The sequence below is a fragment of the Haliotis rubra genome, unplaced genomic scaffold (assembly GCF_003918875.1).
Source record: "Haliotis rubra isolate DU_JTF1 unplaced genomic scaffold, ASM391887v1 Scf771, whole genome shotgun sequence".
NCBI lineage: Eukaryota > Metazoa > Mollusca > Gastropoda > Lepetellida > Haliotidae > Haliotis > Haliotis rubra.
This window is the reverse complement of record NW_025767492.1, coordinates 19037-296853: the sequence shown is the minus strand read 5'-3', so window position 1 is coordinate 296853 and position 277817 is coordinate 19037. Positions and strand designations below refer to the sequence as shown.

Here is a 277817-nt window from a genome sequence, read left to right as displayed (position 1 = left end):
AAGGACCCGATCGTCTGTAATTGGTTCAGTTCAAGGGCTTGATATAGAATATATATATTTACACAGAGTCAAACCAAACCCGTTCAGTCTACAGATATATCTGTCGAGAAAATCCTATCTCAATTAGTATATGGTTTATTAAAACTGCTATTTCCACTTTTGTTAGCGTTTTAACTTTTTCCTGTTTTTACTTAGTGAGTTAGCTCAACAATAATGACAAATCTAATGTTTTTAAGATACGTTCTAGTTTTTGAATCTGTAATTTGACTGGGAAGGTCTAATAACCCCTTACATGATATATTTTGCATGTGACCACGTTCTGAAAGGCATTGAATATTCTTTAAGTTTTTAATTTTTAAATATACAATGTATGTAGGGTGGAAAGTCGAAATATAAATGATGATAATAATGCAAAACTATTATTTGCTGAAATGGTCACTAAAAATGAAAAAATGAAAGGATGACAGTTTAAATCGGCGACTAATTTGACACGCATGACCCGTTACTTTATATAAACTCAATTGCTTGCAGATATATAACAGTTGCTTACAGTAAGCAACTGTTATATATGTATGTATATTTGAAACATTGTATGTATGTATGTATGTATGTATGTATGTATGTATGTATGTATGTATGTATGTATGTATGTATGTATGTATGTATGTATGTATGTATGTATGTATGTATGTGTGTGTGTGTGTGTGTGTGTGTGTATGTATGTATGTATGTATGTATGTGTGTGTGAGAGAGAGAGAAAGAGTGAGTGAGTGAGTTTAGTTTTACGCCGCACTCTGCCATATTCCAGCTATTCCAGGCGGTTGTAAATATAATCGAGTCTGGACCAAACAATCCAGTGATCAACAGCATGAGCATCGATCTGCGCAATTTGGAACCGATGGCATGTGTTAACCAAGTCATCGAGCGAGACCACCCGATCCCGTTAGTCGCCTCGACATGCATGGGTTACTGAAGAGTTGCTTGATGCATCGGATCTCTCTCTCTCTCTCTCTCTCTCTCTCTCTCTCTCTCTCTCTCTCTCTCTCTCTCTCTCTCTCTCTCTCTCTCTCTCTCTCAGATTGCCAGATTCTATAATAATAATGTGTTTGTATCTGTTAACAATGAAATTAATATTCATAACGTTTTCAATACTATCATATTGCTGTAACCCCTTACTTCAGAGCTATATAGCTTGTTTCGTGTGTTTGGACTAGGATAGAAGGAAAATATACACGCAGCATTCATTGCAGTACAATAATATACACAAAGAACATAGTTACGCACTCCCTGTATATTTGCAATGATAGGTTTTCAACACGTACATAAAACTTCTCTTGGTGACCACGATGGAAAAGGTTTTTCTGGACCGTATGATCCTTTGACTCATAAGAAACGACATAATGATTGGAATCCATGTTGGTACTTATGACAATTGCTCAAGTTAACAAAAACAACAACTGATTTTCATACTAAACCATGTCTGTATAAGTATGGCCCTGGAATGTTTCATGTTGAATTTATTGGTGAATGTGAACATTCAAAATGTCATTTTGCGTGTATTACACGAATCAAGGTCAATATCAGTGTAACCTCCATGTGACTGTATGACAGCTATCACTCTCCTCCTCATACTCCCTGTCAGCCTCCTGATCCTCTGAAGGGGCAGTCCTCGCCATTCCTCGAGTAAAGCAGCTTCCAATCGGGCCAGGGACTGTACAGGAGGATCCTTTTGTTGCACACAACTACCAATCCAAAGGGTTAAGATCGTGGCTCATTCCATCGTGAGACTGACTGAGTTTAGTTTTACGCCGGTTTTAGCAATATTCCATCAATATCACGGCGGGGGACACCAAAAATGGGATTCACACATTGTGCCCATGTGGGAATCGAACTCGGGTTTTCGGCGTGACGAGCGAACGCTTTAACCACTAGGCTACCCCACCGCCCCTCCATCGTGAGATATGTCAGGGGTGCTGAACTAAGTTCTTGTGTATTATAGACACTACGGTCTTTTATGTCTTTTACGTTACGTACGGTTAAAAATTCTTTCGGGCATACTTGAACCCTATATAAAAAACAACAAAACAAAACAAAACCAAAAAAGTAACAACAAAAGCCTAATGCATAATCACATGCATTCTTTATTATGATGGAACAGAATTTCATATTCAGTGTTTTGAAGAACTACTATGGGACGCTGGGGAAGCTAAGTGGTTAATACGAATACATTAATTAGTTGTTATGATTTTATTGCCTCATACCGGGATAAACATTCCGAAATACACCGTTACATTCATAACGGATAGGGGCGGTGGGGTAGCCTAGTGGTTAAAGCGTTCGCACGTCACGCCGAAGACCCGGGTTCGAATCCCCACATGGGTACAATGTGTGAAGCCCATTTCTGGTGTCTCCCGCCGTGATATTGCTGGAATATTGCCAAAAGCGGCGTAAACTCACTCACTCACTAAAGAACTATTATTATCACAGCCAACTCAGCCTGTCTCATTATTTTCCTTTCTGTAATGCTAAAGCCCTAAATGAAGTAAGATTAGATTCCCCAGGTTCCGAATCTCCCATGTCACATGAGCTCCCTTTCAATTTAAATGCAATTGTTTGTTTAAATCAAAATAATATATATTCAGAGACTGGGTGTTAGCCTATGCCAATTCCAACATAAACTGTTACTGTGCAACATCACGTCCGTCATAAATCGTCACAAGCAACGTCGCCATCATCACCGTTGTCGTCACATTATATATAAATCGGAGGACCCTGTTTGGAACAAAGCATCTCGACATTTAGAGATTCCGGTCATTTAGATATTTATTGTCCATGAATATTAATATCGTTATAAAACTTCGCAGTCAGATATAATTTGCAAATCTAATCCAGCCAGGTAGGCTAAAAGCCTGTTATTTCAGCGACACATAATATTGATCACAGCTTGCATGCTTATAAAGTTTCCAGGACGTAGAAGAAAAAGCCTGTGTGACAGCAGGCTGGAAGTATGTGGTAAACACGTAGACCTCGTGATAAACTGCACCGGGTGTGACGACGAAAACTGCGTCACTGATAACAACGTTGCCATTGATGTTGTCGGGGGTGACCGGGTGTAAATGCAAACTGTGAAATCTTAGGAGTGAAAACACTGTTTGTATCATTTCCTGTGTTCAAATTCCTGTTCTTTTTTAACTTCTACTGGACTCGTGAATAGGGATAAAATAACAATAGGCATTATCAAAATTATTAGTGGCCATCTCAGTTTGTTTGTGTATAGGACACTATATTTTGTGACAGATTACTAAAAAATATGCTGAATTTTATATATAAAAATGAATGACCCGTTGACATTAATCCCAGAGGACACGTTTGTGATGGCTGGTGGAACTTATCTGGAATGCTTGATGCATCGGATCTCTCTCTCTCTCTCTCTCTCTCTCTCTCTCTCTCTCTCTCTCTCTCTCTCTCTCTCTGGCTCTCTCTCTCTCTCTCCCTCCTCTCTCTCTCTCTCTCTCTCTCTCTCTCTCTCTCTCTCTCTCTCTCTCTCTCTGTGGCCAACTCACTCTATTACTCCCTCCGGTCTCTCTCTCTCTCTCTCTCTCTCCAATGGAGGTTATATACTGTGTCTATTCTCTCCTCAATATGGCCTCCTCAATATGGCCGAGTCGTGAGTGAGTTTCCCGCACTCCTCTCTCATATGGCGGCGGTCTCTGGACCAGACAATTCAGTGATCAAAAGGATGAGCATCGATCTGCGCAATTGGGATTCGATGACATGTGTCAACCAAGTCAGCGAAACTGACCACCCGATCCCGTTAGTCGCCTAATACGACAAGCATGGGTTACTGAAGATCAATATTCTAACCCGGACATTCTAACTCGGACCGGGTAGCCGAGTTACGAAGTTCTTCCGAGTCTCCGCGTTTATTATTTTAAGAGCAGAAAGGTCTGTGCCTGAAATTCCTTCAGGTTTTTAAAGCGTTCTCTCTGTAGATGAGGGATGGGTAAATTTATTTACACCTACATTAAATTCGGCTTCTTTGATGGATCGCACTGACGCCTGGACGGTAAGGTCATGGTGACCAATGATTGTGCATGGGCAGTATAAATGCGTTGGTTGTCAGTAGAAGAAGAAAAGAAGAAGAAAATACTTTATTAACGTGTCCCGTTAAAATCAGATAAAATTCACAATAAAAATGTAGACAACCGGCCCTACGGCCTATGAGACACGATAACTGCTTAAAATCCACATAAAAATGGGGAACTTATTAATACAAGACTAAAACGTTAAAATATTAATATACATACTGATATTTATTTAGAACGGTACTGGGACGATCTGTGTGTTATGTATAACAGATGTAATCAACAGTATATGGTTACGAGGCAATACGATCATTATCACCCATCCGCGTTTGGTGTGTAGATTGTTTCGTTAATAATAAGCCTTGAGACATGTACGTGCAAGTAAATAATGTCAATCAGAGCTCCCCTGAAGGCATTCTCATTGACGTGATTTCACGGAATGAGACGAAGCGTGCCGAAGGACATGTGACTTTTTTGTTTGTTGTAATGGCGATGTTCCGTGATATGGCGGACGCAGGTGTATATAAGTACGCTACTGATTAAAGTGTTTATCTCCCGTCTTTTATACTAGTATACCTGTCATTAAATTGCCCCATATATACTCAGTGATTTATTTTTGTGTATAATTAATGATATCTCCTCATTGTAAATTGTGAGTGAGTTATTTCTAATGTTTCCACATAAATCATTTATCTATTTATAAATGTGCACCCCGGATACGATTCTTTTAGCCGCCACGTATACCACATTGTTGAGTCCCCAATCCCCTCCAAACACGGGGTGTTGGGGTAGTGGTTCAAGCATTCGCTCGTCACGCCAAAGACCCGAGTTCGATTCCCTACATGGGTACAATGTGTGAAACCCATTTCTGGTGTCACCTATCATGATATTGCTGATCACGCAGCGTTAAACTGTACTCACTCACTCAAATTGGCAAAGACATTTTTTTCAGCTCTGCAAAATGTTTGTTTTTCGCTGTGAAGGACATGCAGTGTGGATTCATCACCGTTGTAACTATTATTGCACCTTCAGCACCACATTGACAGTAGTAAATATTTAACGCCTTCAACACATTGTTTCTTCCTCCCAAATACTATCATCTACAGCTTGTTCAGCTTGACCTGATCAAGTGAATACTAATATATTGCGTGACCGTGTCACAACTGGTTGGGTCTATTATTGTGAAGGGGGGCATCTTTGTCAGTTGATTGTCAACATGCCCGAACAGCCGAGACAAAGTCGCCTTTTGACATTTCAGTGTCGAGAAATCGTCAGCAACGTCCTAACTTTCTTTAAGCTACAGAAGGTTTAATGTTTCCGATCCGGGCTTTTAGGTAGCGAGCAGCAACATTAATAACATTCTCTGCTCCCCCTATTTAATGAAGTTAACTCGACCTGCCGTTTGTGCCATTTGACCTCCCGGGTCATGCATATGTAGAGTAGCTCAGGTCAAGCTGAACAAGCTGTAATTGAAAACATTTTACTCCAATGATACTGACCCACTAACAGTCCTCTAAATATACACTCCGGGTATTACAATAAGTGGGTTGGCAGTGTAAGTCTATCTAAGACTGAAACGATTTCAGATATTATCCACTATGAGTGAGTATTGTTTTACGCCGCTTTTAGCAATATTCCAGCAATATCACGACGGGGGACACCAGAAATTGGCTTCACACATTGTGCCCATGCGGGGAATCAAACACTGGTCTTCAGCGTGACGAGCGAACGCTTTAACCACTAGGCTACCCCACCGCCCCTATCCGTTATGAATGTAACGATGTATTTCGGAGTGTTTATCCTGTCACGAGGCAATAAAATCATTATAACTAATGCATTGATATACAGCATTAGATATAACATTGATTATAAATATTGTTACTTAAAGGTTACAAAATAAACAATTCAGGTGTTGACGTGCATCAACGATCAAGCCATTAGTAAATTAATTGGGACAATATTCTATTCAAGGCACTATTCAGTAGTCAAGCTGTAAGTAAAATGTGACCATATTCTTGCCATCACGTATTCCTTCAAATGAGAAGTCTGGAGAGAATGCAGCTGCGAAATACTCAACTACTAATCACCGATAGCCGTACGTGACTTACTATAACACAGTCTGATCAAAGCGTGCTCTATCAATCAGCTGTCTCAAGCCGTTTCTCACAAACTTGAAAGGAGAGAAATAAATGAGGTTTGTCTGAAGATTGTATACCTTTAGTAGGAGAAACTGTTCAAGACGTCTGGCTTTAGAAAGATGGCTTGGGTAATGTTGGTTTATGCCGCAATAATCACTATTGTGGTTTCAAAATGGAGGTCGAGTGTGCGTGTTTGCGTGAATACTTGCGTGTATTAGTCAACACGAGCGTCGTGTTGTGTTTACTAGTTAAATCGTACACTAAGACACCATGCCGCAGTTTAAAAGATATAAACCATTAAGTTGGTTGGTTTGTTGTTTAAACGCCGCACTCAGCCATATCCCAGCTATATGGCGGCGGTCTGTAAATAATCCAGTCTGGACCAGACAATCCAGTGATCAACAGCATGAGCATCGACCTTCGCGATTGGGAATCGATGACATGTGACAACCAAGTCAACGAGCCTGACCACCCGATCCCGTTAGTCGCCTCTTACCACATGCATGGGTTACTGAAGATCAATATTCTAACCCGGACCTTCAGGGGTTATTCCAGCAATATTCCAGCAATATCTCGGCGGGGACACCAGAAATGGGCTTCAGACATTTCACCCTTGTATAGGTAATCGTACAGCTCCAGATGTTACACATCATATACCTGTATGAATCCGGGACAAGCCGAATAGAAAGGGCGAGTGGTGACGAATGACCTGCAAAGAGACATTCGTCACTACTCGCCCCTTTCCGTAACCTCCAAGAAGACATTCGTCACCACTCGCCTGTTTCCATAACCTGCAAGAACATTCGTCATCACTCGCCCCTGTCCATAACTACCAAGAAGACATTCGTCACCACTCGCCCCGTTACGTAAACTGCAAGGAGACATTCGTCACCACTCGCACCGTTACGTAACCTACAAGAAGACATTCGTCATCACTCGCACCTTTTCGTAACCTGCAAGAAGACATTCGTCACCACTCGCCCCTTTTCGTAACCTGCAAGAAGACATTCGTTACCACTCGCCCATTTTCGTAACCTGCAAGAAGACATTCGTCACCACTCGCCCCTTTTCGTAACCTGCAAGAAGACATTCGTCACCACTCGCCCCTTTTCGTAACCTGCAAGAAGACATTCGTTACCACTCGCCCCTTTTCGTAACCTGCAAGAAGACATTCGTCACCACTCGCCCCTTTCCTCAACCTGCAAGACGCTATTCGAAGCTATCTTGCACCGGTCTCGAAAGTGCGAGCTGACTCGATATAGTAACGAAATAGCAGCGAACCCTCGGTCTCGTACTAATCGACATCTAATTAACGCTTAGTCTCTGAATATATATAATTTCGATAGTAACAAACCCATTTAAATTGAACAGGAGCTCAAGGGAGACCAGAGATTGAACCCGAGGAAATCTAGACTTGCTTCATTTAGGGCTTTATCATTGCAGGGAGGGCTAGGCAGTAGGGAAAATGGAAAATAATGTGGTTCAGGGACTGTGAGATATTATAATCGACATCCTTCAAGATCCACAAATCGAAATCAGCCGTCAAATAGGACATTCTGTAAAACCCCGCCTCTTGTGGTGGATTAATGGAGGTCTTCGAGTATGGTGCTGACGACGCAAGGGTCATAATCGAATGAGATTCGAACCCACGACATATTGGACTAATGATATAAGGCAACCTAAGCGATGCAATCGTCGATTAAAACGAATGTGGAGCTGAAAAACCAAAGTTTATAATCATAAGATAATTTTTTATTGTCCCAAGGGAAATCGAACGCGATTCAGCAGTTTCTGCTAAATAAAGGAAGCAACTCTATACAACCTATACCATAGACGGTAGGACCAATACGGTACAACCGGCATTATTTCTTGAAACGAGGTACCGTTTATGGAATTGATCCCCGATCTCCGGAGACCGAACATTTATTCCCGAGGACAGATAATCCATATCGCCTCGTGGGGGGTATGGTTTTGGTCATTATAAGACTATGTGTACCAAGAAAATTATTCCGTTGACTAGCACGTAATCACGCTGACTAAGGCAGTTATTTCTTATGAATACAGCCTTGAGCAATTAATGTGAACATCAGTTCAGCTTGGTTTGAGGGGCAAAAAGGCGAGTCTCAGACTTCTTTTCTTAAACCCAGGTGATGACAGGGGCAAACCTATAAACATAAGGGACCGTTCATAATTTATGGCTTTTGTGTGTGTGTGTGTGTGCGCGCGTGCGTGCGGGGGGAGAAAGAGTAGAGGGGAATTTTTTTTAGGGGGTGTCGCTCATTTTGTTCGGGGAGGCAGGGGTCATTGATTTTGTACACATGTACTAGGGAGGTCAGTAATTTTGTCCATAGTAAATATTTAAAAAATATGCTTATGGGAAGGGGGGGGGGGGGGGTAATTGATTTTGTACATGACATGCAGCGCGGAGTTACTTAATTTGTTCATAAATTTTAGGAGGGGAGCGCGGGTATTCACATTGTACATGCTTCTCCATGAAAATCATCATCAATCGCTTTTGTTTCACGCCACAATCGGCAATGTTCAGGCTATCTTTATCAGTGAGTGAATGACTGAGTTTAGTTTCACGCCGCTGTTATCAATATTCCAGCAATATCACGGCGGGGGACAACTATATCTTTAATCAACAGCCATTTTAATTATATATGTGTGAGGGACCGTCTGTACGAAGGGACAAAGTAAGATGGAAAGTGACACATCGTTTTCCTAATCATATGGTTGCCTTTATGTATTTGGACCGCCTCCGTGGTGTAGTGGTTAGAGCGTCCGCCCGGAGAGCGGAAGGTCGTGGGTTCGATCCCCGACCGCGTCATACCAAAAAGACGTTAAAATATGGTACTTGTTGGTCCCAGCCTGGCGCTCGGCATTAATGGGTACAACAAGGACTGGTCGGCTCGGAGTCACTATAATGTGTCTGAGTGGGGTATTCATGCTTCACTGCGGCATGGTATCTCAGTGAACTAGCACTATAAAACCAGCTTAAGTCTGGGCTAGTACAAGCAGCCGCACATACACATACACACGCATGCACGTCGTCATATGAGCGAAATATTCTCAAGTACGACGTTAAACCCAATTTCACCTCACCTCACCTCTTTATGTATTTACCTATATCTACTATAATATATACTATAATATATCTATATCTACTATAATATTCGTTTGTATGTTTGTGACCGTTTTTCATTCGCCCGTTAATAGTTGCTCAATGTTTCTTTTTTATCCCCACCCTAAACAATATTTCGGCTGAACATGAAAGCTGTAAATAAACAAACAAGACACGAGTAACCACGTGCATCGATCTACGCAATTGGTGCTCGATGGCATGTACTCAGTGTGCGAAATAGTTTCCAAATTTTGATAGCCAGTCGGTCTTGCTATGCCTGAAAGTTACAAGCCCACAAAATAATTCATTGGCCCGAAATTTGAATGTAGACACGGGTTTCATCATTAAGCTGCTATTATGATGAACATTTTTATCAGGCCATAATCTTGCATGGTTTAAAGGTGTATTATAACTTAACAAGTCGGAGAGAGTGATATATTTACAAAATGACCCCAAGAAAATTCACAAGCCAGTCGGGGCAGTGACTAACTGGCCCGACTGGATCTTTACTAGCCACGGGCTAGCGGGCCAATCACGCTATTTCGCATACTGCATCATGTACTCATCTATTCCAGAATACTGTATTTTCTAGGCAATGAATAATATGATTTATGTTGGTGTGTCGTGTCAGCCAAGTCAGCGAGACTGACCACCCGATCCTGTTAGTCGCCTCTTGGGCCTATGGCAAGCATGGAATGCTGAAGACAGAATCTTCACGTGACTGTTTGTCAGAAAAGAACAAATAACACAAGATATAATAGACATATACCATCCTGGGTGAGAGAACTGGGCTTAACGCCGCTATTAACAATATTCCAGTAATATCATGGCGGGGGACACCAAAAATTGGCTTCACACATTGTACATTGTGAATCGCACGCTTTAACCACTTTGTATAGGATAGGATATTTATATAGCGCACATATCCAGGCAACTAGTGCATGCTCAAGGCGTTGGTGTTTTTTCCCCCGATCATTGGTTGTCAATCTCAACGTCACATCGTATTATCAATCTCAACTCTCTGGGGAGTATACAACTCTTACAGCCACTAGGCGCACTGAGTTATTGTGGCTTTCTCATCCTAACGAGGTACCCATTCACAGCTGGGTGGACTGGGACGGTTATCTCCCAATTGACAGACACCCATTTGACAGACACCCAATTGACAGACACAGAACTAGAAGGTTAATTAGGGTAACACCTATGGGCATAATGGAACAGTCCACTGTCTTGTGAGTTGAGCAGGGTGAGCCTGAAACAGTTTCGTTACTGAGAAGTTGGATTGTGGGTAAATAGAACTTTGTTGTGATTAAATGATAAATGATTTCTCTTCTCAAAATTGATTTACTATCAATTACTGTCGAATATAAAACAGGTTTGTCACTGAGAGGTTTGATTGTGTTTATTGATAGAAAAGACCCCTCCCAATAATAGCATATGTACAACAGACGTTAACTGAGAAAACGTTTTGTTGGAGAGATATAGATAGATATGTACATAATTGAAAACATTCTGATTTGCAGTAAATGAGACACCTGCATTGCCATGTAAGATACGATTAATACAAATCAGTGTTCTAATTTTAACAATACTTTCTAAAGATTGTAACAGTTATTGGACATTCAAGGAAGTAATGAAAAACATTCTCACAGCCATGGCCACAGTCACATGATGCGTCATATTTTAAATATTTATTCTAAATAAATCGTGCACTCGTCATATATCTTAATATTGTGTGCAAAACATATAACTTCTTTATTTGATATGAATAATATTTAGGTTCACATTTGTCTTTATTTGATTTACATGATACAACAGTGTCGCAATTTGTAATAGCTAAGCTAATGCCGACTCCCCTTAGACTAGAAGGTTAAACCGAAATGTTTATGACAATACACTTTTTATATATAGCAGCAATAAAAATTCAAATTCTTTTCGTCCATCTTTCAAAATAAATAATATAGCTTCAGTTTGTACCTGTGTTTTTACTTGGACTATTCCATTATAATGTGTAGGTAACAGGTAGTAGATAATCTGTTCACTGAACCGTAAATGTTGTTGTTTTAAGGTGTCTGCGAACTGGCTGTCTGCGTAATGGGAGGACACTTCACTGCACGTTGCTGTACCCGCAACTAGGTGTTTGCACGTATTCATGTGGCCACCATCTGGTCATATACCAACGGATTCGTGGGTTCTTTTAAGTGCGCTGGGTTGTGTACTGTACACTAGGGGTTGTGACAACAATGAAAGAGTCTGCACACAAAGTTGACTCCAAGGTTTTTACACCCGGTCACAGGTGGGCTCGATCCCGACACCTCAACCTCGCTGGATCACCTTAGCCAGTTCGCCCACCGCGCCCCCAATATACGCTTTTATTACCCACATGGTCAACGTATGGGTAGTAGCATATTAAATCTCGTACGTCACACGAGTGTCGTATCGCGTTGACCTGTGTCGTAACGACTTGACCTGAAATTCTAACGATTTGATTGGATAACCGATGACCTCTCAACTAGATCACATTCTGACGTAACTATTTTTTCTTTCATAACCAACACGTGAATTCATTCATTCTACAACTTAAATGCATTGTGGGAATGTAAACATTGCGAACGTTGCCGTGTCGCTGTTTAATTGTGAGTCGAACTGAGACATTATATCTGTCGAAAAACATAAACGCAATGTTTCCACCGGTGGTGTTAGCCGAATGAAGCAACTGGAAACCAAGAAACGAGGTGCAACGGAGTAGTTTACTGTAGGAGGCTGTACGAGGCGATGACAACTGACATGCATCGTGACGTCGGTTACCATGGCAGTGACGTCATTAGTGTGACGTCATGCAAATATTGTACTACAGTACAAAACTCTTCCGCAACCTCTTTATGAAACCGGTTTCGGTTTGAAACCAAAAAACATAACAAAAGTACGCTATGTTGTCAATTTAAATGCATGTAAGACGTGGGTAATAAATACAATACCACACTCGGTCTCATTACATACGAATTATACGAAACTCGTGACCTTCCTATGTATCTGACCTCGCTTTCGCTCGGTCAAATACCATAGGAAGGACACTCGTTTCGCATAATTCGTATGTAATGAGACCTCGTGTAGTATTCTCTATGTATTACACCGTTTTAGTGGCTCAGAGTAAGCGCTGATTTCATGGTCTATATCGCATTCATTGAAATCCAGGGACGAGACTCTATAGGAATCATCGAGGATACAAACTTGAAACTATATGTGTCGAGCGAACACACTGAATGTGAATTAGAATCGGCACATTTTCCAAAGTAGGAATGTGACCAAGTAGAAGCTCAGAAATGACTCATATATTGCAGAATAATGTATTTTATTGGCAATGAATATTATTATTTATTTTGTGTATCGTGTATCAAGGGATATGAGAAATGTAAACACAGTGAGTGCTTTTAGCAATATTCCAGTAATTATCACAACACGCAAGAAATGTGATTGACACATTTTCCTTTTCAGTTTCGAGCGACCGTTTTAACCACTTTGCTACCCCAGTGCTCCAAACACGTACATAAGATATGTTGTACTGACTGAGTTTAGTTTTACCCCGCTTTTAGCAATATCCCAGCAATATCACGGCGGGGGACACCAGAAATGGGCTTAACACATTGTTAGGGCTCTCACGAGTACTCGGGTACTCGGGGCCGAGTCGGGTAAAGCAGGACTCGAGTCCAATTGAATGGACTCGAGGACTCGCAGGGGAGATACCTCTAAACATCTCATGCAATCAAGATGGATGATCGTGAGAAAAAATCCAATGACTGGACGCATTTTTATCTTGATTTAGTGGCCAAAATACGAAATGCCGTCTTAGTGGCGTTTCCCTTAGTTACGCAAGCATTTGTCCCCTAAGCACCCACAATAAGCACTGTAGACAGAAAACCAGCTTAACAAGCAACCCTCGGGCAGTTTGGTAAGTTTGATAGCAAAAGTCGCAAGCCTGTTGACAGGAAATGGTATGAAGGTATTACGCAAAAAGCAATGCTTATGTGTGTTATAGATATGCGACCATTAAGTCTTGTTAAAGGGGGAGGGTTTCAGGGCTTTCTGTGAACCATTGAACCCAAATTACCAGGTCCCATGTACTGCGACAATTCACAACTACCTCATAAAGACGTATGAAGTTTGCAAGGAGAACAAAATATCAGTACCCAAAACAGTACCTGCCGTTGCCCTAACTACGGACGCGTGGAAAAAGCGTAGCCACTCACGGCTGCATCACTGTCACTGCCCACTATACCTATGTTTGAACAACTTGTTTTCTACATAGATATGCAGTCGTTCTTTTCCAGCGTATTTCAGTGTTACATATTCAACAATCAACACATACATACGCATTCAAAATAACATTCACACTTGGAGACTTATATGCTTAATAGTGAAAGTTTTAATCACAATGAATACCATTGACGTGATCTCCGTTCAGCAGAGTTTCGGAAGAAGAAATACAACGTAGTGTTACTCAATAAATGGTTAGTCTTTAGTTTGAAACCAAAACGTTTTCACTATAAGAAGTCTCAAATAAACATCAATCCTGTTTTACATATTCTTTAAGTTCCATAGTCGATCCATCTTTACAAGATACTAGTATCTAATGCAGCACCAATCAATGAATGCTTTATCTATGTATCTTCCAGCTTTGGAACGTGTTTTGCCGCATTTTAACCGTGATTAAGGTTAATTGATTATGTGACTTATCGTCTAGGTGAATGTTTAAAAGTTGCTAATATGTCATAACTGCAACGGCATCTTAATCTTAGATAATCTTGAAAGCGCAGTCAATCTTAAAACCAAAAGAAAAGAGAAGTACATTCATTGGTTTCTTTTCCCGGACACATCCAATCATATTACAGCATTTACAGGCGTAATAAGGTATCACCGGCCCAGCTCATGAATATTAATCACATAATTGATCGCGTAGAACTGGGTCACAGTGACACTTACGTTGCCTTCACATTCTGTTTGCAATAATAAAAAGGTAATAGATACTTCCATTGACATTGAATATCAATTGCTTTATTCAGGAACGTTTGGATTCACATATACATGTTGCATTATTCGTAGATTGGAAGTTGGAACAGCTACGTGTATGCTTGAATGTTGGTTTCAGATAAGCATCCAAATTGTCGGGTACTCGGGTCCGAGTCGGGTCTGACACCTCGAGTACTCGAGTCCCAAATTTTGGACTCGTGAGAGCCCTATGAAGTTCTGATGTACAGTTAATTAAGCATCCCCTCCAATTGTTATGATGTAATAAAATCAGATAGGTTTCATATTTCAATTCAGAATTTTTAGAAATATTATAAATAGTGCCTCTTGAAGATTTTTCGTGTTTGATATCCACATGCATTGTCTTAGGTTAAACTAGAAATATCGTTCAAATGCGACAATTGTTCAAAATGTACATTGATTAATTTTGTCGTTTTACGCTTGGTCTGATAAGGTCACTTCGCGGCAGTTACCCACCAGGATTTCACCGACCGCTCTTTAAACCGACTGACACTGAGCAGAAAAGATAATAAAAGTAAACAAGCAAAACAATTCTAGCCTTGAGTTGGACTCTTATCTAATCTATTCTCCAAACAGAAATGGGGCATTGCGTTCGTCTGTCCGGTTTCCCACTCTGTGATATCGCTGAAATATTGCTAAAAGCGGCGTAAAACCATACTCACTCACTCGTTTGTCCGCAAAACGCTAATTAAACTCCGAAATTTCCAGACTCATGTTGCCGTGGCGGTTCCATTGTTATGCTGTATTCTTCGTATGTCAGTCGTGTATGTCTAAATAGGCCAGCACGTGCAGGGCAATTATCTCGGGATGTATAGGCAGTCTTTAGTCTTTATTCATGTGAATGTAGGCCATCGGCCCATGCGTTATACATTGGCGACTAACGGGATCGGGTGGTCAGGCTCTACCTTGTATGACACATGTCATTGTATCCCATTTGTTTGGTCAGCTGTTTGGTCAGCTCCTGATGTTGATCACTGGATTGTCTGGTCCAGACTGGATTATTTACAGACCGCCGCCATATAGCTATAATATTGCTGAGTGCGGCGTAAAACTAAACTCACTCACTCATTAAACCAAGTCAGAGGCTGCAGCAAATTCTCATATTGGAATTTAGTTTGTGTCCCGTTAAACAACGAACAAACAAACAAACATACAAACCCACGACGCACCTGTGCACCGATGTACCGTTCCACTGTGACAGAGTACACATTTTGCCTACAACACGTGTGTTACCAGCATGTGGACGGAGTGACGTCATTTGTCGATAACATCAAGCGCAACCATAGCTGGCAGCAACAGCTGCAGTCTGTGCTTGTCGGAACCACAATTCAGGTCAGTCGACAAAACTAGGTCACGGTGACCTCATTATTGACATAGCAAATGCTATTGCTGCTGTCGCAATAAATTTGTCATATATACAATATTCCTCTAAAGGCTGACCACTAACAGGAATTCAGACAATAGTCTATTGTAACATATTCCAGCCAAGGTTAACGGAACAAAGTTAACCAAGGCTGACCATATATATTTTTATTTCCTATAATATATCCAAAACTATTACTATAAATGGTTTATATTTTTTGTTTGTACGGGTTTGGGTTTTTTGTGTGGTTTTTTTTTGTTGTTGTTATGGGTTTTAGGGGTTGTTTTGGGGTTGTTGTTTTTGGTTTTTGTTCTTTATTGGGTGTGTGTGGTTTGTTTTTATTCAGCCTATTTTTGTGTCCCCAGTCAACCAGGTGTAAATGTTGGAGCTTTAATCTTGGTTATTGTCAGTTAGGCCGATAAGGCGTAGTATTCCGTTTTCCATTGACTTCAGCTGAAGACCGGGTTCGATTCCTTGGATGTGTACAATGTCCGAATCCCATTCCTGGTGTCCACCGCCGTGATGGTGGTGTAATATTGCTAAAGCGTCATAACCTACCGAGCTCAGTTTTACGCCGCTTTTAGCAATATTTCAGCAATATTCCAGCAATAACACGGTGGGGGACATTAGAAATGGGTTTCACATATTAAACTCATGCATGTTGGGAATCGAACCCGGGGCTTCGGCGTGGCGAGCGAACGTTGTAACCACTATGCTACCCCACAGCCCCGTTTGAGAAGAGTGAGAGAGTTTAGTTTACGCCGCTTTTAGCAATATTCTAGCAATATCACGGCTAGGGACACCAGAAATGGGCTTCACACATTGTACCCATGTTGGGAATCGAACCCGGGTCTTCGGCATGACGAGCCACTAGATTAGCCCGTATGAGGAGAAGGTAAGCCATGAGAACTGATAACGACCAATGCATTTGGCCGACATGCAAGTCAAAGTCACATTCCAGTGTGTGGAGATCACTTTCCACTATTTCTTTATATTTCAAGTGCGTATATTATTGTTTAATGTCAATGGTTTTTTATGGTACATTCGTATAATTTTCACAGCTATTTTCCCCTTTACACCAAATGTAATACGTTTCTGAGAAGGATCTACAGAGTGAGTACTGATGTGTATTACTTCGAAACAAACACATGTATAGACACGACTGTATATGGTGAGGTGGTGAGGTGAGGAGGAGGTGAGGTGAAATTGAGTTTTACGTCGTGCTTGAGAATATTTCGCTCATATGACGATGTGCATGCGTGTGTATGTGTATGTGCGGCTGCTTGTACTAGCCCAGACTGAAGCTGGTTTTATAGTGCTAGCCCACTGAGATACCATGCGGCAGTGAAGCATGAATACCCCACTCAGACACATTATACTGACTCCGAGCCGACCAGTCCTTGTTGTACCTATTAATGCCGAGCGCCAGGCAGTGACCAACAAGTACCATATTTTAACGTCTTTTGGAATGACGCGGCCAGGCATCGAACCCGCGACCTTCCGCTCTCCGGACGGACGCTCTAACCACTACACCACGGAGGCGGTCGTATATGGTGAGAATTATGTTTCAGTTATATCCGACATGTCAGCTTTTAGTTCAAGACAGTCAATGTGCAGATAACTAAAAAATGTCCACCCCTACTAACCTATTTAATCCCCACTGTATTTTGTTTATTTATGGTAGCCTAGTGGTTAAAGCGTTAGCTCGTCACGCCGAAGACCCGGGTTCGAATCCCCACAAGGGTACAATGTGTGAAGCCCATTTCTGGTGTTCCCCGCCGTGATGTTGCTGGAATATTGCTAAAAGCGGCGTAAAACTAAACTCAGTCAGTCAGTCGTTTATTTGTTTGTTGTTTAACGCTCATTCAGTGAATATTCCAGCTATATGGCGGCGGTCGCAGCACTGGGATTCTACTGTATTCATTCTAAATCAAGTTCGATAACCAGTACCCTACGTAGGGACTTCGGATTCTGTATCTTTGCGGTTGGGACCGCCTCCGTGGTGAAGTGGTTAGAGTGTCCGCCCGGGAGACACGAAGGCCACGGGTTCGATCCCCGACCGCGTCATGCCAAAAGACGTTAAAATATGGTACTTATTGGCGCTCGGCATTAATGGGTACAACAAGGACTGGTCGGCTCGGAGTCAGTATAATGTGTCTGAGTGGGGTATTCATGCTTCACTGCGGCCTGGTATCTCAGTGGGCTATCACTATAATACCAGCTTAAGTCTGGGCTAGTACAAGCAGCCGCACCTACACATACACACGCATGCACGTCGTCATATGAGCGAAATATTCTCAAGCACGACGTTAAACCCAATTTCACCTCACCTCACCTCTGCGTTTGGGTGGCCTTGTGGTTAAAGCGTTCGTTCGTCAGGCCAATGACCCGTTTTCGATTCCCCACATGGGTACAATGTTTGAAGCCCAGGCAATATCACAGTGGGGGAAACCAGAAATGGGCTTCACACAATGTAACCATGTGGAGAATCGAACCCTATTGGCAGGAAGCCATATTGGAAATATTATCGATCTACGCAGTGTTGGGGTGCGATGGCCACCCGATCCGGTTAGTCGCCTCTTACGACAAGCATGGGTTGCTGAAGACCGATTCTAACCAGGATCTTCACGGGGTACGACCACAGGCCCTCGTGTCTTTGCGAGGATTAAAGATGAAAAAAATATTGTTTTTGAGATGACCCCCGACTCAAAACGCTTCACAGTACAATACATGATAATGTATTGTTCTGTGAAGCATTTCGAGTCGGGGGGTCATCTAAATTTGTTATATATATTTTTTAAATCTTTAAGACACGAGGGACAGTGGGTACTACAAGCAAGGGCTGGGGGCGTTTCGAAAGCTGGAGACAAGGTTGAAACTAGCTGTGTCTTCATGCACGAACGGCGTGTCAGCCACCGCGATAGGGTGTAGAGTTCAACAACAAATAAACACATGAAAGAGGGGATCAGGTCATGCGGGAACTTCAACACTGAGACCTAGTTTCCGTGTCTGGTATTCAATTACTCCTGTCAAAGTATTGATGCCCCTGGCCATATATAGACATGATCTATTATATACGGGGCCAACACATTGCTGCCTGGTACTGGTGGAAATGGGTTTAGCAACGTCTCATCTTTGTATCTTTCAAGGGATGGTGGGACAGCCTAGTGGTCAAAGTGCTTGTTCTTTAACGCTCGGAAGGTCCGTGTTCGATCCAGACATGCATACAAGGTTTATTAATGGTGTCTCCGCAACAAACCCCCTTCTCGCCGGGATATTGCCCAAAGCAGCGTAAACCATACTTACTCTTTGTTTAAAAATGTATGCTGGATATACATGTAAAGGGATTTAGGCAGAGAATGCGCCTGATTAATAACCTAGTTTGTTTGGTTGGTTGGTTGGTTGGTTGGTTGACTCACCAATATTTCAGCCATATGGCAGCGGTCTGTAAACAATCGGGTCTGGACCAGACAATCCAGTGATCAACAGCAGGACCATCTATCTACGCAAATGGGATACGATAATAACGTAGGTCCCGTTGCACAAAGCACCAACATCAAGAGTGAGTGAGTTTAGTTTTATAGAAATATTCCTGCGATTTCACGCTGGGGAACATCCGAAATGGGCTTCACACATTGTATGCATGAGGGGAATCGAACCGGGGACTTCGGCCATCAGCGAACGCTTTAACAACTAGGCTACCCAAAAGCTCCATCAGCGCTACGCTCCCATAAACATTGGCTAACGATAGTTGAAGCGTTACGATCGTTTCATGGAGCCGGTCTCTGGTTGATAACGTTACAACGTCACCAACGGGGGTTGAGTGGCTGTTATGCTATTAATCACCGGTTTGTGTGTAGTCGTGATGAGTTAATCATATAGCTTGAATCTGCTGCGGTGTTAAATAACATTCACTCACCCACGTGACAATGAGTGAGTGAGTGAATATGGTTTGACGCCGCTTTTAGCAATATTCCAGCAATATCCCGGCGGGGGACACCAGAAATGGGCTTCACACATTGTACCCATGTGGGGAATCGAACCCTGGTCTTCGGCGTGACGAGCGAACGCTTTAACCACTAGGCTACCCCACCGCCCCCACGTGACAATGAGACGTGTTGCTATCAGGAGTTGTGGTCGAGACGGGATTAATTCCAAGCTGTCGTCATCTTCATAGCAAACAATCACAAGTGCATATGCACGTGGGTATGACTGTTGTCATGTATACCCATGAATATATTAATATGAACATATTGCTCGCATATCGTATTATTATAATTTCATATTCATGAGTTCTTGTGCGACAATACGACTGCCTGCATATCCCATTACTGTTACGGATGTCCGTTGTGCAGTCACATGATCAACCACTCGGATCTTCCCAGTCGAGTATACGGATCTCGGCCCCCATTGGCAGGAATCCATATTGGAAATACTATCGATCTATGCAGTATTGGGGTGCGATGACCACCCAGTTCCGTTAGACGCCTCTTATGACAAGCATTGGTTACTGAAAACCTGTTAGAAGGCTGTGTATCATAGGTGAGGTGAGGTGAAATTGGGTTTAACGTCGTGCTTGAGAACATTTCGCTCATATGACGACGTGCATGCGTGTGTATGTGTAGGTGCGGCTGCTTGTACTAGCCGAGACTGAAGCTGGTTTTATAGTGCTAGCCAACTGAGATACCATGCCGCAGTGAAGCATGAATACCCCACTCAGACATATTATACTGACTCCGAGCCGACCAGTCCTTGTTGTACCCATTAATGCCGAGCGCCAGGCAGGGACCAACAAGTACCATATTTTAACGTCTTTTGGCATGACGCGGTCGGGGATCGAACCCGTGGCCTTCGTGTCTCCGGGCGGACACTCTAACCACTACACCACGGAGGCGGTCCTCTTTATCATAAAAGGACATATAACAAAACATCTAAAAGACATTTAACAGCCTGGGTGAGTGAATGTGGTTTTAAGCCGCTTCCAGCAATATCATTCATCAGAAATGGTCTTCACACATTGTACATTGAACATCGAACCTGGACCTTCAGAGTGATGAGCGAACGCTTTAACCACTATAGTTTGGCATGAAATGCATGTGGACCCGTTTTTTTGTAAATATCTCTTCATCCAATGACCCAATCGATCTCAAACTGTGCAAGTGGATGTTTTGTCAGACAACCTAATCACATTGTAAATCACCGATTTTATGCATTTGTATTAAAGAATCTGTCTATGTAACTGTCAACAAAATAAACAGCAGAACGCAAACTGCTTGCAGAGGGAAGGAGCCAATGACCTGTAACAGCGGCATAAACGAGGATGTCGTACTTATGAGGAGATAGTATATACGCACTATACTGACAGGTAAAAGAAAGTATACATTCACAAGTGATGGCGGTGATGTATTTGATAAGGGTATTATACTTATTGGGTATAATTTTACATGCTTGAGCGACTGTTTTCATCCAAGTTACGTTTTGAAATATTACTGACATGCGCACAAACCATTTTGATTGTTGTTTTACACTTCAATATTCCAACTGTCTGTAAGTAATCGAGCCTGGACCAGACAATCCGGTGATTGACATCAAGAGCATCGATCTACGCATCTGGGATAAGGTGGCATATGTCAAAGTCAGCGAACCTGACCACCCGATCCCGTTAGTCGCCTCTTACGACAAGCATATACAGGGTATACCTAAAGTTACACTGTTTACAGTAGGTACATGCAATGTCATTATTTCAGTACTGTATCACAGACAAATGTAACCGTGAACATCCGGGTTAGAATTGATCTTCAGTAGCCCGTGCTTGTCGTGAGAGGCAACTAACGGGATCGGGTGGTCAGGCTCGCTGACTTGGTTGACACATGTCATCGGTTCCCAAATGCGTAGATCGATGCTCATGATGTTGATCCCTGGATTGTCTGGTCAGGATACGATTACATACAGACCGGCACCATATAGCTCGAATATTGCTGAGTGCGGCGTAAAACTAAACTCACTCACTCACAGAGACCTGTAAAACAATCGAGTGTGGACAAGACAATCCAGCGATTAATACTCTGAGCATCTTTCCATCCAGTCGTGTACCATGATGACATACAAGCACCCAAACAACCAGACATGTGATGTAACTGACGGAATAAGCCGAGTGTACCCGAGTGATAAGGAAGTCAGGAAACCACAAATATTACTTCCAGCCTAAAGAAGCCATTTGAAAACTCCCTGCGAAATTAAAACCGTATGCGAACTATTTGATTAAATTAATTCAATTGATTTGATTAATTTAACTTGAGCCAACAGTGCCTCTGTATCATGGCCCCCTTGCGCAAAGCAATCTTAGCGCTACGATGATTGTGGCTCCCATAGTTTAACACAGAATTAATTAAGGTCGTCCTCCTGCTAAGGTCGCTTTGTGCAAGTGGGCCAAGGAGGATCCGGACGTTTCTGACAACAGGGTTTCGAATCTCTGTTTGGACAATAATTTTTAAAAATGGAAACCTAGACTTTTGTATTTTATGTAACGAGTGTAGCGGTAGAAGTTTCTAAAAAAAATCATTTCTTCGCCGATTTCGTTCAAATTTGGAATATATGTTAGTCATAACATATAAAACAAGATACGATTGCAAAAGTCTAGATTTTTATTCTTAAAAATTATCGTCCAAACAGATTCGAACCCCTGTGTTTCTGACGCCATACATATCAATGTCTGTCAGTTTCTGTTCTCTGGGTTCGGTAGCGTGGCAACAGTAACATCCGGATGTACTCACAGTATGGTGTATGTGATGTACTCGTGTATTTGTAACTGGTGGTACGTTTTCGATTTTGTACGAACAGTTTCAAAATATTTTACGTCCGCTGCAAATAGCTATGCTATGGAAGCGCATTGCTGCCAGCAGTGAGAAAATATATTGAATTTATAATTATGTGATAGTTTCATCTATATATAAGATAGTTTCATCTAATTATGTGATAGTTTCATCTATATATATGATAGTTTCATCTCATTATGTGATAGTTTCATCTAATTAAATGAATTCGTATACAAAATATTTCATTTAATTAGATCTTATTTTCATCTAATTAGATCTTATTTTCATCTAATTAGATGATATTTCCATCTAAATGGATGATATTTTCATCTAATTAGATGATATATTCATCTAATTAGATGATATTCCCATCTAAATGGATGATATTTTCATCTAATTAGATCATATTACCATCAAATTAGATAATACCTTTATCTAGTTAGATGGTGGTTATATCTAATTAGATGATAGGTTTGTTTTATTAGATGATTATTTCAGCTAATTAGAGAATGTTATATAAGACTCGACTGACTGAAGTCATCGGTTTAGACGAGGATGGATCATCTTGTCAAGGTTTACTTTGGTCTTGGACTTTCTAATTCTGATATACTGGACAGTCTTTTTATGCATCATGGCTTTTCCATAAGAAGACTTACACTGTACAGAGTTAAGAGGATGTGTAATATTTACAGAAGAAAGCATCAAAGCGATTTGCTTGATGTTGCATTATACATTGTGAAGCAAATGGATTCATCGAACCGACTGCTGGGATAGAAAATGATGCATTTAAAATGTGTACAACAGGGATTTGTGATCAGTCAAAATAGTGTCCGTCACTTGATGCATATAATTTCTCCAAATAGCATGGTGAGGTGAAATTGGGTTTATCGTCGTGCTTGAGAATATTTCGCTCAAATGACGATGTGCATGCGTGTGTATGTGTATGTGCGGCTGCTTGTGCTAGCCCAGACTGAAGCTGGTTTTATAGTGCTAGCCCACTGAGATACCATGCCGCAGTGAAGCATGAATACCCCACTCAGACACATTATACTGACTCCGAGCCGACCTGATTAATGCCGAGTGCCAGGCAGGGACCAACAAGTACCATATTTTAACGTCTTTTGGCATGACGCGGTCGGGGATCAAACCCGTGGCCTTCCGCTCTCCGGGCGGACACTCTAACCACTACACCACGGAGACGGTTTCCAAATAGCATGGAGGCTAGGAGAAGTAGATGTCTACAACGTCGAGAGAGTACATGAACCAAGGTTCTAACTATGTATGGCATCTGGATAGTTATGATAAACTTACACCGTATGGTGTATGTGTGAATGGTGCAATAGATGGATTCTCCAGGTTTATTGTATGGCTTGAAGCAAATACAACCAATAGTGACCCGAGAGTTATTGCATATACTTCTTGACTGAAATACGAAAACGAGGAGGATGACCATCGTACATGGCAGACAGAGGGACGGAGAACGGTCATGTCAGGCAAATGTTGACATTTATGAGATGAAACCAAAATAGGAACTGTTTTCTTGTTGGTTCTAGCAACCATAATCAACGTATTGAGCGAATGTGGGGCATCATTAGACAGATGAACGCTCAATACTGGATGGATTTGTTTTCCAGTTTGAAAGGGTCTTTTTACCGGAGACTTTCTGGATAAGAGTCTCATACAGTTTTGCTTCTAAGAGCTTATTCAGGTGAGTCAACTGCTTATGAACTTACAAAATGTCAACTGACTTCAACTTGATTGTGATGTGTACATATAGTCTAGAATATAAGTTTGGAGTTTGACCTATCAACTTGAATATCCGCTGTAAGCTTGAATTTTTATGATTGTCAGTAGTCATCCTTATAATCCTCTAGTGGTGTCATGCTATTGTTCTGCATAGTAAACTATTGCTCACAATTACCAACAGATGCACCGACAAGTAATGTCCCTTTGGTGTGGAATATTATCCACTTAATGTCCTTGCTGGCAGGATGTAATTTTGGGATGTCCATCTCGAAATAGTTATGTTCCAAAAGCATGATGTTCAAAAGTGAGGCGAAAGATCACTGCCTAATAATATTGAAAATTCACAATCTGCAAAAGTTTTAGCAATATGTCGTCTCAAGCCCTAATCCTCTGCCCTTTTTCTCTTTTTTTGAATTTAACCTACCGATCTTATCAGTAAACAATGGTGACTGACGCAAGAGATGAGCGCCATGAGCCATCTTAACCCTACAATAGCACGTATGTTGTGACCTTAAGGTAGAATGGGCTTAAGTGTAGAATAACCAGGTCACAACACACGTATGTGTATGAATAGCTTGATATACATTTAGCTGTTTAAATTGAATAGGACACTTCTCGCATCGTTTACCAACAGGGATGGGATTTTATGGACAACTCTGTATTATTGTTTAAAAAACACATTATTTTGGTTGGATAAATAATGATGAGCTATATGTAGAAGTAAGCATAAGTCCCCTCGAGAAAAGCCATAGTTAAAAAGTTCTACGGACCTCATGCTTACTTCTACATTATCATCACAGTCATGTATCCCATACATATCATTGTTGTTTTCAGAAAGAACTGAATGCAGTAGCCCGTCTCTGGAATACACACAGGATCAGAAAGTCGAGGAGGTTAACTCTCCCAGCACGAAAACCTCTAATAATGTATATGTTTCCAGAATGGTATGGAGCTGTGGATTATTTGTGCCAGGTTGATTCGGCCACCATTGATGTTTGCGTAACGGAGACAGTCCTGTACAGTGTGATGAAACCGTACATGAATTGTGTACGCTTCTTGTGGATGAAGGAAGTCGACAGCAGCCTTGTTCTCCTGAATCAGGCGTTCTCTTATATCAATATTTGCGGAGAGAAATTCTTCGAGGCTTAGAAGACAACTGAACTAATGCGGCATAAGATAGGAAGATTTATGGATATCAACTTCTTTATTATGAGAACACGACGTTTCGGAGTTAATGCTTCATCAGGTGAATGAAAAATGAGGTACAGAGGATATATTCATATGTACATGTAGAGAATAGCAATATAACGAGAGGAACAATTAATCAAAGAGCTGGGAGCCAATGTTAACAAGACTGATTGGAGGTCAATAGTTAAAACCACACTGATGAAAGCCAGTAGTAAATTACCTTACATGCTTATAGAGGGATTGGTGATGTACACACACAGGGAGATTAAGACTGATGAATTACTCACATAGATAGATAATGAGTAATTTAGAATTAAAGACAGACAAAGGAAACTATAACAAGCCATCAAAATCCAAAACCAGAAACCAGCCATGAACCGTGACCACTGTGTCCACTCTCCTACCCAGAGTTCCATGCGGCAAGCCAGCATAGTACCTCCGCCACAGGCCAGAAAAATGTGACGATTCGTCACATTTTGCACCGTCCATTCAATATAATGTGCAGATTTCTTTTACTCTTTTATTTTTGACGAGTCTACACATCTAACTAAACATCTTAAATAGAATGAATTACTTTCACTGAGAAAATATCCAAAAACATGTAACACTATTTCGATGTGCGTAGCGATCCTTTGTTTACATAGGTTGTACGGCTCCACGAGCTGTCATCGAAGCCGACGGAGAGCGAAAGATGCAGCCAGTTTGATATCTAAATATATACTGTCATAGACCTAACTGTCGCAGTTGTGGAAGAATTTATATGTAACAATGTAAAACATTATGAACAGAGCGCCGAAAAGCTTTCGTGAGTCCAGTCTCTTCTTATGAATATGCGCGTTTGATTACAAACAAGAGAAAAGTCCGGTCACGTGATATGCAAATTAGCCTGTGGCAGTGATGTTATGTTAAGTCATCGCTGTGCCGGAGTGTGCACTGTGTCTTTTTGCCAAGCGCTTGGGACCTACAGCTTGTTCAGCGCGACCTGAGCTACTCTACATATGCATGACCCGGGAGGTCAAATGGCACAAACGGCAGGACGAGTTAACTTCATTAAAAAGGTGAGCGGAGAATGTTATTAACGCTGCGTTCGTGCGAAACATGCATACATGGATTCGTTACAGAACTGGTCCCGGAAAACAACACTTCTGAAAAAAACAATCATTTCATGTTTTAATTGAGTTGTTTTTACAGTTATATGCTATCTATTTTGGTTTGCTAACTTTGCAAAGTACAGACGTCAATTACTTTCACAATCCGATTCACTCTTATCACTCTCTACACCCATTTCAATTACCACTGTTCAACTGCAATATTTCTGTCCCAGTAGTTAGGACATTGCTGACGATTTCTCGACACTTAGATGTCAAACGGCGACCTGGTCTCGGCTGTTCGGACATGTTGACAATCAACTGACAAAGGTACACCCCTTCACAATTTTAGACCCAACCAGCTATGACACGGTCACGCAATACATTAGTATTCACTTGATCAGGTCAAGCTGAACAAGCTGTACTGATCAATTAATTCTATTTCATCAATCGATCCAATGACCAAGTACTCTTGATCTATCACTCTTAATCTATCATTGTCCAATCAATCTTAATCTCCCTTTCTTTATACATCACCAATCAGCGTCATAATCTCGCTATAAGCATACAATGTAATTGACTATTGACGTCCATCAGTGTTGGTTTAACTGTTGGCCTCTAATCAGGCTTGTTAACACTGGCTTCCAGCTCGTTGTTAACTTGTTCCACTTGTACCATTGTTATTCTCTACATGTACCGATAAGTATTTCCTCCTTATGAAGGAGGGAACATTATCTCTGAAACGTTGTGTTATGCTGCCTTTAATAAATGGTATTTCACTGTATTTCTTTTATACCATGTTTGTATAATTACAGACACCATTAAAATTGATGTGTTGAAGGCCTGTTTCGTTATTCGTGTTTCATTACTTTAGCTCATCAGGGCTGAAAGTCATCATGGCCTTATGACATGGAAAGGCATCTATCTGTTCGTCCGCAAACATTTTGCATTGTGTCGACTTCTTCTCAAGAACCACTGGATCTAGAGAGGTGAAATCTCATATGCAGTAATTTGGCAAACAGACTATATAGATTAAAGATTGTGTGACTCTGTGACACCCAAACCCTTAAAATCTATACTTGACTTCGTCTCAAGAATTAGGAGAAGTTGAAAACCTAAATATGGTGTACAGGTTGCCTGGTTAATGTGGATGACATGCTCTGTTTCACCCTCCTTGTTCTGGAACGTTTCAACATTTATGTTTTCAAAGTCAAATGACATACCACATACACCCTAATGAGACGTCAAATATATCAAAGATACATCATAAGTCTGAATTGAGAAAACAGTTTTATTTTCAGGAAACATCAACATTTTCTCCATCTCAAACAGAAAACAATATAATCCGTGTCACTCAAAGCAAAAAAGTTCTTCGTTGAAATGTCTTCTTCTCAGACAAGTTGAGAAAATAGTAGCAATATCTTCAATTCACAAAATGTTAAAACAAGCATGACATTCGACCATAGAAAAGCACAACCCATGTGCAGAAGAAAGATTTCTCTTGTCAGTTTCAATAGCCAAGACTTCCAAATCATAGTTCCATGTTTGTTCATTGTTCTATCTTAACACAAACAAATCATAACAGCTTTCGAAAGAAATCTGGTCCTCAAAATGTATGAAATACAACATGAAGTGTTAATAACACAAAGTGTAAATGTACCAAAATTTACCTTGTCATACCAAAGCAGTTTCGAAAGCAAATAAAAAATCCATTTGATAGTTCCACGTTTGACTACCTTTTTCCTACCTTAGTCATCAAAGTGCAATTCTGTATCAACACCACTAAATCTTAAACGAGTACAAACAGATGCATACTAACTCTCATGAAGATTGTTCATCAGCATTGATGATTCAGGATCCCTTCCAGGGAAAAAGCACTGGAGAATGAATACCATAGACAACTTCAGTGGCCAGTAGTCGAGTCTCTTCCATCCAAACACCAGTACACATCCAACAGCTTTCAATTCTTCAATTCCGAATCCATGCCTTAGAGATGGAACTTTAACGTTTCTCCCAATTGTAAAGTGGTTGTAGAAGTGTTCCCAGAAATTCTGTGATCGTATCCCGCAGGACACCTCCGGTGTCTTCACCCTTCTCCTGGGGCGGTGGGGTAGCCTAGTGGTTAAAGCGTTGGCTCGTCACGCCGAAGACCCGGGTTCGAATCCCCACATGGGTACAATGTGTGAAGCCCATTTCTGGTGTCCCCCGCCGTGATGTTGCTGGAATATTGCTAAAAGCGGCGTAAAACCAAACTCGGTCAGTCAGTCACCCTTCTCCTTGATACCATTTGGCAGAATGCGGACAACATTCACTACCTTATTCAAAATGTCAGCATCCTTGAAATATTCTAACATCTCTGCAAAGGCTAAGGAACATCTGTTGATGGTCATCTGGACACTCAACACAGTAATGCCCCCCCTCAGTATGTGTTATAGTTGTGTTGTCTTGGTTGTTTTCCACAATATCAAACACAGGGCTATTTCGCACCCTAAAATCTGACAGGTCATCATCCAGGATAAACCAATAGCTTCCACGGGGTCTTGAAGGATGTCATTTCTCGGTTGAGGGGTGTTTAATGGTGTGTTCATCCATTCTTCTTGGAGAGGTCCAATAGGCATCATTGCTTCTCTGGTTCCAGGAGAATGTTCATCCTGCATCTCATCTGATGATGTTGCGTGGCCTGGTGTTTCTCCTTGTTGATCAGAGGGTCGTTCATCATGTGTGACATGTTCATCTGCAGTTGTTGTATTAATAGATTTTGTGATCAGGTAAAATGTTACAATGCCAATTTTGAAAAGGTCATAACAATCTGTCACTGACATCTCATTTGGAAGTGAATTTTGTTTGAAATCTAACAGATCACGTGTAACGTCATTGAGAGATCCTTTTGTGGACTTGCCGTTTGTGAAAATAACTCCTTGGCCATTTCCAAAAGTTCTGGTTTTCACAAAGAAAGTTTCACGTCCACTTTGCTGACGCCGCCGCCAAATCGTTTTCGGACTTGGTGTTCATCATGTATCCACCCGAATTCTATTTTCCTTGTTTCCTTCCTAATCCTCTTTGTCCAATCAGATTTAAGGATCTCTGCATCCTTTTCTGGAGTTTTCTTGTCACTCTTATGTGCCAGTTTCATTTTCAATGCTTCAAATAACTGTGTTCTTTTTTATTCCTTCTTCTTTCATTTTGGACGATTTTAGAGCAATGTTCCCTCAATGCAACTCTGTCACCCAATTTCGGAATATATTGACTCAAACTTGGGTCGTCAACGGCAAGGACTGTCTCAACATCGATCTGGAAACCAAATAAAATAATGAATAGATGTAACATCAAATTAAAATACAAGCTCATGCTTATAAAATACAGGCTAATGTTTGTAACTAGAGCGTCAAACTGATAGAGACATAAGATAAGGTTTACTCCCAAAAGTTAGACGTCCCAAAAGGCATACATCCCAATTGTCAGACAAATCAATCAGGCATGACTGTGATTGCAACCTAGTCTTACCCACTGATATAATGAACCTGTCCCATACACAAAAGAGTTGGTTTTCACATTTGTACAGAAATACTTTGATCAGAAGACTAATGTTGACAGTTAATCTAGAAAACTCAAATTGTTGTTTTTAGAAGAGGTGGACCCTTAGCGAGAAATGAGAAATGGTTTAATAAAGATGAACGTGTCTGAACAGTTGATTCACATAGATATCTAGTATTCCTTTTCAACCTCTTTTAAATTCAATAAATGTATATTAGATTTATCACCTCCGGGTAGAAGGGCACTTCTATAAATACATTGTACTACAACACTTATATAAATTAGAGTAATGTTGACTATTCTGTATTTTTCAAACTATTTGATACCCAAATTCAACCCATCCTTTTGTATGGTGCCGAAGTATGGGGTATTAAATAAATTTTATAAGATTGAAAATATACATTTAACTGCATGTAAGAAGTTCGTAAATGTTGGTCCCCAAACACCAAATTTAATTGTTTATGGTGAATGTGGACGTTACCCAATGTATATGAATGCACTACGACGTTTCATAAAATACTGGCTTAACCTTGTAAATATGCATCAACAAAGAGTTCCAAAAAAAGCTTGTGGTATGCTAATGTATTACGATAATTGTGGTTATGATAACTATGTTTCATCTGTGCGTAATTTATTGTTTTCATATGGATTTGGTTATGTTTGGCTCTAATGTTATAAGCGGCTATATTACAGGTATTGATTGTTACATTTCCAGAAAGCTATTGTTTATTGTTTGTTATTATCATGCTTTTCTCCTCACGATTGTTATATCTATAATTTATCTGTATTCTGGAGCGGTATTCAGATAAGCAACATACTGCTTGTTTACCAGTCCGGTTCCTCTTTTGGAAATAAATATGTTTAAACCAATTTCAAGGTGTTGGTAATGAATCCCAGTTTCTTCAAATGTTTAAACAAGTTGCAGTCGACATGTATATACAGTCATGGAATAGTACAATTGAAGGAAGTTCAAGGTATAAGCTGTACAGACAATTTAAAAGCCTTTTAGAGCCAGAAAAATATTTAACTATACTCATGCCAATAATGATTGTCACCCCCCCCTCCCCCTCCCCCCCCACACACACACACCTCACACACCCTCTCCAATTAAAAAAATTGAAGGGGGTGACAACCATTATTGGCATGAGTATATGTTAACAAATAAGAAACACAGAAATATTCTTACTGGGATCAGAGATTTTGCATGCTTGTTTTTACAATATTCACTTTGATCAAAACAGGATTATAGATTTTTAATGTTTTTTAGTTTTCTTTAACCTAATGGAGTTACTTCCTTCCTAACATTGTTTTTCCAACATAAACAATATAAAATACAGTCATTGTCATTATCCATAATCTCTTCTCTTTGTGTTTGGATTAGTACATTTGGACTAGTCCATTAATTAACGAAGGGCAACCAACCATAACCTTTGTTGTTTTAGCGCGTCTAACTTTTGGGACGTCTAACTTTTGGGAGGATACCTAACATAATTATGTTACCTTTTCATTACGCAATGCTGCTAGAGTGGAAGGAGAAACCTCTCTAGTGGTCATGAACTCAATGATCTCGTCAACACTCAATGTGGGTGTAATACCAAGGGTACTTCATGAATGCATATCTCACGTTAAGTTGAACTGAACGTTTCTTTGGAATGTGAAAGGTGTAATGCTTACATGGCATTACACATATCTATTTGTATAATGTAAGGGACTCACCTTATGGAAATACAGTACATCGTTGCTATCATCGTCTTCTTGTGAATAATGCTCCTGCTGCAACCACTTCTGCCCTTTTTATAAGCACCATAATCTAATTAGATGAAACTATAATCTAATTAGATGAAACTATAATCTACTTAGATAAAACTATAATCTACTTAGATAAAACCGTAATCTAATTAGATGAAACTATAATCTAATTAGATGAAACTATAATCTACTTAGATAAAACTGTTATCTAATTAGATAAAACTATCATCTAATAAGATACAATTATCATCTAATTAGTTAAAACTTTCATGTAATTAGATGAAATTATCATTTACTTAGATGAAAATAAAATTTAATTAGATGAAAATAAAATCTAATTAGAACATGTATATATTCATCTAATTAGTTTGTAAGTAATGTATAATTAATGAAACTATTATCTAGTTACATAAAACTATCATATAAATAGATGAAACTATCAACTAATTACATGAAACTATCAACTAATTACATGATAATAAAATGTAATTAGATGAAACTATGATCTAATTATAAATTCTGTATATTGTTCCCACTGCTGGCAGCAATGCGCTTCAAAACTATGCATATTGTTTCCATTGGTAAGTAGAAAACTCCCGCAAAACTCCCAATTTACATAACATTTACGACGATAAACAACGTATTTTATCTTTTGAGTAAAGCTTCAGCAATGTTGTGTTTCTCTATCGACGAATGTAACTATCGGTAAATCAATGGCGTTTGCGGTCAAAGGGAAGTAACTCGCTTTCATTCGGAGATAACCCGTCTTAGATCGTCGTCTCGGCTGTCGGCAGTGAAGTTGATTGTTGCTGTCGGTGTCTCCTGATCATCGGCGTTCCAAGAGTGGTGTCAACATGCACGTGCAGACGTGAAATACGAACCCTTGGGTGAAGACGAGGCCATCGCTGTGACGTTCAAGTGTTGCCATGGCAACCAGATCACTACGTTTAACTTTTACTCTCAGGTATATACAGTGTGATCTAGTTTCACATTTGCAAAACAGATTTCATTGATCACATATGTCATTGAACTATAAGTTTCCGTTTCCTGTCCGTTTATTATGTAGACCCAACTGTTATTTTAATAAACCTACGGGTAATCATGTTTCTATCTGCCAACCTCCAAATAACTGTCATTATAATCCTGAATTGTATAACAAGAAAATGTGTTTTTTATCAGCCAGCAAACTGCCTGTGCTGAGGTGTTCTTTCCCCCATGGATGTACTAAAACCTATAGTCCATCCCCAAGTATGTCATCGGGTGGTTTGGGGCGGTGGGGTAACCTAGTGGTTAAAGCGTTCGCTCGTCACGACGTAGACCCGGGTTCGATTCCCCATATGGGCACATTGTGTAAAGCCCATTTCTGGTGTCCCCCCGCAGTGATATTGCTGGAATACTGCTAATAGCGGCGTAAAACCCAACTTACTCACTCATCACCTTTGGTATAACCGTCGTAGCGCCGAGGGGACGATGTGGCAGCCTAATGGGTTAAAATGGGGCCTAGTGGTTGTTGCGTTCGCTCATCACGCCGAAAACCCGGGTTCGATTCTCCACATGGGTACAACGTGTAAAGAGGCCATTTCTGGTGTCCGCCCCCCATGATATTGCTACAAGCGGGGTAAAACCAAACTCACTCACTCATAATATCCGGAATAATAATTGCTGGAATATTGCTTAAAACGCCATTAAACTAAACTCATTCATTCATTCACTAGTTTGGGAAAACCTCTTCAAAATGAATCCATTCAATATATTAAAACATATTTGGTTATTGCAGCATGCAGCAATATCGTGACCAACTTGTACCCATGTTATTCTCGGCGACAGCGAACGCTTTAACCACTCGGCTACCCGACCTTAACGCACGTATCCACTGGAAGGATTTCATATTGGCTGACGGTGCGTTGAACATCAGAACTACTTGAAACAAGAACGATAACTCTATCCCTGTTTGATTCCAATGTTTCTTCGGGAAAAATCACAGAAGCACATATACATTGTATTGTTGTTGTTTTGGGGTTTTATTTACTTATTTATTTTAAAGAATTAAACCCTTTGATACAACTAAAAGGAGGAAAACATATTTGTTAAAGACATATTCTAATGTAATTATTACCAGCTGTTCACTTTATATTTCCAATTATGTTAATTTTCTAAAAAGGGTTTAATCATCACAAATTGGAATTGTTTTATTGAATATACCCAAAAAAAAATTTCAGCTACATTAAATCCCAAAGCAGATACTCAAAAATGACTTTAACATATTTCTCAAACTGAAGATTCGTGTTACCTTGCTGTCACACCCCAGGTGGAATTTCAAATGAAATCGCTGAAAAAAATATGAATGACCTAAAACAGACTAAAATATCCCCAGAGCTATTAAATATAAGCCCAATGTTAAAGATTAAGGTTGATTAGTTACATACAAATACGATATTATTGTTTTGAAACTCGTAGCGATTATAATTACATTTCCTAAAATTGGTTGAAGCGCACGTACAATCTCCATAACAAGCCCCGCAAGATCGTCAGAAATACACTCAGTTGGACCCATGACAGCAGTTATGTCAACAAACGCACGTGCGTATATTTGAACCTCTCGCCGTCAATCGCATGATTCTTATTAAAAACTTCATGATAGGCAGCAAAATCCTTTTAGCTACGTTCTTTGTACTTTCAATATGACGATATATATTTTTCATGATTCTTTAAACAATGACATAATGTCATAAACGATTTAAGTACTCGGGATTATTTTTATCAAAGCACCGCGCTCATTTACGCGCGTTCTGATTGGTTTGTCGTATTTTCGCGCATAACAAGTATCGAGTGGGGGACGAGTCTTCTTGGAGGTTACGGAAAGGGGCGGGTAGTGACGAATGGGGTAAGAACTGATCTTCAGTAACCCATGCTTGTCGTAAAAGGCGAGTAACGGGATCGGGTGGTCAGGCTCGCTGTTTTTGTTGACACATGTCATTGTATCCAAATTACTTAGACCGATACTCGTGATGTTGATCACTGGATTGTCTGGTCCAGACTCGATTATTTACAGACCATAGCTGGAATATTGTTGAGTGCGGCGTAAAACTAAACTCACTCACTGTCCCTTTGGGGTCACCAGGTGTGCCAAGTCGCGACCATTGTATCTCTGCAAGCATGGTACTGGGAAACCGGTGATCGAAGTTAATTTCAGTCTTGGATTCAAACCCACGATCCGCTCACCCCATTATATCGGGATACGGTGATTTCGTAGACTGAACCAGTTCGTAGACACGCTGGATTCGTAACCCAGACTGGTTCGTAGACGGTGATTTCGTAGACGTGTATCAATAATTGAATTATAGTATTTATTAAGTTTGATTTTTACTTAGAGTGTGTATAACGAAGTTGTTATGCTTTGTTTTCAGTGATACGAAGCTAAGGGCAGATAAGGACAAGAAAGTGTGATTGAAGAATGATCTCTTCTTACCTTCTTGAGGTTTATATACCATAAGTGTTTGTACAGGTAAACTTTGTCGGCGGATCAGACAAAATTAGTCTACTCATCATAATTTCCCGACTGTTTTCATTGTTGTGGGAGGATTAACAGGTTTCATTGAGTTGTTGTGAATGTTACTTAGGAAGTGGTGAGATCAACATTCATTCTATGCAACGCGGCAACTCCAGATATTTAAGACAGACACTTAAGAAACAGTTCATATGATCAATATATAAAGTCGGACACGCATTCATCTATGAGTGAGTGAGTTAGTTTTATGGCTCTTTAGGTCAATCTGTAGCTGTTGATCACTAGATTGTCTGGTCCAGACTCGATTATTTACAGACCTGGGCCTAGATTTTCGAAGCTCTCCTTAGCGCTAAGATAGTCGTAAGTGCCATACATTAACATTAACTTACGGCCATCATAGCGCTAAGAGCTTCTAAAATCTAGGGTCGGCACCATATAGCTGGAACATTGCTGAGCGCGGCGTAAACAACAAATTTTAACAAATAAACAAACCAAAAGACAAAAGCGTGACTCGCAAAGGAATACGTTTGTCATAATTCATTCCATCCCCACCAAAATCAATGTTGGCGCCCTTTAAGGTTGTTTTTTTCCGCACACGCGAGCGCACGCACGTACGCACGCATGCACGCGCACGCCCCCTCAAGTATGAATGCAAAAACATACTGAAGTCATCTGATCATAAATGAATCATATTGATTCAATGTCTGTATCAATTCATGAATGCAGAAAGAAATTCTACATCTTCAATTATATGATAAGTTGATATTTATACCAAAGACAAATCGATACATTCGGTAATTTATTGCACTAAACAGATAAAAATAAACATAATGCAGTAACGGTCTAAGGGAAGTAACTGCTTAGCTTAGAGATATAGGCGTTTTAACCAATGATAATCGTCGTTGGCCTTCACTCCGTAAGAGTAGGACAAAAACAAGGGCAGCCATAACTTCCTATGCTCTGACAGGGACCTCCAATATTTTCGGTAAACCGCAGACATGGGCTTCGAAACATGTGGTCCAAACGAGGTGATGGTTGTGTCAGGTCAGTCCAATGTTTCTTACAGTTTCACAGCAATTTTGCATGGTTTTAGTTCCGTTTTTACCAAAACAAGCACCTGTGGTTTGCGCAACACCCGCCCGGATTTCTGCAAATACTACGGCACAATATGCTGAAGCGTCGCTCATTAGATTACACGTTTGTTTACATTACTGCTATCTTGACACCACATCGGAATATCTTAAGTTTTTTTCGACGCACCAATCATCTCCGTTGTAGTATTTATCGTATTTGTGTGAAAAGCGTTGTGATCTATCGACTTCCAGGGAACCTCCCGAGATGAATCCTTGACATTCCTCTCGCATAGTTCAGAAATTCTCGTATTTCACACTATACGTGAGAACGTCAACAGGTCATGATGTAAACAAACAAGAAGATACACATGTCGCGTACTGTCACATACTTTTCATACTTGTTTAGGTTATTAATTTATGAATGTTTATTGATGCAACTGTAATTTTTGTGCCTCGCATACGTCTGATCGCTGTACGATATTGCGAAATCACCGTGTTTAAGTTCCCCATTCGCCCTATTGCGAAATACGCTGTGTATTGTATGTATCTATTGAAACGTGAATGTTGTAATGCATATGATGAATATCGTCAGTGTTTGAATATATTTCTGTATTCTTTCTTTTTAAGAAATATATTCACGATTGGCTATTGAGAATCAAAGGAAGGTAACTCTGTGTAAATGATGCACTTAGAGAATGATTTATTGGTGCACTTGCATTCGGAATTACTTGGATCAGAGTCTGAGTGTACAAGTGCAGTTTGATTAGTGTGGTTCATGTACGTCTTGAAGGTACACATATTACACACTGGAGAGAAATACCTTGTATTTATCATGTTTATTGTATGAATCCATAAGAAATGTACTTTTTCTCAACATGCACAAGTCAAGTGGATGACTGCATGGAAAATTATGATCATATAAATATGCATTAATTGCATATTATGACTGACAAATCAACCTAAACAGTGCCAAATTAAACATGTTGAAAAGCTTGCTTGTCATGCTTATAGCATTATGAAATAATGAAAAAGAACTAGGGCAAGTGCAACTACTTATCCTAATTTTGTAGAGCATATTTATAATTACCTGAATTTCTCGAAACTGTACTATATTTATGACACATAAAAGTATTCCTATTAGTGTGTTTGCAGACTTAGACACAAATACATATTTGTTAGAAGTGAACTCAATAATTTAACATGTATATAGCTGTCTACCTATGAAGATCTGTATTAGCATTGGTCTTCAGCAACCTATGCTTGTGGTAAGAGGCGACTATCAGGATCTTGTGGTCATGATCGCTGACTTGGTTGACACATGTCATCATATCCCAACTGCTTAGATTGATGCTCACTGGATTATCTGGTCCAGACTCGATTGTTTACATGCTTCCGCCATATGGCTGGAATATTGTTGACTGTAGCTTTAAGCAACAAACAAAAGTGATGTAACTGAAATACCGTTTAGAGAGGCATCAGTCTTGACTCAATCAGTACATGTATGAGTAGAATCATGTGTTTTATAATATTGTCATCTTTCAGGATGCTGTCACAGCCGGTCGGTGTTTGTGCCTGGCGGTCGTGTGTTCGTCTGGCCTGGCATCCAGAGACTGCAGAGGTAGGTATTTCTATTTTACTAGGCATGACCTGCTCATTGTGAACTATGGCTTGATGAATATAAGTCCGATATCTCATGTATGTGTGATAAGGAAGTGCTTCCTCTAAATCAGAGGGGCGGTGGGGTAGCCTGATGGTTAAAGCGTTCCCTCGCCACACCCAAGATCTGGGTTTAATTCCCCACATGGGTACAATGTATGAAGCCCATTTCTGGTGTCCACTGCCATGATATTGCTGGAATATTGCTAAAAGCGGCCTTAAACCACACTCACTGACTCTAAACAGAGGATACATGGACAGTCTAATCCAAAGGGTGTTAGCCGTGGATATGATTTGTTCATGGGAATGATAACTGTGATCTGTCATTGTGACCGTATAATCGGCAATTCCTAACATATATTCAGCTGTTGGGAGAGTCAATGGACCATGCCTCAGTCATGTCAGTGCCGGTTCTGGGGCCAAAACCAGTGTGAAGATCCTGGTTAGAATTGGTCTTCAGCAACCCATGCTTGTCGTAAGAGGCGACTAAAGGGATCGGGTGGTCAGGCTTGCTAACATGGTTGACACATGACATCGTATCCAAATTGCGTAGGACGATGCTCGTGATGTCAGTCACGTCAGCATGTCTGGTCCAGACTGAATTGAATTATCTATTTATCGTCGCCATTTAGCTTGAATATTGCTGAGTTGCGTTAACATACAAACAAATAGCCAGGACCTAATACGTTCAGGAATTTTATGCTTGTTGACAAATGAGTTCATTGCGGATAATGTTGAACATTGTGTGACCAATGTTCATCCACCCAAAGGCGTGGATGATTTGTCATGGTATGAAGGCATATTGTGAAGTTATTATCACTTTGGCTGGAATATGGCTGATTGCGGTGTAAAACTCTCACAGTCTTTTTATGTTTGAGTCAGCAGAAGTCTGTTTAATTCATGTACTTATTTTCATCAATGATGCATGTTTATTGTTATTTTGATTGTTTGGACTAAGTTAGATGTAGAACTATGTAATGTAACACCTTTTAATGTCATACAGATTCAACTGCTACTCATTACAAGGTGTTTTTGTCACTTTTGAAAACTGGTCTTTTTGAAGATTATGTATTGGAAAGCTTTCAATAGTTTGAACATTTTGGCTATTTGGTTCAAAATGTTTTTATTACATGTACATGTTAAACAAATATTCCAATGTACAGAAGACCTGGGGATGTTTGGCATTGGTAGTTTGGTACTAGCGTCAAACCATCTCTGAGAGTTGTAAGGCTAGTACTGTAAAAAGATAAAGAATTCAAAGATTATAAGTCCAAATTAATTATATTTCGGAACATATGTGACTATTATGAGCTTCTAATGCTGATTTTAATGTGCATTGTTCGGCAAGTTTTTCCAAACCGTGTTCAATGCAGAACCGTGAAGATCTGGGTTAGACTTAGAGCGTCTTTGGCAACCCATGCATGTCATAAGAGGCGACTAACAGGATCAAATAGTCAGGCTCGCTGACTTGATTGATGCATGTCATTGTATACCAATTGCATAGATTGATGCTCATGATGTCAATCACTGGATTGTCTGGTCCTGCTCGATTATTTACAGACCGTTGTCATATAGCTGGAATATTGCTGAGTGCAGCGGTTGAACAACAAACAAACAAAAACTTTTGTGCGCATGTCAGTAATATTTTCGCTTTCTCCCCCGCGTGACTCAGAATGAGTCTGAATACCCTGACTCTCACTATTGAGAGTCCCCAGGTCTACACCAAGCATGGAGTCGCTATCTCAGTCACAGGGATAGCGCAAGTAAGTTGATGTCGCAGGACTCAGCAGCAGCAGCAGCATCATTGTTGTGTCCCTACTGCTCAATTTTATGTTTTACCCATCCCTGGTTCCTTACCTTCAACTAACAGACATCACAATTTCACATAAACTAAGACTGGTAATCTGTTGATCATAGTTTAAAATGCTAAATGGCTTCTTTGTCTGCAGAGATAATCTTTCAGATCTAACCAGAAAAATATGTAAATGTAAAGCATTAATCCATCGGTAAAATTAGTTGTTATTTAGCACTTCTTTATTGCACATATTCCAGTTCCTCTCTTAAATTTTTAACATGGAAAAAAGCCATTATTCTGAAAATGACAATTAATTTTGCTATCCTAATGATCGCTAGTGTGTGTGTCATGAATCACATGGTTTGCGAAACATTTCCAATCCTGTCTTTGATTGTTTAGCATGTTCAGTTTTAGTAAATCTGATGTGTGTTGGTTGAAGGTAAAGGGAGAGCTTGACATTTATTTTGCATGTTTTTATATACAATGCTTGTTTGTACTGCTCCCTGAGGTTGTAACATTGATAATATGTGATGGGTGATATTTGAAGTGGCATAAGGAGAAAAATTGCAATATAAGGAGAATATTCGATGTCAAAGTGGTAGAGATTTGACCTAAAACCTTGAACAGTGTCTTTTTCTGCTCATTTTATATCAATTTGCAATAAACACCTCAACAAGCAACGTGGAAGAGGAGTGCTGTTCCAGGTCATGCAGGGAGCACTTTCTTGTATAAACTGTTTCAAATTTCCTGAAGCAGTTTTTGAAATATCATTAAACAGTTGCACATGGATGTATTTCGCAACCCTTTGGTTGTATCCTGTTTTATCAAGACCACTACCACCCACACATATGTCAATGCTTAAACATTGTAGCTATAGCAAGGCAGGCTGCACCAGTTGAGACAGTAGCACATTGGTGGATGAGTGGTGTCTAGCATGCTGACATGGGGTGTGGCGACTTGCTGTTGTAGTGGGGCACGTCCATGGTTGGAACATGTACATACAGGGGTGGATATAACTTTAAAATTGCTAGTGTACTCCGGTACAGTGGCACATGTAAAGTCACTTGCCCTGATAATTTTTCCACTATACCGGCCGTTTTCTCGTTGATTTTTTAAATAAACCACATAATAAATATTGGAAAGTCAACTGGACACCAGTACAGTGTGATATACAAATTTGCTTGCCCGGCAGAAAAAAACACTGGACTGGCGTCGGGCAATGGGTTATTTCCACCCCTGACATAGTCAACCAGTATGACATTGCACTTTGAGGGCGTGGCAGTTACATGCATAGCACAATACCAGGAGTTTCCTAAATTGGCATTTAGTCCCAGAGATAAAGCTATATTATATATATTCTATATTAAAATATAGAAAAATATCATTATTAAAAATATAGAAAAACTATTTATCTACAAATATCCAAATGGAGCCCAGAACAATTAAATTTCTGGAGCTAGGGCCATCTAGACTTGCCAAAACATTCTAGACTTGAGTAGGGTTCACAACACTGCATTTACCCAATTTAGACACTTCAGCTTTCGTTCACAGATATTTTCTGTATCTATTGATTGAATGCAGGCAGGATCTTAACAGAGCTCCAGATAATATTTAGCTCATGTGGGTACTGTACCCACTGTATTATTTTGGAGTGGGTATTATGAATGTTGAGTGGGTATTTCATTTTCCGTTACCCACTGCTTTCAAACGTGCGTATTTCAGTCATTTTACTCACCTAAGTATTATGTGACTGAGTAATTTTACTAAGCAGATATGTTCTGCCTTATGACTATGTCATACCTAATCAAAACCAACTTAAATATAATGGAAATGAGTTCATAAAAAATCACTCATCCTAAATGGACAGTACAGCACTTGTCCTATACTAACAGTACAACTTGAGATAGCAATCAATGTCTTTTTCATTACGCAAGCGATTTTTATAAATATATTCTGTACGCATTTGTTTTAAACTTTTTGCGTATCTAACATTTTAAATGCGTAATTGGTATGCAACAATTATTTTTCAATGCGTAATTGGAAATTTTATATGTGTATTTTACCCGGATACGCAGCTTATCTGGGCCTCTGATCTTAATATATACCCTTCTGCTGTAAATAGCACAAAAATGCTATGTCTTGCATAGTGAACATCTATCATGATGTATCACTCAGTGTCTATTGTGAGATTATACAACATCTACACATTTAGGGCAGAATGTGAATAGAAGAAAATTACCAGAAACTGCTGAAGTATTTAAAACATGTGTCATTGATTTAATGAGCCATGATGGGGTTAACGCAGGGTATTATAATTAGTTGTATAAGCTTTACAACATAGTTTTTTTTAATCTTTACCTCCCTCTTTAGGAAGAGAAAAATGTATAATTGAAGAGACTAACTCTGCTGGTTAAAGAAGGTTGCTCCTGAGTGACCTGGGCGGAGGGTTAGCCTAGTGGTTAAAGTGTTGGCTTATCACGCTAAAGAACTGGGATCGATTCCCCACATGCGTACAATGTGTGAAGCCTATTTCTGGCGTCCCCTGTCGTGATATTGCTGGAATATTGCTAAAAGTGGCATAAAACTCACTCACTCACTCCAAAGTGACCTGTAATGGGTCTTCAGGTCATTGCTTAACGAGAACTGAGATCTGATTTTAATGGTGAGGTGTTTGTACACTGTAGACTGAAAAGCAGCATGAATTCTGCCATCTAATATATCTCCTGGTATTGTTGCCAAGCATGTGGCTTCCATGTTCCGTCGTTTCTTGTTGTTTGTAGACTTTTTTAGACAGCTGCCCTTTTTGCTGGTTATCCCTCAAGACAATCACACTGGATATTGAGAGCATTATTTACACTCAACTGAGTCCCAGATGTAGCACGTGAGGCAAGTCGTAGAGTGTTATTAGAAAACAAAGATAGGTGATCATGTTGACTTTTTTCAGATTATCCCTCAATACAATCACTCTGGTAATAGAGAGCCCCAATGTTTACTCTCAACTCGGAGTGGCAGTTTCAGTCACAGGTATAGCACAGGTGAGGTCAGAGTGGAGTGCAATTTATTTATAGTCAGGTGATAATGATTTTCTTTTTTTCAGATTAATTCCTCGATACATTCATACTGATTATTTAGAGACCTCATTTTTACATTCAACTTGGAGTGGTTTCAGTCACAGGTATAGCACAGGCGAGGTTAGAGAGGAAGCAAATTACTTTATGGTCAGGTGATAATATTCTTTTTCAGATTATTTCCTCAATACACTCATATTAATTATTGAGAGCCCTAACTTTCACACTCAACTTGGAGTGGCGGTTTCAGTCACAGGTATAGCACAGGTGAGACAAGAGAGGAATGCAATTAGCTAACAGTCAGGTGATCCTGTATTTTCAGATTATCCCTCAATACAATCACTCTGGTAATAGAGAGCCCCAATGTTTACACTCAACTCGGAGTGGCGGTTTCAGTCACAGGTATAGCACAGGTGAGGTCAGAGCGGAGTGCAATTTATTTATAGTCAGGTGATAATGATTTTCTTTTTTTTCAGATTAATTCCTCAATACATTCATACTGATTATTTAGAGACCTCATTTTTACATTCAACTTGGAGTGGTTTCAGTCACAGGTATAGCACAGGCGAGGTTAGAGAGGAAGCAAATTACTTTATGGTCAGGTGATAATATTCTTTTTCAGATTATTTCCTCAATACACTCATATTAATTATTGAGAGCCCTAACTTTCACACTCAACTTGGAGTGGCGGTTTCAGTCACAGGTATAGCACAGGTGAGACAAGAGAGGAATGCAATTAGCTAACAGTCAGGTGATCCTGTATTTTCAGATTATCCCTCAATACACTCACTCTGGTAATAGAGAGCCCCAATGTTTACACTCAACTCGGAGTGGGCATTTCAGTCACAGGTATTGCACAGGTGAGGATTAGCGCAGGTAGACTCCGGAGCACATTTAGCGAAAGGTCAGATGATCATGTTCACTGTTTCAGATTGTCCTTCAATACCATGACTTTGACAATTGAGAGTCTAAATGTTTACACCCAACTTGGTGTTGCTATATCAGTGACAGGTATAGCGCAGGTAACACTCCCTAACCCTAGGGATCTCACAGTGCTGGTCAAATAATGTCGTATATATAACTGTCCCTTGAGTCTAACCCAAGTAAACTGTCTTAATCCACTTCAACATTTATTGTATGAACTGGTGGGGTGGGGTAGCCTAGTGTTTAAAGCGTTCGCTCGTCAAGCCAAAGGCCTGGGTTCGATTCCCCACATGGGTACAATGTGTGAAGCCCATTTGTGGTGTCCCTGTTGTGATATTGGGGGAATATTGCTAAAATTGGCGTAAAACCCAACTCACTTACTCACTCTTTGATATTTTAACATTGCACTATAAGAGTGTATTCATTGCAGTAACATATGTTTTAGCATTAACATATTTTCGTTCGTATTTGTCCTATTGTCTGTGAAATATAAGTCATCTCCATAATGATGTAACATTGTTTATGACTTCTATACATGTATTGATGGTGATTTATATTGGAGGATTTTTTTTATCAATCTGGGAATTTTTTTATGACATTTGTGCAGACTTTTGTATTCTGAATAGTTCAAGATATTCTGGAAACTTTATGCGATTATATCAAAATACTTAAAATTGCACTAAACAAACATTTAAACTTTATTTGTGGGAAATGGTACAGAATATAAACATAATTTGGGTAGGTTGTTTGGAGCTATTGTTCCAAGGACAAAGAAATACAATCATGGATACCTCCGCTTCTGGTGGATAAAATACCCGTCTAGATTTTGTCTGTAGAGAAGTTAGACCTAGACATTGTTCGTTAGTGCTGTAGATGTTAGAACTGACTGTGAGATCCTTGGACTTTGAACAGATGTGGTGTCATTAATGGTGTATCTTTACATGCAGGTTTTGAAGTCAATTCAATAATAACATGAGTTTTTTTGTTATGGTACACACTGTATCATTCAGAGTTGCGTCATGCTTGTTGTAAGAGATGACTACGGATCGGACAGTCCATAACACTGACTTTCAGTGCATGTCTTCATATGCCAGTTCTGTAACACGGTGCTCATGATGTCAATCACTGGATTGTCTGGTCCAGACTCCATTGTTTGCCGACCACCATCATATAGTTGGAATAGTGCTGTGTGTGGTCTTGAACAACAAACACTCCATTCATGGTTTGGAAATATATTTCAACGTGAATGTGTGTTAAAAAATATTTATTTTGAGAAATGAGCCTACTGTTTTCTAAATATCAATGAGTGAATTGTCATACTTTGCCCCAAAATGCAAACATTCGCAAACTTGTAAATTTAGTCTTTAACAATGCGTCATGTTATTTCAGCATATTATGAGTTCTGTATTATAGCGTTATAGTAATCTAGTTTAGATATAGTTGTTACATTTTAACAGAAAAGCTAACACTTCTGTCACAGAATGAGATTTGATGCTATGGTAGGGGTTATCAGACCATTGTGTTTAGAATCCAAGGAAAACATGCATGTAAGAACAATACACCACTGATGCCATCACATGTCTGTGTGCCCTGACCTGATTCCCAACACAGCTTGGAACATTATCTGCATATCATCCTTCATATCTTCCTCGTCTTCTGGAGCGGTGGGGTAGCCTAGTGGTCAAAGTGTTCGCACATCACGCCGAAGACCTGGGTTCGATTCCCCATATGGGCCCAATATGTGAAGCCCATTTCTGGTGTCCCCCGCCTTGATATTGCTGGAATATTGTTAAAAGCGGCGTAAAATCATACTCACTCACTCACTCCTTATCCCCTAGACACATGCTACAAGTGTACCCAGGAATCATTTTCATAGATTTCCGCAGCAATGCTTTATGTGTGGAATGCACCGAATTGTCAATGTCATTTGAGACACAATGCTGTTGAACCTATTCCTAAATAGTTGAGATAAAGTAATTGAGATAAAATGCATATCTGTGCAACATTTGTAGGAGTATGCGAAATACAAAGTTTGAAAATGGAATAGCCCATGGCTATGGTAAAAAAGTGGTAACTGTATCCTGGTACAAGTCAGTAAAAGAAACAATACTTGCCACTGTTTTTATGTAAATTATTAATAATTTCATGTGCAGAAATAGAATCATGTTGACCCGTGAAGATCCGGGTTAGAATTGATCTTCAATAACCGGTGCTTGTCGTGAACAGGCTAATTAACGGGATCGGGTTGTCGAGGTATGTGCTTATTTGGTTGACACATGTCATTGTATCCCAATTGTGTAGATCGATGCTCATGATGTTGATCACTGGATTGCCTGGTCCAGACTCGATTATCAACAGCCTGCCACTATATAGCTGGAATATTGCTGAGTGCTGGGTTAAACTCACTCACTCACTCACTCACTCACTAGAATTATGTCCCTTTAACACATACATGATCACATTTACATTGTAAATTTCTGGATATTCATAGTCAGTGTATTGCAGTATATTGAAGTATAATGTTATCAATCAGTCTTTTAAATATGCGGTTAAAAGTGGCTGTTTTTTAACATGTTGAATAGTTGTAAAGGAATCACCATTTCAAAATGCTGGTTAGCAATAGTGAATTCACAATTACAATATTCATCTACAATAATTACTAATAAGAATTGGGGCATTAGGGTAGCCAAGTGGTTAAAGCGTTTGTCACACTGAAGACCGTGTTCGATTCCCACATGGGTATACTCTGTGTGAAGCCCATTCCTGGTGTCCCTGTCGTGATATTGCAGGAATATTGCTAAACATGGCATTAAACTGAACTTACTCACTCCCACATGGGTACAATTTGTAGCCCATTTCTGGTATCCCTCCACCGTCCATATTGCTAGAATACTGCTAAAGCGTGAAACTCAACTCACTCACTCTACATGTACATGGTCTGTTAGTCTGAATGATGTTTAAGCTTGTTATTTTCAACCTAAATAGTGTTGTTATTATTTGGAGTAGAACACATATGGGTTTTATGCAGATGTGTAGTTAGAACTTGATCAAATTGTCTGCAGAATCATGTGAATTATTCAGGGGCTGAAGTGCCACTTTAGCTTTGGTTGTGAAAACACAACATGTGACATTGATTCGGCGACGCAAGAGGAAGCTGAGCTGGAGTTGGTTGTAGAAAATGATCAGGAGTACTCTATTGAGCGTGAATTAGCTCGAGTGCCTCCCCACTTCCAGGCAATGCTGACTTTGCATCATATTGCTCCAGTGCTGAAGGAGTTCCACAGTCTCATGTATATTTCCTCTTGTCATATGTTAAAAGTATTGACCCAGCTTGTAGCATGACCAAAGTACACAATGTTCACTGCAGGTTGTGTTAGGATCGTGTGTCACATTGGCAGTGAAAATTGAAGTGTATTGGTTCTTTTATAGTTGTTGAATATCTGCTTTTTGAGGTTGAATAAATCTTGTGTATCCAAATGCCTTGCTGAAGTATAAGTTAGTTTGAGCAATGTGGATCGCTACTTTCTATTTGTCTGCTTTTCACAGCTATGATTTAATTATTTAAGCATTTTACAGGATACAGATGGCAAAATTCAAATTGCTTAGTGCAAGAAGTGGTCTTTATTGGATCTGTGTGGAAGTGGAGTGCAATATCAGTGTTCGAAGTAGCTATTATACTTAGCCTGCTAGCCTGGCTAGCAAAATTGCAGTCGGGCCGACTAGTGAATTTTCATGGGGATCATTTTGTAAATATGTCACTCTCACAGACTTGTTAAGTTATAACACACTTTTAAATCATGCAAGGTTATGGCCTGATAAAAATGTTCATCATATTAGCATGATATGAAAACCCATGTCTACATTCAAATTTCGGACTAGTGAATTATTTTGTGGGCTAGTAACTTTTAGGCATAGCTAGCCCGACTGACTATCAAAATTTGGAAACTATTTCGCACACTGTGCAAGATGATTATAACCTCTTCAATTTATAATGTAATGAGGAAACTGGATTTATATCAGGTGCCCAGGAAATATGTGATGTTTATATTCACTGGGGTGGTATTGACTGGTAGAGAAGTTCGATATTTTGGGAGTCATTTTTAGTCATTAATCATTAGTCATAAATAAATATAATCAGGCTGGACAGTTCTTTATGAAGCATAAAGGTCAAAGAGTCCTTTTCAATATCCTGTCACAAATGTTAAGATAGCTAACAACCAAGTTAATTAGGTCATGTGCGACTACTGCAAAATCTCAAGGATGCGAGGAAACCTTTCAATTTTGACACAGTGTATGATTTCTAAAATGGTGTGCAGCTGTTTGGCAGAGCTGAAACAATACCCATTGAGCAGAAACTTGTCTTGTGTTCAGACAAATACTTAGAGAGCTCATAGTGAAAGTTACAGGTCTTCAGCTGAAACTATAGTCTGAGGACACATGTTGCTCATGGATGTGGAGGTATTTCATGTTTCCTGCATTTAAGCATTGCAGCAATCCTTCAGTTTATATCTGAAAGGTTGGCTTATGGTTGACAGAGTCACAGCTAATGAGGCTGTGCTGTTTTGAAACAAATTGATGAATCAGCATCATTTGATATTCTTCAGCTCTGGGTTCTTGCCTCCCAAACTGATGTTCAAATAATATTGGATATCATCATTGTTTCGTACCTTGGCCATTTTATTGCATTAATCATGTTAATGTCCAAGCACTGGTCAGTTGATATAAAAGTATTGTCAGTCCCGACATGTCTGATGGTTGTTCCTTAAACGCTATTGTGACACAGATATCTCAGTCCACTCTCCTGCAGATGCATATTGGTATAAATAGTGAGATAGAACATTATTGCTTGTGTTTCTGTGGCAGTCGTCATATGGAAACATTTATTCACTTAAAACCTTGCATCAGTACAGCCATAGGTTGTCTAGCAACACTGGACGATGAAGCTAAAAGCGTTGTAATATCTGCATCTAAGCCTGCATCCAAAGCTGTTTGTCTATAAATCATGTATAGCACTACCCTAAGTGCTGACTGTTTGGCAGCAGAATCTGCAGAGTCAGGAGTTTGGTGCCAGTTTGGACTGATGCCTGTTGCATTTTCATGGCATTTTATTGATTTTCTCCTCATAGGCTTCATATCTTGCTTTCCCAAGTGGCTGGAGTACTCTGGGCGAGGAGATGGGCTTGTGGCCAAGCTCTCATATATGAATAGGCAAGGATGGTATTCAGCTGCTGGCCTCCAGTTAGCTTTGTGAAACATGCAACCTGGTATTGGAAAGAAAGTGCAACCTAATATATTAATGTCTACATGCATCAAGTGCATGTGGAAGAATTTGGTATATGACTACCCCTGTCTAAACCACACATTGATCATTTAGCACTGATTAGCGTTCATGGGCCGGTGGGGTAGCCTAGAGGGTAAAACATTCGCTCCTCATGCCCAAGTCCTGGGTTCGATTCCCCACATGGGTACAATGTGTGAAGCCCATTTCTGCCTGATATTGCTGGAATATTGCTAAAAGCGGCATAAAACTAAACCCGCTCACTCTAAGCTGTTATTGACAAAGCACATCACTAATCCCAGTGTTATGTGAATTTAGTCACAGTATATTGCATCATCAAACTAGGGGTTACCTTTTACACCAGTACTTCATTAATCCATGTAAAATCGTGACAGTAATCGAAGGTCTGATTATACTTGATATATAGACTAGTTTATTCATCTATGTTTCCATTTTGATAATTGTTGGGATCTAATGTATGTCATGGTTTTATCTGGTGCAGCTAGATCATTATGTCCAAATGCTCTGTCACATGTTAAGTCAGGTGTCATATATGCTAGCACTGTCCTCAGAGATGCTGTATCAAGACTGATTGTAATGTAGTGGATACAAGTGTCTGTAGTCTGTTTAACAGGCATTAAAAAAAAAATCCTGAATTTTCACAGACCAGAATCTGAAATGGTTAAGAAATTGTCATAGACTTGACCCATGAATATGGCTTTCTCCATATTTTTGAAATTCAGCTGAATTGTTAATGTATTACTCTGTTTAGCTTTAAAAGTTCACAGGTATAATCAATTGAAATGAAAAAGTGGACTGCTCTAGGTAGGCCCCTCAGAGAGTGATTGACCTCTTTATTTACTTGATTTATAGCCTATGTTTAGATGGAAATGTCAACAGGGGTTGGAGGAGCAATAATAATGTCTTTTCATTTCAACATACATGTGATACAAATAGTACAGAATCTTATCAAGCTTGTGGTATTTTTCAGGATTGTCCTGTAGTATCTTCTCGGTTTCTGCAGTTGCACAACACATACTGTGAAATGTATATGTAATAAAACCTTTCATTCATCCTCTTGTTTGTTACTGTATATTAGGAGTTGAATGGTCCCCAGCAACAAGCTACTTAAGCTACTAAATTCAAAGTAGTGGTGTGACAATTCATCACTATGCATCGATCAATGGTCTGCCCATATAGTGAATCGATACAAAGTTTTACATTGTTGTATATCGATCACGATGCTTCAAATGAGCCATGATACATCGATGTTTAACTTTGAATATTGATCGAATCATGATATCTTGTCAAGAAAAAACTTACTTTTGTTTGATGATTAAAATATATGCACACTTATTTCCCTTCTTGAGTAAACGTTTTCTTGGAAATCCTTGCGTCAAGAACTGTGTCAGATAAGAAGCTCACATGTTTTAACATTCACAAAGTCTGTGTATAAATTATCTGGTTTTCGAATGAACATTGAACAATTTTTGGTGGAATGTGACCGAAATACTTTAAAATTGGTTTTGTTTTGATAGGAAGGTGTTTTATGTAGTTGGTGTTAGAATTAAAGATTGTAGCGATCATTGATAATGTATCGTATCTCCACATTATATCGGGATCGTGTCGTGATCTCCACCCTTATATCGATACGTATCGTGATCTCCACCCTTATATCGGGATTGGTATCGTGTCGCGGCTTCAGTGCACAATAGCTTTGGCAATATATCGTCGTGATTAAAAGTTTAGTATCATGATGTATTGTATCACAGATTGTATGCCAATACCGGCACTAGTCAGGTCAGTCTAGTAGACTTGTTAATGATAGTCCATATAATGATACTAAGTCTACTGGAAATAATGCTAATAGCCTTATTCAGGCTCATAGACTCAATCCTTTTTAGCACAGCCTGCATTATATCAAGTTCGATGCTCTGAATTACTGTTCAGAATGGGTGTGTCTTGTCATGCAAACCACTTAAAATTGTTTGTTTCCTTGCAAACTTGCTGGCATGGTTTTATAAATGTCACCCACAGTGAGCCCTTATAAATCTGCTTACTAGTGATAATGTTTGCCCCATATATGATAAACATGATTGTTGGGTAGCTACTGTTTGATAATCAGCAGCGATGATATCAAGTGAACTTGTTTATCGCTCTGATAATGATATCTGTGACTATTGTCTTGAACTTGTGTCTTTGTATTTTAGACTGCTGAAATGTAAGGCCTTCACCATGACAACTGATTGATTGACATGTGGTATCCATGATGCTTTTATAGAATAACATGTGACAGCTATTTATGATCCTTGCATGATCACTGTTTATGGCAGCTGTAGAAACCATGACAATTGTATGGAAACACATTGCAGTTGTTTAATGATCCATGTGATATCACCATGACAACTGTTCATATGTGTGGTAACCATGACAATTGTATAATAACAACATGACAACTATTTATGATCCATGTGTGATCACCATGACATCTATCCACAGCAGGTATGGTAACCATGACAACGGTATATGGCAACTATTTTTTATCCATGTTAATGATCACCATGACAACTGTTACATTCTATATCGATTCTAACAATGACAGGCTCTTGCTCATGCAGAGATTTATAACGGCAGAGCAAACCTGCTTCATCCTTCTGATTTCCCAAGCTACTCCAAATCGTCAAATGAGCAAATAACTGAAACTGAAGTGAAATTATTCCATCATATTAGTGGTCGTCATTACATTACAGCATCAGACAAACAAAGGTTGTACATGTATTGTGTTGAATTTAGTGTTTAGCGGGTGGTATGTGTCTGTGTACAATGGATGTCGTTAATGTGAAAATGTCTGTACAACTGCATGTATTTTGAAAGGATTTGTATAAACAATCAGAACAATGTCACTGTAAACCGAGTGTTTGTATGTAACCTAGCTGTCCATATGGGAGAATGTTTATGAATCACCAGCCCTTAAGCCCAGCAGGATAGTTTTAGAATGTCAGCCTTGATGATGAGATTACAGCTAAATTGGTGGCAATGGGATAAATTGCCTGATTAGAACTATTAAACTGAGGGCCATGTAGCCATTTCAGAATATGCTCAGTCAGTCTGTTCACTCATACCAGTATGTGCTATATTTTGGTCAGGGAAGTCGACCCCATGAAGATCCAGGAATTGATCTTTAGTAACAGACGCTTGTTGCTAGAGGCGACTAACAGGATCGGTTGGTCAGGCTCGCTGACTTGGTCATTGTCATTGTAGTTGCGTAGATCGATGCTCATGCATTTGATCACTGGATTGTCTGGTCGAGACTTGATTATTTACAAATTTCTGCCATGTAGCTGGAATATTGCTGAGTGTGGCATAGAACTAAACTCACTCACTCACTCGCTAGACCAAGTCAGAGGCAGCAGCAAACGATCTCATATAGGAATTGAGAATATCCCACTTCCTGTTACTGTTATTGCTACTGCTTTAGGTGCTAGAGGTCAAAATGACACCATAATTAAGAAAAGAATCACTTTTACAAGCCCAGTTTTGAACAAAACAATCATTTGTTTTCTTCTTTTACAGTGAAGGAGTCTAAATTTGGAATTATTGATAAATATCTCCTCAGTGGTCAAATTCATATTCAGACATTGTTTAACAAACCTCGGGTTCCTTTGAATTGAAGTCAAGTCTGTGGGTAGATCTCTAATCTATATTAGAATCATTCACTGGCTTGTTTTTAAAAAAAAATCCACTTGAAAAGTCAATGATATATATGACCATCTCCTATTGATGGATAAGAGTAGCATAGATGACTGAGATGAACCCATCTTGCTGTGAGAGTAGTTCTGTTACGATTATCTCGTGTATGCCATGAATCCAACCATTCACTTCAATTTTTGTCACTTGTTCAAGCAGTAACTTGTGACATTTTGCCAAGGCCACTTACAACACTGTCATTAGGCTAGAAGTGGCATTGTTCGTGATGCATCATTCTTTTGCTTTACAGAAATTATGGGTATGTTTCAACCTAAGCAATTACATGACCTGTTATTTTAGTTCCTTGATATGAAACTTAAAGTTCATAAATATTTGTATTCATTATGCATATATATGTACACATCATATACACCTCATAGTGTATTCTTTGCAGCCTCTAGTGTAGAGTTGTGTCCCCTAATCCATCCAGGATCCGATGACAATTGATTATTGGTTGAAGCTAGATTTGCCCTGATAATTATTCACTTATTTACCTTAGTATAACTGAATAAGTTTTCAAAGAATCATTTACCCACTCTCACTTTCCATGTGGTTGTTAGAAAGAATTTTAAGTCATTGCTTGGTATGTTTTTAGGTTAAACTTGGATGAAAAGAACTTTTCTTTTTAGGGTGATAGGTGGTAATGTTTTTGTAGTGAAATATTTGTGCAGCTGAGTATAAATGTGACAGAATTGTTGTTGTGTGTATGGCTTAGTTGACACAGCATTGTAACCTTGGTTACTTGTTGTTTATTATTTTGGATGGTTTAACATTTGCATGCTTATATGGGGGAAAGGGAATATTATTGATCTGTATATATTTCCTGATATTATTGAGTTGATCCTTGTCACCAATCACCATAATGTCATTATGACCATATTAATAATGCCATGATGAAGTTAAAATTGTAAATTAAGTATTGTGACCTAGTATATACAAAAGTAAATTTGGTATTTATTTGGATAAGCTGAAAACCATTACGAAGTATATTGCTCTTTTGAGATATTATTACGGTAAATAGTGATTGTGAAATTTCTTTTGTGAAAGCTAACACAAGTTTTTATGTGGATTCAATGATAAGTTAATTATGAATATTTCTTGTCTTTTAAACATGATAAAGGAAAATGTATGTTTACAATGTAACCAAAGTAAAGTCAACAGCTTTGAAATAAATTGTTAATTTTGAATATTTTTTTATTATCTTGTTTATGCATCAATTTTAACAGTATATCATGCAGGAATCACAACTTTTAGCCAAAACAATTGACCAATGTCTACTTGTTGCTCCCAGGTGAAGATTCAGGGAGGAAACAATGCCATGCTGCAGTCTGCCTGTGAGGTTGTTCCTGGGGAAGTCTGAGGGGTGAATCATAGCGTGTGGGAGACTCTGGAGGGTCACCAGAGAGCCATCATGGGAAACATGACTGTGGAGGTGAGGATAGGGTATACTGAGTAGGGGATGTGATGTAGAGGTGCGATCCGCAGTGTGGCCCAGGAGACTCTGGAGGGTCACCAGAGAGCCATCATGGGCAACATGACTGTGGAGGTGAGGATAGGGTATACTGAGTAGGGGATGTGATGTAGAGGTGCGATCCGCAGTGTGGCCCAGGAGACTCTGGAGGGTCACCAGAGAGCCATCATGGGCAACATGACTGTGGAGGTGAGGATAGGGTATACTGAGTAGGGATGTGATGTAGAGGTGAGGTCTGCAGTGTGGCCCAGGAGACTCTGGAGGGTCACCAGAGAGCCATCATGGGGAACATGACTGTGGAGGTGAGGATTGGGAATACTGAGTAGGGGATGTGATGTTGAGAGCGAGGTCTGCAATGTTGCCTAAGACTCTGGAGGGTCACCAGAGAGCCATCATGGGGAACATGACTGTGGAGGTGAGGATAGGGTATACTGAGTAGGGATGTGATGTTGAGAGCGAGGTCTGCAATGTTGCCTAAGACTCTGGAGGGTCACCAGAGAGCCATCATGGGCAACATGACTGTGGAGGTGAGGATAGGGTATACTGAGTAGGGATGTGATGTAGAGGTGAGGTCTGCAGTGTGGCCCAGGAGACTCTGGAGGGTCACCAGAGAGCCATCATGGGGAACATGACTGTGGAGGTGAGGATTGGGAATACTGAGTAGGGGATGTGATGTTGAGAGCTGAGGTCTGCAATGTTGCCCTAAGACTCTGGAGAGGTCCTCAGAGAGCCATCATGGGAACATGACTGTGGAGGTGAGGATAGGGTATACTGAGTAGGGATGTGATGTTGAGAGCGAGGTCTGCAATGTTGCCTAAGACTCTGGAGGGTCACCAGAGAGCCATCATGGGCAACATGACTGTGGAGGTGAGGATAGGGTATACTGAGTAGGGATGTGATGTAGAGGTGAGGTCTGCAGTGTGGCCCAGGAGACTCTGGAGGGTCACCAGAGAGCCATCATGGGGAACATGACTGTGGAGGTGAGGATTGGGAATACTGAGTAGGGAATGTGATGTTGAGAGCGAGGTCTGCAATGTTGCCTAAGACTCTGGAGGGTCACCAGAGAGCCATCATGGGGAACATGACTGTGGAGGTGAGGATAGGGTATACTGAGTAGGGATGTGATGTTGAGAGCGAGGTCTGCAATGTTGCCTAAGACTCTGGATGGATCTTCTGATAGCCATCATGGGGAACATGACTAGAGGTGACTAGGGGAATACTGAGTAGGGGATGTGATGTAGAGGTGCGATCCACAATGTGGCCCAGGAGACTCTAGAGGGTCACCAGAGCCATCTTCGGAAACATGACTGTGGAGGTGAGGATGCGGGGATATGGTGTAGGAGGAGAGTCTTACAGATGAGATGATACATTTTGATACATCATAATACATGAAGTTACTGTTGCTGATACTGTACAACTCAGGTATTGTACTTCATTTAATTTGTAGGTTCCGGTTACTTAAGTATTTTTAGGAGTATATGTTACTCTAGTTTATCTATTATGACTCAAAAGAAGCTGAAGTAATCCCGATTCTTTCATACTGACACCCCGATAGAATACCCTTGCATATTGGGGTAGAATAGGGTTCCCTTTACTGTTAACAAATACATGTACTATAGTACTGTCGGAAATAGAAAAAAACGGTATTTTCTCATTTATCTCTACAATTTATGTAGTTGATATGTGAAAGTGTGAAATATCTGTTAAACTAAGTTCGGCCTAACTACAGTCTCAGTGGTAGAGAGATAGGAAACGGAGAAAAAGGACTTTACTGAGGGGAAATTAGTGCAAAAATGAGCAATGCGGGTTTTTTCTAAGTCCAAAAGACTTATTTTGAACAGACCATGGCTTTATGCAAATTAGTGTGCGACGATATTGTATTACAAAGGACACTTTTTAAATGCCCAATTTGAAATTAGACAAACGATAGCTGACGATTATAAACGATAGCTGACGTAAAAAATAATAACTTTTATTCCGAAACTATTAAGGATGTAGCTACCATGCAGTCTCACTGTCACTATAAAAGAAACAGATAGGGCCATCTCAAAAAAGCAAAACCTGGGGTCGGGCTTGGGGATAGAGATATCAGCTAAGATCAGATAATCCTTCAGGGCAATTGTACTGGGGAGGTACACGCACGCCATAAACAATTTACAAATAATATCCAGTCCTGTCGATCTTCGGTGGTCATGCCACCTATATAATACTGATGCGCTTCTATGGTTTTCGGTATCATACTCTTTTACATATTCTCAACATAAGCTATATGAAACTATATGAAAGAAAGACAATGTAAAGATGGTAATCAATAGATGAGACATAGTCAACACACATGAAAAAGCACAAAATATCTTTGAGATGACCCCTTGTGCCTGTAGGCAGCACGTGCATTTCATGCAAGGTGAGTCGATCGGGTCCGTCCGTCATACCTGGCTGAGCGACCTAATTGCCATCTATAGTCTGATCTATTGTTTTCAGCAGCTATTCATTATTTTTCTAAGTTTTGCCCGATTTTACTAAAAGTAAATATGCTTTTCTGGATATCGATTACGATCCCACTGAACGCCCAGTTAGGCGGAAGTGGGTTATTTCGACATATGATATTTTCGATTGTGTAAATTTTAGGGTTACAGAGTAACAGCCTAAAAACAGTTTTTTTCTATTTCCGACAGTACTTTAATTGGCACAACACTTTCATGACGATCGGAAATTGAATATTTTCTTTTATTGGAGCTTCAATGTGTTAACCTGCAGACGTTTTGTAATCAAGAAGTTTAATTGATGGTCTATCTGGCCCGGAATTGATTATTTAAAATTTGCTGTTATATTGCTTTCAAATCTCTCTGCCATATTAGAGACTTGACAGCTGATGCAACTTTAGGCAAGGGTGTGCTGTATTTCTTACATTTGAGTCAGAGTGGCTATATCCCCATTGCTTGTCTTTGAGTCTATTATATGGGACAAGTGTACAATTCCTAATTACTTATATCATTCCTGATGGTCTTGTGTGGCAGGAAATCTACAAAGACAGAAAGAAGTTCTCCAAGGCTGTGTTCAAGTGGCTTCATCTGATCTTGTGAACATGGGGATCGCTGTCAGCTATACACTGAAGGACATCCGAGATGAAGAGGTATGTAGAGTATATACCTTGATACACAACACACAATACAAGATGTTACATATGCACTGTTAGGAAAGGGTTTATGATAATTCACACTCACACACTTGTCTCAGAGATGCTAAATTTGATTGGTCAATCATGCTGTGTGACTTTATCGTGTCATCATAAAACCAAATGGTTTTGACACTGCTGAAGATTTCACCATTGGTTTGATTTCTTATGAAAAGCATACAGCCAATCATTTCTGGTGGTGATTTGTGAAAATCTTCATGACAATTCCTTCAGACCCAAATCATGTTATTATTCCAAGTTGGGTGCGGTGGGGTAGCCTTGTGGAACCTGTTCTACACATACGATATATTGTGGATCAGGGTCTGAATTCATCCTCACACAATCATGTGGATTGGGTGTTTTAACCTTGCTGGTGCTGTGCTATTTTGCCCAGTCATGGTGGACTGGTGATCATGCTATCAACCATCAGTTCATTTATTGGCTGCCATGTTATGGCTGGAAACGTGGTGATTGCTGCATATTGCAGTTTCCAGTCCGAGTCACTCACCTGTTCTGTACCATGATATATCAGTATAGAGTGTTCTCCAACAACCCTAGAGGTGCCTCACAGGATCAGGGTGGTGGGGTACCCTTGTGGTTAAAGCCTTTGCTCATCAGGCTGAAGACCCAGGCTCGATTCCCCACATTTGTGTGAAGCCATTTCTGGTGTCACCTGCTGTGAAGTTGCTGGAATATTGCTAAAAGTGTCGTGAACCCATACTCGCTAACTCACTCGCAGGATCGGGTGGTCAGGGTTGGTTGATGCATCTGATCGTATCTACTGACAAAAGGTTCTGGTGTCCCCCGCCGTGATGTTGCTGGAATATTGCTAAAAGTGTCGTGAACCCATACTCACTCGCAAGATCGGGTGGTCAGGGTTGGTTGATGAATCTGATCGTATCTACTGACAAACGGTTCTGGTGTCCCCCGCCGTGATGTTGCTGGAATATTGCTAAAAGCGGCGTAAAACCAAACTCAGTCAGTCAGTACTGACAAATGATGCTCATGATGTCAATCACTGGATTGTCTGGTCCAGGCTTAATTATTTACAGACTGCTGTCATTTAGCTGGATGGGGAGTAAACAAGAATGAGTTGTTACTGTCATTGGTACACAGTGCTAGGGTATGCAGCCACTGCAGATATCCATGACATAGCTGAAATAGCGCTGACTTCACAATGAGATTCCACTTATTCTTGAGCATTGGATTACAAACATTGTAACTGTTTGTAGTTAATTATGTATCCTGAAGATAAATGATCATTACATCTTTTTTCTTTCTACACCAAAAATGTTCTATTTCATGTTTGCTAACAGTTTTTCAATAACACATGAGGTTATTTTCAGCTTGCTCTTTTTCCTGACGGTGGGCATCATCATTAAAACAAGAACTTTTTCCTTTTTTCAATTTTGTCTTTATCTTTCTTTTTACGTAGTATCCTGAAGAAAGGATAATGTAGTTTAAGGATATTTTGTGAAATTGTGTGTCTCACAAAAAAAAAAAGTACCCGATATATTTTATGATTTTTAACTTTGTTATATATGAAGACCATCAACTGAATATTGAATATTTAATGAAAGTAACATATTGTGGCTGGATATAATCATGACGTGGCTGAAAATACTACAATTGAAAAACTTATACAACATAACAACATTAGCAACAAATATTGAAAAGGTGATGAAGGTCGAAAAGTAAACTTGTAAGTAGTTGTGTTATATGGATTTTGTCATGGAAATAGTATCCCAGATAATATGTATATATATATGAAAATCATTTATCAGTCTTACATAATTTACCTTGGGAAATGGTATCAAAGATTAAATCAAGTTTGAAAATCATTTATTATTCTTATGTTATATCAGTTCAGTGTCTCAATGCTCAGATGCTGTTTGCCTTAAAGCTAAATAACACTTCAGAAGTAGTCATTGCTTGGAGGCGCAGTGATAGTTGCATGTTTGTGTCCTTCAAGCTAGCCAGAGCCGATACCATAGCAAGTATGTGTCTTTACAGGGTTATCTAACAGCTCTAGGTATGAAACGACAGCTGAAGTCAAGAGATGCACGATAGGTGAATCTGAAGCACAACGATGATGCAGGCATTAAGGTGATGCTATCATGCAATGTGTATGGACGCCAAAATGCTTATGTGAAAGTTCACGCTGTGTATCATAATCATTGTTGTCATCATCCCCATCTTTGGTGGTGGTTCTGTCACAGATGAATCCAAGATGGCTGTATTGAATCAGCAAAACCTCATGAAACATATATCTAATCTATTTCCAAAAGACATATTCCGTGGAACAGATTCTCATGTCAGTTATGAAAATGTTACCCATGTATTTGAGGCTTTTAAGAAGTGGAAGCGTTGTGATGCTGATGCTGAATTCAACTTGCAGCCATCTTGGACATCAAGTTAACATACCTGTCTGTCTAGCTCATCCAACCAGAAACAGAGGGCATCACCAGACATGCAAACAAGATTTGTTATATTTGTCAAACATTCTTTCCACGACTACTGTTTTCTTGCCCAGGGTTATTTGAGAGCCTTAGGTATGGCAAGAACGGCACAGGTGAAACGTGATGCCCGTATCGGTGAAGCTGAAGCACAGAGAGATGCAGGCATTAAGGTGAAATCATGAATAAAACTGAAATTTAAATTTATTGTTGAACTGTGTCGATTTGAATTTGGCTGTTTTTGAACTTGAAATTGCCAGTTACCAAATTCAAGTTTCAGTCTTCATGTTCAAATTTTAATTTCTTAAAATATTGAGGGTTTTTTTAATATAAAATTTGAATGTGGTCTTGCTGTAAGGTGATGACATTTATCGTATTTATCAGATTTGTTTTTAAAAACAAATTTTTAATCTGTCACAATTTTTACAAAGGTTTTAAAAAATGTTATATTTCGTTGAATTTTTATTAAAGGTGTGGTTTAATTTTAAGTATGAGATCATACTACAACTAAGCATACAATGGAGGAAGACCATGACTGTGCTATCGAAAGTTTATGGATGGTTTGCATGTTTGCTTGATTAAAGAGACAATGTGATGCTGATAGTTAGTAGCATTTAATATAAGTATTCATATTAATATTTGCTAGTGTGACCAAAATTTACCAGACTGATAGCCTGAGCTCTGTAACCTTTGCAACCCCCTACTTCTGCATTAAAGCATTAATTAAGGCTGTATGTTTGGACTAATTGTAACTGCTAACATTGATTCCTCTGTTAACAAAGCCCCTCCTCCAATATATACAGGGCCGGTGGGGTAGCCCAGTGGTTAAGACGTTCGCTCGTCACGCTGAAGACCCGGGTTCGATTCCCCACATGGGCACAAGGTGTGAAGCCCATTCTGGTGTCTCCCGCGGTGATATCGCTGGAATATTGCTAAAAGCGGCGTAAAACCATACTCACTCACTCACTCCAATATATACCACTTAACTTTTCAAAGGAATATTCCTGTTCAACCTTTCAAAGGAATATTCCTGTTACCATAGTTACTTTTATTCATGAAACATTCTGTAACATCTAATCAAAACTTTGTAGGTGTTTCTCCATCACTCCATCAAATACAGTATAACACCCACAGTCTCATTAGTATCAGATCTTTGACTCATGTTTGAAAGTTAAAGGAAGTATTCCGCGATAAACAGAGCAAAATATATAATGAATGTATCTCAAAAGTGAAGTTTATTGACCTGCTGTGAATGTATGTGTGACAGTTCATGAATATTGTTGTAGATATTTTATGCACCTTTAATGTCAGAAGGGCATGACATCAACAGCCTAACAGGAGTACTGTTGAAAAAATAAATTCCTTGTGGGGGTTTTCGTGGTTAAGTTCAAACTTTCAAAACTTCTTGATGTAAAGATACATGAAAAATGGCACCTGATCAGTTTGAAAAGATGGCACTTGGTTTGCTTAACCCACATATCATATGTTTCAATATTTGCTGAGAATTCATGTGTCACAACTTCCTTTGGAGGTGGCCTTTAGCATGCCTTCATACAGGGAAATGTTACATTGGAGTACAAGATCTGATCCTTAGATTCACTTTCACCCTTAGCTATACAGTTTCATTGCATGTGTTGGGCGTTGGGGTAGGCAGATGGTTAAAGCGTTTGCTCATCATGCTGAAGTCCCATGTTTGATTCCTTGTATGGGTAGAATGTGTGAAGCCAGCTTCTGGTGTCCCTTGTCATGATATTGCTGGAATATTGCTAAAAGTGGCGTAATACCACACTCACTCACTCACTCACTGCATGTGTTGACCCGTGAAGATCCGGGGTAGAATAGGTCTTCAGCAACCCATTCTTGTCATAAAAGGCGACTATGCTTGTCGTAAAAGGCGATTAACGGGATCGGGTGGTCAGGCTTGCTGACTTGGTTGACACATGTCATCTGTTCCCAATTGCGCAGATCGATGCTCATGCTGTTGATCGCTGGATTTTCTGGCCCAGACTCGATTATTTACAGACCGCCGCCATATAGCTGGAATATGGCTGAGTGCGGCGTAAAAATAAACTCACTCACTCACTCACTGCATGTCTTGGTGTACACTGGCTGTGCAAAGTTCTGCCCCACGGGGACCAAGTGTTTATTATAAGGTGCAGTGGGCCAGAAAATATAATGCACATATTTGGGTGTGGGGGGGTCATGAAAAAATGTTTCAATAAAATATGAAGCGCTTTAGCTTTTTGTCAATTCAGGCAGGGTCATAAAAACACTGTACTTGCATAATTGTCATACATCAGTGCATTAGCCTCTCCCTCTTTCTCCCCTCTAAAAATCCCCGCAGGCCTTACACCACACCACACCACACCACACCACACCACACCACACCACACCACACCACACCACACCACACCACACCACACCACACCACACCATACGCACATACCACACCAACCCGCCACCCACCCTATACCAAATGATTGGTCTTCAAGTACCACCTGGATCTGTTCATCATGAGCTTGAATCCCAGATTTGTCCTGAACATGGTGCTTGGTTTGTCACCACCAAAATCATGGATTTATAAAAGTGGTAACTGTCTATTACTCAGCACTTCAGACTTTCTTCTTACCTACCTCATGCGTGGTGGTAACTGAAATAGGGTTCAGAGCCCAATGTGCTCACACTAAATACATGAAACAGTTTGTGTGATTCATTGTTTGAAAAGCCAGTTATAGTCTGTTTGCAGTGAAAACGTACCGATGAATTCAGCTGTAAACAAAAAAGTAAATCAATTAAAGTGAAATTAAGTTTCGAATCTCTTAGTTTTACCTTGCCAATTGAACACTTAAATATCCGAATTTTATTCATCTTAGGATAAAAGTTGTTTAACAAATGATCATAGATTCAAATCGCTATTATTGGTTTGTATTACAAGGGGGTAAGCGTAGTAGAAACAAATGCACGTGCGGTACGTGATGAGTGTTAACTTAGACCAACCATACTTGTTTGGTGTTTCATCTAATTTGCATACCCCCTTGTAATACACACCAATAATAGCGGTTTGAAACCATGATCGTTTGTTAAACAACTTTTATCCCAAGTTGAATAAAATTCTGAGATTCAAATGTTCAATTGGCAAGGTAAAATTATGAGGATTCGCAATCTTATTTTCACTTTATTCGATTTACTTTTTTGTTTAAAGTGAAATTCATCGGTACGTTTTCACTGCAAACAGACTATAGTTACTTCTCTTCCAATTCTTCTAATTCCATATCTGTCTGCCTCAGTGATCATTTTTGTACTGTACCCTAAAGTAAGGAAACCCTTGAAGATCCAGAATTGGTCTCCTCAATCCATGCTTGTCATGATAGGCATAAGGGGATCGGGTGGTCAGGCTTGCTGACTTGGTCAATACTTGTCATTGTATCCAAATTGCATAAATTGATGCTCATGATGTCAGTCACTGGATTGTGTGGTCTAGATTTGATTATTTACAGACTGACATTATACAGCTAGAATATTGCTGACTGATAAAAAAAAAATAATGCAAGGGAGAGAAGTTAACACTGGATCCTCAGACAAATTGTTTCATAGTCAGTGTTAAATGAAATACCGAAATGTAAAACACTTTTTGTGGTACTTTAGTGTGAACTAGGGTCCCGACTCCTCATATTGCAGTTGTTGTAAACACGATGTTTTATTGTAATCTTTATCCTGTCTTTAATTCTGTTTTGTCTCCGCAAAACAGGAAGCTTATGCAGAAGAGAAGAGGATGGAATCGCGTTTTGCTAATGACATCGAGATTGCCAAGGCACAGAGAGATTTCCAACTGAAGAAGGCTATGTATGACATGGAGGTCCACACAAAGAAAGCCCAAGCTGACTTGGCTTATGATCTGCAGGTAAGATATCTTCAACCTATCCTTTCAAATATGTAAACCAAATATGTAAGTACCACAGGCATCTCAATTTTCTGTCCAGAGTTATCTTCTTTGAAGTCCCAGAAGCTGATGGTTGCAGAGATGCCAACTATTATGTTTTTGAAAATAATAAATAATATTTATCTAATTGAGCCAAAACATATGTTGGCACCCCAAATTATGATTGTTGACATTTTATCAAATATCACAGACAACAGATTGTTCATGCTCTGGTCGTGTGACCATCTACAGGGATCATGATTTTCTGCAATACAGTTAATAATGTATTGTCACATGGTTTGGCAAGAATTCAATTTTTCCTTCACACAATAATGTGTCATGATTGTCAAAAATTTCACATATGTAGGTAATGTGATTTAACGAGATATTAGTCATCACAACGCTTTGGGGTATAATATTTCTAGAAAAAATGCAGAAAATGAAAAACGATCCGTCATTTCGTACCTCTTGGATAAAGGTATGCCCTCAGATAATGACATATAAAATATGTTAGTATAGTATTGGATGACTTCCCGTCATAATCAAGAGTCAAAGCTTTGGATTGCTTGATTCATATTTAGTTGGGGGCTGTTTCTTTTAAGGAGGCCCCCATTTAAGTCTTTCAAAAGCATTGTGTCCAGATATTCAAGCTCGCCCTTTTACAATATACTGAGAGTTGACACTTGTGTGACTATTCAGTATTTACTTTGAACCTTTAGCATCATGTGTGAAAAAGTGAAAACATTAGAATAAGTTTTGTCCTTATGATTTCGTCGTCTGAAAGGGGGTGGGTAGTGTCTCCAAAACAAGCTGTTTCAGTAAGCATGAAGGGGGAATCACTTTAACAAGCGATTGTACTTTCAAATTTCTTTTTTATGCACTTTAAAATCTAAGTTTGATTCTAGCAGACGTCTACCTATCTCAAACACAGAAAATGTTTCTTGCATATTTTGTTACCTGAAGTTTGTGGTGCATTTATTGCAGATTTTGCGCTTTTGGGGGGTACCAAGATAAAATTTCAAACAAATGGGGATCGTAAGGCTGGAACGTAGCAAAACCAATTTGCTTGAGGTTGACAGATAATATGTAGAAAAATATTGACCTCCGATTGTGGATTGTAGGTGATAAGCAGCACTAATTGTTACACATTGTTTCCAGGCTGCCAAGACAAAGCAGCGCATCAAGGAGGAGCAGATGCAGGTGACAGTGATCGAGCGTTCTCAGCAGATTCAAGTACAAGATCAGGAGATCGTGCGTCGAGAGCGAGAACTGGAGGCCCAGGTTCGCAAGCCTGCCGAGGCTGAGAAGTACCGACTTGAAATGATTGCGGAGGCCAACAAGTGAGTCAAGAACTTCTGTTACTTTTTTGTCTTTGCAGAGGGCACAGGTGGCCCAGTTGTCTAAGGCAGCAATTCATTGAGTCAAGTTTCGTATTTTGTGGATAACAGAAACCATTGACTGTGGGTTTTATCTCGACTCATCGGGGACCCCTTATTTTAAGGGTCCTTGCAGGCATTACGAGGGTCCTGTGGAGTAACAGTGTAAAGAACTGTATGTTTTGAAATTTCTTTAGAGCCTGGAATTGATCATGTGGACAAGGAGTCTTGGGGAGACAAAAGTGCCTCCAGGGACATCCTCTTGGTGACAGAGATGAACGTTATCAGGTTCAATTAGTTGAATGTTTATCATAGAACCCAACATTTTGCTCATGATAGCAACCACTGTTTTTCTGGCCAAAGAGCCCAAATGTTGGCTAAAATTTCTAGATTGGATGGAGGATTTATAAATCAGAAGCAGGCAACAGGTGTCCACATTCTTGCTCAATGCCTTCGATTGTGAGTTTCTCCAGTCCTGCATTACTTCAACTCTCATCCCAATTTAATACTGTGATATTTCTGAAGTACTGTTCAAATGGGCACTTTTTAATAAGTATGAACACCTTGTATAGCAGCGTGTGTTTTCTTTCAGGAACCGAGTTGTGATGGAGGCTGAGGCAGAGGCTGAATCAGTCAGGGTAAGCTCTTGTTTTGTTTCGAGGGCGATGAGGTAGCCTGTATTTTCTTAAAGCAGCAAGTAAACATAATACTTTTGTACAGAATGATGTCACATAGTTTTTTCTTTGACAGTGGGGCGGTGGGGTAGCCTTGTGGTTAAAGCATTCGCTCGTCATGCCGAAGACCCTACATGGGTACAATGTGTGAGGCCAATTTCTTTTGTCTCCCGCCATGATATAGCTGGAGTATTGCTAAAAGCGGTTTTATACTATACTCACTCACTTCTTTGAAAGTATATTGAGAGCATGATTGATCTTGTAGGTTGGGTAGAAGCCTCTTAAAAGTTACAGGTAATATGGCTACCAGTAATGTACAGTTCCATCACAAAAATATTTGATAAAAGAATGTATTTTAACCTGCCTGGTATGTTTGTGTACTAGATGAAGGGAGATGCTGAAGCCTTCGCTATTGAGGCCAAGGCCCGTGCAGAAGCAGAACAGATGGCCAAGAAGGCTGATGCCTGGAAGGACTTCCAGGAGGCTGCAATGGTGGACATGGTATTGGAAACACTCCCCAAGGTAGGGACTAGGCTTATATGTCAGGGTGCCTTGGGGGTTGGGGGGGGTGGGGTGTTTGTTTGCTGAATGGTCCACACTTGGACATACAAAGCCTGTTTCTTATTACCAGTCCTGTCCAGGAAAAATGTTAACACGCACTCAGCTGAATATCAGGTGCTTTCTTTCCCCATGATTTTGCAGGGAGTAGCCTTGTGATTAAGATGTTTGCTTGTTGCACTGAAGACTGAGGTTTGATGTCCAACATTTGTTCTTCTCACATTTTGTGTTCCTTTTCTGGTCTGTCGAGGGTTAAATTGATACAGCTAAAACATTTGTTCATTTTACTGTAGTTGATTTGTGGTGGCTTGTGGAGTTCACAGTATCAGCTTTCCAAGTTGGCTGCATATTGTATGTGGATCCCTACCCTTGCTATGTTGCAAATTGCACATCTTTAAAGATGACTAGTATGTTAGGAATCAATCATGGCTTGGAACGAGCTTGTACTGCTCATGAAACAGATAAAACCAACCTTGTAAAAAGTATTGTTAATGCAAAAAGTGTTCCAGAATTGTTTGTGTTCGATTATGAAAAAACGTGATCGATTGCTTGGTCATTGCGACCAATCTTCAATTAATCGGACCACTACTAATAGCAATGCTGTGCATAGCGGCAAGATGAACGTACTGACGGTAAACTATCTTTGTTCTCAGTTGGCTGCTGAGGTCTCTGCTCCATTGACCAACACAAGGAAGGTTACCATGGTTTCCAGTGGCAAGGGTGAAGTTGGCGCTATGAAACTGACCAATGAGGTGATGGGTATCATGGAGAAGCTGCCCAAGGTTGTGGAGAACCTCACTGGAGTCAACATCAGCAGGGTAAGTACATGTTGCCTTACATCAGCTACAGTCCGTTTGGCTCAAAGCCGATCGATGAATTGCAATCTAACTCGAAAACTAATAAACATGATCAGCGTTTAATTGAGTATTATAATTAAAAGATCAGACCAACTCTGAGTTCTTTGCAGAATTTATGTCCCAAAATAAAAAAGTTGTTTAACAAATTGATCACAGTTCTCTATTTTTTTACGAGGGAAGAGTGCAAAGAGGAATAGCCAGGTGTGCGAGAAGCATGAGCACAGGTTCCGACATAGTTATTGATTCAATTACCTGTGCTGGGAGATACACACGATTAAATACTCGCATGAAGTCACGTGGGTAGGGGCAGGTTGGGTAGCCTAGTGATTAAAGCGTTCGCTCATCATGCCGAAGACCCGGTTCGATCCCCCACATGGGTACAATTTGTGAAGCCTAAAAGCGACGTAAAACCACTCACTCACTATAAAGTTTATGATTTTTTCAAGGCTGAAACACAGAGGACTGGACCCAAATATGTAAAATGCACAGCATGTGCTTTTGGGTTGTCTGAGCAACAATTAAAAACACCTACAGAGCAGAAGTAATGGCGTTTCGGCCAACAGTAACACACCTGAAGGGGCTGGATCACAACCAGAGACAGTAGAAAAGCGTGATTCATTTCAAAAACTTGCACAAAATTGGGTTCCATTAGAAAAAGATTAGTGGAAACAATAGGCGTCTTGTCTGTGAAGGAATGGTTTGCCAATTTCATTAAAGGCAACAAGACCTGATTTGTACAGAATTGTTAAAGCAAATATGAATAATACTGTGTGTGGTTGACCAATACCTAGAGAGTCATGGTTATGAAGTGCTTCGCCTCTCCCCCAACCATTGTGACCTTAACCCCACAGAGCTGGTCTGGGGTATCATCAAGTCTGTCGGAAGAAAAAACACCGCCTTCAAACTTGGTCGTGTACAGAAACATGTCAGCAATCCATCAGTAACATATTGCAAGAAATATGGCAGAGATGTGTTGACAAACTGAAAAGGATATTGAAACTAAATACTGGCCACCATTAGACTGGTTATCGTTCGAGTGGACTCAGAGAGCAGTTGTCAATATTTTACTGATAGTTTGTTAAACAACTTTTTTATTTTTGGACATAAATTGTGCAAAAATATTAGTATTATATGTTTATTAGTTTTCGAGTTAGATTGCAATGCATCCTTCCACTTTTGAGCCAAACGGAGGATAGATGGGGGCACATGGCCTGACATTACCTAGGACACATTAGCAGGCTGATGACACAGTGTGATGATAACATTTTTATTATTTATTATTTTTATACGTTTTATTCTGAAATGTAGATTTTCCGTAGGACTTGTTTCATTCTCTGCATTTGTGTTAAACCCTGAAGAAATTTTGAATTGTCTCAGCAATGATCATGTTAGCATTTTTCATTTCAGGCAATGAAGATTTCCCAGCGTAAGGCATAGAAGATTGCCAGCCTGCTTTTCATTCTTGATCAACATAAGGACACCAATACTCCACCAGGAACTTTCGATAATTATACTAAAATTATTCTCGTAACCATGGTAACATAATCAACCATTCTAAAAGATGATGAAATGAATAGATCTTTTTAAGGAAACAATCTGCATGTGTGTTTATTAACGATAATTACTACATGTGTGTCTTATAGGATGTTTTTTTATCCCTGTTATGTACTAAGTCAATGTGATTTATAGAGTAAAGATTCTCTAGCATAATGCATGCACCTCTTACTTCATCTCTCAGTGTAGAATCAAGATAGAGATATCATTTTTATATACCCTCCCTTCATTTCATCGTCATTGTATACCCTTCAACATTCATTTCATGTCTTTAATGAACAAATCTTACTTCAAACAACAAGAATACAATATTAAACCTTAGGAGGTTTGGAATGGTTGAAGTGGAATCTGTGCTTCGCATAAATGCAACAAAATTTGGAAAAGTACGTTTTGACAAATATTTTCTCCATCAATTCTGTAAGTGAGATAGCGGAAGAGTGTTTATATTTTGAATATTCGGATAGAAGACAATCAGTTGCATTTATGCAAAGCACACAGGTTACTTATTAAGACTGTTTATTTGTACCAAACCATGTGGTGTGCAACTGTTTCCTGTATGTTGCAGGAAATGGTCTGTGCTGATAAGTATGCAGAGTTATCTGCCCATATTTTTCATCAAGGGCAGATAACTTATGCATGCATGTTTGTGTTCAATGATGTTGATGGTTTTGGTTACCAAATAAAAGAATGTTCTTGTCGCTGAAAAGAATTGAATAATACAATCTTATTAAACAGGATATTTTTACTTTTAGATAAACAGTTCTTTTAAACTGAAGTTTCAATGATTAGAAAACATGACTTCGTCCAAACTTGAGGATTTTGTTGGAGTTTCTTAAACAGATGAATGTCAATTTAATTACCTTTTTTTAATATTTATAGAACACCATGCTCTTATCTTATAAATCTTCAAGAAAATGCTTAGCCTTGCCTGATTGAAACAAACTTATGATTATTTATGTTTTGAAAAGTTTGCATTACATTAACAGTGTAAATAACATTCCCATTTCTGAGTGAAGACCCTACGCCACTGTGTAGTGCTGATATTTCCATACTCATGTAGCCGTTAATATTTTCTGTATATATTAATATAAATCTATTTTATGCTAAATTAACTACATAGTCAGTGCAGTAGCTTACATCACAGAACGGGGCACGTTAGTTTTTTCATCAAGGATACAATATGATATCGTTGTTTACATATTCAGTTATGTTGATTGAAAATATTACAGTCTGTTATGTTTTAAACTTGTTAAGAATCAGCTTATTGTTTTATGTGAGGATTTAAAATTATCTTAAAACCTTGTGTTCCTGCTTTTATGATTGTATTTTTTACCGAGAAAGAACTGGGTTGGCCTGACCTTCTAGGGTATGGAGGCTGAACAAATAGACTCGTACCATGCACCTTCAACAGATTCCCATGTAATATGAATGATATGTTGGAGCTGATTTCAAATTGTATTTGCTGGTAATGAACAAGCTAACAGATTGATGTCCAATTGTTTCCTATTAGGTTACAGCATCCCAGGTCTTCTTATTGATAAAATGGCAGCATTATGATCTTTTTTAAGTTATTACTTAATTCGGATACAGGACGGGAAACATATCTTGAACATTCATACTAACTGGTTTTGGGATTAAATTCAATTCATTGCACCCTGTCATCAAGTCATTGTTCAGTGGTTGAGGCTATAACAAGGAAAGATGCAATATTTTTAGTAAATACTTTGTCTAGCCTAGTGATTCTGCTTGTTTGTCATTCTCAGTTGTAATGAGAAGAATTTGTTTCTTTCATGCTTTTGTCTTTATCAGAAGTATCAAAATTTTGAATGCTAACTTCCAATTTTTTTCTTATATATTTGTAATATTTATCTCCTTGCCTTGTTTTTTTTATTATTTTATTTACAAAATTGAAATGAATTCATTAGTAAAAATCACTTTTGTTAGTGTCGTGTATAATTTTTTCCTGTGTGTTTGTACCATTTATTTTTAGTTGATTATATTGGTTATATTTGAAATCATAACTATTTACTATGAATGAGTAATATTTACTGTCCAACTCTCAAATGATTTATCGAAAACTTCTGATTTGATGCTCAAGGTGTTGAAAATATTATGTAGCTTTTATTTATGAATTTGCATGATCACCACAACCTCTGTCCAAACAATGTCTTGTTGTAGTACCTAGTCATCAACAACCTATCATTAATGATATTAAGAACTTTGCATTTCAAACCACGTCTCATCCAGTGTAATCATCTTTTCTGCCAGGAATTTATGAAGAAGCATAATTTTTTTAATCAAACGTTCTCATTTGTCTCCTTTTAAGATTTTACTTTCAGTTTCGTTTACTTGTTTTCCTTAAACCGATTTTGTTTTGATGCTAACTGAAGTCATTTTCATTGATAGTAGGAAGGATACAACCAGCATAAATAACTATTTTCTGTCAAAAATTGGAACATGTAATGGTTTTGAAATGGGTAGCACTTACCAGTCAAGAGCAAGCTCAATTCTGTTTGGCTGTATTGAACAAAATAATTTGGGGCCAGCGGGGTAGCCCAGTGGTTTAAGTGTTCACTTTTCAGGGTTTGATTCCCTACAATGTGTGAAGCCCATTCCTGGTGTACCCTGCCATGCTATTGCTGGAATTTTGCTAAGTTGGCATAAAACCATAATCGCTCACTCACTCACTTGAGATTAGTTGACTCCCGTCATACAAACAATATGTCAAACATGTAATCCTATTTTGCTGTATTTGCATGAAAGTTTACAGTACTGTACAAGTACCCTTCTGTACTATCAACTCTCTGCTGTCATTAAAACTGTCAATAATCAGTTTAAACGATGACCTAAGTTGAATATGAAAACTGATGAAAATTTTGATTTTTCCACAAATTCACATTGCCATATCCTACTGATAAAATACAACACGTGTTTATGAAAGTCATCTTTTGTTGTTTAAAGTTAAAACAGGAAGCAATATTTTGGTATCTTGATTTACACCTTGTATTGTCCAACTTGTGAGCTCACATATCCAAAATGTTGTGATAATATATTCTATTAACAAATTTCCATCAGTTTTCAATGAGACAACTTTTGCATTCAGTTTTGAGAAAGATTTTTTAACTTTGTTATATGCCCTGTTCTTTTAGTTGTATATAGCCAACATTAGCACTTATTCTGTGGTAGATGTAGAAAAACCAAGAATGCGATGTATCAGTCAGAGTTTTTATGTATTCTGAAATTTTATGTCCAAAGTCTGTTTTTACACATATTGCTCATGAATTGTGGTATTCTTGTGCTATCAGTATTTGATATTAGTGTATCGATTTAGAGATAAAATCTTCATAATTATCTAGCTTTTGTTTTATGTCAATACTTGAATATTTGCTCTTGTGGAAAGGACCTATAGGAAAAGTGTCAAGAATCGGCTTGCTAGAAATGGCGTTGAGAACACTTAATTTTCTTTTCTTCTTTGTGTTTCCATATTTTTGACATACAGGCATTTAAACAGTTGGTATAAAACTGATTAAAGTGAAGATGTTACAAATCATAGTACAGTTTTAGTGACACTGGTGTGACGGTTCAAAGGTTACATGGTGGTGGGGTAGCCTAGTGGTTAAATCATTCGCTCATCACGCCAAAGACCGGGTTCGATTCCCTACATGGGTACAATGTGTGAAGCCCATTTCGGGTGTCCCATGCCGTGATATTGCTGGAAAATTGCTAAAAGTGGCGTAAAACCAAAACTCAAAGGTTACATCATGTCAAGTAAACATTGTTGCCTTCTGAAGTGATTTAGTTTGTTTGTTGTTTAACGCCACATTCCAGCTATATGGCGGTGGTCACTAAATAATCAAGTCTTTACCAGACAATCTAGTAATGAACAATATGAGCATCTATTGCATCTGGGGCGGTGGGGTAGCCCAGTGGTTAAAGCGTTGGCTCGTCACGCCGAAGACCCGGGTTCGATTCCCCACATGGGCACAATGTGTTAAGCCCATTTCTGGTGTCAGCCTGCGTGATATTGCTGGAATATTGCTCAAAGCGTAAAAACTAAACTCAGTCAGTCTATTGCATCTATCTATGCATTTGGGATATGTTGACATGCATCAACCAAATCAGCAAGCCTGGCAACCATATCCCATTAGTCGCCTCTAACAACAAACATTGGTTGCTGAAGACCAATTCTAACCTGGATCTTCTCGGGTCCCTGCTGAAGTACCGTAAGTGATCTTGATGTTCATGAAGAGTTCTGCATCTTGTGGGTGTATGGACTTAAGGCAGTATATATCAGGGCGGTTCACACATCTCATACTGACCTCGTAGGACTTGGATACTTGTTTCACTGAAACCATTTTGATTAACCATTTTATTTTTTATATCCGAATTTTTATAAAATGTATAGTGTATGATACAAAAAATTCTCCACAGTAATTCCTGGCATTATTTCCTCTTTCACATTGACATGTTTTCAGATTGATGGATTTAAATGATGACGAACATACACTTCATGGGTTTTAGTACACTGTGTTGTAGGGCTGGGCTGCACTGGCTAATACAATGTTTTCTGAATATATAGGTACAAATACTATTCATGAATACGTTTTGTTTAACATCAAGCAATTAAAACAGCAAACATGCCATATTTTTGCTAAAGATGAAACATTTAAATGATATTTTCTATGAAGTGAACAAAACTGAAATCCATCGTGAACAATGTTTAATGGCAGTGCTGTAAAGGACCTTAGAAAAATAATTTTTTGGGGCAATATTCCTTTTTGCATATCTCATTTAGACAAACAAAAAATCTGAGGATTAGAACACTTAAAAATATTCATAAATATTTTATTCTTGTGACCACGAATAACAAATTGACATTCCAGTTATCGGGTGGTCAGGCTCGCTGACTATTAACACGTGTCATCGGTTCCCAATTGTGCATATCGATGCTAATGCTGTTGATCACTGGAATGTCTGGTCCAGACTCGATTATTTACAGACCGCCGCCATATAGCTGGAATATTGCTGACTGTGGCGTTAAACTAAACTCACTCACTACTTGCTTGATGAATGTCGTTTCACAATTGCTCAGATAGATGTCAATCACTTGATAGACTGGTCTAGTTTTCAGATCATTTCATGTAGCTGCAATACTGTAGAGTAGTATTAGACAACAAACAAAACATGGCTGATACGCAATGTAATTGCAGTTCTTAAATAATAAACCAAAGGAAGAGAGTGTTATGGATGTCAGCTTCTTTATTATGAGGAACACAACGTTTCAGAGTATATCCTTGCTCATTCATAAGGTTTTCTGGTTGTCCCTCGCAGTAATATTGCTGGAACATTGCTAAAAGCAGTGTCAAACTCGCTCACTCATTCATAAGGTGAATGACGGAGTAAGGATATACTCTGAAACATGTTTCTCATAAGAAAGAAGTTAGCATCCATAAACTCTTTGTATCACTTTTTAATGCCATTCAAAGACCTGACAAACCAAAGGTCTGGAGCTAGCGAGTACTTCCACCAATAAGCATTATGAGTGCTCAGATTATGTGTTCTGAACATTTGTTTGGTGCATGCAGCACTCTCTGCTCTACACGTTGCCATTTTTCATTTAAAGCTGCACTCGGCAATATTCCAGCTTCATGACAGTGTGGTCTGTGAATAATGAAATCTGGGCCAGACAATCCAGTGATTGAGATCATGAGCATTGATCTACACAATTTGGGATTTGATAACTCATCAACTGACCACAATTTGCCTCTTCTTACGACAAGTGAGGGTGGTGGGGTAGCTTAGTGGTTCAAGCGTTCGCTCGTCACAACAAAGACTTGGGTTCGCTTCCACACATGGGTACAATGTGTGAAGCCCTTTTCTGGTGTCCCCCGCTGCGATATTGCTGGAATATTGCTAAAAGGGGCTTAAACCATATTCACACACACTCAGTCTTACGACAGGCTTGGGTAGATGCAGTCTATAAGGACATAAAGTATTGATGGTCAATAACTGTGTTGTTCATCCATTGGGAATAACAGGTTAGAATGTCCCAAGCCCCTTATGCTGTTTGTAAAAGCTGAATGAATCAATTGGTCCAACTGAGAGGCTTGGCTGGTATTGTGTCCAGTTCCCAAATGCCATGGATGATTGCCAAGCAACAAACAAACAAAAAATATATGTGTCTTTCACAAGACAAGTTCCTCTATATGCATACCAAAACAAAGCATTTGAACACCTGTTTTTCACATTACTACAGAGGGGGTGGTGGGGTAGCCTAGTGGTTAAAGTGTTCGCATGTCACGCCGAAGACTCAGGTTCGATTCCGCACATGGGTATAAATGTGTGAAGCCCATTGCTGGAATATTGCTAAAAGTGGCGTAAAACTAAACTCACATGACTACAGTGAATGTTTCTTGGCATGACAGATTAACTGTATGGCTGAAATTTCCAAAGAGCCCCGGAACCCATTAAATTCTAGCCAAGCTCCTGTTTGTTTACCACAAACTATACCTTGAAGGAAAAATAAAGGGACAGAGCATGTGTCCAAAGGCTATCCTAAACCATCTGTAATTCACATCATTCCAAACTCATTTTGTTCATTTTCAAACTCAAAATTTGTTACATCACTCTAACACTACATGACAACATGGGGTGGATAGCCCAGTGGTGAAAGCGTTCGCTCATCACTCCAAAGACCTGGGTTTCATTCCCAACATGGGTACAATGTGTGAAGCCAATTTCTGGTGTTCCCTGCGGTGATAATGCTGTAATATTGCTCTTAGTGGCATAAGTCCGTACTCACTCCATGATAACCCAGTCAAGGTTTTCACACAAACATTATGATGAATGGACCTCCACAACCAGTGGTAATAAAATAATAATAGTCCATTTATATTACGCATTTATCTATGCACATTTCATGCTCAAAGTGTTGACAAATTACCCCTGGTCAACAAGTACAGAACACTCTGGAGAATACAACTGGTCGCCTGTCATGCTCTTAAGGTTCAAATTCAGACTGCCATTGTATCAGCCAAGGTACCCAATTTACTGCTTTGGGGGACAGAGGCAATTTTGAACAAACTCACTTGCCTAAGGTGAGACCACATGTATCACATGCTTCATTGTGGGGCAGGACTCAAGTCCTAGAAACACTCAGGGGTCAAGCTACCAAACACAGTCACCCATCCAAGGACTCTCCATAGAAGCCCTTGCTGGTTGTTAGAGGTGAGTAAATGGATTTAATGGCCAGGCTCTGTGATTTAGTTGATGGCATGTTGCTGCATAGAGCTCAGGTCACAAGTCAGTTGAAGGTGAGTGAGTGAATTTAGTTTTACGCCACACTCAGCAATATTCCAGCTATATGGCGGCGGTCTGTAAATAATAGAGTCTGGACCAGATAATCCAGTGATGAACATCACGAACATCAATCAGCGCAATTGGGAATCGATTACATGTGTTAACCAAGTCAGCGAGCCTGACCACCCGATCCTGTTAGTCGCCTCTTACAACAAGCATAGTCGCCTTTTGTGGCAAGCATGGGTTGCTGAAGACCTATTCTACCCCGGATCTTCACGGGTGTTGAAGTTAAGGAACATTGGTTGCAGACAGTACTTGGAGTTGGATGGGTGAGCTGCTTGGCAGCTTGATTCCTGATAGTTTCTAGGATCAATCCTGCCCCACAACGAAGCACACGTGCCACATGTGGTCTCACCTTTGGAAAGTGAGTTTGTTCATGAATTGCTGCTGTTTACCCAGCAGTTAATGGGTACCAGGTGGGATAAGTCATGACAGTTAACCTTCTAGTGCCTCACCGGCAGCTTGGGTTAAGCAGGGTAATAATGTGTTTGTGCTTTGAGCATGCACAAGTGCGTGGTAAACAGGCGCTTTATAAATGGCCATTATTGTAATATAAATCAGAAGATTGTCTGGTCCAGACTAAGTTATTCACTGGATGCCATTTAATATTTTACTTTCCTGAATGCAGTGCAGAGAACAATACATCACATCAGAAACTGATCAAAAGTACCAACATTTTCACACATTGGCTAACAAAATAGCACACTAACTGAAACAATGTTTTCTGGAACCAACATCCTCAGGATTAGTATCAACTTGCAAACTGATCTATCTGAAGTAGCTGAATGCCAGCTCACTGGATATCATACAAAATGATAATGATCCATTGTTGTCTGGCTTTAGCAATTTGTATATTTAAGCCAGTGATACAGGATTTAGGGCAGCATTTTCTGTGTTTCTCATCGCCCGACTGACCCTTCTAATTTTATTGCGTTCCCCACAATTTTTTTTTTCATTCCAACACCGCTGACTCGAACCTAACCTAAAACATACCGCCTCGTCATATAAAATGTTTATGTTTTAATCAGTCACTGCTCAAGTCCAAAGAACCCAAGAAATTGTAATAAGAATTACAATAAATGAGAATCAAGAACATTATTCAGATAATTTTGTCTTTATAAGGTTTGTTGTTGTTTTTTTTCCCCGACCGACTGACCATTGTTCAGAATTTGGTGGCTACATGAAACACATAAAAAACAAAATGATGCCCTTACAAGAACTGTAACTCAACAACTCGACTGTGTAGCAGGAGCTCATTAGAGGAACAGAATAATGATTTTTTGATTGTTCTTGAAAACATTTTAGTTCCTGGAATGAGGAGTTCCGATGCTGTGTTATGAAAAACATTTTAATTTCAGAAACAAAGAAGCATGAGAGTTTTGCAGTAAAAATCTAATCCATCCACAAAGAATTTGAAGATTGTGCTGTGATTTATTTTAACTCCAGGAATGAAGAATATAGAAAACACTTGAACAGATGACACACAAAAGACCAAATTTGAACTATGCCAACCAAACATTCTGCAGAATTTCTGTCAGTGCTGTAATGCCATTATATTTCGACAGTTATTCAAACTACCGACACAAAAGGTGGAAAATACAGAAAACTTGAATGCAAAGAATCACAGATAAACTTCCTGATAATGAAGCCAGACAGGCAGACAAGTTTATTCAGTAAAAGACCACAGGCCCATCATGCAGTCATCTGCATATGATATAGATAGTTTAGTGCACATGCTGTGTAAGAGGAACACTTCTAATGCACTGAAGTACATGATACAGAAAAATACTGACATCTGTTATGATACAATCATTATGTGTTTTCATAATGTTAATAAAATTGGCATTTGGATCAAAATCAGTCAAATATTTCTGAATATATCTTAACCTTAAATCTGAAAAACGTTCACTCTTAAGGAGTACATGAAATTCATCTTCAATAACATTTTTGTCATCCAATTTACAAAATAAACATAATCTCTCATTGTAATTAACTGTATTGTATCTTCCAGTTTCAACAGCTAAATTAAAATTACCACATCTAAATTTAGAGAGTGCAGATCTGAGATGTAAAGGAATATCAGAATTTAAATACCTTTCCACATTTAAAAATGTCTTAAATTGGGAGTAATAAAACATTTATTAGAATTTTGAATTGAAGTGGACCAACATTGTTTAAGATTATCCGAAAGTCTCTGCTTAAACAAGGATATGAAATAATCAACATTGCCAACATCCTGACTGATCCATGCATAGCCAAAACCATACTTAAATAAAATATTTTTGACACAAGTTGCCCAAGTAGTGCGGCCAACATCATCTAAGGACTTGAGCATAATATAACAATGTTTTGGCAGTCTATTATAAGGCATATACAATAGGTGACACCAGTATTTAATTACTTTAGTCATATAAGTAATTTGTAGAGGAAGTCTGCCACAATCACCAAGAGCCATGTTATTACAGATAGATAACTTTCAATAAATATTTACAACATTTTACCTGAACAGACTCAATGATGCTACATAGTTAGTACAGAAAGACTTCCGCACGTATCCCCCATTTAATTTCATTCTAGTCGAATCATATCACCTGAATATATATATTCCTCATCTGGTAAGGATGAGTTTTAGCATGTTTCTTTAATTGTATCTTAACATACTGAAAGACATATCCAACTTTTAAAAATGCCACTCAAAGAAACTTTTCCTCATGGTTAAAATGTAGGGGGGGATACGGGCGGAAATCTTGCCGTTAGTACCCCAAATGTCAGACCCATAACACAAAATAGGCGAAACCATATGGTCAAAAATCTTAAACAAGTCTTTACAATTTACTCTTCCCATCTTTTTTGAAAACCATTTACAGAAAATATCGCCTTGTTAGCTTGAGATACCAGACAGCTTTGTGCTTTACTCCATACAAGCTTTGGTGTAAATACAAGTCCTAGATATTTATAAAAGGATACAGTTTCAATAGGATTACCATTATAGAACCACTTTTCATATTCCCACAATGGCCCACCATTTCTAAAAACAAGAACTTTTGTTTTACTAAGATTAATTGACATTCCAGTTTGTTTACAAAAACATTCAAGTGCATTTATCTTCTGTTGTAACTGATTACAAGTATCAGAAAGTGCAGAAACATCATCAGCAAACATAAGTGAACACAACGTGTTAAAATCAGGTGAAACATTAACACCTATACCACCTTCCTATTCCATTAAGGAAAACAACTTATTAATAAATATGATAAACAGCTGTGGGCTTAACACACAACCCTGACGGGTACCAATATTACATGCAAAACACTTAGATAAACCCTTTGAGGTTCTAACATATGCAGATAACTGCTGAACATTGATGATATTATATTATAAAATTTACCAGAAATACCAACTTCAGCTAAAGATTGCAAGAGAACATCATGTCTTATTGTGTCAAAAGCCTTTGAGAAATCAATAAAAAGGCAATAAAATCTACCTCTCTTTTTACCAGAATATTTTTGGGCTAAAGCCTGAAGAGAGAAAATGTGATCAATTGTGGAGTACCCTGCTCTGAAGCCTGCCTGAGAATGAAGTAAGATGATCTGAACTTGTCATTCCGAGATTGTATTACATGTTTTAATTTTAATTATTTTAATCATTTTCAGTATTGGTACAACCAAAAAACTTTACTCCAGTCAGTTTCAGGGGTGGTGGGGTAGCCTAGTGGTTAAAGCGTTTGCTTGTCATGCAGAAGACCCGGATTCGATTCCCTATAACATCTTTGTAACCTTAGAGGGAATTCATCACATGGGTACAATTTGTGAAGCCCTTTTCTGGTGTCCCCCGCCATTGATATTGCTAAAAGGGGTGTAAAACTAAACTCACTCACTCCATGATAACTCACTAAACTAAGTTTATTTTCCTGTATGTATAAGATATAATGTTATAACATATGTTATGCTCGGGATTACACTTTCAGGCTGACTTTGTGTGCTGGCGATTAGGTGCCTAATGGGACTCAACCCAACAAAAGTACTAGAATTTGTACTTTATTAAGAAAGTGTAATCCCAAATATAACATATGTTACATGTAACCACTTTCTGAATGTCATTGTGTATTCACATATTATATACTTCTAATAAATCAAAAATCGAATTGCATTATACAGTACATCATATTTCTAATGGGGCGGTAGGGTAGCCTAGTGGTTGAGGCGTTCGCTCGTCACACCGAAGACCCAGGTTCGATTCCCCACATGGATACAATGTGTGAAGCCCATTTCTGGTGTCCCCAGCCGTGATATTGCTGGAATATTGCTAAAAGCGGCGTAAAACCAAACTCACTCAGTCCTATTTCTAATGATAATAAACTAGGAACACATACAGTACACATACATACAACATTTAATACAACATGAACCTACCTCAAGTCCTGATATGATAAGAAATCCTGTCTTGATAAATATTTGAGAACAGTAGGTGTCGTTCCTTCTGAAGTGAGACAGCAAGTGAGTTTAAAATCTGAAAACTGAAGTTAACTGTGGCCAGCTTGGCCAATCAGTGGGACAAAAGAACTGACGGGGGTGCTGGAACAAAGGTGTTGGAAGCATGCAGTGAGAACATCAGTGGATGTTATGTAAGCTGAGAACAGAGCATACTGTAGAGCTGTGGAATGAATGTTTTAAGGCATAAAATGTTGACATATAAAACATAACTAATGTTCTATCATACCAATGAATTATATTTTAACTAGTATTCTATTCCTATTTTTGAATATAGGTGTACAAGTCATTAAATGGTAACAAGCTCATACACGATATGATAATACGCTAATAAGAATAATACCATATATAATATATGTTAAAGCTTATACACCTTGATACTTAATAGTAACCCAGTTTAATCTACCTAATCTTAATTAAAAAGCTGTGTACAAATATTTGTCTGCCAGATCTATATTCAAGAATTTGAAATAAAAAACTCCGAAATTTTGAAAAAATAATCTGAACAAACAGTTGTTTTATTGACTTTACAGGCTTGGCATATAGACACCAAATGAACTCTTTCATGTATGCACATGACTTATCTTCATCCAGGATCTTGTCAGAATCCAGAATATCTAAGATGAACATTGCATAAATGTGGGATCATGATTAACCTTGGATTTATCATGGATACATGCAGGGATATTTTGCATTTATTTTTTGTTAATTAAAAATCTATAGTTACAAATTGTTAAGAAAGTGTTAGATAAAGCAATCATAACCCTAAAGTTATTGCAGCTCCCATTTTATGGGTTTACAATAATTGTTGCACTGTGATGGTTTTTGTAGATCTGTAATCTTATAAAAACATTATGCAAATTCCCCTGGAGCCGATAGCTTGAAAGTATAACGAGCATGACAATGGAATAATTCACTGCAGGACTTAAAACTATTTGAAATATACTAGAACCTATTCATCTGGAGAGCGTGGCTCTTTATCTATATGAGTGGTTCTACTAGTATAACAAGGTAGTGCTTTCTCTACATGCCACTTGAGATGAAAAATAACTGAATAAGTCAATACCTTTAGATGGTATATTTGTCAGGACACTTTATTGGAAATGGATTGGATAATTTCACCCATATATTATTAATTTCAATTATACTCCTGTATATTGTGCTAATATTTACTGAAGAATTGTCTTTCAGATCAGCCTATGATCTGGTTTTTAGTGGTAATGATGTAAACAATTATAGAAATTTTCAACTTGAATTAATAAAAATACAGATGAAATGTGTTTGTTTAGATTAGGTATATTGTTATAGTTAGTGTTTAGTCCAACAATGTACAGAGGGTTCTTGATTACAGCTATTCTCACATTCTGATAAGGGGTCAGTGTATGTTTTTTGGTAGGAAAATGACAACATTGTGTGGATAGTATTGTTACATATAAGTTTGCTTCATAGAAGTTGATTCTAAAAAAAACCCAACATTATATGCGAGATGGGCATATAGTGGTAGTGATAGTGGTAGCAGTAGTGGTAGTGTCAGCTGTAGTGGTAGTGATAGTGGTAGTGGCAGCTGTAGTGGTAGTGGTAGCTGTAGTGGTAGTGGCAGCTGTAGTGGTAGTTGCAGTGGTAGCTGTAGTGGTAGCTGTAGTGGTAGCTGTAGTGGTAGCTGTAGTGGTAGCTGTAGTGGTAGTGTCAGCTGTAGTGGTAGTGATAGTGGTAGTGGTAGCTGTAGTGGTAGTGGTAGCTGTAGTGGTAGCTGTAGTGGTTGCTGTAGTGGTAGCTGTAGTGGTAGCTGTAGTGGTAGCTGTAGTGGTAGCTGTAGTGGTAGCTGTAGTGGTAGTGTCAGCTGTAGTGGTAGTGATAGTGGTAGTGGTAGCTGTAGTGGTAGTGGCAGCTGTAGTGATAGTGGCAGCTGTAGTGGTAGTGTCAGCTGTAGTGGTAGTGTAGCTGTAGCTGTAGTGGTATGCAGTGGCAGCTGTAGTGGTGTGGAAGTGGTAGCTGTAGTGCAGTGCAGTAGTGACAGCTGTAGTGGTAGTGGCAGATGTAATGGTAGACATAGCAGTAGTGGTAGCTGTAGTGGTAGTGGCAGCTGTAGTGATAGTGGCAGCTGTAGTGGTAGTGTCAGCTGTAGTGGTAGTGGTAGCTGTAGTGGTAGCTGTAGTGGTTGCTGTAGTGGTAGCTGTAGTGGCAGCTGTAGTGGTAGTGGAAGTGGTAGCTGTAGTGGTAGATGTAGCAGTAGTAGCAGCTGTAGTGGTAGTGGCAGATGTCATGGTAGACATAGCAGTAGTGGTAGCTGTAGTGGTAGTGGCAGCTGTAGTGATAGTGGCAGCTGTAGTGGTAGTGTCAGCTGTAGTGGTAGTGGTAGCAGTAGTGATATCGGTAGTGGTAGTAGTAGTGGTAGTGGTAGTTTTGTTTGTGTACTGGATCACCCTGAGAAAAAACTAGCAGGGCTGAGACTTACTGATCTCCTTTGGTCTCTCTTTACCTCCTAACTCAGTCTGGAACAAAGCTGTTATAGCCAATGTCACCTGACGGGTTATGTCTTCAATGAAACAACAGTACTTAATGTGTTAGAATCCTGGATGGGAGACAACCCTAAAATATGCTATAATCTGTACTTTACGGAGAAAGTGTAGTCCCACATATTACGTATTTTATATTTGACCACTTTCTAAAAGAAATTGTGTATTCACAGCCTTCGGCCATATGAGCTGTGACACTTGTCAAGGAGGTACACAAAGTACATGATCTAGACTACCAGTCCTCTCTCTTCCATTTTGTGGAAGGTGTGATGGCTGAGTGGGTTAGATTGCTGACTTTGTGTGCTGCTTAAATTATTATGTGCATCTCTCTGAGACTGTTGGTAAAAAAGATGGATAGGCTCAACCTCTCAACAAGGAACTAGAATTTAGTGTTTATTAAAATATGTAGTCATGAATGTAACGTGATGTTCTGAGTGGCTGACACTAAGTGTAATTCACAAATAGGTTTAGCATGTTGCAATCGAATTAAAATCCAGTGAGCGATTCTAGAAATTAAACTTTAGAATTTACCTTTTAGTTAATGTTCATTCTGACAAAGGTTGTCAGGAATAAATCTGCATTACAGTTATTATGCTTTGGTATTTTTGAAAATGATATTTTGGACATAATTTAGATTTACTTTACATATTGTGTGGACACAAAACACACAGTGGGGTTGAAACAACTCACACGAGGTACTCAAGTATATAGAAATTTGTGAAAATCTATGTTCATATTTATAGTGATCCGGGTTTCACAGTTACCCGGCAGGTGCTTGTTTCGAAAACGAGGCTGTCGTAAGCCTATTGAAAACAAACTTACACGCTGGACTACCCCAAAGAAAATCCAAGGTAAGATACGGAATATTATTTGTATTTGACAGCTTATTCGACGGGATCACTGACAAGATAGGTATCGTCAGTTAACCACATGTACATTCAAAGATACCATCAATAAAGTTTGACGCGTATTTTGAAGATTTGGGTAAAAATATTTTGTGATACTGTACCCGTGTCATGCCCCTCCTTTTCGGGTTGCCTAGAAATTATGACGCCGTTTCTATGGAAACGCGACGCTCGTTGATCTGAGATCATTGTCGTATTTAAGGGATCGCGTTAAAAGTAACCAATAAATGGTATGTTGAATTTATATTGTAAACAAAAGCCAAGATTTTCAGCGCGTGATTTCGTTATTCACGCTTTTAAGCCGCATTTGATTCGTTAATGTTATTAAATGGCAACATACAGATCTATCATACATCCTAGATGTATTTTGCCAGTTTTTACCGTTTTGTGTCAATAAACTGACAAAATTGTCGTCTTCCGTGTTATTTTGAGAGCAGCTTCTATTATATATGCGTGTCTGGTCATGCTCTACCCCGTTATACCGCTCCACATGGCGGCCTACTCTGGAATGTCGTACCGGTCAAACGCAAGGGGATGGTTCCTTGGCTCTGACATGCCAATCTCGTCGTATTAATTTCCTTCCATTGTTATTTCGTATGAATGCCTTGGAGTTGATCTCGGTTGGCAGTTTTGGTAAACATTTATTTTTATCATTAAACATGATTTTTTAATTCCAGCCACCTTGATGCTAATTCCTTGCACCCTTCGTGTTATTGTTTTCAACTATTAACAGTTGGAAGCTAAGTCAATGTTTGTGTTCTCTCTTTATTTCATGACATACACCATACATATAGTTCTTGCAATAATTATGTCATATGTCTAGCTGCAGAACTGTGGATGATGAATTAAGTAATAATTACTTGTTCTCTTCTTCATGGTAGTCACACGCATCATCAGTTACACACAATTGTTCAAATCATTTTTAGCAATTTTTTCATCAAATACATTGCCTCCAATTGATATTTTATTTATTAAAAATAATATTTAGATTTTTGTCCCTCACTATTTTTCTTTGATACTATGTTTTATTTGATATTTTGAATTGATTTTCAGAATATGTTTAACAATTTAATCTTTTTAAATATCCTTTAAATATTCATATAAAATCTTTTGAGTATGTTGATTGTTTCTTGCTTCCCAATGTTATAGTTTTGATCTTTCTCATTTAAGTCATATTAATTTCTTTCCTTAATTTTACTTGCAAACCAATCTGTCATTGCAGAAAGCTAATGTAAATGTGTATTGCTATGTTAATAAATGCACTGGTCATAATGAAAGATGAAGCTATGATGTGTATATCCCGGTATCAGGGGTTTTCGACGATGTAAGACAAAAACATAATATTTATATGTAATATATGAAGTTTTAATTTTACTAACCTTGGGTGATAAAGGATATATTCATCTATTTCACACAAAAATATCAAGTGTTTCATACAAAAATAAGGTTGATGACATCGTATCGGCGAAACTGTTGCCCTTCGCCACATCCATGGATTTTGTATGGGTTTTCGACGATGAGCCATACTTTTCGCTCCGCACTGCGAGGGAGTGTTGTGATAACGTGGCTTTCTATTGAAATATTGCCTGTCACCAGTCATGAATGATCTTACAGAATTTTCGCTTGCTATTTTTTGTTATAAAGGCAATTGATTTTGCATCTGAAGTGGTATAAACGATCTCGGGTAAATAATATTGATGTTTGTTTGCTTTTTAAACAACTTAAATTCCGGTTTTCAATTGTCAATACAACTTCTCACGACAGTGACTGGGCATCCGCCCTGCTGATGAAAGTGCTTGTGCTAACCGATCGCGCACATACTTCCCCTATATAGTGCCAGCAATGCATTCGTCGAAAACACCAGAACGTCGAATTCAGCTCGCTTTGGGATATTCATTGCGTTCATGCTGATTTGTAGATGAAAACAAACTGACTTCATGACATCTTTGGTGTGGTGGGGTAACCAAGTGGTTAAAAGCTTTTGCCTATCACACGAAAGGCTTGGGTTTGATTTCCCACATGGGTACAACGTGTGGAGCCCATTTCTGGTTTCCCAGCTGTGATATTACTGGAATATTGCTAAAAGTGAAGTAAAGCCTGTTTCACTCCTTAAATATTTACTTAATGTCAATTACATAATGTTGTCCAGTTTATGTGCACATTTTACAGCATTTGACAGAAAACAAATAATAAATTACTATAATGCACACATGCACACAGATAGTGGTCAAATGTATCATATGTTATGTTTGGGATTACACTTTCTTGGTGGAGTGGGGCGGTGGGGTAGCCTAGTGGTTAAAGCGTTCGCTCGTCACGCCGAAGGCCCGGGTTCAATTCCCCACATGGGTACAACGTGTGAAGCCCATTTCTGGTGCCCACGTCGTGATATTGCTGAAATATTGCTAAAAGTGGCATAAAACCATACTCACTCACTCATAATGATAAGTCGTTGCGTGCCGCTGCATTGACAATGTATACCTGAAACTGATACATTTAAATGACCAGTTACCTTATTGCACGACGGTAGTATTTCATACATGTCTGATTGCAAAATGTCACGCAGTATATACTCAGCAATGTTTCCGTGGCCACCCGATCCACCTTTTCTACGACAAGCAGATGACGGGGGTTCTAACTGAAACTGCTCAAGAGGTCAGTGTATGCAATGACGTTGCATGTGCTATGTTTTGGTGAGGCTGACTTCGGGGCACGGTGGGGTAGTCTAATAGTTAAAGCATTCGCCGAAGACGTGGGTTCGATTCCCCACATGGGTACAATGTGTGAAGCCCATTTCTGGTGTCCCCTGCCATGATATTGCTGGAATATTGCTAAAAGTGGCGTAAAACTAAACTCACTCACTCACTGACTCAGTAAAGTACAGATTCTAGTACTTTTGAAAGCCAAGCTCTCAGAGTCAGGCACCTAATCACCAACACACAAAGTCAGCGATCTACTGCAGCTTCCACCATAATATTGTTTGTTGTTTTAAAAAAAATAAAATAATCCCAAACCCCCCCACTCCCCCACAGCAATATTCACGCTATATAATTTGTTAATATACTAGTATGGACCAGATAGTCCAGTGATCAATCTATGCAACTGCAAACAATGATATGCATCAAGCAATAATAACTGTATTAATGCTCAGGACGGTTTGCAACATTCAAGAAGATATTGGTGTCATATTTGTTATATTTGCCACATTGTGTTACTGACATTTCACTGAGTAGAACATATGGTTACAATGACATCTACTGTGTTGTGTGTTAAGCATGCCCAGTATGTTAATTGAAACAGCTTGTTACATTGTTTCTACCTTGTTGTGGAATATGGGAGTTACATCACATGAAGACCTGTGAAGATCCAGGTTAGAATTGGTCTTCAGCAACCCATGCTTGTCGTAAGAGGTGACAAATGGGATCTTGTGGTCAGGTTGACACATCATCGTATCCCAATTCATAGATTGATACTCATGCTGTTAATCACTAGATTGTTTGGTCCAGACTTGATTATTTACAGACCACCACACATATAGCTGGAATATGGCATTAAACACCAAACCAACTAACCAACCATCAAATGATATTCAGTGTGTTGTAGTGATTTGAGTGCAACCCATGGCTGCATTAATTCAAGGGATGATTTATCGATGCTCATGATGTCAATCACTGAATTGTCTGGTCCAGACACAGTTATTTACAGACCACTATTGTATAACCGTTGGCGGTGGGGTAGCCTAATGGTTAAAGCGTTGGCTCGTCACGCCAAAGACCCGGGTTCGAATCCCCAAATGGGTACAATGTGTGAAGCCCATTTCTGGTGTCCCCTGATGTTGCTGGAATATTGCTAAAAGCGGCGTAAAACCAAACTCAGTCAGTCAGTCAGTGTATAACCAGAATATTAATTTTATTCAGTCTCACAGTTCATGAACCATATTATTTTACCTACTGCCTTGCCCTCCCTGCAATGCTGAAACCCTAATTGAATCAAGTCTAGACTTCCTCAGGTTCAGGAATCTCACTGGGGCTCCTTTTCCATTTAAATGGGTTTATTTGTTACTATCATTATATATATTCAGAGACTAAGGTTTAGTCTATATTATAGAATGTGGCATTAACAGTTTGATTAAACATCAAACAAACAGAAAAATCAAGGAATGGTCAAATTGTGCTGCTACAATTTAAACAGCATTGTTCCTGTGACCAATGATTCTTGATCAGTAACATTTGAATAAATTATGCATGTTATGTGAATTCTTTATTCTTGAAAAACAAATAAGCTGCAGATTTTTTTAAATACAATTAGGGGTAGCCAAGTGGTTAAAGTGTTCACTCGTCACGCTGAGACCCGGGTTTGATTCCCCTCATGGGTACAATGTGTGAAGCCCATTTCTGGTATCTCCGCGATATTGCTGGAATATTGCTAAAAGTGGCATAAAACCATCCTCACTCACCCAATACAATTAGGAAAAGACTTGGAAGTTTGCACTTGAGAGATGGGTAACTACCTATTCTGTGTGACAAGTGGATTGTCACTCAGGTATATTCAATATCAATTGTCATTTAAATAAAGAAGTCAAAGACTCTTCTCTAACTAAGATTGGTTGGTTGGTTTGTTGTTTAACGCTGCAACCCATGCTTGTCGTAAGAGGCGACTAATGGGATCAGGACTCGCTGACTCGTCTGGTCCAGACTCAATAATTTACAAACCACCATATAGATGGAATATTGCTGACTTCTTTTGAGAGGCATTGAGAGGAATATTCGGCAAACAAACAAACTCAGATAGAGCTTCATTGGATTGGATGATCAGACCATGTGATCTGAATGCAATATAACACCTAACAGCGTGATATGTTCATCAAAGACATTTACAAAGCGACCTATCAGAAAATATTTGCCATTCCTGTCTACATATGTCAAGGGTGCCATTGGAGCCATCTATTCACCCAGAAAGGGAGACCCTCTCTCAGGACACAATCTGGAGGTGAAGGCGTCATGCCATGAATTATTCATATGAATTCCAACACTACATGAAGGCACCAACTGTGACGGAAAGTATTCACACTGTGTATGAGTTATGCTTCTTTAATCAAGTGTGGAACAGATCAGGGCTTGGAGTATTGTACAGACACAAGTGTCGTCTGCCCTGGCGGCCATCTTGTTTCTGAGGCTCCATAGTGGGAATATATTTGTTGAATTGGGTGTGGAGTTTATTGTTGATCGGAGCTAAGGCTGTGGTACTGGTGCTGGGTAGAAGTGTAGTTTTGGTTTTGTTCCAAGCATAAAACTGGTACATTGTAGTCAACTGGAGTGGTTGTCCACAGAGTTGGAATGAGTTTAGGTTGAGTGGAAATGTATGGAAGGTGTTTCCGAATGGCAACAAATGGAAGCATTTCTGGAGTTTTTATCTGACAAAAAAATTTCCTGCAGTTTGATACCCACTACCTAACCTTATTTTGAGTGTGAAATTCTGACCCTCCATTCTATGGAACTGGAACTGTCATAGTTTATGTTAGAATGGAGCCGTAGGCTGTAGTATTGGCATTAGCTAATTGTATGGAGGTGCAATGTCAAAGGGGACTCAGAGAAAGTTTTAGCTCAAAATGTTAATTCATTGAATTTTCAGCACTCTCGAAATGTACCTGCAGAACGACAGTGCCTTGTCCTAGTGTTGGGAATTGGTTAAAATCTCATAATTGATGATTGGTTCATTACCACCGATCTATCATCGAAAATAATTGGTTAGTGTCATTATTGAAATTTGTTAATGCACAAAAAATAAGGAAAAACATGTAGTTATTTTTGGGGGTTTGGGCAAAGTTTCACATCTCTAAAGGATGACTAGTATGTTAGGAACATAAATATCTTGGTGTCTTTAAGATAAATTCAATCATGACTTGGAACGAGCTTATAATGCTTATGAAATGTAACAGACAAAACCAACCTTGTGAAAAATATTGTTGATGAAAGCAAGTGTTCCAGAATTGTTTGTGTTCGATTATGAGAAAACGTGATCGATTGCTTGGTTGTTTAGTCACTGCGACCAATCTTCGATTATTTCAATAAATCGGATCACCATTACCTTGTCCTTGTCTTGTAATTAATAAACATGTCATACAACTTTTTGAGCTCCTTCTTATATTCACAGGTATCAAATCTGTGCTGAAATTATTGAAAACATGTTCACAGTGAATGAGTGAGTGGGTTTAGTTTACGCCGCAGCCAGCAATATTCCAGCTATATGGCGGCGGCCTGTAGATAATCAAGTCTGGACCAGACAAACCAGTGATCAACAGCATGAGCATCAATCTACGCAACTGACCATCTGATCCTGTTAGTCGCCGCTTACGAAAAGCATGGATTACTGAAGATTTATACTTGTTCACAGTGTATGAAATAAGCCAAAAACCCAGCCAGACACTAGTGCTGGTAACCTCAAAATGTTACCAGCCCCAAATGGGTTTGACCAGACACCAAGATATGGTGAATTTATTCAGATGTATGGAACATGTAACATTTTTACCAGACCATTGGGCTGGCTAGCTGTAAATTTATACCATCCGTCAGAAATCTAGCCCGTCTCAGGAGGTCGGACGGGGCCTTATTTCATACTCTGTTGTTCATCTCCTACAATCGTTTTATGTTTTAGCTCAAGACGTCACTCCAAAAAACATTCACAGCTCTTATAATGTAACATGTGAGCAACAGTACCTAGTGCTTGTCACGTATTTGATAAGAAAGTCATGCAAATTATTTCAGTATAGGTACAAAAATATTGGGTAGGACAGATGATTGGGAACACACAAGAATGTTCAGACCAAAACAAACAATCTGTCAATGGTGATTTAAATGTAGGTGCCTTTGTAAACAGTCTGGAATATAATTACACGCTATACACACAGTGGCTCTTATGGCCCTGAATCATGCTATAGGTCGACCTGTGCACAGCAAACATGGGCTCTTCGTGCAGTGTTTAGGGACTAACTGCCACTTTATTATCCTGATTGCAGGAAGGTATTTTGTGTTTATTTTCAGTTGTCAGGACTTTATGATCTCAAAGCTCAGTTTTTTGGTTTCATTTATTTTTTAATGTTTTTAAGCAAAAGCATTTATATTTGTGATGAAAATAATTAGTGTTTAAAGTTTGTTTTATTATCGCCATGAATGTTGTGTAAAAGACATGTGAAGCATGTGCAACGTACCACTTATATCATCTTGGTCTGTATTAGTGCTGGGAATTGGTTCAAATCTCACAATTGATGATTGGTTCAATACCAACGACCAATCATCGAACAAAATTGGTTAGCGTCATTTTTTAGATTCTTCTATTCAGGTTGTAGTTGCAGATAAGTATAAAGAAAAATCATTTGGTTCTCTGTTGTTTTTTTGTTTTATTTAGAAACTGCACAAATTACATTTGCAAATTTCACATCCAGTGTAAAATGATTAAGTTCCAGTGTAACATAAAATTCCAAGATTCTTCAAGAAATATTCAGTTATGACTTTTCAGAAAGTGAGGTGAGTTTTCTAAGAATGAAACACGTTTTCCAGCCTTGACAACTTCATAGATATGTTCCATCATCAAGTATTTCAAACTCTATTACAGCGGTTCCAAAATCGTTTGTGTTCGATTATGAGAAAATGTGATCGATTGCTTGGTCGTTTGGCCACTGCGACCAATCTTTGATTATTTCAATTAATTGGAACACCACTAGTCTGTATGTAATCTAAGCAAGCCAGATTTGAAAGCAGATTTTATAACTGTAAATATGTATTTCCTATCCTAACAACAACAACAACAACAACAACAAAAATTGTAATGCATCAAACAGACACCTTAAAACTTGTTCAAAGCAAAAATGTACTTATAATAGAAAACTTGTAGACAACCAGAGAACCAGTAAAGCCAAATTGGAAGTTTGTTGATAGATGAATAAATGAGTGAGTGAGTTAAGTTTTATGCCGCACTCAGCAATATTTCAGCTATATGGCAGAGGTCGAGTATGGACCAGACAATCCAGTGATCAAATGCATGAGCATCGATCTACGTAATTGGGATACAATAGCATGTCAACCAAGTCAGCGAGCCTGACCACCTGACCCCTCAGTCGCCTCTTACGACAGGGTTACTGAAGACCAATTCTAACCAGTTCTGATTATTTTCAGACTTTCCCCATATAGCTGGAATATTGCTGAGTGCGGCTCAGCAACAAACCAAACCAAACCCAATGATTAGCACAATTTAATTGTTATTGCATGTAGTCACAAAGGCCACAAAGTCTGACCACCTATTTAGTATGCAATATTAATTGCTGCCTATTAGAAAGGTTGGATTGTCACCAAATGTCACCTGGCTGGAAGGGTGGCACATGGTCCCAATGAAGGATGTTCTTGTAAAACATACAGGTTACAAATCCGGTGACGTCTAGCTACGTTGGTCATTTTGAGTTTTTGTCAACTGGTGACAGCATTTGGAAACTTGCTTCCTGCAAGTTTGGTGAGGAGACTGTAGGGCATTTGGTATCTTCTTCTCCAAGTACCTGTGAAGATCCAGGTTAGAATGTTGTGGTGTTAGACACATGTTGAACAACAGGCAAACAAACAAATCTTACGCAAGTGAATTCTTTACATGCCTCAGTAGATGGGTACCCAGTAGGATGAGATGAGTAGTAACCTTGTAACTTCGCATAAAGCAGCTTGAGGCATACACCCCATGGAGTTGAGAATCATCAGTGCACAATATAATAATGTGGCGCTTTTAACATGCTTTAGAATGTGGATATTTGTGCATTATAAATGTGCACTTTATTATTATTATTATAGCTGTTGTTTTTGTTAAAGAGTAATCTTGCTTATCCCTAGTTGTTGTTCCTGGTCTAGGATGGAATATTTACTGACACTCATGACATTTTTAGTGATGTTGTTGTTGTTGTTGAAGAGTAGTCTTGCTGTCACTAATTGTTGTTAATGGTAAAGGATGGAATATTTACTGTCAGTCATGACATTTTTGTGATGGTATGTGTGGCATGTTGTTGTTGTTGTTGTTGAAGAGTAGTCTTGCTGTCACTAATTGTTGTTGATGGTAAAGGATGGAATATTTACTGTCAGTCATGACATTTTTGTGATGGTTTGTGTGGCATGTTGTTTTGTTGAAGAGTAGTCTTACTGTCACTAATTGTTGTTGATGGTAAAGGATGGAATATTTATTGTCAGTCATGATATTTTTGTGATGGTTTGTGTGGCATGTTGTTGTTGTTGAAGAGTAGTCTTGCTGTCACTAATTGTTGTTGATGGTAAAGGATGGAATATTTACTGTCAGTCATGACATTTTTGTGATGGTTTGTGTGGCATGTTGTTGTTTGTTAAAGAGTAGTCTTGCTGTCACTAATTGTTGTTAATGGTAAGGTTTTAGGATGTAATATTTACTGGCAGTCATAATATCTTTTGTGATGGTATGTGTGGCATGTTGTTGTTGTTGAAGAGTAGTCTTGCTGTCACTAATTGTTGTTAATGGTAAAGGATGGAATATTTACTGTCAGTCATGACATTTTTTGTGATGGTTTGTGTGGCATGTTGTTGTTGTTGTTGAAGAGTAGTCTTGCTGTCACTAATTGTTGTTGATGGTAAAGGATGGAATATTTACTGTCAGTCATGACATTTTTGTGATGTTGTTGTTTTTGTTGAAGAGTAGTCTTACTGTCACTAATTAATTGTTGTTAATGGTAAAGGATGGAATATTTACTGGCAGTCATGACATTTTTGTGATGGTTTGTGTGGCATGTTGTTTTGTTGAAGAGTAGTCTTGCTGTCACTAATTGTTGTTGATGGTAAAGGATGGAATATTTACTGTCAGTCATGACATTTTGTGATGGTTTGTGTGGCATGTTGTTTTGTTGAAGAGTAGTCTTGCTGTCACTAATTGTTGTTAATGGTAAAGGATGGAATATTTACCGTCAGTCATGACATTTGTTGTGATGGTTTGTGTGGCATGTTGTTGTTGTTGAAGAGTAGTCTTGCTGTCACTAATTGTTGTTGATGGTAAAGGATGGAATATTTACTGTCAGTCATGACATTTTGTGATGGTTTGTGTGGCATGTTGTTGTTTTTGTTAAAGAGTAGTCTTGCTGTCACTAATTGTTGTTAATGGTAAGATTTTTAGGATGTAATATTTACTGGCAGTCATAATATCTTTGTGATGGTATGTGTGGCATGTTGGTGTTGTTGAAGAGTAGTCTTGCTGTCACTAATTGTTGTTAATGGTAAAGGATGGAATATTTACTGTCAGTCATGACATTTTTGTGATGGTATGTGTGGCATGTTGTTGTTTTTTGTTGAAGAGTAGTCTTGCTGTCACTAATTGTTGTTGTTAATGGTAAAGGATGGAATATTTACTGCCAGTCATGACATTTTTTGTGATGGTTTGTGTGGCATGTTGTTGTTGTTGTTGAAGAGTAGTCTTGCTGTCACTAATTGTTGTTGATGGTAAATTATGGAATATTTACTGGCAGTCATGACATGTTTTGTGATGGTATGTGTGGCATGTTGTTGTTGTTGAAGAGTAGTCTTGCTGTCACTAATTGTTGTTGATGGTAAAGGATGGAATATTTACTGGCAGTCATGACATTTTTGTGATGGTATGTGTGGCATGTTGTTGTTTTTGTTGAAGAGTAGTCTTACTGTCACTAATTGTTGTTAATGGTAAAGGATGGAATATTTACTGTCAGTCATGACATTTTGTGATGGTTTGTGTGGCATGTTGTTGTTGTTGAAGAGTAGTCTTGCTGTCACTAATTGTTGTTGATGGTAAAGGATGGAATATTTACTGTCAGTCATGACATTTTTGTGATGTTGTTTTTGTTGAAGAGTAGTCTTGCTGTCACTAATTGTTGTTGATGGTAAAGGATGGAATATTTACTGTCAGTCATGACATTTTGTGATGGTTTGTGTGGCATGTTGTTTTTGTTGAAGAGTAGTCTTGCTGTCACTAATTGTTGTTGATGGTAAAGGATGGAATATTTACTGTCAGTCATGACTTTTTTGTGATGGTTTGTGCGGCATGTTGTTTTTGTTAAAGAGTAGTCTTGCTGTCACTAATTGTTGTTAATGGTAAAGGATGGAATATTTACTGTCAGTCATGACATTTTTGTGATGGTTTGTGTGGCATGTTGTTGTTGTTGAAGAGTAGTCTTGCTGTCACTAATTGTTGTTGATGGTAAAGGATGGAATATTTACTGTCAGTCATGACATTTTTGTGATGGTTTGTGTGGCATGTTGTTGTTTTTGTTAAAGAGTAGTCTTGCTGTCACTAATTGTTGTTAATGGTAAGGTTTTAGGATGGAATATTTACTGGCAGTCATAATTTCTTTTGTGATGGTATGTGTGGCATGTTATTGTTGTTGAAGAGTAGTCTTGCTGTCACTAATTGTTGTTAATGGTAAAGGATGGAATATTTACTGTCAGTCATGACATTTTTAGTGATGGTATGTGTGGCATGTTGTTGTTTTTTGTTGAAGAGTAGTCTTACTGTCACTTATTGTTGTTAATGGTAAAGGATGGAATATTTACTGTCAGTCATGACATTTTTTGTGATGGTATGTGTGGCATGTTGTTGTTTTTGTTGAAGAGTAGTCTTCCTGTCACTAATTGTTGTTAATGGTAAAAGATGGAATATTTACTGTCAGTCATGACATTTTTTGTGATGGTTTGTGTGGCATGTTGTTTTTGTTAAAGAGTAGTCTTGCTGTCACTAATTGTTGTTAATGGTAAAGGATGCAATATTTACTGGCAGTCATGACATTTTTTGTGATGGTTTGTGTGGCATGTTGTTTTTGTTAAAGTGTAGTCTTGCTGTCACTAATTGTTGTTAATGGTAAAGGGTGGAATATTTACTGCCAGTCATAACATTTTTTGTGATGGTATGTGTAGCATGTTGTTGTTGTTGTTGAAGAGTAGTCTTGCTGTCACTAATTGTTGTTCCTGGTCAATCTGGCCATCGTGACGTTGTTCAGTGTGGGTATCTGTGGCATAAAAAGTCTCGCAGCTCCTCAGGAAGAAATGTTCAGATTGAAGTGCATAGTCACAACTCTACAGTAATAAGAACTCCTTTCCATAACGATGTAATGTTCCATAGAGGAGGGTGGGAAGGGGAAGGTTTCCCTCTACAGTTGGAACTTCTAATACGTCTGTAACAAATAATTTCTTATATGTAGTACAGTTTTATGTCTGGTTAAATTGGATATATGGTTTCCTTTGTACAGTGACTATTTCTTGCCTCTTGTGAAATACGATGTACATGTTAAACATTTCTATGAAGTAAGAAATGTTTGCTCATATGAAAGCCCCCCAGTAGAGCCCCTCACTGTTGGTGAAGCGCCAGCTAGGCATGCCAGAGTTTTGTTTTGTATTGTGTATGTGGTGGGTTGTTCCTGACTTAGTGCTGGTGGCCTGTGTGGACATGCGTGTGTCTCTGTACTGACGTTCTTTTCTCATTCACATACTTGACTTATACCCACATGCACTTAAGCAAAATAGAATGTTCTTATCAACAAAAAATGTTTTGTCTGTGCTGCTGTGTATTATGTCATTTGAACAAAGTGTATTTTTTTGTTACCGAATATTACCATAGATAAGATGAACTTTGAAGACCAAAACAGCAGAGTGTAGAAGGGGGTCAGCATGTCTAAGGATAACACTATTGTCAAACTTCTGGTGAACAGTAAGAAAATGACATCATTTCGTGTGAATGAACAAGTGGAGACGACTTTGTCAGTCACAGAGGACATCAAATTTGCAAGAGAAATATATTCCAGCATTTTGTGATTTTAATTTCAGGTTTTGCTGTATAAATGTGAAATATGTATAATCATAACTAATGTTATGCGGCAGCACTTTGGTGTTATGCCGGATTTGTGTGCACGGAACAATTTGACCTTTCACCGGTGTGGTATTTGTGCCCTCTTGCTATTTCTAAAGTGAAAACAGTTTGTTGACATGTAATCGTCCAGCTACAGTAAATATGACTTTTAGCAAAACATAGTATATATATATATACATGTACAATGTATATCCATTTTCCTACAATCAACTATATTTCATTTCAAGGCGTGAGTAGATGCAATATGATAGTGATTGCTGTGAATAATGCGGACCGAAGTTATAATATACTGATTTCACAAAATTGATTCACTTTAGACCAACAGTGATCTTATGTCATCGAAAAGTAAAAACAAACACAGATTCCCACATTAGGGGTCAGTAGATCTTTAATGGATACTATTCTCACTAAACATACTTATTGTTTTACATCCAAGACGGTAACTGCCAATGTCTTTTGGTCTGAGTTGGCCATGATTAGGACCCCATCGTGGGGGTTCGGCTTATGTACGAAACATACCATTTAGATACTTATTTTAGGGGTCAAGTTAGGGGGTCGGCTTATCTATGGTAATATATGGTACTTTATAAGAGTTGAGTGTTGTTTAGCATTGAGAAAATACAACTGTTTAGTGTTTTTAAATGGAGACAGTGCTTATGAATTACTTATGGCGTTTGTCTTTACATCATGACCTTGTAGACAAGGAAAGGGCTGTGTATTCTTGTCTATCCAGAAACATGTTATGAAAGCTCTTTTATTGACATTAGCATGATTATTTTCTGGTGTGAGGTCGTGTATATATTGTATACTGAACCACAAAAGAAATGTCGCACCGATAGCGTTTTCTTAAAGCACACACTTTAATTCACTCTAATTAACAATCAAAACGGAGGATTGAGTTCAAACTTGACAATTATGGTGTACACATTTTCGGGAATCACATTTAGAGTTCACATAAACAAAATCACTAAAAATGATACCATTAAGATACCCCAAAGTCAGTATCGTGTGTGGCATCCATGGGCATCGATGAAAGCGTTGCATAGTCTGTACATGGAATGAATTAGCCACCGTGCAAGAAATTTTGCATTTGGTTTTGAAATGCAACGTTTCTTTTGTGGTTCAGTATATATACCCATGTCTAAATATGGTGCAGTGAAATCAATTATCGTACGTAACCATCATTGGAACACCCTGAAATATACCCATGTATGGGCCATTCAGATATATACACATCTATGGACCACCCAGATATACAACCAACTATGGACCATCCAGGAATATTATCAACCTTTGACCACCCAGATATACACCCTACTATGGACCATCCAGGAATATTATCAACCTTTGACCACCCAGATATACACCCTACTATAGACCATCCAGGAATATTATCAACCTTTGACCACCCAGATATACACCCTACTATGGACCATCCAGGAATATTATCAACCTTTGACCACCCAGATATACACCCTACTATGGACCATCCAGGAATATTATCAACCTTTGGCCACCCAGATATATACCCACATATGGACCATCCAGGAACATTATCAACCTTTGACCACCCAGATATATACCCTACTATGGACCATCCAGGAACATTATCAACCTTTGACCACCCAGATATATACCCTACTATGGACCATCAAGGAATATTATCAACCTTTGACCACCCAGATATACACCCTACTATGGACCATCCAGGAATATTATCAACCTTTGACCACCCAGATATACACCCTACTATAGACCATCCAGGAATATTATCAACCTTTGACCACCCAGATATATACCCACATATGGACCATCCAGGAACATTATCAACCTTTGACCACCCAGATATACACCCTACTATGGACCATCCAGGAATATTATCAACCTTTGACCACCCAGATATACACCCTACTATAGACCATCCAGGAATTTTATCAACCTTTGACCACCCAGATATACACCCTACTATGGACCATCCAGGAATATTATCAACCTTTGACCACCCAGATATACACCCTACTATGGACCATCCAGGAATATTATCAACCTTTGACCACCCAGATATACACCCCTACTATGGACCATCCAGGAATATTATCAACCTTTTTGACCACCCAGATATATACCCACATATGGACCATCCAGGAACATTATCAACCTTTGACCACCCATTATACCCTGCACTATATAGACCATCCAGGAATCAACCTTTGACCACCCAGATATATACCCACATATGGACCATCCAGGAATATTATCAACCTTTTGACCACCCAGATATATATACACCCTACTATGGACCATCCAGGAATATTATCAACCTTTGACCACCCAGATATACACCCTACTATGGACCATCCAGGAATATTATCAACCTTTGACCACCCAGATATACACCCTACTATGGACCATCCAGGAATATTATCAACCTTTGACCACCCAGATATACACCCTACTATGGACCATCCAGGAATATTATCAACCTTTGACCACCCAGATATACACCCTACTATGGACCATCCAGGAATATTATCAACCTTTGACCACCCAGATATACACCCTACTATGGACCATCCAGGAATATTATCAACCTTTGACCACCCAGATATATACCCACATATGGATGACCCAGATATTTATCAACCTTTGACCACCCTTCCATGGACTATGACCACCCCCAGAACTATTGACCACCCAGATATATACCCATCTATGAACCACCCAGAAATATACCCAGTCCATTGACCATTCAGATATGTACCCATATATGGACCATCCAGATATGTACCCATCTATGGACCATCCAGAAATATACCCATCTATAGACCTTCCAGAAATATACCCATCTATGGACCATCCAGAAGTATACCCATCTATGGGCCATCCAGATGTTTTAACTTCCATGGACCATCCAGAAATATACCCATCTATGGACCATCGAGAAATATACCCATGTATGGACTATCGAGAAATATACCAATCTATGGACCATCGAGAAATATACCCATATATGGACTATCCAGAAATATACCTATCTATGGACCATCCAGAAATATACCCATATATCGACCATCCAGAAGTATACCCATCTATGGACCATCGAGAAATATACCCATATATGGACCATCCAGAAATATACCCATATATGGACTATCCAGAAATATACCCATCTATGGACCATCCAGAAATATACCCATATATGGACTATCCAGAAATATACCCATCTATGGACCATTCAGAAATATACCCATATATTGACCATCCAGAAATATACCCATCTATGGACCATCGAGAAATATACCCATATATTGACCATCCAGAAATATACCCATCTATGGACCATCCAGGAATATACCCATCTATGGACCATCCAGAAATATACCCATATATGGACCATCCAGAAATATACCCATATATCGACCATCCAGAAATATACCCATATATCGACCATCAAGATGTATTAACTTCCATGGACCACCCACCAATTTACCATGGACCACCCACCAAAATACCATTCCATTGACATTTTCCTTGCCAAAAGAGTTAGTTTACAATCAACCCAACAGACTACCTACCACCCTTATGACAAATCCCACCAGCTAAACAACCAAACTATGCCTCACATAAACCCTTAACATGTTAAACCTGCCTCCGCTCCCCTATCATCTTGACTTTCACCTGTAAAATCAGGCCCCACTCAAGGTAGAAGTGCTATCTAGTCCCCAAGAACACCAGCTTAATGACACCCTGGGAGACCTACCTTTCCTCACCTTAGATCCCTTAACGCTTACAAAATACTAATCATCTCAATGACATAATCATGATAATACTGCCCCTCAGGTATTCCCACTTACCTTGATAATACCTGTGTGTAGACTGGACAAGCTTCACACAGGGTCCACACAGTTCTATGGCTGTACACACAGGCTGTAATTAGAATACATGTATGTGTGGACAGGATGAACTCCGCACAGGGTCCACACAGCTCTAAGACTGTACTCAAAGGCTGTAATTGGAATATGTGGCCCAAGCCCTATAAATCCTTCCTGTCTCTGTGTGAGGCTTGTTTGATATTTTCTGTAAGGATTACATGGGTTCCGAGTGAGTGATGTATACGTACAATAATGTGAAATATCAACATAGGTGTTTATCATACTCCAAGTTGTACGGTGTATTGATTGTGTTACTTATGGTTGTAAAGGGTGTATACATGCTATATCGTCTCTCTCCTCTGTCAGTTTACACCATGGAGGGTTGTTAAAGCATGGCACAAGGACTGATGTGTAAGTAATAGACGTACATGTAAGTACCTTGTCTGTATGGCATTTCAGTTCAAGGAAATATTATATATATCGTCTCTCTCCTCTGTCAGTTTACACCATGGAGGGTTGTTAAAGCATGGCACAAGGACTGATGTGTAAGTAATAGACGTACATGTAAGTACCTTGTCTGTATGGCATTTCAGTTCAAGGAAATATTATAGACTGGTGTGTTTTCTCAGCATAATCATGTCAGGTGTTTTCATCTGTTTTAGACAGGAAAATATGAAATTCAATTTCTTTTATCTATTTATGTTGTTTCAATATGTTTCTGTTATGTGAAGGAATGGAGAATGATCCCCAATTTATATACTTGGGAACCCAATGCTCATGGCTTGGACACCTAAACATAAAACTGAATTTCCCAGACTCAAGTATAAACAGACTCAGGAAAATGATCCAAGATTTATCTCAGTAGTGAATACACAATACCATTTAGAAAGTGGTCTTTTGGGGTTCTTTTGGGGGGTTGAGTCCCATCCAGGATTTGAACCCACACCATCAGCGATAGGCACCTAGTTCGCTAGCAGTGGTTGAGTGAGTTAGATGCCTGATTGGCGAACAGGTGCCTCACTCTTAGGGTAGGGGGTTGAAATTGTAGATGGGATTTCCCCCCTCTGTGTGTGTGTGTGTGTGCATGAGTGTGTGCGTGTGCATGTGTGCATGTGTGCTTGCTTGCATGCATGCATGCTGTGCAGTGTCAGGGGAACCCTGAACCCTCCTCCTCGCCCGGCCAATGCAAAACATTAACTTCAATGTGGTCTTAAGTCATTTTCAAGGGGGGTGGGTGGGTGTGTGTGCATGGTGTGGGGTGGAGTGTGTGTTGAACCCCCTCCCCCTGGATCCGCCAATGCTTTGACTTCCTGTTTGTGGAAGCTGCAGTGGCTGAGTGGGTTAGATGTCTGACTTTGTGTACTGGTGATTAGGTGCTTCACTCTCACACTTTGATTACGAATCCCAAATGGGACTCCCCTCCAAAAGTACTCGAATCTGTACTTTACTGTGAAAGCGTAATCCCAGATATAACATGTGTTACGATGACCTCAATAATTGTCAACATGTTACTCCCTTGTTCATTCAAACTTAATAATACGGCCACTTATACCATGCAGGGACATGTATACAGCGTATACAACATGATGGACAGTATTACCCCGGATAACCCAAGCTGCCTGTGAGGTGCTTGGAGGTTAGTAGTCATATGACTTAACCCACCGGGTACCCATTTTTCTGCTGGGTGAACTGAGGCAATTTTGAACAAACTCACTGGAGACCACATGGGTGCTTCGTTGTGGGCAGGACAGATTAGTCCTAGAAACTCTCAGGAGTCAAGCTGCCAAATCTACGGACGCTTCGCGACCAACAGTGCTTAACTTCAACTGATGTGTGATCTGAGCTCTATGCACAGGACCATACACCAGCACCCCAAAAATGTATTAGAGTCAAGTGGAGTCCGAATTGGACAGACTGATGTACCCTAAGAATGACCTGTAGTGTTGGGAATTGGTTGAAATCTCACAATTGATGATTGGTTCAATACCAACGACCAATCATCGAACAAAATTGGTTAGCGTCATTTTTTAGATTTTCCTATTCAGGTTGTAGTTGCAGATAAGTATAAAGAAAAAAACATTTGGTTCTCTGTTGTTGTTTTTTTGTTTTATTTAGAAACTGCACAAATTACATTTGCAAATTTCACATCCAGTGTAAAATGATTCAGTTCCATTGTAACATTAACTTCCAAGATTCTTCAAGAAATATTCAGTCATGACTTTTCAGAAAGTGAGGTGAGTTTCTAAGAATTAAACACGGACAACGTCCTGAATATGTTCCATCATCAAGTATTTCAAACTCTATTAAAACAGCGGTTCCAAAATCGTTTGTGTTCGATTATGAGAACATGTGATCGATTGCTTGGTCGTTTGGCCACTGCGACAAATCTTCGATTATTTCAATTAATCGGGAACACCACTATGACCAGATCACTTGTAAACATGATATTGACTGGTTGGTGTTTATTGATCGTCATCCAATCAGCGAATCTCATTTGTAGCAGGATGCAGGTGCTGCGTGATTGTCACCATTTTGTCCGATCAATACTCTTTGTGTGGAATGACACTAAACACACAATTAATCTAACACCAGTGTAGAGCTGATGGTATCTTAGGTGAGATAACAGTGACTTGATTCTGAGGATTTTAGATTCTCTGAGAGACTTTATCCACAAGTGTAGAGTTACTTTCCCTTCATGAATGCCACAGCATGTCCTATGTCATTACACCTATTTGAAACAAAGATTTTTTTCTTTCAAATGTTTTCTAACGAAAAAATGTTAAAATATAGGTCATCACCTCAATTACAGTAAGGTAAGTAAATGAAGTCAGATGTCACTTATTGGGTGATTTTCATATAACGGAGGTGTCTGAAACAACAAGGTTCTGTATTTTATATATTCTATTGTCACTTGACACTAATGTTTTTAATTTCTTTGTGAGTTTTTAGGAAATCGTTAGCACAGATTACCATGAACAAGATAATACTCTATATACCACTTGATACATACTAGCTACCTAAACACTTATTGTCATTAGTTGTAATCTGGATAATCCATGTTGTAACATTGACTCAGCTGAATGTAAGAGCTTGCTGTGATGTAGGTATTACCTGACCTGTCTAATCCACCATTGTTAGTGGGAGAATGTGCAGGTCAGGCTCGGCCGTGGCTCAGATAGAGTAAAGTCACACCTCAAGTCGGATCGCGTGTTGATTATTGGTTATATTGCCTGTGTATTGATTGGTTGATAATGTCTTTGTGACAAGTGGTTGTTCTTGGATGGACTTTATTTAAGTCCTAGAAAGATAAGTGCTAGTTTTTTAATATAAATTAGTGAGAAGGTGGATAATTTGTGAAGAAACAAATGAGACGTCACATGGCGAAATGAGAGGTGGGTGGCTTTACAGTGACCAGTGTTACATTGTGTTTTATTTTTTAATTTGCTGAATATCTGAATATGATGTTTGTTACCTTGTTTGTTATGATTTGTTAATCATGGAGAGTAGTAAGAAAATTATTTCTCAACCTTGGTTGGCTATCCCATGTTGCAAACAGATTTGTCTCCCTTTGTTACACCAGGATCTTGTTGTGGTTTTGTTCCTGGATCTACTCTGATTATGATCCTTGGTCCTTCAATACCATGTTTGCTTTGCCATTGAAGTGGGTACCCTGTAAGGATGGGAAAGCCGCTAGAACTTGGTGTGCCTAGTGGCTGCAAGGGTTGTATGACCCCAAGGGAGTTGAGATTGATAATACGATGTGCTGTTGAGACTGACATCCAATGATTTAGGGAAAAAAACAACAGCGCCTTCAACATGTACTAGTTGTGTGGATATGTGCGCTATATAAATATCCTATAATAATAATAAAACGTGTAAAGGCAGCTGAAGGCTAGGGGTTCAATCCCCAGTGACGTCATACAAAATGATTTCAAAAGATGGTACTTGTTTTTACCTTGCCTGTCACTTGGGATACAGTGATAACACAAGAACTCGTCGTCTCAGTGTCTGTAGGATATGCCTGTGTGGGATAATTATGTTCAACTGTAGCATCGTATATCTGGATGTGTACAAGCAGCCACACAAACACATACATGCACGTTAGTAGGTATAGAAATTCAAACATGTTGAACACATTCTCACCTCACCAAAGCTTCAATGTCAACCTTAAGCTTTGTTCACATAGTAATCAGTCAAGCGATATAACAACTATACCGTTCAAAGCTGTGTAATATCCAGCTCACTCACTCCTACAAGATACCCAGAACAGAGGGAGCTTAAGTCTATACCATGCCACGTTATTACAGTGAGTGAGTGAGTGAGTGGTTTAACGCCGCTTTTAGCAATATTCCAGCAATATCACGGCGGGGGACACCAGAAATGGGCTTCACACATTGTACCCATGTGGGGAATCAAAGTCGGGTCTTCGGCGTGATGAGCGAATGCTTTAACCACCAGGCTACCCTGCCACCCCCCACATTATTACAAGGTATGGCCTTGAGGTAAAGCAGTAGAGATGTAGGGTAATATTCCTTTATTATCAAGATATTCCTTCGTTATCACAATATTCTTCACTAGTAAGAGAAGTTAGTGGGAAGAGAGTTATTGGCATCAAATGTTGTCTTATGTGAGAAATGATTTTGGTCAGCAGGTCTTGTTAAGGCCAGACCAATTTTATTTCTTGTTTTGCAGATTTTTGTCCTCAGAAAACCTAAAGGCAGGGTGAGGAAAAAAATTAAAAAATAACCAGTCAAAGTAATATTCCTTTTAAATGCTAAAAGTAGTTTACTTTTGTCAATTTGTGAAGTGTATATGGAGGAAAATACAATCTGAAAATAAATTTCTTGTAAGTTTACATTTCTGGCCAATAAAAACATTAGGATTATATTTTTGAGCTTGGAAATTTATTTATTCTTTTCTTATTCTTGAAAAGATATGACAGGCAGATCCGTTAAACAAAAAATAAAATTGGTCTGGCCTATCCAGGTACTATAGAAAACGTCCAGAAAACCAGAAATGTCTGACCAAGCCGAAAGAACCGTGACCAATCACTGTGTAACATGAACGCCATCTCATATTGAGTGTTCCGGTAATTTGTGCGTCTATTGATTGGAGTTTAATCTGAGGAGTATTGATAACAGATGTATAATGTGTCCTGGTTTTCTGTATGGCTGTTCAAGCAGAACATTTAACCACACTTATGTTACTTCACATATAAATATATGGGTTGATTGCCTGTCTGGTGAAGGCTGTTTGTATGGAGGTCGTAGACGATTCAGTGGGGGAAGTTACTGTACTAGTCATTTTTCTATTTATTACTTGATTTTCTGATCAAAAGTACAAAATGAGAGTGTGAAATCAAAAAGACTTGTTATAGTTTTTATATTATTAAAAATCAAAGTTTTTAATGTTTTTTAAATTTCTCCAACAGGACAATTAGTGCACTTGTACTGCCTTGCCTCTCCACATGTTAAGTAGTTGATTATAATTATTAAGGCAGTTTCAAACAATATTTTAACAGTGTGTTAACATTTATTTAAAGTACAGTTAATCTTTTATAAACTGGACATGATGTGTGAAACTAAACTCACTCACTCACTCACTCACTTTTGTAAGCCCACTAGCAGCTGTCCTTGGAACTGTATGCACGTGAGTGAGTGAGTGAGTGAGTGAGTGAGTGAGTGAGCATGGTTTCATGCCGCTTTTACCAATATTACAGCAATATCACGGCGGGGGACACCAGAAATGGGCTTCAACTGTTAGCATGTAACGACAACAATAAGATCGCTTGATGAAACAGGATCTTGTCCCGCAATATGAATTTAGATTCGGTCGTCACAGGTGCTTGTAAAATTATAGGTGTTACAGAGATGCCAACCTCTACGATTTTATCATAGTCACTAGAAATATTAGCCTCAAACTACTCCAATACAATTGCACTAGAAATTCTACGAAATTTGAAGAAAATTCATTAAAAGTCAGATATAGAGAAAAACATATTTTCGTCGATTAAATACATTTTCGTCAAAAAGATACGACAAGAAGAAATGTAATGCTGATAATTTGGAAATCCGCTGTTGGAGGTATGTGAAATTAAAGCTTCGCTCTTGATTAGTGTCATATTATATTTCTCAGAATTCATCATGATTTTAAATATTTAGTTGACTACTAATTTTATGGTCAAACTACTAATTTTGATCCTTGAATCTACTATTTTGGGATTGGCATCTCTGGTGTAATGTCTGGTAGTGTTGAGATCAATTGGCAAACAGGGTCTTGTCTCACAAGTATAGTTGCTCTACATCCGTGTCAACTTATGGTATGCTGACACTGCTGTTGAAGAAAGGGCTGAATCGACTATCTTGAACCAATACCTCCACCTGCCTAGGTTACATCTTCTACTGGATTTGTCGCAACAAGGGTCCAGTTGTACAGGTCTACCATCAATTCTTTGAACTTATGAAAGAAAGTTCACAGTGAATAGCTACAAACTTGCTGATGTGGCAATAAGTCCAAGTAGTCCACTTTTATATGTACTGGAGGACCTGTCTTTTGTACATGTTATATCCTCAGCTGATTGACAACCGATGATTTATTTTAAATGATGTGTTAATGAACGTGTAAAGATCCGGGTTAGAATTGGTCTTCACCTACCCATGCTTGAAGTAAGAGGCGACTAACGGGATCAGGTGGTTAGGCTCGCTGTCTTGGTTGTCACATGTCATCATATCCCAATTGTATAGATCGATGCTCATGATGTTGATCACTGGATTGTCCATCATATAGTGTAAACGACAAAAGAAACAAAACGTGTTCATGGACAGAGAAAGACAAACTCTAAGAATATGTAGATTACCAAGATCTGGTGATCAGCTGTTCAATATTCTATCTCAAGAGATAGACAAGCTCTAAGAATATGTAGATTACCAAGATCTGGTGATCAGCTGTTCAATATTCTATCTCAAGAGATAGACAAGCTCTAAGAATATGTAGATTACCAAGATCTGGTGATCAGCTGTTCAATATTCTATCTCAAGAGATAGACAAGCTCTAAGAATATGTAGATTACCAAGATCTGGTGATCAGCTGTTCAATATTCTATCTCAAGAGATAAACAAGCTCTAAGAATATGTAGATCCCTAAGATCTGTTGATCAGCTGGCCAATGTTCTGTCTGCAGAGATAGACAAGCTCTAAGAATACGTATATCACCAAGATCAGGTGTTCAGCTGACCAATGTTCTATCTCAAGAGATAGACCAGCTCTCAGGATACGTAGATCACCAAGATCCAATGTTCTATCTCCGAGAAGGCCAGCTAGTCCTCCAGGAAGATCCCGTGTTCCAGGTGATAGCCGAGTCTGTCCTTGAAGCTCCTGGTTACATTGTGTCTGTTATGTACTTGTCTCGGGGCAGTAAGCCACAAGTAGCTATGTCATGCTGTCGGACTTAAGTGTTGTCAGAAGCTACAAGTCTGATATATCTCATGGACTTTATGTGGACTATGCTACTCTCCTGTGTCTATAGTCCGTTTGGCTCAAAAACGGACCGATGAATTGCAATCTAACTCGAAAACTAATAAACATAAAATACTCAATGAAACACTGATCATAATCAAAACCTCAGACCAACTCTGTGAGGTTTTTGCAGAATTTATGTCCTAAAAATAAAAAAGTTGTTTAACAAAGTATCATTAAAAATTTGACACAGTTCACTATTTGTTACGAAGGAGGAGTGCAGAGAAAGGGACAGCCAGGTGTTCAATTCATCGGTCCGCTTTTGGGCCAAACGGACTATAGTAATGACAAAATGTTGAATTCTGTTGAAGCTTGTAAACTAGAAAGGTATGGTAATTCTTTTAAAGGTGAACATCTGGTGTAGTAAAAAATTTGATCAGTGAGTCATGATTCTCAAAGACTGAAATCATTGTAACACATGTATTGCAAAGGAAAATAAATCATTGATACATTTTGATGGAAACTGAAAACCATTATTAAATAACTGATCTGTAAACTGAGTGAAAAAATTTTAAATGCTGATTTGCTGTCAATCATGATATATATAGTCTATAAATGAAAATGAAAATATTGTCATACAATGTCTTGATTGATTGATGATATATATAGTCTGTAAATGAAAATAAAAACATTGTCATACAATGTCATGATTGTTAGATGATATATATTGTCTATAAATGAAAATGTAAACATTTTGTCAAACAATGTTTAATATCTATGTTTGCACATAAAGCAAATCTTTTAATTCATTTTCTGAAGATCTATAAGGCTGTTTCCAATTGTGCCTAATCCACTGGATATTCTTGACTGACTAAAAATAGAATGGGCGGGGATCGTGCTTCATCATTTTGCTGAATAACATAATTGATTCTTTAGTATTGGCTGCGCTTCTGTTAATGAATAAAAAAGCAGCCTGTGACATTGTTATGGTGGACATATTTGTTCATATTAGAATTGATTTGATTGATTTTTTGTATTCATGAATTACTGGAGAAAAGTATTGCAGTCAATGCTTATATTTTTTATATTTTGTTTGTTTTTATTATATCAGGCATCAAGCTTGATGTTTTGTTAAATAATTCTGATTTTTGTTTTACATGTTTAAATTGCGCTTTGTTTTTTATGTAAAAATATACTCGGAGAATGCTTTTGTATGAAATGATATTTAGTCATTTGTCATTTTTACAAATGGTCATTTTCCATCCAATTGACCAGGGTTGTGTAGGTAACCAAGTGTTCCATGTTTTTGATACGTCACACCAAAGGCCTAGATTCAGTTCTCCAAGGTGTGTGAAATTATTTCTTATGTCCTCCACCATGTTATTTCTTTGGATGACTGAAAGTAACACAAAACCCAGCTCACAACATAAAAGAAAAAGAACGAAAATGTTTGAAATTAGACATTGTGGTGGTGCTTTAAATGGTATAATAAATAATTTGGTTAAGAAATGTACTTTTTTTCTCACTGATGTGCAAAAATATAGTTTTGTCCAATACGGAATGAGCATTACAATTGATTTAAATAGGGCGTAAAAGAAAAAAAGTCATTAACTGGTTTTTGAAACGTTCCCTCTACATTGTGAAGATGGAACCTGAGATAGGGAAGTTAATTACACGTTGGCAGCCCAATTACAGCGGACTTACCTTCTACTTTGAGTTGTCAGTTACCAGTTGAGCTAACTGTCAATCAAAACACCCTGCCGTTCAGAGTTGTGCCATATGATTATCGTGTTTACATGTACAGCCTCTGAGTGAATGAGTGAGTGAGTTTTATGCCAATCTTAAGTAATATTCAACCAATGTCACGGCGGGGGACACCAGCAGAAATGGGCTTCACACATTGAAACTGGCAATGTGTTGTGTGTTGAAATATGTTTGTACTGTTTAGCCAGATCACCTCCTGTTCTGGTCTGGTATTAAAAACAAGGATATATTGTAGTATAGAACTGGAAATGAATCTTTATATTTTTATCATCATTAAATTTAGTTTAGAAAATTTTGAAACAATTTTATCACATAATTTTTTAGGAAATACATTGTATTAGGAAAATACAATATTACAGGTTTAATGTTTGATAGTGAACAAATGTCAACCTTGTTACAGATGACGAGTCGTGAACGGTGGCCTTGGATATAGACGTCGGGTCAAGGACACAACGGGAGACAATCAAGATGGCATTCCTTGGCATGAGTGATGATTTCGATTTGGATGATGATGGAATCCTCCGTGACTCTGCCTCAAGTAAGTCATGAAGATCCTGGTTAGGATGTGCCTTCAGCAACCCATGCTTATTGTAAGAGGCGACTAACAGGATCGGGTGGTCAGGCTCGTTGACTTGGTTGACACGTGTCATTGTATCCTAATGCTCAATGCTCATGATGTCAATCACTGGCTGCTCCACACTTCATTATTTACAGACTGCTATCATTGGTATAAGGCTTGTGACTTGGTAACATTGATGAATATTGTATCTCTATAATAGTGAGTGAGTGAGTTTAGTTTTACGCCGCACTCAGCAATATTCAAGCTATATGGCGGCGGTCTGTAAATAATCGAGTCTGGACCAGACAATCCAGTGATCAACAGCATGAGAATCGATCTGCGCAATGGGGAACCGATGACATGTGTCAACCAAGCCAGCGAGCCTGACCACCCGATCCCGTTAGTCGCCTCTTACGACAAGCAGGGGTTACTGAAAGCACATTCTAACCCGGATCTTCATGGGTATCTATATAATAGGGTTGTGTGTGAGTGCGTGTGTGCGTGCATGCGCTCGTAACAGGGACTCCTTCATTGCATTTGGTTGTTTCATTTGGTCAATAATTAGTCTGTTATCGGGTCTTTCTTGGGGGGACTTCAGCTGCAAATAAATCAATGTAGGTGTAAAACTGGCATAACTGTGAAAGAGTTGCCATAGTAACCCTAATTAAAGAGTCATAAACAACTCACATGGCAACATTTGTATATGGATAAAAGGATCAATGGACGTGGATGAAGATTACAGCAGATGAACAGGTAGGTCTTCGGTTGAAAACAAACATTTAATGTTGTATTTGATTGGTTTACATATGGGTCTTTGAGGTGAGGTGCTGTTAGCGTCATAGGATACAACTTAAAATCATCGTAATAATACATAAAATAGCCATCCAATCCTAGCTTAGTAATTTTGAGTTCAATGGAAAGGCATCTGGTCACTGACTGCAGGACAAACAATGTCATGCGTTATGCAGTGAATACGGGGTGGATTGGTGGCTGTGGATTTTTTAACCCCCTTGATGCCGAGTTTTTTTTCAGGCGCACATTTTCATACGCTTTGAAAAGTGAACGTTGTGCGAGAATTGCGCTCGCGTTGTCCTGGATCTACGTACGGCTATAAAATTACACAGAAATGTAGAATATTAAATTTCCTATCCGTTGGTATAAATATAAGTGCAACTACCTTGGCAGTTTGAGAAATAGACCTTGCTAAATGTTGTCCAAATTTTTGTTATGCGTTAAAAAACAGTAAATTTCTCCGCTTTTTATCGCGCACCGATAAAGCACTGTGCTACGAATTTTTTAATGTGGCATCTTTACGGAATGTGTGAGCGAAGAAAATACAGCCTGATATCTGAACGACATAAGTGTATATGAATTGGATTTATGTGCTTGTGCATAACGTTATACGCTCAACATTGAAAATGACTCGTAATAAATGTCAAAAATGGATTTTCTTCTATGACGTCAAATGACGACAAAGAGGTCATACACGTATAACGATAAGGGGGCATAACTCCGTTATGCGTAACACTAGGTCAATGTAACTCAGATCACTTGGACAGAATTTGTTGTGGATACGGACGCTATATTTTCGTTATTTTATGTTCATGGTGAACCAAACTATTCCAATTCAAAGTTCCCCAATGTGAACGGATGCTTTGGTAGTTTCACAATTTATAAGAAAAGATGTCAACGTATTACACGTGAAAGCACGTAATAGCGATTTGAATGGCCCTATCCGATATATAAGTTAGTTCTTAGATTCCCATATTCTCCTGTTTGTGTAGATGTAATTTGACTTATTTTGCATCGTTATTACCAGAGTACTAGCCATATCTTCAAATGTAACGAAATTGCTGAAAATGATACAACATTTTAGTTGACGTCATTGCTTGTTTTATGCATTTTGCGACGTCGGAAAAGACAACATTGGTATGCTGATTAGTATATATGTCACTTAATTTCCATTAATTGTATAAAAGGTCTAGATTTCTATGTCAGAATTTAACACTCTTTAGACAAAACATAAAATGACTGATTTTTCTTTTTAAATAGTGTCCTGAATATATCAACAATTAGGCGGTTTGACAGCGAATCGTTTTGTGAACAACACGCGCACCTGTTTGGCATCAATTTAACGTAAATAAAAATAATATTTCACAACACCCGAATATTTTGTTTGGGATAAGAATTTTGTTTGTTTATGATTATGTCGCTATTTCTCTTCATACGTATGCAATGAAAGATGCAAAAAGATAGCTTTTTATATATGGAACTATATATTAGAATATGGATGTAAGATTTGTCCGAATTAACACATGAGATGGTATATATATTTTTCAACAATTTCCCTATAAATGTAGTTAGAGTATGATATCCTGTAATCACAATATTATTTAATCGAATATGAATTGAATATATTATCGAAAACAATGATAGAGAATCATAAAACGTTTCCAACAAACGGCACCCTTGCCGATCAATATACATCATTCTTTTGTCTATAAAACGACACAAAATTATGCAATGAACAAGACAATTCCTTTAAATATGTGTGCATATACATTTCATACCATATATAAATCATTGTCATTAATATTATCAGTTTTACATATAAGGTTGAATTAAATCAACTTTCATTAACCTGTTCATATGAAATTGCAATAATAGTAAAAAAAAATTAATATTGTACATCATAGGAACTAAAGTAGTTGCAGTTATTGCTATGTTTGATCTTCTAACACTTGTGTAAAGGTTTCGAATATGGTGTATTGCACTAAATATGTCAATTTCTTATGTAAATATGATTCAAACAATCATAAACTCTCAAAGAATATAACACCGTAAACCCTATATGCACGTATGATATGATATTGAACAAAGCTAAATGTAGATACTGAAGTCAGTTTCATGAACAAGTATCTGAACTAATACGCAAAATATACACCATAATACTGACAGTGTAATCGGAAGGATATGGCGATTGTGTTTACTCTTGTTCAACCGACCTTCACCTCAAAGAAATTGCCTAATATGTAGAACAATGTTGACGTATGACATCACTACCGCTGACCGATTTCTTACAAAATGGCGGCTTTGCTGACAAGGGTACACGGGATTTTGCGAAGACCCTTCCATTGATTCAGGGATCGTTTGTACATAAATATGACATGTAAGTAATCAGAATGATTCTGGCTATCTGTGTATTGTTATATGTTTTTATCGTTTTTACTATAAGTAGGAGAAAAGGCCAGAAATTACCGTTGTCGTTCTCCGTGATTTGGCGTCAGTCATGGCGTCACGCTGCACGGAAACTTTGACAATTTCTTATGAATTATCAAATCATTGCATTGTATCTATTTATAATTTCCTATTTCTTGCTACGATACTCTTTCCATGCATATTCCAAAGGTATTGAGCAATTGCAAGCAATGAATAGACGGATGAATGTTGAACAATTTCAGAAAATGCTACGCAGTGTAAAATCGGAATTTGTCTTTGTTTACATTTCAGACTAACGCAGTCTTTCAAGCACAGCGTTCGTTTTCACACCCAATATGTTTCGTCTCATTTTATCTAGACAGTTATCATTGGTGACACAGACCGGTTGCAATTTGATTGTAAAATGTATGGGGAATTCAGTGATGCATTTTTCGAAGCTGAATATGAAATATACGTGATGTAATAGGTCTCAATACCGGCCTTCGCGAAACGTGATTTTTGTAAACACTATCCAATATGGCGGAAAGCGCTCTACGGTGTTCGTGTAAGTGCATTTTCGAAAACATCCCAACCGATTCTAGATTCATCGGCAACGTTTCAGAATTATAATTAGCGATTTCATGTAAAACCGATATCAGTGATCATAAATATGTTATTTTTGAAATTCAATACTCCCAGTAATTATCCGATTTTCACATTTCAAAACATACAGCAAATAACGCTGTGAATCGCGATTTCGTACTGTGTCAAAAACGGCGACATTTTCGATGAAGCCAATTTTGAAAGGTCATTTACAGCACTTGAGCTTTGTCTAAAATACCAGTGGGTGTTATCAAGAAACAGGAAATGTCCCGCAGAATTCGAAACTGTGAAGTGTATTTGTGTGCGTGGGATATTTTGATTTTTATTGGACTTGACATTGAGGGTTGAAGGGGAAGGACATATATGTCCCTGTGGCATCCAGGGGGTTAACAAAAAATAAAGAAAAATTTGATAATTAATCGTTTGCTGGACATTAAGTTAACAAACTGTTAATTTAGATTTAAAATTTCCTGGAATCAAATTTCGATGACAGAAAATTTCCTGTGTCTGACAAAAATCTCAGATTTCCTCCCATAATCATGGCTTCCTAGTAAACTAGATGCTTGATTGGCATTTTACAAGATGATATTTGATGAACATAGAGATTTTTTCTGGGTTACATCTTCTTTTAATTCTCAAGTACAATGTTTCAGGGCTTGTTCTGGCCCCATCATCAGGTAAAACTGAACAGTAACTGTTAACTCTGGCCGTGACGTTACAATGCTTATGACGTCACAATGCTATGACGACGCAATACATGTGGTGGTCAACTCTAATATGTGGATGTCATGCTCTATTAGCCATGTCATCTGTATCTATTGACCACCACATGTATTGCGTCGTCATAGCATTGTGACATCATAAGCATTGTGACGGCACGGCCAGAGTTTTAACAGTTACTGTTCAGTTTTACCTGATGATGGGGCCAGAACAAGCCCTGAAACATTGTACTCGAGAATAAAAAGAAGATGTAACCCAGAAAAAAATCTCTATGTTCCTAGTAAACTGTACAGTTGTTTTGGTCTGTGAGAGTACATTGCACTTGTGTAATCTAGCATATTACATTTTCTGTCTTCATTCTAAGGAAGAACATACATCTAGGGTTTCTGTGTTCTATATGTTTAGAATACATCCTTCTTTTGAAACAATATAGTACATAGGTATACCATAGTAGATATAAGTTTAGGCAATGGAAATTTCACAATTATGTGGATTAACAAAATTCACAAATCTTTTTTGATTAAAATTTTTGGAAAGAGCTTGCAACATCCATTTCAGATTTTCTGAGTAACTATACAAAATGAATTAAAATGAGAAATAACCCAGTACAAACTGCTGAAATGTCTACACTCTTCTGATAGAATGTGTAGAATGGAGTGACTTACGATGGAAGGGAGATAACTCTTATATAATGCCTTTCTCAATGGCTGCATGTGTTTGGATTGTTTAACCATGCTTACTCATCATAATGATAGTTTAAATATTTCACATTTTCAGCCTACATTTATTGGTAGAAGTAACCATCAAACGCTGTTAAGATAAAGTTTATCATCAACTGTTTACTATGAATTTTGTACGTTGAATAAAGGCTGTCTGTATTTCTTCAGAATTACATTTCCGCTGCTGGCCCAGAATTTTCATTCTGGCATGAAAGTATGTCTGTATCTTAATTTTCCCTGCTGCTGCTGAAAAATGTGTGTCAATGTGACAAAAAAGATAATGCTATTGGAACTCATATAAACTCAGGTGACAGTTGGATACTTTTTTTTTATATGAATATTTTTTATTCAATTCTTTAATAAGGCGAGTGACTCAGTCAACATCATAACTTAATTAAGTGAGGTGAGGTGAAATTGGGTTTAACGTTTCTGGGCGGACGCTCTAACCACTACACCATGGAGGCGGTCTTAATTAAGTAGTTGATACTGAGTGTTTTAAAATTTAAAATGTCATTAAATAAATTGCATGATTAGTAAAAACATTTTTTAATACTTTAAAATGTCATTAAATAAATTGCACAATTAGTGAAAAACATTTTTTTAAATTTGTTTATTTTGCCTTATCAACATGCTTTGTTGCTGGTTAAGGATTGAGATGAAAGAATTCTAAGAATCACATGAATGGTCCAAATGTATGCCAGAAGTTCTACAGTATGAATTAGGGGTGTCACGATACACCAATCTCACGATACGATACATATCACGATTTTAAGGTCACGGTACGATATATATCGCGATACATAATTTTCACGCCTTTTTGCGGAAGGCTGCTTAAAGAGGGATGTAAATCTGAGATTCTTTACTAATAAATTCTTATAACAATCATGTTGGTTTTGCTAATAACTCAATAAGTATGCATATGTTCTCAGAAAACTTTTATTCAAGTTAAATTAAAACCAAAGTCCCAAGGTTCCCTTTTATATGTCCAACTTGACAGGTATGCTTGTCCGACATCAATATCATCATGATTCATGATGAAATGAAATGTATCAATCTTATCAGGGTAAATTTGGTAACTCTGGAAATAACACTTCCAATTGTCTCCAGTTTCAGAGTAATTAAGAATTGAATGTCAGTTTGTGTGTTTGCACTGAAAAATGAACGATGTCAAAGCGGTGTTCAAACTCGTGTGAACGAGCGAGTTCACGCGAGAGTTTGAACAACGCTTTGACATCGAGACTGCGAGACATTAAACTCCTGTGAAAAGGAACAATGTTGGCAATCCGTTTGGTAGTGACATTGCCAAACTTGGGGTGACTTGAAACAGGTTCGTTCGCGAAATTGGTATCACCAATTATTGGGGGTCCTTGAAACCGAAGCGAAAAACGTTCACACACGCATGAACGGTGTTTACACAAGTATGAACGATTAGAGGGGTTCAAGAGTAATGAACCTTGAAATTTAGATCACATGACCGCTCTCTCAACCAACCAACGTTCGGGAATCTGTGTAAACTTGAAAGCACGAAATTATAAATAAATAAATGATCTGTACCAGCAACTGGCAGCAAGACTGTCAAGTATAAACTTTGAATAAGTCACAAGTAATATAACTGATCTTATACTGTGTCACAAAAACACATAAAATGAAAAATAATACTTAAGCAATCAGCAATCAGCTTAGTGTCAATTGAATCAATAGAAAATAGTTGTTAAATAATAAATATGAGGTGGACTTATTCCCACTGTATCCGATCAATGTCTTACAAATATGACACATTGTCTTTTCACGACTAACTTTTCGTTGGCCATCCTCATAGTAGACTGGGAAACAAATGTTTCTTCACATTAGACTTGAATTTACTCCCAGTGGGAGTCTCGAAATCTGTAGTTGAGAAATCCATGCACAACACTTCGATTCACTTTCGTTTTGTGACTCCCGCATCATAGCATTTCCTTACCGGCAACGTACGCGCTCGCTGATTGGTCCATCAAAATAATCTAGCCAATCACAAAAGCTGTTAGTTTCCAACCTATTTTTTTAAGTAAAGCTAGCTAATCTATTTATCGGAGCTATCTCGTATAATTTTACTATCAAGACTTTGAAGGGGATGGATATAGCATTGAATCGATAAAGTTTTAAAATAGGAATCGATACACGCAAGCATGTATCATGAATGATGTCTGATATTAAGTAAAAATGTTCTTTTGATTGCCGATCATTTGCTACTTCAACTCTCCCTAGGGACTGGATAAGATACTTGTTTCCTCATTTGCCTGATTTTGGGGAGTTAAATGTCATTCCTTAAACAGATTTGCAAAAAATGCCATATGATACAGTTTTGAAAGTTTTGACACATAGTTCAGAAATGTACTGAAATGTATAAATATATATTTTAGAAAATAATTTGTTAATATTCAAATAAAATTTATACATATCAACATGTTGGAAAAAAGATACATTTGAATAGGACTGAAGAGAATTTAATGCTGAAGAATTTAATTGTATTGAAATATTTGGTTTCCTTTAGAATTGTTCTTGGACTAAAAGTTTAACAGAACAATCTTCAAGTATGGAGTTTAAACAACCATGATTTTACAGTATAATGTCATGAACACCTGAAATATTAATTTGTTAGTTGTTTAATGCCGCGCTCAGCAGTATTCCAGCTATATGGCAGCAGTCTAAACAATCCAGTGATCAACATCATGAGCATCGATCTACAAAGTTGGGATACATAGACATGTGTTAACCAAGTCAGTGAGCCTGATATAGCAGGAATACTGTTGAAAGTGGAGTTAAACCCAGCAAACTCACCTTCCTGTAGAGTGAGTGAGTGAGTTGGGTTTTATGCCACTTATATCAATATTTCAGCAATATCACAACGGGCGACCCCAGAAATAGCTATAGGCTTCACACATTGTACCCATGTGGGGAATTGAACCCGGGCGTTCGTGTGATGAGCGACGCTTTACCCACAAGGCTACCCCTCTGCCCCCCCCTTCTTTTACAATTTTGTTGAGTATAGTTTATCCATTACACACTTAATGTATTTGGTGTGTCCTAAGCAGCTTAATCATGAGTATCGTCAACCCACTTTAGAAGAGAGACTGTATATCAAGTAATTTAATTAATTGTGTACATGAAATCATTTTAGCTAGATATCATGTTTGCTGCAAGAGCTGATATTTTTGTGTTATTATGAATATGATTAAATAATTTCTCAGTGTGAATATTATGAAACGTAATATAATTTTTCTGCTCTATTCTGAAAATAGTGAAAATGACTGTCAAGATTTTGACATGTTCCCTGAATTTGTGGGAAGTAATGACCTTAATTAGAAAGTCAGTGAGATTGGTTTAAGGACCACCCAGGGAGTCTATGCAGAACTTACTGTGATAAACACTGTCAAGAATGTTGATGAAAGATTGATAAAGTTGGACCACGTTTGTGTGTGCCTTGCTTGAAAATAGTACAGAATAATAAAGGAATTAGAAAGAACCGGAAAAAGGCCATGGAGGGATAAATCCAATTCACAGGTATGGCTTCATTTTTTGAACAACCATTCAGTCTTTGGTCTGGAACATTATGTGAAGGTTTTTCAGAGGTAACTCATTTCACTGTGTAGAGTTATCTCCCTCAGCAGTTTCAGTCCCAGATTTGCCCAGAATGTTATCACAATGGCTTGCCACCTATGATTCCTGTGTCACCAATGGTTAAACCATCTTGATCTGTGCAAATCTTTTGATTTGTGGTCAGTAGACCCTTACACTCATCATGTAACTTACGCTGATGATTCCTGTGTCACCATGGTAACCAGCTTGTCACCATGGTAACCAGCTTGAAACCATGGTAACCAGCTTGTCACCATGGTAACCATCTTGACCTGTGCAGATCTTGTGATTTGTGGTATACAGACCCTTAATAACTTCCTCAGTGGTGTAGTGGATATAGTGTCTGACTGGAGTGCCGAAGGCTGGTGGTTCAATCCCTGGTCTTGTCATACCAAAATACATTCAAAGATGGCACCTGTTGTTACAATATGCATGGGGACTAAGAAACCACTGGTTATCTTTGAGTATTTTGTGTCTGAGTGGCATATCCATAGTAAACTGTGGCATGGTATCTTGGTGATCTCAGGTGTAAGCAAACATTATTCCTGACTGGTTCTAGCAGCGACCAGTACACAGACAGACAGACAGACAGACAGGTTGCATGATTATAAAAGATAGCTTCATACAGATACAGTGCTCAGACAAATCATTGACTCCAAGCCAACCAATCCTTGTTTTTACTTTATCCAGGAAGGGTAATAACAAGTTCCATTTTTCAAAATATTTTGGTATAGTGTGAGAGGTGATCACACTGACTATACCTTCAGTCAGTGGGATGAGCGTGCAAAATAGTTTCCAAATTTTGCTTGCCAGTCGGGCTAGCTATGCCTGTAAGATACTAAGCCACAAAATAATTCACTAGTCCGAAAGTTGAATGTAGGAACTAATTATATATAAGCAAAAGATTACAAAAAGTTAAAATACCATCATTTATCAGACCATAGCCTTGCATGATTAAAAAGTGTATTATAACTTAACAAAAGGGAGAGAGTGATATATTAAAAAATGACCCCTTGAAATTCAATAGCCAGTCAGGCCAGTGACTCAATGATTTACTGGCCCGACTAGATTTTTACTAGCCACGGGCTAGCGGGCCAGTGGCTATTTGCACACTTCATGGTTAAAGCATTTTCCTTTTCACACAGCTGACCTGAGTTTGATTCCCATGCACATTTTGTACACTTTATCATCTCTCTGCTTGTTATCGGTTGAATAATTGTGGAGTAAAGGAAAATTTTAGAAGTGATACACAAGATTGGGAATTTATGGATGTCGACTTCTGTAAAATGAAGTAGATAAAATTTTGGAATATATCCTTGTAAACAGCCTGGACTTGTAAGAAATTACCCCAAAATCTTGTGTTCCTCATATTGCAGATGTTGGCATCCATAAATTTCCCTTCACATCTAAATGCCATTCAAAGGCTTTAATTTTAAAAGTATCACAAACACCTGACTCCCTGAGGAATCAAACCATGACAATGTTTGGAGTGCACTCAACCTGTTCACCTACCTGATATCAGGGAGTATGTAATTATGGGACACTGTGAAGGAGATTGGTCAGCGTGCTACACTCTTTGTTTTATTGGGCAGTTTAAGTGCTTGTCATATACAACCTCTGATAATGGTGATGTTAGCTACATTGTTAGTTTATGACTGAATTGTAGGTGCTGTATATAGTTGGGCTATGCTCTGTTTCTGTTTTCTGGCCTCTTTGGGGGGTTTGGTTGTTGTTTTATGCCGCACTCAGCAATATTCCAGCTATATGGTGGCAGTCTGTACATAATTAAATTTGGACCAGACAGTTTAGTCATCAACAGCATGAGCATCAATCTAAGCATAATATTCATGTTGTCTATTTCTTTGGAGTGACAACATGGGTGTGCGTATTTGTAATCATGAAAGGTATGCTATATTTACATTTACCATGTCCGTGTCATGTTTGCGTTCATGGCTGATCGATGGATATACAGTATGGTGACTAGGGGCACAGGTGATATTTGGGTTATAACTTATTCCAATCAATTCATAAATTGTCAGTCATTTTGAAACTCCCCATAGCTACTTGATAACATGATCACCTTCTGAGGGGACGTGGAATGGTTTTGAAAAATTATTTCAAAAGTATATACAAAAATTAAATAAGATTGATGGTTGCAAAAAATAATAAAAATTATAAATTTACTGTTAAATGTCTGTAACAGGTCTTAATTCGAAAATTGGCACTTCATTTTCTGCTTACTGAAGGTAATCAAATTACTAGACAATATTGAGTCTGTGACAAAAATTATGACAGCTTTGTACAGAAGACTTTGATTACTCTCAAGTAAGTAAATATTGATCATGAGTGGGTGGGGTGGGAACTGATCATGAATAATAGAATGGACTATAGTGGACAGTAGGAAGGGTGTTAACTGTCGTAACACACTGACCAGCTTGTCTAGGAGAGAGATGTGGACAGGAATGGACCATAGTGCACAGTATAGAAAGAGTGTTAACTGTCGTAACACACTGAACAGCTTGTCTAGGAGAGGGGTATGTACAGGTTAATCTTGGTAATAAGGTAATGTATGTGTGTTACAGATATATATTACATCTACAGATGGGTAGATTCTGGAGTAGACTATGTCCCTAGTTTGCTGTGTGGTGTGACTGTAATAGAGATTTTGTTGTGTCAGTGTTTAAAGCAATGGTTACTTTGGATGTTTGTCATTATTGTTCTTCCCAACTTCTAAAATGCCACTCAAAGAACTTACTTTGGATGTACTAGTTTGGGAAAGATGCATTTGGCTGCCTGTATATGCATCTCTCAGCAGACAGATGTATTTACTTTTACCTTTGTGTGTGGCATCTGCTCTTCACAGGTTATAGCAGTAAGAAAATAAGGATTAAAAATAAGCATGCTGTAGTCAGCCTGGAAAAACAGATGAACTTGAACATTTCTAGCCTTCAGCTAGTGTTGGCTATGGAAAATAAGGATTTAAAGTTTGTTAAATTGGGAAACCTGTGATAGTTGAAAATAGGAAAGATATATGATTCATTTTTAGAGTCATATTATCTGGACTAATATTTATAAAGAGCAGCTATTTGAGCCATGGTTGCAGGACTTTAATGTTTCTGTAATTTTTCAAAACAGTAAAATTGAAAAAGAATATGATGTTTTTACAAGGGACCATGTTTTCTATACACTGATGTCTTTTGTTGTAGGCACTGGGGGCTTTCTGATAGACAATGATGGTATTGTGAGAGATGACCTTGACCTTTACAAGAACACAGGCCACTGGACTGACTCTGGGTTCGGAGGAGACAAACAGTCGAGCACATCCACACTAAGACAGCTACAGACAAGCTTTGATGATGACTCACGAATATTTGATGTCGACCAAAGTGTGAATATCAGTGAGCTTGAAGCGTCCAAAGATGACCTGAGCTTTGATCGAGAATCCGTCAACAGTTTCGATCAGGATTTTCAAGATGGCAGCCGGGGAAATACGTCTGCGGGTATCGTAAGCAATAGAAGCTCACTAGAGAAGCCCCAGGGTGTACAACATATTGAACACAATCAAAGTGCTAACAAATCAAAAGGTGATAAGAGTGAACTCTTCACGGAGGAGTATTATCAGCAGCTGCGTGACCTCGGAGTGTTAGTGGATGGTGCTGATTTGTCCAATACCAAAGACTCAGTCCAAGATTTCGAACAGCTAGAGGCACATCTGTCCAGGGAGAATATATTTGATGATACAGCTCAGACGGACACTATCGCTGATTTTTTCAGGAAAGAAAATGAGAGACAGATTCAGGAACAGGCGTATAGGTCACAGGAGTTCACAAATGGGGGAGAGAACAGATTCCGTCCAAATTCTGTTGCCTCAGAGCAGACCCTCAGCAGCCATTCCTTCCCAGAAGTCTCTCCAGAGGAGGCCCTGATGCTGTATAATGTCAACAGAGCTGAGGATTCATTTGATAATGGGAAGTTTGAATACGGAAATCAAAGGGTTGTTGATGCAACTGGTTTATTTCACAGAGTTGGCGACACGTCAGGTATATTCCAGCGGAGCGGAGATGATGATGAGATCTTCTTTATCACAAGTCGTATGGGGTCAGAAGCCCCGATGCCAAACTTCAGTCAGAATGTGTCCCCTGCACCGTACTCCCCGCACAGCAGTCGGCCTACAAGCCGTGGTAGTGTATACAGCAGCCGGTCTCAAACTCCTTACAGGGATGAACTGCAGCAGAGCTCTACTTCTCTGACAGACATCACACGACTCGGGTTTAATCAGAGCTCTGTTATACACGAACAGCCAGACTCTCCTGTGAAGAAGGAAGAGAGGCAACAACTTCAGACGCGACCTGAGTCTGCCAACAATCAAACGAAGTCCCGACCTTCATCAGTAGCCAGTCACAGATCAACAGTTTCAGAAGCTCCTTCGTCCAAAACAAACCAGTCCGATTCTTCCAAACAGCTGTCAAAAGCTAGATCTGAAGAAAGTTTCTTTGAAGTCAACAAAACTCCTAGATCTTCAAATGAAAAAATGCCAAAACGACTCCTACCAAAACCTGTTGAGGAGAACCAAAGCTTCAGGATGAAGAGCAAGAGCACAACCAACATCTCAAACCGACATGGGCCAATAAAACCCACACATTTGTCCATGTCTGACTTGTCCCGATCTGGAGTGGATGATGGGATGGAGGGTGAAGGTGACAGGTCGCAAGGAGAGTTGACTGTAAAACTCAAACAGGAACACTTGAAGCGGAAACAGGCTACAGAGCTGGTCCAGCAACTGCAGAAGGACTATGACAGTCTGTTGTCCAAGTATGCTATGGCAGAACTGACCATTGATCAGATGAGGCTTGGAGCAAAGATAACACTTCATTCAGACTCCCCGACACCGAACCAGATTCAAACTGGGACCTTAACAGCGGCTCAGCACCCACAGGTTATACAGATGGGCAGTGCAGCACATGGTGTGCTCTCAAACTCTCCCGCACCAGGGGTCGCTGGACACTTCAGCCCTCAGCCTGGTGAGTACAAATGTCTAGTATTAGCAAGAATAGATTCAGAGTACCCTTGTCGTAAAATCTGAGATTGGACAACTACAACATTTGGCCTCACTTGGGTTTCATCATGCTATGCTTGTGTTGGTGCTCATGATATCAATCATTAATTTACCTAGTCCATGTTGTAGTTGGTCACGGCTTGCGTGTCATCTTGCCATGCTTGTATTCATGATATTAATCTTTGGTTTGCCTGGTTGAGATTAGATCAGGGACCCAGATAGCATTCACACGTTGGCCCAATGTTGGCAATGGTTTTGCCAACATTGCCAACGTTGGGCCAACGTCCGAATGCTATCTGGGGATAAGGGCGGTATCGGCGTATGTACGGATAAAAAATATGCACAATACGGTAGGAAATATTTTAGAAAACATAGCAGATACACACCACAGCAATGGTGTACGGTCTTAGAATCATTTACAGACGTATTTATCTGAAACATTATTGTTTTATTGTTTATTGACCTGTTTACACAAGAGTAGCGATGTCGTGGTGCATATGTGAAACGAAACACACGATTACTGATACTCCATTAAATTCCGTTCAGTACTCTAAATGTACTCTTAAGGTTTTCCAGTACTCCTATATTGAAAAAATAAGGAGTACGTACTCCTGATGTTGAAAAATTATCTGGAGCCCTGTAGATCATTTTCAAGTTTCCATGATGTAGCTGGACCTGGCTTGTGTTTCATCTAGCAATGACTGTGTTGGTGCTCAAGATGTCAACCACCAGGTTACCGAGTCCAGATGCCTATTTTCAAGTTTCCATGATGTAGCTGGCTACAGAGTTTGGTTTCACTCATGTAGCTTAGCACTGGGTGGCCAGTTCCATATTGTCAGTGTACCAGAGTCAGAACCTGGGCCTCGTTTCACAAAGCTCTCATAAGCCTAAAATCTTGTAACTTTCCTCCTAGCAATCGTACTTCCTATGTTACAGTACAGGAGGTACAAATGCTACGAGAAAAATGACGAGATCTCAGGCTTAAAAGAGCTTTGTTAAACAGGGCCCAGGACTTTTGTCATATTCTAATCTTCAATGGAGTGGAGGGTTGATCCACTTGACATAAAACACAGGTAAATCAATAACAAAGACTTGTTTCTTATGTCAGTGTTTAAATAAAATGGTGGGTTTGGGGAAAAACTTGAGCAACCCGAGTCCACCCTAGTCTGCCATTTGATTAAATGCCATTGTTAAAAAAAAAACCATGTTGCCAAAACGTAATTGATTTCTTATATACTGATGAAAGTAAAAGTGGTTATTTGGGGCGGTGGGGTAGCCTAATGGTTAAAGCGTTCGCTCGTCACACCGAAGACTGGATTCAATTCCCCAAATGGGTACAATGTGTGATGCCCATTTCTGGTGTCCCCTGACGTGATATTGCTGGAATATTGCAAACAGCAGCATAAAACTAAAGTAACTCCCTTACCTAGAAGTGATTTATTCCCTGATTTTCACACACAGATTTTGATTCTTGTATCATGCTGTTTTCAGCAGTATTCCAGCTATATGGCAGTGGTCTGTAAATAGTCAAGTCTGGAACAGACAATCCAGTGATCAAAATCATGAGCATCATTCTATACAATTGTTGAAAAGGAACTTGGCTTCTCTGTCTTAGAACCATCCAATTCAGTGGTTAGCATCCAAGACTTGCATCACTAGTAGCATTCCTTCATCATCAGACCTGAGAAGATCTGGGTTAAAATTGATCTTCAGTAACCCATGCATGTTGTAAGAGGCGAATAACGGGCGAATCGGGTGGTCAGGCTCACTGTCTTGTCCGACACATGTTATCGGTTCCCAATGCATAGATGAATGCTTGTGATGCTGATCACTGGATTGTTTGGTCCAGACTCGATTATTTACAGACTGCTGCCATATAGGCAGAATATTGCTGAATGTGGCATAAAACTAAACTCACTCATTCACTTCTTCCTCATCCACATACATGATATAAGCTAGAATAGTGTTCAAACTAGACTGTCTGCTCCAGAATAAAAAAATCACAATAAGCTGTTGTTAAACAAACATGTATACAGGATTTGTCTTTAAAATTTGCTAAAAATACAAAAAATCCAATTCCCTATTGAACGGTAATGAAGCATACAACTTTTATAATGTGGATAAAAACTTCTATGCAATTAACAAAAGTCTGTCATTGGCTTCGTTATTGGCTCAGCAACTTGTGGAATCCCAATCAAATATACAATATAGAATAAATTTATCTGTAAAGTGGCAAACCAAAACAAAGTTCCTATTTCAAAAGGACCTGAACTGGTTGCCATGAGCAAAAATCAAAATGGCCGCCCCAATGTAATCCCAGGTATTCAGTGAGAGACAACGCTTCTTGACATAAGCACTCAGCTGTGAGGTTGGGCTGAGATCTTGAACACACAAGCCAGAAAGCCTCTCCAGCCCTGTCCTATCAACTCCATAAACTCCTTTAATCAGTTAATCTTGCAATTTGATAATTCTCAAGCAGATAATTAGGTTTTGTGCTTACAATGTGAAACAGACTATAATGAAAGAAATGGGCTCACTTCTCCTCACAACATTCAATGACAAAACAGGATTTAAGTTGACACAAAAGCATTATGTTTTTCGTTTTATGACTGTAACAAGTTTAACTGCAGAAATGTGAACTAAATTAATTGCTTTTTAAATGTGTTGAGATATTACCATGACATTCTTGACAATGTGTTTGAAATATTAGCTATTTCATCTTTTCATGTCTTTTGTCTTGTGATCACTGAATTGAAAAAAATCCAGTATTTGAATAAACGTCAGTTGGGATCTGTATTTTGAATTATGGTCAAAGGAGAAAATGTGTATTGGCTGGTTAGGGTGGAGATTTGGCTGTTTACATGTCCCTGTATGCCAAAAGGATCGAGAATGGCTAATATTTTAGGTGTACAATTGACTTGCTTCTGCATGTGTTTGTGACTGATGGGGCAGGATAAGCTTTAATCTTTGTAACCATTGGGTATCATCATGATTGTCACTATTTGATGAGCACAAGCTTATGACACAGGGGGAATTGTATAACAGATTTTGTATTCGGATTATGGGTGTTGGGGTAGCCTAATGGTGAAAGCGTTCGCTCGTCATGCCAAAGACCCAGGTTCGATTCCCCACATGGGTACACTATGTGAAGCCCACTTCTGGTGTCCCTTGCAATGATATTGCTTGAATATTGCTAAAAGTGTTGTAAAACTAAACTCACTCGCCCACTGTCTTCAGATTATGGAAAACCTTTTTGACCGTTTTATTTGTCCTCAGTTATTGGTTTGTTCGGTCCTGACTAGTAACCTGCTGTGATATGTTGAATATTGCTGACCTGGGAAAATACCAAATCAATAATGCCTATGTTGGAATGTGTGCCATTGATAATCAGCTGTCTGTTGCCAAGAGAAAGATTGATGGAATATTTTGTCAGCTTATCAATTGTTTAAATACATGGTTATCTGTACATAAACATTGGGTCAGTGGGCCAGCCAAAATACTGAATCTCTTGTTTCCTATGAAGGCGGTCCAGATTTTAATTTACCAATTTGTACCATGGTCATATTACATAAATTTTGCTGAATCGGCACAAGTAACCAACTCACCATGCTGACTTCGGCTACAATATTCAAGTGGTTAAAGTGTTTGCTCGTCACGCCGAAGACCTGGGTTTGATTCCCCTCATGGGTACAATGTGTGGAGCCTTCTGGTGTCCCCTGTCATGATATAGCTGGAATATTGCTAAAAGCGGGGTAAAACTACACTCACTCACTCACTCACTCACTCACTCACTCACTCACTCACTCACTCACTCACTCACTCACTCACTCACTCACTCACTCACTCACTCACTCACTCACTCACTCACTCACTCACTCACTCACTCACTCACTCACTCACTCACTCACTCACTCACTCACTCACCCGTTGCCATTGAGTACTTTCCATAATTGAAAAGCATTCGTTTCGCCTCTCTCTTGTAAGACATGAAAGTGATGAAACTTTCTCTGAATAAAGTTAAAATTGTACTTCATTGTGAAACAGTAAACATGTTACACTTTAAGCAGTTTGGATTCTCTGTTTTCCTCACAGAACCAGGTGATGATAAATATTTTGCTACAATTGAAAAATTGATCATATTTTTTATCTGCACTGATGAGCATGTCAATAGATTAGTAATATATCAATAAACTGGATTACCCAAACAATCGTTAATGAAAATACACCTGCACTAGCTCAGGTTGAACAAATAGACCAGTCATGTGGTTTAGGGACATTAGAGAACTACTGGAGCTTGACTGAGGCAATAGTCTGTTCTGGTCTGTGAGCAAGTCTAGCTGAATGGCTTCATTAAAGATGAAGCTCAGATGCCTCGAGTCATTCGATATCTGGAACAGGGTATAAGATTATCCTGATTATGTGAGACCCACCGATGTGTATATAACCAAGATTAAGGTGTAATATCAGCTCTCTGAACCGGTTCAATAACATGGTATATAGGAACATTGTGTTACATTGTACACACTCACAACAGGGTGTGCTGAGGAGTTGTCAGGACAAGCTTGAAGACTCTTGGTGTTATTGTGTCAGGAGCAGTGCAAGGAGCTTTGTGGAAGACTGGTCTAGTGCAAGAATGTGGTCTGAGAACAGGATGATTCAGTCTTGGATTCGGATCTTGAACTTGTTTTGCTGTTGATTTGAATGGACGTAGGTGCTGTTAGGGGTTTAAAGGTGATGGAAGACTGGGCCACAATTCTGAATAACAGAAAACTGGAAATTTGGAATGTGCTGATGGATTCCTCATGTGATTGAATGTGTGGAACTGGAATTTGTGGAGGAATTAGTTTGAAAGTGTTGTGAACATCACGTAATTGAACCTTGGAATTTATCGAAACGTCCTTGACCTTTTGAATTCCTTGTGTGATGAGGTTCTTGAAGGAGCTGGTGTTCAAAATGTTAAATGTTTGAATGAGGTCTAGGTGTAACAATTGCCAAACTTATGAGCCATGTTTATGCTTGTTTTGTAAAGCTTCATAACAGAAGAACGAACAAAATGTAAAACATGGCATGGCATGCTGAATGGAAGAATTTTGCTGCTTGATGTCATGAGTCCGGCGTTCTTGCTGATGAACAGATGGTGCTTCTGGCAGGACAGGACATGCGTTCCCTCTTTGTGAACACCTAGTGTCTTCACTGATACCGTGTGTTCCATTAATAAATGTTCATCATTATTTTGCCTTATACACCCAATGGAATCTGTTTCATGGGATAATCAAGACTGGTTCTCTAGCATTGACGTGTTATGTTTAGTAAACTTGTCTGAAGTTTGGTTCAGTTGCATGAGGAGCTAGAGTTGGAAACATCCAGTATGAAGAGAGGGAAAGACTAGTGAGATGGACAGCCAAGAACAGTGTGGAACTTGTGGCTGTTGGAAGAGTGCCCCTGTTTCATGTCCAGAATGTTGCTGATTCATGGAGGATCCAGGATGTTTGGTTCACTTCATGTTAAAGGAATATCTTCACCAAAGAATTGTACAAATATAAAAAACACTGGCTCTTTGCATCTTCATCTAATCTTGACAATTTTAAAAGCACCCTTGATGTTGTTTTCTATTTTTCAAGCCTTGTTTGTGTTTATTAATTGTCAATATTGCATCAAGTGAGTATTTTTAAGCAAGACCAGATTCTGAGCATAATTCCTTTCTTCTTGTGGAAAATGCTGCAGGAGGATGCTAGTTCATGTGTGGCGGATCTTGTCACACTGGGGATGGATCAGGTTGAGTCACAGAATTCTAAGCTTCCAGGAAATCCATTTACTGGGATGATGACAATTTGCCGTGATTATCAGGAATTCAGGAAATTTATGAATTTTGTGAAGGACCCCCGTGCTTTCTGATGATCAAAGACAATCGTGAATAATGTCCACATTTTTTAAGGAAACAGATTTTGAACGCAACTGTATCCAGGTCACCATGTTTGGATCTGTCAGGAGGTCTGGACAGCTGTACATTGTCTTCACATATATGTGGTTGTTTAACTTGGTTGTCTATGGACCACAGTCTATCACCTGAGATTGTGCGTGAGAGCTGTATACTGTAACTTGTGGGTTGGTGGTTCCTCAGTGTGAGCTGCTTGTCATTATGACACAGACCATCACCTGCACCACGACTCGGCTGTTCCCGATCTTCCACAGACTCTACTCGATACAGGAAGTCAGCCACAGTCGGGAATATGATGATGGTAATATGTTGTGCACATTTGGGATATTTTGTTTTTTGTTTGTTTGTTGTTTAATGCTGCACCCAGCAATATTCCAGCTATATGGTGGTGATCTGTAAATAATCGAATCTGGACCAGACAATCCAGTGATGAGCATCACGAACATTCAGTTGGGATACGATGACATGTGTCAAAGTCTAATCTGACCACCATCCCGTTAGTCCATCTTACGACAAATGGGTTGCTGAAGACCAACTCTTATCTGGATCTTAAAGGGTCCATCTGGGATATACCCAAAGCAACATTGATGTAAACATGTGTAAATGAGTGAGTGAGTGAGTGAGTGAGAGCATGGGTGAGTGAGTTGAGCTTTGCACAGTACAGTAAACTACTTTCATGATGAACATGCTTATCAAAAACTGATGGAGATCATGAACGTTGATTTGTTCCATGCCACTTTCTTTATGTTTCAGTTGAATTGCATATAACAAACTTCATTACAACAAACTTTAATGAATGAGTCAAAGGTATTTTAGGACATCAAATTCTTATTTGTTAGACACAACATTTTGAAGTAAATTCTTCTTTCTTCTGAAAGAAGGAGTAAGTCTTAACTCTGAAACGTTGTGTCTAACATATGCAGACTAGTACCGGGTATTGTATTTCAGTTACGTAGTCGAGTGCGAGTCTGATGCCAGTGTTTAAAACTCCCCAAATTCCAAGCCAGACAGCTGGACTGGTAACTAAAAAAAATTACCACTCCGGATACAAACTTGCCTTTCCGGTTTTCAACGATGAGAAACAAACAAAATAAATCAGGTTTCTGAATACGTTACTGTTTGTAGGCATCGCAATGAACAACATAGCACTAACAGGCAATGCACCGAGTTTAGGTAAACTGAAAGTACATGTGTTGTGATTGGTTATTGTAAAATCAACTGTCCAATCGTAAATAGTTTAACATAATTATCATAATACCTTAAACACCTCAAACTGAAGCAAGAGAACCTGTCTGATGTTATGAAATATTTACTGTTAGGGGTAAAGACATCTAGGAGACCACCGGACAGGCTACTTTTGAAATTTGACTGTCCGAGATGAAAATAGTCCGTTCCGGACGGTGCGGCAGGAGGGAATTTTAAATGCTGCTGATGCATAGGATTTTTAAGACCAATGTGATGGAGATCTTCAATATCCCACATTCCCGAAATAAAACATAAGAACACGATCAGGGTGAACTAGGGTGTAACTAAAATTCATCCACTAGTCGCTTTATAACATTCATCGGCCCCGGCGGATCTACAAAGTGTTCATGGTATCACGATATTCAGAAACCTATAATAAATCATAACAATGTTAAGATAGCTTGTAAAACTGTGAACACTTTCTGGATTGAGAAGCAGCTATATCTGTTGTTCACAACAGTCAATTCATGTACATGTACTAACAGTAGAGAGTGAATCAAGGTAGACAACTCTGTCTGTCCTGACTTCCTTGTCAATACATGATTCTGAAAGTTCTCTGATATCATCACAGACATAACTCAGTTGAGTTGAGTTGAGTTGAATTTTACATCGCATCGGCATTATTCCAGCCATAGCAACAAGACCGAGTCTGGATAATCATACACATTACCCGGGTGCAGTGGGAAGCATGTATTGCACATTGCACAAGTAGCATGTTTTTTGTTTGGACTGATAGAATATGACGCTCTGAAAATAATAGTCTTTTCCAATTCTTGGCATTGGATGAAATGTTATGTGTAACTGACTTTTATATTGATGGATTATATCACTTTAAAAACGTGTATAATTTTCATTCCTTGGCAAGAGATGAAAGGTTACGTGTAACTGATTGTAAAATAATTGTTAAATCAGAACTTACGCCATATGATTTGAAACATTGCTTTACATATCCTTTAGTAATATCAGCTAAAACAGAAAGGTTTTGTATGTAATCTCTTCACATATACTAGTACTTACATAATTGCAGGAGAATCCAAATATTTGCTAATGGAAGATATGATTGTCTGTAGGCAGTTGACCTGGGACTCAAAAGTTTTGATAGCTCTTTAAACATGAAGGGGTTAAATGTGTCAATTGTAAAATTGAATTGGAGTGTGTGCTGCAGTCTGATTTGTTTAAAAATGTTGCTATATAGAATCAAATCAGGTAAATAATATTTACTTTTCAGTGCAAAGGAACATTTTTTTGTTGGTGAGAGTGAGAGCGCGAGTCTAGTTTTACGCTGTTTTTAGCATATCCCAGCAATATCACGGCAAGGGAGACCTGAAATGGACTTACCACCTTGTACCCATGTGGGGAATCGAACCTGGGTCTTTAGCTTAATGTGCAACTGTTTAAACCTCTAGGCTAACCCACCGTCCCTTTTGTTTTGATGTTGGTTGTTGTCTTAATCCCAAATCTGAACCCCCTGTGGCTTGGTGAAATGACATTTTCTCTTTCGAGGCATAGTTTGGATCACTTGATTGTTACATAAAGATGTTTACACAAATATATACTGCAGGTTTTATAGCACTCTTGCAAGTTTTACAGCAATCTGCATTTCCTCTTGATCTCTGGGTCAGGTGAACAGGCTTATGACTATCAGTTTGTTTGACTTGCCGGGAGGGTGTCAGTCTAGGCCATGCCAGACAACGTTTGATGACACTCTGCCATATTTACTGATCAATTTTGGCATGGGACCAGGTGCTTGTGTATTCATTGATGTTGGGAGATACTCGACAAATAGCCTTTTGTCCATACTGAACCTATACCGGATCTGTTCAAGCAATTCAGTATTATTTTCAGGGTATGAATAGGTTTAAAGCATATAGCCTTACCATTAATCAGAGCACAGGGACAGGTACTAGTTTCGGAAAAACAAATTCCACCTTTGAGATAAAGGTATAAAATTCGACAGTGAAGTTGAGACCAAGTCCAGGGTTCGAGGTAGTGACCTGTGTTTTTATCTTTTATATTTGAATTTGAGATATGAGGTGAAATATAAATTTAGTTGTGTAGTGAGACTGAAGAGACCAGACAACAGATTCAAGGTATCAGTACATTCGAACTATCGGAACTCCTATAACTGTATTCTACTGTACATTTTTTTAATATGCTTGTGTTGAAACACTACTGTATAATTTCCAAACCTGAAGAAAAAGATAAGTCTCCGTGATACTATTATATGTGATTCATATATATGCTGAAGTCTGTTGTCAAGTTTTAGACTAAGTATAAGCAGTCACAGACAAGCTGTTCCCCCCAAAAAAAAAATAAGATAAAATATGACAGCCTCCATGGTGTAGTGGTTAGAGTGGGTTCGATCCCCACAGCGTCATACCAAAAGATGTTAAAATATGGTACTTGTTGGTCCCTGCCTGGCGCTCGGCATTAATGGGTACAACAAGGACTGGTCGGCTCTGAGTCAGTATAATGTGCTTGAGTGATAATTCATACTTCACTGCGGCATGGTATCTCAGTGGGCTAGCACTATAAAACCAGCTTCAGTCTGGGCTAGTACAAGCAGCCGCATATACACACTCATGCACGTCGTCATATGAGCGAAATATTCTCAAGCACTGACGTTAAACCCAATTTCACCTCACCTCACCTCCCCCCACAGCATTGTAGATGGGACCACATTATAGATTCCAGATTGAATTGTTTAGTTTTTAACCCAATGCACAGTCATAGCATTGACCATGTAACACTAAAAATACAATGTCAACAAATCTGAACTTAATTACGAAATTTAATCATGAAATTAAGCACACATGCATGCATTGCTGTATAAGGGCAATGATCTTGCACATAACATTAAACCCCATTTCAATTCACGTAACCTCACCCACATGACCTCAGCCATGTGACCTCACCCACTTTAAACCTTGCCCAGAATAACCTCACCAATGTAACCATGCCCATATAACCTCACTCACATTATAAACCTAACCTACATAATCTCACCCACATGACCTCACCAACGTAACCTCGCCCATAATCACCTCACCAATGTAACCTTAACTTATGTAACCTCACCTAAAAATCTCACCCTAATGACCTCACCAACGTAACCTCGCCCATAATCACCTCACCAATGTAACCTTAATGATGTAACCTCACCTAAATAATCTCACCCACTAAACAAACCTACATTACCTAAACCCTGTTACCTCACCCACATAACCTCACCCTGTAACGCAACCTCAGTTGCTCATTGTCGCCAGAGTTTATTATATGGTCTCTGTTGTCACCAATGAGTGCCATATTTGGAGCATTATCTCCCTTTAATAGCCTCTTTAAAACTGCTCACAATGATAGGTATACTCAAATTGAAAGTTTAATCTTTCAAAATGCTTCATTTATGATGCAAGCACAGAATATGCTCTTCATATGTTAAAAATTAGAGATTTAGCTGACTGGCTATATGTAATGGTATACAATAAATTTATAGAACCGTCTATTTGACTATGGATTTATACCCGCCTAAACGTGTGACACAACATTAAGTGAGTTTACAGCTTACACTGCCTTACAACCCTAATGTGGGTTTGTTGCTGTATATCATTCATGGAGAGAAAGGAAAGATATATCTATCAATGCCTTGCCGGACTAGCCCTGTAATGATATACAACAAACAAAGTGTTTCTGTATACACATGTCGGTGCATTAACCCTCTAGGGACTGGCTTTGTTGAATGGTCTGGCTGGTGAATAGTCAATCCTCTGGGTTTGATAGTTTATGGGTTAATGTTACAGCTATACACTGATAAACAGTGACAATAGAGATATTCTGCCTGGGGACCGGGAAGGTAAATAACAATTTGTCTAGCCGGTAGATTTGAGTTATCAATTATTCAAACAATGAATGTACTTGTGTTATGTCTTTTCTAGATAGTCTCAGCTTGCGTGACAACCGAACACCAACCAGTGTCTCGGAGAGTTGGGCAGCAGGGCGGTCGGACAGGGGGGTTGGAGGGGATTCTCGGAGACCGTCCATAACGGAGTCGGAAGAACGTGGATTTGTACCCCAGAATGTCGGAGCTGAGAAAGTGAAGAATGAGCTGCTGCAACAGGCTGGCGGACTGAATAAACGGGTAGGTGGATATTGATGTTTATACCACACTGAGCTGCTTGGACTTGTCACGTGGATTTTGTAATGATTTTAGGCTGTCATGTTGTTGTGATTAATTCCAGGCTATTGTACTGTTGTTTTGATTCCAGGCTAACATGCTATTGTTTTGATTTAAGGATGTTGTTTTGATTCCAAGCTGTTGTATATGACCAGATGGTGGCCACATAAATACGTGCAAACACCTATTTGCGGGTACAGCAATGTGCAGTAAACTTGGACAAAATACTGTGACTATGTGTCCCAGTCCACCCAGCTGTGTATGGGTACCTTGGTAGGATGAGAAAGCCGCAATAACTTGGTGCACCTAGTGGCTGCAAGAGTTGTATGATCCCTAGGGAGTTGAGATTGATAATATGATGTGCCATTGAGATTGACATCCAATGAGGGAAAAAATACCAGCGCCTTGAGCATGCACTAGTTACGAGTCTGTGGATATGTGCGCTATATAAATATCTTATGATGATGCTGTTGTTTTGATTCCAGGCTGTCATGCTGTTGGTTTGATTCCAGGGTGTCATGCTGTTGTTTTGATTCCAGGCTGTCATGCTGTTGTTTTGATTCCAGGCTGTCATGCTGTTGTTTTGATCCCAGGCTGTCATTCTGTTGTTTTGATTCCAGGCTGTTGTGCTGTTGTTTTGATTCCAGGCTGTTGTGCTGTTGTTTTGATTTCAGGCTATCATGCTGTTGTTTTGTTTCCAGGGTGTCATTCTGTTGTGTTGATTTCAGGCTATCATGCTGTTGTGTTGATTCCAGGCTGTCATTCTGTTGTTTTGATCCCATGCTGTTGTTTTGATTCCAGTCTGTTGTGCTGTTGTGTTGATTCCAGGCTAACATACTGTTGTTTTGATTTCAGGCTGTTGTGCTGTTGTTTTGATTCCAGTCTGTTGTGCTGTTGTTTTGATTCCAGGCTAACATACTGTTGTTTTGATTCCAGGCTGTCATGCTGTTGTTTTGATCCCAGGCTGTCATTCTGTTGTTTTGATTCCAGTCTGTTGTGCTGTTGTTTTGATTCCAGGCTAACATACTGTTGTTTTGATTCCAGGCTGTCATGCTGTTGTTTTGATCCCAGGCTGTCATTCTGTTGTTTTGATTCCAGGCTGTTGTGCTGTTGTTTTGATCCCAGGCTGTCATTCTGTTGTTTTGATTCCAGTCTGTTGTGCTGTTGTGTTGATTCCAGGCTAACATACTGTTGTTTTGATTCCAGGCTATCATGCTGTTGTTTTGATTCCAGGCTGTTGTGCTGTTGTTTTGATTCCAGGCTGTCATGCTGTTGTTTTGATTCCAGGCTGTTGTGCTGTTGTTTTGATTCCAGGCTGTTGTGCTGTTGTTTTGATTCCAGTCTGTTGTGCTGTTGTTTTGATTTCAGGCTATCATGCTGTTGTTTTGATTCCAGGCTGTTGTGCTGTTGTTTTGATTCCAGTCTGTTGTGCTGTTGTTTTGATTCCAGTCTGTTGTGCTGTTGTTTTGATTCCAGGCTAACATACTGTTGTTTTGATTTCAGGCTATCATGCTGTTGTTTTGATTCCAGGCTGTCATTCTGTTGTTTTGATTCCAGGCTGTTGTGCTGTTGTTTTGATTCCAGTCTGTTGTGCTGTTGTTTTGATTCCAGGCTAACATACTGTTGTTTTGATTTCAGGCTATCATGCTGTTGTTTTGATTCCAGGCTGTTGTGCTGTTGTTTTGATTCCAGGCTGTTGTGCTGTTGTTTTGATTCCAGGCTGTCATGCTGTTGTTTTGATTCCAGGCTGTTGTGCTGTTGTTTTGATTCCAGGCTGTTGTGCTGTTGTTTTGATTCCAGGCTGTTGTGCTGTTGTTTTGATTTCAGGCTATCATGCTGTTGTTTTGATCCCAGGCTGTCATTCTGTTGTTTTGATTCCAGTCTGTTGTGCTGTTGTTTTGATTCCAGGCTAACATGCTGTTGTTTTGATTCCAGGCTGTTGTGCTGTTGTTTTGATTTCAGGCTATCATGCTGTTGTTTTGTTTCCAGGGTGTCATTCTGTTGTGTTGATTTCAGGCTATCATGCTGTTGTGTTGATTCCAGGCTGTCATTCTGTTGTTTTGATCCCATGCTGTTGTTTTGATTCCAGTCTGTTGTGCTGTTGTTTTGATTCCAGGCTGTTGTGCTGTTGTTTTGATTCCAGTCTGTTGTGCTGTTGTTTTGATTCCAGGCTGTTGTGCTGTTGTTTTGATTCCAGTCTGTTGTGCTGTTGTTTTGATTCCAGTCTGTTGTGCTGTTGTTTTGATTCCAGTCTGTTGTGTTGTTGTTTTGATTCCAGGCTGTCATGCTGTTGTTTTGATTCCAGGCTAACATACTGTTGTTTTGATTCCAGTCTGTTGTGCTGTTGTTTTGATTCCAGGGTGTCATGCTGTTGTTTTGATTCCAGTCTGTTGTGCTGTTGTTTTGATTCCAGGCTGTTGTGCTGTTGTTTTGATTCCAGTCTGTTGTGCTGTTGTTTTGATTCCAGGCTAACATACTGTTGTTTTGATTCCAGTCTGTTGTGCTGTTGTTTTGATTCCAGGGTGTCATGCTGTTGTTTTGATTCCAGGCTGTCATTCTGTTGTTTTGATCCCAGTCTGTTGTGCTGTTGTTTTGATTCCAGGCTGTTGTGCTGTTGTTTTGATTCCAGGCTAACATACTGTTGTTTTGATTCCAGTCTGTTGTGCTGTTGTTTTGATTCCAAGCTGTCATTCTGTTGTTTTGATCCCAGGCTGTCATTCTGTTGTTTTGATTCCAGTCTGTTGTGCTGTTGTTTTGATTCCAGTCTGTTGTGCTGTTGTTTTGATTTCAGGCTATCATGCTGTTGTTTTGTTTCCAGGGTGTCATTCTGTTGTGTTGATTCCAGGCTGTCATTCTGTTGTTTTGATTCCAGGCTGTCATTCTGTTGTTTTGATTCCAGGCTGTCATTCTGTTGTTTTGATTCCAGGCTGTCATTCTGTTGTTTTGATTCCAGGCTGTCATTCTGTTGTTTTGATTGCAGGCTGTCATTCTGTTGTTTTGATTCCAGGCTGTCATTCTGTTGTTTTGATTCCAGGGTGTCATTCTGTTGTTTTGATTCCAGGCTGTCATTCTGTTGTTTTGATTCCAGGCTGTCATTCTGTTGTTTTGATTCCAGGCTAACATGCTGTTGTTTTGTTTTGTTTCCAGGGTGTCATGCTGTTGTTTTGATTTCAGGCTGTGATACTGTTGTTTTGATTCCAGGCTGTCATGAAGGTGACCATAAGAGATGCACTTTTGCTTTATTCCTTTGTCTTTTGGACAATATAATACAGTAGAAGCCCTCTAAATCGGCAATCGTTGGGACTGACAAAAAATGCCGGTATAGAGGGTGTGCCGGTTTAGAGAACTTTCCCTTTTCAACCTGAGAATGATTTTCCGTGTGTCGTAAAATACGAACAATGTGTTGATAGTCATCATATTCGACGCTCACTTTGAACTGTTTCATGTCGTATCGTGTCTTCCAACGTGCCAGCCAACCATCTGATGCATTAAACTCATTGAAATTTAATTTTGAAGCAAACTGAATAGCGTTCTCTTTCAAAATAGGACCTGAAATGGGTTTGTTTTTACAGCGGGCAGTCGAAAACAATCATGCCAGTTTAGAGAGCGTTAATTACTGTACAAACAGTCAATTGGGCGGTCTTTGTTGTGCCGAAATATGGAATAGACTGATGCTGCATTAGAGGGCGTGTAAATGATCATAAATTAACTAGTTTCTGTCAGGACCAAATTCTAGTGCCGATATTGAGAGCATGCCGGATTGGAGGGCTGCCGGTTTAGAGGGCTTCCACTGAATGTTAAACACAAACTGTTAGTTTTAAAAAATGACTCTGGACTCAGTATCGTAGCGAAGATTAGGGTAACATCTCATCATGGAAATGAACATATTTTATAGAAAAGAACTTCCTAAATTAAATTAAGTACATAAAACCTCATGCTGCTATCATGGAATAATAATTAATTATAACCACTACAAGCGATATATTAGGATTCAGATATTAGGAAAATAGCAATATAGAATCTTAGTTTCATCATGGATCAGTAATACCTTAAGCTAGGATTTATCTTGGACATCTGTGAAATTGTGTAATCGTAACTTATACCTTTTTCAATAGTATGTCTGTGAGATGAGTTTTACTTCTTTTGACTGGAGTCTTTCTCTAAGCTATTACTGATCCATGATGAAACTAATATTTTGTATTTTTATTCTCATAATATCTGAATCCTAATATATCGCTTGTAGTGGTTATAATTAATTATGAATTTTCATATGAATTATTATTCCATGATTATTGACTGCACTAACTTAGGCTTCAAATTTGATTTAGCATGGTATAATGTATAACTCAGCTCTACTGTCAAAACACAGAATCTTTACTATGAAGACACTTCATTTGTCAGATTTTACAGTCTAGAAATTAATAACATACATAAAAGAATATCGTTAAGTGTATTAGTTGAACACAATGGATGGAGATCATGGACAGTAATTTGATTCTTGATGTGTAAGTCAGGAAATCTTTGATGTGTGTATTGACCGTATTTAGATTCATGTCATTTAAGCCATGAAAAACTTTGATATATGTATTGATAGTATTTAGATTGTTGACATTTAAGTCAGGAAATATGTATTGATAGTATTTAGCTTGTTGACATGCAAGTCATGAAAAACTTTGATATATGTATTGATAGTATTTAGATTGTTGACATTTAAGTCAGGAAATATGTATTGATAGTATTTAGATTGTTGACATGCAAGTCATGAAAAGCTTTGATATATGTTTTGATAGTATTTAGCTTGTTGATGCAAGTCATGAAAAGCTTTGATATAATGGATTGAGAAAAAGTTGTAATAGTCACCTGAAGGAAACTCATACTATCTTACATGGGGACACCTGAATCATGAAAGTTTGAACGGATGATCAATCAGTTGGTGGGGAAATATCAATACAGCTTCGATTAACTGTCACCGCAGTTTGTCTTATCTGACAAATGTCAGCTGTTTGCCGACCAAGTTTTCAACTTTATGGAACTAGTGTGTACTCTACATCCAGCAGATTCTTGAGTGAGTTCAGTTTTATGGCGCTTTTAGCAATATTCCAGCAATATCGGCTTCACACATTGTAACCCATGTTGGGAATCGAACATGGGGTGTACAGCCAACACTTAAACTACTAGGCTACCCCACCGGTGTGCTGAAAAAAGTCCTCGGAAAAAAAAAGTTCCAGAAAAAAAGTCCTAAATTTGACTAGGAAAAAAAAGTCCTCCTGAAAGAAAGGAATTTTTGACAAAAGAATAAAAAGTGTTATTTAGTTTTTCATAGTTTTTCATAGCGTTTATTGACTTTCATGTATTGTATTTTCATACAACAAATGTAAAATAGATAGATCCTGTATACATTATCGAGGTTTTCAGCTATATTCCTACTACAGAATATTGATGAATATTGATGTCATAATCACAAAATGTAAGTACGATATGGCTGAAATATTGCCGATGTGACGTTAAATATTAACACTCACTCACTCATTAAAAGATCAAAGACCTATCTAAATATTTAATATGTCCTTTTAATCACCCTTTGTATGTGAGTACTTCATGTTTTTATAAGTGTCATTTAGTGACCTCAAAGTTGATGAATAAATAGGTTTTTATTACAATAGGACATTTTTTTCTGGAGTACTTTTTTTCCGAGGATTTTTTTTCTTTCTGACTATCACCCCACCACCCCTAGCAGAATCATGGAACAAGACATATTTACCTTATATGAGACATGATATAAATAAATTAGTCAAAGATATGCACATTTATCATATTTACCTTATATTAGACATGGTATATATAAATTAGTTAAAGATATGCTACATTTATCATATTTACCTTATATGAGGCATGATATTAATAAATTAGTTAAAGATATGCTACATTTATCATGCTTACCTTATATGCGACATGATATAAATAAATTAGTTAAAGATATTCTACATTGTATTACACAATTTCTCATGGATATGGAAAGGGTTTTGTCTTACTATGAGACATATTAAAAATATGGCTCATTAATTTAGGATACGATACACTTATACTACTTATCTTTAATTATAATGCATACAATACACTAAAATATTATAAAATACATACCATATGTATTTACTTCTACAATCTTCTAAACTACCTGTGATGTACATTTGAAGTTGTTCACATTAAAATGGATTTGTGAAAAATAGCTGTCCTTTCTTATGAAATATGGATTTTAAGGAAAAAAATCATTAACACCTTTTCTGTACATTCTGAATATATATCATCTACATATTACCAACAAGTAATGATATTGTGAACAAGTAGAGACGTGATGGGGCTCAGGTGTTGTGTTGTTTCATCAGTGTGAGGACCTCTATGGACAGAGAGCAACCAGTTACTTTTTGTGTGTCAGGTGCTTATAATGAAACAAATGATTAAATCAAGGACTGAGTGCACTAACCTGTGTTGCATCTTGTCAGGTATTACCTGTTTGAAAATAGTATATGTATGAAAATATTTTGAAACACAACACAAGGCTGTAATAAACGTCACATTTAGACATAATCTATTTCAAGAACAAATAACAAATGCTGAAGACTCAAATCCATCTTTTAAAATATCTGTCACATATATTAAGTTGTTCACATAAAATAGATTTGTGAAAAATAGCTGTTCTTTATAACTAGAGCTATTCTTATAAATGAACTACAAATCTGTATTCATAAATGTCTGCCAATCTTATTCAAACATCGTAACATGTTGAACACAATTCTTGTGTGAAAAGCTTTAGACTAGAATGAACCCTGCATAATAGCCTCACCTAGACAACAGTGTACAAAGATAATATCAAGTGTCAGACCTGATATACTGGAGAGAGGTGTGAGTCAAGGGGAATTTCCTACTCCAAGCCTATTGGGAGAGTTTTCTGGAGGGCATTGATACCATTAGATCATGTAAGATTGTACATAAGGCTTGCCACAGAAGACAACTGTAAGGTATGGGCTAGATTCTTCAAACTGCATTTCACAAGTTTTAAAAAAGTAGAGTTTATACTTATGATATTTTATTTATAAATTTTGCTTTGGCTAGATGGACATTGTGTGGTTTGATTTTCATTCCAGAAATAGAATTTAATCTTTTTCCAGATGACCAAATTAATACATAACATAATATGATTGTTCATATTTCTAAGTGAAATTTGTAATGATGAATATTTGTTATTCAAATATTTTAAACTACATTTACATCAAACATGCTTACACTGAGTTGATGGGTAAAATAACCGTTTTTTTCCGTGCCAGTGTTGTTGAATGTTTTAGTCGAAATGTGTAGAAAGAATTATGCTTGTAATGAACTAAAATTAGAAATCCCTTGGGGTTCAATATAACCACAGTTTACTGTGTTATTTAAGTAGTTTTCTGGTGTGTAGAAGTTTTAGTGAAAGATTTTAGTTTGTATTTACTGCTTGGTGTTTGAACATGAGAAAATTGTAAGGTGGGATTTTCTTTCCCCACAGTATTCTAGAAGGTAGATTTTATGCTGGCACCTTTTTAATTGTAAATAATGTTTTGGTTGGTTCACAGGTAAACTTGTAAGGTATGAATGTTTTTCATCAAGTGATGTTTCTGAAGTATTTGTGAAGTCAGAATTTATGCTGATAATATTTGGAAATATACTTAATTGGTATGTGCACAGGTACACTTGTAAGGTATGAATGTGCTTGCTCATGGAGAACTGAAAATGTTTTCCTGAAGTAAAATCACAGTGATAACTTTAAACATACTATTTTTATGTACACAGGTAAACTTGTAAAGTATGAATTTGTTTTATCAAGGATCTTTTTAGCAGTATTCTTGATGACAGAATATATGCATTTTGAAACATCCTATTGGTATGGGCACAGGTGAACTAGATTATAAAAGTCTGTACTAAAAATAATTTATAACTATGATCATGACTTAATAGATTGATTATACGAGTTATAGGAAATCTTATGTTTAAACTATCACATACAATGCCTTTTGATCTTCATACAGACATGTCGGTGGATAATATCATGGAAAAGCAATCAATATGTCATGGCATTTTGTTACTGTATATTTGACCTGGCTTTAGGTACAGAGGAAATATCAATCCTGTCTTTGGTTTCATTTTGTGTTGGTATCAGTTGGACTGACATCGAGGTATGCTGGGAATGCTTTGTTGTGCTTAATTCCTTTATCTGGGATAGGTAAGGGAATAATGACACAGCCTGGGGTACAGTGTTACGGTAATGTTGTTTTTGTTAACAGATATTACAGGTGACTTTGATCTGTGCAAATAATTTTGAAATTGAATAAGTTTTCAAGTAGTGTAACTGTATGGTCTGAATCTGTGGTTGTGGACTGGAAGTTTGGTGAATCTATAGGACATTTTTTTATCTGGCGGTATTGTAGTTACAGATCATGTGTTTCAACTAACTTCTACATTTTGTTTCGGATTGTGTCCTTCAACTATTTCCCACTCTCTGTTTTTGATTGTGTCCTTCAACTGTCTTCCACATTCTGTGACAGATTGTGTCCTTCAACTGTCTTCCACATTCTGTGCAGATTGTGTCCTTCAACTGTCTTCCACATTCTGTGACAGATTGTGTCCTTCAACTGTCTTCCACATTCTGTGCAGATTGTGTCCTTCAACTGTCTTCCACATTCTGTGCAGATTGTGTCCTTCAACTGTCTTCCACATTCTGTGACAGATTGTGTCTTTCAACTATCTTCCACATTCTTTTACAGATCATGTTGTTCAAGTAACGTCCACATTCTGTTTCAGATCATGTCGTTCAGCTAAATTCCGCATTCTGTTACAGATTGTGTCCTTCAACTATCTTCCACATTATGTTACAGATTGTGTCTTTCAACTGTCTTCCACATTCTGTGACAGATTGTGTCTTTCAACTATCTTCCACATTCTTTTACAGATCATGTTGTTCAAGTAACGTCCACATTCTGTTTCACATCATGTCGTTCAACTAAATTCCACATTCTTTTACAGATTGAGTCCATCTCCTCTTGTTCACATTAAGCTACAGATCATATCCTTAAATTGTTTTGAGACTGAATAATTTGTCAAGTAGTGTAATTGTCTGACCTCATGGTTGTAGATTGGAAGCATGGTGGATGTATAAGGAAAGGTATTAGATCTGGTTGTATTGTAATTCAGAGGATTTGATTGTTTGCTATTTTTTGTCAATTATCAAGGGTATTGATGTCAGTGTTTCTAGTGTATGTATTGTGTAGATGTGCAGGAGCCTTGGCCTTGCTCCAAGACTACTGAATGACAAGTCCATGGATGTATGGTATTTCTTTCCTTGTAACAGGTGGTCTTGATCAGAGGACAGAGTCCATGGATGTATGGTATTTCTTTCCTTGTAACAGGTGGTCTTGATCAGAGGACAGAGTCCATGGATGTATGGTATTTCTTTCCTTGTTACAGGTGGTCTTGATCAGAGGACAGAGTCCAAGGATGCTATTCTTTTCATTGGGCAACTTTGACAATGGATTATTTAAATAATCTCGAAATTATGTCATAAACTAATAATAATGTCTGTCAGATTTATGGGGTCTGAGGATCCTTTAGAAAGACGATTCCTTGCAGTTCACTAATGTTTGTTCTGAAGATTATCTTGGGAAAAATATGATTTGTGTCATGGTTGTTGTATGGGGTAGCCTAGTGGTTAAAGCATTTGCTCATTGTGATGAAGACCCTGGTTTGATTCCACACACGGGTACCATGTGTTAAACCCATTCCATCCCAGCTGTAATCCTTCTGCTCTCTTCCACATTCTGTTACAGATCGAGTTCTTCAACAAACTTCCACATTCCATCACAGCTGTTATCTTTCTGCTCTTTTCCACATTCTGTTACGGATCATGACTGATCATGACCTTCAACAAACTTCCACATTCCATCCCAGCTGTAATCCTTCTGCACTCTTCCACATTCTGTTACAGATCATGGCCTTCAACAAGCTTCCACATTCTGTTACATTTTGAGTCCTTCAACTAACTTCACATTCTGTTACAGATCATGGCCTTCAACAAGCTTCCACATTCATATACAGATTGAGTCCTTCAACTAACTTCACATTCTGTTACAGATCAAGTCATTTAAAAACTTCCACATTCATTTACAGATTGAGTCCTTCAACTATTGAACTTCACATTCTGTTACAGATCATGCCCTTCAACTAACTTCACATTCTGTTACAGATCATGTCCTTCAACTAACTTCAGTATTCTGTCCAGTTTGACTCCTTTAAGTAACTTCCACATTCTGTTACAGATTGAGTCCTTCAACTCCCTCCTGGAACAGAGACAGCTGACCCTAGAAGAGCAGGAGGAGGTGTTTGAGAACATCCGCACTGACCATGAGGTCCTCCGTAGACACTACCTCCAAGCAAAGGAGGATTACAACGTGCTTCGGGAGATCTGGTGCCTCCCTCAAAGATGCTAACTTTGACCAAGGCAAGGAACTTGAAGGAGAGCTGTTCCGACTGGGTATGAAATTTGATGAAGTTCATGCCAATGTTGAAACAAACTTGAAGGAAAAATCAGCAACCAGACAGCCATTCCAAAGCAACAGACTCGCAGAGTCAGTGGAGGATTTGGATGAAGATGAGGAACACGCAATTGACCAACTGAAAAGGAAGATGCAGGGGACACTTGCAGGAAGTGATGTTGTGCCTCCCAGGGAGGATACCGATTTTGAGAAAAAGTTGCAAAGACTTCATGATGAATACAATGCGTTAATGGATCGGTACCGACGGTTGAAACAGATGGCCAAAACTCCGGAACGTGACAAGGAAATTGATAACTTAGTCAGAGTGAGTATGTTTTGAAAGTTCTGGATTAATGTTTTTTTGCAGTGGATGATGTGTAATGGAATTGAATGGAAGCTTGTGTATCTTCAGTTATCATGAAGGAATTCATCAGGGATTTAACAAGTGCCCTTGGCAGGCAAATAGGAAAAAATTATTTTGTTCAACTTTGTTATACTAAAATATGATCGTTGGATAAGTACAGTGGGTTTGATTCTAGCGATTTTTTTATGACTATTGAAATATTTGGTTCTAATTCATTGGTCTCGACGTGGGGTCATTACTGGTGGGTGGCCAATACAGGGAAGGTTTATAACTTGACTTTTGCTGAAAACTTTGCCGTCAGTGCCAAATGGTGCCTCTATGGACGTTCAAAGGATGAGCAGCATCACGCTGCGAGGTACCAGACTGAAACATACGTATAGCTCTCCAAGCACTTGTCCTAGATGATAAAAGTCGTTTTTCTGACTTAGGTACTTCTTAAGACTGCATTGAGTTGAAATGATGTGTCTGGTTGTCTGGCCTTTTAAAGTGAACATTGCTGGCCATTTTGATCAAATATGCCATGCTGCTTGCGCATTTTTTGCTTGGATGCATTTCCTTGACCATTTTACCAAACTTGGTCCCAAATATTCTTTCATAAGATTACCATTGAAAACATTCAATGACCAATATAACATTTGCCTCTGAGTATATAACGTCCGTCTCCTATTCTCGCGGGTTTCCTATCCTCGCGGTAAACACATTTTCTGCCGAAATCGCCAATGCGTGACACTTAGCAGTTGTTTACATCACCGACTGGTAACTAGGAAGTGGCCCAAGTCTGTGAGTGATCAAAATCTTGCAGTGTCACGAATATTGGGGAGTTTATAGCAACTTGGACATATCATTACTTTTTCCCGCCCTTTCCGGCAGGATTGCTCTTACATACACTCAATAACGTTAATTCCTAGTAATACCGCGAGAATGGGAGAAGCCTCGTTTCGTCAATGGCGGATCGTATTGTTTATCACCGGACTCACGAGTGGTAATTCACCTGATGGATCTGGCAGCTGATAGATGTAGATGTTAGAGGAGAAGGCCCTTCATTTAAAAACAACATGCATTAATACGATAAGAATTGTTTGTGTTATTTTTTCAGCCGATATCCGTAAGTACCGCGAGAATAGGAAACTCCTTCTTACATCTGTTAAAATTTGTTCATTAGATGAGGCATTGCATGGCTGCCATATAGCTGGAATATTGCTGAGTGCGGCGTTAAACAACCAACCAACCAACCAACCAATGATTTTTACGAGCGATCAGTTATATTTGTTGATGTTCTGTTCATTGTTCCTGTAATTGTTCTGTTGCTTGTTCCATCTGTAACCAAGTTCCATTCATTTTTCCGTGCATTGTTTCATTCTGTATGTCCTGTATTCAGTTCATTGTTCCATAATTGTTCAGTCTAGGGCTGGGACGGGTTGGAAAAAATGGAATCGAGTACCCGCATGTACTTACCCGAATCGGAATCGAGTCGATACCCGTAAATGTAAGGAATAAAGCGCTTCTGTCAACTTTCTGAATATCCAATCACGAGTTGACAGAGATTTTTATAGAAAAACTTGAAATGATGTCAATAAGACACTGAAACTGAACATGGGCTATTTATTTTACGTCTGTCTAACCAGGGAGACTATATGTTTTGTAGAATACAGAGAGTAACACCATTACCGCTGTTACTGTAACTCGACTCCTCACTGCTCATGCTCAGATATATTACAGTCGTTAATAATAACCTCCATTAATCGGACAATGCCAATGATGCAAATGTGTGTTACGTCAATAATGAACAATTCAAAGTTATTGTCTGCCCTTGCCATTACAGAGTTCTCTCCTTTTCCGGGTACTCGATTCCTAGAAATAGGACTCGATTACAGGTGTACCCGACCCGGATTCGAGTACCCGAGTACCCGTCCCAGCCCCAGTTCAGTCATGTGTTCCATTCATTGTTTTCTATTGTTCTGTTGACTACAGAAACTGAAGCAGATTTGTGACCAAGCTCCGGACATGTTCCGTCTTGCTCCAGAGCTTGAAGAAAGGTTTGTACCTTGCATTCATCCACAAATGTCAGAGTTTCTTTGAAAAGTATTTTGAGATGAAATATCGTGCATTCCATAATCATGTCTAATTGAAATTAACATCTTGCAATATTGAAGCTGAGGATGTTGTACTGCGTGGTGAAGGGTTAGAATTGGTCTTAAGCAACCCATGCTGGTGGTAAGAGGTGACTTACCTTGATCCAATTATGTAGATCAATGCCCATGATGTCAATCACTGGATTATCTGGCCCAGACTCGACTGTCATCATTATACAGCTGGAATATTGCTCAGTGTAGCATTTAACAAACAAGCAAACAAGGAAACACAAAAATATAACCCACAGTGGATGTTTCTAAATTCCCAAACCCAGTCAGAGACTACAAAGAAAAAGGTAATAAAAAGATCTCCCAGATGTTCCTCAACTGTGCAAGGGTTCACTGTTCATGAGTTTGAATTTGACATTCTTCTTGATGTCTTTGGAATTACACTAAAGTTCAGATTCTAGTACTTTTGTTGGGTTGAGTCCCATCTGGGGTTTGAACCCCCACTCTCAGAGTCAGGCACCTAATTGCCAGCACACAAAGTCAGCAATCTTACTCGCTCAGCTGCCATGGCTTCAACAAAAACAAAAGTGTTACAAGTGGTAGTGTAGGCCACATATTTTGTTTACCCCTCTGACAAGTGTATATGTTTTGTTTAAGCTGTTACATTTGTTATATTTCTGTTATCATAGAACGGGAAATGAAAAAAGTCAAGATGAACTTGAGCGTCTCATTTCTTTCCAGATGGGAGAGGATGCAGAAGCAAGAATCTAGAAGCGCATCACGTGGGCAGTCTCCGCAGCTGGAATCAGCATCACCTGGTGCCTACTTCCTGTCGGGGGAGGAGGCGAGCAGACTGCAGAGACAAAAACAGGTCAGTATCGGGCTGCCTTGGTAAGGAGGGTACTTTTGTAGGCTTGACCGATGAGTGAGTTAAAATTTAACATTGCATCAGCTTCATTTCAGCAATGATGAGTGAGTGAGTGAGTTTAGTTTTAAGCCGCTTTTAGCAATATTCCAGCAATATCATGTCAGGGGACACCAGAAATGGGCTTCAGACATTGTACCCATGTGGGGAATCAAACCCGGATCTTCAGCGTGAAGAGTTAACGCTTTAAACACTAGGCTACTCCACCGCTCTAGAATGATGAGACCAGGTTAACACATTATTCAAGTTGAAATTGAGTGAATGTGTTTGATTTTGTGCTACTTTTAGCAATAATCCAGCTATTTGAAGGTGGGGACACTGAAATGGGCTTTACACATTGTAACCATGTGTGAAATTGAACCTGGTTTTCAGCGTGAGGAGCGAACGCTATAACCACTAGACTATCCTTCTTGCCCCTTAAGTTGAAAAGGACAAGAACCTGTCTTTGGTTAAGTCACCAAACTTGACATGACAGCAACACTATTTGGCAGTCACAACTGACACAGTTGGTGAGGAAAATCCAACACTGGACATTTATTTTTAGCAGAGTTTTCTTATGAATGTGGAAAGTGTTTTGTTGCTTTTATTCATTTGGGATTGAAGAATTGACTTGTGCTCAAATATCGCTTTGATCACAGGGAAGAAGTACACTGGATTACAGGTCAGATTCCCAGGACCGGCACCAGGAACCAGGAACCAGGCCCGGTGGCCAGGAAGGTATGTTCCATCGTCCTGTCTGTATTCGTCAAGGTGATGTTACTGCAACGACTGTTGATAATCCATTACAATGTCAGAGACTGTTTAATATAGTGTTGAGTGTCCCTGTGTGGAACAAGCCCCTGGTGTCTTCCCCATGGTGACACTGTAAGAAAGTTTAGTCCAGATAATTTCAGATTATATGAATGATGTTAATCTACAGTCCATTTGATTTCATTTGAGACCGATGAATTGCTCACTAACACAAAATCTAATAATTGCAACAAAAACAAATTTTGCACAGTCACATGAAATCGACAGACCAACTCTGATGATTTATCTCATAATTTTGGACACCCAAATAAAAAAGTTGTTTAACAAACGATCATTATTTTGTTGTCACTTTTCGGTATTTGTTACGAGGGGGGATCATTTGCTGATAGAACAGCCAGGTAGCCAACAAGCGTGTGTAGTGAAATTTCAATTTCACATGTGCAACTCGAAACCCTTGGCTGTTCTACCAGCAAGTGATTTGGTTTTCTTACGATTATTAGATTTTGTGTTAGTGAGCAATTCATCGGTCTCAAATGAAATCAAATAGACTATAATCATATTTATGGTGACGATTTTATGATTTTACGAATGCTTCAGATGACATGATTGTTGTTAACACCATCATTGTAGTGATGTTTTGATCAATTTTGATTAATTAATTGCTTTCTATGGATTGAAGTGTAAATTCATAAATCACCTGGTTATTTTTTCCAAATCTATAACTTAGTAAAATCAAATCTTACATTTTCATGGGAACAAGTACAGATTAGATCATAAATACACGCATGTAATTCAATGGTATAAATTATTTCAGAAAAGTAGTTCATTTGGTGTCAATTTTCCACCTTTTCCCATTCAGGTAGTGGAAGTAGAACAAAATATGAAAAAATGAATGGTTACCATGGCAACACATCTCGACAGTTTGTCGCCCCGAGACCGAGCATCTCCTTCATTGCCTGATAGAGGGCTTCTCACCCTCTTCACATGATCGCCGATCGCCTACACAAGCTGGACGTCATGGTCACCTAGGGATGACTACTCACCAGTCATCAGAGGGGGTCCCCCTGGGTCAGGACGCCCCTCCCTCAACATCTCACGGGACAGACTGTCGAGTGATGGGAGAGAGTCCTCGAGTAGGCGGGACGATCCAAACACATCGCTGCCTCGCCCAAGACGCCACAGTCATGATTTCAGGGACCACAAGATGAGGAAGGTATACAAAATTCTTTGACATATTTAAAGAGACACAGGCAATCAGACCTCACAAATTTGAATGTCATCTTCCAAACTGTTTGTTTATCTTTTAGCTCAGGTCATATAGACCAATCTAGGGGCTATGGGGTAGCCTAGTGGTTTAAGTGTTCGCTTGTTATGGCGAAGACCCGGGTTTGATTCCCCACATAGGTACAATGTGTGAAGACCATTTCTGGTGTCCCAGTGATATTGCTGCAATATTGTGTAAAGAGAGGCATTAAACTAAACTCACTCATTTAGATCAATCTAATCCGCATGGCAAAAGAAAGAATGCACAAGTGTTTGAATGGTCTAAACAGAAACACAAAAGAAATGTGTCAGATGTATTTGATGTGATGTATTAGAGACAGGTATGGTAGTTACATTTTGGACCCAAGTGCGCATTGTTTCAGTGACTGATTTTAGCCAAGTGGAGATCCAATAATGTAATTTGTTGATCAAAAATATTTTCACGAGCATGCTGTCATTTTCTCGACAGTATATGAAAACAGGAATTACCAAAAGACAATGGCAATGACAATGAATTACTTATTTATGAGAACACATATGCACAAATGACTTACTACCTTATCAGCTTGTTTGGTCATCCTGTTTGGTCAAGTGGACAATGTATCCAACCTTGGCCACAAAGTTTTTTTATGACTGCAATGGTTAGGCCCATGGTAGTAGTTGTAACACTGACTGACTGACTGAGTTTGGTTTTACGCCGCTTTTAGCAATATTCCAGCAATAACATGTCAAGGGACACCATAAATGGGCTTCATACATTGTACCCATGTGGAGAATCGAACCCAGGTCTTGGGCATGATGAGCAAACACTTTAACCACTAGGCTACCCCACTGCCCCCATAAGTGCTGGAAATGTTGTGCTTAGATTGTGCTTAAAGGCATGGAGATGGTGCCGTCACATCCCACTGTTGAAGATTATGGTGTCGAATCCGTCAAGGTATATATGATAGGATGGTGATATAGTATTATCAAGGATTTTCTGTTTCTGTTACTCAAGCATCCAGGGGGTGGCAGTAGGCAGAGTCTGGATGACAGCGGCATCTCGGACCAGGAACAGGGGGCACTTGCTAACCTGCCAGGCCCTGGGAAGTTCAAACAGATGATCTAAACAGAGAGGGGCTGGACGATGTGGACAGTGGATTCATAGGATCGGGTTGTTGGGTCAGATGTCACTCGGCCTTTACCTCAGCAACAGCAGCAGCAGCAACAGCAGCAGCAGTCACTGAAACTGAGACATCCTGGGGACTCGGGGAGGAGGAACAGGGCGAGGTGAAATAAACAATCTAAATCTGAATCTAAATCTACAAGGACATCAAAGTCAACATCCAAGTTCAAGTCTTAATCCACATCCAGAACCACACCGACAACCACATCCAAATCATAATCCAAATCCAGAACCACTCCCACAAACACATGTAAATCAACATTGACAACCACATCCAAATCCAAATCCAAGTCCGCAACCACAGCCACACACACAGACACAGACACAACCACAGCCACAGCCACAACCACAGCCACAGCCACAGACAGACACAGACAGACACAGATGCAGACACAGACACAGACACAACCAGACACAGCCACAGACACAGCCACAGCCACAGACACAGACACAGACACAGACACAGACACAGCCACAGCCACAACCACAGCCACAGCCACAGCCACAGACGCAGACACAGACACAGACACAACCACAGACACAGACACAGACACAACCACAGACCACAGCCACAACACCAGACACACAGACACAGACACAGACGCAGACGAAAACACAGACACAGACACAGACACAACCACAACCACACAACCACAGACACAGACACAGACACAGACACAACCAAGACACAGACACAGACACAGACACAACCACAACCACAACCAGACACAGACACAGACGCAGACGACACAGACACAGAGACGCAGACGCAGACACAGACACAGACACAGACACAGACACAGACACAGACACAGACACAACCAACCACAACCACAACCAGACACAGCCACAGACGCAGACGCAGACGCAGACGCAGACGCAGACACAGACACAACCACAGCCACAGCCACAACCACAGCCACAGACACAGACACAGACGCAGACGCAGACGCAGACACAACCACAGACACAGACACAGACACAGACACAACCACAACCAGACACAGCCACAGCCACAGCCACAGCCACAGCCACAGACACAGACACAGACACAACCACAGACAGACACAACCACAGACACAGACACAACCACAGCCACAGCCACAGACACAACCACAGCCACAGCCACAGACACAGACACAGACAGACACAACCACAGACACAGGCACAACCACATCCACAGACACAGACACAGACACAGACACAGACACAGACACAACCACAGACAGACACAACCACAGACACAGACACAACCACAGACACAGACACAACACAGACACAGACACAGACACAGACACAGACACAGACACAACCACAGACACAGACACAGACACAGACACATTGAATCCAAATTAATGTTAAGTTGGAAAACCCTATCTACATCCATTACCATGTCCTCATCCAAATACAAATAAGAAAGCTAATTCATATCCATTTTCATAACCAGATCCACAAATACTAGTATAAGTAGCCAAGTCGAAATCAATGTCCACATAAAACTCCAAATCCAAACCTTCATCAATATCTAAATCCATATGTATCTCCATATCTCCATTAATATCTAAATCTGTATCCAAATCTATATCCACATCCATATTCCGCTGTGTTTGGAATAGCTCTTTGCATCTCCACAGGGACTAATAAGGAAAATAAATTCAATGGTTACAAGATTCGACCTGGCTCATGAGGTGTCATTGAACAGAATTGTAACTCACTCTGTCAATCACCGGTTTGCCTGTGCCAGACTCGAACATGATGATATATCTGGAATTCCCTCATTCAATTGTAAATACTTAAAGTCAGTCAGTTCATTCTTCCTCTTTTCATAATTTCAGTGGTGTTAGAAGTGGTGCTGACACAAGCACATCGGACACTGGTCGCGGTCGGTCTAGGTCAACCAGAGACAGTGAAAGTGACCATAGAGACAGTAGCATGCAGAATGATAGCATGGAGGTGACAGCCAGTTTCATGGATGACCCAACAGAAACTGAGGTCAGTGAAAGTGACAGAGGTCAGAGGTCGCAGAAAAGAGAAGGTCGTGATAATCGGAATGTGGGTCGTCATGACCAAACGTCGGAAGGTTACTCAGGAGAAGGTAATTCTAGTTGCTAATTCATGAACTAAAGTGTGAATATATAAATGCCATTTTAGATCATGTTCTTTTTATATAAAATATAAATTTTGTATAATTAAAGTTTCTTGAACTGATAATAAAATTACTAATGGACTATATTTTGAATGCTGTTGAAATCTGTTTTGACAATTTTCAAAAATATTTTATGTGTATTATTAATATATTTAAATGCAGTAGTAATTGGAATCAACAGTTCCGATGTTCTGATTTCTTATATTATAAATGGTTTGAATTTCAAGACTTTTGTTGAGAATGTGATTCTTGTTACTATGACCAGAAGACACCGATGCTACGCCAAAACCTTCAACACGATTAAAAATCAGCCAAAAATCAGAAAACAAAGAATCAACATCACCATCCAAACCTCAGCGTAAATCTCGCACCTTGGCGTCAGAGGAAGAAGAGGAGATAACTCCGAGAGCCACACCAACACGAGGAATGCAAGTATCGAGATATGTCTCTTCCTCTGACATGGAGACACCAAGAAGTGTCCAAGCCAGAACGAGACAGACTGCTCCACCAAGATCAGGGGTCTCCAGGGCTTCACCTGCTGGCAGACAGCTGGATCGAACAGAAGAACATGCTGTTAAAGGGAGAGAATCCCTGCTGAAGAGTAATCTCCAGCAAAGGACAGAAGATAGAGGAGGGGGTCAGACAGAGGTCAGGAGTCAGATGCTACACGGGTGTCGTCTGCATCAGGGTAAGTATTGATAGTCTGAATAATTATTGTTATCTCCCGGAACATGTTTTGGGAGGAATTAAAATGGACTCCTCGGCCCTCTGTGCGCTTTTTTCCGAGCAGAACTTTAAAACCAATAACTATTTCTTCACCAAACTTGGCACATAGATAGATCTGGTGGTGTGCTGGTGCCTTTTGGTAGTTTTGGAATTCTGAATAAAATATTAAAATTATTTGCATTTCAATGGCAGCAATTTTGATTTTGACTGAATTTGGTGGTAGTGATCTTTTCTGAGCAGAACTTAAAAACGTTCACTATCTCTTCACCAAACATGGCATATAGATAGATCTGGTGGTGTACTGGTGCCTTTTGGTAGTTTTGGAACTCTTAATAAAATATCTTTTATGCGTTTACATGCCAGCAAGTTTGATTTTGACTGAATTTGGTGGTAGTGCTCCTTTCTGAGCAGAACTTAAAAACGCTTCAATACTCTACATCCACTTTGCTATATACACGCCAAAACATTTGTCATAATCATAAGTAGTAGACATATTCATGAAGAGTATTTTGCCATTATGGGGATATTGATGACTTTGTCTTCTTGTTAATTGTGGCATCAGGTGAGGTGAGGTCAAATTGGGTTTTACGTCATGCTTGATGATGTTTATATGATTGTTATCTAAGTTGATATTATTGTTGTTCAGATCTCGCCTACGTGCTCTACAAGATGAGGTTGAGAGGTTAAAGGAGAGAGTTGAACAGGCCGTGGAATCCCCCCCACAAGCACCTCTTCCACCTCCTCAAAGTCAGCCCGAGTACTATGACCCTTTTGATGATCCCTATGGCTTCATGAGGATGCCAAGGAGGAGAGCCAACTCCTTTTCGGGCACCAATACTCGGGAGTGGGATGAATGGTACTGGACGCTGCCCAATCAGCGGAGAAACGATGGCTCGGACATCCCTCTTGGGTATGCTGCAGCAGATGCTTATGCTGACGCGGCTCCCCACCTCAAGCTGCGGAATCTCCCTGCAGGAGTAGAATAATGGAGACGCAGAATGGAGCTTAATGAAGAAAACAGAGCAGGGAAAGAAGCCAACCCTGCAAGTGGACCTACTGAACATCCTCCTGAAGCTTTTGCAGGTCCGGGAATAGTTCTAGGTGCTCATCCTGGATTAGCATCTCAGCCAGGAGTAGCAGGTCATCCTGGAGCTCATCCCGCAGCTCATCCTGCAGCTCATCCTGCAGCTCATCCTGCAACTCAATTTGGAGCTCAGCCTGCAACTCATCCTGGTTTGAGAGCAGGAGCTATTCCTGGAGCTGTAGGTGGATCTGTAGGGGCACCTTCATCCCCCAGAGATGGGGATGGTGCTGGACTCTATGAATATTATGTTCCTTCCAGGTACAGCACACAGGAATGAGACAGCAACTAGCCAGTAAGGGATATTTCCGCACTCCCTCTGGTGCCAAAATCTACGCCAATCAACAGCAAGGTGGTCCCCATGTACCTGGCTACCACCCAGGTATTCCCCATGGACACCCCCCTCCTCAATAATTCTACGGTAACTATGGAGGGGTCATGCCAGCCGAGGTTACCAGTCTGATACTGCTAGCATGCATCCAGGAACGAACCGGCCCTTTTATACCATCCGCCGCTCTTCCAACAGACCAGTGTTTTCTATGCCAAGGTCAAGGCCAGTCATGCAATCCTATTATGAGGACTATGATTCTGTGGATGGACGGTCAGGCTATCAGACTGATCCAGGAATCGGGCTGGTTCCCAGGACGGGAGACAGAGATCGTATGTGGTTGAAGCAGCACTTTGTCCTCTCTGTGGAGGCTCCGGGAACATACACACGCTGAATATGAAGGAGGAGACAACTTGCAATATCACACCAGGGAGTTCGCCACAGAAAGGTGGGTTGGAATTACAAAATGTGTTCTCAACGCCCCAAAATGTATATTCCTTGCACTCCTTCCAATTATCTATTGATGATCAGGTGGCTAGTTTATGGATTAGATGGGCAAAATTGTTGGAGTGTATTGATATGTAGTACAAGGTTGATGGTTGTCATACATGGAGAATTTTTCTGTATATAGTTTATGTGCTGTAATGGTGTTAACGCCGATGTTGCTGGAATGTTGCGAAAAAGTGGCATAAAACTGTTAATCAGACATTGTATAAAGTCATTCAAAGGCATGTTGCATGAGAGTGCCACCATCAGGCTATGATTCAGTGGCTGCTAGGTTGTAGTTCAATTGACAAAACTCAACTCACTCACTCATTCCAAACTTAATGTCAATATGAAGGGATGCGAACATTGTGCCATGACATTTTCTTAGATGATTTTTTTTCTGTTTAGATCAAGCAGGCCTCATAGAAGGTCAAGGTCAGCATCAAGGTCAACATCAAGGTCACATCACTTCAGTCCGGAGCGGAGCAGCAGCTACAGGATTCGTGAGTTCAGGGAAACATCCAGTGATGACACAGATGAAGAAGTTTATTCACGGCGGAGGAGGTGTGGCACCAAATATTTATGTAACATAGCATTGGTTGTTCAAATTCAAAAAGATGTCTTTTAAGCACCAAATATTTAAGTAGAGCAGAAAATGGAAATGGAAAATGTCTTTTCATTGATTCATTTACTACCGTTTTTAGTACAAAATAGTTAAGTAGTGTAGAAAATGGAAATTCATGTTCTAAATATTCATGCTGCTGGAATGTTGCCTTGTTAACTATATGTTTATGGGACAGGATAATATGTGAAATTTTACAATATTGTTTTAATGAATATTTGTTTTTTGATAAAACACAGAAAATAATGAGTTTTCTGCATTTTTGGTGTCCAATTTAGATTTGGCAGCCATATTGAATACACATAAGTGATAAAGTATATAAAAAGGATACAATGAAAGAGCCGCCTCTTACAACAAGCAAGGGTTGCTGAAGACCAACTGTAACACAGATCTTCTACGCTTCTTTGGGTTTTGCGATTTGTTGACTTCATGTTTGGGATGTTGTTCAGGATACTGACCTCTGGTTTGTGTAGTCCTGGGCCCCATTCCTCAAAGCGATCGTGCGCCACGACAGTCGTAAGTCTTTGTTAAAGTATGGGAGTTACGACTGTCGTGAAGGCCACGATCGCTTTGAGGAACGGGCCCAGACCATTTCCAGGCATCCATCGTGCTGCTCAATGTGACATTACACAAGAAAAGCAACAAGTCACTAACAATGCTGATGCCATGTCCCTAAACAAATTCATTAGAGATACCCCATGGCGAGGATGTTCATAATTATTTCTTTTGTTGATTTTCCCCAAAATGTTTCTTATATTTACCTTTATTTATCTTTTTTCAGGAGCCGAAGTTTATCACGCATCGAGACGGAAAACTAGAAAATATAGAAAAGTGCATGGATCTTACAGTGACCGAGATGTGGATGTGAGTTGCCTTGTTCCTAACTGTTGGACCCAGAGTTGGACCAGGAGGATCCGGGTTAGAATTGGTCTTCAGTAACCCATGCTTGTCGTAAGAGATGACTAGCAGGATCTGGTGGTCAGGCTTGCTGACTTGGTTGACATATGTCATCATATCCAAGTTGCGTGCATCGTTGCTCATGCTGTTGATCACTGGATCGTCTGGTCCAGACTTGATTACTTACAAACTGCCGCCAAATAGATGGAATATTGCTGAGTGTGGCGTAAAGCTAAACTCACTCACTCACCTAGAGCTGTGTGTAAAATGTATGGATGTTATGATAAATGTTTGCTTTACTTAAATACTAAATGTTACCATGGAAACTGATTTCAAATTATGCTCATCAATCATAACTCATCCTGCGAGGGAAATGTACTCATGTATACATAGAATAAAGATGCAAGTGACTTTCAACAGATTAATGTTTTTAAAAAATGACTGTTGAAGCCAGTTCTTAAGAGTCAGAATGACATGTTTCTTTACACATGAAAAGATTGAAAACTGTGGATGTTTCGTATTTCCATTTATGTTTGCATCAGAATAAAGATGCAAGTGACTTTCCATAGAATTCTTTTTAGTGTTGTAACCATGGCATGTTTCTTTACACAAAAAACATTTAAACTTTAATATGGGTCCTCTTGAAGTGACATTTGCATGAGTGCAGATCCAGTTTTTATTAACTTTGTTATTTTTACCCCTTTTGGTAATAAAATCTTATTGATGAAATATGATATTTTCATGCAGTTATTAATTTTTATAGATTTTAGGATATGAATGTGTCAAGAATTAGTTCATCCGGAATTTTTTTTACAAGCAACTTCACATATTATGATTTAAGGTACCAGGTAAATGATGGTGAAAATATTTGATAATGATTTACATGTAGTGGTGATAACATTGTAATTGTTTCAGAGGGACGACTCACTGGATGTTGATCTGAACGAGTCTCTGAATCTGAGCGAGGATATTCGTGGTCTCACTCGGAGGATGCTACGATCTGTGCGTTCAGACTTACGCAGCTACAAGAGGAGAGATTTCGGCTCTTCGGAATGGTGATGCTGACAAAGGGGAATCTCCGATCAAACACACATTGATCCTGATTGCTTCTGTTTCAGCCAAACATGTATACCTCGAACCTCAATGGCAATTCTTTCACAGTGTAGTGCCTGAGGGTCAGCATCAGATATTACTGTGATATTGTTCAAAGCAGTGTGTATCATATCTCACTCTCTCATATCTGCTGAATAATGAGTCACGTGGAGGTAATGTGGCTGATTTGGGGGTCATTGTGTCCTGAAGACATGGGTCTTTGCTCTTGTTGTCAACCACTGGTTACATGGCCCAAATTTCATTTTCTTGAGGCCATGATGGAATAGGGTTGACTGTGGCAAAAGAACATTCATTCAATCTGTGCAGAGAAATAGAGCTTCCTGGGAATAAAGTCAGTCTGGTTCCTTCTTGTATAACCAAAATAACCTATCCTGATATTCTGTTGAAATAAATAACCGTGGAAAAATCTCAATCTGGATGTTTGGAAAAGGAAGAAGAGATTTTGATTCAAGTGGGAGTGTGTTTGTTTTGTTTGATAACAAAATATTTTAAAGTATCTGTGATAACCATGGTTATAAGCCTGCATAAACAGCCATTGTACCAGGTGTCGTTTTATTTAGACTTTTAAACTTCATAAGCATAATATATTCCATCCATTATGTTATACAATGCAGTATAGTTCGTCAGCATGTATGTCTTACATTACACAGCAATGAAGTCATGAAATCCAATATGGCCGTTTTGTCCACCATTTTGTATTCAGGTCTATTTCTTAGTTGACATCATATTACCATAAATCCTCCATTGTAAGATGAACCTAAGTGAAAAGAGTTGTCTAAATGTCATAATAAAAGAAAGAACTGGTAATATTTCAATTATCACACCCTCTTGTGGGTCATTTGAAGAGCTGAAGAATGTAGCTTCTAATGAAGATTTTATGATGGTAGTCATTTTGTTATTCCAGTAAATGGCTGTTTGTGTTAAACCTCTCTGCAGACAAAACTTGTAGTGAATAATATACAGGCTAGTTGTATCATGTAAAATTTACCATCCTCATTAAATACAGAGAATTTGATCCCCATTTTATCATTAATAGCTTGGAATCTATTTCTTTCATATGTTTGTTTTGAACTTGATTCTTTTGACATGAGGCTAAAAATAGCTGTCCAATCAAATTGTACTAATCGGAAATAGAATTCTTGTGCAAATATTGCAATAAAAGAGAAGGCTGATGGTTGTGTTGCTTTTAAAATCTCAAACTGAAGACATAGTAGCAAGTGTTTACCACAATAGAATAACACTGTTTTAATGAGGATGACAATTATTATAATGTATTTTGAATAATTGCCAGCAGGCTGATATTATGCCGTAATATATGATTCTTCTGTAAGTGGCGTTGGGAAACTGGTATGATGTTGAGGAACAAATGTACTTTTTAACTTGCCTTCATGTACAATTTTTTTAACAACGACCTGGCTTCTGTGGCGTGTGTTCACCTAAGCATGACCTTGTATGAGACACATATGTAATAATTGTATGTTATCCATTCATTGTTATCTGAACTTTAAAACAAAAACGTTATTTGTTCAGTATTTGTGTTTTACAGTTTATATTTCGGTTTTTATCTCAAGGTCCGATGACATACATGTGGAACATACCGGATGTTGACGTCTGTGCAGCAATGAACATATACCATCATGTTTGCATGAAATTAAAGGGCGAGAGGTAGCCTAATGGTTAAAGCGCCGGGCTTGTCATGCTGATGAACCTGGTTCGATTCCCACATGGGTTTGTTGTGTGAAACCCATTTCTGATGCTCCCTGCTGTGATATTGCTGGAATATTACTAAAAGCTGCATAAAACCATACTCGCCACTTATTGAAATTAAAGTCAATCTGTGATTTTTCATATCATAAATTAACATTATTCCATGTTCCACATAAGGGAAACTGAAGGGAAAGTTTGGTTTAGAATGGTGATTAGATCCAGCGACCATCCTGATGCACCTAGTCTGTGTCTAGATGTCAGTCAGTTTGCAACCTCCATCACATCACTATGACTGACTGACTGAGTTTGGTTTTACGCCGCTTTTAGCAATATTCCAGCAATATCACGGCGGGGGACACCAGAAATGGGCTTCACACATTGTACCCATATGGGGATTTGAACCCGGGTCTTCGGCGTGACGAGCCAACGCTTTAACCACTAGGCTACCCCACCGCCCCACATCACTATGAACATAGGGGGCAGTGGAGTAGTCTAGTGGTTAGAGTGTTAGCTTATCATGTCGAAAGTCTGAGTTCAATTCCCAATGTAGGTACAATGTGTAAAAGCCTAAGGTGTCCCTGTAGTGATATTGCTGGAATATTGCTAAAAGCAGCGTAAAATCATACTCACTCACATACTTTTATCCGTCCACCCTACTACCAAGGGACAATCATCACGCAATGGCCATTTGTGGTTGCAACATATATTCCTATATATTCTGTTACTTCTCAGTGCCAGATCAATTGTTACTATTTTATTGATAATTGAATATTTTATTGATATTCATGAAGTCATCTCCAGTTTAGAATAGCTTTTCCAATAGCCCAACACTACAGTTTACAGTCTTGCTAATGGAAACCAAACCCCATAAAATGATTAAGAAGCAACATAGTACATTAATCTTTGAGGAATGAATACATCGTTCAGAATGGTGTTCAAGTGTATTTGTTCACTGTATTTAATGTATTTGTTGATGTTCACTATCAGTGACCTATCGTCATGGAAACAGGTAAACGTGGAACCCCTATGTTTAATAATGATAATAACAATAATGGACTTTTATAATGCGCCTGTATCCACACACTTGTACTTGCTCAATAAAATCAGAGGATAATGTACAATAAATATACATTGTGGGTTTGAAAAGCTAGTAATAGGTGCTCTTGAAGAAATCGGTTTTCAGGCGAGATTTGAAACTTGCGACAGAATCAGAAAGTTTTATGTTGAACGTAGTCAGTTCCACAGACATGAAGCTGCATGTTGGAATGATCGCTTGTCAAACGAAGCTAAGTGGATCATGGGGTCTGTTAACAGAAGCTGGTTCTTGGAGCGAAGAGTTCTGGTAGGGTGTTAATCTTTGCTTTGAATGTCCTTCGGTATTTTTGAGTATTCAGATGATGAATGTGAATAAAAGAACACATGGTTACCAACAGGAATCCGTCCTCTACAACCTTTTACATGCTCAGAGTGGCTGATACACTAAAGTATTGTCATTAGTCAATGTGGATTACTTATGTCAATCTACATTGTGATATGAAAGACTTGCAGCTATGGTAGATCACATTTAAGTTATATTTAAGTTGTTTTGCATATATCATGCATATATTCAGTATTGATCACTGTAATTTTGGATCTGATCTAAAGTTGATTGTACTATTAATCCCAGTTATATATTTTACAAATCAGCTGAATTTGAAAATATGAAATATAATTTTTAATTTAGATACTTTTTGTAGCTGAATAACCTGTTATAAATATGATAATTAGTTAACAATAACTGATTTCAGAACTGGACTAGTAGAGTATGTGTCAATATTTTAATGAGTTGATGTATTTTTAATATTTATTTTACATATATATTCATAATATGAACCATATCCGTCCTTGAAGCTGAACACATGTATTTTATAACTTCACGTGTTATTGCTTCGTATTTTGTGATGTCAAGGTCATTTACATTTTACTTTTACAGGTCTGCGTATTAGAGTTGCTGGAATAATGTGTTAACATATAGCAATACTAAGTATAAAGATGTTATGTTGTCTCAGATTGTTTGTTAAGCTGGTTCATCCATCATTGTGATACAAGGAGTGAGATTGTCAGTACTTTGTCAAGATATATAGGTACAGCTGTAAGAACACTTGGTAAGTTATTGTACTTTATCAGGATATAAAGATCTATATGCGAGAACACTGAATGAGTTACAGTACTTCATCAAGATATAAATGTATACTAGTGAGAACACTTGATGAGGTACAATACTTTATCAAGATATAAAGATATATTTGTAGGTACACTGGATGAGTAACAGTACTTTATCAAGATATAAAGATATATTTGTTAGTACACTGAATGAATTACAGTACTTTATCAAGATATAAAGATATATTTGTTAGTACACTGGATGATTTACAGTATTTTATCAAGATATACAGATAAATTTGTTAGTACACTGAATGAGGTACAGTACTTTATCAAAATATACTGATAAATTTGTTAGTACACTGAATGAGATACAGTACTTTATCAAGATATAAAGATAAATTTGTTAGTACACTGAATGAATTACAGTACTTTATCAAGATATAAAGGTGAAGACACCAGTATTTCTGAGGGACCAGTATATATTTATAGTCTTACTTTCTGTATGGCTTTGTCACACTTTGTAAACTGAATTGTGTCTGTCAACTCAATATGTACCATGTAACCTATACAAGTGTGATTCTGTTATCTGGTACCATGAAATAGAGATGTGTGATTCTGTCAACAAGTTTCATGACTTACATGTGTGTGATTCTGTTGACATGTACCATGACTTACATATGTGTGATTCTGTCAATATCTACTTCAACTCATATGAATGTGACGCTGTCAACAGACAGACATTTAAGGCACATATTATGTATTTTCTATCAAACAGACCATGAGATATTTTGACAGTGCTCTTGATTTGATGTACAATAAACAAATAGATTAATTCAAATAAAGATTACATCATACAACTTGTGATGATGTTGTTATTTTTGAAAAAGAAAGACCAGGCCCCGATTTCTCGAAACAAACTTAAGTTCGAGTTTTGACTTAAGTAAGAGTTTTTACTCAAATGTGAGAAAAAGCAAGAAAATGCATTTCCCAGAATGAACTGAAATCGATATTACACTCAAATATAGTTGACAATTTGGGCTTTTTTATTTAAAAAAATGCAGTTCATTAAAAAAATCAGCAGTTTCAAATTGTCAAACTCAGTTTGAAATTTGAGTAAAAAACTTAAGTTTTTTCGAGAAATCGGGGCCAGGTTGACAAGAGAATGGCTACAGTTTTGGCACATGTAATTTCTGATGCACCTCTTTCCTTCAGTTGCATTCGTTTACTTTCATAAGTTGTTTAATGCTGCACTCAGCAGTATTCCAGCTGTGTGACAGTTGTTGTAAATAATTGAGTCTGGGCCAGACAAACCAGTGATTGATATCATGAGCATTGATCCATACAACTGGGATACACTAACATCCATCAATAGACTCTAGTCTGGACAACCATTGGTGACCTGTTATGACAAGCATGAGGTCCTGAAGATCAGTTCCAACCTGGATCTTTCCGGGACTGTTTGTTTAGTGATGCATTGAGTGAGTTCATTCAGGGAATGACCTTTGAAGATTCCTCGCTAGAACTGTACCCCAGCCAATACTTGTCCTAAGACCAATACGGCAAGACCTAATGGATTAGGAGCTTAGAGACTTGGTGGATTGGGTGCACAGACTCGGTGACTTGGTGGATTGGATGAACAGGCCCAGTCACTTGATGGATTGGATGGACAGGGTCAGTCACTTGGTGGATTGTGTGGACAGGGTCAGTGACTTGGTGGATTGTGTGGACAGGGTCAGTGTTAGTGTTTTAGTAGATTGGATGAACAGACTAGTGACTTGGTGGATTGGGTGGACAGTGTCAGTGACATGATGAATTTGGTGGACAAGGTCAGTGACTTGGTGGATTGGGTGGACAGGGTCAGTGACTTGGTGGATTGGGTGGACAGGGTCAGTGTTTTAGTATATTGGATGAACAGGCTCAGTGACTTGATGGACAGTGTCAGTGACATGATGAATTTGGTGGACAAGGTCAGTGACTTGGTGGATTGGGCGGGCAGACTCAGTGACTTGGTGGATCGGGTGGACAGGGTCAGTGACTTGGTGCATTGGATGAACAGGCCCAGTGACTTGGTGGATTGGGTGGACATGGTCAGTGACTTTGTGGATTGGATGAACAGGCCCAGTCACTTGATTGATTGGGTGGACAGGGTCAGTGACTTGGTGGATTGGGTGGACAGTATTATTGATGTGATGGATTGTGTGGACAGGGTCAGTGACTTGGTGGATTAGGTGGACATGGTAGGTGCCTCGGTTGATTGGGTGGACAGGGTCAGTGCCTTGGTGGATTGGGTGGACAGGCTCAGTGACTGGGTGGATTGAGTGCAGAGGGTCAGTGATGTGGTAACTGGTGTGGACAGGCTCAGTGTCTTGGTTGATTGGATGGGCAGGGTCAGTGACTTGGTGGATTGTGTCGACAGGGTGATTGACTTGGTGGATTGTGTGGACAGGGTCAGTGACTTGGAGGATTGGGTGGACAGTGTTAGTGACATGATGGTGGATTGCTAGGATAGGGTTAGTGACTCAGTGGATTGGATGAACAGGCTCAGTGACTTGGTGGATTGGGTGGGCAGTGTCATTGACATTATGAATGTGGTGGACAAGGTCAGTGACTTGGAGGATTGGGTGGACAGGGTCAGTCATTTGATGGATTGGATGAACAGGCTCAGTGACTTGGTGGATTGGGTGGACAGGGTCAGTGACTTGGTGAATTAGATGAACAGGCCCAGTCACTTGATGGATTGGGTGGACAGGGTCAGTGACTTGACGGATTGGGTGGACAGTATCATTGATGTGATGGATTGTGTGGACAGGGTCGGTGACTTTGTGGATTGGGTGGACAGGGTCAGTGACTTGGTTCATTGGGTGGACAGACTCATTGACTTGGTGGATTGGATGGACAGGCTCAGCGACTTGGTGGATTGGTGAAAAGTGTCAGTGATATGATTAAATGGGTGGACATGCTCAGTGACTTGGTAGACTAGGTGGACAGGCTCGATGTCTTGTGGATTGGGTGGACAGTCTCATTGAGTGGTCAATGTCCGTGACATGGTGGATTGGGTGGGCCATCTCAGTGATATTGTGGATTGGGTGGACAGGCAGGTTGCCATCACGGAATACAGAGAAGCAACTAGAATACTGCGTTAAAGTTGAAACCTTGTTACTTTTAAGGTACTATTTTGGTACAGGTGTACCTTTTGTTGGTAAGTGGGTCTATGGATGTATTATATATAGGTATGGGTTGAGATTTAAGGTATTTTATTGTTATTGACTGAGTAGTTGTTTTGTTTGTTGTTTAACACGGTTCCCAGGGTGAGTGAGTGAGTGAGTTATTATATTATATTATTATAATCTATTTATATAGCGCTGAGTTCCAGCTAGGCTGCTCAGAGGCCCCTTGGTTTTTCCCTCTATCATAGGATGATAATCTCAACGGCACTTCGTATTATCTCCCTGGGGGATCATATAACTCTTGCAGCCACTAGGCGCATCAAGTTATTGCGGCTTTCCCATCCTTACGAGGTACCCATTCACAGCTGGGTGGACTGGGACACATAGTCACAGTACTTTGTCCAAGTTTACTGGACGTTGCTGTACCCGTGTTTGCACGTATTCATGTGGCCACCCTCTGGTCATATACCAACGGATTCGTGGGTTCTTTTAAGTGCACAGGGTTGTGTACTGTAAACCAGGGGTTGTTAGTGCTGGTCGACACCTATCTGTCTTAGTCTGTGGTTTGATTCTCAACCGGTAATGAAAGAGTGAGTAAGCATGCACATGCCCTCCCAAATGTTCTCGTTTGTTCGCTTTCACACTCGCTCACTCACTCTCTCTGAAAGCATCTTTCCGCCCACATAATGGCTCTCGCTCGCTCGCATCTGCCCACGGAACGCTCTCGCACTCACGGGCCGGTGGGGTAGCCTAGTGGTTAAAGCACTGGCTCGTCACGCCGAAGACCCGGGTTCGATTCCCCACAAGGGTACAAAATGTGAAGCCCATTGATGGTGTCCCCCGCCGTGACATTGCTGGAATATTGCTAAAAGCGACGTAAAATCATACTCACTCACTCACTATCGCACTCACTCACTCATGCTGTTCTCAAACACTCACTGCTACTCACTTTCTCGTTGGTTTACAGATATAAGAACAGATATACAAACTGTATGTTTATCTTTATTGAAATACATCGTTGCTACTGACTCAATACACTCATTCCCTCTCCTCTTGGCATTTAATCAAACAATCAGTGGCGTCAGATAATGATCATAAAACATATGTTGACATGAATTGAAACTAATGAAAAATACAGAAAAGCCTGCAACAAAAACACTGTTGCAAGATGCCTTGTTACTTAACCCCCAAATTTCAACATGTCCCGTTTCCCTACCCCCACCACTACCCACGCGTATGCATTATCAATATCATTATATTACCAAAAAATACTGCAGTATTAAATCGACATGTGTGATGGATTACACCTACACATACACACACGCACGCACACACGCAAACGATTAAAAAAACTGGGAGATATAGCATAGTCAATCAATGTTGATATGATGTCTGTCTTTAAAAAGTCTTTGTTCCTATCCAAATTGAAGGTTCGGGTTCCCCTACTTTTTTTTAAGAGTATATATTCAGCCTACTTATACTACTTTTGCTTGAAACTTTTGCACTAAGTACACTTTAAACTAAACAAATACTAATTTATACTAAATACATTTTGCATATTTACATTTCATGCTAAAAAGGTCTGCACCCTTGTATATGTACATTTCTAACTAAAACATTCTGAGCACATAGTATGTTGTATATGAAAGGAGCACAAGTGAATGCTCTGACTGAACGACTGTTTGCCACTTGGTCACGTGTAGTACACGATTATAGCCTGATACTATACGTCTATGATATACTTTTTTCCACAGTGCGAGGCTCGTTGCATGCACACCGGCGCTATAGCCGTGGCGGAAACCGTGTGTGCCTTTTGTACTAACTATTCACAATATGCTCTAACAATTTCGTTGTGGAACCTCAGCATTCGGTTGTAATTTTAGTAAGATAGGGCACTCCTGTCAGCAATTTTATTGGATCTACAGGAATAGTTGTGAGGTCAATAGTTCTGACTTCTGTGCCTTCCTCTCCCGAAAAATACCGTCATTTATCCTCTGTCGCTAAACATCATGCTCATTGAAGACATAAGTAACACAGACAATGATAAAGACAATATACACTAAGTTATGTAGGTCATACTAAATACGTTTATCTGCACATTGTCCATAAATTAGTGCGGATACATACACAGAACACATATATACCTAGCATCTTTTTCACTAGAAACATTACTGATCTAGCAGATCTTCAATAGATACAAATTATAATCAGCACAATAATGCTGGACATTTTAATGCGTAGACATTTTGTGCAGAACACTCATTTAATGCACTTTGCTCTTAACACATTTAGGGCAGCATTTTAATTTCTGTGTTTCTCATCGCCCGATCGACCCTTCTTTTTTTATTGATGACCCCTTAAAAAACCCTTTTTTTCATTCCAACACCGCCGACTCGAACCAAAAACGTACCGCCTCGTCATACAAAATGTTTATATTTTCTTTCAATCAGTCGCTGCCACAAGTCCAAAGAACGTGAGAAATTGTACTAGGGATTACAATAGATGAGAATCAAGAACAATATTCAGATAATTTTGTGTTTATTAAGTTTCTTATCCCGATCAACCGACCCATGATCCGAATTTGGTGGTTACGTGAAACATAGAAAACAGATGCCCTTACTGTATACACAGTGGCACTAGAACACATTATACCAAAACATATAATACGTAAGGCCATTGGCACGCAACTTATGTTACACGAAAAACATTTTGTACATCAGACTTGTTAAGATATACTTACTCATAATTACATCTTATCCTAAGCACACTTTATAAATATTTATCCATTTAAATAAAAAATATTTTCAATATCAGCTTGGACCCGTGGAGATCCGGGTTAGAATTGATCTCCATCAAAGCCATGCTTCTCCTAAGAGGTGACTGACGGGATCGAGTGGTCAGTCTGGGATTTGTTCAAGCAGTCACTGGATTGTCTGGTCCAGACATTATTATTGACATATTAACATACCGCGGTCAGATAGTTGGAAAATTGCGGACATAAATATTCTCAATATTTGTTTCAATAAGTTATTGAAATATATGCTGAAACTGACAGTCTTACTCCTGAAAAGTCTCAAACTGAGACTTTTACTCCTTCTGAAATCACTGGTCATCTGATGACACACACCGTGTCTCACCCATTGACTGACTGCGTCTTAACTGTGGAACACTTCTCGGACGTAGAAAGGTCTGTGCGTCTTCAAAGGTGCACCCTCGTCCATTTGAAGGATCACGTTTTGCCCGTTTGGAGGAGTAAGGCGAATCTTCAGAACAGGTCGACTGGCGTTTCCTCACATACCTGAAGCTGAAACATTGAAATCTGTGTTTCAGTTGTTGGTATTTAACTGAAAAGATCTATAACATTTGATATCTACGTATTCTACAGCATTGTCAATCTAGATAGAATCGCTTGGTCAAATTTGAATTAACCTAAATAATGCTGAATAATAATTAATAGCTTACTTTAATATCAGAAACAATCATATTAACCGGCACGTACATGCAAACAGAGCGCACATTAGTGCACCCCTTTAAGCACACAGTCCAACAAATCTCACCTCTTCATCAATGTAGCTCTGTGTTCAGTGCTGCACATGTCAAGTGGAGTTCGCCCATCTATATCTCGGATGTGAGGATCTCCTCCAGCCTTTACCAGCTCCTCAGCAATGTCAAGTCGTTCAGTCTCACAGGCATAGTGAAGTGGTGTCCGATTGGAGTCATCACACACATTAACATGGGCCTCATGTTTCAACAGATGTGACACAACCATTAAACATCTCCCAGTACAGGCATAATGCAGAGATGTTTGTCTCCGTTTATCTGGGTTATTTGGCATTGCCCCCTTAAGTAGCAACTGTTCAACAAAGTATGAGTTTCCATTAGCAGAGGAGAGATGAAGGGGTGTTTGCTTCTCAGAATTACTAGCATTTACTGCATTACACGCAGTCCTCGGTTCAATGCTTCCAAGCCAGTCAATTATAACCTGGAACATTTCCGCTTGTTCTGATCTATACACTGCATGAAGAAGTGTGTCACCACTTTCATTGACGTCAAGAGAGTGTGTATGGGGTAACAGGTGCTTGACAATCTGTATCTTTCCTGTCAGATAGGCAACGAATATAGGCGTGCTGCCTTTATAGTCTTTGATACTTGTATTTGCCCCATGTTCTATTAGAGCAGTGACTGCTTGGCTACAGAAGCGACTTGCCAGATGCAGCGGTGTTGATCCGTTAACAGTGTCCTGGTGGTTAATGAAATCATCAAACTCTTCACCGAATAATTTCCTCAGCCACATCACCTCAAGTAAGAGATCAACAATGCAACCATGGCCACGTTCACATGCAACGTGGAGGGGGGTTTTGCCATATGTATTTCTAATGGTAAGATCTTTGTACCATGGAAGTAGTTCCCCAACAATGACAGGTTTCCCCGTGCAACAGGCTACATGCAATGGTGTATTTCCAAAGTTGTTTTGACAAGGGTCAGCTCCAGAAACCAAATAATGTCTAATGATAGTTACAACGTGTGCGATGTTAACATCTGGTTTGTTTGTAAGTCCATAGAAAAGAAGATGAAGAGGCGAATCAGCTTGAAAGTTTCTAGAATCTACAGATGCACCGCCTGTTAATAGCGCTACTATTGCGTCAAGATGCGTATTAAGTGAAGACAGGTGAAGTGCAGTTTCATTGTAATTGTTCTGATCGTTAACATGACTTTGATTCAGTAGACTACGAACAGTAGCTGAGTGCCCGCGATGTGACGCAACATGGAGTGGCGTATCTCCGTCACTGTTTTTCAATGTCACGCAATCTTTCCTATCATGTTTTAGAAGAAAGTCAATAGCATGAGTACTGCCTGTCTTTGCGGCGATATGAAATGGTGTGTTGCCGTGATCATCTGTCATCTCCATAACGTTGCTGCACCTGACTAAAACGTTCAGCCTGTTTATGTTGTCCATTGTCTTACAGAGGTACATCCAGATGGTGTTTTGCATTCTACCATATTGGGTTAACTTTGCATGAGCGAAGAACATCCGAACAATTTTGTGATTTCCTCTCCTCAATGCAATGTCGAGAGGTGTGAAACCATTGCGGTTTTTTATCCATGCCAGATTAGGAATGGTATCGAGAAGGAACGTACATACTTTGTATTTGTCATAGGAACACGCCAGGTGCAGGACATTGTCACCTTCATCTGTTAAATGATCGAGATCCATTCCACCCTCGAGCAACATCTGTAGAATATGCAAATGCCCCCTTCGAGATGCTATGTGACAAAGCATTTCTCCATCTTTTGAATTTATAAACAGTTGCTGTTTAATCTCTACATGGAATTTCAATATGTTTTGTAATGTTTTCACGTCCCCGTGTTCACATGCTTTTTGGAAGATTGTGTAACCATTTGAATCGACAGCATTTGAATTGGTAGCTGACGACAACAAACAAGCAACCACATCCACGAACCCAGCATCATATGCAAGCTGTAAGGGAGATTCACCGTCATAGAGATGACTGTCATCCATATCTGACAGCCACCCAGCACTGTATGCTATAAGTAAACTAGCCACATCACCATGGCCACAGTCACAAGCTACTTTGACTGGAGGTACAGGAACAGAGTCCGTGTCTGGTTCATCAATTACTTCTATCACATGCCCTGTTTCTCTCATAGATACCGAATCATTGGACTTTTTCTCATATTGATGTGAAGCTGGAGTATTTTGTATGGTGCATCCTTCAATGATATGTTTCCTCAACATCGAAGGAAACACTGACTCAGAAGAAAGAAATGCTTTTGTTACGGGCGAATTACCTTTCTCACATATTTTCATGAAGTATGCTTTTACCATACTGGTCAATATCTAGCACATCAGCACCTTGATTTATAAGATACTCTGCTAGGTCAAAGTGGTTACCATCCATTGCCGCATGCAGTGACGTCATGCCCTCAATTCCACTTCTCACCGTGTTTTGAATGTATTCTATGTTTTCTCTTTCACCTTCATATATCTCACTTAAAGACACTGAAAGTGGTGTTATACACTGGAGGTCTTTTGACGAAATATCAGCACCATTTTGTCTTAAATACTTCGCTATATCTAAATGACCTCTCACAGAACATGCAGTCAAATAGTTACTGCCATTTGCACCTGCTATTTGAGATTTAGCTCCATTTAAAACCATTAGTTTTACAACATCAAGGTGGCCCTCTACTACAGCTGATAGAAGAGGTGTATTGTTAAATTTGTTTTTGCAGTTTGGGTCAGCAGCGTGATTCAATAAACAGTCAACAATTTCGTCATATCCTCTTGCACATGCCATATGGAGTGGAGTGCGTCCTTTATGTCCCTGTGCATTGACATCTGCTTTTGATGAAAGTAACACATTAACAGTTTGGATGTTTCCTGATTCACATGCATAATGTAGCGGAGTATCACTGTGAGAGTCAGTTTCATTTATAACTGCCCCTTTCTTTATCAAGTGTTGCACAGTTTCTGTATGACCTGATTTAGCAGCATAGTGGAGACATCCTTTCAAAGATACATTTGAATCGCAATCAGTTAAATCTTTAACAATGTTCAAATGTCCTTCGGAGGCAGCACACTGGAGTGGTGTCTGCCTGTCCATAGTTTCAACATTACTGGTGTGATGGTATCGAATGAGAAACCTTACGCTTTTTTGACACCCTCTCTCAGCAGCAATATGCATCGCAGTTTCTTTCTTGCAGTTCGTCAGAGAGCCATCAACACCACGTTCCAGTAAGGTCGCAACACTATCAGGAAAGCCAGATCTCACAGCATGATGAAGAAGTGAGTTACCATCAGAATCAACATCTGTCAATGACTTTTCGTGAATATGTTCAGATACAAGCTTGAACATAAAACCGTTATTTAACATTGAAATTGGCACATTTGATAATGAAGTTGTATACCTAAGGAGTGATTTCATGACAGTGAAGTTATTACTTTCCATGGCTGCATGAAGAGGCGTTTTACCTTCATTGTTTACATGATTTGGATTTGCACCATTCACTAATAACACTTGCACAGCTAAATCTCTTGCATATTTACTACAGATATAGAGACCTGTGCTCCCAGTTGGATCCACATGATCAACATAAACCCCAGAATCTAACAGTAAGTGGAGTACGTCAATGCTCCCTCTTCTACATACCAAATGAAAAGACGAAGCAACAGCCTGATCCGACCTATTCATTTCATATTGTAACAATAATCTCACAATGTCAGTGTGTCCTTGGTAACATGCTTCATAAAGAGGTGTCGTCTTCTTCCTATATTCAGTTACACTGGATACGGAAATGCCATAAAACAATGTCAAACAATAGTTTGAATACTGCATCTGACAAAAAGTTTTCTGCAAGTCATGTCGTTAGAATATTTGTGCAATAGCCATTCAACAATAGCCGTGTGTCCATATCTTGATGCAATCATTACACACGAGTCTGCGTGATGACTGGATGGAAATTTCTCAAAATAACGTTTTACCAAGTCCATGTAGCCACACGCAACAACCCTGTGGAGGAGAATACCTTTTACATCATCAGTATTGAGCAAATTAAGTATTTCAATGCATTTGACATTTTTCAAATCTTCTGCTGCTGTAAGTGTATTTTGAAAACAAATTCCATTGCACATTTCAGTTAGTAATAAAAGAACTTGTGGTGAGTCAAGGCAACATAATTCTTGAAGGAAGAATTCTGGAGATACATCTGAAGGAAGTATCGGTAGCAGCATCCTAAACATAATAAAATGTTTCTTTTGAAGAACCCTCTTAAGAAATGACGATATGTCGATATTGCTAGTTACATCTAGTTGCAATCGTTTGATGGACAGTCTGAAAAAATGGTATACAGTTGACACACAAACTCCCTTCCCACAAGCTGTAACAAGAGGTAAATACCAATCTATGTCGATATCAGTCACACTAGCCCCTTTCTCCAGCAGTAGCTTAACGATCTCTATATGTCCCTTTTCACAAGCTCTAGCCAGTAGTGAATACCATTCCATGTCGATATCAGTCACACTTGCCCCTTTCTCCAGCAGCAGCTGAACGATCTCTATATCTCCCTTCTTACAAGCTCTAGCCAGTGGTGAATACTGATACCTTCCGATATCAGTCACACTTGCCCCTTTCTCCAGCAGCAGCTTAACGATCTCTATATGTCCCTTTTCACAAGCTATAGCCAGTAGTGAATACCAATCCATGTCGATATCAGACACACTTGCCCCTTTCTCCAGCAGCAGCTTAACGATCTCTATATGTCCCTTTTCACAAGCTCCAGCCAGTAGTGAATACCATTCCATGTCGATATCAGTCACACTTGCCCCTTTCTCCAGCAGCAGCTTAACGATCTCTATATGTCCCTTTTCACAAGCTCTAGTCTGTGGTGAATACCCATCCACATCGAAATCAGTCACACTTGCCCCTTTCTCCAGCAGTGGCTCTATATCTCCGTTTTCACAACCTATAGCCAATGGTGAATACCCATCCACATCGATATCAGTCACACTTGCCCATTTCTCAAGCAGTATCTCTAAATCTCCGTTTTCACAAGCTCTAGTCTGTGGTGAATACCCAGCCATGTCGATATCAGTCACACTTGCCCCTTTCTCCAGCAGTAGCTTAACGATCTCTATATCTCCCTTTTCACAAGCTGTAGCCAGTGGTGAATACCCATCCATGTCGATATCAGTCACACTTGCCCCTTTCTCCAGCAGTAGCTTAACGATCTCTTTATATCCCTTTTCATAAGCTATAGCCAGTGGTGAATACCTATGCATGTCGATATCAGTCACACTGGCCCCTTTCTCCAGCAGCAGCTTAACGATCTCTATATCTCCCTTTTCACAAGCTCTAGCCAGTGGTGAATACCCATGCATGTCGATATCAGTCACACTGGCCCCTTTCTCCAGCAGTAGCTTAACGATCTCTATATCTCCCTTTTCACAAGCTCTAGCCAGTGGTGAATACCCAGCCATGTCGATATCAGTCACACTTGCCCCTTTCTCCAGCAGTATCTCTATATCACCCTTTTCACAGGCTCTAGCCAGTGGTGAATGCCCATCCATGTCGATATCAGTCACACTAGCCCCTTTCTCAAGCAGTAGCTTGACGATCTCTATATCTCCCTTTTCACAAGCTCTACACAGTGGTGAATACCTAGCCATGTCGATATCAGTCACACGTGCCCCTTTCTCCAGCAGTAGCTTCATGATCTCTATATCTCCCTTTTCACAAGCTCTAGTCAGTGATGAATACCCATACCTGTCGATATCAGTGACACTAGCCCCTTTCTCCAGCAGTAGCTTAACGATCTCTATATGTCCCTTTTCACAAGGTCTAGCCAATGGTGAATACCTATCCATGTCGATATCAGTCACACTGGCCCCTTTCTCCAGCAGTAGCTTAACGATCTCTATATCTCCCTTCTTACAAGCTCTAGCCAGTGGTGAATACCCATCCATGTCGATATCAGTCACACTAGCCCCTTTTTCCAGCAGTAGCTTAACGATCTTTATATCTCCGTTTTCACAAGCTATAGCCAATGGTGAATACCAATCCATGTCGATATCAGTCACACTTGCCCATTTCTCCAGCAGCAGCTTAACGATCTCTATATATCCCTTTTCACAAGCTCTAGCCAGTGGTGAATACCCATACCTGTCGATATCAGTCACACTAGACCCTTTCTCCAGGAGTAGCTTAACGATCTCTATATCTCCCTTTTCACAAGCCAGAGCCAGTGGTATAGACCCATAGCTGTCGATATCAGTCACACTAACTTCTTTCTCCAACAGCATTTTAACCACCCCGATATGTCCCTTTTGTAAACACTCTGATACAATATTTGAATCACGCATGACAACTTTTGCAGCGCTCGTATTAAGCAGTATCTTAACCACATCAGCATTGTTTGAATATGCAGCAATAAAAACGGGGTGTTGGCCATCCACGGTAACAGATCTATCAGCATCATACTGTAACAGTAACTCAATGATGTCAGTAAACCCTGCTGCACACGCTTTATGTAAAGGTGTATTAGACCCATCGTAAGGAAGCGGGTAACCCCTTTGATTTAATATAACCTTAGCGACGTCAAGAAATCCCTCCTTACAAACTATATATTGTGGCATTTCATTGTTGTAATTCAGCACCGTGCAGTCAGCCCCTCTCTCCAGCAGTATGGATACATTATCAGATTCCCCTCGCTTACAAGCAATATGCAGGGGCGTATTCCCTTCTGCATTCCCTTCTGAGATGCAGCATTGTCTTGCAATCAGTGCCATGAGGTCATGGTTACCTGATCTACAAGCAGAGTGTAATGGAGCAGTGAACTTGATGTCGTGGAGATTGAGATCTGCACCGTGCTGTATCAGACATTTCACAACATCTATATTCTCTTTAGTTGCAGCAGCTAAAGCAGCAGTACTCCCTTCTAGGAACGGTATGTGGGTTCCGGACCCTTCGACTAATTGTGCATTGACATCAAATCAATTCTCTAGAAGATAAGACACTACGCCAGTATGTCCGTAAAGACTGGAGAGGTGTAGGGGAGGTAAGGCATGGGCGTCATATGATTCAATCATTGTCAGAGGGTTCTCCATATTTTGTGCAATACCTGGTAGGGTACGCCGACCATTAGGATTCTTCTGACAATAAGTTAAATCGGTCTCTATGCAGAGTAACTGCACAATGCTGGAATTACCAGAAAGGCAACATGGAGTGAGACAAGCAGCCTTTTGATTAGCTGTTAAGTAGAACGACAGTGATTTGAACAGTTCAGCATTCCTCCCAAAGCACATCCAATGGATGAATGTTCCACCAAACGTTCTATCTGAATTTTCCAAAATAATTTGGATGTCATCAGACTTTAACTGACGTTTAACCGCGTTCAAGAACAACAAATTGAAGTGAAAATACCCAAAAGAATCGTGAGACAACACTAAAGCAAGGTTCCTTTGTAAAACTTCTTTTGCCAATGGTCTTGCCAAATCCTCAACCATTTTCCCCTTTAGACACACATAGAAACCACCATCTTGTTCATTGACCCTGATATGAAAGTATATGAATTTTAGATCAATAATGTCAATGTATTCTTGAAGGTGATCTGCATTTACTGAGGATAGCGCTCTTTGTATAAAGCATTCCTTATTTCGGCGTTTGTAGTTGCCTCACAATTACACAGTTGACAGCCCCAGTTAATATAGTCTTTCAGCGGGGAAGTATTTTCTTGGTCATCAAGAGCCATTAATGGCAGACATCCTTTCATGAAGCATACAAGTGTCAAGGCTACAAAGGAAGACTTTTGGTTTTGAAATAGTTCTTCACAATATGAAAGAATGTCTTCTGGACACAATCCTGAAATAAAATAAAAGCATTATGACGAATATTGAATCATGAGTATATCTAGTTCACATGCTGCAAAAACATAAACGCATACATGAAATATGTCAATAGAATATTTACATCTGAACCTAAATGAATGTTAACTGTTTTGAAAAGAATACTGATATTATGAAAAGTGCCAGACACTTCTCAAACTGGAAGGTAGTGAGAAATGTATATACAGACATATGTATGAAATACATGATCACATGACGGATGTGTGATGTGTAACAACGATGCCAGTTGGTTCAAGACGCAGCTACGGTCGAGAGTGAGGGAGAGTGACTGTGGGAAAGTGTGAGTGTGTGAGTGTGTGCGTAAGAGTGAGACGGAGTGTGTGTGTGTGAGACAGAGTGAGTGAGAGCGAGTAAGTGTGAGTAGGTGTGTGTGGGAGAAAGAGTGAGAGTGGGTGTGAGTGAGAGAGAGAGTGAGTGAGAGAATGTGTGTGTGAGAGAGCGAGAGCGAGCGTGTGTGTGAGAGTGAGTGAAAGAGAGAGTGAGAGTGAGTGTGAGAGAGAATGAGTGAGTGTCTGAGAGAGAGAGAGTGTGAGTGAGTGTGTGTGAGAGATAGAACGAGTGAGAGAGTGAGAGTGAGTGTGTGTGAGAGAGTGAGTGAGTGAGTGAGAATGGTGTGTGTGTGTGAGAGAGAGAGTGAAAGAGTGAGTGTGTTTGTAAGAGAGTGAGAGTAGTGAATAAGTGTATTAAATATTGACATCATGACTAAATACATTTGTTTACCACCGAAGATCATTCATTGGCTTCTTTACTTATGACGTAAAATACAATCTCTCAGCAAAACAACAAGATATTCATATGATTGTCGTACTGCGGAGAATGTATTACAATTCCTTTTGAAAGACCTCATGTTTAGATGTCACTTGCACCAACTTTGAAAACTCCCTGTAATTGTGTTCACTTTTCAGTAACTTCTTTGAGTGGCATGTTTAGAAGATAGTGAATCAGATAAGGACACAACTTTATTGATAAACAACTTCTTTATTCGGATGATGCGACGTTTCGATACAGATCCTTGTATCGTCAAGTATGAGTCAGAAAAAACACCCCCGCAAAAAACAAAACAAAAACAACAAGCAGTTGTCACTAAGGTGACATAATCCCGCATATTATCATATCAAACTTAAAAAGTAACGAAAGTGAAGGTCGTAGTTTAAGATGAAGTTAAATGTCACCAAAAACATGACCAGTCAACTTCTCTTGATATTTTGCTCTGCTCTGTAGCTGTTCAAACACACACATATTTTCAAGTATCACTTTGACCTTGACATGAATGTCATTGTGTATGAAATATGCAAAACATAGTAATAGAGAAATTGCTTTTAAAAAAACATTCAAGAGAAGTCTTGAAAATCTATGAAGAAAATCCAGTGAACCCTTCTTGAGATATCTTGCTGACAATCTTAACATACTGAAATCTTCAAAGTGTCGCTGTGACCTTGAAACTAAAGTGAAGGTCACCAAACTCGACTGGGCCCTGCACCTTCCCTATTTAAAGCTTGGTGCCAAATATGAAGAAAATCCAGTAAACGGTTCTTGAGGTATCTCGCTGACAAGCTTGACATGCAGGATAACATGCTAAAATCTTCAAAGTGTCGTCGTGACCTTGATAATTGGTGTAAAGCAACCCATGCTTGTTGTAAGAGGTGACTTACCTTGATCCAATTATGTAGATCAATGCTCATGATGTCAATCACTGGATTGTCTGGCCCAGACTCGACTATCATCATTATACAGCTGGAATATTGCTCAGTGTAGCATTTAGCAAACAAGCAAACAAGGAAACACAAAAATATAACCCACAGTGGATGTTTTTAAATTCCCATGCCCAGTCAGAGACTACAAAGAAAGAGGTACTAGAAAGATCTCCCAGATGTTCCTCAACTGTGCAAGGGTTCACTGTTCATGAGTTTGAATTTGACACTCTTCTTGATTTCTTTGGAATTACACTAAAGTTCAGATTCTAGTACTTTTGTTGGGTTGAGTCCCATCTGGGGTTTGAACCCACTCTCAGAATCAGGAACCTAATTGCCAGCACACAAAGTCAGCAATCTTACTCGCTCAGCTGCCATGGCTTCAACAAAAACAAAAGTGTTACAAGTGGTAGTGTAGGCAACATATTTTGTTTATCCCTCCTACAAGTGTATATGTTTTGTTTAAGCAGTAACATTTGTTATATTTCTGTTATCAAAGAATGGGAAATGAAAAAAAGTCAAGATGAACTTGAGTATCTCATTTTCTTTCCAGATGGGAGAGGATGCAGAAGCAAGAATCTAGAAGCGCATCACGTGGGCAGTCTCCGCAGCCGGAATCAGCGTCACCTGGTGCCTACTTCCTGTCGGGGGAGGAGGCGAGCAGACTGCAGAGACAAAAACAGGTCAGTATCGGGCTGCCTCAGTAAGGAGGGTGCTTTTGTAGGCTTGACCGATGAGTGAGTTAAAATTTAACATTGCTTCAGCTTCATTTCAGCAATGATGAGTGAGTGAGTGAGTTTAGTTTTATGCCGCTTTTAGCATTATTCCAGCAATATCATGGTGGGGGACCCCAGAAATGGGCTTCAGACATGGTACCCATGTGGGGAATCAAACCCGGATCTTCAGCGTGAAGAGTGAACGCTTTAACCACTAGGCTACTCCACCTCTCTAGAATGATGAGACCAGGTTAACACATTATTCAAGTTGAAATTGAGTGAATGTGTTTGATTTTGTGCTACTTTTAGCAATAATCCAGCTATTTGAAGGTGGGGACACAGAAATGGTCTTTACACATTGTAACCATGTGTAAAATTGAACCTGGTTTTCAGGGTGAGGAGCGAACGGTTTAACCACTAGCCTATCCCTCTTGCCCCTTAAGTTGAAAAGGACAAGAACCTGTCTGTGGTTAAGTCACCAAACTTGACACATGACAGAAACACTATTTGGCAGTCACAACTGACACAGTTGGTGAGGAAAATCCAACACTGGACATTTATTTTTAGCAGAGTTTTCTTATGAATGTGGAAAGTTTTTTGTTGCTTGTATTCATTGTGGATTGAAGAATTGACTTGTGCTCAAATATCACTTTAAATACAGGGAAGAAGTACACCGGATTACAGGTCAGATTCCCAGGACCGGCACAAGGAACCAGGAACCAGGCCCGGTGGCCAGGAAGGTATGTTCCATCGTCTAGGCTGTATTTATGAAGGTGATGTTACTGCAACGACTGTTGATAATCCATTACAATGTCAGAGACTATTTAACATAGTGTTGAGTGTCCCTGTGTGGCACAAGCCCCTGGTATCTTCCCCATGGTGACACTGTAAGAAAGTTTAGTCCAGATAATTTCAGATTATATGAATGATGTTAATCTACAGTCCATTTGATTTCATTTGAGACCGATGAATTGCTCACTAACACAAAATCTAATAATTGCAATAAAAACAAATTTTGCACAGTCACATGAAATCGACAGACCAACTCTGATGATTTGTCTCATAATTTTGGACATCCGAATAAAAAAGTTGTTTAACAAACGATCATTATTTTGTTGTCACTTTTCGCTATTTGTTACGAGGGGGGATCATTTGCTGATAGAACAGCCAGGTAGCCAACAAGCGTGTGTAGTGAAATTTCAATTTCACACGTGCAACTCAAAACACTTGGCTGTTCTACCAGCAAGTGATTTGGTTTTGTTACAATTATTAGATTTTGTGTTAGTGAGCAATTCATCGGTCTCAAATCGGAAATCAAATGGACTATAATCATATTTATGGTGACAATTTTATGATTTTACGAATGCTTCAGATGACATGATTGTTGTTAACACCATCATTGTAGTGATGTTTTGATCAATTTTGATCAATTAATTGCTTTCTATGGATTGAAGTGTAAATTCATAAATCACCTGGTTATTTTTTCCAAATCTATAACTTAGTAAAATCAAATCTTACATTTTCATGGGAACAAGTACAGATTAGATCATAAATACACGCATGTAATTCAATGGTATAAATTATTTCAGAAAAGTAGTTCATTTGGTGTCAATTTTCCACCTTTTCCCATTCAGGTAGTGGAAGTAGAACAAAATATGAAAAAAATGAATGGTTACCATGGCAACACATCTCGGGACAGTTTGTCGTCTCGAGACCGAGCATCTCCTTCATTGCCTGATAGAGGGCGCTTCTCACCCTCTTCACATGATCGCCGATCGCCTACACAAGCTGGACGTTCGCGGTCACCTAGGGATGACTACTCACCAGTCATCAGAGGGGGTCCCCCTGGGTCAGGACGCCCCTCCCTCAACATCTCACGGGACAGACTGTCGAGTGATGGGAGAGAGTCCTCGAGTAGGCGGGACGATCCAAACACATCGCTGCCTCGCCCAAGACGCCACAGTCATGATTTCAGGGACCACAAGATGAGGAAGGTATACAAAATTCTTTGACATATTTAAAGAGACACAGGCAATCAGACCTCACAAATTTGAATGTCATCTTCAAAACTGTTTGTTTGTCTCTTAGCTCAGGTCATATAGGCCAATCTAGGGGCGATGGGGTAGCCTAGTGGTTTAAGTGTTCGCTTGTTATGGCGAAGACCCGGGTTTGATTCCCCACATGGGTACAATGTGTGAAGACCATTTCTGGTGTCCCAGTGATATTGCTGGAATATTGCGTAAAGAGAGGCATTAAACTAAACTCACTCATTTAGATCAATCTAATCCGCATGGCAAAAGAAAGAATGCACAAGTGTTTGAATGGTCTAAACAGAAACACAAAAGAAATGTGTCAGATGTATTTGATGTGATGTATTAGAGACAGGTATTGTAGTTACATTTTGGACCCAAGTGCGCATTGTTTCAGTGACCGATTTTAGCCAAGCAGAGATCCAATAATGTAATTTGTTGATCAAACAAATTTTCACGAGCATGCTGTCATTTTCTCGACAGTATATGACAACAGGAATTACCAAAAGACAATGGCAATGACAATGAATTACTTATTTATGAGAACACATATGCACAAATGACTTACTACCTTATCAGCTTGTTTGGTCATCCTGTTTGGTCAAGTGGACAATGTATCCAACCTTGGCCACAAAGTTTTTTTATGACTGCAATGGTTAGGCCCATGGTAGTAGTTGTAACACTGACTGACTGACTGAGTTTGGTTTTACGCCGCTTTTAGCAATATTCCAGCAATATCATGTCAAGGGACACCATAAATGGGCTTCATACATTGTACCCATGTGGAGAATCGAACCCAGGTCTTGGGCATGATGAGCAAACACTTTAACCACTAGGCTACCCCACTGCCCCCGTAAGTGCTGGAAATGTTGTGCTTAGATTGTGCTTAAAGGCATGAAGATGGTGCCGTCACATCTCACTGTCGAAGATTATGGTGCCGTCACATCTCACTGTCCATCAAGGTATGTATGATAGGATGGTGATTTAGTATTATCAAGGATGTTCTGTTTGTGTTACTCAAGCATCCAGGGGGTGGCAGTAGGCAGAGTCTGGATGACAGCGGCATCTCGGACCAGGAACAGGGGGCACTTGCTAACCTGCCAGGCCCTGGGAAGTTCAAACAGATGACGAAACAGAGAGGGGCTGACGATGTGGACAGTGGATTCATAGGATCGGTTGTTGGGTCAGATGTCACTCGGCCTTTACCTCAGCAACAGCAGCAGCAGCAACAGCAGCAGCAGTCACTGAGACTGAGACATCCTGGGGACTCGGGGAGGAGGAACAGGGCGAGGTGAAATAAACAATCAAAATCTGAATCTAAATCTACAAGGACATCAAAGTCAACATCCAAGTTCAAGTCTTAATCCACATCCAGAACCACATCGACAACCACATCCAAATCATAAATCCAAATCCAGAACCACTCCCACAGACACAACCACAGACACAGACACATCCACATCCAACAGACACACACAGACACAGACACAGACACAGACACAGACACAGACACAGACACAGACACAGACACAGACACAGACACAGACACACAGACACAGCCACAGACACAGACACAGACACAGACACAGACACAACCACAGACACAACACAGACACAGACACAGACACAGACACAGACACAGACACAGACACACAGACACAGACACAGACACAGACACAGACACACACACAGACACAGACACAGACACACACAGACACAGACACACACACAGACACAGACACAGACACACAGACAGACACAGACACAGACACAGACACAGACACAACCACAGACACAACACAGCCACAGACACAGCCACAGACACACAGACACACACAATCACAGACACAGACACACAGACACAGACACACAGACACAACCACAGACACAGACAAGACAGACACAAGACACACAGACACAACACACAGACACAAACACAGACACAGACACAGACACAGACACAGACACAGACACAGACACAAACACAGACACAGACACACAGACACACACAGACACAGACACAACCACAGACACAGACACACCACAGACACACAGACACAGACACAGACACAGACACAGACACCACAGACACAGACACAGCACACACAGACACAGAAACACAGACACAGACACAGACACACAGCCACAAACACAGAAACAGCCACAGACACAGACACAGACACAAAAACAGACACAGACACAATGACAATCACAGACACAGACACAAACACAGACACAACCACAGACACAGACACAACCACAGACACAGACACAACCACAGACACAGACACAGACACAGACACAGACACAGAGACAGTCCACAGACACAGCCACAGACACAGACACAGACACAACACAGACAGACAGACACAGACACAGACAGACACAGACACAGCCACAGACACAGCAGACAGACACAGACACAGACACAGACACAGACACAGACACAGACACACCACAGACCACAGCCACAGACCACAGCCACAGACACAGACACAGAGACACAGACACAGACACAGACACAGACACAGACACAAACACAGACACAGACACAGACACAACCACAGACACAGACACAGCCACAGCCACAGCCACAGACACAGCCACAGACACAGACACAGACACAGACACAGACACAACACAGACACAACCACAGACACAGACACAGACACACAACCACAGACACAGACACAACCACAGACACAGACACAGACACACACCACAGACACAGACACAGACAGACACAGACACAGACACAGACAGACACAACCACAGACACAGACACAGACACAGACACAGACACAGCCACAGACAGACAAACACAGACACAGACACAGACACAGACACAGACACAGCCACAACCACAGACAGACACAGCCACAGACACAGACACAGACACAAACAGACACAGACACAGACACAGACACACAGACACAATCACAGACACAGACACAAACACAGACACAACCACAGACACAGACACAACCACAGACACAGACACAGACACAGACACAGACACAGACACAGACACAGACACAACCACAGACACAGACACAGACACAGACACAGACACAGACACAACCACAGACACAGACACAGCCACAGCCACAGACATAGACACAGCCACAGACACAGACACAGACACAGACACAGACACAACCACAGCCACAGACATAGACACAGCCACAGACACAGACACAGACACAGCCACAGAGACACAGAAACAGACACAAACACAGAAACAGACACAGATACAACCACAGCCACACCCACAGCCACAGCCACAGCCACAGACACAGACACAGACACAACCACAGACACAGACACACACACAGACACAGACACAGACACAACCACAGACACAGACACAGACACAGACACAACTACAGCAACAGACACAACCACAGACACAGACACAACCACAGACACAGACACAGACACATTAAATCCAAATTAATGTTAAGTTGCAAAACCCTATCTACATCCATTACCATGTCCTCATCCAAATACAAATAAGAAAGCTAATTCATATCCATTTTCAAAACCACATATTCATAACCAGATCCACAAATACTAGTATAAGTAGCCAAGTTGAAATCCATGTCCACATAAAACTCCAAATCCAAACCTCCATCAATATCTAAATCCATTTGTATATCCGAGTCTCCATTAAAATCTAAATCCATATGTATCTCCATATCTCCATTTATATCTAAATCTGTATCCAAATCTATATCCACATCCATATTCAGCTGTGTTTGGAATAGCTCTTTGCATCTCCACAGGGACTAATAAGGAAAATAAACTCAATGGTTACAAGATTCGACCTGGCTCATGATGTGTCATTGAACAGAATTGTAACTCACTCTGTCAATCACCGGTTTGCCTGTGCCAGACTCGAACATGATGATATATCTGGAATTCCCTCATTCAATTGTAAATACTTAAATTCAGTCAGTTCATTCTTCCTCTTTTCATAATTTCAGTGGTGTTAGAAGTGGTGCTGACACAAGCACATCGGACACTGGTCGCGGTCGGTCTAGGTCGACCAGAGACAGTGAAAGTGACCATAGAGACAGTAGCATGCAGAATGATAGCATGGAGGTGACAGCCAGTTTCATGGATGACCCAACAGAAACTGAGGTCAGTGAAAGTGACAGAGGTCAGAGGTCGCAGAAAAGACAAGGTCGTGATAATCGGAATGTGGGTCGTCATGATCAAACATCGGAAGGTTACTCAGGAGAAGGTAATTCTAGTTGCTAATTTATGAACTAAAGTGTGAATATATAAATGCCATTTTAGATCATGTTCTTTTTATATAAAATATAAATTTTGTATAAATAAAGTTTCTTGAACTGATAATAACATTACTAATGGAATATATTTTGAATGCTGTTGAAATCTGTTTTGACAATTTTCAAAAATATTTTATGTGTATTATTAATAAATTTAAATGCAGTAATAATTGGAATCAACAGCTCTGATCTTCTGATTTCTTATATTTTAAATGGTTTGAATTTCAAGACTTTTGTTGAGAATGTGATTCTTGTTACTATGACCAGAAGACACCGATGCTACGCCAAAACCTTCAACACGATTAAAAATCAGCCCCAAATCAGAAAACAAAGAATCAACATCACCTTCCAAACCTCAGCGTAAATCTCGCACCTTGGTGTCAGAGGAAGAAGAGGAGATAACTCCGAGAGCCACACCAACACGAGGAATGCAAGTATCGAGATATGTCTCTTCCTCTGACATGGAGACACCAAGAAGTGTCCAAGCCAGAACGAGACAGACTGCTCCACCAAGATCAGGGGTCTCCAGGGCGCCACCTGCTGGCAGACAGCTGGATCGAACAGAAGAACATGCTGTTAAAGGGAGAGAATCCCTGCTGAAGAGTAATCTCCAGCAAAGGACAGAAGATAGAGGAGTGGGGTCAGACAGAGGTCAGGAGTCAGATGCTACACGGGTGTCGTCTGCATCAGGGTAAGTATTGATAGTCTGAATAATTATTGTTATCTCCCGGAACATGTTTTGCGGGAGGAATTAAAATGGACTCCGTCCCTCTGTGCGTCTTTTCCGGAGCAGAACTTTAAAACCAATCACTATTTCTTCACCAAACTTGGCACATAGATAGATCTGGTGGTGTGCTGGTGCCTTTTGGTAGTTTTGGAATTCTGAATAAAATATTAAAATTATTTGCATTTCAATGGCAGCAATTTTGATTTTGACTGAATTTGGTGGTAGTGATCTTTTCTGGAGCAGAACTTAAAAAACGTTCACTATCTCTTCACCAAACATGGCACATAGATAGATCTGGTGGTGTACTGGTGCCTTTTGGTAGTTTTGGAACTCTTAATAAAATATCTTTTGCGTTTACATGCCAGCAAGTTTGATTTTGACTGAATTTGGTGGTAGTGCTCCTTTCTGGAGCAGAACTTAAAAACCTTTCAATACTCTACATCCACTTTGCTATATACACGCCAAAACATTTGTCATAATCATAAGTAGTAGACATATTCATGAAGAGTATTTTGCCATTGCGGGGGATATTGATGACTTTGTCTTCTTGTTAATTGTGGCATCAGGTGAGGTGAGGTCAAATTGGGTTTTACGTCATGCTTGATGATGTTTATATGATTGTTATCTAAGTTGATATTATTGTTCAGATCTCGCCTACGTGCTCTACAAGATGAGGTTGAGAGGTTAAAGGAGAGAGTTGAACAGGCCGTGGAATCCCCCCCACAAGCACCTCTTCCACCTCCTCAAAGTCAGCCCGAGTACTATGACCCTTTTGATGATCCCTATGGCTTCATGAGGATGCCAAGGAGGAGAGCCAACTCCTTTTCGGGCACCAATACTCGGGAGTGGGATGAATGGTACTGGACGCTGCCCAATCAGCGGAGAAACGATGGCTCGGACATCCCTCTTGGGTATGCTGCAGCAGATGCTTATGCTGACGTGCCCCCACCTCAAGCTGCGGAATCTCCTGCGAGGAGTAGAATACGGAGACGCAGAATGGAGCGAATGAAGAAAACAGAGCAGGGAAAGAAGCCGAACCCTGCAAGTGGACCTACTGAACATCCTCCTGAAGCTTTTGCAGGTCCGGGAATAGTTCTAGGTGCTCATCCTGGATTAGCATCTCAGCCAGGAGTAGCAGGTCATCCTGGAGCTCATCCTGCAGCTCATCCTGCAGCTCATCCTGCAGCTCATCCTGCAACTCATCTTGGAGCTCAGCCTGCAACTCATCCTGGTTTGAGAGCAGGAGCTATTCCTGGAGCTGTAGGTGGATCTGTAGGGGCACCTTCATCCCCCAGAGATGGGGATGGTGCTGGACTCTATGAATATTATGTTCCTTCCAGGTACAGCACACAGGGAATGAGACAGCAACTAGCCAGTAAGGGATATTTCCGTACTCCCTCTGGTGCCAAAATCTACGCCAATCAACAGCAAGGTGGTCCCCATGTACCTGGCTACCACCCAGGTATTCCCCATGGACACCCCCCACCTCAATACGCCTACGGTAACTATGGAGGGTCATGCCAGCCGAGGTTACCAGTCTGATACTGCTAGCATGCATCCAGGAACGAACCGTCCCTTTTATACCATCCGTCGTTCTTCCAACAGACCAGTGTTTTCTATGCCAAGGTCAAGGCCAGTCATGCAATCCTATTATGAGGACTATGATTCTGTGGATGGACGGTCAGGCTATCAGACTGATCCAGGAATCGGGGCTGGTTCCCAGACGTGGAGACAGAGATCGTATGTGGTTGAAGCAGCACTTTGTCCTCTCTGTGGAGGCTCCGGGGAACATACACACGCTGAATATGAAGGAGGAGACAACTTGCAATATCACACCAGGGAGTTCGTCACAGAAAGGTGGGTTGGAATTACAAAATGTGTTCTCAACGTCCCAAAATTTATATTCCTTGCACTCCTTCCAATTATCTATTGATGATCAGGTGGCTAGTTTATGGATTAGATGGGCAAAATTGTTGGAGTGTATTGATATGTAGTACAAGGTTGATGGTTGTCATACATGGAGAATTTTTCTGTATATAGTTTATGTGCGTAATGGTGTTAACGCGATGTTGCTGGAATGTTGCGAAAAGTGGCATAAAACTGTTAATCAGACATTGTATAAAGTCATTCAAAGGCATGTTGCATGAGAGTGCCACCATCAGGCTATGATTCAGTGGCTGCTAGGTTGTAGTTCAATTGACAAAACTCAACTCACTCACTCATTCCAAACTTAATGTCAATATGAAGGGATGCGAACATTGTGCCATGACATTTTCTTAGATGATTTTTTTTCTGTTTAGATCAAGCAGGCCTCATAGAAGGTCAAGGTCAGCATCAAGGTCAACATCAAGGTCACATCACTTCAGTCCGGAGCGGAGCAGCAGCTACTGGATTCGTGAGTTCAGGGAAACATCCAGTGATGACACAGATGAAGAAGTTTATTCACGGCGGAGGAGGTGTGGCACCAAATATTTATGTAACATAGCAAATGGTTGTTCAAATTCAAAAAGATGTCTTTTAAGCACCAAATATTTAAGTAGAGCAGAAAATGGAAATGGAAAATGTCTTTTCACTGATTCATTTACTACCGTTTTTAGTACAAAATAGTTAAGTAGTGTAGAAAATGGAATTCATGTTCTAAATATTCATGCTGCTGGAATGTTGCCTTGTTAACTATATGTTTATGGCACAGGATAATATGTGAAATTTTACAATATTGTTTTAATGAATATTTGTTTTTTGATAAAACACAGAAAATAATGAGTTTTCTGCATTTTTGGTGTCCAATTTAGATTTGGCAGCCATATTGAATACACATAAGTGATAAAGTATATAAAAAGGATACAATGAAAGAGCCGCCTCTTACAACAAGCAAGGGTTGCTGAAGACCAACTGTAACACAGATCTTCTACGTTTCTTTGGGTTTGCGACTTTGTTGACTTCATGTTTGGGATGTTGTTCAGGATACTGACCTCTGGTTTGTGTAGTCCTGGGCCCCATTCCTCAAAGCGATCGTAGCGCTACGACAGTCGTAAGTCTTTGTTAAAGTATGGGAGTTACGACTGTCGTAGCGCTACGATCGCTTTGAGGAACGGGGCCCAGACCATTTCCAGGCATCCATCGTGCTGCTCAATGTGACATTACACAAGAAAAGCAACAAGTCACTAACAATGCTGATGCCATGTCCCTAAACAAATTCATTAGAGATACCCCATGGCGAGGATGTTCATAATTATTTCTTTTTGTTGATTTTCCCCAAAAATGTTTCTTATATTTACCTTTATTTATCTTTTTCAGGAGCCGAAGTTTATCACGCACGAGACGGAAAACTAGAAAATATAGAAAAGTGCATGGATCTTACAGTGACCGAGATGTGGATGTGAGTTGCCTTGTTCCTAACTGTTGGACCCAGAGTTGGACCAGGAGGATCCGGGTTAGAATTGGTCTTCAGTAACCCATGCTTGTCGTAAGAGATGACTAGCAGGATCTGGTGGTCAGGCTTGCTGACTTGGTTGACACATGTCATCATATCCAAGTTGCGTACATCGTTGCTCATGCTGTTGATCACTGGATCGTCTGGTCCAGACTTGATTACTTACAAACTGCCGCCATATAGATGGAATATTGCTGAGTGTGGCGTAAAGCTAAACTCACTCACTCACCTAGAGCTGTGTGTAAAATTTATGGATGTTATGATAAATGTTTGCTTTACTTAAATACTAAATGTTACCATGGAAACTGATTTCAAATTATGCTCATCAATCATAACTCATCCTGCGAGGGGAATGTACTCATGTATACATTAGAATAAAGATGCAAGTGACTTTCAACAGATTAATGTTTTTAAAAAAATGACTGTTGAAGCCAGTTCTTAAGACTCAGAATGACATGTTTCTTTACACATGAAAAGATTGAAAACTGTGGATGTTTACTATTTCCATTTATGTTTGCATCAGAATAAAGATGCAAGTGACTTTCCATAGAATTCTTTTTTAGTGTTGTAACCATGGCATGTTTCTTTACACATAAAAACATTTAAACTTTTATATGGGTCCTCTTGAAGTGACATTTGCATGAGTGCAGATCCAGTTTTTATTAACTTTGTTATTTTTACCCCTTTTGGTAATAAAATCTTATTGATGAAATATGATATTTTCATGCAGTTATTAATTTTTATAGATTTTAGGATATGAATGTGTCAAGAATTAGTTCATCCGCAATTTTTTTTACAAGCAACTTCACATATTATGATTTAAGGTACCAGGTAAATGATGGTGAAAATATTTGATAATGATTTACATGTAGTGGTGAAAACATTGTAATTGTTGCAGAGGGACGACTCACTGGATGTTGATCTGAACGAGTCTCTGAATCTGAGCGAGGATATTCGTGGTCTCACTCGGAGGATGCTACGATCTGTGCGTTCAGACTTACGCAGCTACAAGAGGAGAGATTTCGGCTCTTCGGAATGGTGATGCTGACAAAGGGGAATCTCCGATCAAACATACATTGATCCTGATTGCTTCTGTTTCAGCCAAACATGTATACCTCGAACCTCAATGGCAATTCTCTCACAGTGTAGTGCCTGAGGGTCAGCATCAGATATTACTGTGATATTGTTCAAAGCAGTGTGTATCATATCTCACTCTCTCATATCTGCTGAATAATGAGTCATGTGGAGGTAATGTGGCTGATTTGGGGGTCATTGTGTCCTGAAGACATGGGTCTTTGCTCTTGTTGTCAACCACTGGTTACATGGCCCAAATTTCATTTTCTTGAGGCCATGATGGAATATGGTTGACTGTGGCAAAAGAACATTCATTCAATGTGTGCAGAGAAATAGAGCTTCCTGGGAATAAAGTCAGTCTGGTTCCTTCTTGTATAACCAAAATAACCTATCCTGATATTCTGTTGAAATATATAACCATGGAAAAATTTCAATCTGGATGTTTGGAAAAGGAAGAAGAGGTTTTGATTCAAGTGGGAGTGTGTTTGTTTTGTTTGATAACAAAATATTTTAAAGTATCTGTGATAACCATGGTTATAAGCCTGCATAAACAGCCATTGTACCAGGTATCGTTTTATTTAGACTTTTAAACTTCATAAGCATAATATCTTCCATCCATTATGTTATACAATGCAGTATAGTTCGTCAACATGTATGTCTTACATTACACAGCAATGAAGTCATGAAATCCAATATGGCCGTTTTGTCCACCATTTTGTATTCAGGTCTATTTCTTAGTTGACATCATATTACCATAAATCCTCCATTGTAAGATGAACCTAAGTGAAAAGAGTTGTCTAAATGTCATAATAAAAGAAAGAACTGGTAATATTTCAATTATCACACCCTCTTGTGGGTCATTTGAAGAGCTGAAGAATGTAGCTTCTAATGAAGATTTTATGATGGTAGTCATTTTGTTATTCCAGTAAATGGCTTTTTGTGTAACATCTCTCTGCAGACAAATCTTCTAGTGAATAATATACAGGCTAGTTGTATCATGTAAAATTTACCATCCTCATTAAATACAGAGAATTTGATCCCCATTTTATCATAAATAGCTTGGAATCTATTTCTTTCATATGTTTGTTTTGAACTTGATTCTTTTGACATGAGGTTAAAAATAGCTGTCCAATCAAATTGTGCTAATCGGAAATAGAATTCTTGTGCAAATATTGCAATAAAAGAGAAGGCTGATGGTTGTGTTGCTTTTAAAATCTCAAACTGAAGACATAGTGGCAAGTGTTTACCACAATAGAATAACACTGTTTTAATGAGGATGACAATTAGCAGCACAAATGTATTTTGAATAATTGCCAGCAGGCTGATATTATGCCGTAATATATGATTCTTCTGTAAGTGGCGTTTGGAAACTGGTATGATGTTGAGGAACAAATGTACTTTTTAACTTGCCTTTATGTACAATTTTTTTAACAAAGACCTGGCTTCTGTGGCGTGTGTTCACCTAAGCATGACCTTGTATGAGACACATATGTAATAATTGTATGTTATCCATTCATTGTTATCTGAACTTTAAAACAAAAACGTTATTTGTTCAGTATTTGTGTTTTACAGTTTATGTTTCGGTTTTTATCTCAAGGTCCGATGACATACATGTGGAACATACCGGATGTTGACGTCTGTGCAGCAATGAACATATACCATCATGTTTGCATGAAATTAAAGGGGCGGTGAGGTAGCCTAATGGTTAAAGCGTCGGCTTGTCATGCTGATGAACCAGGTTCGATTCCCCACATGGGTTTGTTGTGTGAAACCCATTTCTGATGCTCCCTGCTGTGATATTGCTGGAATATTACTAAAAGCGGCATAAAACCATACTCACTCACTTACTTATTGAAATTAAAGTCAATCTGTGATTTTTCATATCATAAATTAACATTTTTCCATGTTCCACATAAGGGAAACTGAAGGGAAAGTTTGGTTTAGAATGGTGATTAGATCCAGCGACCATCCTGATGCACCCAGTCTGTGTCTAGATGTCAGTCAGTTTGCAACCTCCATCACATCACTATGACTGACTGACTGAGTTTGGTTTTACGCCGCTTTTAGCAATATTCCAGCAATATCACGGCGGGGGGACACCAGAAATGGGCTTCACACATTGTACCCATGTGGGGATTCGAACCCGGGTCTTCGGCGTGACGAGCCAACGCTTTAACCACTAGGCTACCCCACCGCCCCACATCACTATGAACATAGGGGGCAGTGGAGTAGCCTAGTGGTTAGAGTGTTAGCTTATCATGCCAAAAGTCTGGGTTCAATTCCCAATGTAGGTACAATGTGTAAAATATATGGTGTCCCTCCCTGTAGTGATATTGCTGGAATATTGCTAAAAGCAGCGTAAAATCATACTCACTCACATACTTTTATCCGTCCACCCTACTCCCGAGGGACAATCATCACGCAATGGCCATTTGTGGTTGCATCATATATTCCTATATATTCTGTTACTTCACAGTGGCAGATCAATTGTTACTATTTTATTGATAATTGAATATTTTATTGATATTCATGAAGTAATCTCTGGTTTAGAATAGCTTTTCCAACTGCCCAACACTACAGTTTACAGTCTTGCTAATGGGAACCAAACCCCATAAAATGATTAAGAAGCAATATAGTACATTAATCTTTGAGGAATGAATACATCGTTCAGAATGGTGTTCAAGTGTATTTGTTCACTGTATTTAATGTATTTGTTGATGTTCTTTCTGATTTGATACAAATGCCCCCACATATTTAGAGACCAAACTATCAGTGACATATCGTCATGGAAACAGGTAAACGTGGACCCCTATCTTTAATAATGATAATAACAGTAATGGACATTTATAATGCGCCTGTATCCACACACTTGTACTAACTCAATAAAATCAGAGGATAATGTACAATAAATATACATTGTGGGTTTGAAAAGCTAGTAATAGGTGCTCTTGAAGAAATTGGTTTTCAGGCGAGATTTGAAACTTGCGACAGAATCAGAAAGTTTTATGTTGAACGTAGTCAGTTCCACAGACATGAAGCTGCATGTTGGAATGATCGCTTGTCAAACGAAGCTAAGCGGATCATGAGGTCTGTTAACAGAAGCTGGTTCTAGGAGGGAAGAGTTCTGGTAGGGTGTTCATCTTTGCTTTGAATGTCCTTCGGTATTTTTGAGTATTCAGATGATGAATGTGAATAAAAGAACACATGGTTACCAACAGGAATCCGTCCTCTACAACCTTTTACATGCTCAGAGTGGCTGATACACTAAAGTATTGTCATTAGTCAATGTGGATTACTTATGTCAAGCTACATTGTGATATGAAAGACTTGCAGCTATGGTAGATCACATTTAAGTTATATTTAAGTTGTTTTGCATATATCATGCATATATTCAGTATTGATCACTGTAATTTTGGATCTGATCCAAAATTGATTGTACTATTAATCCCTGTTATATATTTTTACAAATCAGCTGAATTTGAAAATATGAAATATAATTTTTAATTAGATACTTTTTGTAGCTGAATAACCTGTTATAAATATGATAATTAGTTAACAATTACTGATTTCAGAACTGGACTAGTAGAGTATGTGTCAATATTTTAATGAGTTGATGTACTTTTAATATTTATTTTACATATATATTCATAATATGAACCATATCCGTCCTTGAAGCTGAACACATGTATTTTATAACTTCACATGTTATTGCTTCGTATTTTGTGATGTCAAGGTCATTTACATTTTACTTTTACAGGTCTGCGTATTAGAGTTGCTGAAATAATGTGTTAACATATAGCAATACTAAGTGTAAAGATGTTATGTTGTCTCAGATTGTTTGTTAAGCTGGTTCATCCATCATTGTGATACAAGGAGTGAGATAGTGAGTCAGTACTTTGTCAAGATATATAGGTACAGCTGTAAGAACACTTGGTAAGTTATTGTACTTTATCAGGATATAAAGATCTATATGCGAGAACACTGAATGAGTTACAGTACTTCATCAAGATATAAATGTATACTAGTGAGAACACTTGACGAGGTACAATACTTTATCAAGATATAAAGATATATTTGTAGGTACCCTTGATGAGGTACAATAGTTTATCAAGATATAAAGATCTATATGCGAGAACACTGAATGAGTTACAGTACTTTATCAAGATATAAAGATATATTTGTTAGTACACTGAATGAATTACAGTACTTTATCAAGATATAAAGATATATTTGTAAGTACACTGAATGAGTTACAGTACTTTATTAAGATATAAATGTATACTAGTGAGAACACTTGATGAGGTACAATACTTTATCAAGATATAAAGATATATTTGTAGGTACCCTTGATGAGGTACAATACTTTATCAAGATATAAAGATCTATATGCGAGAACACTGAATGAGTTACAGTACTTTATCAAGATATAAAGATATATTTGTAAGACTGACTGACCGACTGAGTTTGGTTTTACGCCGCTTTTAGCAATATTCCAGCAACATCACGGCGGGGGACACCAGAAATGGGCTTCACAAATTGTACCCATGTGGGGATTCGAACCCGGGTCTTCGGCGTGACGAGCCAACGCTTTAACCATTAGGCTACCCCACCGCCCCGTATTTGTAAGAACACTGAATGAGTTACAGTGCTTTATCAAGATATAAAGATGTATTTGTTAGTACACTGAATGAATTACAGTACTTTATCAAGATATAAAATATATTTGTAAGTACACTGATTGAGTTACAGTACTTTATTAAGATATAAAGATAAATTTGTAAGTACACTGAATGCATTACAGTACTTTATCAAGATATAAAGATAAATTTGTAAGTACATTGGATGAGTTACAGTACTTTATCAAGATATAAAGATATATTTGTTAGTTCATTGAATGAATTACAGTTCTTTATCAAGATATAAAGGTATAGTTGTGAAGACACCAGTATTTCTGAGGGACCAGTATATATTTATAGTCTTACTTACTGTATAGCTTTGTCACACTTTGTAAACTGAATTGTGTCTGTCAACTCAATATGTACCATGTAACCTATACAAGTGTGATTCTGTCATCTGGTACCATGAAATAGAGAAGTGTGATACTGTCAACAAGTTTCATGACTTACATGTGTGTGATTCTGTTGACATGTACCATGACTTACATATGTGTGATTCTGTCAATATCTACTTCAACTCATATGAATGTGACGCTGTCAACAGACAGACATTTAAGGCACATATTATGTATATTCTATCAAACAGACCATGAGATATTTTGACAGTGCTCTTGATTTGATGTACAATAAACAAATAGATTTATTCAAATAAAGATTACATCATACAACTTGTGATGATGCTGTTATTTTTGAAAAAGAAAGACCAGGCCAGACCAGATTTCTCGAAACAAACTTAAGTTCGAGTTTTGACTTAAGTAAGAGTTTTTACTCAAATGTGAGAAAAAGCAGGAAAATGCATTTCCCAGAATGAACTGAAATCGATATTACACTCAAATATAGTTGACAATTTGGGCTTTTTTATTAAAAAAAATGCAGTTCATTAAAAAAATCAGCAGTTTCAAATTGTCAAACTCAGTTTGAAATTTGAGTAAAAAACTTAAGTTTTTTCGAGAAATCGGGGCCAGGTTGACAAGAGAATAGCTACAGTTTTGGCACATGTAATTTCTGATGCACTTTTTTCCTTCAGTTGCAGTCGTTTACTTTTATTGGTTGTTTAATGCTGCACTCAGCAGTATTCCAGCTGTGTGACAGTGGTTGTAAATAATTGAGTCTGGGCCAGACAAACCAGTGATTGATATCATGAGCATTGATCCATACAACTGGGATACAATAACATCCATCAATAGACTCTAGTCTGGACAACCAATGGTGACCTGTTATGACAAGCATGAGGTCCTGAAGATCAATTCGAACCTGGATCTTCCCGGGACTGTTTGTTTAGTGATGCATTGAGTGAGTTCATTCAGGGAATGACCTTTGAAGATTCCTCGCTATAACTGTACCCCAGCCAATACTTGTCCTAAGACCAATACGGCAACACCTAATGGATTAGGAGCTTAGAGACTTGGTGGATTGGGTGGACAGACTCAGTGACTTGGTGGATTGGATGAACAGGCCCAGTCACTTGATGGATTGGATGGACAGGGTCAGTGCCTTGGTGGATTGGGTGGACAGGCTCAGTGACTGGGTGGATTGAGTGCACAGGGTCAGTGTTAGTGTTTTAGTAGATTGGATGAACAGGCTCAGTGACTTGGTGAATTGGGTGGACAGGGTCAGTGACATGATGAATTTGGTGGACAGGGTGAGTGACTTGGTGGATTGGGTGGACAGGATCAGTGACATGGTGGATTGGGTGGGCAGACTCAGTGACTTGGTGGATTGGGTGGACAGTGTCAGTGACATGATGAATTTGGTGGACAAGGTCAGTGACTTGGTGGATTGGGTGGGCAGACTCATTGACTTGGTGGATTGGGTGGACAGGGTCAGTGACTTGGTGGAATGGTCTGACAGGGTCAGTGACTTGGTGGATTGGATGAACAGACCCAGTGACTTGGTGGATTGGGTGGACAGGGTCATTGAATTGGTGGATTGGCTGAACAGGCCCAGTGACTTGGTGGATTGGATGGACAGGGTCAGGGACTTGGTGGATTGTGTCGACAGGGTGAGTGACTTGATGGATTGTGTGGACAGGGTCATTGACTTGGAGGATTGAGTGGACAGTGTTAGTGACATGATGGTGGATTGGGTGGATAGGGTTAGTGACTCAGTGGATTGGGTGAACAGGGTCATTTTTGTAGTAGATTGGATGAACAGGCTCAGTGACTTGGTGGATTGGGTGGACAGTGTCAGTGACATGATGAATGTGGTGGACAAGGTCAGTGACTTGGTGGATTGGGTGGGCAGACTCATTGACTTGGTGGATTGGGTGGACAGGGTAAGTGACTTGGTGCATTGGATGAACAGGCCCAGTGACTTGGTGGATTGGGTGGACAGGGTAAGTGACTTGGTGCATTGGATGAACAGGCCCAGTGACTTGGTGGATTGGGTGGACAGGGTCAGTGACTTTGTGGATTGGATGAACAGGCCCAGTTACTTGGTGTATTGGGTGGACAGGGTCAGTGACTTGGTTGATTGGGTGGACAGTATTATTGATGTGATGGATTGTGTGGACAGGGTCAGTGACCTGGTTGATTGGGTGGACAGGGTCAGTGACTTGGTGGATTGGGTGGACAGGGTAGGTGCTTTGGTTGATTGGGTGGACAGGGTCAGTGCCTTGGTGGATTGGGTGGACAGGCTCAGTGACTGGATGGATTGAATGCACAGGGTCAGTGACGTGGTAACTGGTGTGGACAGGCTCAGTGTCTTGGTGGATTGGATGGACAGGGTCAGGGACTTGGTGGATTGTGTCGACAGGGTCAGGGACTTGGTGGATTGTGTGGACAGGGTGAGTGACTTGGTGGATTGTGTGGACAGGGTCATTGACCTTGAGGATTGGGTGGACAGTGTTAGTGACATGATGGTGGATTGCTAGGATAGGGTTAGTGACTCAGTGGATTGGGTGAACAGGGTCAGTGGTTTAGTAGATTGAATGAACAGGCTCAGTGACTTGGTGGATTGGGTGGACAGTGTCAGGGACATGATGAATGTGGTGGACAAGGTCAGTGACTTGATTGGGTGGGCAGACTCATTGACTTGGTGGATTGGGTGGACAGGGTCAGTGACTTGGTGGATTGGGTGGACAGGGTCAGTGACTGGGGGATCATATAACTCTTGCAGCCACTAGGCGCATCAAGTTATTGCGGCTTTCCCATCCTTACGAGGTACCCATTCACAGCTGGGTGGACTGGGACACATAGTCACAGTACTTTGTCCAAGTTTACTGGACGTTGCTGTACCCGTGTTTGCACGTATTCATGTGGCCACCCTCTGGTCATATACCAACGGATTCGTGGGTTCTTTTAAGTGCACAGGGTTGTGTACTCTAAACCAGGGGTTGTGAGTGCTGGTCGACACCAATCTGTCTTAGTCTGTGGTTTGATTCTCAACCGGTAATGAAAGAGTGAGTAAGCATGCACCTGCCCTCCCAAATGTTCTCGTTTGCTCGCTTTCACCCTCGCTCACTCACTCTCTCTGAAAGCATCTTTCCGCCCACATAATGGCTCTCGCTCGCTCGCATCTGCCCACGAAACGCTCTCGCACTCACGGGGCGGTGGGGTAGCCTAGTGGTAAAAGCGCTGGCTCGTCACGCCGAAGACCCGGGTTCGATTCCCCACATGGGTACAAAATGTGTCCCCCGCCGTGATATTGCTGGAATATTGTTAAAAGCGGCGTAGAATCATACTCACTCACTATCGCACTCACTCACTCATGCTGTTCTCAAACACTCGCTGTCACTCACTTTCTCGTTGGTTTTCGGATATAAGAACAGATATACAAACTGTATGTTTATCTTTATTGAAATACATCGTTTGCTACTGACTCAATACATTCATTCCCTCTCCTCTTGACATTTAATCAAACAATCAGTGGCGTCAGATAATGATCATAAAACATATGTTGACATGAATTGAAAGTAATGACAAATACAGAAAAGCCTGCAACAAAAACACTTTGTTGCAAGATGCCTTGTTACTTAAACCCCAAATTTCAAAATGTCCCGTTTCCCTACCCCCACCACTACCCACATGTATGCATTATCAATATCATTATATTACCAATAGTCGCAACAAATACTGCAGTATTAAATCAACATGTGTGATGGATTACACCTACACATACACACACGCACGCACGCACGCACGCACTATACTTACCATTTCATTTTTAACTATGCCCATTACATTCGCTTCTAAAAGGTACGGGAATTTCATATTTAATTTACGAATGAAAAAAATTGGAGATCAAGCACAGTCAATCAATGTTGATATGATGTCTGCCTTTAAAATGTCTTTGTTCCTATCCAAATTGAAGGTTCAGGTAGCCCCTACTTTTTTTGAAGAGTATATATTCAGCCTACTTATACTACTTTTGCTTGAAACTTTTGCACTAAGTACACTTTAAACTAAACAAATACTAATTTATACTAAATACAGTTTGCATATTTACATTTTATGCTAAAAAGGTCGCACCCTTGTATATGTACATTTCTAACTAAAACATTCTGAGCACATAATGTGGTGTATATGAAAGGAGCACAACTGAATGCTCTGACTGAACGACTGTTTGCCATTTGGTCACGTGTAGTACGATTATTATTAGTATAGGATATCTATATAGCGCACATATCCACGCACTAGTGCATTCTCAAGGCGCTGGTATCTTTTCCCTCGATCATTGGATGTCAATACCAACTGCACATCGTATTAGCAATCTGAACTCCCTGGGGAGTATACAACTCTTGCTGCCACTAGGCGCACCGCGTTATTGTGGCTTTCTCATCCTAACGAGATACTATATACCACAGAGGGGCGGTGGGGTAACCTAATGGTTAAAGCGTTGGCTCGTCACGCCGAAGACCCGGGTTCGAATCCCCACATGGGCACAATGTGTAAAGCCCATTTCTGGTGTCCCCCGTCGTGATGTTGCTGGAATATTGCTAAAAGCGGCGTAAAACCAAACTCAGTCAGTCAGTCAGTATATACCACAGTGCGTGGCTAGTTGCATGCACAATTGCGCTTGAGCCGTGAGTTTCATTGGAAAGGGTTTGTGCCGTTTGTGCTAACTATTCACCATATATTCTAACATTCACTTTGTGGAACTTCCGTATTCGGTTGTGATTTTAGTAACATACAGCACACGTGACAGTAATTTTATTGGATCTGCAAGAATAGTTGCTAGGTCGATAGTTCTCGCTTCTATGCCTTACTATCCCTAACAAATACTCTCATTTATATTCTATCGCTAAACATAATGTTCATTGAACATATAAGTAATACAGGCAATGAAAAAGACATTATATCATGCATGCCATACTAAATAAGTTTTATTATCAGTACATAGAGGATATTATATGAGTGCCCATGTCATACTATGTTTACGACACGAGTACCTAAATGTTGGTATTTCCCGAGCGAGAGCTAGGTATTTACCGATCTTTAGGCACGAGTTTCGTAATCATAGTATGATATGGGCACGAATACATTATTCTATTTATTACCGAAGTCGTTAAATCGTAAGTCGTAAACCCAAATCTACTCTCAAACATAGGCTGGCTGCCCGCCGTCGCCGCATGTAGAACGCAACTTCCTAGAAGAAATGTGACGTCATAGCATTGTTCATGACGTCACCTCACCATGACAAAGTGGTATTTTGCCCTAGGGCAACATATGATAAATATGAACCCCGGTATTTTCGCTCTCGTAGGTAATAAAACAAATTATCACCACCCTGGTAAATAGGTTTGACTATCAGCACAGTATTACTTAATCATTGTGGATACTAGTACTTACCCAGAGCACATTTATAAGAAGCACTTTTTTCACTAAAACATTACTGATCTAGCAGATCTTCATAAATACAAAATATAATCAGCACAATAATGCGGAATTTTTTTATACGTAGCCATTTTGTACACAGCACTCATTTAATTCCTGATGCACTTTGCTCTTAACACATTTACTGTATACACAATGACACTAGAGCACTGTATAGCCATTGGCGCTCAACTTATGTTACACTAAAAAAACATTTTGTACAACAGTCGTGTTAATATACACGTACTCATAATCACACCTTATACTAAACACACTTTATGTATACATGTATACATTTATATACAAATATTTTCAATATTTTCTTTATGCGTGAAGATCCCGGTTAGAATTGATCTCCAGCAAATTCATGCTTCTTCTTAGAGGTGACTGGGTGACTGGTGAGACTGGGACTTGTTCAAGCAGTCACTGGATTGTCTGATGCAGATATGATTATTCACATACCACCATCATACATCTAAAGTATCCGGAGAGAAACATTCAATAGTTGTTTGAATGGGTCAGTGAACTAAACATTCTCAAACTGACAGTCTTACTCCTGAAAGCACTGCCCATCTGATGACACACACCGTGTCTCACCCATTGAGTGACTGCGCCTTAACTGTGGTACACTTCTGGGACGTGGACAGGTCTGTGCGTCTTCAAAGGTGCACCCTCTTTTTGTGGAATCATATCTTATGCGTTTGGAAGAACACGGCGAATCTTCAGAACTGGTCGACTGGCGTTTCCTCAAGTACCGCAAGCTGAAACAATGAAAGCTTGGTTTCAGTTGTTGAAGTTGTAATATTCAAAGATATCTGATTGTTTACATTGAAAAGTTTAATCTCTCCCGACTGCACCTATGTATTTTAAAGTCTTACTGCACGAGATTTAAGTTGAAAAGAATGTTTTAACCCGATATAATATATAGTTATTATATTCCAAGAAAATGCTAACAAGCAATCGGTAACGTAAAGGCTAAGACACTGGTCTTAATCTACAGTCAGTGTAAATAAATATACAAGGAAAACCCAATCTTGACCATCTTCAGAAACAGATTTCATATGGTTGAAAGGGCAAAATAGCTGTGAAAATTCTAGGAACGAACACTGAAAATCAGTACTGACACCAGGTGTCCAGGGTCAACATGTCCTGTCACACCGGAAGCACCCGCCATTCAATTAGCCTGAACACACAATGAAACAAGTCTCACCTTTGCTTCAGTAGAACTCTGTGTCCAGTGCTGCACATGTCAAGGGGAGTTCGTCCATCTCGATCACGAACGTAAAGATTCCCTCCTGCCATCACCAACATCTCAGCAATGTCCAGGGATCCACGTTCACAGGCGTAGTGGAGCGGTGTCCGTAGATGTTCATCGCACACAGAGACATCAGCCATGTATTTCAACAACACACTTACTATTACCCGACAAGCGTTGATGCAGCTATAGTGTAGCGCTGTTTGACCATGCACATCACGGGTATTGGGTGCCGCTCCACGAAGAAGCAACTGTTCCACAAAGTGCACATTTTTTATGTGACTGGATATGTGTAATGCTGTCATGTTCATGTGAATTGGAACAGGAACATTCAGGAACCACCTTGCCATGTTCTGGTCAGCACCATGGTAAACCCAGTGAACTATGATTTGAAACATATCCTCGTGTCCATTTCTACATGCAACCAATAGAAGAGTTTCGCCAAATCTGTTCACGTCTTGATGTGATGAATAAGGTAACAGCTGCCTGACAACTTGAACACAACCAGCTTCACAAGCAACAAATACAGGCATGTTACCATTGTTGTCTTTGATTGTGGTGCCTGCACCATGTTCAAGGAGAAGGGAGACTGATTGGACACTATTCCTGCGGCATGCAATGTGAAGGGATGTTGCACTCTCAATGTCTTGATAGTCAACGTAAACACCACCATCTCCATTTTGCAACGTCCTCAACCAGATCAGCTCAAGTAGGAGGTCCACAATGGCGCTATGGTCATATTCACAAGCTACATGTAGGGGTGTTTTACCACATCTATTCATTATGTTGAGATCTTTATAATATGTAAGTAAACTTGCAACAATTTCAATTTTGCCTAAGGAACACGCGACATGCAAGGGTGTGTTCCTATTGATATTTTGGCAACATGGGTCGGCTGCATATGCTAGTAAATGATGAATAATTCTGATGGTTTCTGCCAGTTTAGCATCGGGCATGGTAAAAAATGAATGTAAAACCATATGTAGAGGGGTATCACCACAGTTGTTCTCAGCATTGACGTTTGAATCAGCTGATAGAAGAGTCAATACAGATCCTCTCTGGGCATTGAGGCAAGACACATGGAGTGGCGTGTCACCTAGGTTATTTGCCACATTTGTTTCAAAGTTCGGAGATAATATACGGACCACAGCGGAGTGCCCTTGATGTGAGGCAACATGAAGTGGCGTATCTCCGTCACTATTTGAAAGCTTTACACAATCTTTTCTATCATGTTTTAGAAGACAGTCAATAGCACGAGTACTGCCTGTCATTGCGGCAATATGAAATGGTGTGTTGCCGTGATTATCTGTCATCTCCATAACGTTGCTGCACCTGACTAAAACGTTCAGCCTGTTTATGTTGTCCATTGACTCACAGAGGTACATCCAGATGGTGTTTTGCATTCTACCATATTGGGTTAACTTTGCATGAGCGAAGAAGATTCTAACAATTTTGTCATTGCCAGTCCCTATTGCCATGTCGAGAGGTGTGAAACCATTGTGATTTTTTACCCATGCCAGATTAGGACTGGTATCGAGAAGGAACGTACATACTCTGTATTTGTCGTAGGAACACGCCAGGTGGAGGACATTGTCACCTTCATCTGTTAAATGATCGAGATCCATTCCAGCCTCGAGCAACATCTGTAGAATATGCAAATGCCCCCTTCGTGATGTTATGTGAGAAAGCATTTCTCCATCTTTTGATTTTATAAACAGTTGCTGTTTGATCTCTACATTGAATTTCAATATGTTTTGTAATGTTTTCACGTCCCCATGTTCACATGCTTTATGGAAGATTGTGTGACCATTTGAATCTACAGCATTTGAATTGGTAGCTGACGACAACAAACAAGCAACCACATCCATAAACCCAGCATCATATGCAAGATGTAAGGGAGATTTACCGTCATAGAGATGACTGTCATCCATGTCTGATAGCCACCCAGCACTGTATGCTATAAGTAAACTAGCCACATCACCATGGTCACAGTCACAAGCTACTTTGACTGGAGGGACATTAACAGAGTCCGTGTCTGGTTCATCAATTACTTCTATCACATGCCCTGTTTCTCTCACTGCCACCGAATCACTTGATTTTTTCTCACATTGAGATGAAGTTTGAGTTTTTTGTAGGGTAAATCCTTTAATGATATGTTTTCTCAACACTGAAGGAAACACTGATCCAGAAGAAAGAAATGCTTTTGTTACCTGCAAATTACCTTTCTCACATATTTTCATAAGCACGCTTTTACCATACTGGTCATTCTCAAGCACATCAGCACCTTGATTCATAAGATACTCTGCTACGTCAAAGTGGTTACCATCCATTGCAGCATGCAGTGACGTCATACCCTCAATTCCACTTCTAACTGTATTTTGAATGTCTTCTATGGTTTCTCTTTCATCTTCCAATATGTCACTCAAAGACACTGAAAAGGGGGATATACACTGAAGGCCAATGGAAGAAATGTTAGCTCCATTTTCTATTAAGTACCTCGCCACATGTAGATGACCTCGTGTACAACATGCAATCAAATAGTTACTGCCATTTGCTCCTGATATTTCGGCCTTAGCTCCCTTTATCATCATTACTTTGATAACATCAAGGTGTCCCTCTACTACAGCTGATAAAAGAGACGTATTGTTGAATTTGTTTCTGAGGTTTGGATCAGCACCATGATTCAATAAACAGTCAACAATTCCGTCATATCCTCTTGCACATGCTATATGGAGTGGAGTGCGTCCTTTATGTCCCTGTGCATTGACATCTGCTCTTGATGAAAGTAACACATTAACAGTTTGGATGTTTCCTGATTCACATGCATGATGTAGCGGAGTATCACTTTGACAGTAAGTTTCATTTATTACAGCCCCTTTGTTTATTAAGCATTGCACAGTTTCTACATGACCTGATTTAGCAGCATAGTGCAGACAACCTTTCAAAGATACATTTGAATCGCAATCAATTAAATCTTTAACAATGTTCAAATGTCCTTCGGACGCAGCACAATGGAGTGGTGTCTGTTTGTCCATATTCTCAACATTACTGGTGTGATGGTATCGAATGAGAAGCCTTACGCTTTTCCGACACCCTCTCTCAGCAGCAATATGCATCGCAGTTTCTTTCTTGCAGTTCGTCAGAGAGCCATCAACACCACGTTCCAGTAAGGTCGCAACACTGTCAGGAAAGCCAAATCTCACAGCATGATGAAGAAGTGAGTTACTATCAGAATCTACAGCTGCTAATGACTTTTCGTGAATATTTTCAGATACAAGCTTGAACAGATAACCATTATTTAACATTGAAACTGGCACATTTGAAAATGAAGTTGTATACCTGAGGAGTGATTTCATGACAGTGAAGTTATTACTTTCCATGGCTGCGTGAAGAGGCGTTTCACCTTCATTGTTTACATGGCATGGATTTGCACCATTCTCTAATAACACTTGCACAGCCGAATCTCTTGCATTTCTACTACAGATATAGAGACCCGTGCTCCCAGTTTCATCCACATGATCTACATATAGCCCAGAATCTAACAGTAAGTGTAGTACGCCAATGTTTCCTCTTTCACATACCAAATGAAAAGATGACGAAACAGCCTGATCCGACATGTACATTTCATATTGTAACAATAATCTCACTATGTTAGTGTGTCCTTGGTAACATGCTTCAAAGAGAGATGTCGTATCCTTCCTATATTCAGTTACACTGGATTCGGAGATATCGTCAAACAAAGTTTGAATACTGCATCTGCCAAAGAGTTCTCTGCAAGTCATGTCGTTAGAATATTTGTGCAATAGCCATTCAACAATAGCCGTGTGTCCATATCTTGATGCAATCATCACACACGAGTCTGCGTGATGACTGGATGGAAATTTCTCAAAATAACGTTTTACCAAGTTCATGTAGCCACATGCAACAACCCTGTGGAGGAGAATACCTTTTACATCATAAGTATTGAGTAAATTGAGTATTTCAATGCATTTGACATTTTTCAAATCTTCTGCTGCTGTAAGTGTATTTTGTAAACAAATTCCATTGCACATTTCAGTTAGTAATAAAAGAACTTGTGGTGAGTCAAGGCAACACAATTCTTGAAGGAAGAATTCTGGAGATACATCTGAAGGAAGTATCGGAAGCAGCATCCTAAACATAATAAAATGTTTCTTTTGAAGAACCCTTTTGAGAAATGATGATATGTCGATATTTCTAGTTACATCTAGTTGCAATCGTTTGATGGACAGTCGGAAAAAATGATATACAGTTGACACACAAACTCCCTTTCCACAAGCTGTAACAAGAGGTAAATACCCATCTATGTCGGTATCTGACACACTAAGCCTTTTTTCAAGCAGCAGCTTAACTATTTCTATATGTCCCTTTTCACAAGCTCTAGCGAGTGGTGAATACTTATCCAAGACGGTATCAGAAACACTTGCTGTTTTCACCAGCAGTAGCTTAACTATCTCTATATATCCCTCTTGACATGCTGTAGCCAGTGGTGAATACCCATGCATGTCTATAGCAGTCACACTTGCCCCTTTCTCCAGCAGTAGCTTAACGATCTCCATATCTCCCTTTTCACAAGCTATAGCCAGTGGTAAATACCTATACCTGTCGATAGCAGTCACACTTGCCCCTTTCTCCAGGAGTAGCTTAACGATCTCTATATCTCCCTTTTTACAAGCTCTAGCCAGTGGTGAATACCCATCCATGTCGATAGCAGTCACACTTGCCCCTTTCTCCAGCAGTAGCTTAACGATCTCTATATCTCCCTTTTGACAAGCTCTAGCCAGTGGTAAATACCCATACCTGTCGATAGCAGTCACACTTTCCCCTTTCTCCAGCAGTAGCTTAACAATCTCTATATCTCCCTTTTGACAAGCTCTAGCCAGTGGCGAATACCCATACCTGTCGATAGCAGTCACACTTGCCCCTTTCTCCAGCAGTAGCTTAACCATCTCTATATCTCCCTTTTCACAAGCTCTAGCCAGTGGTGAATACCTATCCATGTCGTTAGCAGTCAGACTTGCCCCTTTCTTCAGCAGCAGCTTAACCATCTCTATATCTACCTTTTCACAAGCTCTAGCCGGTGGTAAATACCCATACCTGTCGATATCAGTCACACTAGCCCCTTTCTCCAACAGTAGCTTAACGATCTCTATATCTCCCTTTTCACAAGCTCTAGCCAGTGGTGAATAATCATCCATGTCGATATCAGTCAGACTTGCCCCTTTCTCCAGCAGTAACTTAACGATCTCTATATCTCCCTTTTCGCAAGCTCTAGCCAGTGGTGAATACCCATGCAAGTCGATAGCAGTCAGACTTGCCCCTTTCTCCAGCAGTAGCTTAACGATCTCTATATCTCCCTTTTCACAAGGTATAGCCAGTAGTGAAGGCTCACCCATTTCGAGACCAGTCACACTAGCCCCTTCCTCCAGCAGTAGCTTAACGATCTCTATATCTCCCTTTTCACAAGCTTTAGCCAGTGCTGAATAATCATCCATATCGATATCATTCACACTTGCCCCTTTCTCCAGCAGTAGCCTAACGATCTCTATATCTCCCTTTTCACAAGCTCTAGCCAGTGGTGAATACCCATCCATGTCGAAATCAGTCACACTTGCCCCGTTCTCCAGAAGTAGCTTAACGATCTCTATATCTCCCTTTTGACAAGGTATAACCAGTCGTGAATTCCCAACCATGTCGAGATCAGTCTCAGCAGCCCCTTTCTCCAGCAGTAGCTTAACCATCTCTATATCTCCCTTTTCACAAGCTATAGCCAGTGGTGAATAATCATCCATGTCGACATTAGTCACACATGCCCCTTTCTCCAGCAGTAGCTTAACGATCTCTATATCTCCCTTTTCACAAGCTGTAACCAGTAGTGAATACCCATCCATGTCGAGATCAGTCACACTTGCCCCTTTCTCCAGCAGTAGCTTAACGATCTCTATATCTCCCTTTTCACAAGCTTTAGCCAGTGGTGAATAGTTATCCAAGTCGGTATCAGTCAGACTTGCCCCTTTCTCCAGAAGTAGCTTAACAATTTCTGTATCTCCCTTTCCACAAGCTTTAGCCAGTGGTGAATACCTATACCTGTCGAAATCAGTCACACTTGCCCCTTTCTCCAGCAGTAGCTTAACGATCTCTATATATCCCTTTTTACAAGCTCTAGCCAGTGGTGAATACCGATCCATGTCGATATCAGTCACACTTTCCCCTTTCTCCAGCAGTAGCTTAACGATCTCTATATCTCCCTTTTCAAAAGGTCTAGCCATTGGTGAATACCTATACCTGAAGATATCAGCCACACTTGCCCCTTTCTCCAGCAGTAGCTTAACGATCTCTATATCTCCCTTTTCACAAGCTTTAGCCAGTAGTGAATGCCCATACCTGCCTCTACCCTTCACACAAGCTCCTTTCTCCAACAGTATTTTAACCACCCCGATATGTCCCTTTTCTAAACACTCTGATACAATTTTTGAATCACATATGACAATGTTTGCAGCGCTTGTATTAAGCAGTATCTTAACCACATCAGCATTGTTTGAATATGCAGCAGTCAAAAGGGGGTTTTGGTCATCCACAGTGACAGATCTATCAGCATCATACTGTAACAGTAACTCAATGATATCACTAAACCCTGCTGCACACGCTTTATGTAAAGGTGTATTAGACCCATCGTAAGGAAGCGGGTAACCCCTTTGATTTAAAATAACCTTAGCGACGTCAAGAAATCCCTCCTTACAAACTATATCCAGTGGCATTTCATTGTTGTAATTCAGCACCGTGCAGTCAGCCCCTCTCTCCAGCAGTATGGATACATTATCTGATTCCCCTCGCTTACAAGCAATATGCAGGGGCGTATTCCCTTCAGCATCCCCTTCTGAGATGCAGCATTGTCTTGCAATCAGTGCCACGAGGTCACGGTTACCTGATCTACAAGCAGAGTGTATTGGTGCGTTGAACATGATGTCGTGGAGATTGAGATCTGCACCGTGCTGTATCAGACATTTCACAACATCTATATTCCCTTTAGTTGCAGCAGCTAAAGCAGCAGTACTCATGGGTAGGAACGGTATGTTGGTTCCGGACCCTTCGACTAATTGTGCATTGACATCAAATCCATTCTCCAGGAGATTAGACACTACGCCAGTATGTCCGTAAAGACTGGAGAGGTGTAGGGCTGGCAAGGCATGGGTGTCATATGATTCAATATTTGTCAGAGGGCTCTCCATATTTTGTGCAATACCTGGTAGGGTCAGTCGACTTTTAGGATTCCTCAGACAGTCAGTTAAATCGGTCTCTATGCAGAGTAACTGCACAATGTTGGAATTACCAGAAATACAACATGGTGTGAGACAAGCAGCCTTTTGATTAGCTGTTAAGCAGAACGACAGTGATTTGAAGAGTTCAGCATTCCTCCCAAAGCACATCCAATGGATGAATGTTCCGCCAAACGTGCTATCTGAATTTTCCAAAATAATTTGGATGTCATCAGACTTTAACTGACGTTTGACCGCTTTCAAGAACAACAAATTGAAGTGAAAATACCCAAAAGAATCGTGAGACAACACTAAAGCAAGGTTACTTTGCAAAACCTCTTTTGCAAATCGTCTTGCCAAATCCTCAACCATTTTCCCCTTTAGACACACGTAGAAACCACCATCTTGTTCATTGACCCTGATATGAAAGAAGATGAATTTTAGATCAATAATGTCAATGTATTCTTGAAGATGATCTGCAATCACCGTGGATAGCGCTCTTTTTATATCGGTATTCCTAAGTATGACAAGTGAGTTCTGTTCTGATGTCAAGACAAGCTTTTCTAATCCAAGGAACGCATTCCTTATTTCGGCGTTTGTAGTTGCCTCACAATTACACAGTTGGCAGCCCCATTTAATATAGTCTTTCAGTGGGGAAGTATTTTCTTGGTCATCAAGAGCCGTTAATGGCAGACGTCCTTTCATGAAGCATACAAGGGTCAAGCCTACAAAGGAAGACTTTTGGTTTTGAAATAGTTCTTCACAATATGAACGTATGTCTTCTGGACACAATCCTGAAATAAAATAAAAGTATTATGACGAATATTGAATCATGAGTATATCTAGTTCACATGTTGCAAAAACATAAACGCATACATGAAGCTGAAATATATCAATATAATACTTTACATCTGAACCTAAATTAATGTTAAATGTTTTGAAAAGAATACTGATATTATGAAAAGTGCCAGACACTTCTCAAACTGTAAGGTAGTGAGAAATGTATATACAGACATATGTATGAAATACATGATCACATGACGGATGTGTGATGTGTAACAACGATGCCAGTTGGTTCAAAATATGCAATGTCGCTATTGGACTCCTTAAGACGCAGCTACGGTCGAGAGTGAGGGAGAGTGACTGTGGGAAAGTGTGAGTGTGTGTGTGTAAGAGTGAGAGGGAGTGTGTGTGTGTGTGAGACAGAGTGAGTGAGAGCGAGTAAGTGTGAGTGAGTGTGTGTGTGGGAGAAAGAGTGAGAGTGAGTGTAAGTGAGAGAGTGAGTGAGTGAGAGCGAGCGTGTGTGAGAGTGAGTGAAAGAGAGAGTGAGAGTGAGTGTGATAGAGAATGAGTGAGTGAGAGTGAGGGTCTGAGAGAGACAGTGTGAGTGAGAGTGTGTGTGTGGGAGATAGCATGAGTGAGAGAGTGAGAGTGAGTGTGTGTGAGAGAGAGTGAGTGAGTGAGAATGGTGTGTGTGTGTGAGAGAGTGTGAGTGAGAGTGTGTGTGTGGGAGAGTGAGAGTGAGTGAATAAGTGTATTATTATTATTATCATATGATTGTCGTACTGTGGAGAATGTATTACACAATTCCTTTTGAAAGACCTCATGTTTAGATGTCACTTGAACCAGCTTTGAAAACTCCCTGTAATTGTGTTCTCTTTTCAGTTACTTCTTTGAGTGGCATGTTTAGAAGTTGGTGAATCAGATAAGGAGACAAGTCTATTCATAAACAACTTCTTTATTCGGATGATGCGACGTTTCGATACAGATCCTTGTATCGTTGTCAAGCAAGCATGAGTCAGACCGACCCCCGCAAAAAAAACAAATACAAAAAAACAAGCAGTTGTCACTAAGGTGACATAATCCCCCGCCGCATATTATCAAATCAAACTTAAAGTGTAATGAAAGTGAAGGTCGTTGTTTAAGATGAAGTTAAGTGTCAACAAAAACGTGGCCAGTCAGCCTGTCTTGATATTTTGCTCTGCTCTGAAGCTGTTCAAGCACACACATATTTTCAAGACTCACTTTGACCGTGACATGAACGTCATTGTGTATGAAATATGCAAAAAATAGTAATAGGGAAATTGCTTATCCAAAAACATTCAAGAGAAGTCTTGCAAATCTATGAAGAAAATCCAGTGAACCCTTCTTGAGATATCTTGCTTAGCATCTTAACATACGGAAATCTTCAAAGTGTCGCAGTGACCTTGAAACTTAGGTGAAGGTCATCAAACTCGACTTGGCCCGGCATCTTCTCTATATGAAGCTTGGTGTCAAATATGAAGAAAATCCAGTGAACGGTTGTTGGGGTATCTCGCTGACAAGCTTAACTAGACCAACAACTAGTCTCTGAAATGAACATATTTTACTGAAAAAAGTTCATAATAAAAAAAACAAATATAATGAAAAGGAGCCCTGAGATTTTCTTCATTTTCAGAAAAATGAGGAAATCTAGACTTGCCACATTTTCTAGACTTGCGTGGGCTTTATTGGATATATTTGCTTCAGGGTCTGTACGACAGACTAAAGCTTAACATGCAGGCTAACATGCTAAAATCTTCGAAGTGTCGTCGTGACTTTGAAAACAAGAAGACAAAGTCATCAATATCCCCCCGCAATGGCAAAATACTCTTCATTATTATGTCTACGTGTTATGATTATGTCAGATATTTAGGTGTGTATATAGAAAAATTGAAGGAGAGTATTGAAAGGTTTTAAAAGTTCTGCTCCAGAAAGGAGCACTATCACCAATTTCAGTCTATGTCAAACTTGTTGCCATGGAAACGCCAAAAATATTTTATTCAGAATTCAAAACTACCAAAAAGGCACCAGTACACCACCAGATCTATCGATGTGCCAAGTTTGGTGATGAAATAGTAAACGGTTTTAGAGTTCTGCTCCGGAAAAGACAAATGTGCACGGACAGACGGACGCACGCACGCACGCAAGCACGGACGGACGGACGGACGGAGTCCATTTTATTATCCCTCTCAAAACGCATTGCGGGGGGATAATTATGGGAAGGTCACCAAAATCAACTGGGCCCTGCGCCTTCCCTATATAAAGCTTGGTGTCAAACATGCAGAAAATCCAGTGAATGGTTCTTGAGATATCTCACCGACAAGCTTAACATGCAGGCTAACATGCTGAAATCTTCAAAGTGTCGTCGTGACCTTGAAAACTATTGGAAGTTCACCAAAATCGGCTGGGCCGTGCGTTCTCTATATGAACCAAATCTGACTGGGACTTTTCTTATACTGTGATGAACCTAGGTACCAAGTATGAAAAGAATCCAGTCAATGGTTCTTAAGATATTCCAATTCCTACGTACGTACGGACGGACGGACGGACGGACGGAGCCTAATACCATATCCTCCGCTTCGCGCTAAACGCGCGGCGGGGGATAAAAACCATAACCCCCCAAAAAAAACAAAAACAAAACAAAAACAAAACCACATAATGAAATACAACCATCAAAATCCCATTTTGTCTGAATCTCAGGACTTCTTTAAACAAGAAGAAAAAGGCATCAATATCCCCCGCAATGGCAAAATACTCTTCATGATTATGTCTACGAGTTACGATTATGTCAAATACTTAGGTGTGTATATAGAAAAGTGGAAGGAGAGTATTGAAAGGTTTTTAAAGTTCTGCTCCAGAAATGAGGCACTATCACTAATTTCAGGCTAAGCCAAACTTGTTGCCATGGAAAAGCCAAAAAATATTTTATTCAGAATTCCAAAACTACCAAAAGGCACCAGTACACCACCAGATCTATCGATGTGCCAAGTGTGGTGAAGAAATAGTGAACGGTTTTAAAAGTTCTGCTCCGGAAAAGAGCACTACTCCAATTCCAGGCTAAGTCAAACTTGTTGCCATGGAAACGCAAAACATATTTTATTCAGAATTCCAAAACTACCAAAAGGCATCAGTACACCACCAGACCAATCTATGTGCCAAGTTTGGTGAAGAAATAGTGAACGGTTTTAGAGTTTAGCTCCGGAAAAGAGCACTACCACTAATTTCAGTCTAAGTCGAACTTGTTGCCATGGAAACGCCAAAAATATTTTATTCAGAATTTCGAAACTACCAAAAGGCACCAGTACACCACCAGATCTATGTAGATGCCAAATTTGGTGAAGAAATAGTGAACGGTTGTGGGTTCAGCTCCGGAAAAGAGCACTACCACTAATTTCAGTCTAAGTCGAACTTGTTGCCATGGAAACGCCAAAAATGTTTCATTCAGAATTCCAAAACTACCAAAAGGCACCAGTACATCATCAGATCTATGTAGGTGCGAAGTGTGGTGAAGAAATAGTGAACGGTTTTAGAGTTCTACTCCGGAAAAGAGCACTACCACTAATTTCAGTCTAAGTCGAACTTGTTGCCTTGGAAACGCCAAAAATATTTCATTCAGAATTCCAAAACTACCAAAAGGCACCAGTACATCACCAGATCTATGTAGGTGCCAAGTGTGGTGAAGAAATAGTGAACGGTTTTAGAGTTCTACTCCGGAAAAGAGCACTACCACTAATTTCAGTCTAAGTCGAACTTGTTGCCTTGGAAACGCCAAAAATGTTTCATTCAGAATTCCAAAACTACCAAAAGGCACCAGTACACCACCAGATCTTTGTATGTGCCAAGTGTGTTGAAGAAATTTTGAACCGTTTTAGAGTTCTGCTCCGGAAAAGACAAATGTGCACGGACGGACGGACGCACTGACGGAGTCCATTTTAATACCCCCCACAAAACGCGTTGCGGGGGATAACAAAAACAAAACTTGAAGTTAATTGGGAAGTACAGTAACAATGTGATGACAAGGGATTACAAGTGGAAGCTAGTGACAATGGATTACATTTAGAAGCCAGTGGCACGTACACAGCAGGATGGGTTGGCATGTTTTTACAAGTTGTACAAGCAGTTAGGGTTGGTTGATGAGTTCGTCGTATTCTGAGGGCATGAAATAACCTTGAATTCTGTTACTCATGGGTTGGTGTTCGTTTGATGTGGATGGCTTTAGTTAATTTCCGTTTGGTAAAGTCAGCTTAGTTGGTTGCCAGTATTGTCTATTCTGGTCCAGTTGATTTGGTGATTGGGGTTGGTCTGAATGTGTTCTGAGATAACTGATTTGTTGTCGGATTTGTTTATTGACGCCTGGTTCTCTTTCACTGTGGTGTTGATTGGCCTATATGTCTCGCCAATATATGATTGTCCACAGTTACAGTCAATTTTGTAAACCACACCCTTGGGATTGGATTTTCCGTTGTTGAGGTGGTTACGCCCGTTGGCCTGTAGAAGGTTGTTTAGAGTTCTTGAAGTGGAGAATGTGGTGTATATATCGGCTTGTTGCTTCAGGAGCCTGCTGATCTGGTGTGAGGTCTTGCCAATGTAGGGGATGGAGATTTTTATCGGTGCTGGCTCTGGTCTTAGTTGATGGTGAAAGGGTTGAAACAAATGTCCTGTTGACTAATTGTTGGATAATCAGTGAGGTTAATGAACGCTTCTTTGAGATGGTTTATTTCCTCTTGAAGATTAGTAGAACAGATGTTCTTAGCTTTCCTTGTAAATGTGGATATTACACCAGTCTTTACCTGTGGTGGGTGGTTGGACTGGTAATGAACATATTGGTCGGTAGGCGTGGGCTTGCGGTAAACTGTAATCTGGACTGTGTTGGTAGGGGTGCGGGACACAAGGGCGTCTAAGAAGGGCAGTTTGTTGTTGGTTTCTGGTTCCATGGTGAATTTGATGCGGTGGTGTTGGCTGTTAAGATTTTGTAGTAGTTGGTCTGGATCTTGGACGGGGTGGAGGGTGACAAACTTGTCGTCAGCTTTACGATGCCAACACGTCGTTTTTACAACACAACAACTGGACAGAATACACAATACTGACCAAGCTGACTTTACCAAACGGAAATTAGCTGAAGCCATCCACGTCAAACGATACCAACCCCTGATCAACAGAAATCAAGGATATTTCATCCCCTCAGCATACGACGAACTCATCAACCAACCCTAACTGCTTGTATAACTTGTAAAAACATGCCCACCCATGCTGCTGTGTACGTGCCAATGGCTTTTAAATGTAATCCATTGTCACTAGCTTCTCCTTTTGTAATCCCTTGTCATCACATTGTTACTGTACTTCCAATTAACTTCTTGTTGTTCTTGTTAATTATATACAGTATATATATACCACCCTGGGTTTTTTTCGTTGTTTTTGTCTGACTCATACTTGCTTGACAACGATGCAAGGACCTGTATCGAAACGTCGCATCATCAGAATAAAGAAGTTGTTCATCCATAAAGTTTGTCCTTATCGAATTCTCAGTAAGGTTTAAATATGACCTTGTTGTTCATTCTAATAAGGAATTAATTAAAGTTGTATCGCTGAGAAATAAAACTATGAAATCTACAATCACAAGCTCTGTAATAATGTGAAAAAAGTTATCTCCCTTACCTGGTGTTGTATCATGCGGTTCAGATGGCACCATGTCACTTGTTGCTGTAATCTCCATTGATCCCGTGTTTTCACTGATGTGAATACTCTCTGTTACAATAATGTTTGTGTTGTCAGTCAAACCTCCACATTTATCTAATCGTTCATGTGTCGTGACAGTCGAAGGTTCCACCTCTATGTTAGAAATATCTCCCACTAGTTCTTCACAGATGACACTTTGATTGTGGACATCGATGACAGATGTTTGTGTGGATGTCCTCTTCCGAAAATCTTCCGCCTCAACGTCTTGTTTGCTGGCACTTGTGTCAATGGGGATCTCTATGATTTCCACCTCCTCGGGTGAGTGAACGTTGATTTCTTCATTGTCATTTGTATGCATCTCTGCTGCATCTAGAAGTTGGTGTTTAACAAACTCCCGATATCCAGATACGTGACAGTTCCTCATGACAGCAGGACAGACACCTGACAGCAATGCCTCAGCAGCCTGCAAGTAGCATGATAATACCTTGAGACACCTTTAACAATATCACCTGTATGCCAGACTATGTTGCTGAGAATCTAATTTGAATTGAAAGATGTATTTGTAATGTTGGCGTTTGACTGCAATACTAAAATATTTTGAGCATAAAAAAAATCAAAATTATGCTTGCTTTTTTAATCATGATTTTTATACCAGATAGCATATTTAAATAAACATATTGTATTCTCAACTTAATTTCTTTTTAACGAGAGATGGTTTTTATAATTTTACTCTGGCACAAAGGCATATTGTTGGGAAAAGTCCTAGCGTAGTATTCTCTTGCTGCTTCCTCATACCTAACTAAAACGAATGGAATAAATAGATTTAGACTTAAACTTTGTTTCTCCAGAAAACCCCAACAATACCCAACTGCTAATGTGACAGATATTTACATTTATGTGAGGTGTTACTCCAGAAATGCGTGCTTCATTCACTTACCATAAGAATATGCACACCACAGCTGTTGCCGTCAGTTTGTGGGAAGACGGGACACTGGATCTCTCTCCAGGTAGAAAGATTCTCTTTCGTTTCCCGACTTCTACAGGCCATGTACGCCCTGCAACCAAATCCGTGAACGTATTCTGAATAACGTTTGTCCGAAAACACTAATCAGTGCATTGACAGTCTACTTTGATATCCGACACACTTTCTTTCTTAAATTTGTTTTAGGGGGGTTGATAATGAACCAGGATATCCGCCTTTTCAAAATGTGGCCACTGCGCACATGCCGAAGGTAAAATGTGTATAACCCCTACTGTAGTGAATAGTAACCTTGAATGCAGAAATGATATCCTCTGTAGTAAGAGAAGTAAGCCCCTGGAACATTCGATCAGTGATAACTGTATAGGCGGTAACACATGCCATACTAGGATCCTGTAAATAATTTGTATTGGGACACTTTCAATTATTCCGCATGTTGCTTCTGTGAATATGCCGTGCTGACATGATAAGAAAGGTATGTCACCCTCCAAAATTATTTAGTCTCCGATTTCAGATGATCAACCCTCCCTCCCTCGAGCCCTCCCCCAACCCTCCTTCCAACTTTCCACCCAACCTTACATCAATTGATATCACAATAACGGGTTCTTCAAGCACGTTTTTACAAAATGGCAGGTTCTTTCTCCAGTGCTGCAGTTATATCCATCCATACATACATCCTCTAATGATATAAGCAAGCATCTTTTCATAGTATTGTTATCAACATCTGCCAGTTGTTACCTCCAGTGCTGAAGAATATTTCTCTGTGTATCCTCTGAGGGTATAGAGTTAATCACACAAACATCCCCATTTCTTATGTTCGCAGCAAGCAGTATCCAGTGACTGTGTCGACACATCGGCATCAGGATCCACGTGTACTCCACCAGGGCTACCTGGAATTATTCACAAAATGTATTAAATGTAGTTACAATGAAAACAACAATAAAATATACAGACATCATATGCTGTTACATTGCTGCTGCTGTTAGACTAGTCAACGAGTGTAAGCACCTACGAAACATGAGATCGCGATTCTGTAGTTATGCTACTCACATGCCAGTATCTTACTGGACAAAAAAGTGATAACTCTACCTCTTTATACAAGCACTCTCCATAATTCTTCTTTTCCCAGAATTCAGCAACGAAACATTCCAAGATGAATATTTTCGTGCCTTCTTTAGAGAATCGGTCTTCCAACAGATATAGGTAAGCATGGATCACCTGTAAAATGTTAAAGTTTATGAGAGCATGATGTTCTTTTATGTGGAATAAAAGTAGAGAACATCTTTGTGACAGCATAGAACCTAGACTACTTTTGCATGATTGGGCTTCAGTCTGCAATGTGCATATACGGAGGAATCAGGAATATCATCAACCGATAATTACAATCGAATCTAAACTGCACTTACTGACATTAAATACGACATCAGATGAAAAATTACATTTAACCATCACATTTTTCACACATGACTTCACACAGTGCAAGCAAAACTAATTTTGTTCGGCTAATATCAAGCACGATCTGAGTGTCAAGTAATGTTATTTTTAAATTCAGTTCTCAGTGTAGGGCACCAAATTCCCTTGAATGAATTCAATGGAAAATTTTCAAGTCAAGGAATAACTTACGCTGTCGTCCAGCCATGATGATTTGTTCAGCTTCATCAGGTCCTGTCCAACCACTGTATATCTGCCAATGCTAAAGCGTACATCGTTTGAGACCTCTACACTGATATCGTTGCCTGCAGGTTTTAAATGCCCTGGTCGTTCTTTGAGAGTTTCCATAAACTCAACAATGTCTGTTTGCATTTTAAATGCTCCTAACACTAATGATGCAAGTAAAGGTGGAAAGGTATTTGAATTCGTGTATTGTTGAACAGTTTCAGTTTTGAGAAGAAGGTCACTGGTCAAATTGAAATCAGACTCCCATAGATTTTTCACTTGTGTGATAAGTGTGGAAGCTGTGAGAGGCAGAGAAGATGAAAGCCACTGTGAGCCGTTATCTTTGATACAGGAGTTGCCAGATGATCTGTGAGCTGATGCTTCATGCTCAAAAGCCCAGTGTTCATCGGCTCTGTGTTGACAATAGGATTGCTGCTGACTGACATTCCATGTACTCTGAATTTGATGGAGTAGCTGAAAAATCTTCCCAAGCCTGCCATCGTTGACAATGGCGTGAATGAAGTTTTCGAGTGAAGCTGGTTGTGTGTTTTCACTGTTGTCATTTTCTACCAGCGCTGGAGTTTCTTTTCCTGATGCCTGTACTGCGATGTCTGAATTTGACTTGTTGTTGTCTTGACAAGTGATTTGACAGCTGCCATCTTCGGATGAGGAAAATGTCAACTCGTTTTCCTTTACATGTGTCGAAGGAGCATTCGCAGAGATAGAATTGCTTGAGGTAATACATTGATCTTGGAGAATGGTTTTAAGGAAATCAACCACTTCTGAGGCTCCTTGGTCTGTTTTTTCTCTGCTTATAGTCTGTGGTACGTTTGCTCCATCACACGTCAAAGGATGAAGATGATCTGTTTCGCCCGTTTCTGAGTGTAACACTTGTGTGTTATCAACGCCAGCAGTAGATAAGGCTGTGTTTGATTCTACTAACCGAAAGTCCAAAGGTGTCTTTGGATTTCTTACTGGCATCACGTGACTGTCTTCTGTCGGCCGTAGATTATCCTGATTGTCAGGGAAATCAGATGATGCTCGAACTATGTGTTGTAGATTCTTTAGCCTTTTCGGTTTTTTCCTTTTTCCTTTCTCAGGTACTATCTTGTCCACTTCAGTGTCCTTCTTTAAAGCAACTGCAAGATTGTATAGCGTAGGCTCTCCAGTTTTGTCCAGGCTGTTGGTGTGATTTTCCTTTGTGCAGTCTTTTTGCCCCCTGTATCTAGTGTTCATGACGTGAAGACGTGACCGTGGTTTATATACTTCTGGAACATCTGAAGTAGCTGCTTGCCGATTTAAAGAAGTCAAAGTTTCTGTGAAATTGCTGGAAACATCTTTGATGGCTCTGATTACAGATGGACAAAGTCGAATGTATGGAACAGATGCATTCTTGGAGTTACCATGAGGAAGATCTTCAGCAATTCTCTCATCTCCAATGTATTGGAATAGCACAAGATGATTGTCTTCTGCTAAATGAATATAGGCATGCTTCTTAAACCTCTTGTCCTTGCCTTCCCTGGTCTTTATAACAAAGAACAACTTCTTGAACTTTGGATCTGCTTTGGGTTGTTCTCGTGTGGCATTATGGTGGAAGTGGTATTGGTCACATCTCCAGTCATCTGCATTATCATTAATTTACAGACTAAATAGTTTTCCTACTTGAGAGAAGGTAAATGACATTGTTTCACAAGGACAGCCCAGAAATGTAAATCTTATAGAATGTAATGGAATATTGGACATTTCCAAAAGGTAAATATATTTTGATCAGAAACATAATATCCTTTTTAAATTAAACATGTTTAGATATAATGACGACAGTATAAGAGGAAACACCGTTACAGACATTACACCTGTCAAAGAGGTTTTAAATTTTTAAACTAATTTTTTAACAAGATAACAAATCACACGTTAAATGAGTGAGTTTAGTTTGACGCTGCTTTTAGCAATAGTGCAGCAATAACACGGCGGGTGACACCAGATATTGGCTTCACACATTGTACCCATGTGGGGAATCGAACCCGGACCTTCGCTTTAACCCAGTCTAAGTGAATGTAGGCTCAGTATTATTCGTTACAATACGCGACCTTCTACTAGGGTTTGTTAGACTCAGTATAGCAGTGTAACGAATAATACTGAGACTAAGTTTACTTAGACTGCGCTTTAACCACTAGGCTACCCCACCGCCCCCTCACACGTTAAAAGTCAGTGAGGTCTTTTCAAACTGGTATTAAAGAAGATGATACCTCGTTTGTTGACATCAGTGAAGTGATAGAGAAAGGCCTGTCCTGCCCGTGGTTTTACGGGAGGCTGGGTGGTGACTCTGCTGAAGTCAGGATTTTGGAGGATGTCAAGCACTTCCGTGGTGGTGAATGATTCGTCTTTGTTGGTATACGGTCGGCTGAAAAAGGTGTGTCTCAGTTTCAAGCTAACATGAACATGAACCTAAATGACAAGAGCCCTATCCCCTCCAGGCACAGGAACCAACCTTGCGTCAATTGTTTCAGAAGATTACTTGATTTTCATTCATAATCAGAAATGGTTTCACCTTTCCCTTAAATTTATCCACAGTTACATTTTTCTAAATGCTACATAAATTGATATTCTAGATGTGATGAAACATGACCGATTCATTCAAATGGTGTGTCTCTCCCAAAAAAATAATTTAATCCTGATAAAACAGGAATGGTGATTATTCCTGAATGATGAAGTTACTCACAATGTTGTCGGAACTGTACAATTTAATCTGAAGACATTAATTATGGATGGGGAAAGTGTTCTGTCACTTTGATGTATATAATATATCACACATACTTCGAGGGGTTGTTCTGCTGCGGAGGCTGCTGTCGTCGTGATGACGGCCCTGGGTTCAGTTCTACGTTTCCACTGAGAAGCAGCAGAAGTCCGATGACCATGAGAATGTGCCGCGGTCGACACGAGAAGCTGCCCCCTCCTGTTGTCATGCCCTGAGTGGTGGTAGTCTTCTGGCTCTTGTTGGGTTGGCTGTGTAGTCCAATCCGGGCTCTCCAGGTTTCTATGGTTACGCCCATCCTTGTACAGCAGGGTACGCGCTATTGGAGATGTGACGATCTGTACATAAGTATGATATAGTATGTTTTATTCACAAACTTACAACGTTTTTATGACACTTCTAAGATAGTATTGACTCTTCAAGCCGTAGGTATTGATTTACATACCATACTGATTACACCCTAATCTCAAATGATGATCATGAAAATACGCTAAAGAAGGAAGCAAATTGTGACATAATTGAAAGGTATCACAACCTCATTGGCAGGATACCTGTAACACTGTTTCATAAGTATGTTTTAGTGTAAATATTTAGGGAAACTACGAGCTCTTTCGATTCAGTCTGCTTTGATATCCGAGAGCCTTTCATTGTTAAATACGCTCTTTTTTATACTTAACAAGGACATTAGTATTTTCAAAATGTCGTCACTATCCTTTGCACACCATGTCATAATTAGATATGATAATTATATTCAATGATGTGAACATAATGTAGAGGTAATCAGTCATTATTTGACTGATCTTAAGTACATTGACCCATAACTATCAAAAACTTCAAAATAATGTTGTCGTTTTTTATGAGTCACAGGATCAGACGGGTGAAAAAAACTCACGTTTTTTTATCGTGGTCATCACGAGAAGTTTTATGTACGTGTTGAAACCGATCATTGCAAAACATACACACACAAAAACAAAAAAACAAAAACAAAAAAAACCAAAACAAAACCGTAGTACTGTCTATTGGAGGATCTGGATATATGGCATATGCAGCAGCTATGTGACGACAGCCAGACATAACTGGGTGAGACAAACAGTGGTTAATATGATGAGCAAGGATCCACGCATGACACACAATCAACAAGGTCAGCATCCCACAACCACTTTTCTCCCCACTATAACGCGCTATTTAAAGACTGTGGAATCTGGACTGAAGCTCATTTGGCATTACCGCAATGTTTCTCACATTTTGAAATTAAAGAACTATAAGAAATAATTTTCCCATAATTCTATCACAGGGAAAGGGTGCGAAGCTAAACGAAAATCAAAAACAAAACAGATAAACTGTACCGATTTTTATTGCAGATACCTTCACAGCAAATCTAGACGTACCTTGTGTGAATCAGAATAATCATTTGATTAAAGACTTTCATGTAATCAATATTTCTTATTTGTGTAAAGGGGAATTAACAAAAAGTAAAAGATTGCATGGAACAAATGCTAACGCCAATCTACACTGCAAACAGCAATGTAAATTTGTATGCTCGTCGGTTCTCTCTTTAGTGGTCTCCATTATGGAAGAATTGTCTCCCCCTTACCGTTGGGGGTTTCGTTTCAAGATGGAGTCCAAGAATAATGAGGATAAGGCTGTTGTCATCGCTAAGACGCCGTCAGAACTTCAAAGAATGAGACTAGATAAACTCATGAAAAATCCGGTGGGTAGACAATGAATATGTCTAGACGAAGTATCTTCATTGAAAACACGTGTACGAGTCAAGCATTATACAACTCCATGGCCTTACTCTTACGATTCGGATTTCGCACACAGACTGTGCTGTTTTGTAAACCTTTTTATAAAGCAAAACGAGATTTACGCAACGAATACAAAGGAAAACAAATCAGTCATTGCCTAACAAAGTTAAAGTATGCTTATTAAAGTATGTACAACTTTTAATGATAAGACGTGAAAACAACCAAGTAAATGTTCACCAGCAAGCAGTTCATTAGTCGTGAGATGTTGGAATATTTCTTGACAGTGGCTTAGCATGTTAAACGAGCAATAAACATGATAAAGCTTGTGCCAAACTGTCAGTCCTTGAAAATTGGATTTCAACTAGCAAGTGCTTTATTTTTGGGATAAGTGTGTCTCAGTTAAATATTGTTAGTAACTGAGAACCTATTTTGTTCATCTAAAATGTTATTGTTATGTACAGAGACATTATTCCAGTTCCCTCTGACACTTAGTCAGTTAAATGTTCTCTATACAAAAAAAGAAAAAAGAAAAAAGTTGATATAATTTACCAATATCTATTAGTTGTTAAGTTGTCCACAGGATGCGTATCTAAACTGAACATCTGCATCTGCACAATGGAGCTGATGATGTGGAAAACCCAAGTTCACACAAGGAGATAATAGCATGCATAATTGTAAAACTACAACGAGAAACAAGCAGTTTGTTACAAGTTTGTTAATGGAGACAAGTTATTGAGGGAAACCCATGTCTTTGTGATTATCTTACAATAGCTGATAATCGATTACCATAATATATTTCCTCTACCCTTTTAACATCTCTGACAATGCAAGAAATATAATCGTGATATCATTTCGAAAATGTACAAACATGTGGACACACAAACAAGTTGTGAAATAGAAGGGCTCCAGTATTCATTCGATCTACCCTAACAGAATTATAATGAGATCTCGTGATGTTCACAATACACGTATGTGTTTGGTAGATCTAGTGATTAATCTATCTCTGCTAACTTTACTGATCCGAGTTTTAGAAAACTCATGAATCATTGTGTTAACGTTCAAACGAGATGTCTGTGCGTTTATTTCTCTCTTTCTCCAACATGTTGACGTATCGTACTGGCTTAATATAGCGTAGTGACGGTAAGGTTATTGAAGGTACCTTGCGACGTACATACACTGAGTGAGTATCTCTGTGTGCGTGTGGTATTTTTCACCCAAGTCCGGACTTGTGTGTGTGTGCGGGGGTCTAGTTTGAATCCAATGGAGGAATCATTTGAAGGCATGTCGATATCATCAATCCGATAATTTGGAATTGTGAAAGAAAAGACTACGCAATATGATATGTATAGATGTGGAAAACCAAAGCTACAATAAAGTAATAGCATGCATGTTGTTTTATGACTATCACAACAAACAAAAGTAAGTAATCAGCTTGTAACTGAAAACAAAATGATTTCAACTTCAATTTTAGATTAAATATTCTATCTCTATCAGCTTTACTGATCCAATTTACATAGAAATCAGACGCATTTATACGTTAATGAGGGTAAGGTTTAAAACTGACGAGATCAGGTGATATGCAATATACAACCTAGATATGGAAAACACAAGCTTAAAATAGATACAATTCATGCAAAAATAGTAGCATGCATATTTATAAGACTACCACCACAAAAAGGCGTATGTTAGAAGCTTATTAATGGAAACAATATGATTTCAACTTCAACCTTACTTTCGTTCTGTCATAAAATCAAGATGCATTGTTATGAGATCCGTCGGATATTAGTGAATGTTCACTTGAAATGCTAAACATTTATGTTCAACTACTCACATCTCCAGGTCGGTTACAAATCTCATCCGTTAATCCATTCTCTTCATGAACTCACAGAGCCTAATTACTCAAAAGTACCCCGGCCAAACACAGTAAGGAGCTTCTTGTCCATGTTATAACGAACGCTGTCATGACAGCAAAGTGAAGTGTGTCCTCCATATATACCCGACTGGGGACATGTGACTTGTGTCATCCAATCACAGTCAAGCATGATGTCATAGTGTACAAGGAAGGCGTGTTACCTTCAGTATCCGAGCTTTATGAATTTCTATTTTGAAAGGAATCTATTGCCATAACTTCATTCCTATATCCGTTTAACAAGTCTTACAATGCGGGAAGTATATTCGGGATATCCTTTCGAATATGTAAAGAAATGTGGACACACAAACAAGTTGTGAAATAGAAAGGAACCCTGTATAGATTTGATCGACCCAACAGAATGATAGTGTGATCAAGTGGATATCAAGTCACATTCTCATGAGCCCAGTGGGCGTGTCTGAACCGATCCGAATGTTATGAACAAATATCTGATAGCATTTGTTTGATTAATGTGTGGAGAAAACTATTTCTTCACAATACACATGGGTGTTTGGTAGATCCAAGTGAATGACCTATCTCTACTCGCTTTACTGATCCGAGGTTTTAGAAATCCCATGAATCATTGTGTTAACGTTCAAACGAGAATGAAAACTTAATCGATTCCAAAACTGTATCACATATCTGAGGGTACCATCATTCATGAACGCTTGTGTGAAAGCACCTGCCAACTACATCCCTTGCTGTGTGTGACATTTCAGAAATGTTCCTGATACCGTTTCATAAGAAAGTTCATTTGAACATGTAATGTACAGGACATGTTCACTCCTGCATAAGTTCTGAAAATTGAAGGAACCTTGTAGACATGTGATCGACCACAACAGAATGATGACATGACCACATGCATATCTTAACAGGTCCGAATGTTAAGCATTTTCATTTGATATCATATCATTCTTATTTGTTTGACTGGTGTGTTCAAAGAGACGTATGTGTTTACTACTCCCGAGTAAATAATCTATCTGTACTTACTTTACTGATCCGAGATTTTAGAAATCACATGAATCATTGCGTTAACGCTCTAACGGTGTGTATGGTTTTTGTTTCTGGGCATATCGGATGCGATACTTGTAATTGAATAAATGGCATCCATTGTGCTATTTCCAAATGTACGGAGGCCTCAGGTTAGTTGGGACATTGATACAAATTACTGCAATATATGTGATTAATTTTATATAATGTGATTAATGTTTCTTGAAATAGATTCGTTCCAATATTTCATGTTAATGCTTGGTAGGTCGTTTACAGAATTTACAGTAAACATGCATGTGCACCACGAATAACCTGAGGGAACACCGTCTTCTGTAAATTTTCAGTTGATATATCTTGAGTAACAATCATGTTTTAACGTTGATCAGTGATTACATTAGGACATTCAGCGTTAAACATGCATGTGCACCAGAAGGCACCCGGGGAAACAATTTTAACGTCTTCTATAAATGTAAGTTGATAAACTGAGTAACGATCATGTTTAAACGTTGATCATTGGATACATAGGACATTTAGTGCTATAGATTGTCACTGAAACAATAAGATGAACAATGTGTGAAGGGGACTGGATTGAGCCCAACGGGCAGTTATCTGAACTGTGTAATATCATCAGTCCGATAGTTTTGAATGAACATGTAGGGAATGCGCACAGTGATATGAATTGACCTGGAAAAACCCAAGCTATAATTAGATACAACTCATACAATTAATTAACAACATGAATATTTTTAAGACAATCACCTCAAAAATGAGTATGGCATGGGTTTATAAATGGAAACAATATGATTTCAACTTCAACCTTACATTCGTTCTGTCATAAGGTCAAGGTGCATTAAAAACAGATTCGTCTGAGCTCAGTGAATATCCGCTACAAGTACTATACATTCATGTTCAACTACTCACATTTAAAGATCGTTACCCAACCGTCAATCCGTTCACTTAGGTAGCAACGCTGAATGCAGTAGAAACTTCTTGATGGTGTCATAATGAACGCTGTCTGTCAGGGTACCTAAGTGTGTCCTCCATATATACCCGATTGGTGACCTGCGACTTGTGTTATCCAATCACAGACAAGCATCATGTCATAGTGTACAAGGAAGGCGTGTTACATTCAGTATCCGAGCTTTATGAATTTCTATTTTGAAAGGATCGATAATCATAACTACATTTCCTTTATACTTTTGAACAGTCTGAGAATGCGAGAAATATACCAATGATATCATTTCGAAAATGTAAAGAAATGTGGACCTAGAAGCAAGTTGTGAAATAGAAGCGACAGCTGTGTTCGTTTGATCCAACAGTATGATCATGAGATCTGCATGTTATGAGTTTTCATCATACTGTGCACGTTTGTTTGATAGAAAAGTTGAAGGAACGATGTCCACACAATGCACGTGGCTATCTGGCACATGCTATAGAATAATCAAACCTTAGTGATCCACTGATTTTAGAAACCACAGGAAACCGTGTGCTTTTAATGGTAGGATTTAGGTAAGAGTTGGAACAATATGTGTGTGTATCAATCATTCTCTGCATTACTGTTCGGCTGTCTTAAATACATTGTATAAATGATAACCATTGATATATGGTAGAGACATTAGGAAGACATATGTGAAATATGACCGTAATAATAAACAATTACTTTTGCTAATTCGAACCTTTCATGTTCTTGCGGATCTGCTTATTTTTATATTTGAATCAGAATGTCTGCTCGAATTGAATCAGTCAGAATTTCTGTTCGAATTGTCAAAATCCAAACAAGGTAATTTGGCCAAGAAGTTTGATTCAGCTTTGAGGAAAATCAACGATCTGATATCGTTCAATAACCAACAAATAACCATAACTTGGTTTACCCACCTTAAGTGGAATCCTCTCTTTGTAAACAGACCATGCCTTTAAGAGAATGGTCAGGTGTAACAGATATGATGCCTTTGTGTGGACAGATGTAGTGATCTTCTGTTTTCATCACTATATATTTGTCATGGGAAACGTATGTTCCATATTTCATATGACAGCTATTCAGATATCCATAAATATCTATTCATTTAAAGTTATCCATAAATGCCTATCCGTGAAGTGAAATAAATGAAGATATTCTTGGATTCAGATATTACCAATATTCTGTTATTTCTATATACTTAAATAACAGAAAGAAAGACCAGTTTTATTTTACAGAAATTCCAAACAAACATTCTGTTATGTCTTCTGTCATGTGACTCTCTCTGTCAATGGAATCCAATTCAGTACTGAACTGTATGTTCCAGTCAGGGGTACAGTCATAGCTCAACGCCTGTAGGAATTAGAATTCTCTCAAATAGATAACGTTGTCAATTCATACAATGAAATTAACATGTAAACTTATCATTAATAAGCACATATCACACCTGGTCAAAGTGGAGTGAACTTGTGCATGCAGTAACTCAATCTGCAAGCTTCATGTCCAACACTGGGCTAAAACCGATCATTTCATACACCAGCTGAATTTATGCATATAACATAAAAACTGTTATTTATAGACGGGGCCTGTGATGAGATTGAAATGGTGGTTTAGAACCATATTTCATACATTCTTATTCGCACAGAATGTATGTAGATATGTTGAAATATTCCGATGTAGACTGAGTATATGATGAGGTAGAAATGAACATGTGTAATGGTCACATGACATAAATTCATGTTGCCTGCATATGTACTGGCTATCCAAACATTTCATACATTCATATTCGCATAGAATGTATGCAGATATGTTGAAATATTCCGATGTAGAATGCGTATATGATGAGGTCGAAATGAACATTTGTAATGGTATATTGAATACCCAATCATGTCAGTTTACCTACACACAAATTAGGGATCCGAGTTTTACGATCAAAACAGTGTTTTCTTGTGTTGTGAACCTGTGTATCAAGATAAATATCCTACTATCGCATTAAACAAATATACTGTATAACCGGTTTATACCCAATCCAGCACGCCACGTGATAGCGGCATGTATCATATTTTTTCAAGACTTGCTTGAACTTGTGTACATGTTTCAAAACGAGGTTATCTCATACGATCCGAGCTTGAAGAAGTTAACCCTTGTTTGATATAATCCACAATGTGTGTGTGTGTGTGTGTAAGAGGGAGAGAGAGAGAGAGAGAGAGAGAGAGAGAGAGAGAGAGAGAGAGAGAGAGAGAGAGAGAGAGAGAGAGAGAGAGAGAGAGAGAGAGAGAGAGAGAGAGAGAGAGAGAGAGAGAGAGAGAGAGAGAGAGAGAGAGAGAGAGAGAGAGAGAGAGAGAGAGAGAGAGAGAGAGAGAGAGAGAGAGAGAGAGAGAGAGAGAGAGAGAGATATATATTACACATTTAGGTGATACTGTTTAACCATATGTTTAATGTTTAACCACAAGACTACCCTTCTGACCCCCTTTCTCCGAGGAGACCCATCCTTACTGTATCCCCCTAATGCCGAGCACCAGGAAAGGTAATAACAAGTACCATGTTTTAGCGTCTGTTGGAATGACACGGTCGGGGCTCGTACCTCTGAATTTCACCGACGTGCTGTCCATTGAAGCGGTCATAAAGGCATGTACGATTATGTTGCGTGGGCATTACATTAAAGCGACAAAGATCTTTATAGCGTGAATTTTTGTGAGACATATTTCTAGGGCCATAAACTACTATTTAAATGATTTAACAGTAGAGAAGCCATAACACTCACTCAACTCGTGGTAAGTGAAATTGAACTTGTAGCATTGACTGTTTAGATATGCTTGAAAGTTGGTCCAGCCGTAATTATTTACAAGCCGTCGTCATATAGCTGGAATATTACTGACTGCCACCAGGTTGGCTGGTTCGTTGTTTTACGCCGCACTCAGCAATACTCCAGCTATATGCCGGCGGTCTAATTAATCGAGTCTGGGCCAGACAATCCCGTGATCAACATCATGATCATCGATCTACACAACTGAGATACACTGACATGTGTCAACCGAGTCAGCGAGCCTGACAACCTGATCCCGTTAGTCGCCTCTTACGACAAACACGGGTTGCTGAAGATCAATTCTAACCCTGATCTCATTGGTCTATGACCAGGAAGTATAATGCAGCTTCTCACACGCTTGTCACAACATGTTTGGGAGATGATATTAAATACCTCGGATAGATAATGTTAAATACTCTGTGCTTTTAACAACTATTCCCAGCCAGAAGAAAGCTGGGAGGCGACTGGAGACCGTCTTGGTATGCCCTCGTTAAGGGCACTTCTCCGTTACACACTAATCTGAATGTACTCACCTGTACCAGGAAGAAATGCACACACGGGTATCTATTGATCTGGAATACCCAGGCTATTCATAGATACAACTTATACAAAGAAAAAACAGCAGGCACAACTTCTGCTGCAAAAGCAGTATTTTTGGTTTTGTTAACATAAATAACCCTATTTCATATTCAAGTGAGTTATCATTCTGCAACGTGTGTTGTTAAAAGGTCTCTGTGAGAACTGAATCTTTGCTACACCCAAGATACAGCCAACTGAAAAAATAATACTCACCTTTCAAGATTATTAACGTATAAAATCCGTTAATACATTCACTGTATTACCTCACGAGTCGAATTGCTCCTCACTGTATACTTTGAACACAGTAACAAACTCCTCGTAACGAACATTGACTGTCCTCCTGAAATGTGTCCTTCCTTTACGCGTCGTCCACTTGTGATATGAGACCGGGCTCAGCTAACTAGATATACAACCGAATGTGATCATGTGACCTGTTGATCGAATCACAGTCAAGCACAGTGACCTGGTTTGTGGCGAAGGTGTGTTACATAGGAATCCGAGCATTATTAACTTCACAAACTATCTATGAGTCACAAGGGAGTTGGTGCTCTTGTGTTTGTTATTCAATTCCACACTCGGTAGTACTCCAGCTATATGACGTTCTTTGTATAGTTGAATCTGAAAACCAACAACCAGTGATTGACATTATGAGCATCCATCTACACCATGGGGATCGGACCCGTGAAGGTCCGGGTTAGAATATTGATCTTCAGTAACCCATGCTTGTCGTAACAGGTGACCAACGGGATCGGGAGGTCAGACTGGCTGACTAGGTTGACACATGTCATCGGTTCGCAATTGCGCAGAACGATGCTCATGCTGTTGATCACTGGATCATCAGCACCGTGGGGATCAGGGACATCTGTCAAGCAAGTCAGCAAGTCTGAAGACAAAATATGATGTCTCCAATTTTCATAACTTATATTCCCGGTTGGACTCCGACAAAAACCTCCCCACATCCCCCAGAAACCTCTGTCAAGTGCAGAGTCACTTGTATGTTTTCCACTACATCATCAGCATGTGTTTATGAATCACGATCAAATAGCGATGGTACCATGTGTTCGTAAAGAGGTGATATATCAGTATATCATTTAGGTGTAAATAGGATGATAAACATAAAACTAGAGAATAATCATCTGATTAGCTGTCAAACAGGTTCCATTAGGCGTACCAGGCTAAATTGTGTTGAAAACGTATATATTAAGGTGTAGAACGGGCTATCGAATTAGATCATAGAGACTGATAATCATTAACTATGTATCGATCGATAATCGATAATATCGGAACTTTGAGCAAAAATGCCAGAAATGACTATTTCACTTCGCTAGTGAGTGATGACATGTTTTGGCATGGATCATTAACAAAACATCACTCTCAACATAATTTAGAAGCAGACCATGATTTAAGTCCTAAATTTGTTAAAAGTTAAGAAATTCGACCATGTTTCCGATTATCGATCATCATTGCCAGCCCTATTAATCTCTGAGGATCATTCATAACTGTCATTGACGTGAATCTATATTGTAACAATAAATAATTATATACACCTGCAAAAAAGTATCGCAACACCAGAATCAATTGCCGAAATATAAAATATTGTTACACAGACTGATGCACGGTTTACAGATATGATATGCTCACCCTACATGATCACAATGGATATTTGCGCTACACCTGCTGCAGCTGCAACCCGTTGAATACGTAGACTCTTCTTATTCTGAAAAGCACGTTTGGGCCATTCATCATTGCAACGTGTTATCATCACACCAAAGCACTGGAGTAGACAATAACTGATGAAATGGGTCCCCCTCAGTTGTTAAATGCTAAAAGATGTCAGATAATTGGCATGAGAAATGCTGGAATGTCTTTGAGACAAATTGTTATCCAAGTTGGTCATCATCCTTCCACAACCAGTAGGTTGGTACGAAAACACCAGCAAACAGCAGATGTAAGGGACAGGCATCGCTCAGGTAGACCCCGGTGCACATCTGCAAGAGAAGACGTAGTTCTGATGAGACATGTACGCCGTAATCCATTTGCTACAAGTACGGTGTTGAAAAGGGACTGGTTGCCCAAACAGGCAATTTTCCCACAGGACGGTCAGAAACCGGTTGAAAGCTGTGAGATATCGTGCTAGACGACCAATAACACGACCCCTGTTAACAGATGGACGCAAAGCCGCACTTTAGCTTGGTGTAGAGCACGTCGTGGCTGGAACCTGGCATCCTGGAGAAAGGTTCACTGGTCTGATGAAAGTCGTTTTCTTCTGTACATGGTGGATCGCAGAGCACGTGTATGGCGTCGTAGAAACACGGCATATGCACAGAGGAACATTCCGGAGCAGGTTCCATATGTTGGCGGGTCGATTATGGTGTGAGGTTGTCTGTCTTACGACTGTAAGCTTCAGCTTGTCTCTGTGAGGGGTAATCTTACTTGCCAAAGATACCAGAGGGAGATCTTGGAGAGGGTTGTTGTGTCACACTTTGACAATCACTCTATTCTCACAAGGCCAGTGTACATGGATGACAACGCAAGGCCCCATAGAAGTCGGGCAGTGACGGATTACTTACGCCAGGAAGCAATCACAACGTTACCATGGCCAGCACGAAGTCGAGATCTCAATCCAATTGAGCCAGTTTGGGGCATTTTAGGACGCCGTGAGCGTGAGAGGGTTCCACCAGTTCAGAATCTTGCAGACTTGGAACTTGCTCTCCACCAGGAGTGGAATAGCCTACCTCGAAGACAGATACAGCGTCTGGTGGACTCTGTGAGAGAGCGTCTTCAATCGGTTGTCCTGGCGGGAGGTGGTTACACACGATACTGGCATTATCACATGTTTTGGTAAAATTCTTTCGTGCCCTAGGGTGAGATATGCATTACACGTGTGTGAACCCATGTACTGTCTTGCTAACCCCATACTTTCCCAGTGTACGTTTTACCCAATTTACCCAGTATTTGTAACAGCAATTAAATCATTGAAGTGAATATCAACTGGACATTAATGTCGTCATTTTTTATTCAAATACACACTCTTTTAACAATGCATTACCATTTGCATCAATTGGCGGCATCTATGCAGCGAAATGTCATTGAAAAAGGAAGGTGTTGCAATACTTTTTTCCAGGTGTATACTTTGCGAGGTGTATACAGAATATGGTTAAAGTTCGGATCCGTGCAAGTTAACTCTCGTTAACAGAAGACAGCATATCAGTGTGTCTAAGTTTTCGGATCGTGACACAGTTTCATCGTACTGCTGGTAATTTAAACTATAAGGTGCATGTGAATGGATGGATTTCATAGAGACAGACATTAGTTTTGTTGTTGACACAATGGTCAAAGAAGCATAACTGAAGCAGCACATGTCGGATCCATTGAAAAGTTTTGAACTTCCGTGTGTCGCAATGATATGGATCTATTAATACAGTATCTCGAATCTAGCTCGTCACTAGCAGTCAGTATCTCAACGTGCAGGCGCTGAAAGGTGACCAGTAGGTAACCATCGTACAAGGTGTTTCATCTCTAGGACAGGACGATTCTCTGACATGCAAACGATGGGGGCTATTTGCTGTTGTTTCAGAAGAAATTACAAAATAGGATAATTGGCTTTATTAATTAATCTAAACACTTAACGAATATATATTTGGCGTGGCTATTCATGAAAGTACACTTTAAACACACCAAACACAACTGAAGATTTGGCCACGGTATCCAGACAAGAAGTAAAGCGGAAAGAAATCATTATATGAGATATTGACAATGACAGTGTCACTTTATATGGTTTTGTCCACTTCTATTTAGTAATGGTAGTGTTTGCCGAGCAGTCCCTAAACCCTGAGGACCTAGGACCCAGGACATAAAAAAACAATTAAACGTAAATTGATTGAGAGATTCACATTAACAGCGTCACTGTATATGGTTTTGTCCACTACTATTTAATAATGGTAGTACTTGCCGAGCAGGTATAAAAATTTCTCATGTAGTAATGCTGAATTACATGCAACATTGGGTTGATCATACCTCTATCAGAACTTTTCTGTATATTCTAGCCTGTCCCTTCAAATACAGACTGGCGGAATCAGCTGTCGGAGGAAGAGAAAAACACCTGACAGAGAAGACATTGCTGCTTGTGTCGGAGAACCAAGGGGAAGGTTGGGAGGCGGTGGGCGTCCGTCTAGGGCTGACTTATGTGCGTGTAAAGAGGTGCAAGATGACTCACTCTACCTGTGTGACGCAGATCTTTGCCATGTTGAACACGTGGAGGAGGAAGGAAGGTCAGGAGGCTACAGCGGGGAATATGATGATGATCCTACAGCAGAGTCTACAGGTGTGCAATATAGACATGTGGGGTGTCGTCGCCGTGTTGAAGGAGCACTGATGATCTAACTCACACCTCAACTCAACGTATCAGTGACAACAACGATGTCCGATGGAAGTCACTATTTTGACTTATACCATACGTTCCGAAATATTTTCAGGTTACCAATTTGACTACGCTTTGCATATATTTATATCGGGTGGGACAGGAAACACCTGGTATCATCAATTATTTTCATACTTTAAGAAAGTCATAGTTCGTTTCTACCTCCATGTATAGTAATACAACACACTTTTGCCCTGAACTATTATAGTTAAAGCACGAGGACGCTTGCGTCCGAGTGCTTTAACGTCATAATAGTTCAGGGAGAAAGTGTGTTTTATTACACTATACATGGTGGTAGAGTGAACTGTATTTCTTTTCTAAGATGGCAAATTTAACTCTTTCTAAGGATAATTACGATTAATTTAAGGCAGAAAACAAACGACGGTGTCGGTGACCTAAATTAAGAATCCTCGCACAGGGCTAACGGGCGCGCTGTTCTATTGATGTGTCTGCCCCCCTACGTTAAGACGAACGTTACCAGAAAAACAAATGATAAACAGTTTCATGACGGTTTACGTTCGGATTAAATATCTTCTATAAAGGATTTTAATTACATCTGTGATTAACGTAAACCATGTGAACGTCGCATTTCTACTACCAACGTATGTTTAGATCAGTACATCCAGACGAAGCTGAGTAGTCTAGCGACATTCCACGATTGCATTGTGGAATGTAAACATTGCGAACGTTACCGTGTCGCTGAAAACTTACGAGTCGAATTGAGACATTTAAAACGTCAGAAAACATAAACGTGATGTTTCCACCAGTGATGTTAGGTGAGTGAAGCAACTGCAAACCAAAAACGGGATGCAACGCAGTAGTTTACTGTATGAGGTTGTACGAGGCGATGACAACTGACATGCATCGTGACGTCGCTTACATTGTGACGTAATGTAAAATGGTTCGATTACGAGGGGGCACACTAGAATAGCGCAGTGACGGGATAACGTCATTCAATTGTTACGTCATCAAAAAACTATACCTTTATTGTCTGATAATGTATTTTTTGTTCGATTGTTCTAAGCGCTAAGCATCTTAGAATAATGCATAAACCCATGCTCTGTCATCGTATCGCATGGTGATAATCACTTGATTGTCTGGTCCAGACTCGATTGTTTACAAACAAGATCGTACAGCTAGAATTCTGCTGAAGCTTACACATACTCATGATTCAGTCACAATTGTATCATCGACTCTGCTTTTTAGCTGAGATTTCTTATTAATGTGGAAAAGGTTTTGTCGCTTCTGTTTATGAAAATCAGTAGTTCATTATTTTTTCTAAAGAATTATATTGTTTTTTATTGTTATGATCACAATTAATGTCTGTGTAATATTTTCCATAAGATTCGGATTCAGAACTGCTTTGGTAATGTTTGCTTGTAACTATTGCTGTTTCAGATACTCTGTATATAAAAATAATATACAGCACATGCTGTCTTGTGAAATTCAGTGGATCATTATTTAGAAATGAAAATAATGTCTGGGCATCCTTTGTTATCTTTTTGATGATGGCCCCGACATGTTATAGAAACCCAACTGTTAGTGAACTTGGGTTGATATGCTTTTTGATAATTTTCTACAACATTTCACTAATGTGCGTTGCATAAATGACAAACATGTTTCTGATAATATACGGCGACTGCTGATGTTTTGCAATAACCAAACAGTGTTAGTTTCAATCGGATCCCAGAACCAAAGGAACTTCTGTTTCGGTATAAAATAATTTTGTTCGACAATATAGCATATGTCAGGTTAAATGCATTTGACTAAATTACATATTTTTTGTAGATGTCATAATTAACATTAGATTACAAATTGTGAATTATGCTGATCAGAACATTTACTTTTCATCTATGATATTGAAATAGATCGAATAATGTATGCATTCTTAATGACGTACATGCATCCATGAAGTATATTTTGAGTGGCATAATGTACTTCCCGTCATCACGCTGTCATATTAAAGTAGTGTTTTAAACTGTGCGAAATCTCTACGTATCTCTTCGTTGGTGTTAGATGCTATGTGTACGCATGAGTGCACATACATTACACCGACTTTTCGAATGAGACACAAATATCGGATCCAAACTAACGCTTCTTTATTTGTTGTTTACGCTCAGCGATGTGCAAACTTAATGACAGCGGTCTGTGAGTAATCGAGTCATCTACGCATTTGGTACACAAAGACATGTATCAACCAAGTCAGCGAGCCTGGCCACACAATCCCGTTAGTCGCCTCTAACGACAAGGATTGGTTGCTGAAGTCCCGGATCTAAATCACTCATATCAACGCACACAACCATTGACGTTGACATTGACGAGATAAACAAAAACAAACAACAGCATACTTTATACTCAAAATACTCAATATCTGTTTCTGAAATGACATGATATTTCCGGAAATGCCTGTAAACTGACAAATTTTGAACTCTTGTCACATTAGCGTCTTACAATTCAGAGACGTCTTTAATTCGAGTGAAGGTTTCCGTAAATATATCAAATCATAGTAACAAATGTTCACCAGCAATGGTCACTAAACTGATCAAATATCAATGTGCCCTGAACCCAAATTAGTTCCAACGTTAAATGAATTAGTTGTTGGAAATGATACCAACCCAAGTGAAAATCTGTATATATACACACAAATAGCAGCAACAGGTATTTTGCAACAGGTTAGTAACTTCATAACTTAGACATAACTTAACACAGGAGATGATCAGTAATAGTAATCTCTAACGTAATTAAGTTCCATTGTACATGTTCTTCATACATCCAGATGCGACACAGTCAATGGTCTTGAACAAATGTGATCCTCATCTTTGCAGCGCCTACCGGTGATATATGTTGTGAATATTAGGCAGTGTGTTGAAAACACCTGACAACAGCAAACATGTCCACTGTACAGGTATACACACTCTCCTGGAGGACATTCACCAGCACGTCCGCTGTAGCCTTCCCACCCTCCTTCATCCTCCACTTGTCCAGCATACAGCGAGGCAGTTTACACCTCTGTACACAAGCATAGGACAGTCCCAGTCGGAGTCCGACCGTCTCCCAACCTTCACCCAGGCACTCCGACACCAGCAACACAACTCTCTCTGTCACAGGAGCCATCCGTTGTTCTTCTGTCAGATGACTGGCCCAGTCCTCTCTTGAACACTGAAACAATGATATGTTCATTTTGAGAAAGGAAAATGTGCTTTGAAGTAAAAGTAAGGGCAATGAAATGTTCAGCACATATTAAGTTCGTATGATGCAGTTTTGAAACAAATGCGAATAACTATACGAAACTGTGTAATTGTGACAACTGATTGTATGAACATATCACGTTTAAGTCATTCATAACACTCAGGGCTGTTATTTTCCTTTTGCTGATTGTTGGAGTTGTTATGTTGTCTTATAATTCCTATTAAAGATGAAGGTTTTTGTCCCATGTATGTCCACCACATTGAAACATAAGTACATGTTAAACATATAACAATCAGTAGAAATGTAATTGTACATGGGTAGGAACATTCTGTGCTGTATTCTACACTCAACTTACACGACGATCCGGCATTACATCTGTTATGTCCTTCCTTGTAATCTCCTCATCCAACTCATCAGTCGCCTTCAAAACCTGTGATGCAAGGGAGGTAATTATGTCTATGTCTCTTGGTAAAGATTTGCTGATCATAATACAATAAGATCATAAAATGATGCGAGATGTGCACAATATGACCTGCATTGACAATGCTCGATACGCAGATAAGGGGAAAAAAGATTGATCAAGCATACACGTGTTATGATGGTGTTACAATAGGTGATGCTGGTATTTGTTTTCACTGAACCCGGATTTAAATATGTGTCCCTGTGACGTGTACTTCGTGAAGATATTCGGATCCTCGGTATGTCAGTAAAAACTCTGTATGTAAAACATGGGATATTATCCTACATTCTGATGTATACATAAAGCTTTAATGTCATTGTAGTTAAGTATAACAATCAGTTAATAGTTCAGAATGGACAGAGACACAAGATGAACAGACACAGAGACAGTGGGGCGTTTAGACACATTTAGATTTTCGGGGAGAGACACATTTGCGTTTAAACAAATTATGGTATTTGTTTTTTGTAGAACGGGGATTAAAATATGTGTCCCCGTGACGTGATTGTGTGAAGATATTCGGATCCGAGGTAAAACAGGGAATACTCTGTATGTACAAAATATGATAGAATCCTCAATTCTGATGTTTACATAAAGCTTACTATGTTATTGTAGTTACGTGTAACGATCAATTAATAGTTCAAGGTGGATAGTAAGACAAAATGAACAGAGACATTGGGACGTTTTCTTACATTTACGTACATACAAATTACACTTCACGCAATCATTGACTGTATAAGTATGTCAACAACGTACCTGGTGACATGCTTGGCTACAGCATATTAGCCACTGAAAAGCCATCCTACATAGCCGACCAAATGAACAACAGTTGTTCCGTTCCTTCTACCTCCCTGTGTAAGTAAGACCACTGAGTCAACTGAGAGAGCGACGTAGCTGTCCAGTGTTGGTGTCTCAGTGGACATGCGCCGACTGGGGTCTGTGAAATGCATATGAATAACTCGACAGCTCTCATTGGTTGAATCATTCTTCGGATCCACCAGTTGACGTGCATACATGAAAACCTCTTTGAAGAGGACTTTTATTAAGTCGAGTGTTTTTAAAATATGGATAGGTGTTTTGAAAATATGGATACAAATTTGATGGACATTTATAAAAACTGCCGCATCAATGAAAGGTTTTTCAGGTACTTATTGTGCTGGACAGATTGGCGGTTATATACACTCAGGTCAATAAGTACATGTAAATTCAAGCCCCATATTTGTCGGATTTCCCAACTGATTGATGGTGCTTAGACGGGTCTTTAAATTGCATATACATAAACCCAGGGCTAAAATATTCTTCGGATCCGCCAGCTAATCACAGCCAATCTGTAAATATCTGCTGTGATAACACGGATGGTTCATGACAGTGATATGAACTAGGATCAGCAGGATGTTATCTCATCCCAGCACCATATTTTGGAAGTGAAGTACATGAACTTGCTATTACAGCTGATTTGGTTTCGCGAAGTGAGTGGATCTCTTCCATCTACTATATTATTTGGTCAGCATGTAATGTCATGATGACTTGTGTCAGTGACCATTTCAGTTAATTCCAATTCTGATGGGGTTCTTGAACTTCCCCATAACGTCACGTGACACCCATACCCCAATCACACACTTTTATGAAACAAGTAAAACAAACAAACAAAAAAAAAAACAAAACATACCAAACCAGAACCAAACACCACACACACGCACGCACGGACACACACACAAAATTACCCTACAAAGCAAAATAGAAATACCCCAACACTTACAATTGATAACATTTAAACTGGATGTTTCTTCAGACAGGACTAAAGCTTTTAAATGTGACTTCCAAGCTGAAACTGTGTAATGCACATTCATTAACAGAAAATATGTAAAACCTATATGAATCATATCTATCCATGACAATAGTCACAGTTGCTATTGGAGACAGCTATAAGCTGGAGGGTTCTATGTCCCTTGTGATAATGTTATCTCCTGTCAACTTATTTGTCGGATCGTGCTTATAACTGACTCGACTGCTTTGAGTCTATATATTGTAGTATATGTTTAGTGGTTTTTAATGCACTATTAGATGTTCAGTTGATGTCTGTGTGTCATACCATATGACAATACATATGAAGTATAATTTCCTATACCCGTGAAAATCCAGCTAGAATTGGTCTTTTGTAACCCATGCTTGTCGTAAGAGGAGACTAACGGGATCGGGTGGTTTGGCTCGCTGACTTGGTTGACACGTATCCAAATCCGTACATCGATGTTCATACAGTTGATCACGGGATTGTCTGGTCCAGACTCGATTATTTACAGACCACCACCTGAGCGGGAATATTGCTGAGTGCGGCGTAAAGCTAATCTCACTCACTCACTCACAATAATTCCCTATAAACTATATTGTCCCTCATGTCGCTATACATGTCTGCCTTCGTGGTGTAGTGGACAGGGCGTCTTCCCGGAGAGTCGATGGTTCGTGGTTCGATCCTCATCTGCCAAACATAGAAATACACTGAAAGACGGCTCTTGTTGTTACTCTGCTGGCGCCCGGTATTTAGTTAATAAGCACCGGCTGGTATACTGTGTGTGACTGGTGTGACCATGTTACATTGTGGCATGGCGTCTAAGTGGGCCAGTACTGCAAAACTGGAATCACTCCGAACTAGTAAGATGAACGCGAGGACAGCATTGATCGTTATCCGCTGAGGACATTTCAGCCACTACTTTGCTTGTTCCAGTCAACATCTTCTGAGGTATAGTTAATTTGCAGCTCATGGACTCGGATTCGCAAAGTTCGGATCATATAACGAGTCCTGTGTCATGTGTTCTGTTGTAGTTTCGGATTGTGTAAATCTTTCAGCTGCATGACTTGTTTGTCAAGACAGCTAACTGTCCATGAAAATGATTCTTTCACCCTAAACGAATCTAGTTTATAGTTTACAAACAATAAATGTTCACAATACAAACAATGGGTCCGATTTTAGCAGCAATCTGAGAGTTGTGATTAAATCCGAAAAATATCATTTTACCTTCCTCAAGCATTTAGAATCTCGGGATCATCTCCATAGCCTCGAGACCACTCCTTTGCAAATAATGCAACAATGATGCATTGTCTAGAGGTGAGATGAGTTCGAGTTACGGGGCCTCTCCATATGCGTGTATATGTAATGGAAGCACTAATGTTTGTGAGAGTAATTTTCGGATCAGGTTCACATGTGTTGTTATCATCGATCATTCGTGAAGGTCACATGTGTAATTTCTCGGATCCTTAAAACCAGAGCCCGACAACTCATAAAAGCTATCGATAGGATAGCAACAACGACATGTTTGTATAAACACCTTAAATATTTTTTTAATAAATACCCTTCCGCATATTTTCAAGAACAAAATACTCATTGTACATGATGTTTTATTCATATTCTATAACATAAAGTATAATTATATATGTAAGCAATATATCAATTTAACACTTATATACAGGCTACGTATACATTTATATGAAGACGTTTTGCAGCTATGACCTCAACTAGGGACACTATATGAAGGCAATTCCTGTTGTTCCCAGTGGTGACCTGACAGATTTATCAATGACCAGCGTAAAACCTGTCACTGACATATTGTCAGAATGTTCGGATCGTCATTGCGGCGACACTCGTGTAACTGTTATACACAGCGAGAGCTCAGCAGTTATCTCAGCAGGCGTATCTTCAGTGTTAGCAGGCGTATCTCCAGTGTTAGCAGGCGTATCTCCAGTGTTAGCAGGCGTATCTCCAGTGTGTAAAATTTCAGCCTCAGCAGCAGGGAGATGTCCATGACACAGCTTCACAAGCTAGATACAGACAAACACTGACACGGACACACAAAGGATCACTATCTTTTGATGGAGGAACAACAACGTTTCTAAAAACGTAGAGTGTTTACTGGTCTCTTCTCATGGCCGTTATAGTAACATGCTGACCTGGGTATATCTGACACACATATGTTTCTTATTCGTCACAACAGAAATCCCACCATGGACACAAGTTGCGAATGTGTCTCAATATGATAGTGCTGAAGCCATCCTCCCTTGTCTGTGTACGAGCATAGAACACTCATGAATAAAGTTCTCATTAGGATGTGAAGCCGGTAGATATGATATCGGCCCATATAACTGTGAAGAGAAATATATTTGACCAAAATACATTCTGACTCTAACTACATCTTTCCAGCCTGCAGCGTCTACAAGTACATGTTTCCTGCAGCTTCTGGTTATAGCTTTTCCTTAGACTCACATCATAAATCAAATCCATGACATTTACTCCATTGTCTTCAACAGCCTTGCAACGGCGTCCACATCAACATCACACACGTGTACAGAGTCTGCCAGAACATCCATCAGAACCTTGACCGTAGCTTGTGTCCCAGCTAACTGCCTCCACGTGTACATCATGTGAAACACCTGCATGTGATGCGAGGAGTGAGACATCTTACACCTGTCTATGAACGCCTTGGGTAGGCCCAGTCTTATGCCAAATGCTTCAAATCCCTCCCCAATATGCTCAGCTACACGCAGTAGAAGCTGCTCTGGGAGACAGGAGTCCTGAATAGCGTCAGTCAGAGGTATTGTTGACCCACCATCGCTGGATAGTGGCTGCAAACATAGATATAATAGTACCGCTCTTTTTGTAGAAAATGCCATGATGGTATAGATGTTTGTGACGTACAATGACTCAATGTAATAAATCGACCAACATCACAATAACAATTGTAACTTAATACAATAAATACATAAACATATATGTTTTTTTCCTAAAGGCCCCACCTGATATTCAAACTGTCCATAGCAGCAGAAAATCCTCTGAAGAGAAAAAAAAATCGTCTCTCAAAAACTCTCTGTATAAAAAATCTCTGACGGAACATGTTCAGTCAGTCCTCCCCTGAAGACATAGGACAACTGGGCTCAATGACAGCTCGTTACGTTATAGATGTCCCATGCAGTCGATAGTGGTTGTGGTAACGTAACGGATCACAATTTTCGGATTTACTTGAAATAGTTGTGACGTGTTACTATTAATAGATACGTCATTCTAACGCTGTCTATGATTGGGAAAGACTGCTTGGTCAATAAAATGTCTCAGTATCTAACCTGACCACTCTTGAAAAACAAATATGAATTTGAAATAGTAGAAATAAATATTTTGCATCTTCATACATGTAAACTGTTTGTATCACTGCTGATACAAATTTTGCACTAGATTGTGATTTCGCCCAATTTTAAACATACCCAACATGAATCTTTTTATGATAAGAAGCCAATAATCTACGATACATGCTTCAACTTTACAAGCAAGGTGTGGTCCGTTTCTAGTTTTGTTTTAAATAAAAAAGGAAATACTTCCGGGTTTGAGCTAGTTTGACACATCTGACCTCATCTGTTGCTGTGTGGAATAATTGATACATTTAACGCCTTGACTCAATTTGAAAGTGATTGTTTAGAAATACATTTGTTTCAGGAACGTTCAAATGATGCATGTATCATTAAGTGTATTGATCATTTCACTAACCAGGAAATGCCTTCAACAAAGATGACTGACGTAACCTGCATACATGCGTACCCAAATATTACATTGATTCTTCGGATCCGCTACAAATATCGGATCCAAACTAGACGCTACTTCGTTTTTTACACCGCACTGAGAACTATGCCACCTAAATGACAGTGGTCTGTAAATATTCGATTCTGGACCAGATAGTGAAGCCAGTTGGACAAGAAACAAATATAAAAAATGTTCTTTCTCCACAATATTGTGATTTGTTTCAAGACGTAAGCTCAATGGTGGAATAATCATACGTATCTTTGGCTGGCAGTGACATTGAAACAACATCCATGTGAAAAAGCAAACCAACTGCACACATGGTACATGCTAACACAACATGTACTCAAAAGTGCTTAATGTACATTTATGAAATGACTTTTTTATTCCGTGTTAGGTATGTTAATTTACAGTGATTAAATTCTTATCACACTAGTGGTTTTCAATTCAGAGAAGTCTTTATCTCTAGTCTTTGTTCTTAAATCGTAGTAACAAATCATCACCAAGAGTAATCATTAAATTGGTCATATATGTTTTTCCATGAAACCAAATTAGTTAGCCGCAGGAAATTGATAAAAGGAGATGACCAGTAATAGTAATCTCAGACGTAACGGACTTTATAGATTCAAATGCAACACAGTGAATGGTTTGAAGAAATGTGATCCTCATTTTGGCAGCGCCTACCGGTGATGTATGTTGTGAACATGAAACAGAGTGTTGAAAACATTTGACTACAGCAAACATGTCCACTGTACAGGCATACACACTCTCCTGGAGCACATTCACCAGCACGCCAACTGTAGCCTTCACACCCTCCTTCATCCTCCACTTGTCCAGCATACAGTGAGGCAGCTTACACCTCTGTACACAAGCATAGGACAGTCCTAGTCGGAGTCCGACCATCTCCCAACCTTCGCCCAGGCACTCCGACATCAGCAACACAGACTTCTTTGTCACAGGAGCCATCCGTTGTTCTTCTGTCAGATGACTGGTCCAGTCGTCCCTTGAACACTTGTCCTGAAACAATGATATGTTTTTTTTGAGAAAGGTAAATGCACTTTGAAGTAAAAGAAAGGACAATGGAATATTCAGTACAGAATTCATTAAATTCGTATGATGCAGTTTTGAAACAAATGCGAACAACTATACGCAGATAATTAGAAAAGAATTCATCAAGTGTACACGTGTAATGATGGTGTTACAATAGGTGATGCTGGTGTTGGTTTTTGTTGAATCCGGATGTAAATGTAATCCGTGAAGTGACTGTGTGAAGATATTCGGATCCGAGGTAAAATAGTGAAGACTCTGTATGTAAAAAATATGATATAATCCTACATTCAGATGTTTAAATAATGCTTATGTACGTTATACGTTATTGTAGTTGAAACGACCATTAACAGTGCAGTTAAGTTGGCCTGAGACTGATAGACACACATTTACACATATAAATACACTTTACACAATATCTGAATAAAAATGTCAACATTGCATAACGTACCTGGTGATATTCTTGGCTACAGCATAGTAGCCACTGAAAAGCCATCCTAAATAGCCGACCAAATGAACAACAGATGTTCCGTTCCTTCATCCTCCCTGTGTAAGACCACTGAGGGAACTGAGAGAGCGACGTAGCTGTCCAGTGTTGGTGTCTCAATGGACAGGTGCCGACAGGGGTCTGTGAAATGCTTATGAATAATTTGACAGCTCTCATTTGTTTAATTATTCTTCGGATCCATCAGTTAACGTGAATACATAAAAACCTTTTTGAAGAGGATACAAATTCGATGTACATTCACAAACCTGCCTGACCATTGAAAGGCTTTTCAGGTACTTTTCGTGTAAGAAAGGCGATTGGCAGTGATATACGACCAGGGCCTCCTTTCACAAATCACTACATGTACTTAAGGTGATCGTAAGTCACTAAGGTAATCATAGTGCAGTGTTAAAGAATGGGAGTTAGGGTAACCTTAATAAAGGTTACTTCGTGAAAGGATCCCCAGAGTGCCGTTGTATAAAGTGATCTTAGCGCTAAGGTGACCTTAACTCCCATACCTTAACATTGACTTAATACGGTAGTCTTAGCGCTAAGGTTGTTCTGTACCATAGCACCCAGGTCAATAACTGAATGTAATTGCAAGCACCATATTTGTCGGATTTCCCAACTGACTGATTATGATTCGACAAGTCTTTGAACTGCATGTATATAACTCCAGGGCTGAAATAAACTTCGGATCCGCTAGCTAATCACAGTTACTCTGTAAATATCTGTTGTGATAACGCGTATGGTTCATGGTTCTTGTCCCAGCACCATATTTGGGCAGTGATGTGTAAGCCAGCAAGTTCATGGACATGCTACTACAGTTGATTTGGTTTTGTGAAGTGAGTGGATCTGTTCCATTTACAACTTTCATGTTGTCAACATATAATCTCAAGACAAACCGTGTTAGTGAACATTTCTTCCTATTCTGATGGGATCTCTTGAACTACCTCATAACGTCCCATGACATCCACAGCCGTACCACATACATGTATAAAACAAGTGAAACAAAGAAATAAAACAACAACCCTCACCCACCTCTCCCCCCACAAAGCAAAAGAATAACCGAACCACGCTGAAGCTGTGTAATGCATATTCATTCACAGAAAAATTATAAAACCTGTATGCATCATATCTATCCACGACAACAGTTACAGTTGCTACTGGAGACAGCTATGGGCTGGAGGGTTCTTCGTCTCTTATGATAATGTAAATTCCTCATATAATGTCACCTTATTTGTCATGCTTATAAATGACTCGACTGCTTTGTGTCTATATATTGTAGTATTTGTTTTGTGGATTTTAATGTACTATTAGATACATATTCAGTTGATGTCTCTGTGCCATAATTCATATGACAATACATGAGAAGTACAATTCCCTATATACTATATTTTCCTTCATGTCCCTGTACATGTCTGCCTTCATGGTGTAGTGGACAGGGTGTCTTCCCGGAGAGTCGATGGTCAGTGGTTCGATCCTCATCTGGCACAGAAATACACTGAAAGACGGCTCTTGTTGTTACTCTGCTGACGCTGTCCATGTAGTTAATAAGCACCTGTTGGTATACTGTGTGTGACTGGTGTGACCATGTTACACTGTGGCATGGTGTCTAAGTGGGCCAGTACTACAAAACTTGAATCAGTCCGAACTGGTGGATGACGAACATGAGAACAGCATAGATCAGGACATATCACCAACTACTTTGCTTGTTCCAATCAACATCTTCTGAGTTATAATTAATTTGCGGCTCATGGACTGGTTCAGTTTGAGCTGTGGGAAAACCCGGATTCGGGTTCAGATCTAAGATCGAGTGACTTGTCATGTGATCTGATGTAGTTTCGGATCGTGTAAATCTTTGTGCTGGATGACTTGTTTGTCAAGACAGCCAACTGTTCATGAAAATGCTTCTTTCAGCATTCACGAATTTAACCAATAGTTTGCAGACAATATTTGTTTACAAAACAATGACTCCTGTCTTGAATAGAAGACACTATTCGATTTGATCCAGCTGTTTGATTACATCACTTTACACACAGTACATCGAACAAGGTTCATCGCGGATCAGAGCACATGGTTCAGTGGATTGGCATGGAATCACAACAATACAAAATAGGACTAAGAATGTCATAAAAATACGGAAAAGGAACATTAAAACGAAATAGGATTTTACCCGAATTATACCCGAAACTCTGGAACACTTCCTGACACTTTACGACAACTGCGATTGTTAACAGCAATCTGAGAGTTATGAATAATCCGTACAATATCATTTTGCGTTCATCAAGGCATCGAGAATCTCGGCTTCATCTCGATGGCCCCGTGACCCCCACTTTACAAATAATACATCAAGGATGCGTCGTCTAGAGGCACCATGATATATCAGCAAAACATTTTCATAATGTGTACAAAACAGATATGACTATAACACCCTTTACCCTGTCAGTTTACATAACATTCATGAGAAAAGGATATATTTTATGTAACTGGCATTGCATTAAGAGATTCGATGTCTGAATTCTCGGATCATTAACATGAAGAGTCTGAAGCAACTGATAAAAGCTAACTATAGGATAGCAACTACGACATGTTTGTTTAAACACCTTGAATTACCTTTCTTATATTTTCTAGAACAAAATACCCATTGGACACGGTGTTTTACTTAACGTAACGTTAAGGTATTATGATATATGTAAGCCATATAGCAGCATAACCCTTACATAATAATAATATTAATAATAATAATAATAATAATGGCATTTATATAGCGCATCATTCACTAATAACTGCTCTGTGCGCTTAAAGGTTATGTACACATAATGCAACTATGACCTCAACTAGGGACACTGTTTAAAGCTGATCCCTTACGTCCCCAGTCGTGACCATGACTGATTTATCGATGACGAGCATAAAACCTGTCACTGACATATTGTCAGAATGTTCGGATCGTCATTGCAGTGATTATTTGTTATACACAACGAGAGGTCAGCAGCTAGCAGGCGTGTCTCCAGTGTGTAATATTTCAGCTTCAGCAGCAGGGAGATGCCCATGACACAGCTGCACAAGCTAGATTTAGACAGACACTGACACAGACACACAAAGGATCACTATCTTTTGATCGAAGAACAACAACGTTTATAGAAACGTAGAGTGTTTACTGGTCTCTTCTCATGGCCGTTATAGTAACATGCTGAACTGAGTATATCTGACACCCATATGCTTCTTATTCGTCACAACAGAAATCCCACCATGGATACAAGGTGTGAATGTTTCTCGAAATGATAGTGCTGAAGCCATCCTTCCTCATCTGCGTACGAGCATAGAAAACTCATGAATAAGGTTCTCATTAGGATGTGAAGCCGGTAGATATGATATCGGCCCATATAACTGTGAAGAGAAATATATTTGACCAAAATACATTCTGACTCTAACTACACCTTTCCAGCCTGCAGCGTCTACAAGTACATGTTTCCTGCAGCTTCTGGTTATAGCTTTTCCTTAGACTCACATCATAAATCAAATCCATGACATTTACTCCATTGTCTTCAACAGCCTTACAACGGCGTCCACATCAACATCACACACGTGTACAGAGTCTGCCAGAACATCCATCAGAACCCTGACCGTAGCTTGTGTCCCAGTTATCTGCCTCCACGTGTACATCATGTGAAACACCTGCATGTGATGCGAGGAGTGAGACATCTTACACCTGTCTATGAACACCTTTGGTAGGCCCAGTCTTATGGCCACTGCTTCAAATCCCTCCCCAATATGCCCAGCTACACACTGTGGAGTCTGCTCGGAGACACAAGAGTTCTGAATAACAGCAGGCAGAGGCACTGTTGACCCACCATCACTGGATAATGGCTGTAAATATAAATATGATAGCACCAATTTTGCTAGAAATATCATGATGGTTTCGGTGTTTTTGAAGCGCAATGCTTCTATGTAATACATCGAGCAATAAAACCATAACAATTATAGCTTAATACAACAAATACATAAACATATATGTTTGTCCTACCTGAAATTCAAACTGTTCATAGCAGCAGAAAATCCTCTGCAGCAATAAAGAAAACCGTCTCTTAAAATCTCTCTGCATAAAATATCTCCGACGGATCATGTTCAGTCAGTCCTGCCCTGAAGAAATAGACCATCTGGGCTCAATGGCAGCTCGTTACGTTATACATGTCCCATGCAGGCGATAGTGGTTGTGGTAACGTTACGGATCACAATTTTCGGATTTACTTGAAATAGTTGTGACGTGTTACTATTTATAGATACGTCATTCTAACCCTGTCTATGATTGGGAAAGAGTGTTTGGTCAATCAAATGTCTTCGTAACTAACCTGACCACTTTTGAAACATTGAATTTGAAATAGTAGAAATAAATATTTTGCATCTTAATGTATGTAAACAGTTTGTATCACTACTGATAGAAACTTTCATTGTGATTTCGCCCAATTTTAAACATACCCAACATGAATGTTTTTTATGATAAGAAGACAATAATCTACGATACATGCTTCCCTTTACAAGCAAAGTGTGGGCCGTTTCTAGTGTGTTTTCTTAAATAAAAAGGGAAATACTTCCGGGTTTGAGCTATTTTGACACACCTGACCTCATCTGTTGTTGTGTGGATTAATTGTTACGTTAAACGCCTTGACTCAAGTTGAAAGTGAATGTTTAGAAATACATTTGTTTCAGGAACGTTCAAATGATTCATGTATCATTAAGTGCATTGATAATTTCACTAACCACGACATGACCTCTACAAAGATGAATGACGTAACGTGCATACATGCGTGCCCAAATATTACATTGATACTTCTGATCCGCTACATAAATATACGTATCTTTGGTTAGCAGTGACATTGAAACAACATCATTGTGAAAAAGAAACCAACTGCACACACAATACATGCTAATACTACATGTACTCCAAAATGCTCAATGTACATTTATGAAATGACTTGTTTTATTCCATGTTAGGCTTGTCAATTTACAGTGATTAACTCTTATCACATTAGAGTTTTTCAATTCAGAGAAGTCTTTATCTTTTTTTCTAAACCGTAGTAAGAAATCATCACCAAGAGTTATCATTAAACTGATCATATATGTTTTTCCATGAATCCAAATTAGTTAGCCGCAGGACATTGATGAAAGGATATGACCAGTAATAGTAATCTCAGACATGACGGACTTTATAGATTCAAATGCAACACAGTGAATGGTTTGAAGAAATGTTATCCTCTTTTTGGCAGCGCCTACCGGTGATGTATGCTGTGAACATCAAACAGAGTGTTTAAAATATTTGACTACAGCAAACATGTCCACTGTACAGGCATACAAACTCTCATGGAGCACATTCACCAGCAAGTCCACTGTAGCCTTCAAACCCTCCTTCATCCTCCACTTGTCCAGCATACAGCGAGGCAGCTTACACCTCTGTACACAAGCATAGGACAGTCCCAGTCGGAGTCCGACCGTGTCCCAACCTTCGCCCAGGCACTCCGACACCAGCAACACAGACTTCTTTGTCACAGGAGCCATCCGTTGTTCTTCTGTCAGATGACTGGTCCATTTGTCCCTTGAACACTTGTCCTGAAACAATGATATCTTTTTTTTTGAGAAAGGTAAATGCACTTTGAAGTAAAAGAAAGGGCAATGGAATATTCTGTACAGTATTCACTAAGTTCGTATGATGCAGTTTTAAAAGAAATGCGAACAGCTATATGCAGATAATTAGAAAAGAATTCATCAAGTGTACACGTGTAATGATGGTGTTACAATAGGTGATGCTGGTGTTGGTTTTTGTTGAACCCGGATGTAAATGTGACCCGTGAAGTGACTGTGTGAAGATATTCGGATCCGAGGTGAGTGAGTGAGTGAGTTAAAATTTAAAGCCACATTGGCAATATTTCAGCCATATCGTGACTAAAACTAGTTCTAAATTCATAATACATACATATAATATATAAAACCCTGTCAACGAAGGACAGTAAAATTACTAGATTATCACAAAATGAGTTAAAACTAGCTAGCATATATCTTTAAAAGTAGAGAACTATTTTTGGACAATACAACGTAAAAATTAGCTATATTTCGCCAGCAACTGAAGGCTGATCACCATGCTAGGGACCATGGGGACTTACACTACTTTGGCTACCTGCATGAACCGGATCCGAGGTAAAATAGTGAAGACTCTGTATGTAAAAAATATGATATAATCCTACATTGAGATGTTTACATAAAGCTTATGTACGTTATACGTTATTGTAGTTGTAGCGACCATTAACAGTGCAGTTAAGTTGGACTGAGACTGAAGATACACATTTACACATATAAATACACTTTACACAATATCTGAATGAAGAGGTCAACAATGCATAACGTACCTGGTGATATTCTTGGCTATAGCATATTAGCCACTGAAAAGCCATCCTAAATAGCCTACCAGATGAACAAAAGTTGTTCCCTTCCTTCATCCTTCCTGTGTAAGTAAGACCAGTGAGTCAACTGAGAGAGCGACGTAGCTGTCCAGTGTTGGTTTCCCAATGGACATGCGCCGACAGGGGTCTGAAATTCTCATGAATAACTCGACAGGTCTCATTGGTTGAATTATTCTTCGGATCCATCAGTTAACGTGCATACATAAAAACCTCTTTGAAGAGGATACAAATTCGATGTACATTCATAAAAACTGCTGGACCATTGAAAGGCGTTTGAGGTACTTATTGTGTTGGAAAGGCGATTGGAAGTGATATACGCCCATGGGCCTCCTTTTTCAAAGCACTACATGTACTTCAGCTGAACGTAAGTCACTAAGGTGATCATAGTGCAGTGTTAAAGAATGGGTGTTAGGTTAACCTTAATAAAGGTTGCTTCGTGAAAGGAGCCCCAGAGTGCCGTTGTATAAATTGATCTTAGCGCTAAGGTGACCTTAACTCCCATAGCTTAACATTGACTTAATACGGTAGTCTTAGCGCTAAGGTGACCTTAACTAACATACCTTAACATTGACTTAATACGGTAGTCTTAGCGCTAAGGTGACCTTAACTCCCATACCTTAACATTGACTTAATACGGTAGTCTTAGCGCTAAGGTGACCTTAACTCTATACCTTAACATTGACTTAATACGGTAGTCTTAGCGCTAAGGTGACCTTAACTCTATACCTTAACATTGACTTAATACGGTAGTCTTAGCGCTAAGGTTGTTTTGTACCACAGCACCCAGGTCAATAACTGAATTTAATTACAAGCACCATATTTGTCGGATTTCCCAACTGACTGATTGTGCTTCGACAAGTCTTTGAACTGCATGTATACAACTCCAGGGCTGAAATAAACTTCGGATCCGCTGGTTAATCACAGTTACTCTGTAAATATCTGTTGTGATAGCGCGTATGGTTGATGGTTCTTGTCCCAGCACCATACTTGGGCAGTGATGTGTAAGCCAGAAAGTTCATGGACATGCTACTACAGTTGATTTGGTTTCGTGAAGTGAGTGGATCTGTTCCATTTACTACTTTCATGTTGTCAACATATAATCTCAAGACAAACCGTGTTAGTGAACATTTCTTCCTATTCTGATGGGAGCTCTTGAACTACATCATAACGTCCCATGACATCCACACCCCAATCACACACATGTATAAAACAAGAGAAACAAAGAAATAAAACAACAACCCTCACCCACCTCTCCCCCCACGAAGCAAAAGAATAACCGAACCACGCTGAAGCTGTGTAATGCATATTCATTGACAGAAAAATGTATAAAACCTGTATGCATCATATCTATCCACGACAACAGTTACAGTTGCTACTGGAGACAGCTATGGGCTGGAGGGTTCTTTGTCACTTATGATAATGTAATTTCCTCATATAATGTCACCTTATTTGTCGTGCTTTTAAATGACTCGACTGCTTTGTGTCTATATATTGTAGTATTTGTTTTGTGGATTTTAATGTACTATTAGATATATATTCAGTTGATGTCTCTGTGGCATAATTCATATGACAATACATGTGAAGTATAGTTCCCTATATACTATATTTTCCCTCATGCCGCTGTACATGTCTGCCTTCATGGTGTAGTGGACAGGGCGTCTTCCCGGAGAGTCGATGGTCAGTGGTTCGATCCTCATCTGCTACACATAGAAATACAATGTAAGACGGCTCTTGTTGTTACTCTGCTGACGCTGTGCATGTAGTTAATAAACACTTGTTGGTATACTGTGTGTGGCTGGTGTGACCATGTTACACTGTGGCATGGTGTCTAAGTAGGCCAGTACTACAAAACTTGAATCAGTCCGAACTGGTGAATGACGAACATGAGGACAGCATAGATCAGGACATATCACCAACTACTTTGCTTGTTCCAATCAACATATTCTGTGGTATAATTAATTTGCGGCTCATGGACTGGTTGCAATTGTCGGACTTGCAACAGCCGTCAGTTTGAGCTGTGGGAAAACCCAGATTCGCAAACTTCGGATCTAAGATCGAGTGACGTGTCATGAGATCTGATGTAGTTTCGGATCGTGTAAATCTTTGTGCTGGATGACTTGTTTGTCAAGACAGCCAACTGTTCATGAAAATGCTTCTTTCAGCGTTCACGAATCTAACCAATAGTTTGCAGACAATATATGTTTATAAAACAATGACTCCTGTCTTGAATAGAAGACACCATTCGATTTGATTCAGCTGTTTAATTACATGACTTTACACACAGTACATCGAACAAGGTTCATCGCGGATCATGGTTCAGTGGATTGGCATGGAATGGAATCACAACGATACAAAATAGGACTAAGAATGTCATTAAAAAACGGAAAAGGAACATTAAAGGCATCGAGAATCTCGGCTTCATCTTTATGGCCCCGTGACCACCACTTTACAAATAATACATCAAGGATGCGTCGTCTAGAGGCGCCATGATATATAAGCAAAACATTTTCATAATGTGTACTAAACAGATATGACTATAACACCCTTTACCCTGTCAGTTTACATAACATCCATGAGAAAAGGATATATTTTACGTAACTGGCAATGCATTAACAGATTCGATTCCAATTCTCGGATTATTAACATCAAGAGTCTGAAGCAACTGATAAAAGCTACCGATAGGATAGCAACTACGACATGTTTGTTTAAACACCTTTAATTACCTTTCTTATATTTTCTAGAACAAAATACCCATTGGACACGGTGTTTTACTTAACGTAACGTTAAGGTATAATGATATATGTAAGCCATATAGCAGCATAACACTTACATAATAATAATATTAATAATAATAATAATAATAATAATGGGGGCCTGATGATGTACGCCTCTCCGTGGTGGGCCTAGATAGGGGAATTTTATTCCCTGAACTAAACGTACATCACCCAGCTAGGGCTGACCCCCCCGAAGCTGGTTTTACACTGGGTTACCGAAAGCCAAGGAGAATATCATCATTCAACTCCGCAGCCCGGTCAGCCTTCCTCCGGTAGTCAAACCAACCTTACTGGAGATGGGACTTGCCCCAGGGGAAGGCACAGCACCCGATCAAGAATATCTTGGTCAAACCATCTGAAAACCACACTACTAGAGTGTGCAAGAGCGACAGGATGGCCTGCAAATCCACGAATAAACGGCAAGTCGCTTAAGCTGCATTGGGACAATGCCATGCCCATGTATGCTTTCCTGACGGAGCAAAATCTCCGAGATCAATTCCGGCGGCTTAAAATCTCATGCCCCGTGAGCCAGTTCAGCCCATAACTGGTGCCCGTCAGGAACCTTTGCATGAGCAGAATGCTCAAGTGGCAGCAGACCCAAAACTTCTGATGGACGTCCATGTTAACCTCTCTCCTCTTCCTGATGGAAACTCTTCCGGCACGGAGCCAGTTGGTCCCGAAATTTTGGATCCTCACTCTTCTTCTTCCTCAGTTGCAGATCTTTCCGAACATCCTGTGTATATTTTGTTTCATTCTATTTATGACGAAATATCTGATTTACCTTTAGAAAAACGGAGGCCAATTAAACAAATAACAGAATCTTTTCCCAAAAATGAAATTAATTTATTAAATGACATTATTTCTATGAAACTTTCATCGGACTGTTCATTACATGAAGTTAATTGTTGTGTCTATGCTGCCGCTCGAACCTTGGAGGAACTTCACAGTTTCCAAAGAAAACACAGCCAATACTAAGAACAATACACCAAAGAAAAACCGGTTTCAAGTGAAACTAACAGAAACTAGAAAATACATTTCCTGGATAGAGCTTTGCCTGAAGTTAAGATCATCAGGGAATCCAATGTCTAAACGACAAAAGGCAATTTGGAGAAAATTAAAACTGAAATTCAAAACAACGAAAGAAAAGATACTTCTCCAAATTGTCGATTCCCTGAAGGCAAGAATAAAGGTTTGGACTGAAAGAAAGAAAAAATGGGAAAAGAAAAATAAATTCATCAAACAAAATAAACTTTTTAGAAACAATGAAAAGCACTTCTACAGGCAACTGAAAACAAAGGGTGATGGTGAACATGACAAACGGCCTCCCATGGATGCCAATGAAAGGTTCTGGAAACAGTTGTGGTCTATACCCGGCAACTGTAACCTGGAAGCACCATGGGTCCGTGATTATGGCCATGCAATGCATGAGAAAGTAACTAGGTCGTTTGTCTGTTACATCTCACCAGTTTGCCTGAAAAGTGTTATAAAAAAGTTCAAATATAATACAGCTCCAGGGCCTGATGGCATTCGAAACCGTTATTGGAAACTGTTCCCCTGTGTCCAAACACCATTACTACACTGTTTCAGTACTCTTGTGGACACAGGTGATGTTCCTCCATGGTTCTGCAAAGGTCGCACAATACTTCTCCCCAAGAAAGGAGACTTGACTGATCCCAAAAACTTCCGCCCTATCACATGTTTGAATACACAATACAAAATATTCACAGGGTGTTTGACAAACCTCGTGTCATCTTACTGCTCTTTAAATGATATAATTTACAGAGAGCAGAAGGGAGCAAGAAAGGGATGTTGGGGGTGCAAGGATCAACTTCTTGTACAGAAAATGATTTTGGAAGAGGCTAAAACATATCACCGCAACCTCTCCATGTGCTGGATTGACTACAAAAAAGCATACGACTCTGTCCCTCACGAATGGATTCTAAAGTCTCTTCATTGTATTGACGTCCCTGAGCGACTACTTGATTTACTCAAGTCTTTAATGAGTTGCTGGTCGACTCAACTTGAGATGTACTCGCAAGGGCAGGTGCAGACTTCGGAATCTATTCCAATCAGAAGGGGGATATTTCAGGGGGATTCCTTTAGTCCTTTGCTTTTTTGTCTGTCTTTAAATCCTTTGACCTTTCTGCTCAATAAAGAGGAGGGTTACCATCCCGGACCTCCTCAGCACAGATCCCTAACACCGCTTACTCATCTCCTTTACATGGATGACATCGAGCTCCTTGCCAAAGGAGATTCCAATTTGAAAGAGCAGGTTCTCCTTGTCGAGTCCTTTTCTAATGATTATTGGCATGACATTTGGACTCGACAAATGTAATACTCTTCATTTGAAACGAGGGCAAGGTAACTAATGACGGATCGGTCAAGTTACAAGGGGGAGGAGTTATTGAGCATCTTGTGGAAGATCAGGCCTACACCTATCTTGGAATGCAAGGTCGAGATAAGCTCCAGAATGCCCAGATTCAAGACAAACTTCGGGCTGAGTACAAATCTCGTTTAAAGAAAATCTGGAGCTCAGAGCTAAATGATCGAAACAAGGTCAAGGCCACCAATACTTTTGCTGTGCCAGTCCTTTCTTATTCCTTTGGAGTAGTTGATTGGACAAAACAAGACATCCAGAGTCTTGACCGTCTGACCAGAAGGATCATGTCTGATAATAGAGCCCACCACCCTCGTTCCTCTCTTAACCGTTTATACATGCCAATCAATTCTGGAGGTCGGGGTTTGATTAATGTGGAGGCTCTTCATGATAGAATTTTATTGTGTACTCTTGCACATATTTATTTATCGGATGATCCTCTGGTGATGCATGTGAAGACTCATGATGAAAGCAAGGAATTCCAGAGCTATTTTAAGCGTGCCAAGGTTGTTGGACAGAATCTGAGATTTGAGGTTGATTTTGTTGATGGCGATGTACTGCTGGACGGTACAGTGATGGGAGTAAACCAGGTGAAGTCCTTCACCAAGTCTGCCCAGAGTCGGTCTTTTGTGGAGAAGCTTTCTGAGAAACCATTGCATCGTGTGTACATGCAGTGTGTTGAACAGAATAGAAATCCCACCGACTCTTTCGCCTGGATGAAGTCGGCTGGTCTTAAATGTGAAACTGAGGGCTTCTTTTTTGCTGCTCAGGAGCAGTCACTTCCCACTCGCAATCGCCTAAATGTGATTCTTAAAGAAAATATCAACATGAAATGTCGACTTTGCAATGAATTCACAGAGACTGTCCAACACCTTGTCAGTGGATGCCCTTCCTTGGCACAAACAGCATATCTTAAACGACATGATGGCATGGCTCGTTGCTTTTACTACCGTCTCTGACATGCCTGTGGCTTTGACTCCGAGGTCCATCCGTGGTACGACCCTGAACATGTCCAGGGTGTCATGGAAAATGATGCTTTCAAACTTCTGTGGAATAGGCCCATATACAGCCTCAGAAGAATTCCAGCCAACAAACCTGATCTTGTCCTTTTTGATAAAGCCAATGAATTTATATATATCATTGAGTTTTCTGTCCCTTTTGACACCAATGTGATTGGCAAGATTCAGGAAAAGCATGATAAATATGCAGACCTCGCCTTTGAAATGTCTCGCTTGCACCCAAAGTACACCGTCGTCAGGCTCCCCATTGTTCTTGGTGCCCTTGGTTTGGTACCTCCTGATCTCTTGGCGCAGATCCGGAGAGTTCCCGGGTTCTCCACCGGGAGCACAGCCCTTCTGACACTCTGGGTAATGCAGAAGGCTGCAGTGTTGGGGAGCCTTCATATTCTCCGGAAAGTTCTTGGTGGGTTCGACTAGGCAGTGTTTCCTGGGAGAAGTCCCATTCGCTGTCTGGGCTGCGTGTAGAGGGGGCAAGGGCCCTGAGCTGATGATGAGCCTTACCAGCCTGACTGTGCCAGGATCACCCGAACCCTCTCTGCTGCATACTATCTTTAATCTGTAAAACATAATAATGGCATTTATATAGCGCATCATTCACTAATAAATGCTCTGTGCGCTTAAAGGTTACGTACACATAATGCAGCTATGACCTCAACTAGGGACACTGTTTAGAGCTGATCCCTTATGTCCCCAGTCGTGACCATGACTGATTTATCGATGACGAGCATAAAACCTGTCACTGACATATTGTCAGAATGTTCGGATCGTCATTACAGTGATTAACTGTAATACACAACGAGAGGTCAACAGTTAGCAGGCGTATCTCCAGTGTGTAATATTTCAGCTTCAGCAGCAGGGAGATGCCCATGACACAGCTGCACAAGCTAGATACAGATAGACACTGACAGGGACACACAAAGGATCACAATCTTTTGATGGAGGAACAACAACGTTTCTAAAAACGTAGAGTGTTTTCTGGTCTCTTCTTATGGCCGGTATCGTAAAATGTTGACCTGACACAATTCTCTAAAAAATATATCTTACACGGGCGTTTTTTATTCGTCACAACAGAAATTCTACCATAGATATAATAGTACCACTCTTTTTGTAGAGAATGCTGTGATCGCATAGATGTTTGTGACTTTCTATGATTCTATGTAATAAATCGAGCAATATCACAATAACAATTATAACTTAATACAATGAATACATAAACATATATGTTTCTATAGTTTATTGAAATAAAAAGGGTAATACTTCCGGGTTTGAGCTGTTTTGACACACCTGGCCTCATCTGTTGCTGTGTGGATTAAGTGATACGTTTAACGGCTTGACTTGAAAATAAATGGTTAGAAATACATTTGTTTCAGGAACGTTCAAATGATTCATGTATCATTAAGTGTATGAATCATTTCACTAACCATGTCATGCCTTCTACGAAGATAACTGACGTAACGTGCATAACGTGCGTGCCCAAATGTTACACACTGATTTTTCGGATCCGCTACAAATATCAGATCCAAACTAGACATTACTTTGTTGTTGACAAACAATATTGATCTTCCGTAACTCAGGCTTGTCGTTATAGACGACCAACGGGATAGGGTGGTCAGGCTCGCTGACTTGGTTGACACATGTCATCACTTCCCAATTGCGCAGATCGATACTCATGCTGTTGATCACTTGATCACCAACACCGTGGGGTTCAGGGACCTCTGTCAAGCAAGTCAGCAAGTCTGAAGACAAAATATGATGTCTCCAATTTTCATAACTTATATTCCTAGTTGGATTCCGACAAAAAGCTTTCCACATCCCCCAGAAACCTGTCAAGTGCAGAGTCACTTGTATGGTTTCAACTACATCACCAGCATGTGTTTATGAATCACTATCAAATAGAGATAGCACCATGTGTTCGCAAAGAGGTGATATATCAGCATATCATTTAGGTGTAAATATGATGATAAACATAAAACCAGATAATAATCATTTCTGATTAGCTGTCAAACAGGTTCCAAAGGACGTACCAGGCTAAATAGTGTTGAAAACGTATATATTAAGGTGTAGAACTGGCTCTTGATTTAGATCATAGAGATTGGTAATCGTTAACTAAATATCGATCGATAATATCGGAATTTTGAGCAAAAATGCCAGAAATGACTATTTCTCTTCGCTAGTGAGTGGTGACATGTTTTGGCATGGATCATTAACAAAACATCACTCTGAACATAATTTAGAAGCAGACCATGATTTAAGTCATTTGTTAAAACTGAAAAAGTTCTACCATATTTCCGATTATCGATCATTTTAGCCAGCCCTATTAATCTCTGAGGATCATTCATATCTGTATGACGTGTATATATTGTATCACAACAATGAACATTAATACTTTACGAGGTGTATACATAATATGGTTAAAGTTCAGATCCGTGTAAGTTAATGCTCGTTAACACAAGATAGCATATCAGTGTGTCTGTGTTTTCGGATCGTTACACAGTTTCATCTGGTAATCTGCTGGTAATTTATACTATAAGTTGGAAATGATTGGATGGTTTTGATAATGACAGCCATTAGGTTCGTTGTTGACACAATGGTTTAACAAGCATATCTGAAGCAGCACATTTCGGATCCATTGAAAGGTTTTGAACTTCCGTGCGTCGCAATGATTTGGATCTATTAATACAGCATGCTTCTTCGGGGACTGTTAAATGCTCGTCACTAGCAGTCAGTATCTCAAAACGTGCAGGCGCTGAAAAGTGGCCAGTAGGTAATCATCGTATAAAGTGTTTCCTCCCTGGGACAGGACGGTTCTCCGACATGCAAACGAAGGGGGCTATTTGCTGTTGTTTCAGAAGAATTTACAAGGTAGGATAATTGGCTTTATTAATTAATCTAACAACTTAATGTATGTATATTTGGTGTGGTTATTCATAAAAGTACACTGTAAACACACCAAACACAACTGAAGACTTGGCCAAGTGGTAAATTGGTAAATTGAATGAGAGATTCACATTAACAGTGTCACTGTATATGGTTTTGTCAACTACTGTTTGATTATGGTAGCACTTGCCGAGGAGGACCTAAAACCCGAGGACCTAGGACCTTAAAGACAATCAAACGTAAATTGAATGAGGCATTCACATTAACAGTGTCACTGTTTATGGTTATGTACACTACTGTTTGATTATGGTAACACTTGCCGAGCAGGTATACAAATTTCTCATGTAGTAATGCTGAATTACATGCAACATTGGGTTGATCATACTTTATCAGAACTTTTACTGTATATTCTAGCCTGTCCCTTCAAATACAGACTGGCGGAATCAGTTGTCGGAGGAAGAGAAGAACGTATACCTGACAGAAAAGACATTGCTGCTTGTGTCGGAGAACCTAGGGGAAGGTTGGGAGGCGGTTGGCGTCCGTCTAGGGCTGACTTATGTGTGTGTACAGAGGTGCAAGATGACTCACTCTACCTGTGTGCTGCAGATCTTTGCCATGTTGAACACGCGGAGGAGGAAGGAAGGTCAGGAGGCTACAGCCGGGAATCTGATGGTTATCCTCCAGCAGAGTCTACAGGTGTGCAATACAGACATGTGGGATGTCGTCGCCGTGTTAAAGGAGCACTGATGATCTAACTCACACTTCAACTCAACGTATCAGTGACAAAAATGATGTCCTATGCAAGTCACTATTTTGACTTATACCATACGTTCCCGAAATATTTTCAGGTTAACAATTGACTAGACTTTGCATATATTTATAACGGGTGGGATAGGAAACACCTGGTATCATCACTATTTCATACTAATGCATAAACATATGCTGTCATCGTATCGCATGGTGATAATCACTTGATTGTCTGGTCCGGACTCGATTGTTCACAAACAAGATCGTACAGCACGAATTCTGCTGAAGCTTACACATACTCATGATTTAGTCACAATCGTATAATCGACTCTGCTTTTAGCTGAGATTTCTTATTGATGTGGAAAAGGTTTTGTCGCTTCTGTTTATGAAAATCAGTAGTTCATTATTTGTACTAAGGAATTATAATGTTTTTTTGTTGTTATGATCACAATTAATGTTTGGGTAATATTTTCCATAAGATTCGGATTAAGAACCGCTTTGGTAATATTTGCTTGTAACTATTGCTGTTTCAGATACTCTGTATATAAAAGTAATATACAACACATGCTGTCTTTGTGAAATGCAGTGGATCATTATTTAGAAATAAAAATAATGTCTGGGCATCCTTTGTTATCGTTTTGATGATGGCCCCGACATGTTACAGAAACCCAACTGTTGATCTTGGTAACCGCTTGTCTGGAGTAGTGAACTTGGGTTAATATGCTTTTTGACACTTTTCTACAACATTTCACTTATGTGCGTTTCATAAATGACAAACATGTTTCAGATAATATACGGCGACTGCTGATGTTTTGTAATAACCAAACGGTTTTAATTCATATTGCCTATTGGCATGAATCCAGGTCCTATGGTTTTAATCGAATCCGAGGACCAAGGGCACTTCCGTTTCAGTATAAAAATATTTTGTTCGACAATATAGTATATGTCAGGTTAAATGCATTTGGCTCAATTAGATATTTTTTGTAGATGCCATAATTAACTTTAGATTACAAATTGTGAATTGTGCTGATCAGAACATTTATTTTTTATCTATGATTTTAAAAAAAGATCGAATAATGTATGCATTCTAAATGACGTACATGCATCCATGAAGTATATTTTGGGTGACATCATGTACTGCCCGTCATCACTCTGTCATATTAAAGTAGTGTTTTCAGCTGTGCGAAATCTCTACGCACTCGTATGTCTGGGGTTAGATGCTATGTCTATGCATGAGTACCCATACATTACACCGACTTTTCGGATCAGACACAAATATCGGATCCAAACTAACGCTTCTTTGTTGATTGTTTACGCTCGGTGATGTGCCAGCTTTATGACAGTGGTCTGTGAATAATCGAGTCATCTATGCATTTGGTATACAAGGACATGTATCAACCAAGTCAGCGAGCCTGGCCACACAATCCCGTTAGTCGCCTCTTACGACATGCATTGGTTGCTGAAGTCCCGGATCTAAATCTCTCATATCAACACATAAAACCATTGACGATGACATTGACGATATAAACCAAAACAAACAACAGCACACTTATACTCAAAATACTCAATATCTGTTCTGAAATGACATTTTATTTCCGGAAATGTCTGTAAGCTGACAAATGTCACATAAGTGTTTTACAATTCAGAGACGTCTTTAATTCGAATGAAGGTTTCCGTAAATATATCAAATCATAGTAACAAATGTTCACCAGCAATGGTCACTGCACTGATGCAATATCTTTTGCCCTGAACCCAAATTAGTTCCAACGTTAAATGAATTAGTTGTTGGAAATGAAACCAACCCAAGTGAAAATCTGTATATATACACACAAATAGCAGCAACGGGTAGTTTGGAACAGGTTAGTAACTTCATAACTCAGACATAACTTAACACAGGAGATGATCAGTAATAGTAATCTCTAACGTAATTAAGTTCCATTGTATATGTTCTTCATACATCCAGATGCGACACAGTCAATGGTCTTGAACAAATGTGGTCCTCATGTTTGCAGCGCCTACCGGTGATAAACGTTGTGAATATTAAGTAGTGTGTTGAAAACATTTGACTACAGCAAACATGTCCACTGTACAGGTATACACACTCTCCTGGAGGACATTCACCAGCACGTCCACTGTAGCCTTCCCACTCTCCTTCATCCTCCACTTTTCCAGCATACAGTGAGGCAGCTTACACCTCTGTACACAAGCATAGGACAGTCCCAGTCGGAGTCCGACCGTCTCCCAACCTTCACCCAGGCACTCCGACACCAGCAACACAACTCTCTCCGTCACAGGAGCCATCCGTTGTTTTTCTGTCAGATGACTGGCCCAGTCGTCCTCTCTTGAACACTTGTCCTGAAACAATGATATGTTCATTTTGAGAAAGGAAAATGTGCTTTGAAGTAAAATTAAGGGCAATGAAATGTTCAGCACATATTAAGTTCGTATGATGCAGTTTTGAAACAGATGCGAATAACTATACGAAACTGTTTGATTGTGACAACTGATTGTAAATGTGAACATATCACGTTTAAGTCATTCATAACACTCAGGGCTGTTATTTTCCTTTGGCTGATTGTTGGAGTTGTTATGTTGTCTTATAATTCCTATCAAAGATGAAGGTTTATGTCCTATGTATGTCCACTACAATGAAACTTATGTACATGTTAAACATATAACAATCAGTAGAATTATAATTGTACATGGGGTAGGAACATTCTGTGCTGTATTCTACACTAAACTTACACCACGATAGGGCATTTCATCTGTTATGTCCTTCCTTGTAGTCTCCTCTTCCAACTCATCAGTCGCCTTCAGAACCTGTGGTGCAAGGGAGGTAATTATGTCTATGTACCTTGGTAAAGATTGCTGATCATAATACAAATGATGCGAGATGTGCACAATATGACCTGCATTGGAAATGCTCGATACGCAGATAAGGGGAAACGATTGATCAAGTATACACGTGTTATGATGGTGTTACAATAGGTGATGCTGGTATTTTTTTTCACTGAACCCGGATTTAAAAATGTGTCCCTGTGACGTGTACTTCGTGAAGATATTCGGATCCGAGGTAAAACAGCGAAGACTCTGTGTGTACAAAATATGATAGAATCCTCCATTCTGATGTTACATAAAGCTTACTATGTTATTGTAGTTACGTGTAACGATCAATTAATAGTTCAGAGTGGATAGTAAGACAAAATAAACAGAGACATTGGGGCATTTTGTTACATTTACGTACATACAAATTACACTTCACGCAATCATTGACTGAATAAGTATGTCAACAACGTACCTGGTGACATGCTTGGCTACAGCATATTAGCCACTGAAAAGTCATCCTACATAGCCGACAAAATAAACAACAGTTGTTCCGTTCCTTCATCCTCCCTGTGTAAGACCACTGAGGCAACTGAGAGAGCGACGTAGCTGTCCAGTGTTTGTGTCCCAGTGAACATGCGCCGACTGGGGTCTGTGAAAAGCTTATAAATAACTCCACTGCTCTCATTGGTTGAATCATTCTTCGGATCCTACAGTTGACGTGCATACATAAAAACCTCTTTGAAGAGGACTTTTATTAAGTCGAGTGTTTTGAAAATGTGGATACAAATTTGATGAACATTTATAAAAACTGCCGGAAAGATTGAAAGGTTTTTCAGCTACTTATTGTGCTGGACAGATTGGCGGTTATATACACTCAGGTCAATAATTACATGTAAATTCAAGCACCATATTTGTCGGATTTCCCAACTGACTGCTTGTGCTTCGAGGGATCTATGGTCTGCATATTTATATAACTCCAGGACTGAAATAATTTTCGGATCCGCCAGCTAATCACAGCCAATCTGTAAATATCTGTTGTGATAACGTGGATGATTCATGACAGGCTTAGCAGGATGTTATCTCATCCCAGCACCATATTTTGGAAGTGAAGTACATGGACTTGCTATTACAGCTGATTTTGTTCCGTGAATTGAGTGGATCTCTTCCATGTACTACTTTATTGGGTCAGCATGTAATGTCATGACGAGTCGTGTCAGTGACCATTTCAGTTAATTCCAATTCTGATAGGGGTTCTTGAACTTCCCCATAACGTCACGTGACACCCACACCCCAACCACACACTTTTATGAAACAACTAAAACAAAACAAATACAAAACATAAACAAAACAAAAAAACATACCAAGCCAGAACCAAACAGCACACACACGCACACACACACACACGCACGCACGCATGTACGCACACACAAAAAAAACATTTCCCCAGAAAGCCAAATAGAAATACCCCAACACTTACAATTGATAACATTTAAACTGGATGTTTCTTCAGACAGGACTAAAGCTTTTAAATGTGACTTCCAAGCTGAAACTGTGTAATGCACATTCATTCACAGAAAATATGTAAAACCTATATGAATCATATCTATCCACGACAATAGTCACAGTTACTACTGGAGACAGCTATAAGCTGGAGGGTTCTATGTCCCTTCTGATAATGTTATCTCCTGTTACCTTTTTCGTCGGATCGAGCTTATAACTGACTCGACTGCTTTGTGTCTATATATTGTAGTATATGTTTAGTGGTTTTTAATGCACTATTAGATGTTCAGTTGATGCCTGTGTGTCATACCATATGACAATACATATGAAGTATAATTCCCTATACTCGTGAAAATCCAGGTGGAATTGGTCTTTAGTAACCCATGCTTGTCGTAAGAGGAGACAAACGGGATCGGGTGGTTTGGCTCGCTGACTTGGTTGACACGTATCCAAATTCGTAGATCGATGTTCATACAGTTGATCACGGGATTGTCTGGTCCGGATTCTATTATTTACAGTCCTCCGCCATATAGCTGGAATATTGCTGAGTGCGGCGTAAAGCTAATCTCACTCACTCACTCACAATAATTCCATATAAACTATATTGTCCCTCATGTCGCTATACATGTCTGCCTTCATGGTGTAGTGGGCAGGGTGTCTTCCTGGAGAGCGGATGGTCAGTGGTTCGATCCTCATCTGCCAAATACAGACATACACTGAAAGACGGCTCTTGTTGCTATTCTGCTGGCACCCGGTATTTAGTTAATAAGCACATGTTGGTTTACTGTGTGTGACTGGTGTGACCATGTTACACTGTAGCATAGTGTCTAAGTGGGCCAGTACTGCAAAACTGGAATCACTCCGATCTAGTAAGATGGACACGAGGACAACATGGATCGTTATCCGCTTAGGTCATTTCAGCCACTACTTTGCTTGTTCCAGTCAACATCTTCTGAGGTATAGTTAATTTGCAGCTCATGGACTGGTTGCAAGTGTCAGGCTTGCGACAACCGTCGGATTCAGCTGTGGAAAAACTCGGAATCGCAAAGTTCGGATCATATATCGAGTCCTGTGTCATGTGTTCTGTTGTAGTTTCGGATCCTGTAAATCTTTGTGCTGCATGATTTGTTTGTCAAGACAGCCACCTGTCCATGAAAATGATTCTTTTACCCTTAACGAATCTAGTTTATAGTTTACAAACTATATATATTCACAATACAAACAATGGCTCCGATTTTAGCAGCAATCTGAGAGTTGTGAAGAAATCCGAAAAATATCATTTTACCTTCCTCAAAGCATTTAGAATCTCGGGATCATCCCCATAACCCCGTGACCACCCATTTACAAATAATGCAACAAGGATGCATTGTCTGGTGGTGAGATGAGTTCGAGTTACAGAGGCCTCTCCACTTGCGTGTATATGTAATGGAAGCACTAATGTTTGTGAGAGTAATTTTCGGATCAGGTTCACATGTGTTGTTATCATCGATCATTCGTGAAGGTCACATGTGTAATCTCTGGGATCCTTAACACCAGAGCCTGACAACTGATAAAAGCTACCGATAGGATAGCAACAACGACATATTTTTTTGATAAATACCCTTCCGCATATTTTCAAGAACAAAATACTCATTGTACATGATGTTTTATTCATATTCTATGACATAAAGTATAATTATATATGTAAGCAATATATCAATCTAACACTTATATACAGGCTACGTATACATTTATATGAAGACGTTTTGCAGCTATGACCTCAACTAGGGACACTATATGAAGGCAATTCCTGTTGTTCCCAGTGGTGACCTGACATATTTATCGATGACCAGCGTAAAACCTGTCACTGACATATTGTCAGAATGTTCGGATCGTCATTGAGGCGACACTCGTGTAACTGTTATACACAGCGAGAGCTCAGCAGTTATCTGATCAGGCGTATCTCCAGTGTTAGCAGGCGTATCTCCAGTGTTAGCAGGCGTATCTCCAGTGTTAGCAGGCGTATCTCCAGTGTTAGCAGGCGTATCTTCAGTGTTAGCAGGCGTATCTTCAGTGTGTAATATTTCAGCCTCAGCAGCAGGGAGATGTCCATGACACAGCTTCACAAGCTAGATACAGACAAACACTGACACAGACACACAAAGGATCACTTTCTTTTGATGGAGGAACAACAACGTTTCTACAACGTAGAGTGTTTACTGGTCTCTTCTCATGGCCGTTATAGTAACATGCTGACCTGAGTTTATATGACGCACATATGTTTCTTATTCGTCACAACAGAAATCCCACCATGGATACAAGGTGTGAATGTTTCTCAGTATAATAGTGTTGAAGCCATCCTTCCTCATCTGTGTACGAGCATAGAACACTCATGAATAAGGTTCTTTTTAGGATGTGAAGCAGGTAGATATGATATCGGCCCATATAACTGTGAAGAGAAATATATTAGACCAAAATACGTTCTTTCCTGCGTGCAGCGTTTACAAGTACATGTTTCCTGCAGCTTCTGGTTACAGCTTTTCCTTTGACTCACATCATAAATCAAATCCATGACATTTACTCCATTGTCTTCAACAGCAATACAACGGCGTCCACATCAACATCACACACGTGAACAGAGTCTGCCAGAACATCCATCAGAACCCTAACCGTAGCTTGTGTCCCAGCTAACTGCCTCCACGTGTACATCATGTGAAACACCTGCATGTGATGCGAGAAGTGTGACATCTTACATCTGTCTATGAACGCCTTGGGTAGGCCCAGTCTTATGCCCACTGCTTCAAATCCCTCCCCAATATGCTCAGCTACACGCAGTAGAAGCTGCTCCGAGAGACAGGAGTCCTGAATAGCGTCAGTCAGAGGTATTGTTGAGCCACCATCGCTGGATAATGGCTGCAAACATAAATATAATAGTACCGCTCTTTTTGTAGAAAATGCCATGATGGTACAGATGTTTGTGACGATTAATGACTTAATGTAATAAATCGACCAACATCACAATAACAATTATATCTTAATACAACAAATACATAAACATATATGTTTGTCCTACCTGAAATTCAAACTGTCCATAGCAGCAGAAAATCCCCCTGAAGAGAAAAAGATAATCGTCTCTTAAAAAATCCTCTGTACAAATAATCTCCGACGGAACATGTTCAGTCAGTTCTCCCCTGAAGACATAGGACATCTGGGCTCAATGGCAGCTCGTTACGTTATGCATGTCCCATGCAGTCGATACAGGTTGTGGTAACGTAACGGATCACAATTTTCGGATTTACTTGAAATAGTTTTGACGTGTTACTATTTATAGATACGTCATTCTAACCCTGTCTATCATTGGGAAAGAGTGCTTGGTCAATAAAATGTCTCAGCATCTAACCTGACCACTCTTGAAAAACAAATATGAATTTGAAATAGTTCAAATAAATATTTTGCATCTTCATACATGTAAACTGTTTGTATCACTGTTGATAGAAATTTTGCACTTGATTGTGATTTCGCCCAATTTGAAACATACCCAACATTAATGTTTTTATGATAAGAAGACTATAATCTACGATACATGCTTCAACTTTACAAGCAAGGTGTGGTCCGTTTCTAGTTTTTTTAAAAAATAAAAAGGGAAATACTTCCGGGTTTGAGCTATTTTGACACATCTGACCTCATCTGTTGCTGTGTGGAATAATTGATACGTTTAACGCCTTGACTCAATTTGAAAGTGAATGTTTAAATTTGTTTCAGGAACGTTCAAATGATTCATTTATCATTAAGTGTATTGATCATTTCACTAACCACGAAATGCCTTCAACAAAGATGACTGATGTAACGTGCATACATGCATGCCCAAATATTACATTGATTCTTCGGATCCGCTACAAATATCGGATCTAAACTAGACGCTACTTTGTTATTTACACTGCACTGAGAACTATGCCACCTAAATGACAGTGGTCTGTAAATGATCGATTGTGGACCAGACAGTGAAGCCAGTTTTAACCCGATCTTCACGGGTGGATGATATGGTTCAAATTATTTATATCAATACGAAACTCACATTTCCAGGATTTTTGGACAAGAAACAAATATAGAAATGTTCCTTCTCCACAATATTGCGATTTGTTTCAAGACGTAAGCTCAATGGTGGAATACTTATACGTATCTTTGGTTGGCAGTGACATTGAAACAACATCCTTGTGAAAAAGCAAACGAACTGCACACACGGTACATGCTAACACTACATCAACTCCAAAATGCTCAATGTACATTTATGAAAGGACTTTTTTATTCCGTGTTAGGCATGTTAATTTACAGTGATTAAACTCTTATCACATTATTATTTTTCAATTCAGAAAAGTCTTTATCTCTAGTCTTTGTGTCCGCCTCCGTGGTGTAGTGGTTAAAGCATCCGCCCGGAGATCGGAAGGTCGCGGGTTCGATCCACGACCGCGTCATACCAAAAAGACGTTAAAATATGGTACTTGTTGGTCCCTGCCTGGCGCTCGGCATTAATGGGTACAACAAGGACTGGTCGGCTCGGGGTCTGAGTGGGGTGGGTATTCATGCTTCACTGCGGCATGGTATCTCAGTGGGCTAGCACTATAAAACCAGCTTAAGTCTGGGCTAGTACAAGCAGCCGCACATACACATACACATGCACGTCGTCATATGAGCGAAATATTCTCAAGCACGACGTAAAACCCAATTCCACCTCACCTCTAGTCTTTGTTTCTAAATAGTAGTGACAAATCATCACCAAGAGTAATCATTAAACTGATCATATATGTTTTTCCGTGGAACCAAATTAGTTAGGCGCAGGAAATTGATAAAAGGAGATGACCAGTAATAGTAATCTCAGACGTAACAGACTTTTGTGTTATTTCTAGATTCAAATGCAACACAGTCAATAGTTTTGAAGAAATATAATCCTCATTTTGCCGAGCCTACCGGTGATATACGTTGTGAATATTAGGCAGTGTGTTTAAAACACCTGACTACAGTAAACATGTCCACTGTACAGGCATACACACTCTCCTGGAGGACATTCACCAGCACGTCCACTGTAGCCTTCCCACCCTCCTTCATCCTCCACTTGTCCAGCATACAGTGAGGCACCTTACACCTCTGTACACAAACATAGGACAGTCCTAGTCGGAGTCCGACCGTCTCCCAACTTTCGCCCAGGCACCCCGACACCAGCAACACAGACTTCGTTGTCACAGGAGCCATCCGTTGTTCTTCTGTCAGATGACTGGCCCAGTCGTCCCCTCTGAAACAAAAACAAATGTTCATTTTGAGAGAAGTAAATGTACTGAAGTAAAAATAAGGGAAATGGAATATTCAACACAGTACATATTAAATTCGTATGGTGCAGTTTTGAAACAAATGAAAACAACCATACGAAACTGTGCATGTGTAATGCTATCTGCAGGTAAATATGAACCAATCAGGTTTCACTCATTCACAATCCTTAGGGCTACTATTTTCCTTTTCTGATTGTTAGAATTATGTTGTCTTATTCCTTTAAAAGAGGTCGAGATTCTCATCTCATGTATGTCCACTACAATGTCACCTTTAAGAATTATACATATGTATATATTGAACATATTGTAACACTCAAGCGAATCATAACTGTACAGGGGCAGGTTAATTCTCCGTTGTATTCTACACTCAACTTACACCACGATCGGGCATTTCATCTGTAATATCCTTCTTTTGAGTCTCCTCGTTGAAGTCATCAATCTCCTTCAACATCTGTGGTACAAGGGAGATAACGTTGCTATGTCTATTGGTCGAGATTGCTGATCAAATAATGCAACATACAGAAAATATGACCTGCTTAAGCTATAGGATAATGTTCTGTACGCAGATAGCCGGAAAAGGATTAATCAAGGATACACGTGTACTGATGGTGTTACAATAGGTGATGCTGGTGTTGGTTTTTGTAGAACCCGGATATAAATATGTGTCCCGGTGACTTGACTGTGATAAGATACTCTGATCCAAATTCCGATCCTCGGTATATCAGTGAAACATATGATATAATCCTATATTCTGATGTTTAAATAAAGCTTTTTATGTTATTGTAGTTACATGTAACGTTCAATTTTATATTGCAGGGTGGGTAGGAAGACAAGATGAACAGAGAGAGAGACAGACAGTCGGGCGTTCAGATATATTGACATTTTACATGAACAATCACACAATCAAATTCTTCAAAGGCATTTAGAAGTTGGTGTAGTAATACAAGACAAATCTTATGGATAACAACTTCTTGATTTATTTTCAGGTGGATCCACCTGAACAAGGGGCAAGAACTAGCCCAGAAACGTTGTGAAAAATAAATCAAGAAGTTGTTATCCATAAGATTAGTCTTGAATCACACATTCATTGACTAAATAACAATGCATTACGTACCTGGTGATATTCTCTGCTGTAGGATAATAGTCACTGAAAAGCCATTCGATATAGCCGACCAAATAACAACAAATCCTCCGTTCCTTCATGCTCACTGTGTAAGTATGACCTCTGATTCAACTGAGAGAACCAAGAGAGAGACCAGTGAAACGCATATAAATAACTCGATTGCTCTCATTGGTGGAAACATTCTTCTGATCCATCAGTAAACGTGCATTCATGAAAACCTGTTTGAACAGGAATTTTATTAAGTCGATATTTTTTTGAAAATGCGGATACAAATTCAATGTACATTTATAAAATCTGCTGGACTGACTGACTGAGTTTGGTTTTACGCCGCTTTTAGCAATATTCTAGTAACATCACGGTGGGGGACACCAGAAATGGGCTTAACACATTGTACCCATGTGGGGATTCGAACCCGGGTCTTCGGCGTGACGAGCCAACGCTTTAACCATTAGGCTACCCCAAAGAACAAGCATGTTTCGGTATTGAATTAAAACAAATAATGATGAGTTTATTATTTATCTAAAATTGCTAGTTCTACTTTACGCTGACGATACAGTCCTCTTAGCTGAAACTCATGATGATTTACAACATGCACCGAATAAATTCGCTGTATATTGCGACACATGGAAACTTAAAGTAAATATTAGTAAAACTAATATTATTGTTTTTGGTTCCGGACCTGCAGCTAGTTATAAGAAATTGTTTACACTATATGATGATAGAATAGAAGTTGTAGACACTTATAAATATCTGGGAACTCTACTACACAGAAATGGTCGTATGAATTTTGCTGTTAAACACATAGCCGATCTTGGTATGAAGGCATCAATAGCGTTACTAAAACGTGCCAGAAATGTTAAGTTACCACTGGACCTGCTCCTTTCTGCATTTGATAGATTAATAGTACCAATATTGATGTATGGATGTGAAATATGGGGACATGAGAAGACTGACATGATAGAAAGAGTACATCTAAAATTTCTTAAATTAGCAACTGGTTTAAAATATAACACCCCTAATTTCATGGTGTACGGGGAGCTTGGTAGGGAACCTATTCAGCTTCAAATTTCGAAACGACTTATCTCGTACTGGTGTAAATTGACATTATCACATCCAAATAACAAAATAGCAACTTTCATTCTTCAATATATTACTAAACAAAACAAAACATTGAATAACTATGTCTGGCTTAGTCATATTAAAGATATTCTCTGTAGGTGAGGATTGCCTGACGTTTTTGACAACCCTCATCTATACTCAAATTCATGGATCATTTCAAATGTTGAATCTATCTTAAAGGACCAATTTTTACAATCGTGGACGAGCGATATGCAAAATTCCTCTAAAGGAATATACTATAAAGTTCTGAAGCGCTCTCCAAACTTTGAACAATACCTACTTCTCTCAGATGCTATTTCTAAACCGATCCTAAAATTTAGAACATGCAACCATAAACTCCCCATAGAAACAGGGAGATGGCAAAATATACCAAAAGAACACAGAGTTTGTAACTTATGTGACTCACATTTGGTCGGAGATGAGTTCCACTATTTGTTTAAATGTAATTATTTTGCAGACATACGTAAATCGTTGTTAAAAGAACCTTATAGTTACTGGCCAAATTTATCGAAATTCCGTCAACTGTTTTCAAGTAAAATATCTACCCTTAAAAATGTATCCAAGTTCATCAAGATTGTTTGCAAACACTTTAATTGATGCATCATTTAGTCATCTTGTTGTACATATTGTATGTAACATACCTCTTTGTTATACTCATGTACCACCGATGGTGGATTATTTTGAGTAATAAACGTGTGATGTTGCTACCCCACCGCCCCTAAAAAATCTGCTGGAACGTTCGAAAAGCTATTGTGTTGAAGGAGTGAATGACAATGATATACAGTGAAAGTAATTCTCGGATCAGGTTCATATGTGTTGTTATCATTGATCACTTGTGATTTATATAATTTCATCGTCTCTGATTATTATTGGTGTATGCATGCCTACTGTTCTCATGTTTAATTTCCATTATCCATGTGGCGCACCTTATCACCTGCAAGAATGAATGTGGCCTCGTTTACTGAATAAACGTCTCGCACGTGAGGGACACGTGTCTAATTCCTGGGACCCGTAACACGAGAGCCGGCCACAACTGACAATAGTTACCATAGAATATGTGGGTAAAATGCTGAACTCGGTGTTACGTCCCCTCAGTTACATATATCCAGAGTTGTGTTCTTTCAATGAAGTGTAAATAAGGGACATATTCCTTTTTATATCCGAAAGTACTGCATGTTGTTGTTTTTTGTGCTTGTAAGTCAACTATCGCCTTTCAATAATTGTAATTACACAATACTGTCTGTTGCGATCACACACATTCCCGTGTACATCAAATGTTCTCCCAAGAGGATGTTCTACTTTCTTACCGATTGACCCAAAAGGTTGAACTTTTTATGAGTGAAAACCATATTATCATAATGATAGGCAAGTGATCAGTAGACAAATATATACTCTCCCAAAAAAGAAACGCAGATAGGAATTTCAACTGTATCTTCATGTTTATTTTGAAACATCTTGTAGGCTTTATGAGTCAATGAAATATAGCTAAATTCCACACTGGGAATGCAGACTTATCCGTCTTTGGCACCAACTCGAGGAAAGTCAGTCTGAGTGTCACATGGAGACGTGTGGTGGCGCTGAAGTGTGACCACCGTGGGCATCCAGAACTGCACGGCATCGCCTCGGCATCGAACGAATAAGTCTCAGAATCTCGTGTTGCCCAATCGCAGCCCACTCTTCCTGTAGTGCCTGTAGTGCCTGTGCGAGTTGCTGAAGTGTCTGGGGCTGAGGGTTAC

The 277817-nt window shown here is 39.5% G+C and overlaps 10 protein-coding genes and 1 long non-coding RNA gene across 19 annotated transcripts; 5 read left to right on the top strand and 6 right to left on the bottom strand.

Moving 5' to 3' along the window:
• The first annotated feature begins 36290 nt into the window (after window positions 1-36290).
• LOC124260707 (flotillin-1-like) lies at window positions 36291-72316 on the top strand. The gene is given in 13 exon segments (XM_046694993.1): window positions 36291-36428; window positions 38000-38075; window positions 39786-39876; window positions 54217-54357; window positions 57414-57453; window positions 57456-57529; window positions 60105-60200; window positions 63776-63928; window positions 65105-65286; window positions 65915-65960; window positions 66381-66518; window positions 67208-67372; window positions 68819-72316. Coding segments are annotated over 13 exon segments (1278 nt in total). The 5' UTR covers window positions 36291-36382; the 3' UTR covers window positions 68849-72316.
• An 11800-nt stretch (window positions 72317-84116) lies between these two features.
• Window positions 84117-146684, top strand: LOC124260706 (microtubule organization protein AKNA-like). Its single transcript, XM_046694992.1, has 5 exons — window positions 84117-84181; window positions 110605-110742; window positions 122825-124639; window positions 135790-135992; window positions 146369-146684. Exons 2-5 carry the CDS (start codon window positions 110673-110675, stop codon window positions 146537-146539), a joined length of 2259 nt encoding a protein of 752 aa, XP_046550948.1. The 5' UTR covers window positions 84117-84181; window positions 110605-110672; the 3' UTR covers window positions 146540-146684.
• On the bottom strand, window positions 112203-125685 carry LOC124260708. Its single transcript, XR_006894145.1, has 3 exons — window positions 125531-125685; window positions 121064-121069; window positions 112203-112213 (listed from the first exon to the last, which is right to left on the bottom strand). It is a non-coding gene; the product is annotated as an uncharacterized LOC124260708 (long non-coding RNA).
• Window positions 146685-153130: 6446 nt separating the features above from the next.
• Window positions 153131-156990, top strand: LOC124260703. Its single transcript, XM_046694981.1, has 5 exons — window positions 153131-153236; window positions 154968-155227; window positions 155544-155851; window positions 155908-155966; window positions 156651-156990. The coding sequence occupies exons 2-5, from the start codon at window positions 155065-155067 to the stop codon at window positions 156988-156990; spliced, it is 870 nt and encodes a 289-aa protein (XP_046550937.1). The 5' UTR covers window positions 153131-153236; window positions 154968-155064.
• A 13081-nt stretch (window positions 156991-170071) lies between these two features.
• LOC124260705 (serine/threonine-protein phosphatase 6 regulatory ankyrin repeat subunit B-like) lies at window positions 170072-173362 on the bottom strand. Of its 2 annotated transcripts, XM_046694991.1 has the most exons (3): window positions 171108-173362; window positions 170644-170854; window positions 170072-170613 (listed from the first exon to the last, which is right to left on the bottom strand). In XM_046694991.1, exons 1-2 carry the CDS (start codon window positions 173306-173308, stop codon window positions 170653-170655), a joined length of 2403 nt encoding a protein of 800 aa, XP_046550947.1. In that variant the 5' UTR covers window positions 173309-173362; the 3' UTR covers window positions 170072-170613; window positions 170644-170652. The 2 variants fall into 2 exon arrangements, with proteins under 2 accessions (XP_046550947.1, XP_046550946.1); XM_046694990.1 differs by having other exon boundaries at window positions 170072-170854.
• A 1384-nt stretch (window positions 173363-174746) lies between these two features.
• LOC124260702 (serine/arginine repetitive matrix protein 1-like) lies at window positions 174747-191768 on the top strand. The gene is made up of 10 exons (XM_046694980.1): window positions 174747-174849; window positions 181275-181346; window positions 182041-182119; window positions 183014-183373; window positions 184432-184700; window positions 187396-187655; window positions 187972-188395; window positions 189079-190288; window positions 190732-190887; window positions 191729-191768. Exons 1-8 carry the CDS (start codon window positions 174812-174814, stop codon window positions 189971-189973), a joined length of 2397 nt encoding a protein of 798 aa, XP_046550936.1. The 5' UTR covers window positions 174747-174811; the 3' UTR covers window positions 189974-190288; window positions 190732-190887; window positions 191729-191768.
• A 10981-nt stretch (window positions 191769-202749) lies between these two features.
• On the bottom strand, window positions 202750-233193 carry LOC124260704. 7 transcript variants are annotated; one of them, XM_046694988.1, is made up of 11 exons: window positions 233021-233193; window positions 223883-224158; window positions 223315-223469; window positions 221036-222690; window positions 220502-220630; window positions 220151-220302; window positions 219371-219488; window positions 218413-218896; window positions 209792-212750; window positions 204638-209692; window positions 202750-204188 (listed from the first exon to the last, which is right to left on the bottom strand). In XM_046694988.1, exons 2-11 carry the CDS (start codon window positions 224116-224118, stop codon window positions 203978-203980), a joined length of 11154 nt encoding a protein of 3717 aa, XP_046550944.1. In that variant the 5' UTR covers window positions 224119-224158; window positions 233021-233193; the 3' UTR covers window positions 202750-203977. The 7 variants fall into 7 exon arrangements, with proteins under 7 accessions (XP_046550944.1, XP_046550942.1, XP_046550945.1 ...); XM_046694986.1 differs by having other exon boundaries at window positions 204638-210905; window positions 211005-212750; XM_046694989.1 differs by having other exon boundaries at window positions 204638-209748; window positions 211135-212750.
• A 6139-nt stretch (window positions 233194-239332) lies between these two features.
• Window positions 239333-241869, bottom strand: LOC124260712. Its single transcript, XM_046694997.1, has 3 exons — window positions 241630-241869; window positions 240772-240846; window positions 239333-240386 (listed from the first exon to the last, which is right to left on the bottom strand). The coding sequence occupies exons 1-3, from the start codon at window positions 241672-241674 to the stop codon at window positions 240081-240083; spliced, it is 426 nt and encodes a 141-aa protein (XP_046550953.1). The 5' UTR covers window positions 241675-241869; the 3' UTR covers window positions 239333-240080.
• An 8962-nt stretch (window positions 241870-250831) lies between these two features.
• Window positions 250832-272297, bottom strand: LOC124260714. Of its 2 annotated transcripts, none has more exons than XM_046695000.1 (2): window positions 271592-272297; window positions 250832-251834 (listed from the first exon to the last, which is right to left on the bottom strand). In XM_046695000.1, exons 1-2 carry the CDS (start codon window positions 271724-271726, stop codon window positions 251499-251501), a joined length of 471 nt encoding a protein of 156 aa, XP_046550956.1. In that variant the 5' UTR covers window positions 271727-272297; the 3' UTR covers window positions 250832-251498. The 2 variants fall into 2 exon arrangements, with proteins under 2 accessions (XP_046550956.1, XP_046550957.1); XM_046695001.1 differs by lacking the exon at window positions 271592-272297 and adding an exon at window positions 251992-252482.
• Window positions 263193-264355, top strand: LOC124260715. The gene is made up of 2 exons (XM_046695002.1): window positions 263193-263451; window positions 263881-264355. The coding sequence occupies exons 1-2, from the start codon at window positions 263404-263406 to the stop codon at window positions 264211-264213; spliced, it is 381 nt and encodes a 126-aa protein (XP_046550958.1). The 5' UTR covers window positions 263193-263403; the 3' UTR covers window positions 264214-264355.
• LOC124260713 lies at window positions 265852-267642 on the bottom strand. Its single transcript, XM_046694999.1, has 3 exons — window positions 267512-267642; window positions 266959-267033; window positions 265852-266568 (listed from the first exon to the last, which is right to left on the bottom strand). Exons 1-3 carry the CDS (start codon window positions 267599-267601, stop codon window positions 266254-266256), a joined length of 480 nt encoding a protein of 159 aa, XP_046550955.1. The 5' UTR covers window positions 267602-267642; the 3' UTR covers window positions 265852-266253.
• Window positions 272298-277817: the final 5520 nt, after the last annotated feature.

What these genes read in the sequence shown, in the direction of transcription:
- LOC124260703 (XM_046694981.1), top strand. Translation starts at nt 155,065, where the DNA reads ATGCAGAATGATAGCATGGAGGTGACAGCCAGTTTCATGGATGACCCA. An exon ending in ATCGAACAGAAGAACATGCT is followed by an intron (nt 155,852 to 155,907) that starts GTTAAAGGGAGA and finishes GACAGAAGATAG; the next exon opens with AGGAGGGGGTCAGACAGAGG. An exon ending in CGGGTGTCGTCTGCATCAGG is followed by an intron (nt 155,967 to 156,650) that starts GTAAGTATTGAT and finishes ATTGTTGTTCAG; the next exon opens with ATCTCGCCTACGTGCTCTAC.
- LOC124260704 (XM_046694982.1), bottom strand. Translation starts at nt 224,118, where the DNA reads ATGGGCGTAACCATAGAAACCTGGAGAGCCCGGATTGGACTACACAGC. An exon ending in CAGCAGAACAACCCCTCGAA is followed by an intron (nt 223,470 to 223,882) that starts GTATGTGTGATA and finishes CACCTTTTTCAG; the next exon opens with CCGACCGTATACCAACAAAG. An exon ending in CACTGATGTCAACAAACGAG is followed by an intron (nt 222,691 to 223,314) that starts GTATCATCTTCT and finishes ATGATAATGCAG; the next exon opens with ATGACTGGAGATGTGACCAA.
- LOC124260713 (XM_046694999.1), bottom strand. Translation starts at nt 267,601, where the DNA reads ATGAAGGAACGGAACAACTGTTGTTTATTTTGTCGGCTATGTAGGATG. An exon ending in GTAGCCAAGCATGTCACCAG is followed by an intron (nt 267,034 to 267,511) that starts GTACGTTGTTGA and finishes CTTGCACCACAG; the next exon opens with GTTCTGAAGGCGACTGATGA. An exon ending in ATGAAATGCCCTATCGTGGT is followed by an intron (nt 266,569 to 266,958) that starts GTAAGTTTAGTG and finishes TCATTGTTTCAG; the next exon opens with GACAAGTGTTCAAGAGAGGA.
- LOC124260715 (XM_046695002.1), top strand. Translation starts at nt 263,404, where the DNA reads ATGCAAACGAAGGGGGCTATTTGCTGTTGTTTCAGAAGAATTTACAAG. An exon ending in GTTTCAGAAGAATTTACAAG is followed by an intron (nt 263,452 to 263,880) that starts GTAGGATAATTG and finishes TGTATATTCTAG; the next exon opens with CCTGTCCCTTCAAATACAGA.
- LOC124260712 (XM_046694997.1), bottom strand. Translation starts at nt 241,674, where the DNA reads ATGGCTTTTCAGTGGCTAATATGCTGTAGCCAAGCATGTCACCAG. An exon ending in GTAGCCAAGCATGTCACCAG is followed by an intron (nt 240,847 to 241,629) that starts GTACGTTGTTGA and finishes CTTGCATCACAG; the next exon opens with GTTTTGAAGGCGACTGATGA. An exon ending in ATGTAATGCCGGATCGTCGT is followed by an intron (nt 240,387 to 240,771) that starts GTAAGTTGAGTG and finishes TCATTGTTTCAG; the next exon opens with TGTTCAAGAGAGGACTGGGC.
- LOC124260714 (XM_046695000.1), bottom strand. Translation starts at nt 271,726, where the DNA reads ATGTCCTATGTCTTCAGGGGAGAACTGACTGAACATGTTCCGTCGGAG. An exon ending in ATGGACAGTTTGAATTTCAG is followed by an intron (nt 251,835 to 271,591) that starts GTAGGACAAACA and finishes TTATATTTACAG; the next exon opens with CCATTATCCAGTGATGGTGG.
- LOC124260702 (XM_046694980.1), top strand. Translation starts at nt 174,812, where the DNA reads ATGCTTCATAAAGAGGTGTCGTCTTCTTCCTATATTCA. An exon ending in GGAAGGTTACTCAGGAGAAG is followed by an intron (nt 187,656 to 187,971) that starts GTAATTCTAGTT and finishes TACTATGACCAG; the next exon opens with AAGACACCGATGCTACGCCA. An exon ending in CGGGTGTCGTCTGCATCAGG is followed by an intron (nt 188,396 to 189,078) that starts GTAAGTATTGAT and finishes ATTATTGTTCAG; the next exon opens with ATCTCGCCTACGTGCTCTAC.
- LOC124260705 (XM_046694990.1), bottom strand. Translation starts at nt 173,308, where the DNA reads ATGTTGAGGAAACATATCATTGAAGGATGCACCATACAAAATACTCCA. An exon ending in AGAGCTACATTGATGAAGAG is followed by an intron (nt 170,855 to 171,107) that starts GTGAGATTTGTT and finishes TCAATGTTTCAG; the next exon opens with CTTCAGGTATGTGAGGAAAC.
- LOC124260706 (XM_046694992.1), top strand. Translation starts at nt 110,673, where the DNA reads ATGGCATTCCTTGGCATGAGTGATGATTTCGATTTGGATGATGATGGA. An exon ending in CCTCCGTGACTCTGCCTCAA is followed by an intron (nt 110,743 to 122,824) that starts GTAAGTCATGAA and finishes CTTTTGTTGTAG; the next exon opens with GCACTGGGGGCTTTCTGATA. An exon ending in CTGGCGGACTGAATAAACGG is followed by an intron (nt 135,993 to 146,368) that starts GTAGGTGGATAT and finishes ATTCTGTTACAG; the next exon opens with ATTGAGTCCTTCAACTCCCT.